General features: G+C 37.9%; 9 protein-coding genes, 1 long non-coding RNA gene and 1 pseudogene across 17 annotated transcripts; 8 read left to right on the plus strand and 3 right to left on the minus strand.

Moving 5' to 3' along the window:
- Positions 1-2,101: 2,101 nt before the first annotated feature.
- LOC109095366 (uncharacterized protein C1orf21 homolog) lies at positions 2,102-31,563 on the minus strand. The gene is made up of 6 exons (XM_019109073.2): positions 31,411-31,563; positions 19,251-19,374; positions 6,743-6,828; positions 5,548-5,618; positions 4,212-4,272; positions 2,102-3,646 (listed from the first exon to the last, which is right to left on the minus strand). The coding sequence occupies exons 2-6, from the start codon at positions 19,339-19,341 to the stop codon at positions 3,605-3,607; spliced, it is 351 nt and encodes a 116-aa protein (XP_018964618.1). The 5' UTR covers positions 19,342-19,374; positions 31,411-31,563; the 3' UTR covers positions 2,102-3,604.
- Positions 31,564-32,631: 1,068 nt separating this feature from the next.
- On the minus strand, positions 32,632-44,423 carry LOC109095362 (ER degradation-enhancing alpha-mannosidase-like protein 3). 4 transcript variants are annotated; one of them, XM_042728902.1, is made up of 22 exons: positions 44,142-44,422; positions 43,214-43,787; positions 43,074-43,119; positions 41,851-41,951; positions 41,697-41,736; positions 41,483-41,595; positions 41,254-41,404; positions 39,634-39,768; positions 39,057-39,162; positions 38,838-38,935; positions 38,004-38,129; positions 37,838-37,921; positions 37,651-37,734; positions 37,337-37,461; positions 37,009-37,183; positions 36,772-36,917; positions 36,403-36,550; positions 36,055-36,246; positions 35,731-35,896; positions 34,804-34,989; positions 34,563-34,610; positions 32,632-33,627 (listed from the first exon to the last, which is right to left on the minus strand). In XM_042728902.1, exons 2-22 carry the CDS (start codon positions 43,324-43,326, stop codon positions 33,329-33,331), a joined length of 2,682 nt encoding a protein of 893 aa, XP_042584836.1. In that variant the 5' UTR covers positions 43,327-43,787; positions 44,142-44,422; the 3' UTR covers positions 32,632-33,328. The 4 variants fall into 4 exon arrangements, with proteins under 4 accessions (XP_042584836.1, XP_042584837.1, XP_042584834.1 ...); XM_042728903.1 differs by having other exon boundaries at positions 37,021-37,183; positions 43,214-44,423; XM_042728900.1 differs by having other exon boundaries at positions 43,214-44,422.
- A 1,182-nt stretch (positions 44,424-45,605) lies between these two features.
- On the plus strand, positions 45,606-48,497 carry LOC109095363 (N-acetylneuraminate lyase). The gene is made up of 11 exons (XM_042728944.1): positions 45,606-45,749; positions 45,945-46,012; positions 46,116-46,189; positions 46,291-46,378; positions 46,671-46,728; positions 46,934-47,009; positions 47,102-47,194; positions 47,333-47,481; positions 47,590-47,636; positions 48,002-48,086; positions 48,202-48,497. The coding sequence occupies exons 1-11, from the start codon at positions 45,738-45,740 to the stop codon at positions 48,295-48,297; spliced, it is 846 nt and encodes a 281-aa protein (XP_042584878.1). The 5' UTR covers positions 45,606-45,737; the 3' UTR covers positions 48,298-48,497.
- Positions 48,498-51,804: 3,307 nt separating this feature from the next.
- On the plus strand, positions 51,805-55,020 carry LOC109095361 (vesicle-trafficking protein SEC22b-B-like). 2 transcript variants are annotated; one of them, XM_019109065.2, is made up of 6 exons: positions 51,805-52,020; positions 52,826-52,837; positions 52,947-53,056; positions 53,225-53,385; positions 53,476-53,622; positions 53,707-55,020. In XM_019109065.2, exons 1-6 carry the CDS (start codon positions 51,946-51,948, stop codon positions 53,859-53,861), a joined length of 660 nt encoding a protein of 219 aa, XP_018964610.1. In that variant the 5' UTR covers positions 51,805-51,945; the 3' UTR covers positions 53,862-55,020. The 2 variants fall into 2 exon arrangements, with proteins under 2 accessions (XP_018964610.1, XP_018964611.1); XM_019109066.2 differs by lacking the exon at positions 52,826-52,837.
- A 4,648-nt stretch (positions 55,021-59,668) lies between these two features.
- Positions 59,669-170,815, plus strand: LOC109094995 (neurogenic locus notch homolog protein 2-like). Of its 2 annotated transcripts, XM_042728891.1 has the most exons (33): positions 59,669-59,784; positions 70,805-70,824; positions 70,906-71,247; positions 79,111-79,233; positions 79,929-80,162; positions 80,404-80,559; positions 80,707-80,889; positions 154,587-154,700; positions 156,158-156,268; positions 156,429-156,662; positions 157,200-157,310; positions 157,432-157,624; positions 157,888-158,033; positions 158,128-158,241; positions 159,376-159,495; positions 159,676-159,828; positions 160,124-160,352; positions 160,447-160,648; positions 160,879-161,032; positions 161,152-161,336; positions 161,754-161,886; positions 161,977-162,219; positions 162,327-162,439; positions 163,263-163,780; positions 164,040-164,390; positions 164,487-164,629; positions 164,732-164,936; positions 165,281-165,371; positions 165,462-165,615; positions 165,736-166,058; positions 166,906-167,053; positions 167,169-167,266; positions 167,374-170,815. In XM_042728891.1, the coding sequence occupies exons 1-33, from the start codon at positions 59,684-59,686 to the stop codon at positions 168,880-168,882; spliced, it is 7,254 nt and encodes a 2,417-aa protein (XP_042584825.1). In that variant the 5' UTR covers positions 59,669-59,683; the 3' UTR covers positions 168,883-170,815. The 2 variants fall into 2 exon arrangements, with proteins under 2 accessions (XP_042584825.1, XP_042584827.1); XM_042728893.1 differs by lacking the exons at positions 59,669-59,784; positions 70,805-70,824; positions 70,906-71,247; ... (2 more) ...; positions 80,404-80,559; positions 80,707-80,889 and adding exons at positions 148,237-149,119; positions 150,541-150,774; positions 150,982-151,137; positions 154,285-154,470.
- si:ch73-281k2.5 (neurogenic locus notch homolog protein 1) lies at positions 83,560-101,838 on the plus strand. 3 transcript variants are annotated; one of them, XM_042728941.1, is made up of 6 exons: positions 90,748-90,916; positions 99,196-99,318; positions 99,616-99,849; positions 100,129-100,284; positions 100,420-100,602; positions 101,334-101,838. In XM_042728941.1, the coding sequence occupies exons 1-6, from the start codon at positions 90,781-90,783 to the stop codon at positions 101,387-101,389; spliced, it is 888 nt and encodes a 295-aa protein (XP_042584875.1). In that variant the 5' UTR covers positions 90,748-90,780; the 3' UTR covers positions 101,390-101,838. The 3 variants fall into 3 exon arrangements, with proteins under 3 accessions (XP_042584876.1, XP_042584877.1, XP_042584875.1); XM_042728942.1 differs by lacking the exons at positions 90,748-90,916; positions 99,196-99,318; positions 99,616-99,849; positions 100,129-100,284 and adding exons at positions 83,560-83,692; positions 84,137-84,370; positions 84,602-84,757; XM_042728943.1 differs by lacking the exons at positions 90,748-90,916; positions 99,196-99,318; positions 99,616-99,849 and adding exons at positions 83,561-83,692; positions 84,137-84,370.
- LOC122138129 lies at positions 105,094-112,891 on the plus strand. The gene is made up of 3 exons (XR_006155332.1): positions 105,094-107,692; positions 111,425-111,637; positions 112,298-112,891. It is a non-coding gene; the product is annotated as an uncharacterized LOC122138129 (long non-coding RNA).
- Positions 170,816-172,021: 1,206 nt separating the features above from the next.
- On the plus strand, positions 172,022-178,387 carry LOC109098882 (UDP-N-acetylglucosamine transporter-like). Its single transcript, XM_042728965.1, has 8 exons — positions 172,022-172,491; positions 173,113-173,335; positions 175,065-175,219; positions 175,297-175,419; positions 175,517-175,691; positions 176,728-176,846; positions 177,022-177,155; positions 177,287-178,387. The coding sequence occupies exons 2-8, from the start codon at positions 173,146-173,148 to the stop codon at positions 177,375-177,377; spliced, it is 987 nt and encodes a 328-aa protein (XP_042584899.1). The 5' UTR covers positions 172,022-172,491; positions 173,113-173,145; the 3' UTR covers positions 177,378-178,387.
- Positions 178,388-178,408: 21 nt separating this feature from the next.
- Positions 178,409-183,004, minus strand: LOC109099071 (protein FAM78B-like). Its single transcript, XM_019112631.2, has 2 exons — positions 182,597-183,004; positions 178,409-180,478 (listed from the first exon to the last, which is right to left on the minus strand). Exons 1-2 carry the CDS (start codon positions 182,857-182,859, stop codon positions 179,956-179,958), a joined length of 786 nt encoding a protein of 261 aa, XP_018968176.1. The 5' UTR covers positions 182,860-183,004; the 3' UTR covers positions 178,409-179,955.
- Positions 183,005-198,736: 15,732 nt separating this feature from the next.
- Positions 198,737-200,049, plus strand: LOC109099070 (annotated as a pseudogene).
- A 3,698-nt stretch (positions 200,050-203,747) lies between these two features.
- Positions 203,748-206,078, plus strand: LOC109098881 (forkhead box protein D2-like). Its single transcript, XM_019112394.2, has one exon. The coding sequence runs from the start codon at positions 204,232-204,234 to the stop codon at positions 205,339-205,341; it is 1,110 nt and encodes a 369-aa protein (XP_018967939.1). The 5' UTR covers positions 203,748-204,231; the 3' UTR covers positions 205,342-206,078.
- Positions 206,079-288,358: the final 82,280 nt, after the last annotated feature.

Consider the following 288,358-nt stretch of genomic DNA (forward strand, 5'->3'; position numbering starts at 1 on the left):
AGTTATTCTGACAGTTTCTGCAATATTTTACTCAACCATGTGAGAAGTTTGGATCAGGCCACTGGGGTCAAGTCCCAAAAGAAATGCATACACCAGAGTGGCCTAATGTCACTTCAGAATGCATGGAAGCTTGTATTTTCTGTCTGTGGGCAAAGGTGACAGCTTTTAGTAAATCGAATGAAAGCAGGTTTTTAAAGAGGCTAGCTGAAGTTCTAGTGGGAATGTTTTTAAAAAGACGAGTGAATGGCAGAGCTTATAATTAGAGGACAGTAATGGATTACATTTATAAAGGGTTTCTACAGTTAAAAGCAGTGTCAGGCATGTGTTTAATGGTGGAGAAAAGAGGGATGGGAATAGAAAAGTGAGAGATACATGCAGAGAGTGAAAAGAGGGGGAAAAAGGAAGGAGGGCAAGAGAGGCCTGCTGGATTGAGTTAGATGTAATTGCTGTGAGCTCATGTTGGCAATGTAGAGTGACAACCAAGCCAGAGCTCTCACAGGGCTGAACTCCACTCTCTCGCTCTTATACCAGATCTTTCTTTCCTCCACTTCTCCTACACACACCAGATGGAGATCAGTCACACACATTCACGCTCACATGCATTAAACCGATCTAAATGACACCATTTTCATCATTCAGATCCACTTCAAACACACCAACCATCATGAAGCCCATTTGGGGAAGTCGTAGCCTAATAGTTAGAGAGTTTGACTCCTAACCCTAAGGTTGTGGGTTTGAGTCTCGGGCTGGCAATACCACGACTGAGGTGCCCTTGAGCAAGGCACCGAACCCCCAAGTGCTCACCGGGTGCTAACTGTTTTCAACATTGATAATATAAGAATAAATGTTTCTTGAGCACCAAATAAGCATAGAATGATTTCTAAAGGATCATGTGACACTGAAGGCTGGCGTAATGGCTGATGACAATTCAGCTTTGACCTCACAGAAATAAATGACGTTTAAAAACATTAAAACAGACAAAAGTTTTTAAATTGTGAAATATATTTACAATATTGGTATTTTTGCTGTGTTTTGATCAAATAAATGCAGCCTTGGTGAGCATAGGAGACTTATTTGTGAGAATAGGATTATTTATTTTATTTATGAGCATTATATTTTTATTTTATGCAATTTAATTTTTAAAATATGCAATATAAATATATCATAAATATATAATACATGAGACATAGCATTACATATTAACCAAGTTTACATATGCACGAATATAGAAAATTTAAACACTGATTACTGGCTGTGGCTCACAAAATCCTTTTTTTAACCTCAATTTGGGATTGTTAAAAATGCTGCTAATAATAAGTCCAACCGGAAGTAAAAAAAAAAAGTTTTAGAGTTATAGACATCTACTTTTAATGTTACCTCTTAAATATTAATGTATCGTTTGTGGCACTTTCTGCATGTCCATTTTTTCCAATTGTGCTGCACAAGAGATTTTAGCATTAATAAATCCACAGACTCTCTATAAGCAGCAAGTAAATTAAAGCTGTGGAAGGAGCATATTAAGAGTTTAACCACTGGAAACAGTAATGTATCAGAATATCCTAAATACCCTGAAATGTCCCCCAGTGCACTAGCAACCCAAATGAAGTAGTAAAGGTACCAAAGTGATGAAAAGAACTGAAAAGCTTAAATAGTGAGCAGTCACGAAATCTAAAACATAAACGTTCATTTTATACAATTATAGATTTTAATCTAATAATATACCATTTTATACATTTCTAGCATAGTTTAGCTCAATTCTTCAACCTGCAGGTGGAGACAAACCACAAGTAGTAAGTGAAATTAAAACGCACATATGCTTCGCGTTGGTCTGTCAACATCTAATGTCTCCTCTCTGTGTGGATTCTCCGAAAAGACGTGCTGTTGGACAGCTATTTTAACGATATAGTTAAACATTTGCACGGTTTGATATTAACCCCTGGTGGATTTGTGATCTGCACATTTCTGCATTTGAAATTCGAGCCTAGAAACCATTAAGTATTTTTAACGTTATGAGTCAGACCACCAACAGGAAATATGACGCTGTTACAGATTAATGATGTCAGCAAAGCAGTACATACCTATACACACACACACAAACAAATTAATCGGTGAGACAGCACACAGAAACCACAGCTCCTGTGTCTTATATTTTAATATAAAAAGAAAACATTAAAAATAAAAATTAAAAAGGAATCAATCCAGTAATCATGAAGACAGATTCTTGGCCAGTGCTGTGTCCCCCAAAGTGACCCTACCCCACCTCATACTGTTTAGGTCTAGAACATATCTATGAATTATATGAAACAAGAATTCATTTTAGCCAACACGACTGAATACTTTTGAAAAAGAAAGGCAGGGTGAGAAACGCATACAGGCCTAAGACAAACACCTCATCCCGTTGACAACGATTAACACAGTAAGACCTGGTTCTCTGACACAGATTAACACAAATACAGCCCTCGAAACACAAAACAAAACAGACAACCCCAGTTCTCTGCCATAGTCTCTTCACAGTCCATTACCTGTATTAAAGGGCAGCATAAACAGTCAATACGGATCTTTAAGTGAAATGCTGCCAGTTTGCGGGCGGCTGTAAGGGATATTTTTGGATGTGCGTGTTTGGCATTATTTCTGTCTATTTTCTGAGAACTTTACAAATAATAGCAGGCTATACAAAATTAAAGTGTGAACCTGTGTGTGGAAAGAGGGTGTGGTGATCATTTTAGCATTAAGTCTTTCTCTGTGTGTGAGTGAGTGTGCGAGTGTGTTACGGGGTCACCGTACAGCCCTGACCTTTACAGCACAAGCTTAAAGAGGTATGATCTATGCAATAAGCAAAAAAAAAAAAACATTTATGGAACAAACAAATCAATCTTGACAAATTTAAAAAAGGTCCTTCAAAAGGCAGTGTCCAGACTCAAATGTTCGAAACCTTGCCACGGCGCTCTTATCAAAATATCAAAATAATCAGCCAGTTCATTCATATAGTCACTCTTCATAAAATATTTCTCTTGTTCAATCATTTCTCTCCCCAAAAACCCACAACACTCCATCTTTAAATTCACTCCCCATTATCTCCAGAGGATGTTTGAAAGCTCTCTTCTGGTTCCTCCATATGTCAGTTTTCTCTGGCCTGCTGCTTAAAACAAGGACTGGGAGGGGCATGTCATCTTTTTTCTCTGCATATCCTTTCATCTCGCTTTCCTTGTCATAATCTCTCTTTCTCTCTCTCAGATGGCTTCGTCACAGCCAGGGGGAGGAAGGAGGCCGTTTCAATGCTGGCCGTAGGAGGAGAGGAGCAGAGGGGGACGGGGGTCCTCATTTCACGTCAGAGTGAGTCTGTTGATAATACATCAATCAAGCTGTTCTTTCTTCACCCAAAACCATCTAGATCTCCAAGCAAGGCAACCCCAAGAGAGGAGAAGGGGTCAAGGGTGCAACAGCCTATGAGGAAAAGTCCTGCATTCTCTCGCTCTCACAAGCACACACTCGCACGCACTCGCACGCACACTCACTCTCAGAGTGTTACAGACATAGGAAACACTGATTTTTTGAGTTCACACTCTCTCTATTTCCATCTCTGGCAAGATCTGGCGCCTCTCTGCTATGTCACATCATCCTCCTCCTCTGAGCAGTAGTCCCGCCCCTAAAAAATAAGGAGAGAGAGAAAGATTAAATAAAAATGCTATAAGTGAATTTGAGTTTTTGTCCTAACTAGCAGTAAGAGTGATAAGCAACGCTACATTTTGTTGGTTGCCAGGTTGCTCCAACCACAAATAAAACTCATTGGACCAAAATCCCGTTCCTCATGAATATTAAACATCAACTACGGATGAGAACAGAAAAGCGCTACAAGCTTTACATAACCCTGTCTTATTTTTAAACAAAATCTAAAATGTTTAGATTTAATAAATTTTATTCCAATTGATATCAGACCTCAAGAGAGAGACAAAGACAGATAAGAGAGGGAGAGGGAAAGAAGGAAGTATTTGGGGAAAAAGCGAAGCCATAAATATATCATTTTATCTCTAGAGGTCTACAGGAAGTTCCAGACAAGCGATTCACATGACGGAAGGACAAGACAATGTCACAATCTAGATAAATGTACAGTACTCTGAAGGGTGGTTTAATGTACACTGGCCCTTTAAAATCTCTAACCCATCTGCTGCCTGCTTTACTTCTGTGCCTCGTTCTTTTCCTCCCTCCCTCACCTTCTCAATCTTCTCATCCAGCATTCTGAAGAACTCCTGCTGACTCTCTGACGTATGTATGCTGAGAGAGAGAGAGAAAGAGAGGAAGTTAGTGGGGGTAGGAGAAGGGAAGCAACAAATACACTAGAATTTTCCATTACAACAAGCATAAAGAACACAAATACACACACTCTCTCACACTCAGAAAGCTACCACCTCCTGTAGGATCAAGAGTGGCTGGGCAGGAATCATTTTTATAGACACATTACAGCAGGGACTAAAAACCCTTGCCTGCACACACACACAAAGCACATTAACTGAGCATTACTCCATCGACACGCACATAAAACAATAATGAACTGTTCATTCTTAATGAACATTCCCTCAAACACAATTTCTTCACCTCCAGACATTTTGAACACCATATGTATTAGCTTTCTGTTTAATGTGTTCCTAGCTTTCAAAGCTCAGTGAAAATTAAAGTCCATTAAGGCATAAACAAATAAAATATTAATGGTTAACAGGTCATAAATTAGTTTCCATGTAAATAGTTGTAGATGTTTTGAAACATATTTTCATCTCACGCTAAATGTTTAATAAATAGCTGAACGTATCACCCAAAAATGATTTAGTTTTTACTTCATTTACCTTGATTTTCTTATAAGACCTGTATCTTTTCATTCTTTAATTGAGCACTACAATATTTTGCATAAAGTACATGCTGCTGTTTTCCATATAAACACAAACTGAGGCAGTTTAGCTCCAAAAAACAATTTTGTTGCATTTTCATGGAAATAAAGAAAATATGGGTTTCAAATAGGGCTGTCATGATTTTCACTACACAAAATGATATTACTGCAGATATTATCACAACCCCCCCCCCACCCCCCCCCCCCCCCAGTTCAGTTGTCATCAATAGTTTAAAACTACATGAGGGTGAATAAATGACATTCATCTATGGTGGAACTATTCCTTTAAATGACTTTTAACAAAAAATAATTATAAATTAGCCTTATTATTTATTTGCACCACAATTGTGTTATTGATGCTTTAGGAATGCAATTTCACTAGAAATAATTATGCCAATAAAACACTTTGAAACTGACAATTACATCCGAAGGCATGAAACATCATAATAAGTTACGAAACATATGGCACATTACGCTCAAATAGAACATGCAAATGAGATCCGGAGGGGATAAGACAGGCCACAAAGCGAAACAAACCACACACAATTTACAGACTTCTGGCACGTTTTCAACAGAGCAAGAACTTTAATGCCCTCACCCGCACACACAAAACAAACAGAAACACACGTACACTGTAAACAGAAAGACACATGTATAAACCCACTCACTTTGTCTTGTTGGCACTGGGCCCAGGCACCTCTTTGTGCTGTTTGGTCCTGTGCTGCGTCGAGCTCTTCTCCTGCAAACACACCCACAGTGAGCACGTTTTCACTTACTACTGTTCAAAACAAAGCCAAATTCAGCCTCCGGCGACCGTCCCTGGTGGCCCTCTGGTGCAGAGGCCCTGTTGGCTTCTGGACGTGGGCCAGAACCAGCTTCTCTGCCTGGAACACAGTGTGATACAGAGGCCCTGGGAGTGACCTTCCTCTGGCCACTGCTAATGAGAATGCTGCCCTGCTGAGAGACAGCGCGAGAGAGGGCTGCCCTCACTTTCACTGCGTCTCTATTCTCCTCTCACCCCCCTTATCAGAACATGGGCATCCGAACACCTGCTCTGCCTGTACAACTTCATTAAGCCAGGCAGTTTAAAGGGGGTATATCATGGAAAAAGGATTTTACTTGCTCTACTGGAAATGTACTACATGGACATACTTGTTCACAATGCAGATAATTTATGGAAACCAAAATGCAAAAAGGGGTAGAAACAGGACAATAATTGTATTTTGGATAAGAAATAAACAAGTAATGAAGCATTTTACACCCCAACTGAGCACATTAACATATAACATTAACATATGATGACCCACATTTGCATATCAATGCCAATATTAGGCAGTGACATTATTACTCTTTTAACAGGTGAAAAGGTTAGCCAATCATAACAGGGTAATTTACATAGTGTTAAAAGTAATGTAGCTAAACAGACAGCTTAATTCTGAAGGTCATTATACAAGAAACCTTAACATTATTAGTTAAGGTTAAAAAAAATGCATATATCATGTTCATGACATCTGAGAATTTTTTAATGAGTGTTTGTAAGAAAAGATGCATGTAGAAACTCCTGAATATTACAGTTTGCCTGGTAATGCGAGTGTCTAAGCATGAGAGTGAGACTCTGTGACAAAAGTGGAACTTTTTTTAGAATTTCCCTCTCCCACATTCCAAACATGTCGGCACACGTGCGCACTGCATACGCTTAGTTTTACCTCTTAATGTATAAGCCAGCAATGGCATATAAGCCTCAAGTGGTGTGTGTGAGTGTGTGTGTGTGTGTGAATACTAAGCAAAATATGATGGACACCACTGCACAGGAAGAATTTCCCAGGTGTGTGCACAACTGCACAGGCATGTTTTGTATCTCACCAGGTTCTCCTGGTTGCGTGCGTTTACTCTGTCTTCTTCTCCACGCATGTACTTCACCTCCTCCACTCCCTTCATCTTATATTCATCTACAATGATAGCAAGAGAAAAACACAAATAAGAGGTTCATTCTTTTACTGTTAAAGAAAAGATTCACAGAGAAATGAAACTTCTATCATAAGGTCATTCCAAACCTATATGATTTTCTTCTTAAGTGGAACTCAAAAGAAGACATTTGAGTACTGGTATTTTTTCCATTCAGTTACAATGAATGTAAAAGACACAAAATCACCTTAAAAGTTTCATAAACTAGCCCATATGAATTATGTTATATTGAAAGTCTTATTTATAGATGATAGATTTGTGTGAGAAGAAAGGTAATTAATGTCTGATAATCTTGCCCTTCAACTAACTGTTGTACTGAGTCAGTGAGTTGAACTTGAGAATCAAATCAGTCTGATTAATGAACATCAGATTCATTGAAAAGATCTGATTCAAAAGAATGAATCATTCATGAATCAGGCATCAACACTTCTCTCATGAACGTGCCCAAACAGCCACTGTATGTGTATACATTGTACACAGTATACAATGTATAAATTCAATCGTCATTAAATTATTTACATTTAAGTTTGTACCATACACACAACTCTGTTCTATGGCTTCAGAAAACATATGAACCACTTTTACATACATTTATGGTGCTTTTTGTCATTTTGGAACTTGACAGCGTTATTCCACCTTCGCTTTCATTATACTGAAAAGAATGGTCATATTCAACACCTTTTTTTGTGAGTGAGAGAATTCACATTTAAAAAAAACAGCTCTAACACATGAACGTTTCGGATTTTGCCCTTTCCCAGCCATCGGTAATTACCAGAGGCCATGTACGTGTTTGCATGTCCATGCATTCACTTCCTCATAACACATACACGCACCCACACATATACATAAATCCGTCTTTTACTCTGTCTACAAATCAGCGTGAAGCAATCACAGCCCACTCAATCTCTGTTTATCTTCGCCTCTATCCGTCTTTCTCTACTTTTCTCGCTGTGAACTCCCTGTCAGTTACCATCATGACAGCTGGAGTGGGCAGCCTGTGAATGTGACTCAGTGCGGCCCATCAGCACAAGCACAAAAAGCAAGATAAAGGAGAAAAAAAAAAAAAAAAAAAAAGAGGAATATAAAAGGAGAGAGAAAAAGAGAGAGAGCAACACCGCCAGTCTTTCACAGCTTTAGGAATGTAAACATGTCTCTGCACAAAAAAAACCACGCTTCAACATGCTGACAAACACACACACACTCAGCCAAACCAAGGAGAAACATCACACACAAATTAAAACCAAACTTTAATTGATTTGGCTGTTCTGTGTTATACAAAACAGGCCTCATGGTTCTCATAGAGCATTTACATGCATACATACGAATACATATCTTTCTTCTCACACGCACTCGCATGTATGCAAGCAGGGTGATACCATTACTAAAAAAGGACATCTGAGGTACATATCATTCCTAATCCATCTTTTCAGAACGAGAATCATCCGTGAAGCGCGCATCTCAGAGAAACGGAGGATTTTGGAGTTGCTCACCATAAGAGAGAGTGACATTTTGTCAGTTTAGTATGTTCCAGACGGGCTATTTTTGGCGAGAAGATGAGAGGTTCTCTAATTCGATTGGCTAATTAGTGATAACAGCATGATGCCGACCTTTAGGACCTGATGGTTAGAAGGATGCTCGCTTTCTCAATTGACAAATATAAGGTTGGCCCCTGTGCGACTTTTATCATTTTATACTATTATATTGAAGTATGACACAATATTGAAGTAGAGTGAGGATAGGAAATGATAGGGAGAATGAGAAATGTTGCAAGCTGGATTTATGAGCATCATGGGATGTGTTAAAGAATGGCGAGGTAGTGAATATTTATTTATAAATATTTTATTCACAAAATTAAACAACAGTCTGAATATAGAGGTGATTTTATGTGCCTTTTATTAGGCCATTCAATTTCCTAAAGGCTGTGATGGTAGGCAGTTTTGTGCCTGCTTCTTGTGTCATGACTCATGAGTATGACAGTACCAAGGCAAAGATATTTTTACATCATCTCCGATTTTTCCATTTCAGTGTTTAACCCCTGAAGATAGAGCTGGGCAGTTCTAACTCTATGAACCAACTGCCAATTTAAAAAAAAAAAAAAACATACACAAATTCAGTCATTCATTAACGGCATCAATAAAAATGCTCAATTAGATCCCAGAGTGTTTTTTGCATTCTAAATAACTCATTTATTTTTTTTTGTCTTCATATTTCACTAAATGAGCAGAAAGAAGATGAATTATGTTCAGACATGATCAGGGAGTTTTGCCCCATCTTTAATGAACAATCTCTTTGCAAAAAACAAAACAAAAAAAAAACACATGCTTAAGGTTAGACGTGATCACGCATGTTAAAAATAAACTTCAATCACTCTCTTAATGTTGGTATCCTTCAGATGGATATGCAGAACGACAGGTGCTACACACAGCTCAGGGTTTGGGATATTTTTCTACATTTTACACTTATTGTTAGTCCTTCGACTTTATTTTTGAGCAAACAAATGAAGCTCTGGTGAGCATTAACCCAATAAAACCTTCCAATAACAAAAAAAATATTATAAACCAAACTTCTGAATAGTAGTGTATATACACCCACCCCCCCACCATTTTTTAAAATAAGGCTGAAAAAAATGTATTTACTTTTTTAGAGCAACATCAAACCATACATTCTAATCACTAGGCCTCCATGTTTAATCTTATCCTTTTCTGTGTTCGTGACAAGATGCCTTCTGACGTCCAGGTAATTTAGCTGTCTGGCTGCTCGTTCGGCTAAATCGAAACAAATCGGACGACAAGACAGCTCCACAAGCCTGTCTTCCTCTTACTTTTACCTTCTGGCCTAAATTCAGATGTGTTCAGTGCTGTGAGTGGCGGGTCTGAGGAACATGAGTGGGCTGCTTTACTTTTAGAATCATTGTGGAGAAGCCTTGCCCTGAAGCTATTCTGTAGGTGGGCGTCTGTTAACACAGCGAGTCCATCGCAAAGGAGGAGAGTTTGTCAATCTCACACTCTCTTTGATAGTAAATGGAAGATTACTCGCTAACGTTATGGCGGAACAGAGAAGAGTTACGAAATCAAAAAAACAAGAGACACGTTTTGCGCTACCTTCAGACACATGACCGATACCACGCCTCTGGTTAAAGACCAGTCGTTAAACATCTGAAATCATGTGTTTAAACCTCAGAAGGCAGAGTGTCACCGAGATGATCTGTTGCACTACTGTACACCGTTGCTGTTAAAAACATTAGCTAAACACTCGCTTTGAGAACGCAGTCACTTGGTGACTTTGAGAAATGGCTGTATGAAATGTATTAACCTCAGCCTGACAGTAAGCCACGTGTACACACACACACCCTCTTATGCTTTGTTCAAACATAAAGTGGTTTTATCACTGAAGGTGGATGAGTGGCTGTATTTATTGGGCCATAAAGGGTGTTCCTACTGCTGGGTGGCCTGTTATTGTTAACTTGGATAACTAGCAATAATCTGATTACAATTAAATGGAAATAAATCAGTTTTCTTGTCTCTAGAATCAAATGAAGGGGAAAGCTTTGACTGTAGTAACATTTCTGAATTGCATTATGCATCAGATTGATGCAAGAGTTTTCCTTGCATCATTTTTTCTAAAACTAAATCACCCTGCAAACTTAATAAAGCTAAGTTGGTAATACAAGGCACTAGCAACCCCAAAGTCATGGGCTTGATTTATTGGAAAAACAAACATAATAATGTAAACCTTGAATGCACTGTAAGTTGCATTGGATAAAAGCATCTGCCAAATGCATATGCAATGACCGGAAGAGATTAAATCATGCAGAATAAATTATATAAAACAATGATATTGCTTATAATAAATGTTAACATGGATTCTACTATCTATTCCTAAAAACCCAAAATTGATCTTTTACTCTACTTGAGTTATGAATATGAGTTTGCAGAATGTATTGATTATGCAATAAAAAGGAAGTAATCGAGAAAAAAAAAACCTCACAAAAACAAACAGTGTGCAAGAGTATTGTTATCATTGACTTGATCTATTAAAAATCATTATCATTAATTGAATTGATATATTTAGGTTAGTTGTCAAGGCAAAATTTCTAATTTTAAGTTAAAGAACTACTAAAACTGAAATAAAAACCAAATTATAGCTTCAAAGAAATATTAAAAAACAACTAATAAAAATGGGAAAAGGCCATAAAATTAATAAAATGTATATTCAAAAATAAATACTATAATAGTACATGCAGTACATCATATTTAAACGGCATCTAACAATGTAGTGTGAATCAATAAAAATGACATATGTCCTGGTTCTTTTTAATAAATCAAAGATACAAAATGCACAGTGTAGCCAGTTTCAAGAAACAAATGACTCTTACAAGCTGGTTCTTTTTAATAAATAGTTCAAAAAGACAAGTTACTGGATTAAATACATCTGAAACAAATGACAGCATCATCCGAAGATAATTTATTTCAAACTAAAGTCAAATGTAAATTATAACAGAGTACCAAGTAACAAGATGAATCAACACCCAGTTTTAATAATAGAACTAGTAAACTTTTCTCTCACACTGCAAACGGTCGCTGTCGGTCATGTCAAATATGGCCGGCTCTTGTTGAAAATCAAATGTCTTCTGGTCACTTTGTCGGTGCAAATCGGCGTCAACGTGAACGCCCCAGTACAGACTGGCAGCAATCTCACACACCAATCTCAACAGCTCAGTGCAGCACACATGTAACCAGACAGCATATTCTCCGCCTGCTGCCTCACTTGTTTGTATTAGGGCAGCTCGGCCTTTCCTGTCATTGTGCGTGTCGGAGCTCTTGTGTGTTGTTGGGATCGTTTTTGGGGTGGATCACTAAGGGTTGGGTCAAAAGATGAGGACAATCGATGACTGTATAATTGCATGTTTTGTGTAGTAGTTTGTCTGTTGGAAATTATGTTGTCAGTGGTAAAGTTGGGAGTTTGGAGAGAGAGGGGCGAAAGATGTCTCCCTCTGTTCTATTGATAGAGCTGTTTGACTGACAGTCGGGAAGGGCAGTGGAAAGAAGGACATTGGGCTGGCAGCAGAAAGAGAGAAAAAGAGCGAGTTAGAGACATAAAGATAGACAAATAGAGCGAGAAGAAGGGGGGATTTCGCAATAATCCACAGTAACCAGGTCACTGCTCTGTTCGCACTGGTGAATAGAATACTCATCAATCTGTTGTTGTGCCTTACAGTTCACTCAGATTATCAGAACGCCACATGAGCCTACAGAACGAAAGAGATGAGGACCAGAAGGTACAGTATGAACACTCACATCCTCAAAATATAACAAGAGGAAGTGCAGAACTCAGAGAAGTAGCCCCTACCTCTGACTACCTGTACTTCCCTATGATCAAAACATTGTCAAATGTTTAGCTAAATAACAGCACTATCCCACGAGGCCACGGGACAGGAGTTAGTGTTCTTAAATAGTGGAGAAAAACAATAAGGCTGATGTCATAGATGTCACATGACGTTGTTAACACTGTGGATGTAGCATGTTCAAATTGTATTGATACTACACATATGCATTCAAATGTACATTATATTGGTCAATAAGTTCTTCATCAAAAGCAGCAAATATGTACTGTATGATTAAAACGGTATACTAGCTAGTGTTATTGTTAACAAATTATAAAAAATTGTTTTTGAAAATTGGCAATTGAAATATAGCTGAAATAAATAAATAATAGATGAAATACCTCACAAAAAATGAGAAATGTTGCTTTATGTGCTCAATAGAGCTACATTTATTTCCTCAGAAATAAAGAAAAAAAAAACCACACTGCAATACTGTACTTGTAATACTGCAAAATATTATTACAATTTAAAATAACTGTTTTGTATTTTAATATTTTAAAATGTAATTCATTCCTAAAATGTCAAAGCTGAATTTTAGCAGCCATTATTCCAGTCTTCAGTGTCACATGATCCTTCAGAAATCATTCTGACATGCTGCTTTTGATGCTCCAGGAACATTTCTTTTTATTATCAATGTTGAAAACAGTTGTTTTGATTCATACTGTATTTTTGTAGACACCATGATACTTTTTTCAGGATACTTTGATGGATAGACAGTCACACTTGATCAAATTAATGCATCCTTGCTGAATAAAAGTGTTAAATAAAAAAAAAGGGAGAATTAAGTAAAATAGCTTCAGTAACGAGAAGGCGGGCAGAGAGTAGGCAGAATAATAAAAAGGAGACAGCCCATCGCAAAGAAAGGAAGGAAACATGGAAAGTGTGGCCTTGAGAAGAACGACAGATATGCAGAGGGAGGGATACATGTCAGGGGAGGGAAAATGGGAGTTTTTGATCCCACGTCACTCACTCTCTCCCTCGTTCTCAGACCGTTCCCCACCATCTCACACACTCTGAATCCTTAGAGACAGAGAAAAGAACATGGCAGGAAGAGGGAGAGAGAGGGAGAGCGGGTAGGCGGCAGCCGCCTGTGACTGCTCATCAAGAGATTCCTGTGTGGATTTTCTGCTGTTTTACCCCTAATTCTTAATCTCCTATAATCTCTGTCACTCTCTCACAGGTCGCACACTAAGCGCTGCTGTTATCTAAACCCTTTAAAACATATTTACACCCTTTCACACACACAAAAATCAGAGAACACACTCACAGGAATGAGTCATCACTCACTCCAGCTGATAAAGTTATCCTCAAAACACACGCCTGTTGGCACAGATAGCTGACAGTCTTTACACAGACACACACATCAGTATGACTGCTCAGAAGGATGCAACCAAGAATTCCCAGAATGTAATCAGCTTCCCAATACACTGTAAAACATTATTCACTGGCTGGACATAAATTACTTAACTGGCTGTTTGTTCTGCTTAACATTTAATCTTGAATGAGTCCTGAATGAGTCCTATGTCAATGCCAGTGATGTTCAAAGATGTCTGTCTGTCCCTTACGTTTGAATTACTTCCCACATATCATGTCTGCTTGAATAACATGGATGGAGCTATCACTGCTGGAACCTGTTCCAAGTTACTATTCAAAGCATTACATTTTGCATTTAGCTTCAAGCATAGGGTTGGCCAGCAATAAAACAACTACTGCCAAATGACTCTTAAGAGTTTGTTTTCCTGAATCAAAAACACAGTCTGAGTAAGTGTAGTCCAATTCACAAGCCAATGACTCTTGGGACTTGAGCTGGTTTGTGTAATGAATCGTTCAAAAAGACTATTCGACTCACAGGTTAGCAGTTTGGAAAATCCTTCACTAACTCTTTCAAATACACATCCAAAATCATAGTACACTAACCTATACCAAAAAAGCCCAGTTTGAGCACATTTTCGAGCTAATATTACCCACAATTACCCTATGAAAGGGAAGAGTCATGTTTAAACTATATATGAACTTGAAAGTTGTTTTAATTTTAGAGATTTTGTTAATGATTGTTGGCATATGGAAGGGAACAGAGGTTGGTCTTTGTATTCAAGACAATTCTATGATAAGGTGTCCCACTTTCCCCTTATTAGCAAGGTACAGAAATGTAAAGCATAGTCCAAGTATATTAACTGGGACAAAGCCAAAAACCAGACTGAAATCAGGCTCTTATCCATCAACAATAGTCCAGTGGAGAAATTACATTCTCAATGTGACAGCCTCCCATGGAAATGAATTATATCTCCGGATATTTATGAGACTGTGGACAGTGACGTCCAATAAAAACCTTTCATTTTGGACACATAAAAGCCAGTTGTATGGAAAATTTCCAATTAATCATTGAGCAGACTCTCTTATTTACTCTCCAAATCTATGCCAAAAACACATGAACACGCACAGGTAGACCAGAGGCAAACCAGCGTCATAAGAAGAGACGACAACGCAATGCTGTCCGATTACTTCATGTCTCATTCACCGGTGAGAAAACATTACAGTACAAAGCGCATAATATTAGAGTAATAATGCCTTCCATTCTCGCTTGGTCTGCAATTCATAGCTTTTAGTCACGTGACCGGCTCAAAGACCTGGAGTTGAAAAGATGGCTATAAATGGATTTCAGTCATGTAGATTTTTCGTATATTTCCCAGCTGGAGGTATTTAGATCAACTGTACAAAGAATAAAACAAACGTATGTGAACCAAATGGAAGTTTTGGCCAATGGCTATCCATATTAAGCACCCGCAGCAATATTTCAATCATTAAACAGTGCGACAACGTAAAAACGCTTAAAAGTGCCTTAGTATATTTAAAACAGTAATATTAAAATATCAAGTTTAGTAATCTCTATATTAATGATGCAAAGTTTACATCGGCAAGCAGATGAGGCTGGAATATGAACACTAGTATCCGCTTGATGGATCAGTGTTTTCCTTATAACAGTTTTCTATGAGAAACCATTAAACGTGAAACTTTGCACATTGCATTTATATTCTGGGTTCATCTGCTTGCCTGTACAAAATATACATCAATATGGTGTTTACTGAATTTCGCCTTTTAATATCTGCTTTTTTCTACATTACTATTTAATGCAGACTGCGTAAAAAAAAAAAAAAAATAAATAAATAAATTGGCGGTCAGTGGAACAAAGCTTCATTTTGTCCTCCAGGTTATTTTTGTGTGGCTCAACAGTTTTGAGTAAACGCTTCTACTTAAATTATTATTTTTAAGTTTACTGAGTGACGTAAAGTGACATCTCGTCGTTGCTCTAAATGACGTTCAGAGAAGAATCCATTCAACATGGGGGAGATTTGCAAGCGACCGGAGCAAACTTAATGGAATAACTTGTAAGCAAATCAAAATAACTGAAAATTTATTATTTGCTTTGTGAGTGTTGTAATAAAATCATGATAAAGGAATGTTTTAATTTTTTTGGGAAACAGTGTTTTTTACACAGCGCTGTAAAGTGCGGCGTTTCCCTAGTGCCTTTGAATGCACATTTTGAATGCTATTTTAGCACCACTGCTTATAGTCAAAGTCCCTTTAAGACAAGTGTTTCTGTGGCTCAGTGGTAGAGCATTGCGTTATCAGCGCAAAAGGTTGTGGGTTCGATTCCCAGGGAACACATGTTAGGTAAAAAATGTTAGCCTGAATGCACTGGAAGTCGCTTTGGATAAAAGCGTCTGCTAAATGCATAAATGAAAATGTAAATGTAAAAGTCATGTCACTTGGTGGCCATCTTTGAAATGCCTCTCGGGCATCCAAGTGCAACTCCTATCTCTTTGAATGGGGAAACATCAAATTCTACAAAACTGTTCACTAAGCTTATGATTAAATTTTATATTTGAAATCACCAAAGAAATCTGATAACGACTGTGTCATAAATGACGCGCTGACTTTACCAATTAGCGATTGGCTCCTTCATTCAGAAGGCAGGGCTTCCTGCGATTGAGCAGCCATATTGAGCGTTGCATTTTTCCCCATTCAAAACTACACAAGTGACACGTCTTTGAAATAGTATAATCTTAACGTCAAAGAAGGGCACTAATGTTAACGTTAGCCGGTATTTTTCAGTAAACGCAGTCCTAACGTACGTTTTGAACATCACTGCGTTTGTCAAAAGCATTGTGAGCTAAAGTTAAGTCGATTGTTGAGACCATTTGGTGGCAAATGTTTCTACGATCACCTTGGCCAAACAATGCTTTATTGGGGGGGGGGTGCCCTGGTAAATGTGATTTTTATTTGGTCTGTTTTTAAACAACTAGCAGCTAATAGTATCAATCCTAAATTGAGTTAAAGCTAATACACACATGAATTTTGGAATATATTAAATTTACAAAAGCGGTCTACAAACTTGTAGTAAACCTTTACAAACTTTCTTTAATTGCAGGCTGAGCTGGATGCTGAATACAAAAGAGTGAGCCTCAATACTTAAGGTAAGTTGAGTTGAGTTGAAGAGCAAGTTGTGTGATGTGTCCTCACATAACAGGCTTGGCTTGGCTTTCTCTTTTCTATATCCATTGTTGGTTATACACTCACTTGTGCGTGTTTGTGGTTTTCTAGGTTTGTGCTGAGTTTCACCATGTGAGAGAAAGTGGCACACACCAGCAAGATTTCACAGATGTTCCGTGACATTCTAAATGTTTGATCTTCAGGTGAGTGCAAATTCACAAACACTAACTTCCTCCATCACTGTCTTCACTGTATATAAAATAAAGTTGGCCTGATTGTTTAACATCTTTATTTTTCATATTTACATGATGCCAACATGAAAGGAGCCCTTCATGCTCTACCAGTGTACGTGTGTGAGGAGAACTGTTCTTCAGGACATGAAATGTAAGTATTAAGTGCATTAATAGATCTGAAATAGAGTGGGGCAACTATGACGTCAGAACCAGGAAGTGTAATTCACTTTGGGTTCCTTTGAGATTTCCTATGGGTTTTTTTAATGGGGTTTTTCAATTTATGAATAAAATAAAGCCTGTGGTAAACATAACTTGACGATACTTCTACGTTTTTTTTTTCTAAAGTATAAACTGCACACACTCACAGCCTAAACCTTCTCATCTAACTACTTATTAAAAACATACGTTTTTAAAAATGAACATAACTGTTTCAAAATTTGTATTTTGGGTATGGATGTGTGTAATTTACGTTGTACAACAAAACGTAAAAGTATCGTCAAGTTCTGTTTACCACAGGCTTTATTTTAATTGAAAAACCCCATTATAAAACCCCATAGGAAAATCTAGAAAGAACCCACAGCGAATTACTCTTCCGGGTACTGATGTTATAGTTCCCCCACTCTATTGGCAGTACCTATAAAGGTTCTCTGAAGTTAAAGTTTTTCCCTATGTGATTATTCCAGGAGGAATTGGGTGAGCCAGACATCATTGACACAAACACCTCTCCTGCTGATTTTGTTATCATGGACAACGAAACCACTACAAGTCCTGCAAGCACTTCATTTGTGATGAGATGATCTTCCAGTGTTTGACATTCAGAAATACACAGTTCACACGGGTTAAAAAAAGCTCAATAAAAAAAATCTTCAATTGTATAGCCACAGTTGTGCGTGTGTTTTTTATACATAAGTGTATTTTTTTTTGTGTTTAGAATTTGTATTTAATTTAGCACCAATGCATCAAAATAATTGGTAAATAAAAAAAATTAGCTCCTACTCCGGAGCATGGTCTAACCAGTACAACTGGTACTACCCGTGACGCAAGTAGACATTGATTGGCCAGACGCATTCAAAAACGCCCTCACCCGCCATGATTTAAAACGCTGTGTAACATACTGTAAACATTGTGTCAAATTATTTCGCAAGTATGAAGAACAGCGATAGATGGACGGACGATGAAGTGCAGGCACTTGTAGCAAATGTAGCACTGCCAGAGTTTGAGATTCTTAGTCCTCCTTTCCGTTCTTTCAATCACTTTACATATACGTCGACATTCCATGTCCATTATTGTGAAACCCGAGAGACACAACAAAAACACAGCTCCGATCACATTGCCCTCCGTTCTCCTGTTGTTAACGTTGTTCTTCTTTTTTTTCGTTGTTGAACGTCACACACAAATGACGTCGCTGTCGACCGGCTTACATCACGACCTAGTACACACTGTCGGTGCGAATGCAACCCTTTAAATGGCACTGGGAAATAGTTCACGCAAAATCAGAGATGGTCCTCACTGCAGAACACAAGATCCAGGGGGCGTGGTTGGATTCAGATCCAACTCCTCCCACCTTACATATACCTAAACCTACCCGTCTCCACCCCCTGATTTCTAAACCCACCCATCTCCGACCCTAAACCTACCGATCTCCACCGCTTACCCTACCCATCTCCACCCCCTAGATGTGGATCCAACCACGCCCCCTGGATCTAGTGTTCTGCAGTGAGGGACTACTGCAAAATCATCCCAGTACTTTAGTATTGTACATTTAGTTCAGGAAATAAAGTGGTGTGAAAGGCCCTATACTGTACTAATATTGACATTTAGGCACTTTAGAAATAGTGTTTTAATACACTACCAGTCAAAAGGTTTTGATCAGTGAGATTTTTTATGTTTTTTAAAGTAGTCTCTTCTGCTCATCCAGCCTGCATTTATTTGATCCAAAATACAGCAAAAACAGCAATAGTGAAATATTTTTATTATGTAAAAATTACTGCTTTCTATTTGAATATATTTTAAAATGTAATTTATTCCTGTGACTTCAAAGCTGAATTTTCAGCATCATTACTTCAGTCTTTATTGTCACATGATCATTCAGAAAATCATTATATTATAGGATTTAAACCTACAAAAGTTTGATTACCAGTCCAGATTTTTAAGAATTAGATATGCTATCCTTGGACAAAGCAATTATCGTTATTATTTGTAGCCTATAGTGAGTGTTCTGATGCTTCTGAAAAATGGTTATTTGTTCCACATGAATGAGTACTTTCCTGATGAAGTTATGTGTGTGTTTGTAACTGACCAGTGAAGAGGTCTCCGTTGCTGTAGGCTTTGCCCCGGCCCTCTTCGTCGTTGGGCACAGCCGACACCTGCTTAGCCGAGGTGCAGCCCATGGCCTCACTCCCTCCCCCCTCTTACCATCTCACCTGAGAGAGACAGAAAACACATTCAACAAGGAGGCTGACAGTGCACGTTTAAAAGGCAGAAGGGACACACAATTAGCTCCATTAGCGTCTCTGCTGGGTTACATACTACTGATCATCAGAAAAAGAAAACACATCTGAGTTGAGCCTGAACAGATCCAGACATGCTTTTTATCACAGTCCGAAGCCAGACATACAGATTCATTTTTTTTATTTTCACCCCGTTACTTATGAACATGTGCATCTTCAAACTGAACCCAGGCCAAGACAACACAAGATACACACAGCAGCACCAAAAGGTATTTGGACACATACAAAGTATGAATGTCACTGGATTACAGAACAAAATATCAACCCAATGGCATTTACACAGAAAAAAGTATAGCAAAATGTGTAGGGAAGTCTGTTAGACTTTTAAGGATAAATCAACAGATACTCTGTTCAAAATGAAGAAAGTATTTTGACTGTTTCTGACTGTCAAACATCAATGGAAAATGTTCATTAGGGTGTCGAATCGATATACATACATATACATACATATATATACACACACATACATACACACACAAGCAATCAGTGCAATATAAAGTATGTATGTGGTGTGACTTATCCAAACACAGTGCTGCAGGGATGACGCATTTTTGTAGACCAAAACCCGGAAACAAGTTAGCATTTTAGCATTTCCCGTTACATCGGCATGCAGTTGAAAGGTTTTTTCAATGGGTTATTGGTTAAATGCCTGAAATATACTCTGTGGTTAACATAAGCTCAAGACATATTCATATTTTATTCTAGGACACAACATATATCAGTAATACCCCCTCTAAGATTTAACTGACAAAGGCGGTTGCTAACAAGTGGCTAAATGGGACTACAGAGGTTGTCAGGGACATTAAACGTCATGCCAAACAAATAAAGTGATCTCCTCACAGTGCAACATAAATATGTTTTAGCCTATTATGACTGACGAACAATTGTCAAAATATAATTTAGCTGCTGTCTTTTTTTTTTTTAATCTGTGTTTTTATGTTGTTTTGGTTGTGAATGACTTTTTAATGAATCTGTTGAGGCAATGATTAAAAGAATCACTCATAATATTCAAAAAGATACTTGATTGTCAACACCCATGAGCATAATCATATAAACTACTGTATAAAGACATAGAATGAACCAGTAATCTGAAAGTGTATTTTTGGTCAACGCTCTCCAATGAAACAATCATATCTGTTTTTGGTCAAGGGGATCAGGGTGATTTTCAGGTTGGCCTACAAAAATACGTGATTCACTGTACTCTAGATGTTTTGCAGCCATTGCATATAAAAACCATGAGAATTTGCGGCAGAGATATTTGAATATATAATCCTTCAGGGTTTGCGGCAGAGATTGCAGGAACGGATTTGGAAAAGAAGGGGACAAATTGAGAGAGGACAAAACAGAGGAGAGCAAGATCAAAAGAGCCGGCTACTCCTCCTCCCCTCTCTTTCCTCGTTTGAAGTCGACAGGAGGGGCAGTGTTTAGCTCTGCCTTTAGCAGCACGGGGCCCAGGACAAAGCACCAGGTGTACATGCGCGAGAAAAGTGTGTATGTGTGCACATTTGAGCCTGACCGCTCTCTGCTGCTAGTCTTGAGTGAACAAGATCTTGGTGCGCTATCCTATAAAAACCAGTGTAAGTATAATCACCCACAGTAGGGGTTTTCGATGAGGAAGTGTTTAGACTTACACCATCTCTAGTCTGAAAAGTTGCTCATCAGAATTGGAATGGCCTTCATTTGTGAAGTTCTACACATGCTCTGCCATTTGTTTTGCTGATAAAATACACTTGGCTAATTTGACAATGCTTTCAGTTACCATTTACAGTATAGTAATTTGGGGTATGGTTATTTAGTTTTAGTTTTTAAATTTATTTTGTTTTTATTTATTTTCATTTAAATTTGTTGAGAGAATATTGTTTAAAACAAAAATGACTAAATTAAGAATAGCATGCTATCCAATTCAACATCCTATTACAAAAATTTATTAGACTAATTGTGTCCCTTTTTTTTTTTTAAAAATCTCATTTTTTATAATAGTGCTGAAAAAGAGCAAAGATAAAAATGTATTTATTCATCCTTGTGTTACCTAACAGAGGTTGAGAAGTCTATTCACACCTCTGAGACACAAACAAGAAGCCATCTGGGCACTTGTGTCAGGTTCACTTTCTCTTGCGCAGACAGAACGTTGATGTCTGTGCTCTGTAAAAGCGGTGCGTATACATGCACCAAGATCAGTGACTGGATGTGTGTTTCTATACAGGTCATGTGTGTGTCATGCATGGCATGGTCAAATAGATTATTCGTTTAAGAGAACAAGGGAGAATTATCAAGTCAAATTTTTGATGCACATCCAGGTATTTTTTAGGGATAAAATGATATTAAAATTCTGACTATAAATCAATATTTATTTTCACATTATGGCTGATAACTGATAAATTGCTGATATTAAAAATTAACTATTCGTCTAAAAAAAATAAACACTAAATACTATTCTTTTTTTACACAAGAACTTAGAAATTTTAATGTACACTATGAAAAAAAAAGAATATTCATAGTTTAGCTGTATTAAAGATTACATGTAACAGTAAACACTTTTACATTAGGTGCATCCCAAATCGCATACTTATGCACTATTCTATGACGTTTTGTAGTATAAACAGTACGAGTAGTGCATTCACACTGAAAATTCCAAAAAGAAAAAGTGCACTTTAAAAACCCAGACAATACACTTATATACACACATCATGCATCCCGCCAATTTATTTAGTAAATGACTTGATTGTAGATTGTTCATGTTTTAGAAAAATCTCTTTTAATCTTTCACAAAATTCACATGAAAATGTGGACGAAATTGTTATAGACAAACTTTCAATGTGCATAACACCTCAACCAACAACCCTTCAATCCTTATATCTCAAGGCATTCAAACAAACACACAATCAGCTCTGACAATAGAAATGATTGACTAATGTGTGAGGACAAATGAATAACCTACTTTCTAGGCAACAGCCTTGAAGATGAAGTCAAGCAAAATAGCATCACACCCTTACTAAAACACACACACACGCACACACACACACACCCTCAAACAGGCCGCAGGGCTGAGAGCTGTCTGAGCCACCGCTCACCCTGAAAAACAGGCTGATCAGGAGAGAACAAAATAAATGGTAAGCAGAGTACAAGTCCTATGAATCTTAGTTGAGACAGAACAACACAAACACCGAACCCCTGCTCTGAAGAACCAGAGGAGACCCCATTCATTCATCTTCACCTGTGACCGAGCAAACAGGACAGCGACCCCCGACCATAATATTTACTCACCCACAACGGCTGTAGCATCAACTCCGTGTCCCAGTTTAACAGATCACCAAGCCAAACGTCTCGGTGCTGTCATGATTATCTTAAGACTAAAGCCTCTTTCTCTTTCCCTTTCGTTCCTTCTTTTTGCCTTAAGCAGTGTGAGAGGTGGTTTGGGGGTGGAGAGATGTTGAAATAATAGTGTTAGTGTTTAAGAAGGGAACTCTCCAACCACGAGAAGAGAGGGGCAATGAAAGGACTGAGGGAGAGACAGAGTTCAAGTCAGAGGAAGCAATGAGTCTGAGAAACATATGGGAAGATAAAAATGTCAAAGATGGTCAAGGTGACAGTTTGTAACCATTTATGCCCAGAACTTAAGCTTAAAGCAATGGTGCTCAAACCTCCCAGCAGACCAGTTTAAAAGAAAAACAACAACTGTAGACTACCTAACAGCCAAAACTTGTCTCTAAACAATTACCAACACCATAATTAATAATTTATTTTTATGAGTTGATTAATCAGTTGATAAAATTTTAGGTAGGTAAGATTTTTGAAAAGTTTTTTTTTTGCTCGCCAAGAACACCAAATACAGTATAAAAAAAGAAATTGTGATTTAAAATGTATTTCTATTTTCCATTTTAACATTTTTTACAATATAATTTTTAGCAGACATTACTCCAGTTTTCAGTGTCACATGATCCTTCAGATATCATTCTGATACGCGGATTTGGTGCTCAAGAAACATTTATTTTTATGTTGAAAACAGTTAAGCTGTCTTTTTAATAAACGGTTTACTGTAAAAATTTCATACATTTTATATCATTTTTTTAAATATTTTAAAATACACTTAAATTTTATATTTTCAGCTTTCAGCTTTTTTTTAATAATTTTGTTATGTGCGTTGTCAGTTTTCTACATTCTTGGTCGTAGTTTTTAGTTTAAAAAATTTTTATTCAGTGCTTCAATATATTTTATTTCTGTTAGTTGCAAATGGCTACATTTGAATATTTTTAAAGTTTTTTTTTAAATCTAATATTTATATCTTATTTCAGTTAACAAAAATGTTTTTAATAGATTTATTTTAGTTAAGAATAAAAATGCCAGGGATACCAATTTGCCTAAGCAAGCAGCACTAATAAATGATTCCATAAAAGTTTTCCAAACACTCCTCTCAACTTCTGATGGAAATCAGCCTATGAATGACTTGTCTAAATTTCAAGCTAGCATGGGAACAGGCTAAAATATAAACTCGCTCACCAATCCATTCTTACATAATACGTCCCACTGAGTTGAAATGAGACAATTCACTAAAGAATGGCGTGACATACTATTCACACAGAAACTCATTCTACTCCTGTTTCTTGAGTAAGAGCCAGACTTGCAAAAGTCAGAATCAACCCCTCCATCCACTGTCATACTGTACCACTCAGGGCTGTCCCAACACCACCAGCGTCTGACTGACTCACTGACTTCACTCCTCTACAACTGATTTGTGCCTGTCACCTCTACACTGTGCGTGGGTCTGTGGCTTAGTGTTTGTGCCACCACAGTCAGAAAAAAACCAAAATGACTCATAACACACTTCTCATATGACTAGTCAACGAAACCTTGAGTACCTCATTTTTCTTCTAGATCAGCATTTTCAAAACAGCACACCTTTGTATCTTTCCTTTCTGCAATTACTAATAAGTACCATCTCTCCTCCAGTGAACGCACGCACAAGGCTACAGCATCGTGGAAATCAACTCCAGGGTCAGGTCTGTAATTTTTCTGTATCCATCTCTATAAAGCTGACAAGCGCCTCTTAATTCTGCCTATAAATATTCATTTGAAATTAGAAAACCATCTATTATATACCAATTCTGTTGCCTGCTGCCGCATAATTGGTCTGCCCGTTTCCTGTAAGTATACACACAGCTCTCTAATGAGCTCTTGAAAGTCTCCAAATGAAAATCCCTCCCACTGTGTGAAACACATTTACATCCCTTTACAAAATGCTTACTAATTCAGCTAAATTTAAATAAGGTTTAAAAATGTCATGCTTCAATCTAAATGGCACCGGTAGTAGACAGCACTGTTATTTAAACATTCAAATCAGCACGTCCATCTGTCTCAGCACGTATGCATGGCTCCTTGATGCAAGGATGGAGAGGACGTCCATGTTTGACAATAGCAAAGGAGGACATTTGATCTGTGTCATATCAGAACAGTGAGCACTGGTTAGAGACACAGCCTGACCTCTACCTTGTGGATCAAAAGCATGACACAAAACTTAACCTTAAAAGCCACCTCTGAACCACATGGACCTTTCTCTGGATGATTGGATTTGTAATTGATCCCGTCAATGCTTTCCAAGGCAGGAAGGATTGGAGGACAGTTGGTGTACTATCTTAGACCGTACAAAAAGGCAAGGCCTAAAATGCCACAATGCAAAGCTACCTACATGCGCAAATAATTTTTTTCCTTCATTTTTTAAAAATCGACATGAAACATAAGTTGCATTCATCTTTTCTTATTTTGACATATCCAAGTGAAACACCATCTTGAAAAACAAACAAACAAAAGATGTATGGCGGTATTTAAAGGGGTCATATGATGCTGCTAAAAAGAACATTATTTTGTGTATTTGGTGTAATGAAATGTGTTTATGCGGTTTAAGGTTCAAAAAACACATTATTTTTCACATACTGTACATTGTTTCTCCTCTATGCCCCGCCTTCTGAAAGGCGTCAATTTTTACAAAGCTCATCAATCTGAAAAGCGAAGTGTGCTGTGATTGGCCAGCTATCCAGTGCATTGTGATTGGCCGAATACCTCAAGCGTGTGACAGAAATGTTATTTTTCTTATCTTAATGTGTTTGATTGTCTGTCCGGAGGGAGGGGAGATAAATATAAATAAAATTATTTATGTGATTTATATATGATTTATTTTTATTTATTTTTTTTTTTGGAAGGCCAAACAAAGTAGTATCGCTTTCTCAACAAAACAGCATCACACACCGCAGGCCTTAAGTGAGCAGAGGCCGGAGGCCTAGAGTGAGCCGCGGCTGGCTTGAGTGAGCAGAGGCTGGTGGGTTTGAGAACGGCGCGGCCAGCGGATTCTACAAAGAGTATCCGTTGGGCTTGCAGCAACCACATGTGACGACCTCGGGCTGGACTCCGCTTCGTCCACAGTGAAAGCCAATTCGGCGGTGAAAGGTGATAAGTTGATGTATTTAATGAGTGACCAGCACGGATCAGCCCCAGGCATGACGAAGTGGATATCGTCCTCTTTTGGAAGGCCAAACAAAGTAGTTTCGCTTTCACAATGAAACAAAGCAGTTCCACAACATGGCGACGGCAACAACAATACTACAACGAGAATAAAAAGGTACACCTGCTTTCTTTGCTTGAACATCTGGGCACCGTTATGCAAATCTTCCCGCATAGTGATGTAGAGATGTGGGGGCGTGTTAGAACGAGCCGTTTTAGGAAGGCATGGTTGACTCTTATATTCTTTATACTTTTATAAAGAATATCTCTTTGGATTTGAGACTTTAGTCTTTGCAACTTTACAGATCTTCTTTATGAACCAAGAGCTTGTAACACGCCAAAGAGAAAGGAAAAATATAAACTGCATCATATGACCCCTTTAATTTGGTCTATCGGGAATGGATCATTGTCATTTGATATTGCCCTGATCACATTTGAGTGACAGTTTGTTCTGCCCTCATACACCTACACGTCATCAGAGAAAATATGTCATTGCTAAAGGAAGGGAAAGCTATTTTGATTAAAAATTACAAGGGCATGTGAAAAAAAAAAAAAAAAAAAGGAATATTTCATAAAAAAAAAAAATCCATTTTGATTTTATCGTGACTTTAAAAAGCATGCATTGATAATTATTCACTTAAAGGGGTCTGCCTTTTTTATTATTTTCTACTGTTCTCTGAGGACCTCTTTTAATGTTATCAAGATTTTTACAACAAAACCCATCATAATTTAGAAGTAATAGGCTATTTTCTGTCTTGTTTTGAAGCCCCCATCAGAATGGTCTGTGGCAGATTGTAGACTCGGAAGTAAACACCCGCTGCCATGATTGGTTAACAGTTGTGAATGTTTGACAGCCTACATCCTTCTTAGATGGGTGCATAAATTCTCAGTACATATCAAACACTCTATCAAAGCAATAGCGACCACATTAAAAAAAAAAAAAATTATACACACACACACACACACACACAGACTTGTGTGGTGCGACATTACTGTTGGTCATCTTGTTTCAATCTTTCTGAAAATCCTGTCGAATTGTGCCTTGTTTGTAAATGAATCCATGGTGAATTGAAGTAAACAAACAACCAGGTTCTTACTAATGTGGTCTGGAACTCCATTAAAAATAATGTTCATCCACTCTTTCCTAACGTTGAGATCACTAGGAAGGCAATGCAAGGGGAAGTCGTGACCTAGTGGTTAGAGAGTTTAACTCCTAACCCAAAGGTTGTGGGTTCAAGTCTCGGGCTGGCAATACCACGGGTTGTGTGTTCTTGTGTAAGGCTGAGGTGCCCTTGATGTTCCCAGGGAGCCGCAGCTTTTATGGCTGCCCACTCTTCCGGGTGTGTTCATGGTGTATGTGTGTGTACACTGCTGTGTGTCTGCACTTTGGATGGGTTAAATGCAGAGCACGAATTTTACCAGACATGGCTGTATGTCATGTCACTTTCACTTTTTTTTTTTTCACTTTATAATGCCGTTTTTTTTTTTTTTTTTTTTTTTCCAACAAGTGTCTTGTTTCCTTCTGAGTCATCTTTATCGTCTGATTTCACCGTAGAACTGCTTTTGCCTTTCTCGTTATTTAAATTGCATGCACGAATTGGTGGGCGGGACTAAAACAGGCAGTGATGTAGAATCGGTGGGTGGGGCTAAACAGACAGCGTTGTAGAAGCAGGCGTTGATCTTCTTCTGTGGAGGCGGTTTTTAGCTGCACTATTACATCAGAGTAGAACACTCCATAATCATTTTGGCAGAGTGGCTTCAATATAAGCTGTTTTTAGACTAATGAGAAAGTTCTGAGTTCTGAAACTTACAGGATGTTTTTATAGTACAATGACCTCTATATGTCAAAATTATGAATATGAATTTTTCTTTCTCAGTTCATGACCCCTTTTAATGGTAACAATAATTGACAATAACCAATAAATTACCAGAGATTAAAAATCTGTATTAATTTGTCTTAAAAATAATACAATACAAAAAAAGTAAACAATTTTAAAAGATAAACCACAAAAATGTTGAGTATGAAAAATGTCAGTTTTATTTTTCAAAATTTAATGGCAATTACATTTAACATTTATTAATTCTTAGCAGCTTTAATGATTAACTTTGAATGTCATCATATTATTATTATTATTATTATTAGAGAATTATAACTAAAGGGACTTATTACAAGAATAAACCCCTAAGAACAATGAAATACAGATCACTTGTTCAAAACTACATCCTTTGGTTACCAGCCTAGGTCAGTCATAAGACACATTGTTTACATTTTTGTATTGCTTTACTTCAAATGCAATCAAAGTAAATGCAAATGAAAAAGATTCTTGAAAGATGTGGAAGAGGGGAACTTGAATCAAATTGAAGTAACTGAATTGAATTAAATTTCAAAATTGTACTTTTAAAAAACATGGAACATGCAGCATGAGTCATATGGACTATTCACATCATTTCATGTTCATTGTGTGGAAAAAAGAGCAACAAAAACATTTTACTAATCATCTCTATTTGTGATCCATGGAAGCAAGAAAGTCTTACAGGTTTGGAAGGACCTGAGGGTGAGTAAATGATGACAATTTTCCTTGAACCACTTGACCAAAATACCCCACACTGCATAGGAGTCAGATAAGGTTGTGCTGTCAATATATACTAAATTCAAAAGTTGCAATACACAGTATACACACATGCAATTTCCTCAGTCATCAAAACCACGCCACACACACACAACACCGCCACAGGAACCTCGCACATAGACCTCCAGTAACTATGGTAACCTCCCTGACATTGCATCATAACCCCATGAGCTAACTGGGTCGCTTTTCTCAGGTCCCATGAAGCACGCGGGAGAATCTGAATAAAACAGGCTGAGTGGGAGATGGGAGCTGTGATGGTGGAGAAGATTGAAATTGACTGACCGAGAGGAGGACCCACAGACGCTATTAATAGCCATTCAGCCTCTTCAGCCACCAGTACAAGAGCCATATGTGCGCAAAGCAACACACACGCTGCTTATAGATGAGAGAGAGACAGATGGAGGCGTCAGACTGATGAGAGATTGAGAGAGACAGAGAGAGGTACAGAGCCGACCGTGTCTCCCCAGAGCAAAGTCCAACTCATTTCCGTAAATTGGTTCATTTTCATCACATAGTTACTGACATCCCAGCATCTCCACAACATTCCTATAAATTCCCATGAAGCATATTTTGTTAAAATAGTAAAGGTAGTTTATTTTAATTTTGTATCAATTTGTTGGAGCCATGAATCATCTCATAAAAAAGCTGTTTAGCGACTAAATCTAATTTGCATTTACATTAAACAAAAACTAAAATTAATTTCCTGGATGAAGTCTTTTAAAATGCTATTAAAACTAACAACTACCTTGTATAAGCATAGTCTTACAATCAGGTTGTTAACATATTTCTAGTAGCCTATGTTTTATTAAATTTCTGCTGTTGGCAAATTTACTTTTCACCCAGTCAGTCAAACACTCCAAATGTTGTTAGCATCAACACACACATCAGTACTTGGTTCATTACGAATCACTTATGTGCAAAAGAGTCTATCATGTGAAATTCTATCCCCCTGTATGACTCCATGAGGCGGCTTGTAACTCACAATAGGTCTGCTTGTAAAGGTTTAAATGTTATAGTTAAAAATCCCAATTGTTTCAGGAGAAGATCTTGTGGAACCTGACTGTTGTACAAGTTCTTTTAGTCAGTAGAATCTCTCTGGGCTCCAACAGGATTCTGTTAGGGGTTACAACATGACAATGGCTCGACAGAGTCAGTGAGCTGTCAAACCAGATCATTCAGAGTTTGACACATCTGAAAGAATCAGTTGTCTGTAATGAGTAAGGAAACTCTAAAACTAAATGAAACACTTGCAAGACAAAGACGGTTCAAGGTTCAGTGAGTTGGAGAGTTGTAAAGATAGATAACTGCAGGTTAAATTTGAGTCTACATAAGTTCAATTAGTCAGTGAGTTGATTCAGGAACCGCTCTGACGATTCAGTCAGATTCATTAATGAACAGAGCCATTGAAAAAAAAAAAAAAAAAGATTCAAAGGAATGATTCGTTTATGAATCAGACATCATTAAATCCTGTATCCAGGGGCGTCGGACTGGGGGTAAAACCAGTACTGATTACCAGGGCCCCAAAGGAAGAGAGGGCCCTTGAAAAGTCTGAAATATATTTTATTTTACCTGGATATTTTCATGGGGGCCCATCAGGACTGCATATGCATAGGGCCCGGGATCTTGTGCAACGCCCCTGCCTGTATCAGACATTGTTAAATAACTGGCTGCATTCGAAATAGGCTAGCATACTCTGCGTTATTATTTTGTGACCATTAAAAAAGTATGTTCTATATTGGAAGAATGTGTGCAGTATGAATTTAATCCGGATTATACTACATTGGCCATTCCGTCATCGTCATGTGACCTACCAGCATCAGTTGAATCTCTTCACTGTCATCCACAAATCCTCTACCATTGCCCCATGGGACTGTAAAGTATGCCCTTTAGGCTCTCGCCAGAAGTTTTATTAATACTGTGAATTCAGTCATGGCACTTTCGACTACAATTAGTAACGTTAGAGAAGTACAATTTCGCCTTTCTCAGAGTCAGTGAGTTGATTCGAAAAGCCGCTCTGACCGATTCTTGAACGAATTCTGTTCTGTGTTTAACCGATTTACTGAAAAGATCCGACTCAAAGGAATGATTCACTTACGAATCAGACATCGCTAAATCACGCACAGCTCTCTCTAGACGTAAACATGTCTGCCATTCAAACACACCGCCATACACTGAATGCGCGCCAGCGAAAATACTGCTTATGAAAGCACAGTGACAGAAGGACACACACAGCTGCGCCACGGCAGAGACAGAGCGCGCATTGTCTGCCCGCAGGACAGCGGACACGCAAACACACACACACACACACACACACACACACACACACACACACACACGTGTACGTGTGCATGCATGCCAAACCAGGTGTATTTTGTTTTCTTTATTTCTAGTTCGGTAGTACCACATAAAAACACGAGGGGAAATCAATTAACGTCCTTGCAATGCGAAAGAAACCTCATATTAACCAATTATTGATCTCACCCATTTCTGTCTACCATGGCTGTCTCTTAAAACCTAGTATACTGCTTACCTAGACAGCACTTTGGGTACAGTCGCCCAAAAATCTATCATTCGTTTTGGACCCTAAAGATACCCAAAATGCTGTGTAGACTGGCAGAACACTAGGTTTTGAGACACAGCCCATACACCACCATGCAGCCCAGAATCACTGTTCACAGATCAGATCAAACTGATCACGCAAAAAAGAAGAACCAGTCAGGAACCAAGACAGGATCGACTCACCATAGACCACCAACAAAGAAAAGCAATCAGTTTGCGTCTAACAGTTAACATAAGCATCAGCGCAAAAATGCAGGGAAACACTCACTTGTCAGAAGTGACCCGCTCGGTCCACTGGCAGCGGCTCACGCGCAGACGGAATACGTGCTGCTGTAGTGATGTGGACCGCTGGCTTACAGCCTGCGCTCCTGAGTTCTTCTTCTTCTTCTATTGATGTTTTAAGGCGGATGGCAAACCAGTTTTGGTGCATATTCCGCCACCTACTGGGATGGAGTGTGAGGCGATGCTATCAAGGGAAATGAAATGTATATATTGCGTTGTATATAACGTTCTTATGTAGTTGCTTGATACAAATGTATGTTTTTATAAAAAAAGCATAACTGCTTCACAATTTGCATTTTCAGTATAGGTGTGTGTAATTCACACTGTAGAGCAAAACGTCTAAGTTTTGTCAAATTATATTTGCCACAGAACTTGTTTTATTCATAAACTAACCAATATTGTCAATTGCTTATGCCAAGAAATTCTGAATTTTTAAATCAATAAAAATTTAAGCAACTTCTTGTTCATGTTTCTTATTATTTATAATATAAGGTGTTTTGTGTATTTATAATGATATATTGAAACAATGCTAAATTGTCACAGTGTTGAAGTCTGTACTGTCACTTTTGATAAATTTAATGCATTCTTTTTTAATAAAATTTATTTGAAAACAAAGTACTGTCCCCAAACTTTTGAATGGTGGTATGTATGTATTATTTAAATTATATAATTTATAAATATATATGGCTCTATGATAAACTTTGCAATAAAATATTTCCAGTGGGAATAAAGGGGATAATATATTTAAGATGTGTGGTTTTACTGTATCACTTACACAGGGGGACATAATGATGTTGTGTTGTGTTGTGGGGGCTCCCACCCCCTTGGTTGTGTGACTGGGGCCCTACATTTGTTGCTACGCCCCTGGATGCAACAGCCTTACTGCAGCTTTAAAGGAGGAAAACAAATTTATTACATGCGCAAGTTCATAATGCTAAAATTTAATCAAGTTCCTCCTTCCCCCAATAAATATTACATGTAATAGAAAGCCTATCTAATAAAAAGGATAGATTAGCATATATAGCATACATTAAAATTTTTAATTAATTTTTTTGAGCTTATCACATTTCACGCCCTCTGGCATGGTCTCCCAGTCAATTAATTAGCCATTGGGCGCAATGGAGCAATGGCGCCCTCTGGCGGAGCCTTCAGGACGCTTCGCACGTCTCCTTCATCCTTGGAAAAAAGTCTGTCACTCACTGACATGCAAAGTTGTCACCTGTGGTCCTTTAATGCTTTTCTTCAAAAACATTGACCTCATTATAAAGTCATATTAGCTGGACTGAATGTGTAAGACCATTAAATACTTAATGCAGAAGGCTGGAAGAAGCATTTTTGATCTGCAGGAGATATGTTTGTATGGCTCCCAGGCTGATTCGCTTATTAATCAAAAACAATAAACATACATACAAACACTCAAACATATACACATATATCATTCCATAAAGTTCTTCATATTTTCTTTTTTCAGACCCTGCAAACTGAGACAAGAACCGAGTATGAATCCTATTGCAAAAAAGCAATTTGTCACAGTTAAACCAGCCATTAAAGTAATCAGTCCTTCAGACGATTAATCAGCACTGATGATTTAAGCCTGCGCTTCAATAATCAGGGAATCCATTTGTTAGAAGGAAGACAAAAACAGGACTAAATGTGCACCCTAGGCATGTAGAGAAAGAGACAAGTGGTAATGTGTGGGTGAGATCTGCAATAACAGTTTTTCAGCGTTCAGTTGAAGAAAACAGGAAAGAAAAGCCCCTGAGAACTGGCCGTAGAAAATGAGCTCTTCGAGTTAGAGTTCATAATCATGCCTGTCTGATATATTGACCCTATTCGACAGAACCGATTTATCAGTCTGTGCTATGGCTGGGACAACCTAGTGGAGTCCGAGATGGAGGGGAATGTCAAAGCTCATCCTTCTCCATCTGCTTAAACGCTTCCAAGTCCTCCTGCCAATCAGCCATCAGCGAATCCTCCGATTGGCTGCTGGAGTCTCCGTCCACCGCTGGCTCCTCCCCTTCATCCACTGAGATGTAACTGCTAAGTCCCTCCGCTGGCTGAACTGACTCTTGTCCTACGACTGAGTCGTCTGTTGTCTGTTCCTGAGTAGTTACTTGTGATTGGTCGACAGGTTTTGAAGAGGCAGGAGAAGTGTGGTCTTTCTCCTCTGTGGGGCAGTCCCCTTCTTCTGCTCCATCCGTACCTAGAAAAAGAAGTCAGTTGAATGAACTACAAGGAAACTAATTAATATCAATCATTCATCACTGATAAAACCTAGTAGGCCACATGAGGTGTGGAGAATGACCAGAAGTTGCACTAATACAAGTCCATAAACTTTTGGTGTGTTCAAGTGCTCAGCCGAGATGCATTACCATTTAGACCTGGTTGTTATGTGTTTAAATACATCTTCTGTGACCACTTGTGTTTGGATTTTGTCCAGACCCTCCCCTCTCGTTTCATCACACGGTTATTTTGTGGAAGTGCTGAGTAACGCGCACAAATACGATTGAATGAAGGAAGTATTACTCTGCTTATAAGCGAGCGGGAAAGGAAGCAAATGGTAACATCAGTTCCAATTGTAATCAAGTTGGAGTGAATTATTTTGGTGCACTTTCTCAAAACACGTCCCATAATGCTCACGTGTTAGATCAGTGGGCAGAAAGTAGGTAGTCCTTTGTGGGTGTTCGAACACTTCTACCACATAAGTGTCTACGTTATGAAAGAAATTTGGTCGAATTAGTTTTTTCAACTACCACTGGAAAGTGGTCAAAAGTGAAGAAGTTCAAAATGTTTTAGACTCCATCTATACCTGTATTTAATGTTTTCCACTTGAGCTCTGACTGACAAAAACACATATTGATACCAGGTGTAAACAGATCCTTAACTAGTTTAATTGTAAATGAAAAATAATCATTTAGTTAATTTCAATAAATTTACCATCAGTACAGACACTGCATCTATTTTCTTACTGACATGCCTCCAACTCAGAAACTCAGGGCCTAAAGAATGTTCAGAATTTCCTACTTGGTGATGGCATTTATTTTCATTCAACTAGTAAATATGATCTTTGCAACATGATTTATTAAAAACAAGTGGGTTTGATGCATGAAGGAAAACCCATAGAGGAGGGGTACTTACTGCCATCCAACAGGGCGCCCCGGAGGGCTTTCCCCTTAAATATGGATTCTGCTCATCCAAGAAGGAAGGGGGAAAAAAGTAGTGGAAAGGGAAAAGAGTTACAAACACAGAGTGAAAGAGTAATAAAGGAAGAATAATTAGAAAGGAAAGAAAGTTGATGATGCAACGTGTACCACCTTCCTCACATAGTAACATTTTTTTTCATATTCATGTCTTCGCACTGTCTTAGAAAGTCTCTCACCTCTGTCTCTAGCTTTATCACTGAGCAGCACCTCCACCTCCCTGTTCTCCTTTAGAGCCTCCAACAGGATGTTACCCTCTTTGTGGAACAGGAAAAGAAGTGGTAAAGTGACATCATCAGTGTTCCGCCCATCTCCCGCCATTTGGAACAATGGAGCCGTATCACTGCTGCTGCCCTCATTGTCATCTAAACAGAAACGACAAAGAGAGAGAGAGAGAGAAGAGAATAATACTAAGACCGATTGATTCTGTAGAAAACATTGTTTATATTGTTAACTAAAACCATTTAATCATTTTTGCTCATTAAAAATGTGAATAAATTAAAAAGGGGCTTAAACTTAAAAAACAAGAAAATTATGAATGTTGTTTTGGCAATTAACTAAAATAAAATAAGTTGAAGTACTAAAGTAAAAATACATTAAAACGATTCTGAAAAACTAATAAAAATGACTAAAACTACAATGAAAACTGAAAATACAAAAATATGATTTCATCAAAATTCAAAATATGGAATATAAATAAAACTAAAATAGCACTGGAACCAAGGCAATAAAAATATTATAATGAATAATTTTAAGCAGCCATGGTCAAATATAGTCCATTAACTAGATCAGGGGGTTTTAAACAGGGGTCCAGGAGGTCCCAGGGGCCCAAAAAAGGGTTTTAGGCAGGTCAGTGGAAAATATGAGAGGAAAAAAATACTAAAGGGTTGATTTTGAGGCTGTCAACTTAATAAAAATGAAATATTTTCCAGATAATATTTTAATAATTTGTTTGGGTTTCAGTAACAATATAAAGGCCACCTATCTAAGTTTGTTTAGAGGGGGAGTTCTTTGTGAGGAAATCATTACATTTAGGAGACACTGGCATCAAAAGAATTGAAAACTCCTGATCTAGGTGACTTGACTCCACATGAAACATATCTCACCTATGACGATGCCTCCAATGGCCCCAGCTTTCTGAATGTGCCTGGCCTTTTCTGCAAACATGCACTGGCCTCTTTGCAGCAGAGCAATGCGGCCTGCCACAATTTCACCATTACTCAACTCAGAACAGCCCTTATAGGGCTCCGCTACAGTTACGAACCCACGCACCTAAGAGAGAAGAAAAAAAAGAGAACAAAATACACAGTACAGCATTACTAAAAAAATGTATACCCTGTAGCAAGAACAAACCAAGAACAACACAGGAACACAGAAATAGCCAAAAGTGAGAAAGCTCATAATAAAAGGTCAGAGTTAATCATACTCACTCCAGAACTGCTTTTGGAAAGATCCATTCCGAACTGCGCAGGGCCTGCAGTCAAAACCACTCTACCAAAAAAGGGGTGCGAAACAATCTGAACCGCTCGTGGAGGAAGCTGCTCTTTCTGCTGCTGGCTGGACAGCTCCATCATTTCCTGCATGAAACGCATGCCGTCTTCTGCAGCGACTGCGCTCACCGCCTGCAGTGAGGAAGAAAGGGACATTTTGTTTGAATTATAATTCCTTTATTATTTATAATATAATAAAATATAACATTTGTGTTTATAACTATTGCCTTAATAAGAATAAAATAGTTTTAAAAAGATAAACACTGGCTTGCTGGGTCTGCATGGTACCTGTGTGGCATGTTGAACGAGTTGTACTCTGCCATCCTTCAAATGGATGAGACTGACACCCATTCGCCTCAGCAGCTCCAGATGTTCAGGGTTATTGGCCATGAAGTCTTGTGCCCTAAGAGGAGGACGTCCCATACCAGGTTCTCTGCTAAAAGACAGATGAAAAGAAAACATTAAATATCTTCTTGAAAATGTCCTATAATTTTAATTAGTTTTAATAGTTTTTTTGATAAAAATTATTTTAAAATAGAGCATCTGATATTATAGCTGTAACTATACGTAATGCTAATTATACATCTCATTTCTATAATATAAAATTATGTAAATTGCTATTTAAACATAGACCAGCTGGTTATATCACTTTCTCACCGATGAGTGGTTGGGCGCGGACAACTGTTATCCACCGCGCTCTTAATTGGTTCGCGGAGATTGCGTGGGAAGGCGGGATCAGGAAAGAGTAGGCGGGTGTTAGGGCAAGTCCACTCAAAATTTGAGTCATCAAGCTCTTCTCCAGCCTGGGGTGACAGAGAGATAGTATATCAACATTTGATAGATTTAAAGAGGTACACAAACAGTAAAAACTGCTATGGCGCTGATGTGCAGTACCATATTGTTTACCAAAGGGGGCGCCTGTGAGTTTGAAGCAGTGGAGAGGGAAAGAGGCAACAGATGAGCTTCTGTGGTAAAGACGTAGTCCTCCACATTAAAATGCAAATCCTCCTCCTCAGCAAACAACAGGAACAGGTACTTAAACATCTCCGCCAGGAAAAACGAGTCCATGCTGATGAAGTGAATTAAATGTTCCATGAGACAGCCTATCGCCCACTCTTTACTCATAAACACTCCCTTCACAAAATCTTCTCAAACTATTTGTACAAAAATATTTTATACGAACCAACATCCTCTTTAGCTACCCACAAACTCCTGCTCTTACCGGTCCTCGTGACTCCCTGTCCTCACATCCTTCATAGCAGCGAAGCCACAGGGAACCCGAGCGAACCGGTTCAGGTTCTCCAGTATGGTACGGCCCACCTCCAGGTAATATGGATCTCTGGTTGCTTCAGAGGAAATGAAGCATTTGGATTGTCTCAGTGGTTAACAACATTAAAGTACATGGTCGAATGCACTACAGCAGGGGCAGTGCAGCGTGAAGGAGGTCACATTTGCAAGTTGAAGAGAAGGAAAATTATGAGAGTGAAGGAGATGTTGTATTGAGATTTAGTTGAGAACTCAGTGACACCTCTGTACCTTGTAGAGGAAGTAGGTGCTTTCTGCAAACTCTGGCCGGAGGGGATGCTGAGCCCAGTGAACCCTGAAATCAGTGGTGAAGGCCTGGCGAGACAGTACGTGAGGGGGTGGGCCAAAGTCAAGAAGAGTTTGTAAACCACAGACATTGAAGAAATTGAAAAGACAGACAACAGAAAAGAGGTTCTACCTCAGGGAGGAAGTTGTGCTTCTTGGTAACCTGATAAAGCATTTCATGCGTCTCTATGGCTGGCTGGATATCCCCCTTTAACACCTGCAATGAGCAGAAGGGAGCAGAGCTCCTACATTTGGATTTTCATGATGAATGAAAACAAGACTGATTACTGATTACTCACCTGCAATCCAGGGAAAAAGGCAAGCAAGGAGTCCATCCAGGTGCGAGCTGGCAGCAGGGGTTTGTGGATGTGGACGTCCAGTAGCAGAGGAGGTTGGCTAATATACTTCATAATGGATGCATAGTGCTGAAATACATGCCAAGCAAACACAATTCATGAATACAGACGAGATAAAGAAACCTGCTATATCATAGCAGACAAAACTAAAATGAGAGTCACACTAGAAAAAGTATTAAAATTTTTTTGGAAGATATAATGTCACGTTCCAGGGCTTTTGTTGTGAATAATGATCAATTATAAAATAAATACAATTATAATATTAATATAATGTCTAAAAAATATATACAAATAATAAATAAAATGCTAAAATATACAAACTACTCCAGCCTACTAAAATAAACAAATAATACATTATTAAAAATATTAATTATAAATTATTATGAACTAATAAATGTGTTATTATAATTTTTTAAATAAATCATAATGTTAAAAGACACAACCTACTCCAGCCTACTAAAATAAACAGAAAAAAATAGTACACAAGACAAAAAGTCTAAACATACACATGCATATGAAATTATGAAAGTGAATGGAGTCTCTTCAAAGTCAATATGAATATTGAGTTTGATACCCATTTACAGTAAGAGTAAAAAAGGTCTCCATCTGGGATTGATTGGATTTCCAAAATTGTCTAAATATGACAGATGTGTGGAAAAAATGGGTTGAAAAATAAGACCACTTGGTTGTGCAAACTGAAAAGGAGATTCATTTCAGTGGCACTGCAAGCTATTACAGGATTATAATGACTTTAACAAAAGAATGACAGATACTCACAGTGTTAAAGCGCTGCAGAAATCGATCATCCCCAAGTAATATATAAGCCTTCATTAAGTACTCATAATAGGAATCTATGCCTGCCCCAACTCCGCTGTCTGTTAAGGGAACAATTACAAAAAACATCATGATTCAGACTTGATGTTTCCCTAATTTGTCCGTATATAAGCACATTTGTTTCATGTCTTGGGTGGGTTGTTGGGTATGATTCAGTCTCACCCCTGCGGACCCACTCTCCTGAGTGGATATTGATGGTTGTTCCCACTAGATTACTGTGCCTCTGTCTCTTTTCCCAAAGGAAGTCAAGAGCTCTTCTCGCATGAGCCTGTAAACAATACAACAGTACACCAACACCTTAAATACTTCAATAGATTTAGTCATCGTAAGCCTCTTTCACAACATTCCTGACTTCATAATACTTTTCATAGTTCACAACGAGTCACGCTAATGTTGTCTTTGTCTTACAGATGGTACAGTTATGTCATAAGAGATCTGTGTGATAATTTTTAGACAGTGTGTACAAACATTCCAGGAATCAATACTTCAGGCTAAAATGATGTCAGTGCTTCATTGTTAGTTTGTTACATAACAATCACATCAGTATTTCTACTAGCTTGGTGACCTTAAGTGCTCTAGTCAACATGAATTATACAAAACGCAAGGTTTTCAAACATTTCTCTGTACCCTAAAAATAAATATTTATCTGGAGATTATGTAAGGACATTTCTGAATGTTATATGAAAAACTTAACAAAAGTGTGACATTTGTTCACATTTCCAACATTAAGCTATTTTACCTCAAATGTGGGGTCCCCAGTAAAGCGGCTCAAGGCTGCAAATTCTAGAATGATTGTCCCAGCACAGGCAGTGCAGGTGTCCGTTTCGGTGCCTGTACGGGTCTCAGGTCCACGGACTCCATAACGCAGGTTCACCTGTAAATGCATGATCACAAATTTTGGATATCAAAAATACAGTAAAACGAGTAATAATGTAAAATACTATTATGATTTAAAAATTCATATTTTGCATTTTAATAGGTTTTAAAATGTAATTTTGTTCCTGTGATGGCCATTACTTCTGTCTTCAAAGTCACATAATCATTTTAGCGCTTAAGTAACATTTTTCTTTTTCATGTTGAAAATATTTAGATGCCTGTTTTCATAAAAACTGCAATTTCAACATTTTTTCAGGACCTTTTAATAGATAGAAAATCAAAAATAAACAGCATTTTTTTTTTCAAGTAGCAATCTATTATTATTAACTATAAGCTATTATTATAAAATCTCTATATTTCTTCTTGTTCGTATTTCGATTTGTTAAATCAAACGTCAGTCATTCTGAGCTATTTCAAGCCCAGAGTTGATTATTCGAAAATAACTGCTTTGATCTAATAAGTCATATCCAATGGCTCTGAGTGCAGTTATTGGATAGCACTAGACAGATTGGAGATTAATCCCAATAAAGATACAATTAAAACCATTATATTAAAATACATTTAAAACAGTGTATTTCAATAACTTAAGCAGCATGCAGATCCTCGTGTCAGGACTGTGGCGACAGCAATGGGAACAGTCCCTTAGCTCGCTCACATAGTGTACCATATATCTATAATAATGGGAAAACATATTTTTATGATATAATATGTCATTATTACGGAAAAAAATTTCATTTTAACGAGAGAAGATGTCCTTTTAACAAGATAATTATATAGTTTTAACGACATAACATCTCGTTATTATGAGAAAATGTCATTTTAACGAGAAAAGATGTCCTTTTAACGAAGTAATTATACAGTTTTAACGACATAACATCTCATTATTACGAGAAAATATGTCTATTTAACGAGAAAACATCTTGTTATTACGAGACAATATGTCGTTTTAACAAGATAATTATGTAGTTTTAATGACATACCTCTTTTTTACGAGAAAATATGTTATTTTAACGAGCAAAGATGTCGTTAAAACGACATAACATCTCGCTATTACCACATAATTGAGTGGAAAAAATTATATGTGTGTGGCAGCAATGCGTCACCATAATCAGGTATTCCAGAGTTGTCAGCAATAAGTTCTGTGAATGTGAGTATACAGCAAAACTGCATGTCTGTATAATGAACTAACAGCAACTGGGAAAGGGGTGGTCATGCTGATAATGAGATTGTGCAGCCATTGGTGGAAGTCACACAGTTCATTTCCCTAAGCCAGACTTCAACAAAGCACTGCTGCGATCAGAACAGCAGATTCAAAAGTGATTCAAAACAAGAGAATTAATGCTCTAAAAAAGAGAGATTAATGTTCTGAGCAAGACCATAGCATGTCTAAAAAGACTTGAAGAGGGACATATTTCCATTCCAGGGATGATTTTGATCATTCATATTGTATACGCAATGCATGTAAATGTGTGCAATTACTCACTCTAGGATAAGGCAGGCCACTGCTGGTGTTAAATGCAGGTAGCAGTCTGAGTCCAAGATCTTTGGCCATGTGCAGCAGCTCATCCTGGTACCAGACCATTCGGCCACTTTCTTTCAACATGACAGCCATGGAATGGCCTCCCAGTAGTCCACTATGGAGAACAGTAAAGTTCTAAATTTACTCTGGGTTCAAAAATGTAGTCTTTTACTCTGACAGATGCCTTACTCACCCCAGCACCCGGATGTTGGTCTCAAATACGGACACCACAATGTCATTATCCAACCGTACATCCGCCACCACTCTCCTCACCGCCTCCTCGAACTCCACCGTCTTATTTAACAGCTGTGAGGTGTCAGAACAGGTCATGAGCAAACAACCCTGGGTTTGACTATACATATGAGTGTTTGTATGCAGTTTCAAGTTCTGTTTGAGATGTTACTCACTGCAAGAGTGTCAAGAGTGTCAATGAGAGTGAGGGAAAACCTGAAGGAACAGGAAAACATGTTTTCATCTCTGTCTTTCTTTAAAAAGAACTAAATAAAAAGAAATTTCTACACCTCTATTTCTACATCTTTATTTTCTCTCCAACAGACTTACTTCCCCAGGGCATCATCTATATCCCCTCGACTGGGCTCAAGTCCACGTACTCTCCCACGGCAAGTCAAAGGCATCAGCTCATCTGCGGGGTAGGCATGGTCCTGTCAAAACAGAGATGAAAAGCGATGAAATCAGGCAGATTTTAATTATAATGCTGTTCTCTCAAACATTAATCTGCCTCCCCTATCCTCGCCATCCTTCTGTGCACGTTTTTCTTTTTAACTGCAGGTTTCCACATTCCGTTTCATACATCTTATGTTTCCAACATGCTTGGAGACACTTCTGGGCATAACAGAGGCTTCTGGGGACTATTTTTCACTGTTTAGGAACATTTATTGGCAAACCAGTGATGTTAACGGCTAATCTAAATAAAAATTCTTGCTTCATTTACTCACATTCATGTCCAGATTGATATGACTTTATTTATTCTGTGGAACTTGAAGATATTTAAAAGAACATTTCAACTGTTTTTGTCCATATAATGAAAGTCAGTGGAGTCCAAAACAACACTTGACTGTATTTCATTGTATGGAGCAGAAAAAAAAAAAATTAATTATAAATTTTTTTTTTGTTTTTTATAGGAGAGATATATAGTGTAACACCTGCATACAGTGTTAATTTACAGTAATTACTTTATTACTAAATTCATACTAGTAGCAATAAATCATGCATAATTATATACAACTAAAAATAAACCAATCCCTAAACCTATGGTACGTAATTTTTGCTACTGAGAAGATTTTTTTTTTTTGTTTAAAGTTTGACTGTAAGATTTTTTTTAAATCAATAATATATAAAGTCAGTGTTTTTTTTTTTAGATTTTTATAATTTTATTGTTAAAGATTTATAATGTTATAAAAGATTTCTTTAGTATCACAGTCTCCACAAAAATATTAAGTAGCACAACTGTTTAACATTGATAACAGAAGAAATGTTTCTAGAGCACCAAATCAGCATATTACAATGATTCGTAACGCTGAAGACTGGAGTAATGGTTGCTGAAAATTCAGCTTTTTCACCACAGGAATATTTTATAAAAAATATGTTAAAATAGAAAACATTTATTTTAAGTTTATAATAATATTTCACATTATTACTGTTTTTACTGTATGTATGTACAAATGAATGCAGCCTTGGTAAGCATAAGAGACTGGAACAGTAGCATTAAAATTTCCTTGTACCCAACTGTTAACAAAGAAAGTTATCAGTCACTGTGTACATACCATGTAGTTTTGATAAGCGTGGTCAAACATTTCCAGCACTTGGTTCCTGAGAAGCAAAGACATTTGTCAAATAAAGAAAAACTTTCTGAATCATCCAGCAAGCAAGTCATAATTTTGTGTTTCCTCACACAGACCCATACCTCAGTTTACTCTTCTCATCTCTACTCATGGTTTCCGACAAACTGTTGGAGGTTCTCATAAGAAACAGCAGCAAAAAAGCAGGCAACATTGTTGCAGAATGAAGCATCCACATGGCTCACATCCACTGGTTTCACAATGGACTTCACGAAGATGAAGACACCTTAGGCAGGTGTCTATGAGTCAACTTTTCCTGTCTTAGATGTGTTTATTTAGCAACACGTTAGAGTTCATCCACCTCCGGTCCATCATTTTCAAATTTAATGTCAAAAAACATAATGCAGGGACGATTTAGTAACACCCACAGCATTTGAATACATTCACTGTTCCAGCTCAATAACTTTACAGTTCCTGTTCTTATCTGAACGTCTCACTTGGATGAATGCAGCTCTTGCATTTATGAGATGCTTCTAGTGTCAATTACAAATTGACTAAGGAAGAAAGAACGATCAAGTCAAATTTTCCTCAAAAGTCTTCTCGTTTGTATCACTCAGACAATTGCTGTTGTCTCACCTGCCTGTCACCTTGATAACACGTTGGCACCCATGTGACACGTCTGCATGCTACTCTCATCACCTACAAAACAACAACAAAACTACATCACTGCAGATCCCCAGCAGAGACAGGCTCGAGAGGAGCTCCAGATGGGGCCATGGAAAAAAATGTTTCTTCACTAATAGCAACCATCACCATGGGTGACACGATCAGCAGTTTACATCCTCAGAAAGAAGGAGAGACAGCATCGTACTGATCCTATTAAAACTGATAACAATTAGATAAATAGTATGCGTGTCCCAGTGCCATCTTCGTGATACTAAAAACAAGTTTAAACCATGTAGAAAACGCTGCGGTGTTATTCAATAATAAAAATACCCAGCGAAATGTTGTTGTCAAGACGATACGATAAAAAAAAAAAAAAGATTTATTAACCCGTCACGCTTTTGTGTTTAGCTCGCCGGCTAACCCGTCGATGACAGTTCGGCACTACTGGACATATGTTATTGAGGCAGAAACACTGCTGAAACTAGCGGAAAGACCATCTTAAATCTGTTCTTCGATCATCCATGAGTGATTAGAAGGTCCATTTAGCTCTCCGATTCCGACAAATAAAAAATATTCCGTTTAATAGTGATTTTACGGCAGGTGTAATACAAAGGGCCAGACGTCTCTCTCTCAGAATCGCCGAGTGAATGATGACGATCACCCGTCTTACGACAGATCATAGGAGGACGTCAACATCCGCATCCGGGAATACGCCCCGTAAACAATGTAGTGCAAAAACTACAGCTCCCAGCATGCCTTTCGAGCGTTTTGATTTTACAACAAAGAAAAGAAAAGCAGAAAAGAAAAGAAAAGAAAAGAAAAGAAAAGAAAAGAAAAGAAAAGAAAAGAAAAGAAAAGAAAAGAAAAGAAAAGAAAAGAAAAGAAAAATTAAATTAAATATAAAGCAAGCATATATATATATATATATATATATATATATATATATATATATATATATATATATAAAACAGAATAAAAAAACAATAAATTATTATTATTATTATTATTACTATTATTAGAAGTAGTAGTAATGCAACTTACTAAAAGTACACTTTGTATGTCTGAGTTTGAGTACACGTGTAAAAAATATTTAAAAAAAATATAAATAAAAAATACAGTATTTATGTGTTATATTTCTTCTTTAGTGTGATTAATTTAATGTCAAATTATATTAAAATGTGAAAAAATTATTTAGTTGTGTGCTTATACGTAAAATTCTACCTATAAAAATCACCCCACGAGACTAAGGAAATAGTGATATTGTTCCAAAAATTATCAAAATTTATTAATTATTTCAGAACAAAAGAAAATGAAAAAATACTATATAAAAAACATAAAATATAAAACATTTAAATATAATAAAATTAAAAACATGAATAATAAAGAATCTTAAAAGAATCTGTGAGTTAAATATTAATACGATACTAATATCCTTTGTCATGCACCTTACAAAGATTACATTTTGTATATGTGTGTTTGAGTTTGCTTTTTATTTTATATTGGTAATTACTATGTAATATAATTGTGAATTAAATTTATTTACTAGATATTTATGCTGTTTAAACGATTTTTTTTTCCAGTTTACATAATTTATTACTCCAGTAAGCAATATGCTCCAGCCGCAATGTCTCTCTCACGTGACATGAATGATTTTATAACTAGAATGCAGATGTTTCATAACTAGGTGAAAGTGAAGATTTTATTAAATGTAAAGAATGAAATCCCACCACACTGAATGTATTCATTACAACATATTTCTTAATGTAATGCATTAAACGTCCTCTAAATAAAGTAACTGCCTGATTTATCACATATTTTACTTTTCAAGATGTAGCAACAAGTCTGCGCACGCTTCCTGTTAAGCACGCATCACATGATTGTCTTCTGCAGTGACGTCATTCACACACTCGCACGGAACAAAAGGCAGACAGTCAGGTGACTGTCAAGAGAACACAGCCCGAGCTCTTTAAACGCTTTTAGCGAATGAGAGAGAAGGTAAGAGATTGTCTTTTATGTCTGGAATTAATTCAAATGTAGTTGGTCGGCCAAGTTTAATAATTATGTTGTGAGATAGAGAAAGAAAACAGAACTTGAGACTTTTCAGGGCCATTTAAAACCGGATTCCTAAACAAGGCTCAGTAGGCTTACGTGATTGACGTTTTCTCAATGTTGTTGTGAATCTATGCACAGATGTCTAGAAGCGTAAAAAAGCTCACTGGGCTCGTGGCAGCTACATTCACACCACTCACTGCAGAAGGGTAAAATATTTCATTTCTCAATAAAAGTATTACAGAATCATTTGCCTGAGGTGCAGTGGTCTGGTCACTGATCTGTTCTTCTTTGCTGTTTTTTTTTCCCCAGGGAGATCAATCTCTCTGTAATTGGACCATACATTGATTACTTAATAGAGAAGCAGAATGTCAAGAGTGTGTTTAGTAAGTCAAGTCTATGCATTTAATTAAAATTTTTGGGGAATAAGGCAACCTGTTTTTCTCATTTATATTATTTGTAACCTAAACCACCTTGTTTTTGGTAGTTAACGGCACAACAGGTGAGGGCTTTTCTCTAACTGTGGACGAAAGGAAGCAGCTTGCTGCAGCTTGGTGCCAACATGGAAAGGCCAAGTGAGTTATTGCACATTTATAGTGTTTATTCAGCTATGGACAGTAAAAATGTCTAAGGGGACAAGGGTTGTTAATCTTGACAAAATGTTAACAGACAAATATTTTAATGATATAAAATATGTTAATGATGTTTCAGGAAAAATGGCAAAAAAAAAAAAAACTTTTCTTAAAGTTCACGAGGCCCAAAGTGTGCAAAGTTAAAGAAACATCCGAAATTATAGCTTTATTGATTTTTTTTCCTTATAAAAGTATCCATTGGCAGAGGTTTCATTTCTTTTATGTGTGTGTTAAGGCTTGAGCAAGTGATTGTTCATGTTGGCTGCATGAGTATAAAAGACTCTCAAGAACTGGTGAGTGCACTCTTTCACAATCCCTTTTATTAACACGCATTAACTGCATTTTTACTTGGCTTTTTTTTAAATGGGTCTTTTCATGATAGATTTTGTATCATTTGTTTTTTTTTCATTTGTTTTTTATCATTTGGTGTTTAAGAGTTTGTTGATTATTTGTTTGTTTGTTATTTTGTTGCTGTGTGGGTTTTTTACTTTTCCTCAGGCTCGGCATGCCGCCAGTATAGGTGCTGATGGCATAGCAGTAATCTCTCCTTCCTATTTCAAACCCATTAATGCAGGTTTAAACCCCATTTTCCTAAACACTGCATTATTATTATTTTGTTGTTTATATTTCCAACAGTGCTTTTAATTGCTCTCCCTCTTTTCACAGATGCATTGAGGTTGTACCTAAAAGAAGTGAGCACCTATGCTCCAGATCTTCCGATGTATTATTATCATATTCCAGGCATGACTGGTGTTGCATGTAAGTGCAGCTCCCACATGTCATCATTACTGGCAGTAAAAACACTCACTGTAAATTCTTTAGAACTGCACAGTACAGAATGTGACAGATTCACACATACTCCTGTAGTCCAGTATCTTTTTTTCCTTTATTTTTCAGTGGATGCAGCTGATGTGCTAAATGGGATAGAGCGGATGATCCCCTCATTTCAGGGAGTGAAATACACTGGGACTGACTTGAGGGATCTCGGGCAGTGTGTCTGTTACAGTCAGTCCCATAACTGGTCTGTCATGTTTGGAATAGATGAGGTATACAATCCCCTCACTCATTCATCTACTGTATTTTTTTCTGCTAGTCTAACATTGAAATAATGTGGTTTTAATTTTATATATTTTGCTTGAAACTTTGTTTCGCAGCAACTCTTGGGAGCTTTGGTACTAGGTGTTCATGGAGCAGTAGGGAGGTGAGTGCCTGCATCATGCCATCCTGGAACTCTTTATCTGGCCTCAGTTGTAATGAATTCATGACCTTTTACTGTTTTTCCTGCTGTGGTGCAGATTTGGTTCTTGCATTCTGTTATTTAGTGACTGATTTGGTTGTTGGGAGTAGTGTAACCTAAGTTTTGTATTACATTATTATTTTAAAGGAATAGTTCATGCAAAAAATACTTTCGCCATCTACATCCTGGATGGCGATTTCAGCAAATTTTCATTTTGAAATGCAGAGCACAAATTCAGAGTAAGGGACACCATACTTGGCCACATGTCACATTCTTTCCTTTCCTTATTATTTTACTGAAGACCATGCAATGCTCTCTGTCCTCTGCAGCACATATAACTACCTCGGATGCAGAGTGAACCAGATGCTTGCTGCTTTTGATAATGGCAACCACATGCAGACCAGAGCACTGCAGGTACATCCTCCATCCCATTTTGCATGTGTAATTCTCATTTGGTGATGCTTTTGGACTTTATTTTATCAGCATGTTTTTAACTACAGAAATTAATGATTTGATTTTCTGTTTACAGTTTGAATTTATGGAGGTTATCACATTTGCTAAGAACCTTGGTGAGTTGATTGTTTTCCACATACATTACCTTTCAAATGTTTGGATTTCTTTTTGAAAGAAGTCTCTTATGCTTACCAAGGCTACATGTATTTGATTAAAATACAGTAAAAACAGGAATACTGTGAAATTTTATTACAATTTAAAAATAATTGTTCTGTATTTTTATATATTTCTAAATGTATTTCATTTCTGTGATGGTAAAGCTGAATTTTCAGCAGCAATTACTCCAGTCTTCCATGTCACATGATCCTTCAGAAGTCATTGCTGAATTGCTGAAACATTTTTTTCAAAGTGTCAAAAATGTCGAAATGTTGCCACTTATAATATTTATGTTGAAACAGTGGTTATTTTTCGATGAATAGAAAGTTTAAAATATTTTAAATATCGGCCGATAATTAATGCGTATCTCGTCAGTAAAGCCAGTTCTCTAATCAGCAGTAAATTCCATCAGGTGCGTAATTTCACACAGAGCAGCTGTTACTACACAGAGCCGTTGTTAACTGACAAGCTGTGCAAATCAGTGCTGATAATGTACATGGACTTGCGCAGCTTGTCAGTTATGTCAGGATGTGTGTGGTTTTGGGTGGTTTTAATTAATTATCGGCCGATATTTATCGTGCACCCCTAGAATATTTTGTAAGATAATAAAATGTCTTTACTGTAATTTGTGACCTATTCAATCCATCCTTGCTAAAAAAATATTCTTTAAAAAAAAAAACTTACTGATCTCAAAGGTGTAATTTGTGACCTATTTAATTAATTTTCTTGTGCATATTATTGCAAGGAAGTTTATTTTTTGACCTATTTAATCCATCCATGCTAAATAAAATTTCTTTAAAAAAAACTTACTGATCTCAAAGTGTCAGGGCTAGCAATGGGTCCTCCTCGACTCCCGCTGCTGCAATGTCCTGTCTCAAAGGCCCAGGCTATAGCACAGAAAATCAAGGACTTCTCTCAGGGACATTAAAATGAAAGGCATTTCATTGAACCTACCTGAAACTCCAAACAAATCATTTGTGTTGTTAGTGAGCTGTAAACGGTACCACATTTTTTACACTACAGTATATGTACTGTACCTTTTTTTCATACTTTATACTTGCTTTACCTTATTAATGTTTCGTTTTTTGTTGTCAACACATTTAGCATTTTGTTTTCTCTAATTAATAACATTAAAATGAAACAAGAAATTTTGGTAAACCTACTTGAATTACCCAACAGAGTTACATAATCCTCAGTGTTACAGATTTATTCACACCATGATATACTGGATGTTGTATACCTAAATGCTTTATGAGTTTTGCATGATTTGTTTGTTCTTGTCTTTTGTGTTAAAAAGCATACACATATAAAGTAATTTTAGTTCTGTTTTCTATTCTTTAGTACTGTATTGATTACCTTCTTTTAACTGATGTTGATGTAATTGTTAACTATCCAGGCTGCTGAGGCAGTGGTTGCTGGACCAGCCATGTCACCACTGTGCCCTTGGGCAAGACACTTACAAAAGTATTTCTATGTGACAAATGGTTTTACTCACAGCAAGTGCACTTGTAAGTAATTTTGGATGAAAATCATCATCACTATGACATGCATCACAAAATCCATTTCTCTGGAAGGGATATTTTAGATATACTCTTAATAATATTTAGATAACAGAATGAGTTCTTTTCAGATTCTATTCAAATGTTGGTGCTTTTGTCTATGGACACTAAATGTTTTGTGGAAAATCACATCCACCACACTGTTATAATCTCTGAGTTTCCCATGTTTGCAGAAAACTGCTCAAAAAGGGACATTTTTGTATGTTGAAATGGAATTAATAAAAATTATTATACATTATTGAATGCAAGACCCTGATTTGAAGTTCTTATTTGGCCTCATAGTAGCCTGGAATCTAACCACTTTGTCTATCTAGTCAGTGATTATTTATTTATTTTTATTATTAGTATTATTGTTTGGCATTACCTTATTTTCTTCTGCCTTTCCAATTTTTATTTGGGCTGTTAGAGAGCCCTAGAACAGAGGTGTCCAGTCCTGCTTCTGGAGGGCCACTGTCTTGCAGAGAACTTCAGCTGCAATAAAACACACTTGAACCAGCTAATCAAGGTCTCACTAAACATACTAGAAACTTCCAGGCAGATGTGCTGAGGCAAACTGGAGGTAAACTCTGTAGGACAGTGGCCCTTTAGGGCCAAGTTTGGACACCCCCGGCCTAGAAACTGAGAAATTTAAAAGACAAAGAATGTATCTCACTTGTTGTCTGATTAATCCAGCTGTCATAATGCTGTTATGTCATTGGCATTGCCCACTGTTATCTGTATTCCCCCCTGTTCAAGCCTGTGGTGGGAATCTGGTAGAAAGACATGGAACCAATCATACCTTTAAAGTGGATGAAATGTTCCTGCCTCCTTTGTCTTTTAGTTTAATTTCATAATCTCCCATAAACAGAAATCGTATATAACATTACATTTTTTTTTAGATCTTTAAAAACATTTGAATGAAATTAAGTCTGATTTCTTTTTATGTAGGCCTACTGATTTTTGGTCTTAAATACCTGTTTGTGTGGAAAACAGTGTAGGAGGGGTATGGTTAATGTTTCACTACTGTCTCAGCAGGACACATCTGAGACTGCACTATCATCACCTAATCAGTTGTTCTACAGCTGACTCCACTTTTTGACTGAAACAAGCACAGTATTTCACAGGACATGACAATTTATCAGCGGCAGCAGCAGAAACAACATTAGCAATTTCCTTCCCGTAAGAATACAAGTAAAGAGAACTAAACTGTGTCTGAAACAGACACCTCAGCTCTTTAATATTCAGGTCATGACCACATTTCCTGTAAAAAAAAAAAGATGCCTGACTACAAATTAGAGACTGTTTTTCTTTAACTGGACACATAGTGTGGATATCCTTTAAATTACTTGCATAACATCTCACGTTGTTATCAATACATTTTTGTTTTGTTTTTGTGTCTGGTACAGAAAAGCCACTAGTTCTTTATTCCTGGGTCTCTGTCCAAAATGCTGCTATTTAGTGTCTACTCTGTGCACCGGCCGCATCTGTCTCCAGTAACTGTCCTGACCAAACATAATGTTAAAGAACAACTGATTTGATCTTCGAGGGGGATCAGAAATCATAAGGACCACAGTTTTTAAATAGTGTTGTTGCTTTAATTAAAATTTAAGCTTAGGCCCTCTTTGATTTTGTGGGGCTGACGCAAAATAGGCACACAGATCAATCAGTTTACATTACTTTTATTTGAGTTATTTTATGTCCAGAAACGTATGTAAATATATTTATGTAACTTGTATAAATAAATATTCCATTGTGGACAGCTGACAACAAGATATGCGTCTACTCTTGTTAAAATAGGACGTTATACCTGCTAAACTGGTGAAAACAACTGTCCCCGGTAAAATATCGAATAAATGACTCAAAACGAAATAATTTTCATTAATTTCTGTCCTTCAGAGTCAGTATATAACAATATCTAATCCCCATTCACATGCGGAACCAATGATAGTGGTTTTAAAAAGTAAAACCCTGCGGGACAATAATACAGTGACGCCAAATATGCACGTATTTCCGGCCAGCTCAGCGTACGGGGGAGTGTTGTGAAGCTGTAATCCAGACACAGACACATTACAGCTATTAACTGCTTCGTATACACCTGCTGTGGGTAAATTTGACATTACAGCGAAATGGTGCTGCTGACAATGATCGCGCGGCTGGCGGACGGATTGCCGCTGGCGGCTTCAATGCAGGAGGACGAGCAGGTAAGAGCTCAGTGATATCTGTATGTTTTATCATTTACTTTAGGCCTATGCGTACTGTAAACGTAATAAATCAATGAGCAATATCAATGAGCATTACGTTTACTTCTAAAAGTGTCTAGTTATCTGGATTTGCAATCCACAACAGCAAAAGCTGCTTTAATCTGACCTTTATTAAATCAAATTACAGTTATTAGACGTATGTTGGAGTATTTACATTAATTTGAAATGTTTTATTTGGAATCTAACAGCGTAGTAAATCTTGAGCTATTATATTTTCTTCCATATCGTTTATTCTCGGTGTGAAAGATGTAATTGGTCACACAGAGAGAGGCTTCATTAGATGGATTCGCATCTTTTTGATCAGTTACAGCGCCCTCTTCTGTCATGATTTGAACTCACACCATTTGTCTTCCCACTATACTAAATGTAATCTTTTTTTTTTTTTTTAAATAGTGAAGTTTGTTTTGTTGTTGTATTGTTATTGTATTGTAGTTAAGATGATACATTTCTTCCATATTTTCCATAAAAAATGAGCAGGTGATTGTAACTGACACAAAACAACTTGATAACAATTTCCTATGTTTCATTTTTAATTTTTAATGAAATAATTGTTGATGTTTAGAGGATCAAGACAAAGTTTTGGGCTTTGGTAGATTTGAAAGAAGTAAAGGAAAACGCTTCCCTAGAATTACTCTGAATAGTGTTAATGTGACTTTAGTTGCCGGTGAGTTTTATTTTTTTTACATTTGTAACTTTATTTTGGTTTAGGTTTTATTTGTTTTCGTTTTTTCATTTTGTGATGAAGGCAAGTGAAAAGGTTTGTTCACCTTTAGCTTTGTAAAATCCCTCTGAAGAGGACTGAATCAAAAGTATCAGAGTAAGAGTGACTGTGTTTTTATCTAATAAATTTGCACTTTTGTTCTCAGATGGGTCGAGATCTCCAGCAATATCAGAGCCAAGCCAAACAGCTCTTCCGCAAATTAAACGAACAGAGTCCAAACCGATGCACCTTAGAGGCTGGATCAATGGCCTTTCAGTAAGTTCACTGTACACTACAGCTAAAATCATAAAATTATTGATCATAAGAAGGTGAGTTAATTGATTTCAAAATCACAGTACATTTTAGTTCTAGTTTTACACACAAAAATATGTGATCGAGGAAACGCATGGCTAATAAAAGATTTCTTCTCACCTTTTTTCAAAGCTACGTCATAGAGAAAGGTGTTTGCTATCTGGTGCTCTGTGAGGCCGGGTTTCCTAAAAAGCTAACCTTTGCTTATCTCGAAGATCTGCAAGCAGAGTTTCATGAACAACATGGAAAGAAGGTGCCCACGGTCTCCAGGCCCTACTCCTTCATAGAGTTTGGTAAGAGCCCTCACTCTCTCAATAACCAGAGTTTCATTTACCTCCCATCAAGAGACAAGCTTGTAATTCTGTTTTACTGCCTGTCCAAAGATACATATATTCAGAAGACCAAAAAATCATACATCGACAGCAGAGCACGCAGGAACCTGAGCAACATCAACACAGAGCTACAGGATGTACAGAGAATCATGGTGGCCAACATAGAAGAAGTTCTGCAAAGGGGGGAGGCCTTATCTGGTAAATACTTCTTGTGAACTTTTTTCCTTTTTAACATATTTGTAACATCTTTTTGTGAAAAAGATGTAACATGTTTTTTCTCAGCATTGGACTCGAAGGCCAGCAACTTGTCCAGCCTGTCCAAGAAATACAGAAGTGATGCTAAATACCTGAACACTCGCTCCACGTACGCTAAGCTAGCTGCGGGTGGAGTCTTCTTCATCATGCTGATCGTATACATACGCTTCTGGTGGCTGTGAAGTGTGGGATGTGCAGAGGGAAGAAAAGTTACAGGTGACAAGCAGACGGACTCTCACATAACAACAAGTTCACGTTGTGTTTTAAAGCTACAGCTTGTTCTTAAAGACTGTTGGATCTGGCAATTTCCCTCCTAACAGGCTGCCGAGTCCCTGAACTGATCCTCACTGGTATCTGTTTTATGAACTACACAGAAGTTTGTCTGCACTTGTTTGGAGTCTGAATGCGAAAGAGAGAAAGCTTGTTTTCCTGTACACTGTATGTCTTTGTAAAATCCCTCCATTCATGGAAATTAATCTTATATACTGTATAACAGTATACCATAGAGCAGCAGTGCATCCCAAAAAAGGTGAATTGATAATTCATTAACAGAAGTATGTTAATTCAGATTTGGAGTTTTAGCACATTGTGGGTTGGATCGCTTCCACTGGACACGTAATGCTTCTCATGCTATGGCTGTTAGGTAAGGTTACCTTCCAGCCAGGGGAGTAAACGTAAAATAAGCATGTGGGTCAGCTGTATTCGTAAAGCTTTGGTCCCCCCAATGATTTGCACAAAATTAATAATTGTACTGACCGCCCATTTAGGTTCTTATATATAAACCAGATATTCAAGAATTAAGCTTGTATCTCTTAAAGCCTTATAAAATGTAGTGGTTTATTAAGTCTTAGTTTGAATTTGTCTCAATTGTACATTTGTGTCGCATTTAGACCAGATATTTTGGAATTTTGGATTGTTTCCTTTGTGCAAAAGTTTTCCAACAAACAGCACTTGCACTGCAGCGAGGAGATTTGCGGTCATGACCAGTTACTCAGTCCAGACCAGATCATTGAATCTAGTGTCGTGGGAGAGTGGGGGCCTGCCACTTTTTCAAGAAGCAGAGATTTGGGTCAAATGCAATCCGGTGCAGTCTAGAAATACATACATCTGTATCTGTGGTCCTGCCTCTTGCATGGTTGCAGATATGATATATGACCTGGGTTTCAACAGCTTTCTCTTTCAGTGTTTACATTAATCTGTATTTCACTTGCATTAAAGAATTTAACCCACAGTAACCAACCAGACATCCATGTACCAACTGGATGAAGCTAAAATGCTCATCAGGAGAGAGTATGTTGGTCTCCCCAAACCTACAGTATAAATAAAATGATTCAAACTAAATTTTTATTTGCTTTTATCTGTTTTTATAGTTCACACTGACATTCATGTTTATTTGTAGTATTTTGATTGGTATTTGTCTCACTACAAGGTCACTGTCAATCTTACATACAGAAATGGTATCACTGGCCTGTGGCTATTTGGGTTTTTCAATGCCAAAGCAGGCCTTTTTTTGTTTGTTTGTTTTATGTAATTTAACATCCATGTTCATATCTAGTTCATTAGAATTATGGTTGAAGAGCATGAACTGATAATGAGAATGTCTAACATTAAAGGGATAGTTCACCCCAAAATGAAAATTCTGTCATTAATTACTCACCGTCTAGTCATTCTAAACCCATAAGACCTTCGTTCATCTTTGGAACACAAATTAAGATATTTTTGATGCATTCTAAGAGCTCTTTGATCCTCCCATAGACAGCAAGGGTACTACCTAGATCAAGGTCCAGAAACGTAGTAAGGACATCAGTAAAATAGTCCATGTGACATCAGTAGTTCAACTGTAATTTTACGAAGCTACAAGAATACTTTTTGTGCGCAAAGAAAAAAAAAAAAAAAAAAAAAAAAAAAATGTGCATGCATTGTTTACATGAAGCAAAAGTGTGTGCATGTGTCATGATACTCTCCAAAATGGAGGCAAGCCACAGCAGACTGGATGAGAAGGAGAACAAGAATTGTTGAACAAAGTAGTTATTTTTTGGTTTTCTTCGCGCACAAAAAGTATTCTTGTAGCTTCGTAAAATTATGGTTGAACTACTGATGTCACATGGACTATTTTACTGATGTCCTTACTACGTTTCTGGACCTTGATCTAGGTAGTACCCTTGCTGTCTATTGGAGGGTCTAAGAGCTGTCGGAATGCATCAAAAATATCTTAATTTTTGTTCTGAAGATAAACGAAGGTCTTACAGGTTTGGAACGACTTGAGGGTGAGTAAATAATGAGAGAATTTTTATTTTTGGGTGAACTATCCCTTTAAGTTACTTACCAAAAGTCTGTTCATAATTGCTGATTAAAAAGGGAAAAAACAGCCACAAATTAAAGGTACTTTCAGTATTTTTAAGTTATGTTTACCGCCATGACAGTAGGCTTCCTCCTCAATCATCTATCAGAAGGGTTAAAATTGGAGGTGTAAATGTCTTATTTATTAAATATATTTTCAGTTTTTTTAAGATTTTCTTGAGTTTTCAAGATATACTGGAGTTAAATAATCGGAACTGTGATATACATTGTGGTGACGTCTGATGTACGTGTTTTCATCTGAAAGATATTTTTTGACTTTGCTCATCAGCAATACATTTCCTTATATTTATATTTAATAGACATTTAGAAAATGTTTTTAATATAAAATAACATAAAACAATTTTTAAGAGATGGTTTTCACATGATCACACTTACATATGTTTTCTGGATGAAACGCTCTTTAAACAACATTTAGACGTGAATAGTATTCAGCTATAGACTTTAGTCAGATAGATGCCATATTGGTTTTAACGCTGATTAATATTAGGCTGTGAGTGACAGACGTTTTTACAATACCACGTATTAAGTAAAATTTTATTACAATTTTAACTTTCAAAGAAATTTTGTCCAATGAAAGGGTTTTTTTTTAAGAAAGAAATTTTGTCATCTTAAGTTCAGCTGCTGAGCTATTAGTACATTCAACAACAGTACAATCCATTGAACGCACTGTACATCTATCCCTCACAGCCTTGTCTTCATTCTTTTCAAAACTTAAATATGGCGCTACCCTGATGAAGTTTCATGGATGTGATACTTTCCTATATATACTGTAGTTATAGTATAGTTATAATACTAATGTGATTAAGTGGGGTATGATCCATGGATGTGACGCTTTCCTAGTGGGAGATATGAGGTGGTGCATTTCCCGCCAGACTGGCTTGCTGTGAAAAACATTATATTTGTTCCATTTAAGTGTTTGAGTTCAGATGAAGCCCATTCAAAAGCCTGTTTTTGACAGGGACGCTTTTCTTTGCACACCACTGACCCTGTTCATTAGAACTCTTGATAAGAATCACAGACAGATGTGATTATAATCTACGTCCTCCCACACACTAAGCACTAGCTAGTAGCTACATGGATTTATGTGGTCAAACGAGACATTTTAAAAGACAGCTTCTCTATCGAGTATAATTCATTTTCTGACTATATGAAGGTCATTTTAAGATTCATTTCGCTGACAAGCACAACCTGGTGACTGGATTTAACTGAAATTATGGGCCACTTATCCATTGTCTCTTCTAGCAAAGTCATCCTTCTCGTTATTTGCTGCTTTAAAATATCATATGGTAAGTATTTTACAGTTTATATTTCAGAACACATTTCTTGAAAGTGATAGTTTATCAGTGCTAGTTTATTCAATATTTCAATTACATTTTAATTAGCATGCTTGTGTAATATAAAAATAAAAAAAATGTAATACTATTAACTTAATCTTTGAGTTAGTTAAATGTTTGTGTATTCTGAAATTATCAGGTTTTACAGGGTGCAAACATATTCGTTACCCTGGACCACAAAACCAGTCTTAAGTGTTTAATACATTTATACTTAAGATTTATACATAATCTGAAAGCTGAAATAAATAAGCTTTCCACTGATGTATGGTTTGTTAGGATAGGACAATATTTGGCCGAGATACAACTGTTTAAAAATATGGAATCTGAGGGTGCAAAAAAAATAAAAACTGAGAAAATCACCTTTTAAGTTGTTCAAATTAATCCTTTACAATGTACATTACTAATCAAAAATTAAGTTTATATATATTTACGGTAGGAAATTAACAAAATCTCTTCATGGAACATGATCTTTACCTAATATCCTAAAGATTTTTGCCATAAAAGAAAAATCAATAATTTTGACCCATACAGTGTTTTTTTGGCTATTGCTAAAAATATACCCCAGCGACTTGAGAGTGGTTTTGTGGTCCAGAGACATCTGAGTTGCCAATCAGAATAAAGTGTTCTGTGTAATAAAATCTGTATTGATTGGTCATGTCTATATTGGTTCAGCTCTAGAATTACAAACCTGATTCCAAAAAAGTTGGGGCACTGTACAAATTGTGAGTAAAAAAGGAATGGAATAATTTACAAATCTCATAAACCTATATTTTATTCTCAATAGAATATAGATAACATATCAAATGTTGAAAGTGAGACATTTTGAAATGTCATGCCAAATATTGGCTCATTTTGGATTTCATGAGAGCTACACATTCCAAAAAAAGTTGGGACAGGTAGCAATAAGAGGCCGGAAAAGTTAAATGTACATATAAGGAACAGCTGGAGGACCAATTTGCAACTTATTAGGTCAATTGGCAACAAGATTGGGTATAAAAAGAGCCTCTCAGAGTGGCACTGTCTCTCAGAAGTCAAGATGGGCAGAGGATCACCAGTTCCCCCAATGCTGCGGCGAAAAATACTGGAGCAATATCAGAAAGGACTTTCTGAGAGAAAAATTGCATAGAGTTTGAAGTTATCATCATCTACAGTGCATAATATCATCCAAAGATTCAGAGAATCTGGAACAATCTCTGTGTGTAAGGGTCAAGGCTGGAAAACCATACTGGATGCCCGTGATCTTCGGGCCCTTAGACGCCACTGCATCACATACAGGAATGCTACTGTAATGGAAATAATGACATGGGCTCAGGAATACTTCCAGAAAACATTGTCTGTGAACACAATCCACCGTGCCATTCGCCGTAGCTGGCTAAAACTCTATAGATCAAAAAAAGAAGCCATATCTAAACATGATCCAGAAGCGCAGGTGTTTTCTCTGGGCCAAGGCTCATTTAAAATGGACTGTGGCAAAGTGGAAAACTGTTCTGTGGTCAGACGAATCAAGTTCTTTTTGGAAAACTGGGACGCCATGTCATCCGGACTAAAGAGGACAAGGACAACCCAAGTTGTTATCAGCTCTCAGGTTAGAAGCCTGCATCTCTGATGGTATGGGGTTGCATGAGTGCGTGTGGCATGGGCAGCTTACACATCTGGAAAGGCACCATCAATGCTGAAAGGTATATCCAAGTTCTATGAACAACATATGCTCCCATCCAGATGTTGTCTCTTTCAGGGAAGACCATGCATTTTCCAACATGACAATGCCAGACCACATACTGCATCAATTACAACATCATGGCTGCGTAGAAGGATCCGGGTACTGAGATTGCAAGCATGCAGTCCAGATCTTTCACTCATAGAAAATATTTGGGGCATCATAAAGAGAATGATGCAACAAAGAAGACCTAAGACAGTTGAGCAACTAGAAGCCTGTATTAGACAAGAATGGGACAACATTCCTATTCCTAAACTTGAGCAACTTGTCTCCTCAGTCCCCAGACATTTGCAGACTGTTATAAAAAGAGGGGATGCCACACAGTGGTAAACATGACATTATCCCAACTTTTTTGAGATGTGTTGATGCCATGAAATTTAAAATCAACTTATTTTCCCTTTAAATTATACATTTTCTCAGTTTAAACATTTGATATGTCATCTATGTTGTATTCTGAATAAAATATTGAAATTTGAAACTTCCACATCATTGCATTCTGTTTTATTCACAATTTGTACAGTGTTCCAACTTTTTTGGAATCGGGTTTGTAAGTTTAAATGTATACTATTATTGGTTCTTTGCACAGCACTTGATGTGTTGTTTCTACACAGCTCTGCAGTGTGTGGGCCCTGTGAAGCCCTGTGTGAACAACGCTGCCTGTGTCACTTTCCACAATGGAACAGGCTACTGCAGGTAAGACAGAATGACTCTCAGATTTAAACTCCAGTCTTTTTCACTCATTGTGAAAAATCAAATGATGAGTATGAAGTCTGTATTATAGTTGTGTCATAGTTTGTATAAAGCTGCGTACCTCCACAAAAGTCAGCCAAGTATTTAAAATCAGTTTTTGATGTGCCCATCTCCCCCCTCACCTGTAATTTGTAACCAAAAGTTGCAACCTTGTGATTTTTAAAACAGATATTGCCAGGAAAGCAGATGAGTCAGGCCTTTTAGCAAAGGTTTAGATTGTGCAAGATAGAATTCCATAGCATGAAGTTCCCACTCACTGAGCAAACCAACAAGTAAGATTAAAACCTTTGCAAATATTTGGAGGTCATGTGCCTTTCTAAAATCAACATGATAAATGTTACCATTTGTTAAAATGATGGTTCCCTTTGGTAGGTTCACTTAAAAGGAGACTGAGAAGACTATCACATGCAGTTATTGAATGTACTATGTACAAATAAATAAGAAAAAATATGATGGAGAAAATCAGAAAGAATAGAAAACTTGTCAAGCTAGTTGCATTGAAGTAAGTAAGTAAGTAATTTGAATTTATTAGGGAGACAGGACTGATGGGTAGAATTAAAACTGTTCCACACGTCAGAGCCTAAGGTGGCAGTAATGCACCTAATACATTGGATACCAACTACAGTTAAAAGGCACATATTAGGCAAAATCCACTTTTACATGGTGTTTGGACATAAATGTGTGTTGTCAATGTGTGAACACAACCACTCTACAATGATAAAAAATCCACCCATTGTGGAATTGTGAAATATTTGGTGAGCATTATTAGGTTATAATGTATTGTTATGTGTGATTTTATGGTTGTGTTTTTTTTGTTTTTGGTTTTGATGTTGTGGAATTTGATATTTTCAGGAAGCCTAGGTGTCTGAGATAATGACCTTTTGTCTTTGTTGCTCTTCCTTGCCATTTGGCTTTTTAAGACTGATTGGATTAGCACCTGTGCATTTGAATGACACTATTATGTTGATGAGATCAAGGCTGGAAAAATGCTAGTGTCTGGCTTTTTCCTGTACTGTATTTGCATGCTTTGTTAAGATTGTCTCCACCTCTATGTATCACTCCCCCTTTGAAATGTATATAAACTACAATGTATTAATGACTAGTTAGACTTTTGATGACTACAGCGCCACGCAGTGCGTTCTTAATAAAGAATTCTGCTGAAGATTGCCTAGCTGTAGGGTTTGGTTAGCTAAGTTTTCCTCTGAAAAAAATAATTTTAGAGATGAAGGTTATCCTCTGTTCAGGCAGGGAAGATTAACATTACGTGTTAATATTTGTTATCCTCTGTTTCGGCAGGGAAGAACTGTTATAGTCTGTTTGTGTTGGTTTGTGTTTTTTACAATATTTTTCTGGTGTTAGTTTTTGAGTAAAGTGCTAGAAGTTTGTGTTACCCTCTGTCTCGGCAGGGAAGAATTGTTTATCCTCTGTTCATGCAGGGAAGATTAGCATCACATGCTAATGTTTGGTACCCTCTGTTAATCAGAGAAGTTTTAATGTTTTGAGTGTGTGGTAACAAAGAAACTCACAAAATGTTTAGAAAGAATGCTAGATTGATCCACACAACTGAAAAAGGTGGTCTCTTGACTCCTTTGTGGTCAGATAGCAAATTCAAATCACTGTTAGGAGTGCAAATGAACCTAATAGTCACTGAGAAAGTAAGACAAGAACTAACTCAGAAATATGATATCCATCCAGACAAGACTTGGTCTGTAGATGAGTGTAAAAAGGTACTTGGAGCATGTATTCGCAAGAACAACGTGAAAGGCATTATCTGCTGCCACAGAGAATTTGCTTTATCGCTAGCTGCGCAACAGTCTCAGCATAACTCAGAGCTAGAGGAACAGAACAAAGAGCTCCGAGCTAGAGTATCCTCTTTGACTAAGTAATTGAACCGCAACAAAGCTGCAGCGAAAACTGATGTGGAAGAAGTTAGTCAGACTGATAACATTTATCCTGACTTACAAGCTTTCTTTGAAAGAGATGTAGCCATCCAGTCAGTAACTGATATGCCTGTAGATTCAATAAAGGTATGTGGCGCTAGGAGCAGATCTCAGGGAATTGAGGGAACTGAAAGTGTTCCTCCCAACCCCTCTGTTGTCCAAGTACGAACTGTTGCCAAAGTTCTAGGACCTAAAGATATAGAGAGACTATCCCAGAGCTTACCCTCAGCACGCACACATTTTTCTGAATTTAGAAGGGCATTAATCAGTAAAATGCATCTCTACGACATGTCATTAGTAGAAGTCCCAATTTTTGTGAAAGGTAGCATACAAAAGAAAGAGATTGACTTTTTGCTTGATACAGGTACAGAAATTACAGTAATTCCTATAAAATTGGCTGAAGGTTTAAACATCCGTACAAGAAAACTAAACTTTGTTTAACTGGTGTAATAGGTGAAGATTCTGTTTTGTATGAAACCCCATCCATAGAGGTACAATTAGGCCCGAAGACTCTGACTACAAAATTGCTATGTGCTCCATTAAATACAGGTGCAATTCTAGGCATGGATCTACTCAGACAAGTACAAGTTTAGACATGTCCTCAGAATCTGCTAGCATAAAAAATTTTCTCAGCACAAGTTTCTACCAATAATGTAATAACTCCTGAGTAAGCTTTCTTACAGAATCATCCAATTTGGGCTAAAGACAAGGATGATTGTGGGTTTTTGACAGGTGTAGAACTAGTCAAATAGACAGGAACTCCACCTCCTGTTACCAAACAATGTCCTATCAGTAAGAAAGCTATACAGGGAATAAAACCTATTGTAGAAAAATTGCTGAAACAAGGAGTGCTAGTTAAAACAAACAGTCCCTGTAACTCACCCATATGGCCCATCAAGAAATCTAATGGGACATCGAGACTCACCATAGACTACAGAGCAGCCAATAAACATATTGATAAAATCACCCCCCAGTGTCAGATCCATCTACAATTTGTAATGGCTTACCATTAGATTGTAAGTTTTTTTCTGTAATCGATATGTCTAATGGATTCTTTTCTGTACCCTTGATCTCTGACAGCCAGACATGGTTAGCTTTTACGCTCGACTATGAACAATATCAGTGGACACGTTTGCCCCAGGGATTTCAGAATTCCCCAACCTTATACCATCAGGCTGTCAGACGTGATTTGTGTGACCCAGAATGTCCAGTCAAGCAGTCCACTATGATTCAATATGTCAATGATATTTTGATAGCCTATACAGATCACAAGGTACATCAAACTTTGGCATTGTTGGACTATTTGCAGAAAAGAGGACACAAATGCAGCTTTCACAAAGCTCAAATTGCTAAAAACCAAGACACATTTCTGGGTCAAACAACTGGTGCAGGAAATAGATCTATTACACAGGATCGAGCTGCTTCAGTCAAAGCCATACCTCCACCTACTACCATTAAAACACTCAGATCATTTTTAGGAACAACAGGTTACTGTAGACCTTGGATTGAAGAATATGCCTCAATTGCTCAGCTTCTCTATGACTTGTTGAAAGGCCAGGTTAAAGATTCTGATACTGTTTGTATCGAAGAAATTCACCTCAATGCTTTCAATGATTTAAAGAGAGCACTATGTCAAGCACCAGCATTAGGAATTGCACAATCTAATAAACCCTTTGTGCTTTATGTACATGAACACTTAGGCTTTATGACTGCATGTTTAATGCAAGATAATGGGGCAGTTTACGTCCAGAGGCGTCTCTACGTGGTGGCCAGGGGTGGCACCGGCCCCCCCTGAAATTTGGCTGGCCACCCCAGGTGCCCCCCCACCAGATGTCTTGCGATAGACATTTGTTTTTAGTAAATGGCGGATCCTGGAATGTGTAGCTGCTTAGGGATGCTTTCTTCTCCTCTTTCTTCCTCTAGCGTGATATCTGACAGATATCGAGAGCGCATAATGTTACGTGATCCATGTAATGCGCGAGCACGAATCTCCACTCGCAAGTGGATTTCCTTCACTCACACAAAACTGGATGTGTGCTTTTAAATATACATTGTTCTTTTATGAATTGGCTCTGCTTTTGCTCAGAGATTACGTGTATGCTCAAACGTTCTTGCATCACTGAAGACTAGAAGCGCTTTTTTTTTCTAATTCAGATGAGGAATAGGCTTATCTCATTAAATGAAAGCAAGCTGATTATAGTCAGCCTTCTCTAGTTATTTATTTTATTAATAGCCTAGTTATTTTAGTTTAGTGCTTAACTTATAAATATGCATTTACTCAATTGTGCATTTGTATTTTGTTGTTTTTGTATATAGTTTTGCAATAAAAGTGTATTAGCCAGGTTCCAGAAATAATCACTGAGGGTGCTTCTAAAATTAGTGAGGGTGCTCTAGTCTTAATGCCCATTTTCACATATTTTCTCCCGTCTATTGCTTTGGTCATCATTGTGTCAATCACTGCTACTTCGAGAGTGAATCCCACATAAATATGCAGATGTCATTCCCGATACTTTGCAACGTGTGTGTGGCTGAAAAACAAAGTTCTACATTTTAAATGGATCATAGACTAGAAAGCTTGCAAAGAGTGCTCATTACCACTAAAAAAGCTGTCACTCTTTGTTTAGTGAGTGTATACACGATATATTTTAACATACATCGTGCCGCAAACCATAACCCCCCCCCCCCATTGTTTTACGGCGCACACCAGTAACAAACTCATCCTCATGTATGATGTCTGCAATGACTGAAGTTTTGTTAGAGGATGAAGGTGAAATAACAGAAACTCCCATAGAGAATGCAGAATTGGAGTTGTTTGTTGATGGTTCAGCTCAAGTCATTGAGGGTAAGAGACGAGCAAATTCTGCAGTAACTTCCACCACTGAAGTTGTAGCTTCAGGTCGTCTTCCAGATCATTTTTTAGCTCAAGCTGCAGAACTAGTAGCCTTAACTAGAGCAAGCACGCTAGCTTCAGGATTGATTGCAAATATCTACACTGATTCCAGGTATGCTTTTGGGGTGGTTCATGATTTTGGTGTCATTTGGCAAAGTAGACAGTTTCTAACTTCTGCTGGATCCCCCATTAAGCATGCTGGATTAGTGAAATATTTAATGAAATTAGCGGTGATCAAAGTGAAAGCACATCTCACAACTAATACTACGGAAGCTAAACGTAATGCTCTTGCTGATGTAGCTGCTAAACAGGCTTGTTCCTATGCAACTGTTCAAGTGTGTTCAGAAAGTACATCACAGAAGACAATTCTGCCTCCTAAATCAATTATTGATCTGTACAAAATGTTCCTCTCTATGAAGCATGGACATGGTTAGACAAAGGAGCCACAGTGGATTCATCTGGATGCTTGACCAAAGAGGGGAAGTATGTCGCTCCTGAATCACTGCTGCCATATTTGGCTCAACAGATACACAATTTGGGTCACAGTGGTCCAGCAACGATGAATCACAAGTTCTCAAATCAATGGTGGAATCCAAAATTCAGTAATGTAGCTACCGAAACAGTCAAGAGATGTGTTACATGTCAGAAAAATAGTGATGTGCCAGCAGCAGCTACAGTAGCAACACATACTCCAGCTCCACCAGGACCATTTCATCACCTGCAAGTTGATTACATATTATTGCCTCCTTGTAAGGGAAAAACTGATGTTTTGGTAGTATTGGACAAATTCTCTAGATTGCTAGAAGCTTATCCAACAGCTACATGCTACAGCTGCACATACTGCTAAATGTCTTGTTGCTGATTTCATTCCCAGATGGGGATAACCAGATTGCACTGACTCAGATCAAGGTACACACTTCACAGGACAGGTAGTCAAGGAAGTGTCTGAAATGTTGAAAATTAAGTGGAATCTTCACTGCCCCTATAGGCCACAAGCATCAGGACAAGTTGAACGAGCAAACAGAACTATCAAAACCAGGCTAAGCAAAATGCATCAGGAAGGATTACCATGGGTCGAGGCGCTGCCAGCGGTACAGTGTAGTATGAGAGCATCAGCTATCAGATCAGTAGGACTGAGCCCTCATGAGATTATTACAGGACGCCCAATGCAGATGCCAGGTGTGATTGATCTTAGAAATGCTGATGTACACATTGCCTCAGATGCCCTAATCACTTACTGTGAAAACCTCACAAAGGCAGTACAGAGTGCCAGAGAGAGAGTTGAGTCGTGTTGGCAGACTCCACCAGAAGGGGGGACACAATCATCCCAGGTCAGTGGGTCATGATAAAGTCATTCAGAAACAAGCCGTTAGAGTGATACTTTTGCCAATGGCTTTTTCTTGGTGCGTGGAAAATTATGCTCCAGCCTCGACTCCATGGGGTGAAATTCCTCATGAACGTTGCAGCTTTGTGGTCGAAATGATAACCAAATCCCATGTGGACATTACTCCATCAGCAGGGAGAGAGGAAAAGGACTTAGAAGGGTGTCTCCACAGCACACCATCTCTCCCGAAACTCTTCACAGTAAATAAGTGGTGTATGATTCCTCCACCAACTGGCACCTTTTGGTTAAGTGGAACCTCTGTTTACAACATTCTACCAAGCCAATTCAATGGCAGGTGCACCCTGGTTTATGTTCTACCGGCTATCAGAGACAATACACACTCCACCCCAAGATCTCCACATCTATATAATTCAGCTCCTACCGCGAACAAAGAAGATGGCTGCATTCCAGGACTCACTTATGAACAAACATGGTGGTCAAGAATTCTTGGAGCATTAATCCCGTTTTATGGTGTCATACAGGCCCTTGGTCAAGTCAGAAGCTTATCGAATTCTGTACAGAAACTAGCCAATGATACGGCTTTGGCCCTGGGTAACATCTAAGACACTCTTGCTTCGCACAAGATAATGATCTTACAGAACAGAGTGGCCTTGGATTACATTCTTGCAACGCAAGGGGGAGCATGCACCATTATCGGACCTAAGTGCTGCACCAGGTTAATGGATCCAACAGAGAACTTGAACAAAATCCAACAAGACATTCTTGATCTTTCAGTAAAATTACACCAGATGACTGACGACAATTCTACATGGTTCGGAAACCTTTTAGGTAAACCCTGGCTGTGGATCAAGGAAACCGCAATTCTGCTGTTGTTTTTCCTACTGGTGTACTATCTATGTGTCCACAGTATCAAGTGTTTAATTCAACAACTAACCCATGCCCATCACAGGGAAATTACAGTTCCAACCAGGAAATATTATTACCCATAAGAACTACATGGACCCTAGCTGCATGTTTGTTTCTGTGTCAACATGTCGTTCTTCACTACAGACAGTTAACACAGAGCAAGTGCTATGTGCCTGTAACGATCTCAGGTTACAAGAATGAACTTTTAAGTGTCTAAATTTGTATTTTGTGAGAGTTATTAGAACTGTCAAAGGGGGAATTGTGGAAGTACAAAATTTAAAAAATGTTAAATCTAGGTTCCAATGTAATAGTATATAAACTCAAAACGTTATGTACATTGTTTTTTACATTTTGAGGTAAAAAAGGATCAAATCAGGAAGCCCAGGTGTCTGAGATAATGACCTTTTGTCTTAATGCTCTTCCTTGCCATTTGTCTTTTTAAGACTGTGCACCTGTGCATTTGAATGAAGGCTGGGAAAATGCCAGTGTCCCTTGCCGTTGAAATGTATATAAACTACAATGTATTACTGACTAGTTAGACTTTTGATGACTACAGCGCCATGCAGCGCATTCTCAATAAAGAATTATGCTAAAGATTACCCAAGAGTTTCCAACACACTGCTTATTTTTAATCCCCAAATCAACCAAATCAGTCTCACTACACATGCCATTCCTTAGGCCCCAACCACGTCTGCTTACTGAGCGACAGTGCTGCATTGCCATAGTTTCCACCCTCAGTGAGTCGTTTGGTTGTACGCTGTCCTCTATTTTCTCTGCGCTCGAGCAGCTGTAAAGTCAACAATGTCCAGTAGTGGACAGTAACGGAGTAGCTTTACTTCGTTACTGTACTTAAGTACATTTTTCAAGTAAAAAACATAATATGTACTGTTCTTTCAATTTATCCCCCCTAAAAAACCTTATTCTGGATAATAATAATGTAGTTTTATTTGAGTAACTTTTAGGATTTTTTACTTCACTACATTCCAAATTGTTCCATAAGACTCATAGTGAATATTAAATTATGTTTTTTACTTCAAACTACATTTCACTCAAACATATCTTTTACTCCTTATATCATGTGACTCCGACACGCAGAAGAGGATGTCTGATTCAAGAACGAACTGATTTCTTTTCAAATGGGAACCTTTTAAATAGGTTCGCAAATCGCACAAAAACAATCATTCATGCTGCTCACGAATTAGATTGATTCGATTGCAGATATGTTCTCGAGCATGACAACCCACTGATTCATATGAACCGTTTAGTGCCACTTCACTACTCCACCATAAGATCAACATTTTTTTACTTAACTACAATCGTTACTCCCTTCAGAACTGGGAGACTGATTCTTTTTGTGGTTCGCGCGATTGCGCGACTGATGCTGCCAAAAGTAAGTTAATAATGTTGAATTTTAGGATTAATTGTTGAAACTGAAAATCATATTTAGGTCAAAATTGTCAGTTGTTTGTGAACTAAATCTGCTGTAAAGGGTGATCTATTCAAGCCCACTGAAATGCTTGAATGCAGACACATCAAGACACATGTTTCAGGTTAAAAAAAATATATAAAAAACAAAACATTAAAATAACACAGATTAAATAACTCATGCATGTTCAAATTCCCCACTGACGTAATGTCAACAGTTTTATTAAAATGCTAAACATTTAGCCGTATGTGATGTCTGTTTTTATATTGTTTATCAACAGTTAAACTTTTATATTGTTTGAATTAACTAGCCGAGTAGACAGATATGAATGTTTTTCAAAACCATACTGAAAATAAGTAAATATTGTTAGATCATGCTAACTGTCTAGCTAACTTGCTGGTGCTAAGTTGAGGTAATTTTTAGATATAAAGTCCAAATATTTTTATTCAGCCATCTAGATAGATTACATCTGGGGGGGAAATAAAGGATGTGATGTTCAGAACATGGTAACTACAGTAATTATCAAAGTGGGAAGTGATGCCCTCTGGAGGCATTTGACCAGGGGTGTCTTTACACCACAGAAAAGGTTTGAGAAGAAAAAAATATTATTATAATTATATTTTCCTTAAAATGTTCTTCCTAACTTCAGGCCTTATTCTCATGTCATATATAACTGGGATGTTCTGCAAAACAACAAATATTAAAACAGTTTTTTTCTTACTGGTGAAACTCAGATGGTCAAATCTGTTTTCTCTCAGGTACATCACAGTGGAAGCTTCACAGTGAACATTACTACATCACTCTCATCAACGCAGTCCATATCAACAACACAAATATATCTTGACTCCATATAGTGGTTATTTTGGGAAAATCCCAGGTATTTTGAGCAGTAGGATTATTAAAAATATGTGAAAATATAAAATTAAATTAAGTAGCCTATATAAAATTGCAACATAAATCTATCTATCAGTACTTTTTTACTTAAGTACATAAAAAAAATGAGTACTTTTTACTTTCACTCGAGTAAAATTGAAAAAGGAGTACTTTTACTTTTACTGGAGTAATATTTTATTATACGTATCTGTACTTTTACTCAAGTACTTGATTTGTGTACTTCGTCCACCACTGACAATGTCTCATAAGCAATCCTGATGTTCTGTTGAGTTGTTAGCTCGGTCCATTGAGACAGATTAGCGTTGCGTGAGCTCTAGAACATTGCGCTGTTTCGTCCCACTTTTGGTTTGTTTGGCTTCCCATAAGTACGGCTGAACACTGGTTCTCACACTCTGTCATGTTGCTTCTTCTGACTGTTTATTGCTGTAGGTCTGCAAAGCAGAGATATATAAACTACACCCTCTTCTGAAGAGGGAGTGGGAATATGCAGCTCATTTGCATTTAAAGTTATACACACTCTTTTTTTTTAGACATGCCCCCAAAATGACAGATGTTTTTCCAGATAAATTAGATAAATTATCTGTGGGGTATTTTGAGCTGAAACTTCACCAACACATTCTGGAGACACCCAAGACCAATATTACATCTTGTTAAAAAGGGGCATATTAGGAGCCCTTTAAAATCGAGGAAGAAGAAAACAGGCTGCATCCGAAATTGCGTACTTCCCTATTATATAGTAGGCGAGAAAGAGTATGTGAAAAAAGAAAAGTATGTCCAAATTCACAGTACTTATAAAAGGATAGGCCAAAACTACCCAGAGGACCTAACTACTACCGGCAAGATTCTGAAGTGTGCATACGATGGATACTTTACTATCCCATGAGGCCACTGAAGGGAATTTGTGAATGGCAGTGAAGCGATGAAACTAATGCTGGAAGGTCATGTAATAATGACAGCATGACCAAAGTAGTATGTCAAGATTATGTTCATACTACACATATTCTTACAATGTAGAACAGATTTTTTAGCTGTCACAATTTAATTACTTTTCAAAATAAGTACCTCCTCAAGAGAGTACGCAGTTTCAGACACAGCCAAAGGGCATATCCCAGGGGTGGCGAACTCCGGTCCTGGAGACCTGCAGCCCTGCAGAGTTCAGCTCCAACCCTAATTAAAAAGGACAGACGTTCACCACTCCTGACATATCCCAGTAGTCACACTTTGCACTTGACCAGTTGTATATTTACGTGATATATTTTTTGTATTTGACCCAAAAGACAGTGTAGGCCCTGTCCCAAATGGCACACTTCACGTGCACTTGCGGTCTTCCGGTCTTTCAGTTGCCCGAGTCCGTTAAGTCCACGAGACTGTAGGTTGTCCCATTCGTCATTTTAGCTTTCAAAGGGTGCTCGCCAGTGCTCCCTTTGGGGCCGCTATGTTTAATTAGTTAGTTAATAATTTTTTTTAATTCACATACAGCCTGTTTTCTATTATTTGGCATATTAGCTTAAATGATTCTCTTACAGACCCTGAATAATATTTGTCCCATTTCTGTGTTTTAGGTGTGCTCCTGGTTTCTTAGGTGAGTACTGTCAACACACGTGTACTGAGGGATATTGTGTGAATGGAGGAATGTGCACCGTGCTCATGATTTTCTTCTCAGGTCAGCATTGTGAGCAAGAGGACCCATGTCTGTCCCGCCCATGTGCCAACGGTGGTATCTGCACTGCCCTGCCCGATCGTGAATTCTCTTGTACCTGTCCTCCTGGTTACCATGGCCCCCGTTGTCTCAATGACACAGATGAGTGTGCCTTCTCCCCATCTCTGTGCAAGAACGAAGGCATGTGTCTGAACACCCCAGGCTCATATCGATGTAACTGCCAACCTGGCTTTACCGGCCTCCACTGCGAGATGTATTACGTGCCCTGCTTTCCATCCCACTGCCTCAATGGTGGTACATGCCAGCAGATGACAGACACAACTTATATATGCCACTGCCTGCCAGGTTAGTTCCCTAGGAGAGGAAATAGAAATCTATTTTGATAATAAAATATCTGAGCTATAGAGCCTATAAAGCTCCAGGGCAATGTCCACATTTAATGAATTAGCAGTAAAAACTTGCTGATTTAACATAATGCATTCCTTAAACTGTCCCAATTTATCAACAAAATATTTTGAACAGGCACTAGAAGAGGAGGGTACTTTGGGTGCTCAAGTCCCTGCCCTTTTTCTAAAATGAACCAAAAGTGCCCCTCTCTCAACAGTTAGAAACAATATTATTGTGGTCAATATTGTGTGTACAAAACATTAACGAATGGCTCAAAACTTGGAAAATATGTTTAATTTTACTCATGTCTGTCAGTCTGAGATGTTGTTGCCATTGCGTTTGTGACAGAACAGTAAAGCAGAGAAAAATCAAGGAAAAAGAAACCGCAACCTTGACTTATAAATGGTAGTCAACTACCTCATGCCTCATTCAATCTTTTAAGTACCCAAAATGAGAATACAAATCTTGAAATATATTATATTAACTAGAGAAGAAAAAAAAAAAAAAAAAAAAACAAATAAAAGAAATTACAATAGGGAAAACACACACAACACAACAGACACCAAAGGCAACAGCTGGGTCACTGAGAGCACACACAGGAAGAGAATCCCAAACCACTCCAACAAACATTCCCTCACACTCTAGTGCTCGCCACTGCAACCACATGAAGAAGAAAAAAACAAAGAAAATACAAACATGTTCCATTGCACCCCAAAGATAAGTTGTGGATCTCCCTAGGTTCCAAAGGGAAAAATCTCAGCACTGGCAAAGAAATATAGTTCAAATCAAATACACAATACAAGGAGAGAAAAGAAAATACTAATGTATACAGAACATAAGGGTAAATAACCACCCATTGCATCAAATGACTTTGAAAACAAGAAGAAACAAAAAAAACAAACAAGAAGTCGTCATCGGATTGGTTGAATTCTGTCACGAGCCGGGCTAGAACTCGGGTCTCTGTGTGGTGGTTGAGAGATCTGCCACTAGGCCACAGAGGGTGTAATGTTGGACCCAAACGAAATACTCAAGCCAGTACTCCGGGCAAGGTTGGTTTATTAAAAAAAAAAAAAAAAAAAAAAAAAGTCTTTGCGAACCAAAAATCCAACAAAAGTTCTTCTCAGACAGAGGATAAAGTAACATGAGAGAAAAAATGGAGAGGAAAAAAAAAAACCACAAGGGAAAATAAAAACTCCACGAGGGGGAGAAACCAAAACTAGAGCATACAGGCAATCAAATATAAAGACACCTTACTTTGAGGTAACTTGGAAAGACTTGGAAAACAAAGCAGGTAGCACGCAGCCAAGACTCAAAAAACCAAGTGTTGAGCAAAGGGAAAAACACTGCTTTAAAATACTCTAAGAGAAACAGGCACCAGGTGACCTGCATAATGCTGACAAGGGTAAACGAGGAAGAATTAAGGCAGAAAGCAACACAGGGGACCTCTAGAGGCGTGGAGACAAACTACAGGAGGTCGAATGCTGACAGAATTCTACAGGATTTCCACGAGATGTGTGTGTTGCATCCTTTAATGTTCCGCCTGGAAACAAAGATACTGTGGCGCCAAACCCCCTCATGAAAGAAGAAAGCTGTAGTATTTACAACTGTGACGACGAGCGCTTATGAGGATCAACTAAACGCTGGATTTTCAAAAGTATGTGGGACAAAAAGTAGAAGAATCTTTAAAAAATGTCAGAGAGTTTTACACACCGGTCTGTTATTGTGGCGACATTTCCACGCCTCAAAACGTGACAATGAACGAAACTAACTGTGATTGGTTGTCTGACATGTCGGTCAAACGGCCTCATGGATGGGCCTTGGCCAATGAAAGCTGCCATGAATTCAGACCTTCATCTGAAGGACCCCCACCTGCTGTTAGCATTCCATTGACTCCCATTCATTTTGGCGTCACTTTGACAGCGAATAACTTTACATCTGAGGTGTTTAAAGACTCCATTTGTCCATTCATTATTTCTAAAGAAACACGAAAATGTAAAAATGCTCCATTACCTTGTATCTTACGTTATGGCCCTCTAGAAGCAGTTTTTGTAAAAATAGGCTAACGATTGCATCATAACCTGCGACTCTCTGTCGCACAGTAGAGAAATTACCGTATGGACAGGAGGAGGACCTCGCAGGCAATCTTTTACTGTCTATGAGGCAAAAGGGGGGATTGTGATTATGCAAAATAACAAAATAATTAATCAGAATACTTACCAAAATTTGCTCCTGTTCACGCTCGTCTCTGCAAGATTCGGTGGGTGATTCAGATTTCTCTTGGCACAGCTATTAGAAGACTTACAATTGTCAGACAGGTTGCTCACTTCACATCTACTTCATCAAGCTCAGTTTGAGGCTGCGCAGTACGCTCGACCCCCAGTAAGTGCATGCTTCTAATTGACTTCACTTGTCTTCGTTGAATCGAATGGGGTCGCTGTGTCCATTTCTTTTACTGTCTATGCATCATCATCAGAACTAGAATCAGAACGAGCTTTATTGCCAGCTATGTTCACACAAACCAGGAATTTGTTTTAGTGACAGAAGCTCCACAATGCAACAGAATGACAGTGACAAGACAGGACACAGATAATAATAATAATTAAAAAAACATCAAATAAAAATATACAAAATAGACAATGTACAAAAAAGCAAAAACACAATATATATAATATAGACAATTATGTATATGCAAATCTGAAATGTAAATAAGTATGTGTGTTAAATAAATAATGTATAATAGTGTTGTGTGTTCCACATGCATCATGCAAAGAATCTGCGCAAAGGATAATGGGAGCCCGAAGTGTCCATCAGTTGTACCATTCGAAATCCGTCATTCCGAAGGGCCCTTTGAAGTGGCCAGTTTTGAGCACTTCGGTTTGGAATGTCCATTGAGTGTTGATGAATTTATTTTTTTTACTTTGGGGTGGCCTTCGGAGGGTGATATATCCCATTTGGAACGCACAGTAGGTCTATTTTTGCTGCACCGCTCACGCTCAATTAGAGGGGTCATATGATACTGCTAAAAAGAACATTATTTTGTGTATTTGGTTTAAATGAAATGTGTTTATGCGGTTTAAGGTTAAAAAAACAACAACATTATTTTCCACATACTGTACATTATTGTTTCTCCTCTATGCCCCGCCTTTTGAAACTCGTCAATTTTCATAAGGCCCATCTCTCTGAAAAGCGAGGTGTGCTGTGATTGGCCAGCTATTCAACGTGTTGTGATTGGCCGAATGCCTCAAGCGTGAGACTGAAATATTAGGCCTCTTAACATATTGTGGAGCCTTGTACGAGTCTCAGCTTTTATAAAGAATATCTCTTTGGATTTAAGACTTTAGTCTTTGCAACATCACAGATCTTCTATATTCACCAAGAGCTTGTAACACTCCAAAGAGAAAGGAAAATTTTATATATGACCCCTTTAAAGTGACAGCACACTTTTGATGGACAAAATAAATATGATTTCACACAAAACGTGCTACAAATGCACAGAATAAAAATGTCTAGTGTGTTTAACACGAATTGGAGTATGTCATGAAAGAAAATGAAGAATCAAAAATATGTATAGAAGGCTTAGCCATTTTAACTTGTTTTTAATTTTTAATTGCCATAAGCTTTAAAACATTTTATCAAACTCACTACAAACAATTCATCTTGCTCAGGATCTTAAGTTACAATGGAGTAGGCTATAAACATAAGAAATTCATTATTCATTCATTATTGACAGCTTCTGTAAATATTGTATTCTGTAAATATTGATGTGACAAACTTATGCCTTTTATTTATTTTCAGTTCCACAGTTACAAAAACGGAGCTATAGACATAATAAATGCACATGAAACATACTGACATATTCAACATTTGGCCTAATAAAAATATAATGAACGTTCAGCGTGTTCACCTTGGTTAGAAACACACCTTTTCATTTTTAAAATGAATTTCTATGAACAAATAATGACTTAAACATAATATTCTCACTTAACAATTAAAATGGAATGAATATTATATTGATCCAGGTCTTCAGTTACAAAAACGGACAACAAGGCACAAATGACAAACAAGGACACAAGATGAACACACACAAAAAATCTATAAATCATATTTACAGCTTCGAAGAAAAATACTAAGCTTTAAATTACAATTGTCAATATGCTGTCAATATGCTTTATGTAAATTACTTGAGATTAAGCTCCTTTTTGTAACTGATCGGGAGAAATGTGAATTATTCATTGGTACTTTTTATTTAATTCAGCTTTACATAATAACTTTGAACTTTTTAATAACATTTTGACATTCTTACTTCGCCTCACGATTAGTTAAAATCCAACGAATAATTCACATTTCTCCCGATCAGTTACAAAAACGGAGCTTAACCACAAGTAGTTTACATAAAGCATATTGACAGCTAATGGACATGGAGATTATGGACACACACTGAGCTATAACTTGGTTAATAGCGCATATCTGGGTAAGCGCCTATGGGTAAAAGTATGTATAAAAAAAGCACAGCACATTCTACATTTGAGTCTGATTGAAACAACATGGAGCTGTTTTTGTTGTTTACCATTTCCCCGCGAATCCCTGTTTTAACAAACTTTCAAGACTTCAAAACATTAAGTTTATGACTGACCAACCTCTAAAAACCAATTTATAGTTATTGTCTTTATGCAAGAAAAAAAACTATATATATAATGTCAGAGATTAACAAAATACAGGAAGAAAGCGTCTCATGAAATAAAAGTAAAACAAATCAAACAAACAAAGAAGACTGCCATCCCATATACCTTATAGATGACAACTTTACTATTTACATAACTTAAGTTTTAACAATGGAAATCAGACTATTGTGTATTCGATTCCAATGGAGAATGATTGGAATCTTTGCACGATTAATTAAGACAGTGGATCGCTCCAAATGAACAATGTCTATAAAATACGACAGCCATTGCTGTTTTGTCCGTGAATTAGGAGGAAACCAGGAACTGATTATCGTTTTCTTTGCTGCTGTTGACCTTTAGAAGAAAGCTCGTTTTTGGTTTAAAGTCAGGGATACTGAAGAGTTATCATCCAGAAGGAAAAGACAAGGTTCAGGATCAATCGTCAATTCCAGAAGTTGTGATAAGATAGTGGAGACATTAACCCAAACATTGAAGATTAGGAGGCATTCCCAGAATACATAAAAAAACTGCCTATTGCCCCAGTATTACCTTTGACAAAAACGGAAAGAAATAAGCTTCATTTTGAAAGGGTGTGTAATATATTTTATGGACTACTTTATAATTTATCAGCTGGTGGGCAGGATTTTTAGACGAGGCTGAAATATTTTGCTGTATTAATTCCCAATCAAAACTATGATCCTGTGCTCCAAGCTCTCTGTCCCAGACTCGAGTAATACCAAGATTTCCACATTTCTCCATGAAAAGACTGCCATAAATAAGAGAAACCTTGATAGTTTTCCCCTTTAAAGGTTCGAACCAGTGAGCCATGGGGTGAGATGTTAAAGGTATGCCAACATAACTTTGTAGTCTACTCAAAAGAATGTTGTGGTCAATAGTGTCAAACGCAGCGCTAAGATGCAGTAGCACTAATAGAGAAATACAACCACGATTGATTAATAAGAGCAGGTCATTTGTAACTCTGATGAGAGCAGTCTCAGTACTATGATATGGTCTAAATCCTGACAGGAAATCCTCACAGATTATTCTTTCATAGTTGAGAGGATACTTTTGTAGTATTTTTGACAGAAAAGGGAGATTTGAGATTGGTCTGTAATTAACTAGTTCTCTAGGATCAAGTTGTGTTTTTTTAATGTGAGGCTAAATAACAGCGTTTTGGGGACATATTCTAATGACACTGACATTAATAATATTCAGAAGAGAATCCTATGACTTCTGGAAGCATCTCTTTAGTAGCTTAGATGGAATAATGTCTAAAATAATGTAGGTGTTGATGATTTGACATGATAATACAATTCTTCCTCTTCTGTAGCAGAGGATGAATAGAATTGTTCCTCAGGGGATCTATAGTGCATTGTCTGATGCAGCTAATGGCTGCATGGTCAGAATTTTATCTTTTAAAGTATTGATCTTGGAAGCAAAGAAGGTCAGTTTTTAGAGCTTTTCTAAAAGTAGAATTACTTTCCCTCCATGCAATACAAAATGCCTCTAGTTTTGTTTTCTTCAAGCTGCTCTCCATTCTCCACGCTGCTCTCTTTAAGGTGCGAGTCTGCTCATTATACCATGATGTGAGACTGTTTTTCTTAATCTTCTTTAAGTGTAAAGGAGCAACTGTGTCTAAAGTGAAAAGAGAGTTTTCATTTCTGTTACAACATCACTTTTTTCTGAGCTATTGGATTTGCTGAGGAATTGAGACAAGTCAGGAAGATTATTTACAAAGCAGTCTTTTGTGGAAGTGATGGTTCTACCATATTTGTAACAAGGAGTTAAGTTTGCAGCTTTTCATTTCCTTCAAAACTTAAATGACTGAATTAAAAAAATAGATAAGTATGATGGAGTTCCTCGCTGAGGAGTGGATGAAATTAACTAATTAATTACCCAGTAGTGGCATTCTGTCTGGAACTCTTCTCGTAGTTCAGGGAAAACAGGGCATCTTTCTTCTCAGAAAACAATATATAGGAACACAAAGCAAAATGCACATCCATTTGATGGAGAATAAAGTATCCATTCACTTGACACATTCACTGTTTGCAAGCTTGCATGTGCCTTTTGGAAAAGCTGTTTTGGTGTTTTTACTGTTTTTCTGACAAAGAAAAATATATGTTTCTATTCTGGCATGTTAAAGGTCTTTTTTCGATTCAGTATTCTTGACAGTAAACTGTCAGAGCTGCATGGTTCATTATCTAATGTGTGTAAGATATGAACAAGCACAAAAGGGGTATTTAATATGTTTAATAGTTTGTTTAACATAAATAATCGCATTGAAAGCTAATAACTGTTAAAAAATAATGTCATTTTAAAAATATTTTTTTTAACAATTTAACTTAAAGTTCCATAATTAATTATTTAACTTACTATTAATTAGTTTATTGTAATTGGTTAACATCAATTTCTACATACAAAAAAAAAAAAAACCCATGAAATAAAAACAGTGTATGAAGGTAAATTACAAAACATTCTGAACGCCTACTTTTTTCTTTGCATATGCAATTTGATTAAAACTTGTAGAAATATTTATTTTTGCATGTAGCTCTTTCTATTAGTCTAGTAACTTTCTTTGCATTTTTTCCCCCAATTCTTACTCTACACGTGCAATTTTTGTCAATAATTGACTTTAAAAAGTAAAATATGCTGATTCAGTAATATTAACCAATAGAAATAAATGTTAATCATGATGTTAATGATCTAAAAACATGTTATTTTTAAGTGAAGTTATTATTGACAGCTAATACAATAACTAGGCTAACGATGTGGACGCGAGTAACGCGACAAAATACTATAGAACCCGTTATAATCAGTGTTGCTGTCGGCACTGGATGCAACTCGGCACAGCACAACAAATCCCTGACAGTAAACTAATGCTTCATTCTATTTATGATGTACTCACACAAAGTTCAAATGATTTGCAGCGGTTTATTTGTCGCATCCAGTATTAAGCAATGGTGGATATTTTTATTTCTGATTTCTTACAGGATGTTAAATAAAATTCAAGTCAAGTCACCTTTATTTAATACACTATGTACAATATAGTACAGTTTGTATTGTAGAAGATTAGCTTTGATGTGATGGAATGCTTGGACAGAAACAATTATGGAAACCCATAGGGTTGCATGATAAAAAGCTTTATTTTTCCTGTAAACAGGTTTTAATGGAACAAACTGTGAGGTGAACATTGATGATTGTCGGAATCACCGCTGTCAGAATGGTGCCACATGCATGGATGGAGTGAACACTTACAACTGCCAGTGCCCACCTGAATGGATTGGTATGAAAACAGCCTTCTATATTGTGTATGTGTGTTTGTGTGTTTTTATGTGTGTTTGCTCCATCATTTCCCTTTCCATTAGTGGAAATGCCTCACAGACATTGATTGACAAACCAATCGTTTTTGAAAACCAATCCTTTTTAATAATTAAAAAATATAAATATAAATATAATAATAACAATAAAAGCTCTATGGTTTAACGTTTAAAAGCAAAAAACAAAGCCATAAGTGTTAGTATTGTTTGAAAAATTAAATCATTATTATTATTATTAATAATAATAAATTATAATACTACAGTACTATTATTGTAATTTATTGTAATTAACTTTTTACTGAATTCTTTCATTTTTATATTTTAACAATATAAAAATTATATCTTGAATTACTCTGTTTAAAATATTCACTTGACTTAAAACAATATATGACAGAATATTCAGAACTAGATTTTTGGTTTAAATCATGCAGTCAAGCAGATTCATGAACAAATTATTTTGGAACCAATTCTCTTCTTTTTTGATTCAAACAGTTATTCACTGATTCAAAGTTAAATTTGACACAAGCTGAAATCGGTGATTTGTTTTTAAACCAGTTTGAACAGTTCCCTAAAATGATTCGGGCTTCTTTATGCTAGTGGAAAGCTCTTTTTAAACCTCCTTCAAAATGTTCTACTTAAATCGTGAAGCTTTCTTTTCCAGGTCAGTTTTGCACCAATGACGTGGATGAATGCAGCCTGCTGCCAAACGCCTGTCAGAATGGAGGCACGTGCAGAAACACACTGAACGGCTATAACTGTGCATGTGTGAATGGCTGGAGTGGCCCTGACTGCTCTGAAAACATTGATGACTGTGCAAATGCGGTCTGCTTCTCCGGCTCCACTTGCATCGACAGCGTGGCTTCCTTCAGTTGCAGCTGCCCTCCCGGCAAGACTGGTCAGTAAAAACAACCACATGACCAAAAAAAAGACTCTTGGAAACACTTGATCACTTCAGTCATGAGCAGAAATGACTCTTACACCAAATCTCAACAACATTCAAAACAAGGTTGTACAGTGAAATATACATCTCTAAAATAATGCATTTTTATTATCATTTGATTGTTGTCCAAAGTAGAACACTATAAAACCATCTCAGGTCAGTTGTAGTAACAGTAGTGATTGTTTCTGTGTTCAAGGTTTGCTGTGTCACATTGATGATGCCTGCACCAGTAACCCCTGCAAGATGGGAGCTAAATGTTACACGAACCCCATCAATGGCAAGTTCATCTGTAACTGCACCTCAGGGTACAAGGGCAGCACGTGTGCGGAGGACATCGATGAGTGTGTGATCGGTGAGACAGTTTGCAGGACTTTTGTCTGTCAGTGTTTCTCAGTGTGTCTCTGTATTTCTATTCACCTTTCCCTTTACACCCATTACAGTGTTTTATGCATTTCATATCTTGCCTGAAACTTTCTAACCCTCTTTTTTGACACCCCAGGGCCAAACCCATGTGAGCACGGTGGTTGTAAGAACACAGAGGGCTCATTCACCTGTAACTGCGCTCTGGGTTACACCGGTCCACGCTGTGAGCAGGACATCAACGAATGTGGCTCCAACCCCTGCCAAAATAACGCCACCTGCTTGGACATGATAGGAGATTACACCTGCATCTGCATGCCAGGTCCTTAGACACACGCACACACTGTAATCAGGTGCAAGATACGGAAGCAGATTGGTCTCAATAATAATTAATGCATTTGTGTGTGTGTGTGTGGGACCACTGTGACACATTTGTTTGGCTTTTAGCATTTAGTTTGCAAAAAAATGTCTACATTTTAATTCTCACTTGTCCCTGAAATGTACTTTTAAAATGATTTGTGTACTAAAAGTGTGTAAGTGTGTAACACACACAGACAATCCACATTAAATTGGAAATAAATTACCAATAAGTCTTTAAAAAAATCAAAAGTATGATTTATATGCATTAACGTGTTTCTAACTTTTAATCTTATATTTGAAGATACGCAGTTTCATATTTGCAGTTTACGCTGTGTTTGTGTAAAGATAATGCTTCTGTACTCCACTGTTTCACCAACATTTCCAGAAAGATACTGAAATGGAGGGAACAGCACACTAACTAACATAGTAGTTATAGGGGTGTGGGAAAAATTTGAAAAGGGGAAGGGGAATGGCACATTAAGGTATTACTTTGAAAAGCACTTATTTCTTTCCAGAAGTGGAGGGATAAATGTTATTTTTTTTTTTTTTTTTTAATGTAGGTGTAATGATTTCTATGTACTGGAGTTTTTATGTAGTTTTATTGATTTCTGTGTGTTGGGGTGTAATAATATGTAAATTTATTAAAAAGAATATAGAGAACAGAAACCACAAATCATAAGTTGGAAATAAAGTTCTGGATAATAATAACAACATTCAAATATAGAAAATGTAAATCCAATGTTAGTACATTTTTAATAACAATCCATTTATGATGGATTGAACCCAACCAGTATTAATCAAAACATTAATACAATTGTAATTAAAAACATAAACAATTATTATGTTCGAATCAAAAGTACCAAAATATTAGTATTAAAATATTAAAATATCAAAGTATCAGAGTATCAAAGTATCTGAATTTCAAGGTGTCTGAATTTGAATAAAAACCTGTAAGAGTTTCTAAGTCTGAGTCTAATAGTTGTCGAGTGAAGCCAAAGAAGAGGAAGTGAGCTGAAAAGATAGAGAGACCAGAGTCTCAGAAAGTCAAACCCCTATTCTATTTTGCAGAGTCTATCTTATATACTGTTGTTCTAGACATAAGTCGTCATCTGGCTATCACTAATAACACCTGACCTTTAAAAATAGTCTAGTCAATGTCTCGATTTTGGACTTCTTCCTCTTTTAGATTCAAAGTATCATACTGATAATTCTAAGAAATATTGATACAAAAGAACAATACGTTGCAGTTCAACTTCATATGCAAAAACAGACTCAGCTGACTACGCAGTTAGAAATACTGTGAAATTACATATGAAATATACCACAAAGTTTACCAAAAACATTTTTTGAATATAAAAATGAAACCTGTTTATATATATATATGAGACCGATCACTACCATGAAATATTAATTTTTAACTTTTGAAATGAAACTTATCATTATGAATAGAACACATTTTGAGTACGTGACTTCTCAGAATCTCTCAACAACACTTGGGTTTAATTTAAATATGTGGACTTCTTCTCAGAATCTCTAGATTTCTTAGAATCTCCACACACCAGGAGTTTACTAAATTAAATATATAAGACAAAAAGATGTGTGAAAAGATGCAAACCTTGCTTTTATTGGTGGTTTTTGTTTGTTTAGTTAAAAAAAATCAATATTACTCTTGATATTATTGGTTCTCACATTGATTTCCACCACGTCTGATGAGTGATGAACTGCTCAGTGGTGATTCAGAGCAGTGGAGTGACCCCTATACAAAATATTAATAATAATAAATATAGTTGCAAGAAGCAATTAGGGGCCAAGTACTACAGAGGCAAAATGTTGAAGCAAGCAAGGTAGTGAGCAACAGATCAACTGCAAAAATGAGTAATTAAAGACGTAACCATGATTTTAGGCAAAATCGCTAAAAAGTCATACAAGTAATATGATTTAATGGTTTGTCACTTTTGACCAATAGGTGGCACAGTTATCAAATTCATGTGGTGTGGTGGCACATCCAAAGTTTTTGTGTCAATATGTCAAAGCTTTGCCAGAGATATAGCCTCAAATGCAGTTTGACATCACGCCATCAAATTCGTTGATGTGCTAAATGAGAACCAATTTGTCAAATGGACATGAAATCCATAACTTTTTGTCAGCATGGTCTGAAGATGATCTGATTTGAATGTAATGATCTAAAAAAAATATATATTTTAAAGTTATTATTGACAGCTAATACAATAACTAGGCTAGCGACGAGGACGAGAGTAGCGTGACATAACAAAATACTATAGAACCCGTTATAATCAGTGTTGCTGTCGGCACTGGATGCAACTCGGCACAGCATAACAAATCCCTGACAGTAAACTGATGCTTCATTCTATTTATGATGTACTCCCACAAAGTTCAAATGATTTGCAGCGGTTTATTTGTCACATCCAGTATTAAGGGATGGTGGATATTTTTTTTTCCGATTTCAGAAAGGATGTTAAATAAAATTCAAGTCAAGTCACCTTTATTTAATACACTATGTACAGTACAATACAGATTGTCAAAGAGCAGCTTCACAGTGATAAACAGGAATGCTTGGACAGAAACAATTATGGAAACCCATAGGGTTGCATGATAAAAAGCTTTATTTTTCCTGTAAACAGGTTTTGGAGGAGCAAACTGTGAGGTAACCATTGATGATTGTCGGAATCACCGCTGTCAGAATGGTGCCACATGCATGGATGGAGTGGACACTTACAACTGCCAGTGCCCACCTGAATGGACTGGTATGAAAACAGCCTTCTATATATAGTGTGTGTTTTTGTGTGTTTTTATGTGTGTTTGCTCCATCATTTCCCTTTCCATTAGTGGAAATGCCTCATAGACATTGATTGACAAACCAATCGTTTTTGAAACCAATCCTTTTTAGTAATTAAAAAATATAAATATAATAATAACAATAAAAGCTCTGTGGTTTTACGTTTAAAAGCAAAAAACAAAGGCAAAAGTTTTAGTATCGTTTTAAAAATTAAATCATTATTATCATTAATAATAATAATAATAATAAATTACTACAGTACTATTATTGTAGTGGTAAAACTTTTTACTGAATTCTTTCATTTTTAATAATAAATTACTACAGTACTATTATTCCTAAAATGATTCATGGAAAGCTCTTTTTAAACCTCCTTCAAAATGTTCTACTTAAATCGTGAAGCTTTCTTTTCCAGGTCAGTTTTGCACCAATGATGTGGATGAATGCAGCCTGCTGCCAAACGCCTGTCAGAATGGAGGGACATGCAGAAACACACTGAACGGCTATAACTGTGCATGTGTGAACGGCTGGAGTGGCCCTGACTGCTCTGAAAACATTGATGACTGTGCAGATGAGCCCTGCACCACTGGCTCTACTTGCATCGACCACGTGGCTTCCTTCAGTTGCAGCTGCCCTCCCGGCAAGACTGGTCAGTAAAAACAACCACATGATCTAAAATGACTCTTAGACACTTGATCTCTTCAGTCATGAGCAGAAATGACTCTTACACCAAATCTCAACAACATTCAAAACAAGGTTGTACAGTGAAATATACATCTCTAAAATAATGCATTTTTATTATCATTTGATTGTTGTCCAAAGTAGAACACTATAAAACCATCTCAGGTCAGTTGTAGTAATCAGAGCGATTGTGTTCAAGGTTTGCTGTGTCACATTGATGATGCCTGCACCAGTAACCCATGCAAGATGGGAGCTCATTGTTACATGAACCCCATCAATGGCAAGGTCATCTGTAACTGCCCCTCAGGGTACAAGGGCGGCACGTGTGCAGAGGATATCGATGAGTGTGTCATCGGTGAGACAGTTTGCAGGACTTTTGTCTGTGTGTGTTTCTCAGTGTGTCTTTGTATTTCTATTCATCTTTCCCTGCACACACATTACAGTGTTTTATGCATTTCTTATCTTGCCTGAAACTTTCTAACCCTCTTTTTTGACACCTCAGGGTCAAACCCATGTGAGCACGGTGGTTGTAAGAACACAGAGGGCTCATTCACCTGTAACTGCGCTCCGGGTTACACCGGTCCACGCTGTGAGCAGGTCATCAACGAATGTGGCTCCAACCCCTGCCAAAATCACGCCACCTGCTTGGACCAGATAGGAGACTACAGCTGCTTCTGTATGCCAGGTCCTTAGACACACACACACACACACACACTGTAATCAGGTGCAAGATACGGAAGCAGATTGGTCTCAATAATAATTAATGCATTTGTGTGTGTGTGTGGGGGGGGGGGCTAATTTGTTTGTTTTTTTGTGTTTGTGGGGGGGGGGGAAAAATTATTAATTTGTTTTATTTTTTGTCGCACAATTACTAATTTGTTTGACTTTTAGCATTTATCGTATCTAGTCAGTAAAGCTGGTTCATTATTCATTATCTTAGATGAATCGCCTTCGATAATGAACGCGATATTGCGTACCTTGTCAGTGAACTACGGCTCTGTCTATTAAATGCCGCTCCATTTGAAAGCAGGTGATGGCGATTTAGCGCTAATCAGGGAACCGGCTTTACTGACTAGATACGCATGATCATATCGTTCGATATATCGCCCAGCCCTAACTTGTCCCTGAAATGTACTTTTAAAGGGGTTATATGATGCGATTTCAAGTTTTCCTTTCTCTTTGGCGTGTTACAAGTTTGGCGTGTAAAGTTGCAAAGACTAAAGTCTTAAACCCAAAGAGATATCCTTTATAAAAGTTAAGAGTCAACCAAGCCCTCTAAAATGGCTCGTTCTAACATGCCCCATAACTCTAACATGTCAACGTCATGATGTCGGAAGATTTGCATAACACCGCCCAAATGTTCACACAAAAAAAAGAAGGCGTAACTTTTATTCTTGCTGTTGCCGCTGCCGCCATGTTGTGGAGATGCTGTGTGTATCGTTGTTAAAGCGAAACTACTTTGTTTGGCCTTCCGAAAGAGGACACAACTAGAAATCAGTGGTTAAGTTGTATTTACAACACTGTTCCGGAACAGTTCAACCAAAATATTCAGATGTGTCCAGCACATATTGCAGAGGAAGAGGATTGTTTCCTGTGAGAGTAGCCTACAATGCATGTGTCTGTTTCTATAAAGTGGTGCAATTCCAACTTTGCAAGGACAGTCTGAGGCTTCTGACTCACAGCCTGTATGTATGTTTTCATATTTAAAGAATTTGTAATAGGAATTATTTAAATGTTTTTTGTATTTAAATGATTATTGTTGAGCATGATTTATATGCATTACCATGTGTTTCTAACTTTTAATCTTATATTTGAAAGATATGCAGTTTCATATTTGCAGTTTACGCGGTGTTTGTGTAAAGATAATGCTTCTGTACTCCACTGTTTCACCAACATTTCCAGAAAGATACTGAAATGGACGGAACAGCACATTAACTTACATAGTAGTTATAATGGTGTTGGAAAAATGTTAAATGGGGAGGGGAATGGAATGGCATATTAAAGTATAACTTTGAAAAGCACATATTACTTTCCAAAAGTGGAGGGATAAATGTTTTTTTATTTTCATTATTTTTTAAATGTATGTGTAATGATTTCTATGTAATGGAGTTTACTAAATAAAATACATAAACCATAAAAGGATGTGTAAAAACATGGACACCTTGCTTTTATTGGTGGTTCTATTTGTTTAAATGGTTGTTTCAATGTTGTCTTTCACAAAAAAAAAAAAAAAAGAAGATATTATTGGTTGATTTGATCTATTTCCACCACGTCTGATGAGTGATGAACTGCTCAATTGTGATTCAGAGCAGTGGAGTGACCCCTATACAAAATAATAATAATAATAATAATAAATATAGTTGCAAGACGCAGTTAAGGGACCAAGTACTACAGAGGCAAAATGGTGAGGATGCAAGACAGATCAACTGCAAAAATGAGTAATTAAAGACGTAAAGATGATTTTAGTCAAAATTGCTAAAAAGTCAAACCCAATCACAAATAACTGTGATTCACTTTTGTTACTTTTGACCAATAGGTGGCACAGTTATCAAATTCATGTGCTGTGGTGGCACATCTGAAATTTTGGTGTCTAAGATGCAGTTTGACATCATGCCATGAAATTTGTTGATTTTGTAAATTTGTCGAATGGACATGAAATCCATAACATTTTGTCAGAATGTTCTGAAGGTTACCTGATTTGAATTTAATGAAAATTGGACCAACAGTCAAGAAGGAGTTTGAAAAAGTATATGAATTGGGTATGGTTCAACTTGGTGTTGCACCAAATCTAAAGAGACTAGTCTTGTGATTTTTGGCCAAACTGTTCAGAAATTATAAGCAAGTCGGTGCGGATAGCCTCACGGTTGATGCACCAACATATAGTGCAAGTCATAAAAAGGCCATATATAACTTTAGCCTATATATTATTGTTCACATGGTATTTGAGAAGGGTTTGACAAATCAACTTTTGTCTGCATGGTCTGAAGATGATCCAAAAAGTAATTTTTATGTTTTTATTGAAAAATGCAACAAGCAGTATTGGAGCAGAGATGCAGTTTTGAGATCATATTTTAGCATTCAAAACAATTAAATTTTTTAACTTAAGTAATTGCCATTGGTCCTTAGTTCGAGACAGGGGTGTGTTTCATTCATAAGTGATCATCCCTTCAGCAGTTTTGGAGGATAGAAGAGTGCATGGCTCAATAGCAGAAAAAAATGCTTTGGAACAATCCTTCAACATGGCTACAGCATGTTCTCTCCCTTCGAAAGCATCACTACACCGCTTGGGACAGAGGCCAGATGTGTGTCACTGGTGAATTTCTTTCATTCTTTCTTGCAACAGGAAAGAGCGCAATGGGGGTTATGTGCAACAGACTTCCCTATTCTGTAAAACAGGTCTCGTTGCTTCCGGTTCAAGTGTTTTGTATGTGCTCCGTTGAATATGGAGCTGTTTTATGCAAGATGCCTTAAGATGCATAGAACTTTTTAGTTGTATGCCGAGGCTCTTTATAGGTTAGGTTGAATCTGTAATCTCCATGGCTGCAATACATTGTTTTTTCACTAATGGCCACTTGGGGTGTTGAAATACCATTGTGTAAATTGGCAGTGACCAGAATCACACAGACCAAAGCAAAAACAGACATTCAGACACAGAACGCACATTTCAAAGTAGCATTGTTTTTCAGAGATTATGTGAGCTCAGCATATTTCCTAAATATCTGCAAACATATTATGGTATTTTTATACTTTAGTACAGTAAAAAAAAATTACATACTGCACCTTTAAACAAATCACAAATATGGAAGTGTTTTCCCAGGAAATGCTAACACGTGATGTCTGCTAAACTGGGGACACCTTTCCCACAACACAGAGCCCATCCCCCATTCGATGCATTTCTAAATTTGTAGGTGTTTCTAAATCATGGCATAAAATGATCTGTGAAAAAAAAACTGAACCCACCCCTAATATTCACTGTAACGTTAGTAACGTGGTCGAAAACACCCTTCCATTATGGCCTCGCCCACCGATCTGGTAACTCCCATTACTGTCCTGCAGAGAGACCCACCCTTGCACTCAACGCGTCCAATAATGAAGAAAAGGTGAGATCAAGTCTTGTTCTTAAAATGCATGATAACTACATATATTGCGAAGCATGAAAGTACAATTTAAGTTTAATTTTGTGAATAAAGTATATTCTGTTTATAGGGCAGTGTTCAGTCCTGCTCCGGGAGGGCCAATGTCCTGATGAGTCAGCTCCAACCTTAGCTAAAACAGTTGCCTGGCAGTTTCTAGGAATCCTGAAGACCTTAGCTGGTTCAAGTATCAAGTGGATTGAAGCTAAACTCTGCAGGGTGGTTGCCCTCTAGGAGCAAGAATGGACAGTGCTGGTTTTATGTTTCAGTTATGTTAACTTTCAGTTTTCATCTCATTTGATGATTTGTTGCAATCAGCAAAAAATATGATTTTGCTCACTATATAGGCATTGAGCAGTAAATATTATATTGTCATATAACAGTATTTTAGAATCTACAATTTAATCGAAATGACAGAATTAGTGGTTTAATTCCTGCTGTTCAATTGTTTTCTTGGTGCAAAAGTTGCCCACAAACAGCACTTGAACTGCAGTGAGGAGATTTGTCCAGTTACTCAATCCAGACCAGTTCATTGAATCTAGTGTTGTGGGAGAGTGATTTAGAGCATAGATTTGGGTCATATATATATATATATATATATATATATATATCTGTGGTCCTGCCTTTTGCACAGTTGCATATGATATATGACCTGGGTTATGACATGTTTTTCTGTAGGTTTTTATGTTAGTGTTTACATTAATTTGTTTTTTGAATTAATTGAAGAGTTAAAAACAAGGTTGCCAATTACTTTTGCATTGATGCATATGATGTTTTTGGTTGGTTGTTTGTTGTGATTGCTTTTGAGAATTTGAATATGAGTAACCAACCAGACGCCCATGTACCAATGGGTATATAACTATAGTATATTATATATATATATATCTGTGGTCCTGCCTTTTGCACAGTTGCATATGATATATGACCTGGGTTCCAACAGCTTTCTCTGTCAGTGTTTACATTAATCTGTATTTTACATGCATTGAAGAATTAAACCCACAGTAACCAACCAGACGCCCATGTACCAATGGGATGAGGCTGAAATACTTATCAGATGAGCGTTTGTTCAGCTCACTAAATCTACATTATTAATATAATAATTCAAACTCAGTTTTATTTGCTTTTCTTTCCGTTTTTACAGTGACATACTTGTTCTTTAATTTTTGGGTTTTTGATGTGTCATGATTGTTCTTTGTTATTCTTTCTTAAAGAAACACTGTACACTGGCCTGTGGCTTTTTGGGTTTTTGTTGCCAAAGCAGGCCATTCTTTTTATGTAATGTGAAGGAAATTATTCATTTTAAATTAAGCATAACTAACATTCCTTTTCTTTTCATTTATATGCTTTTGAGAACAAAATGTGTGTTGCAATAACGGATGTATATGGACAAATCAGCTAGACATATGTGTGAATATAAAAATAACCAAAACAACCCATGACTTGAGTAAAAAGCTGAAGTAATCAAAAACCAAATTTGTTTTGCCAGTAAAAGAGGGGAAGTTTGCTGAATTGCACATAAGAAGAACCAGTTATATCTAACCAGGTCTCCAAACTTATTTCATTTCAGAGCTACTTTTTAAAACTGAAAGTGGCTAAGAGCTATACTTGTGTTTTACGTTAAGCGTTTACCTCCCACTGACATTTCTCCGGAGCACAGTGTTAAAAGAAAGACTGTCCAGTTTAGCTCTTCTGAGTATTGAGAATGCCGTGCTCACAACATCGACAAGCTGACGTTTTTGCTTGTTTATTTGTGGTGGTCAGTTGATAAAAAGAATAAGTCAATCAACAAAATATATGTTAAGATGTATAGAAGGTTTGTTTTTCTCAAAATGTAGCATGAATAAAAGTAGTTATTCCATTAATGTAGGCTATGATTTTCTAAGACATGAATTTTGCTTGTATAATTTCTTTCCTACAAACAGAGATGCTATGCCTCCACCTTCATAGACTAAATATTAAGGCTATTCCTTCAGGGATTTCAATCTGAATGAACGTGTTATCAAAATCATTACGAATATTATATAGCTAATTATATGTTAATTATTAATAACATAAAATGCATCAATGCACCGATAATTCATTCATTAGGCTACTTTTAAATCATGTTAATGTTGCAGCAGGTGCAAAATAAATTTTCATATGACATGACTGCTGGTGGGAGGGTCTCTATCTCTCTCTTTTTCCAGGGTACTCACAGATGTGCTGTTCACCACTATTATAATATGTTTTTCGACTCATCATTTTCATGTCAGATCATTCAGATCATTTTAAGACTTTTAAGCTGGTGATTTTGGATTTCACTCAAAATATGGGCCAGTTACCCAGTGTCTCTTCAGGCAAAGTAATCCTTCTAGTTATTTGCTGCCTTAAAGTTTCATATGGTAAGTACTTTATATTTCAGAACACATTTTTGAAAGAGTCATTTGCCGTCAGTAGCTATATTTATTACTGGAAAGATCTACAGTGTATATATATATATATATATATATATATATATATATATAAGAACATATATATATATATATATATAAAAATATGCTATTTTTGTGATATATACGGTCATAAATGTTCAATATAATATGTAACAACATTAGCATATGGTGTTTGATTGTTGATAAAATACAGATAGGCAGCAGGTTCCAATTTAATCTAATAATACCAAAATACAGCAAACTAGGTTTTATTAAAAACAACACAATTTCCTGTGTAAATTTAATGTCCAACAACAAATATTTGATCAAAATACATCAAAATGTCTAATTTGCCATACCTAATCTGTAGCATTGACGTACGCAAGAAATTGGCTGCTGTTATGACCATAGATACTGTATGGACAGTAATTAGTAAATTTTAGTCTGTTATTATGCAAAAATGTTTGCTTTAACCATTAAAATCAAGTATTTTGTGTATTAAAAAATCCCTATTGTCTATCCTGTTTCTATATTGGTTGTTACATGTAGGGTAAAAAAAATCTGTAGGGCAATTTGGGAATACTTGTTTGAATGTTCATCTTTTTGTTAGAGACTGAGGCTCAGAGTTCTGTGGTGCATGGGGAAAAATAGGGGAGGGGGGGCAAGGTTGGGAGGGAGTTCAGCTTCCTGACAGCCTGATGAATGAAGATGTCCTTCAGTATGCTGGTCCTGGCCTGGAGGTTGGGACTCCTGATGGCAGCAGACTGAAGAAGCTGTGTGACGGGTGGGTGGGATCACCTGCGATGCAGAGGGCTTTATGGGTGAGACAGGTTCCATAAATGTCCTGGATGGAGGGGAGAGAGACACCAACGATCTTCTCAGCTGCCCTCACTATGTGTTGAAGGGTCTTCCGGCAGGACGCATTGCAGGCACTATACCACACAGTGATGCAGCTCATCAGGATGCTCTCGATGGTGCCTCTGTAGAAGGTGCACATGATGGGGGCCAGGGCTCTAGCTCTTCTCAGTTTGCGGAGGAAGTAGAGACGCTGCTGTGATTTCTTGGCCAGTGCTGCAGTGTTGTCGGTCCAGGAGAGGTCCTCTGTGATGTGCACACCCTGGAACTTGGTGCTGCTCACTCTCTCCACAGACGCACTGTTGGTGGTCAGAGGAGCATGCTGAGTGTGCACTCTCCTTAAGTCAACAACAATCTCCTTCATCTTCTCCACGTTCAGAGAGAGACTGTTGTCACTGCGCCACCCAGCCAGGCGGCTCACCTCGCTCCTGTAGTTTGTCTCATCTCTGTTGCTAATGAGACCCACCACAGTCGTGGCATCCGCAAACTTACTAAAGAGGTTGGAGTTGTGTGACGGTGTGCAATCGTGGGTCAGCAGAGTGAAGAGGAGGGGGCTCAGTACACATCCTTGGGGGGCCCCAGTGTTCAGTGTGATGGTGCTGGATGTGTTGCCGCCGACCCGTACTGCCTGAGGTCTTCCAGTCAGAAAGTCCAACAGCCAGTTGCACAGCGAAGTGTTGAGCCCCAACTGGACCAGTTTGTGAATGAGCTGTTTAGGGATGATTGTGTTGAATGCTGAACTGAAGTCTATGAACAGCATTCTGACATATGAGTCTTTTTTCTCTAGATGTGTGAGTGGTGATGGCATCATTGGTCGAGCGGTTGGACCGATATGTAAACTGGAAGGGGTCCAGGGAGGGTGGGAGGGCAGACTTGATGTGGTGCATGACTAGCCGTTCAAAGCACTTCATGAGAATAGGGGATAGTGCAACTGGATGGTAGTCATTGAAGCAGGATGGAGACGGCTTCTTCGGGACTGGAATGATGGTGGTAGCTTTGAAGCATGTGGGAACAACAGCCTGACTAAGCAAAATGTTGAAAATGTCTATGAAGACATCAGTGAATTCCACTGCACAGTCTCTCAGTACACACCCAGGAATGTTGTCAGGACCCGGAGCTTTGCATGCGTTGATCCTGCTGTTTTGTGCCTCAAAGCGAGCGAAGAAGGCGTTCAGCTCGTTCAGCAGGGAGATGGTGCTGTCACAGGTCTTCGGTGGGGGCTTGTAGTCCATAATGGTCTGTATCCCCTGCCACAGGCTCCAAGTGTCTCTGCTGTCGCTGAATCGATGGGCTATCCTCCTGGATTACTTGTAAGCTTCTTTTTGGTTGGTGTAAACAAAGTCCAAAATGTTTAAGTCTGCGTGGTTGAAATCCCCAGCCAAGATGAGAAAAGCTGCTCACTGATGTGCTGGTACAGTTCATTCAGTGAATCACTTCTGTTGTTGTTGTTGGAGCTGGGGGGAATGTAAACAGCAACGAGCTGAATATTTCCTCGACAGATAGAACGGCCGACACTTTATAATCATAAAATCCACCAGGGGTGAGCAGTATTTGCAGGCCACAACAGCATCATAGCACCACGCATCTTTGATGTAAACACAAAGCCCGCCGCCACGTGATTTACCTCCCGCAATGAGGACTCTGTCCGCTCGATAGCATGTCAGCTGATCGAGCTGGATAGCGCAGTCTGGAACGCTGTTGATGAGCCATGTTTCCGTGAACACAAAAACACAACAGTCTCTTACAGTCCTCTGAGTTGAGCGTAGTAATCGGATATATTCCAGTTTATTGTCCAAAAAGCGTACGTTAGCCTGTACGATGGTGGGGATAGCTGGCTTGTGAGGGTTAGCCGTTAGCCTAGCCCGGATACCTCCGCACTTGGTTTTGTTGTTATTCTTGTCAGGCTGCTAGTGGCGCCTCCGCTGTGGGCGAGGTGCAGCAGTAGGGGTCGGTGATGGTGAAGGCCTCTGGAGCAGACCAGGATCCCGCAGCTCTTCGGTGTGCACGGAGTTTAGCAGAACATTGAGCAGAAACTCACGACTGTATGCGCGCTTAAAGACAGGTAGAGGCGATGAAGGCTATGCAATTTTGCATATAGCATCATAGAAAACATTCATGTGACAGTTCACCTCAGATTTTGTTGCTGATTTGAAATATATTAAATATGAGTGTGTCAAGTCTGCAAGCATTATTACCGTGCGTGCAATTGCATTAACTCTGAGTCTGCGCGCTCTGTTTCTAACGGCAGGGAGAGAGAGAGAGAGAGAGAGTCAGCTGTCTTAACTCAGCTGAGAGAGATCGCTTTTTTTCTCACACTTTTCTTTTCCTAATTTTACAAGTTGCAAGTTACAAAAAACACAAGCAGTGTCTGATCACGGCCGGGTGTTCTCCGAGTCCGATGACTCCGATCGCACGGGTATTACACACAATGTTAAACAGACCCGGGACCTGAAGTAATAGATTCGGACCCGGCTGATCATTTAAAATATAGACCCGAACCCGTACGGGACAGGTCGGGTCCCGGGACGACGGGTTTCGGGTGCACTGTGAAGACCTCTAGTTCGAGCAGCCTTGTCAGCGCGGACATCCACTTTTAAATCCGTAAACGCTGATGATCGCAAACAAGCCAATTACGATCTCAGGAAATCCATCAAAGCCGCAAAAAGACAATTTAAAAACAAAGTTGAAGAACAATTCAACACCAACGATGCAAGAAGCATGTGGCATTGCATCAATAACATCACAGATTTTAAAGGGAATAAACCAGCTGCTGTGAACATTGCCGCCTCTCTACCGGATGAGCTTAATAACTTTTATGCTCTTTTCTGTCTGTGGTTCCCTCGTGCTTCAAAAAATCCACCATTGTGCCCATACCAAAGAAAAATAAAATCACATGCTTGAATGACTGGAGGCCCGTTGCTCTTACACCCATCTTCAGCAAGTGTTTTGAGAGACTAGTCAGAGACTACATCTGCTCTGTGATGCCTGCCTCACTGGATCCGCTACAATTTGCCTATCATAGCAACCGTTCTACAGATGATGCTATTGCTTTCACCCTACACACTGCTCTCTCCCACCTGGAAAATAAGAACACCTATGTGAGAATGCTCTTTGTGCACACTTGTTGCAAATCTCCAGACTCTGGGACTAAACAGATCTCTGTGCATCTTGTTAACTCAGGTGAGAATGTTGACGAGCACAAGGCTGGAGATCATTATGTCAGGCTGATTGGGTTAGAATGGCAGACTTGACATGTTAAAAGGAGGGTGATGCTTGAAAATCATTGTTCTTCCATCGTTAACCATGGTGACCTGCAGGAAACGCATGCAGCCATCATTGTGTTGCATAAAAATGGCTTCACAGGCAAGGATATTGTGGCTACTAAGATTGCAGCTAAATCAACAATTTATAGGTTCATCAAGAACTTCAAGGAAAGAGGTTCAATTCTTGTAAAGAAGGCTTCAGGGCGTCCAAGAAAGTCCAGCAAGCGCCAGGATCGTCTCCTAAAGAGGATTCAGCTGCGGGATCGGAGTGCCACCAGTGCAGAGCTTGCTCAGGAATGGCAGCAGGCAGGTGTGAGCGCATCTGCACGCACAGTGAGGCGAAGACTTTTGGAAGATGGCCTGGTGTCAAGAAGGGCAGCAAAGAAGCCACTTCTCTCCAAAAAAAAAAACATCAGGGACAGATTGATCTTCTGCAGAAAGTTTAATGAATGGACTGCTGAGGACTGGGGCAAAAGTCATATTCTCGGATGAAGCCCCTTTCCGATTGTTTGGGGCATCTGGAAAGAGGCTTGTCCGGAGAAGAAAAGGTGAGCGCTACCATCAGTCCTGTGTCATGCCAACAGTAAAGCATCCTGACACCATTCATGTGTGGGGGTTGCTTCTCATCCAAGGGAGTGGGCTCACTCACAATTCTGCCCAAAAAACACAGCCATGAATAAAGAATGGTACCAAAACACCCCTCCAACAGCAACCAATGTTCCCTCTAAGCTGCGCGCGCGCGCGCGGCCGCGCACTTCTTCCACCGCTGCCACGCAGAGAAGAAATAATGTGCCGCGCACACGCATAAATGAGTTGGGAAAGCTATTTGCGAAAGCGAATGAATTGCAATGCTAGGGGTAAACCGCTATAGAGTTGATATCACGATAGAGTTAGAAACCGGTGAATGCGGTTTACAGTTTCATAGAAAGGGAATGATGTGCGCCAAATGAGTCGCTGTTGAAGCCGAATATTTTAATGGTTGCGTAGCCTACGAAATAGCTCAACTCGAGAGCCGACGCAAACGCAATGACATGTGAAATAAAACGTCATCATGTATTAAAGAAGAGTGGCTTGATTAAGTGCTGGAAACAGTGGATGATGGGCACAGAACGGTAACAAAACTCAGAGACATTTACAGTCACACAGGTGTAGTGTGCAAACTGTACATCATAGGGATGTTTAGATAGCTATAGAAGAATTGACGTTCACGTTTTTTTGTTTTTTTTTATATTTAACTTACAGATCTCAGTTTAAATGCTTCAGTTTCTATTCTATTCTATTCTATTCTATCAGTTTAAATGCTTCAGTTTGTTTTGATATTATATAGGCCTATATTATTAACCTAATAAATAATTGACTTTGTTTTTTAATGGAGTCTCTGCTCATCAAGGATGTATTTATTTTATCGAAAATACAGAAGAAAAAAACAGTAATATTGTGAAACATTATTGCAATTTCTAATATTGGTTTCCTGTTTTAATATACTTCAAAATATAATTTATTCCCCCGGAGCAAAGCTGAATTTTCAGCATCATTACTCCAGCCTTCAGTGTCATATTATCCTTCAGAAATCATTCTAATATGCTAATTTATTATCAGTGATGAATCTGTTGTGCTGCTTAATATTTTTACTTTTTTTATTTTTTATATTAATAAAAAAGTTAAAAAGAACAGCATTTATTCAAAATAGAAATCTTTTCTAAAAATATGTCTTTATTATCACTTTTTATCCATTTAACACATTCTTGCTGAATAAAAGTATTAATTTCTTTAAAAAAAGAAGAAAAAAAATATTGACCAAAAACATTTTAGTAGTGTATATTGTAACACAAAATTTCTATTTTGAATAAACACTGTCCTTTTTAACTTTTTTATTTATCAAAGAATCCCGAAAAAAAATATCACAAGTCCAAAAAAAAATATTATGCAGCACAACTGTTTTCCAACATTGATTATAAATCAGCATATTAGAATGATTTGTGAAGGATCATGTGACACCGAAGACTGGAGAAATGATGCTGAAAATTGCTTTGCTTCATAGGAATAAATTATATTTTAAAGTATATTAAAATAGAAAACTTTTATTTTAAATTGCAATAATATTTCACAATATTATTTTGTGAAATAATATTCAATATTATCAAATAGATACAGCCTTGATGAGCATAAGAAACTTATTTAATAAACATTATTGATCCCAAACTTTTGAATGGCAGTGTATTATACTGTGTATATATATATATATATATATATACAATATAAAGTTTTCTCAGGTAATCTAAAATGTACATCATTTATTCACGGGTCAAAATAAATACAAATAGCACATTAAAGTTAAAAGTTACACACTTTTTTTTGTGCGCACTGTACATGTCTGGTATAAAGAATGTTTTTGCACAGGTGGCCGAAATGTCCGTCCAATAGAGAAAAAGTTTTGCTCAGCAAGAAAAAAAAATTAGAGGGAACATTGACAGCAACTTCTTCATACAATCCAACAACAGTTTGGTGAAGAACAATGCATTTTCCAGCACGATGGAGCACCGTGCCATAAAGGCAAAAGTGATAACTAAGTGGCTCGGGGACCAGAATGTTGAAATTTTGGGTCCATGGCTGGAAACTCCCCAGATCTTAATCCCATTGAGAACTTGTGTGGTTAATCCTCAAGAGGCGGGTGGACAAACAAAAACCCACTAATTCTGACAAACTCCAAGAAGTTATTATGAAAGAATGGATTGCTATCAGTCAGGATTTGGCTCAGAAGTTGATTGAGAGCATGCCCAGTCGAGTTGCAGAGGGCCCAACACTGCAAATACTGACTCTTTTGCATAAATGTCATGTAATTGTCGCTAAAAGCCTTTGAAACGTATGAAGTGCTTGTAATTATATTTCAGTACATCACAGAAACAACTGAAGCAAAGATCTAAAAGCAGTTTAGCAGCAGAACTTTTTGAAAACGAATATTTATGTAATTCTCAAAACTTTTGGCCACGACTGTAAAAATTGAATATAGGGTGTAAAATGAGTTGCTTCATCACTGCCTGGTTTGGAAACAGCACCGCTGGCAACCGCAAAGCTCTGCAAAGGGTTGTACGAATTGCCCGCCACATTGTTGGAGGTGAGCTTCCCCCCCTCTAGGACATCTACACCAGGCGCAGCATAAGAAAAGCCCGGAGGATCATTAGTGACTCCAGTCACTCGTCCCTTTAGAAAGACGTCTCCGCAGCATCCGATCCCACACTAGCCGACTGAGGGATAGCTTTTTCCCTCAGGCTATCAGACTAATGAACAGTCAAAACTAATACACCTTACAGCACCCTACAGCATACTCCCACAATATGGTATGCCACACACTGCACTTTAACTTCAACAGTTTAACACTGGACTATACATACACACTGCATTTAATACAATAATCTACCTGCTACCACTGGATACCATCCAATGCACATCCAAGACATTTTGTGTATCCAGTTCATGTATAATCTGTTGCACCTTAGCATATTTTTATGCGTATATATGTCTACATAATGTAGAATGTGTACTTACTGTGTATAGTGTATAATGTGTAGTGCTAACTCTATGTATGTACGTATGTACATATTACGTATAAAATTAATCATAGTAGCTATTCCTGACAGCTAATGCAATAAGTTTATACTTCCAAGTGTGCGTTATCAGAATTATATTTTTGCATGCTTAACTGAAATTAAGGCCTATTTTGCAAATCATAGCCATATTCATTCAACTACACAACAGTACATTTTTTATGTTACACTTAATTAGACAACATGTGAATGTTAACTATTGAGACCTCAACTATGTTATTACTAAGTTGAAAACAAGTCAATTAATCAACTAATAGCTACTGCTATCATATGTCCAAAATACTGTTTTTACTGTATTTTTATCAGATAAATGCAGTTATATTTAGATACTGGATATGATAAAGAGGTTTAGAATAATGTCAGAATAAGGCATTAATATGTGCTTTATAAGTACTAATAAACAGCCAATAGTCAACTAGTTAATGTAACTAGTTAGTGTCACTGTTTCCTAATCTAAAGTGTTACCATGTCTGCTTTTATAACTCGAACCAAATATAAGAGTAAGCTTAATTTTTCTTGCAATCAGGTTTTGGAGGAGCAAACTGTGAGGTGAACATTGATGATTGTCGGAATCACCGCTGTCAGAATGGAGCCACATGCATAGTTGGAGTGAAAACTTACAACTGCCAGTGCCCACCTGAATGGACTGGTATGAAAACAGCTTTTTTCTACTGTGTGGGTTTGTGTGTTTTTATGTGTGTTTGCTCCATCTTTTCCCCTTCCATTAGCGGAAAGAACCAAAAATTTGTAATGTATTTTTATATTTGATTGTTCCTTCATATATTTGATTGATGAAAAAAAAAAAATAGAACCATTATTCACTGATGAAAAACAAAATTTGACACAAACTGAAACTGGTAATTTTTTTTTTTATAAATAAGGTCAACCTCTTTTCAAACCCCCTTCAAAAAATGTCCTACTTTAATCACAAACCTTTCTTTTCCAGGTCAGTTTTGCACTGATGACGTGGATGAATGCAGCCTGCTGCCAAACGTCTGTCAGAATGGAGGCACGTGCAGTAACACGCGCAACGGCTACAACTGTGTATGTGTGAACGGCTGGAGTGGCCCTGACTGCTCTGAAAACATTGATGACTGCGCAGCTGAGCCCTGCACTGCCGGCTCTACTTGCATCGACCGCGTGGCTTCCTTCAGATGCAGCTGCCCTCCCGGCAAGACTGGTCAGTAAAAACAACCACATGATCTAAAAAATTACTCTTGGACACTTGATCACTTACACCAAATCTCAACAACATACACAACAATTAAAAGTTTTACAATTAAATAATGCATCTCTATGAAGTATTTTATACTGAGTCTGAAATTTTAATCACATAAATCTGTTAAGATTTATAATTTTTTTGTTTTTATTCAGAGTTTGTTGATTGTTCTTTACAGTAGAACACTATAAAGCCCTCTCAAATCAGTTGAAGTAATCATACCGATTGTTTCTGTGTTAGGTTTGCTGTGTCACATTGATGATGCCTGCACCAGTAACCCCTGCAAGATGGGAGCTCAATGTTACACAAACCCCATCAATGGCAAGTTCAACTGTAACTGCCCCTCAGGGTACAAGGGCAGCAAGTGTGCGGAGGATATTGATGAGTGTGTGATCGGTGAGACAGTTTGCAGGACTTTTGTCTGTCTGTGTCTCTCAGTGTGTCTCTGTATTTCTATTCACCTTTCCCTGCACACACATTACAGTGTTTTATGCATTTCTTATCTTGCCTGAAACTTTTTCGGCACATCAGGGCCAAACCCATGTGAGCACGGTGGCTCGTGTAAGAACACAGTGGGCTCATTTACCTGTAGCTGTGCTCCGGGTTACACTGGTCCACACTGTGAGACATCAATAAATGTGATTCCGACCCCTGCCAGAATGACACCAACCTGCTTGGACCAGATAGGAGATTTCACCTGCTCCTGTATCCCAGGTACTTACACACACACTCACACACAATGTAATCAGGTGCATGACATGGAAGCAAATTGGTCTCAAACAGAACTCATGCAAAATATATGATGCATACATGCGTGGCCAAATTGACATGCATGAAATGTAATTTGCGTGCTCAAAACACGTAATAAACTCAGAATTTTTAAACATTCAATACAAAATTGTGTAGTTGTACACCTGTGAATTGTTTTGCTTTTGTGAAACGTATTTTATAAATGGCATTTTATTTTGCAGACAAGAATAGCTTTTTGTGAATATAATTTTTTTTTGCATGTGAATTTTTTGTATTTTTGTATTTCTTTTTTTGTTTGTATGCAAAATAGGTTTCATGCATTTGAATTTGGCTGTGCGTATTTTTTGCACATACATGATGTTTTGGTTCCACATTATATTCAGTTAGTGTGTGTGTGAATACACACATGTAAACAAAGGACCACCAAGACAATTTAGGACATGACGTCCTAATTTGTTTGACTTTTTAATAGCATTTAGTATGGAATAGTTTCCGCATTTAAATTCTCACTTTGTACTTGAAATCTACCTTAAAAAGTACTAAAAGTGTAAGCACCCCCACCCCCACACATTAAATTTTAAATTTACAATAATTTGTCTTTAAATAAAAGCATATTAATATGTGCTGAGCAGCGGAAGTTCACACAATTTATATCCATTACTGTGCATTTCTAACTTTGAATCTTATATTTACAGTTTTGCAGTCTTGGTGTAAAGATAATGCTGCAGCCACTCCGCCAAGAGATACTTAAAGGATCTGAGGATCCTCAAATGCAAACTGTGTGTTTTGCTTCAAAAGAGCAACAAAACATTTGTATTGTGTTTTACTTTCTTTTATATTCATTCATTCATTTATAATCATTTATCATTTTATTATTCAATTTAATCATATTATCCTTTATAATAATCATTATAGCCATTTATATACTCATTTCATTGATTTATTAATTGATTAGTCATTTATATTATATCATTATAGTTTATATTATTTTTGTTGTTTAGTCTTATGACGTGTGGTTTCAAGGGATGTTTGTCTAAGAGGAAATGTTTTTGGAAATTTAAGGTTTATGGGACAATATTGTGAGGCAGTAATTTTCTATTGGTATTGCTTGTGGTATAATAACACTTATTGGATTTGTTCTGGTCTTTGAAACATACTCAACTAAGACTATTCAATAAATTCTGCTCCTTTTTATTATCATTAGGCCTACTTCATCTTCTGCTTCTTGCCTGGCTTTACTCAGTCAACTTCTTGTCTGATAGAAGACTGTTAATATGGTTATGGGTACCAGAAAAGACTTGCTGTTAACGGGTTTTGGGTATTAGAATATTTTGCTGACTAGTTCTCCTGTTACCAGACAAAACATATTGTGACAGGATCTGGCATGGAGGCATGATCTAATATACTGAAATGGAGTAAAAAGTGCAGTAACTTTAACTACGCTGAAAAAACAGACAATAAGATTAGTTTGTTGGATGATAAATTATTTCAAGATGGATGTTCAAAATGAATGCAGTCTTGAATCGTCATCCCCTTTCGTATGATGCGCTGGCTGTTTTGTAACAACTACACAGACACAGAACTTCCCTGAGTTAAAATAAATAAATAAAATAAAATAAAAAAAGTGTATTCAAGAGACCTATGATTAATTATAGTAACAATTTTAAACTTTTAAATATTTTAAACATTCATTGAAACATTGCATTAGGTGAGTGTCGAACACCAAAATATTATTCTGGCCAATTTTTATAAATAATATCTTTTTGCTGGATTTTATATTTTTTTCCTGAGGATCTTAGACACAACAGAAGAAACAATATTCTGAAGTGATCATCCTTTTTATGCCCTAACCACTCCGAAGGCTGTCCTCTTCACAAGGACAGGTTTGGATAGTGAATGACTCAAAAGAAGGGGGTCACTCGAAACACATTTTAGAAACATTCGGTTCAATCAACATGGTTGCCATGATGTCATGATGTTCTCCTCCTGGAAAGTCATCACTACGCAATTTGGGACGCAGACCAGGTGTCAGTGTAGCAGGTGAGTGTTTTCCTTTCTTTCTTTCATTAACTGCTGTGCTTCAGAATCTTAGAATTTAGACTAATCAAATCTACATTTACTGTTCAAATGTTTTGTAGGCAGAATGTTTAGGCTACAGTAATCATAGCCTATATGGTATACCACACTACCAAAATGTAAAGTAAAAAAAAAAAAAAAAAAAAGGAAATTTATTTTATAATTAAAGCAGTAATAATAGTTATTTTTCATGGTTTATAATTTTTATCATTATAATTTGATTTCATTTTACTTGCGAAAGCCTGTTTAAATGTAGTGCTTTACATCTAGTCATCTAGTTAGCCATCTAGTGGTTATACTATGGCATTACATTTTATTTATTTCAACTGCATAGCGCATTAATGAACATTTTATATGTTATAGTTTTTTTGTGTGTGTGTGTTTTATATAGAAATAAATGGTGTAAAATCTAAATGTGAATAATAAATGCTACGAATTCCCCTCAAGCTACAAAATGTTATTGAACTAAAGAATACTATACTACATCCATTTTACATTTAACTTACACAGCCCCAAATGACATACAGTACAATCTAAATTGAATCTACATCAGACAAATGCATTTACAAGAGATGAGATTTTTCCTATCCCATTTTTTTTTTCATTATTTAGTCCTTTGCCAAGGCAACACCATTTCAGGTAATCAAAATTATTTTGCAATGTAGCATCCGGTTGGTCGGAGCTGACTTTGAAGTTGCCCGGCCGGTGCCTGTGAGGTGTGGGATTTGCGGAGGAAAGAGGGGCTCTTACAGACGGAGTCTTAAATGAAGATGAGTTCACGTTGTGTTTTAAAGCTGCAGCTTCCTAAAGATTGTTGGATCCGAGACTTTACTACTAACAGGCTGTCGAGTCCCTAACCTGATCCTCACTGGTAGACCTATCTGTTTTATGAACTACACAGAAGTTTGTCTGCACATGTTTGAAGTGTAAATGAAAGAGAGGGTGAATGTGTTTTCTAGTCTTTGTGAAATCCCTCCATTCATGGAAATTAATCTTATGTAGTGTATAACAGTATAAAGCAGCAGTGCATCCCAAACCAGTGAATTAATATTTATCAACAGAAGTTAGCCTAATGTTAATTCAGATTTGAGTTGAATGAGTTCCCCTAGCTCCTTGTGCTGTGGATGTTAGGTAAGGTTTCAGATGAACATTCATGGCACATTTAAACGAACAGACATTTTGGAACTTTCAGTTGTTTACTTGGTGTAAAAGTTGCCCAACAAACAGTGCTTGCACTGCAGTGAGGAGATTTGCGGTCATGACCAATTACTCAGTCCAGACCAGATCATAATCTAGTGTCAGGGGAGAGTGGTGGCCTGTCACGTTTTTAAAAAAGCAAAAATTTGGGTCAAATGCATTCTGGTGCAGTCTAGTCTAATACATACATCTGCATCTGTGGTCCTGCCTTTTGCAAAATTGCAGATATCATATATGACTAGAGTTTTTTTTTTTGTGTGTGTTTGACATATTGAAGAATTAAACACAGAGAAACCAACCAGACATCCATGTACCAACTGGATGAGGCTAAAATACTTATCAGAAGAGAGTTTGTTCAGCTCACCAAACCTACAGTATAGATATTACTCAGTCCAGACCAGATCATAATCTGGTTTTTACAGTCGACACTAACATATGTAAGTGTTTTTTAATCTTTGGGCTGGTTGATGTCTCACTACAAGGTCACTGTCAGTCATACCTAAATAGTTTCAATTGCCTGTGGCTTTTTGGGTTTTCATTGCCAAAAAGCATGTCAGGCTTTTTATGTAACTTCATATGAATGTGCTTTCTAGTTAACTAGAATATTAGTTGGAAAGCATGACCTGATAAACTTGGATAGGAATTTCTAACATGACATCCTTAAACGAAAGGTTACTTAAATGTCACATAGGCTAGTCTGCTCACTCAGTAATTTTTAGGTCGTTTGCTAGATTCTTCTGACATAAATCACCTACAAGATGTAATTGTTTTTGGTTACCATTGCCGTTGGAAAAAAATGAATTTGCAGTTTATTCCATTTGAAAGTTTCCAGTAATATGATACTTAAAGGAATATTATAAATTGTATATAGTAGGCCTATAACATGATGTTGGTGACGCCCAAGTAAGCATTTTGGGATTCGGCGTTTTGATTTTATGGGAGGTTTTTATTTTTGTTGATTTTTATTTGTAATATGCTAGATGTGTAACAGCTGCCTCGTGTTTCCTTGCTGTTTCAGTCGTGTTTTTAAACGGGTTTTTCGTGTTTCGCTTTTTTAAAATCAGAACGGCGTTTTGCGACTCGCGAATGACTGGATCTCATGCGAGTGTACATTATTTTAAACGTTTTTAAGAACAGCCTACTATTAACTTTTTATCTGCAAAACGTTTCTGATGAATTTTAAAGTGCTCCTTGTTTCCTGCGGGGGGTTTTTTCCGTGCGCAACCACCAGAGTGCGCGCAACTGCAGTTTAAAAACCCTGAGTTACAAAACTTCTCCAAACCTTCCTGTTGTCGGTCCGGGGCGCTAAGACTTCCGATATTGTGCTGGTTTCAACAAGACGGAAACCGACAATTAGAGCTGATTTTGCGACTAGATGCAAGAAAAGGTGCTTACCATTTTTTTTTTTTTTTTTTTGCAGAGACAACGAAACGCTGACGTTCGTACCCCGTTATGTCTGCGTGTGTGCAGGAAGTGGGCACAGCCGAAAAGAGAAGCTGCCACGGTAGCGTGCATCACCAACCACAATGTTCAGACTCAACTCTTCACCCCTCAGCTTCTCTTTGCAGAGGGGGAAGTGGGAGTTTGCTGAGGCTGACCTGCTGATAAACACTGCCAGGCCTTGAACTATGCTGGATTATTATTTTTTTATTTGTAGAAACGAACGAATAGATAAGAAACGTGCGCATTAGATCTGTGGATGCGTTTTTAGCAGCTTCTGTCTTTGAAGTTCGCAGAACATTCAGTTATGCATGTTTTGCAATATTCTTCATAAAAACTCTCGATATGTATCACAGGCACCAGATGATGATGCTGATTTGTAGTTCGTGACCTTGCTGTCACTGTCAGTGTTATCTAGCCGATGTCCTCCCACACACTGTTAAACAGAAAAGATCACGTTAATAGGCTCTGTTTTAATAGTCAAAATCATTTGCACCTAGAGACAGACATAGGCTACTCAAGTTAGAGATTGATTGATTGATTGATTAAAAAAGTAATAAACCTAGTTAAATAATTCTCCTTTTGAGATAACAAAACAAACAAAACAAAAAAGAACTTGTGCCACTGCGATCTGAGAAACAGGTGTATCTGTGTTTCTATCTCATGTTCACCTTCGCAGGAGACTGTGTGAGAGGGGAAGTGTTTGCACACTGTTGATCATCTACACTCTTGCTCTAGTGATACAGACAGGGCAGAAGAAGAGCCAATCATTTTGTTATAAGGCCGGAGGAAGGCGAGGGAACATTTTGCCACTCCTTCTATCTCTTGCTCTCTTTTCCTTCTTCCCGTCTCCCTCTTTTCTGTTGCCATGGTGGCAGGGGTGCGTGACAGTCATGTGAAAACGAAGCCGATTGGATTAAAATACTTGGTGTGATCAGGGGTCGGGGATACTGCACACGAACTAAACACACCATAAACTGATTATGCACACACATCGTCTCTGAATGGTTTGCAGGCAAAGTTAATGGTGTGTGTGAACAAGTATTGGAATTGTTTTGGAGAAAATTATAGAGAACAAAAATATATTATGTCATTCTGTATTAACTTAGTATTTTTATAAGGAATATGTCCAATTGTGTGAAAAAATGCACTAAATACTGTCCTTGGTACAAGGAAAAAATATATAATGGTAAAAATGTACAATGGCAACAGCACTTTCTGCCAAAATACCATAGTTACTACTAGTTATTTTTACTGTAAAATAATAATATGTATTTCTAATACAATATAATATTAGACATGTACACACAGACATACTACCAATGGAGGTTTGAGGGTTTTTTTTTTTGGTAACACTTTAAAATAAAGGTTTAATTTGTTAACGTTTAGCTACATTAGTTAACATGAACTAACAATGAACAATATTTATACAGCATTCATTAATTTTGGTTAATGTTAATCTCAGCATTTACCAAAAAAAAAAAAAAAAAGGATAAAAAGTTTTTGAATTAAATGAACAAAGTTTAATGAATGCTGTAAAATATAACAGTTCTTAGTTTTATTATATTTTCTACATTTGTTTTAAATTAAATTATTTAACTTAACTTGCCCTGCATGTTTGTTGCTATTACTTTTTCTAACAATCATTGCCTGGCAGGTGATAAAAAAATATCTTTAATTTGCTTTAAAGAAGAGTCCTATTCTCTTGCAACTTTCGCCAGCATGACAGTGGTGAGTGTTTCTTCTGAAAATGCTGTTTTGTTGGATTTCTTTTAAAATTCAGTTAAGATTGTTACTGTTTGGTGGAAAAGTTTTGTGTGGCCCAATTTATTTTACTGAATTGATTATTCATAATGTTGATGGATTGCATCTAATGTTTCTTTATTAGCATGAGAACTGTTTGTCAAGTCATTCTCATTTGTTATAGTGACACTTTAACCAGCAGAAATCATACAGTGTCGATATAGTGTCGTTCTCACACACAGTGGCTTGTTTTGCAGCATTTATCACAATATGACATGAACCTCAATGTCAGGCTTCCTCTTTCTCCTGCTTGCTGTTCAAATTGACACTGTGATTTCACCTTTCTCCATCAGCTCTCCTGCTGTCCTGTCTCTCCTCCTGTTTCTCCTCTCTCACGCTCCCTCGATTCGCACCACAGAGCCTGAGCAGCTGTACTCCAGTCTACAGGGGTTGTAAAAACCAGGGACGAAAGAGGAAGTTCTAAGGGAGCTCATGAGTTATTGCCCCCCAACGTACACATGGGGGCCTGGGAACTGCCCTCCTCCCTCACCCGGCCTGAAACAAGACTGACGGCTGAAGCTTGATGCCCCTTCACCCTGTGTGTACATAATCTCCATTACATACATTAAAGGGAGTGACCCTCGAACCGAGGTCATACTAAACTTCATATGTACAGCTCATCAGCCATATGGGAGCATATAGTAATTGGGTTAGATGTGTAGGGATACTTCATTTCGCTGCTTAACTAGGTTTTAAAAAAGGTTTCAGGTTCAGTCATCAGCATTTGTGGCATAATGTTGATTTACCCTACAAAAAAAAATGTTGAAAAAGATATCAAAAAGGAAATTTTCTAAAATTCGAACTGTATCGTTCAAACATTACAAAGAGTTGCTTTATTAGGTAGTTCGATATGAGTTTGCAAAAACCATATGTGACCCTGGACCGCAAAATCAGTCATAAGTTAATTTTTTTTAAAAATTGATATTTATACATGATAGCTAAATCTGAAAGCTTTCCATTGATGTATATAAGATAGGACAATATTTGAGATATAACTATTTGAAAATGTGGAATCTGAGGAGGCAAACAAATCTAAATATTGAGTAAATCGCCTTTAAAGTTGTCCAAATCAAGTTCTTAGCAAATATAGAGTTTATATATATTTACGGTACGAAATGTACAAAATATCTTCATGGAACATGATCTTTACTTAATATCCTAATGATTTTCGGCATAAAAGAAAAATCGATAATTTTGACACATACAATGTATTGTTGGCTATTGCTACAAATATGCTATTTATGACTGGCTTTGTGGTCCAGGGTCACATATTAATAACTTAACTCTCATGTTAACACAATGTTTAAATTTGAGCTGTGTATTTTATTTAGGTTATTTTATTAGTAGCTTGATATGCAGACACACTGAGCCATTTGTATTTTTTGGCTAAACTGTCTTTTTTTCTGAACCTGTCCTGCTGAAAATAACTTGAACTCATCTTAATGGGGTCATATGATGTCGCTAAAAAGAACATTATTTTGTGTATTTGGTGTAATTAAATGTGTTTATGTGGTTTAAGGTTCAAAAAACACATTATTTTCCACATATTGTACATTATTGTTTCTCCTCTATGCCCTGCCTTTCTGAAACACATTGTTTTTTACAAAGCTCATCAGTCTGAAAAGCAAGGTGTGCTCTGATTGGCCAGCTATCCAGTACTTTGTTACTGGCCGAATGCCTCAAGCGTGTGATGGAAATGTTACGCCCCTTTCCATACTGTGATGCGTTTCCCGGTCAGAACACCCGCGAGACAAGACAAAAACAATAAAACCCATGACAAACGAGCCATTTGTTACATCCAGTGTGGTTCATAATTATGGATTATAATGACTTATACTGTGTTTTTACGCGTTGCGTTGCGTCGCGTCGCGCCACATAAACATAAAACCATGTCTGCATTTGTGATTGGATGAAACGATAAACAACAAGCCCTACTCTAAAAAAGAGGTTGTCAATACTCTACACCAGCGGTTCTCAATTCCAGTCCTCGCGCCCCCAGCTCTGCATATTTCACACGTCTCTCTTTGTTAACACACCTGATTCAGCTGTGCATGAACTGTGTTCCCACTGACATGGTCCCTAAACAGTGTTCATTGCTCCCTACTCCCTGATCAGGGGAAATCTGTTGAAGTTTACCTCACTTCGGAGGTTTATTTCAGTAATTCAACTCAAATTGTGAAACTCGTGTATTAAATAAATTCAGTGCACACAGACTGAAGTAGTTTAAGTCTTTGGTTCTTTTAATTGTGATGATTTTGGCTCGCTTGAAGGGTGTCTCGCCCAGGGTGTAATTCAATGTAGAACCGCCACTGTTGCCAAAAGCACCAAAAGTTGGTTAAATGACCATGGTGTTGGTGTGCTTGACTGGCCAGAGAGAATCTATGGGGTATTGTCAAGAGGAAAATGAGAAACGAGACCAAAAACTGCAGATGAGCTGAAGGCCACTGTCAAAGAGACCTGGGCTTCCATACCACCTCAGCAGTGCCACAAACTGATCACCTCCATGCCACGCCGAATTGAGGCAGTAATTAAAGCAAAAGGAGCCCCTACCAAGTATTGAGTACATGTACAGTAAATAAACATACATTCAGAAGGCCAACAATTCACTAAAATGATTTTTTTATTGGTCTTATGAAGTATTCTAATTTGTTGCGATAGTGAATTGGTGGGTTTTTGTTAAATGTGAGCCAAAATCATCACCGTTAAAAGAACCAAAGACTTAAACTACTTCAGTCTGTGTGCATTTAATTTATTTAATACACGAGTTTCACAATTTGAGTTGAATTACTGAAATAAATGAACTTTTCCACGACATTCTAATTTATTGAGATGCACCTGTATAGCCTACATTCGCGTCGAACTGGAATCATGGCAGAATATCCTGTGATGTCCACTTCGCAGGGCACTTGAGTTCGAATAGAACAAACATCTGAAGCGATAAGAGAAACATACAAAATGTGCAGAGCAGGGAGGCGCGAGGACTGAAACTGAGAACCGCTACTCTACACTGCTCAAAACTCGCGTGTCAAATCCTTTACATATGTATACATACAGTCTGAGTCAGAACAGCCGGCATTGTAGTCTTCTCTCCCAGGATCAGGAAACAGTCTTCCATAAAATGTTCTGCACACATCTGTATATTTGGGTTGAACTGTTCTGAAACAGTGTTATAAATACAACTTAACCACTGATTTCTAGTTGTGTCCTGTTTTGGAAGGCCAAACAAAGTATTTTCACTTTCAGAACAAAACAGCATCTCCACAAAGAAGTTACGCATTCTTTCTTTGCGTGAACATTTGGGCGGTGTTATGCAAATCTTTCCACATCGTGACGTAGACATGTGGGGGTGTGTTAGAACGAGCCATTTTAGGGGTGTGTGGGTTTGTATCAACCACATGTGATGACCCCGTTTTAGGTTTGAGACTTAAGTATTTACAACTTTACAGATCTTCTTTTTGCACCAAGAGCTTGTAACACTCCAAAGAGAACGGAAAACTTGAAATCACATATGACCCCTTGAAAGCTGGTCTTCCAGACTGACCAAGCTGGTGCTTAACTAGGAATTGTTTAAAAAGTGCTTAAAACCCCTCTTAAGCCAGTGAAAAGACCAGCCTAACCAAGCTGGGAGACCAGAAAACCAGCTTAAGCTGGTTTAATTTAGCAGGGGATAGCTGACAGTTCAGGAAACTTGTCTTAAAAAAAAAAAAAATTTGCCATTCTGTTTGGATCCTCAAGAGGGATTCTTTCAAAAGTGTGCATTTTATTTAATTTTAGTTTTACACTGTTTATGCCCTTTGTCAGTTCTTTATTGTAACTGCAACAGGTAAAAACTATACCACAGATGGGGATAATTTATGAATTATATATTCCTATGATAGCCGCTCTATTTTGTTCAAACCGTTAGCTGGTTTACCTGCAGAAGCACTTACTATGTGTCAAGCTGGTGACTGCAGATGGCAGTATTAATAGTGTCCTATGCAGATTAGCTGCGCTGCTGTGGGAGTCTGTGTTGCAGTCGGAGGTGTGAATACCAGTCATGCCTGGCCTCATGACACAATTAACCCTTGGCAGGAAAGACACTAGGCTCACTCACTTTACACTTTCCCCAATGTCATGCTCTTACATGTATGTGTATATGTGCGTGTCTATATGTATATTGCCTGTAGTAGAAAGTAAATCTGCATATATTTCAATATTTTTAGCAGTCATCAGTTATTTTTTATTTTTTTTTTTAATCTTTGTCTCTTTCACTCTCACTTATTCCCTCCAGACTGGCTAAGAGGCTACCGACCACTGAGAATTACTTTGACCTCAGTGCACTTTTAAGCCGGTGGGACCAGCCTCAGAAGATCAAAGGGTGGTTTATTCAGGATGAACTCTAAAATGATTTGCCATACCCTATGACTGTAACCCAAAAACACACTCTTGTAATGGATCATCACAAGTGTCCTTCTGAAGACCTCACTGTTATATGCATCATACGGTAATCACTTACAGTTGTGTTACATTAAATGTTCTTTTTTCCATAGGTTCACATACATTTTGCAGAATCTGTAAGACATTTAACTTTATTCTTTCCTGATGAATCCATTATGTTCCACAAGTCAAAATAATAACTTTATTTACACAAACTATCCTGTTCAAAAATTTACATATTGGTTCTTAAGACAGTGTGTTTCCTCTTCGAGCATCACATGGTATTTTATTTTAATCTATTTTATTATTTTATTTTATAACATTATTTTATATTTTTATTTTATTTTGCCCTTTTTTATTTTATTGCATATATTATTACATTTTTATGTATTTTGTCTTTTGCCTATATGTAAATATGTCAACTAACTTCAAAGCAATGTTCTCTTATATATATATATATATATATATATATATATATATATATATATATATATATGTGAGTGTGTGTGTGTGTGTGTGTGTGTGTGTGTGTTACCCTTTATAATGAAAATGATAAAAATCTCACAGATTCTGCAAGGAGTATGTAAACATATAAACTGTATGTGTCCACACGCAGACTTTGACCTCAATGTCACTAATGGTGTCCTCAGGCTGAAATGATATAGCCTTCGTTCTCCATGACTGTAGGTCAACTCTCATAAACATGAGCGTTCTCCTTTTCCCACAGTGCTTTATAAATAGCCCTCTCACAGTGTATGTGATGGGTGAGTAGACATCACATTTGCAGCAGCAAATTCCGTCCACCTGCCCCGGCCAAGACCCAAGGTCCACTTACAAGACACGCACAGATTTCTCCCCCTAAAGAACGGCTTTAACTGCCAGCTCTTTCCTTACCCCATCTTCCAGTATCCTCTCTACTGTCTTGGCTCCTCTGAGGACAAGAGTGGTTTTCGTGCCAGGATGTGTTAGTGGGGGCCGCAAGCTGACCCAGAGCCCTGACCACTGCGGAACGTTGAGAAGTGTTATGGTGCTGCGGTGATCCCAACACTTGCACAAAGTGAACCTGATTCTTGAGAACTTGGCTTTTGTCCATGCTAAGATCATGATCATGTTTTAGCTTGACGATATTACAGCTGCTTTTCCTATAATTATTGCTGTATTACATTTCTCGTAAATTTAAAAGATTTGTTAGGCGCTTACCACATAAAGGGAGCACATTATCATCAAACAGCCATCTAATTTGTTGTACACAGGTTACACCTGCACACTGTTGTTACATCTAGATTAATTGGTGTTATTAAAGCCAAAATATTATTTAAAATGACTGAATCAAGTTGACTTATTTTGATGTATCAGATAGGTGTAAACAGATCTTTAAAGGTGACATATCATGAAAATCTGACTTTTCCAGGTTTTAAGTGTTATAATCAGGTCCCCTTTGCATCTACCAACCAAGGAAACGTGAAAAAGATTAACTTGGTAACTTTGTTTTGGTAAGCCTTTTTCTGCAAGCGTCCTAAGAAAACGAGCGAGTCCAATTTCGCTCCCTTGGTGACGTGGCAAAGGGATCTCATTATAATATTACCACCCCTTAATCTGTAAATTTATACCCACAGCGCCATCCTTGTGTTTTCGCAAGCGACAACAGTGTACCAGCTCTAATGCCATGGTGAAAGTTTAAGGAAAACATGCTAATCATTCTGTCTTTGGCTGCACAGATGATCACAGAAAGCTATTTAGAGTCCCAGCCTCAAAGGAGACAAGAGAGCAGTGGATTTATTGATTTATTTACTGTATATTGCTGCTGCCACACAGATCTAAAATAAATATGCGATATGTTTCCCAGCAGTTTACCTTCACAGACATAACCGACTGTTTTTTTAACTCTTGTGTGTTTTAATGTTAACTTGTATGTTAAGTTGTTAACTTGAAGAACTTATTTTAGTACTCACATGCTGTAACAGGCACTTTCTATCCGTGTGCTTCAGATGTGTGCTTTCAGAAAACCGTATATGACAATCAGAACCAAAACATATGTTTTTAGCAGGTCGAGCTGCAGCTCTATTCTGGAAAACCGTATTTGCATTTAAAGAAACAGGCACTAAAAACAGCATGTATCTGCTTCCACTCAAAATAGGCATTTTCAAAATGTTATAATAAATGATCTGTGGAGTATTTTGAGCTGAAACTTCACAGACACATTCTGGCGACACCAGAGACTTATATTACATATTGTAAAAAGGGGCATAATATGTCTCCTTTAAAAATTAAGCAGCTTTTTTTCCACTTTTAGAAATGAAAGGCATGTCTATGCGCTATTACAGTGAAATAGGTTTTATACCACCAAACTGAACTGAGAATGCCTTTCAAATTGTCACATGTAAAAGTTTTCACTATGTGGGTGGGAGTTTTGTGTGTCGCCTATGCGCGTTATTACAGTGAAATAGTTTCCCGTCTGGTTGCCTGGTTCTTGTCCTTTTATCTGTGCTGTTTGTTCGCTGTTGTCTTCCCCGGAACCCCGTCCACTCTTGATGCACCGACTACCACCACGGAGATCTCATGCCTGCTTCACTCACCACCACTCCTGGATCATTCTGTTATCAATAACTCTTGCATTTTTTTTCTTTACCGTTACACTGAACTGAGAATGCCTTTCAAATTCAAATAATTTTCTTGAAATTGAATTGAGGTAGCAAACAGGATATGGAATTGCAATTCGAATTTGAATTGAAAGTTGAATTGGAATGCAAAGAAATTCATATAGGTGTTATTTTTAATTGGAAAAGCTATGTTTATCAAGACAAATTTTTAATATTGGCTTGACAAAATTTGTTTGCCTGAAAATGTTTAAAGTGCCCCTATTATGGATTTTTGAAAATTACATTTCATGCAGTGTGTAATACAGCTCGGGGTGAATGAAAACATCCTGCAAAGTTTTAAATCTGAAAGTGCACCGTGTATAAAGTTATTGCCTCTCAAAAGAAAGAGTTGACTCTGAATCATTGAAACGAGTCGTTTTTAAAATGAATCCCAAGCCATTTCATGTTGACTTCAATATGAAACATTAACATATTGCCCGCCCACTTCTTGCACTCAGAGCGGAAAAATATTCATTCTTTGCCACTAGGTGCCGCTTTTGGAGCAGTAAAATAAAGCAATAAGCTCCAAGAAGGCTTCACGGGGCCTATTGCTTTAATAAAACGTTTTTCCTAGTAAGGTTTCACAAAATAAAACAGAGCAAATAAAGTGTAATGATATAAATAAAAAGAGTATTCTTCCATTAAACAATTTAGTTCCTCAGAAATAGTTGTGGTTCCAACACGGACGCTTCTAATGCGGCTTAACCAATCAGAATCAAGGACCAGAACGATCCTTTTTATAAATAGCTGGTTCCCCGGTAACAGCTGTAAACAAAGCAGCACTGCGTTCACAAACGCTGATTTATCAGGCATTACAGGCAAGATGAAATGGAAATAAGTTGACCAATCACTGCAGATTAGCATTATGCAAAGGAAGGGTTTGGAAAATAGGGGCACTTTAAAGCATGATATTTACAGGCCTGATAGATACATCCATTAGCTAGCCTATAGTATTTAACTGAATTGCAATTGCAATTCCCCGGGCGCCGCAGCATAAATGGCTGCCCACTGCTCCGGGTGTGTGTTCACGGTGTGTGTGTGTGTTCACTGCTGTGTGTGTGCACTTTGGATGGGTTAAATGCATACTTGGCTGTATGTCACATCACTTTTTTCACTTTCACTCACATCACTTTAAACAAAGTGCTCTTTTTTTGTCATTCCTTTTCAAATTCACTTTAACCTTCCTGTTTGTGTGGCCAATTCAATTTCTAACTTATTTTGAAAGAAAGTCAGTCTTTCAATTCTGAATTTAAGCTTCACATATTTTTGCATTGTGTTGTTCTGTCTGTTAATGACAGCTATTCTGAGGTCATCAGTCCAGGTCATTTTCCTGTTCTCCACCTGATTTTGAGTCTTTTAACTGTTAGCATGAATGTGTCTTACTGTACAGACACTCCATTGTGTTCAGAATCGAACACACCTTACATTCAAAAGAGCCAAATATTCCAGCTTCATGTGTGCCATATTCATAATGCTGATGCAAATTATGTCACATGACTCTCACATCACAACAGCATGATAACACTTTCAATTCACTTATCATTCTGTAGAAAAGAAGGTACTGTTGTATGGATAAAACTATGCCATCATTGCAAGTCACATGCTAGCATTTATAATAGAATTTTTTTTTTTTTCTTTTTTTTGTGGATGGTTTTTGTGTGTAAAACATTATGTGATGACCTAATATGATGATGCATGGATAAGATGATGCATAAATAATTAAATGTATGGGTAACAATTTGCAGAAATGAGTAAACAGGTCAAACTAATCCATGCTGTCTTTTCCCAGACCTCACCTGTTGTCATCTAACTGGCTCTCTTTCTATAATGACAATAGGAATTAAACATATCATAGAGATCGATAAGTAGGGATTAGTTGCACACTTAAAATACCTTAATCATTTATATATTATGTATTTGGAATTGCTAGAGCAGATCTTAAGCCTATATATGATCAACACTGTCTCATCTTACAGCCACTGCTATGGTTTTTGCAGTGCTATCCAGCTCATATGCTGCTGGTGAGTGTGAGATAATCTACCACTAAATTTACCCCTCACTTCCTGTGCCCCTTCACTTATTTCATTTTAATAGAGCAAGAGACAGATAATGCTTCCGCCTGGTTTTGTCAGTGTGTTCACCCATATATCTATCTATATATCTATCTATATGATGTTTTATTAACAAAGTTCCGGAGGAGCACATTCAGATAATTAACCTAATTAACACGAGAGGTGCACAATCAGTAATCAACCCAGTTAACAAGATAAGAGGTGTGTATACACAGCAGACCTACCTGTGTTCCTTGACAGTTTTTCCAGAATCCCTCAGCCACCCCTTCTCCACACTTACAATTATTTATGTACTAACCTGTAGTGGGGGTGTACTCTGGGTTCAGGCCAAAATTCAGAGCTTGGAGCCCTCCCTTCGGACAGCACGCCAAATACGCATAACCGTTACTCTGTTTATATTTAAGTGTGAACTCGTGAACTATCTATCTATCTGTATGTATGTATCTTTGTCTGTCCAAATTTTCTCAAACTGGTAACCTCTTTCTCATATGTCAAGGCTGAATTTTTGATGTGTACTAAGTGTAGTTTCCCACGCAAATGGAGGGTGGGCAGAAGAGGTGGGGGTGTAGGTAACCAATTGTGAGGCAATCAGTCTTCTGATGCCACCTAGCCACAATATATCAGCGTTTTATCTGGCCCCTTTGACGCATGCCTACTGTGATAAATCACCCTCTGAATGGCAGGCCATTAAAAATTGTCCCAGCAGTTTCTGACCTTTGCCTTGTCATGGGTACATTCACTCATTTTGATATTTACATTTGCAGCCCTGGCAGCAAGTGTCCATCAGTCTGTAATAATGTTTGTTTCAACTTTGAAAGGCTGTAGAAATGTGAGGCATATGAAGGTGTTTTCATTAGTACAGTATAGGTGCTGTGCAACTGATGTACCACCAGATATGGTTGTTGGTTGTGGTACACATCAGTTACAAGACGTGATATGGGAGAATTTTTTTTTTTTTTAGGGGGGGGGGGGCTTTTTTTTTTTTTTGGGTTGACGTGCAAGATGTGACAGATTTACTCTCTTCCCTTTACTACAGAAAATATATTTTAGATCCAGATCAGGCATTTTCATTTTCTAGAAGTTTAAAATAACAATAAATGAAACTAAGTTTTACAGATGGCTTCAGCGGATATGTTATACAAGGTTTTTTTTTATTTTTATTTTTTTGCTGAATGAGCAAAATCTGAGTTCAGAGGCACAGATGGCACACCCAAAGGTTGAAGCCGTTGTTTTTGTAAGGGACTTTAAGGGAGTTTCCAGAAGAAACTCCTAGTGAAAATGATGAATAGGTTAGAATTGTTCAATGTGAAGCAAAAAAATAAATGTGACTTTGATAAAACAAACAATGTTGAAATTATGCAATATTTTCACTAAAGATCTCTTAAATTTATGGGAAATTAATTTGATGCCAGTCAAGATCGTAATCATCAAATTCCTCTATATTTGCAAAATAACTAGAGCAGTAATTGAAAATCACATGATGTGCATCTGAAAAGGTCATCCTTGAGGAATGCGCTCAGACCTGCGAGCCGTCTGGGTCTGGAAAAACAGGGAAATAACAGAAAGTCTATGACACCCTGGAGAAAGGCATATGGCACAGCAATGACTGCAGTCAGCTAGAGTAACTAAAGCTGGACCCCCTACAGGCAAACTGGAAGGGTTAATTTGCTCTATTCAGTACAAAGTCTTTCATCAGAAAGCACTGGAGAACACGAACAAAAAAGGGATTGATTTGTTTATTTTGCCTTCACAACAGGAGGCCTTCAATGCATCTTAAACAATGGTGTCCCACAGGCACAGCTTTGATGATCTCTGGGTAGATGGTACTTGATTCATGACATATTTGAGTTGTAATGTTTTGATGTGTGTATAAGTGGAAAGAACTAGGGCAGGACAGGAGCAGCTTGTTTCACTGACTGATATCATTTTTCCACCTCAGCAGGTGACATTGGCTGTTTAATCATTTTCGTTACAAAGGTCTCTCAAAAACTTTGAATGATACACATTTTCCATATGAGGTTGTTGTGTTTGCTGTTATGCAAAAATGGAAACTCACAGACTTGGACTCAAATTGCTCTTAACTTATTTGCAAAAAAAAAAAAAAAAAAAAGGACTTACACTCAAGTTAGACTTAAAGGGATAGTTCACCCAAAAATGAAAATTATGTCATTAATGACTCACCCTCATGTCGTTCCAAACCCGTGAGACCTCCGTTCATCTTCGGAACACAGTATAAGATATTTTACATTTAGTCCGAGAGCTTTCTGTCCCTCCATTATGAAAGTATGTAGGGTATACTGTCCACGTCCAGAAAGGTAATAAAAACATCTTCAAAGTAGTTCATGTGACATCAGAGGGTCCGTTAGAATTTTTTGAAGCATCGAAAATACATTTTGGTCCAAAAATATCAAAAACTACGACTTTATTCAGCCTTGTCTTCTCTCCCGGGTCTGTTATGAGCGCGTTCACAGCACTGCAGTTTAGTGATATCCGGTTCGCGAACGAATCACTCGATGTAACCGGATCTTCTTGAACCAGTTCACAGAAAAACTGAATCGTTTGAAACGGTTCGCGTCAACAATAAGCATTAATCCACAAATGACTTAAGCTGTTAACTTTTTAACATGCCTGACACTCCCTCTGAGTTCAAATAAACCAATATCCCGGAGTAATTCATTTACTCAAGCAGTACACTGACTGAACTGCTGTGAAGAGAGAATTGAAGATGAACACCGAGCCGAGCCAGATAACGAATGAAACATTGACTCGTTCTCAAGTCAAGAACCGTTTCTGTCGGACGCGTCCGGTTCGAGAAGCGAGGAGCTGATGATACTGCGCATGCGTGATTCAGCGTGAAGCAGACTGACACACAGCGCGTCTGAACCGAGCTGGTTCTTTTGGTGATTGATTCTGAACTGATTCTGTGCTAATGTTATGAGCGCGGGTAAACCGAAGGCTTGAATCAAGGGCAATCATTGCCAATGAAGTCATTACGTCGAGCGCAAAAGAACTGGTGAACCGTTTTCGGCAACCGGTTTATTGAATCGAACTGTCCGAAATAACCGGTTCGCGGAAAAGAACAGAACTTCCCATCACTACTAGTGATCCGAAAACCGATGCAACCGGTTCTTGATTCGAGAACGAGTCAATGTTTCGTTCGTTATCTGGCTCGGCTCGGTGTTCATCTTCAATTCTCTCTTCACGCAGTTCAGTCAGTTGTACTGTTTGTAAATTCGGGATATTGGTTTATTTGAACTCAGAGGGAGCTCGCCATGTTAAAAAAGTTAACAGCTTAAGTCATTTGTGGATTTCTTATTGTTCGTTTCAAACGATTCAGTTCGATCTGGTGAACTGGTTCAAGAAGATCCGGTTAGTTCGAGTGATTCGTTCGCGAACCGGATATCACTAAACGTGCTGTGAACGCGCTCATAACAGACCCGGGAGAGAAGACAAGGCTGAATAAAGTCGTAGTTTTTGATATTTTTGGACCAAAATGTATTTTCGATGCTTCAAAAAATTCTAACGGACCCTCTGATGTCACATGAACTACTTTGAAGATGTTTTTATTACCTTTCCGGACGTGGACAGTATACCGTACATACATTCTCAATGGAGGAACAGAAGGCTCTCGGACGTAATCTAAAATATCTTATACTGTGTTCCGAAGATGAACGGAGGTCTCACGGGTTTGGAACGACATGAGGGTGAGTCATTAATGAAATAATTTTCATTTTTGGGTGAACTATCCCTTTAACTAGGACTATAAATTAAAGTCTTGTTGACAAGGAGCAATTTTTTTCACCATTTAGAGTCTGTCACTTTTTGAGAATGTGTGTGGGCATTTGCTCTCATAGCAATGCTTAAAGGGGTCCTGTTATGCTCTTTTACAAGGTCTTGATTTTGTTTTGGGGGTGTACTAGAACAGGCTCTCATACTAGGTTGTTCGAAAAACACATTATTTTTCACATATTTTACATTATTACAACACCTCTCTCCACAGTCTGGCATGAACGGCTGGAATAGTTCCTGTATCAAATGAAGGCCCACCTTCTGAAATACGAAATGCACTGTGATTGGTTAGCTGGGCCAGTGTGTGTTGTGATTGACAGCACTCGGCGCCTGGCCGGGAAACGTCATGCCCCTTACCATAGCTGCCTGCTGCGAGCTTCAGTGTAAATATTCCGTCAAAATCAAATCAATTTGAGCGCTATTTAAACCCGGATGATTGTAACCACGCTAAGTTCATCTGCCTTGGGAAAGCTATCGTGTCTCCGACATTGTGATAACACTCGTTGGCTTCTCTAGTGCAGCTCAACCAAGTCTCATCCCATTCGTCGATATTTTTGATATCACAAATCCCGGAAAATATGCATTGTAGTCCAAATGTGTCGTTCGTTGTAGTTTTTAAAAAGTGATTTATGTTAAATAAAATATCTTCTTTTGAAATGGACTTTGAGCTTTGCAACTTTGCAGATCTTTTTTATGCTCAAACAGCAACATTACTAACTAAAGTTGAAAAAGTGAAAAAGCATAATAGGACCCCTCTAAACATGACAATAACTTATTTGGTGCACATCAAGCATGTGGCCACCCTTTTAAATGTATACACACAGCTTCAGTCATAAAGTTAAATTCTTTCATGTATTCTCATATACTTTTATACTACTTTTAGATAAGTATGATAAAGAAGTATGATAAAGGATAATGATGGAACACACACACATATAGCCAGGTCTACCTAAAATTTGAGCTAGTGAACTAATCTGCTTTTCATTTGTGCCCCATCTAAATGAAACATCCAAAAAGTCATCAAATTCATTGGGACAAATACTAAAATACATAAATTGCAGATATCAACGTCTCGAAAACAGATTAATACCAAAATAGTGTTGCTGGGTTGTGATAATACATAACACAACAACCCCTTTTTGTTATTAATATGTTTTCTATTACTACAAGTGAGCCTGCCAGATGCGAAAGACAAGGAATAAACGGATTAATCACTCTAAATCAAAACCCCAGAGATAGGGGTGGGTAATTTACTTAGTAACGTCAACGGGTGGAGAGGAAAAACTATGAACGGGTTAAATTTGAGTCATAGTCGTCTTTGCAGAATAAGTAAAAATTCCTCCGCCACGGCAAGAAAAAAAAAATATTGGCACAAAATCGAGCCTTCTTTCAAACCCCGCTCAGAGCTAAATAAATTAATATTCAACTATTAAAGTCTACGAATATTTTAAATGACTTACAGGAAGCAAACTTTCAAGGAGCTCGTTATTTATAGACGCATCACAGACTATAGATCCATGTATATGGGCTGGCGGAAGTAGATCTCCGTCTGCGACTTCAGTGACTAGGACGACAAGAAGAGAGAAGTTCAGAAAGTTTGATCACAGCGCAACTACGAGAAGAAAAAACTTTCAAATGAAGGCAGTAAACGGATTTATGTGGTCAAACGAGACATTCTGACGGGCAAAAGACAGCTTCTCTATCAAGTATAAGTCGTTTACCTACTCTTGAAGATCATTTTGAGATTCGTTAACGTTACACTTTAACCTGACGGAGCACAGCCTCGCGCTGGCGGCTCTATGTGGATTTTACTTACAATATGGGCCAATTACCCGGTGTCTCTTCGGGCAAAGTGATCCTTATCGTTATTTGCTGCCTTAAAGTATCATATGGTAAGTACTTTAACGGCTTATATTTCAGAAAACATTTCTAAAAGAGTCATTTGCCGTCCGTACGCATTTGTACGGCGGTGTGAAGCATCAGCGTTCACGTTTCGGTTCTCCACGGCCTCGAATGGCATGTGTCAGCTTATCTAAACGCACGAATGAATAAATATATACGGTATTTATTTATATATTTTGCATAAACTTTTAAAAAAGTCAAGAAATTGTTTTTTTTTCTTCTGAGGGACACACTCGTGTTTCACACCTCTGCCCAGATGTGAGAGAGTCTGAGCGGATGAAATCTGCAGCGGATTTTAGTAACTGTTATGTGAGAGAAGAATTCAAAATGGACACGTATGAGGGGAAAATACGGACTCTTCTTTGGGTTTTCAAAGCGTAGTCGAATTAACCACTTTTGTTTTTCTTTAAGAGTAAGCATGAAATCTCTTTACTCGTTATTTTGTGGTATGTGTGTTGTGGAGTGTGAATTTTCTGTTTCCAGAAAAATGAAGTTGAATGATTGTTTGTGTATTTGTTGTATTTTCTCAGTTCAGCAGTACTGAAGAGTTTTCCATCTGACGGCTGTTTGTTTATGCTTAGCAGCTCGTCTCAGCGGATTTCAGAAACAAAGGGTGCCAGTTGTTGCATTAGAGACTTGTTTGGAGAATAAGTTCACATATGACTTCCAGTCCACATGCAAGTCAGACACAATCCCTCCAGATAGAGGAGCCTCACAAAAGAAAACAGGACAATATAATGTCTGCAGGCTTGGCAAGAAGAGGGAGGAATGCTGCTGTTGGTGTTTCACATTCCTCTCTCTCTCCCTCTCTTGCCTTTCTCGATTTCTTCCTCTCTCATACTCGCACACATTTCCCTGTGGATGCACTCATTTTCACAATGCTGCAGCTCGCCCATTGTGTCCCACAGATGATGTTTCTCCTTGTTTCTCTGTATTGAGTATCATTCCTTGGGGTGGGATTGATTTCGCTTTTCTTTCTTTCCCCGCCTGGCATGTCGCCTCAGTTGTGTAGGTTGTTTGAAGTTGCATGTATTTGCTCACATATGCCGTTACAGCGTGTGCAATAAGAAGTTGTCCCATTGTTCCCGCCTGCGAGTGGCATGCATGGTGCCCTGCCACGGTTCTGACCCGCTGCTGCTCTCTGGTGTGAAATGTGATTTATCTTCAGCAAACTCCCACTTCTCAGAACACAACGGGACAGTTATGGATTGGCCCACGGTCATGCATATCTCAGGGATGCCCACATCCAACCATCTGGTGCGGTGGAGGTCTTGAACAGGTCACTGGAAGGCACTACGTGGTGTTATGTTGACACTTTGAAATTATTTTTCATTTAAGTTAAGTGAGTGTACATTTATGTACTGTTATTTCTTTTTTTTTGGTTTAGTTTTCACTTAGTCCCCAATGAACCGCCCAATGAAGCACACATTAAATGAAAGAAGAATGTTGCTCATTCACTCTCTTGCTGATTTATTGGCTGTTGTGTTGCTTAAAATATAAGGTGACAATTTTAAGCAAAGGAAACCAGCGATTGATCAGAGAAGCCTTTCACTTCCCATCTGTATACTACAACGCACTGAGTTCCTAATAACTAAATCTCCACAACTAAGGTTTCGCCCCTTTTTCCCCCTTAGACTGTAGGAGAATGCTGCAGGAGGCCAGAAAGGAGTGAGACGCTCATGCTTGTTAAATGCATGGATTAAAACCACTGAGCAGGTTAACAAATGAAGTGGGAATTAAGAAGTTCTGCATTCCTACTACACTGCAATACGGTCAGCCTGGCACCAGCCACACAGACACCGTGCCAGCGCGTCTGTGTACATGCTTCACAAGCCTGACCTGTGAACTATATTCCATGTCATGCAGCATCATTTCCTCCTTAGTATTGCTGAATGTGTATCAGACATTTTTGATGTTAGTAATGTAGTATCAGCCTCATCTACAGTGGGCTTGTGATTAAGGATTAATATGGCCAGTGTTGAGAAGCTGATATAAAATTGCATACTGTTTTGTCTAAATTAAAAATATAAAAATAATAAATAATAAAAGTAGTTTTTTTTGATGCTGTTTTTTTATGAAATATATTGTTGTTTTGAGGTGTTTTTTTTATTTTTTTATAATTGTTTTCTAATTTAGTGGATTTTATAATATATTTTATTCCTGTGATGGTGAAGCTGAATTTTCAGCAGCCATTACTCTAGTTTTCAGTGTCATATGATGATTCAGAAATCATTCTAATATGCTGATTTGGTGCTTACATATCTTATTATTATCAGTGTTGAAAACAGTTGTGCTGCTTAATATGATGGAACTGTGACACATTTTTTCATCAGACCCTGATATAGAAATTTCAACAGAACAACTTTTATTTGAATAGGAATGTTTTATGACATTATAAATGTCACTTTTGACCAATTTTATGTGTCCTTGCTGAATAAAAGTATTAATTTAATAAAAAAAAAAACTTTTTGAACAATAGCGTATGTAATATCAACCAATACAGTGAATAAAACTAAATCTGTATTATCAGGCAATAACCGATCCCTAATTCCTACTTGTGATAATCATTATGGGTTTTTTTGTGCTTGAGCTGATGTGAAAGTGTTCTTTCTGATTGTTAGCATACAGCCAGCTCTCAGGACAGTTTCACTGGAATGTTGTTGCTTTGAGAATTATCAGGTTTCCTCCCAAACTAGATGCAGCCTATCATTAAACAATCAGGGTGCCTTTTAGCCCCACGTGACGTACAGATTTAATGTGCGCCACTGAAAGCCTCCCTTCGTTCTTATGTTATCAAATCTGTATGCAATTACGCCCCCTGTCTAATTAGAGATGGCTTCAGGAAGGGTTTTATTGTTTGTTACCATGTCAACGTTTTACAGAATAGAGAGCGCTTGGTGTATATACAGAAATGCCAGGAAATGGGGTTACTTCCTCACTCAGCGTGAACAACTTCCTTCTGCTGTCCAGCATGGATGAGGGCCAATGCTGACAAATCTCTTCTGACTCTTTCTCTCTCTCTCTCTCTCTCTCTCTCTCGCTCGCTTGCTCTATTGAGTACTTTCCTCTCAACCAAGCCCTGTCAGACTCTCATAATTACTTCCCCATCTCTCTCAGCAGCTATTAGCACTACCAGAGAGCAGGAGAGAGACACACACACGAACAGAGATGTCCCTTGGGCTCTGGGTTTGGTCGCGGGGATGAGGCAGTGCTTTCAAACAAGCAAGGCTTACAGCTGTGAACCAGCTGCTCTGTGCAAGAGCTCCGACACACTCATGCCGCCTGATCCGTGTCAGGAAGGAGGAGAAACAGATTGTGTTTGAAACACTCCTTGACCTTATTAGGGCTTTTTGCATGACTATTTCTACTGCACATAGTTAGGATTAGGGTTTTGAAAGAACACATAAAAGTAAATATTAAACTTTGTCACATAACTTATGGACATGAATGAATGAATGATACCTCAGATCGCGTGGCTTGTTTTAGAAGAGGTGTGCTATTACTTTTTGGGTGTAAAATTTTCACATAGTGGACGACATACTGATTTAGAATTTTTTTGTGTTGCTGATGGTCAAAGGCAGATCAATTGTGACCAGCACTTTTGTCTGGTTGATACATAGTTGCATGAACCATGTATTTCATGTGTTTTTGTGGCGTAGTGGTGGGCGGCTCTTTATATCACAGCTGTTTTATGTGTTTGAGACTAATTTCCCTCAGCTCAGCAAAGCCTAATATCTAATTCAAGACAGATTTTGTGTTGAAAGCAGTTTTTGTAAGTCACTGAATGTAGTTTAGAAAGTCCCTGATCCCATTCCTGCATTTGTGGTGATAAAAAGTCATGGGACTGCTTTTTATTGAAGGCAGGTTTGAGTTGGCTTCAGAACGTACACCCAAGTGTTAAGTGCCAGGAAACACACACACACACACACACACACACACACACACACACAGGCACACACATCTAATACTGGTACACAGTAGGTCTGCACGATAAATCGCATGCGATTAATAAATGTGCATCTTGTCAGTAAAGCCGGTCTGTAATCAGCTGGAAATCTCCATCATGTGCGTGCTTTCACATGGAGCAGCATTTACTACACAGAGCCGTTGTTCACTGACAAGCTGTGCAAAACATGATCATGACAAGATGTGGATTAAATATTGCATGCGATTTATCGTGTAGCCCTAGTGCACAGTTTTGTGTGTACATACATTGGTTGTGTTTAGATGTATTGCAACTGATTTTATAACCGGCTGAGAGAGAGTCACGCTTTCACATCTGGTCACGTTACTGTTGGAGCCCCATCTGAAAGAGAGACAGAGAATGAGAAACACAGACTACAGACAAGAAAAAGTATGTGAGTTTAAGATGTAGAAAGACTAAGAGAAAGTTGAAAATTGTGTGGTGAAAATCTTGGCAGAACTGAGTGTGGATTGTGTTACGGTTTCCTGGAATGTCTGTTCTGTGTTGGACCTCCAAACCTTAATGTGGTCATCCATCCGTTTCAAAAGGGACACAGTGGTTAACATGTGATTATAGAAACATATGTATTATATATGATTTGTGTTACAGGAATAAATATTATTATTATTTTTTAAAGACTTTTTGGCAGTTTTTGCCTTTATTAGGACAGGCCAGTATTTTAGACTGGAAGCAAAGTGGGAGGAAGGTCTGCAAGCTGGTTTCTCAAACTCAGGACACCCAAAGCGCAACGGGGCAATTGGTGCTGACAAATAATATTATTTTCTTTAACATTGCAATAAATTATACTTCTTTTGAGTTTTAATACTTTTTTCTTTTTTTGCAGTGCTGATTTAAACAGCATGTTGTGCTTAATTTAATTTTTTTTGACAGTTAGCATAGTAAAACCCTTTTGGGAAATTTGAGTTTTTAGATTCAACCCTTATCTTACCTTCGATACAGCCATACAAAACAGACAACTTTTCCCATTGCGTTACATCTTGCGTTATTTTTAGCTCCCTTCCACGAGCAATATGTTTGTAAGTTTGTGTCAAGTTAAAAATAGTCTGACTTCTAAAGCGTGTCTCAAGACCCCTGCATTCTGTTCCATTTTGTTGCGCTCCGTCTAGCTGTTTTTGAATGCAAGAACGCATGTTATGTAAACACCACCTAAGAAACGCATCCATTTGGGATTAGGTCCACCCAAAACCAAAGTGAACTTCATTTGCTTGAAAATATATAGCCTAGTTTATCACTTTGTTGCTGTCTATCTGTTCATCATCATGGAACATTCAATCATTCATTTCTGAAAGATCTAGGTTAGTTGAGATTAACTGAAGGGGAGAGGAAGATTTGTTTGTTTTAAACAAATGAGTGTGAATTGCTTCTCTTAATTATTCCACTTATCCCCCTCCCACTTTGGGTACTTTTCCTCTTTTTCCTCTTTTTCTCACGTTGTCCTCACATTTGTCCCTGGCTCCATTCCTTCACACCTCAGGGACAGAGCTCTGGCCTCATGACTGTGGAAAAATGAAGACAAAATATTTAGCAGTTGGTTAATCACAGCAGGGTTACTCTAAACAGAGTTTGTGTGAAAGATTTGGCTGTTGTTTGCTTTTGAGAAAACTCATCATAAACAGAGTGAATTTGGCTTGTGTAGATCACATGCCCATACAGAGACTTTTAAGCCCACATGCAGTGTCCTCACCTAGGAATAGTTCCCTCCTGTCTATCTGATCTCTTCTCATTGGGTGGTTCAGAGTAGAGCCAGATCACAGATCAGTGATGGTGAATCAGGTTGACTCCAAGCCAGAATGTTGATCCAGTAGGTTTGCAGGCTTTAAATGAAGTGCCTGGTTTATGGTTGGCAGATCCTGGATTTAGAAGTGCATGAGGCTTTAAAACGCCTCTTCAGTAGTATTAGAAGTGAAGAGGAGTTAAAAAGTGTTCATTTACAAAAGCCTGTCCCAAAATCCTTTGAGAACTTCCCCTCCGGCGGTTTGATGAAGGATTTGGGGAGCTTGTCAGACCAGTCGGGGCCGAGCCTCTTGCTCTCTGTGCAAACCTCACCCTTTGCTTGTGTCTCTCACTCATCTACATTCTCTCGCTTTGTCTTCATCATGTTTGCCCATGAGACTTTCTGACCACACTCTTAGAAAAAAAAATGTTATCACAATACCATCATTTCAGAAGTCAGCAATACCGGTTCAGTTACACAACTCTTGATACCAATTGTAATACCACAGAAAAAACAAGTATGCTAATGAACACATATTCATTTATAATGTTAAATATTGGTATAACAAACGATGATGGCACAAAAGCAAGCATTTCTCAATTAAGTAACCAACCATAGCTGCAAGTTTTTCAGTTTACAGTTTTCTAAAGGTAAAATGCAAGAAGATATTTTGAAAAAGGGGTTGTTTTTTTTTGTCCATGAATTGAAAATCATTGGTTCTAATCATAATTTAGACCCCATTGACTTTCATTGGACTGACAAAACAATTCATATTATTCAGAATAACGTCTTTTATGTTCCACAGAAGAAAGAAAGTCATACAGGTTTGAAACAACAAAAGGATAAAAATATTGTCAGAATTTAAATTTTGGGGTGAACTCTCCTTTTAAACCGCTGTATTATATTACAAACCCGATTCCAAAAATGCTGGGACACTGTACAAATTGTGAATAAAAACAGAATGCAATGATGTGGAAGTTTTAAATTTCAATATTTTATTCAGAATACAACATACAGTAGATGACATATCAAATGTTTAAACTGAGAAAATGTAAAATTTTAAGAGAAAAATAAGTTGATTTTAAATTTCATGGCATCAACACATCTCAAAAAAGTTGGGGACAAGGCCATGTTTACCACTGTGTGGCATCCCCTCTTCTTTTTATAACAGTCTGGAAACGTCTGGGGACTGAGGAGACAAGTTGCTCAAGTTTAGGAATAGGAATGTTGTCCCATTCTTGTCTAATACAGGCTTCTAGTTGCTTAACTGTCTTAGGTTTTCTTTGTCGCATCTTTCTCTTTATGATGTGCCAAATGTTTTCTATGGGTGAAAGATCTGGACTGCAGGCTGGCCATTTCAGTACCCGGATCATTCTTCTACGCAGCCGTGATGTTGTAATTGATGCAGTATGTGGTCTGGCATTGTCATGTTGGAAAATGCAAGGTCTTCCCTGAAAGAGACGACGTCTGAATGGGAGCATATGTTGTTCTAGAGCTTGGATATACCTTTCAGCATTGATGGTGCCTTTCCAGATGTGTAAGCTGCCCATGCCACACGCACTCATGCAACCCCATACCATCAGAGATGCAGGCTACTGAACTGAGCGCTGAAAACAACTTTTTTGTCCTTGTCCTTGTCCTCTTTAGTCCGGATGACATGGCGTCCCATTTTTTCCAAAAAGAACTTCTGACCACAGAACAGTTTTCCACTTTGCCACAGTCCATTTTAAATGAGCGTTGGCCCAGAGAAAAAAACGCCAGCGCTTCTGGATCATGTTTAGATATGGCTTCTTTTTTGACCTATAGAGGTTTTTAGCTGGCAACGTCGAATGGCACGGAGGATTGTGTTCACTGACAATGTTTTCTGGAAGTATTCCTGAGCCCATGTTGTGATTCCTGTATGTGATGCAGTGCCGTCTAAGGGCCCGAAGATCATGGGCATCCAGTATGGTTTTCCAGACTTGACCCTTACACACAGAGATTGTTCCAGATTCTCTGAATCTTTGGATGAATTTTGCACTGTAGAGGATGATAATTTCAAACTCTTTGCAATTTTTCTCTGAGAAACTCCTTTCTGATATTGCTCCACTATTTTTCACCGCAGCATTGGGGGAATTGGTGATCCTCTGCCCATCTTGACTTCTGAGAGACACTGCCACTCTGAGAGGCTCTTTTTATACGCAATCATGTTGCCAATTGACCTAATAAGTTGCAAATTGGTCCTCCAGCTGTTCCTTATATGTACATTTAACTTTTCCGGCCTCTTATTGCTACCTGTCCTACCAAAATGTCTCACTTTCAGCATTTGATATGTTAGCTATATTCTATTATGAATACAATATAAGTTTATGAGATTTTGTAAATTATTCCATTCCTTTTTTACTCACAATTTGTACAGTGTCCCAACTTTTTTGGAATCAGGTTTGTACAAGAATGGCTGTCATCAGTGAACATAAAAGCCTAACAGTGTATTTCCTCTAAGACTTTTATTGCTGGGTTTTTGTTGAAAATGATAACATGTTTACAGCTTATTGACTTAACTTAGCAGTAGTGGCTTACATGCTTGTTTATATCAAAAGGTGTCTTTAAGTGGCTAGCTTGACCTAACATATTAAGACGTATTAAGATATATATTAAGCACATATTAAGAGTGTATTTGAATTTAATAAGATATGACAGCTACATCTAGCTATACAGACAAAAATAAGATTTATTATCGAAAGGTGCTGCAATGGACATTTTTTTTTTTTAAAGAACCTTTATTTTTAAGAGTGCATTTATAAACCAGTGCTTGGTTCCTCAGTCTCTCTCTCATTCTTTTCTCCATTATTGCCTCTTACCATCTTGAGCACACTTGACTCCTGCTCTTGTCTTCTATTCTTCCCTCTCATATCTCCAGCACTTCAGTTCCCCCTTGGCTCTTAAATCTCTGTGAAAGCACAATTTCACACTCGGCTTAGCCACTTCTCCCAAATATTTCCCACCATAGTTGCTGCCAAAAAGGGGTGCAACCAAACGCCTTCTCCAGTTGCAGGCTTTGACCTCACAGGGCATTAAAAGCCGGGCACGACACAGTGCGTATAGAAAGTATTCATCCTGCTTGGACTTTTTCATGTTTTCTTGTCTTACAGCATTTGAATCACAGTGAACTTAATTTGGCACAGTGATCTTTCTGATGAAAAGAAAAGACTCTGTAATGTCAAGCATAAAGCAGTCTTAGACAAAGTAATCCAGTGTAATTGATTTCATACGTATACACCACCTTTAATATGTGTTTAAATCATCACAGGTGCAGTCAGGTGGTGTTGGTTTTGATGTCACATGATTAATTAAATGGATACTGTCTGTGTGTAGTAGTCCAAGGTTTTTAGTTGTATTAAAGTATACATACTCCTGTATATGGATGGTCCAGCTTCTGAAAAATCAGCATTAAGGCACACCATGCTCTATAAAGATAAAAAGACACTAAGCAACTCTGTGAACCAGTAATTGAAAAACAGGGGATGGATACAGGAGAACCAGTAGTCACAACTCTAATAGAGAGTAGCAAAGAGAAAGCCACTGTTCAGATGTCATATGACATCTCAGCTGCAGAAATCATGTGGGAGAGTCTGATGAGACTGAAGCTGAGCCAAACATTGTGCGTGATCAGAAAAACGCCATATGCAGTGCAGTGGTGGCAGCCTCATTCCGTAGAGATGCTTTTCCGTAGAAGGTTCTGAATGTTTGACAGTAGTGGCACAGGTGGCACCAACACCTGATGTGGTACCACTGAATATTACATGTTTTGATTGCAATGCATATTTCACAGTAACGTGACTTGACAGTAGCAGTAGCTTGAAATGTAGTATGACTGAAATTTATTTTAATTAACAAAAACAGTAAAGTCTGTAAAAATTGTAACAACTAATTTTAATAGCATAACATTTAAATGTTCTGACTGAGTTAAGACTCTACTTTTATTAAAATTAGACATTGGTCTGGTTGAAACAAACATATGTTTAGCCTATATACTTACAGAATAATAAGTGTTGCTGAGAATGTCAGCTAGCATGTCTGAGAAATCTGTGCCAAACTCAAATGCTTCATACTGGATCTCACAGCACTGTTTAGGAAACGTACCTGCTGTAAATTCTCTCTGCGCTGCCCTGCACTGTATTTGGGTTGGGATTATGTGTGGAACTTGTGTGGTTGTTAATGTGAGTAGTGTTTTGTTCCACTTTTGGTGTGGTTGCCATTTAATGCTTCTTGTACGCAACAGAAACTGCAGCGGGTTATCAGTTAGGCAAACTGGTAGTGGCACCACGACTTCAAACAAAATTTAACAGGCAAAAAGTTGTGGTGTGGAGCCCTGTTGAACAAAGGGAGAAACCTACAGGGAAACCTGGTGAAGAAGTTTTATTTTACAATGAGAATGAGTTCAAGTAGAAGTAGGGGAATGCGATATGATGATTTTTGATCGTGGATGATAAAAATGTCTCCATGATCTGCTTTTGAAGAAATATCGTAGTATCGCGCTACAGCACACATTGTCAGTTACAGTTCTGGCGCCTCTGTCTCAATATACTGTACATGACATACATTCACTACAGTGTTAACTCAGTGGTAGAGTAACTCTCATGGGACACTGCACTTATTCGCTGTCACAAAAGTACATTATTTACATGTGCTTTAAAGCCTTGCCGGTTAAACATTTCTTTCAAGTGCTGTTCTGATGTGCGCTTTTTCTGAGCGCCTACATCCAAAACGCACGCACTAAAAATGCCCACGTTCATAAAATAGCATTTATGTTCAGCAGAAGCAAAAAACTCTTAGGTTTAAAGCAACTTTTAAGTGAGTAAATGATGGTATAAAAAATAAAACACTATGACAGAATTGACAGACAGATGACAGAATTTTTGGGTGAACTATTCCTTTAATGTTAATAAAACAACAAAACCAAAATTGAAAAATCACTCACTATTCTTGACTGGAAAACTTTAACGCAATTTCTTTAATAGGAATCAATCTATATAGTGTTTTATTTTTATATTTGTTCATTCAATTTCTTGAATGCTCCTGCTAAATAAACATTACTGTATCTGCAAATAAAACACTGTTTGTTTTATTTATATATTATGTGTATTTGTAATGTGTATCTTTGTTCTTATTTTTTAATAACAAAGATAAAATAATGACAAAGATTTTTATCTTTGACCACTTTGGCCTAAATATCCAACATTCTTTTTTTTTTATATTTTGTTATCATGAAAGGCTTTGCCTTTATAATAGGGGAATTAGTTTGGCTGTACTGCTCAGACAAAATAGTAAAAGCAAAATGACAAAGAATCATGATAAAATCGTGACTCGTGATATTTCAAAAAAAAAAAAAAAAACGTGATATGATATTTTTGCCACATTGCCCACTCCTAAGTAGAAAGTAATATTGAACACTTGCAGAGTAAACATTATCATGTTTTTGAGGAGGTGTGTGCATGATTATACAGTATGCCTAAACAATGTGCTTAATATAGTATATTGGTTAACACCAGTGGATCTCATCACACTTATTTGGTGGTTTAAGGTGTTGTTTCTTTCTGCACCATGCCGGTTGTTTAGCCAAATAAATGTGAATTGACGAGAAGACCACATCCACCACTTTTTCAACCTCCTTTTGCTGACTTTAAAGGGCTTATTTTTCATGATGTAATGCTGCGTGTCGAGCCACTGGTATGTTTGGTATATGGTGTGAAGAGCATGTCTTTTCTCTGAGTTTTATGATCAGTAAAACCAGGTTTAAGCCTTGATTTCATCACACAAAGTTCTTGAACATTTTCCACAGTCCTCGAGACTCATTTTAGTCTCAAATTCAGTTTTTGAGTGTTAGACTCTGAAGTGTTATTAACAATATGTAACCGGGCTCGAAGTTAAAGAGCTTTGGGGCATTTATGTAAAGCCATGTCTTTAGCTTTTGGCTTTGTGCCCAAGCTGCGCTCGCTTTCTCTGCACTTTTGCACACGGGGATATTTTGAGGCCCGGTCAAAGTACAGGAAGTCGGTATTAGCACTCAATGCACTTCCTGTCTTGAGCTGTAGTACTATGTTACTTAGTGTCAGCGCTGCTTTGAAATCATATGACCTGCCACCCAGTGTCTTAAAGGGAAGTGTGGGCTAGGGCTCACTTCTATTTGCAGAAATGCGCTTGACTTTTTGGTAAACCAGCCTAATATGTATAAATAAAGAGTTTTTAAAGGTTTTAAGATTTAGCCTGAACATAATCTTTGATATAAACCAGACACATTTACACATTTGAAATGAGTTTGTTGGATTGAATTTGCTTGGTTATATTACAGCCAGATGTTCATATGCTTTGTGACGTTCAGACCTGTGACGTGTGTCCAGATGCTTCCTGTATTTTGAGAGGAAATGAGTGAAAGTATCTGATCAGTTAGGAAATTCCATTTTGAATTCACTTGGCACATTGTCACCATATAGGAGTTTTTTTTCTTTACCTTTGTTGCTCTTCCACTTTGTCTCTCACCTCTTTCCCCCAACAACTCCACTCTGTAGTGTTTGTATCAGAGGGAGTGGTGTGATTACAATCTACAGCAACTTTTTTTCTTTTCTTTTTTGCTTTGTGTCGTCAGAAAAAATTTTGTGTGACATTTTGCGACATTATGTGTGACATCCTGACAATGTGAAGCAGGTTTCACTTTTTTGTACTGAAGTACTAAACTAGTTAGCCTGACTGTGTGAATTAGAAGTGCAATGTGAAATTTGTGATCATTTTGGGTATTTGCCATATTTAGCATTTAAAAAAAAAATTGTATCAGTCTGATTAGGTCAGTGTTTAAAGCTTGTAATATTAAACCATTTTTTTGGGCCAGTTAAAAGATTAAACTCTTTTTATGCACATTGCAAAAGCACTAAAAAGGACACTTTTTCTGCTGTACATTAAAATGGAGTTCTGAACAAAATTTGGGAGGAGCTACTTAATGTAGCCTTGTCAATCATGATACAAAGACATTGCATCTTTGTTAATCAATACAGACTTTGATTACATCTCCTCAACTCCAGGTTTATGTTTACCCCTTTTATTTGACATAAAATTTCTAGGGCCCTATGATTTCTGTGATGTGGAAAATGCAGACAGAATTGCAGAATCCAGTCATAAAAATGGAATTTACTGTCATGGAATTTGCCAAATTTTGGATGAATAAATCAAGATTAGGTCAAAAAATAAATTGGAATTGGGAATTGGGAAAAAATAAAAATGGAATTAATTTCTTGACATTATCAATTCATTGCTCCGTCTCAAAAGCATTTATTTCTTTTAAAAAATCTTAATGACCCCAAACTTTTGAACAGTAGGGTATATAATAAATTAACCTGAATTAACTTGTACATAAATTAACTCAAAATATTAATTTGAGTTAAAGCAATTTTAATAGGTAAGAAGAAAAACTGTGTTATGATACAAAACACTGACACATCTATATAATGATGAAATTGTCTTTATTTTGATTTTGTACTGTTATTGGTTCTTTGCACGGCACTTGTTGTCATCTTAACTGAGCCAGTCCTGATCTGATGTGTTCATGTTTCTTCACAGCTCTGCAGTGTGTGGACCCTGTGAAGCCCTGTGTGAACAATGCTACCTGTGTGACTTTCCACAATGGAACCGGCTACTGCAGGTAAGGCAGGACGACTCTCACATTTAAACTCCACTGTTTGATGCTCACTGAGAAGCAGAACAATCCAGCGGCGAGACTGTTTTGCACAAAGCTGCGTTGCCTAACTTCATTTTTTCACAGAAATAATGAAATAAGGTCAACCTAAGTATTTAATATTGCCAAATCCGCTCTCCTGACAGAGTTGGAGTCCTCCCACGGTACACTGAGAAGTGTGGGTCTTAATGATTGCATTTTTATGTGTGCATGTGCGTGTTTTTGTGGTGCATTTAAAACTGTCTGTGAGTGTAGGAAAAACTATGCAAAGCGGATTCAAAAAGACGAGTAACAGTTGGAGTGGAAAAACTGTAAAATCCATCCAGTTCTTGTGGTTGCAGAGTTTAAAATACACACACACACACACACACACACACAAAAAGACAAGTAAAAGTTGGAGTGGAAAAACTGTAAAATCCAACACACACACACACACACACACACACAAGTTTCCTTCACTGTTAAATGCTGGTTCCTTTGCTGTTGTTCGTTGAACGTTGCTTGTGGCAGCTTGTAATTGTGCTTTTTATGCCGTATGATTGAGGGTTACATTTATTGCTTTGCCCAAAATAAACACTTGCTAACAAACCTATCATGTTACATTTCTATGGGCTGTGAAACACAGAGGGACTGTTTTCCCATCATTGAATGAATCCTCTTCGTACAGTTCACAGCCATGGAAACATATTTCACAAATTCCGCAAGTCTTACCTTGACAATTCTTTGCACTTTGGGTTCGGGTTACAGCAAATACGTTCCTACTGCTGCATCTTCAGTCTTAACAATGTGTAAATAAAGAAATTGAAACCACATCTGATGGTAAAGCTCTGTCTTGCGGTAAATCAGGACAGGAATGCACAGAAAGCTTACCTCAGCGCCACATTGAAGACACAACTTTCAAAAATGATTTGAAACAAGTTCAATTCATACTAGGAATTTCTTGGCTTCTTTGGAATGAAGTCATGTTTCCCAGTGTCAGTAATTTTGCAACCAAAAGTTGAGAACTTGTGAATTTTCACAACAAATATTGCCAGGAAAGCAGATGAGTCAGGCCTTTAGCACAGGTTCAGATTGGGTTAGATAGACATAATAAAACCACAGACTTATCACACTCATTGTTCAAATAAATAATCCTCCACATCTAAAGACAGACTTTAGCGTGTCTGCTTTAGTGTTTTTGAAGAGGTAACAATGGTTAATGTGTTTGGAGAAAAGCCCTTTTTATTGATCTTATATCTTAATGGAGGTTTCATTTAGAAAGGTTATTTGCCTTTTGATTGTAGAATTTTGATTATATCTCGGGAAGTCTGAGAACAGTTTTTGATTTTGATCTCGCTCACCATATCTGTACCATATCGTTTATCACCTGATTTGAATTTTTTTTTTTTTATTCATTTGGATATTTTGTTTGTTAATTTGATACTAGAATAAAATATAATAAAATTAAAATATAATACAAATAAAAATAAAAATTCAATATTGGCTATTTTTTTGATTAACAGTCATAACATGAAAATAATTATCAGCATGTTGGGGATTTTCATTGCACTCCTAAACTCTAGAGGAGATATGTGTTATACAGAGTATGTTTGTCAGAAGTATTTGTTGAGATTTAGGCGATGACAACAATAGCATTAATTCTCCATTTAATGTCTTTACTGCAAAACAGTTCTTACTCGTGATGTATCTTTTTTTATAGGTAAGAAGGAAAGGTGTCTGTGAAAGAGATAAGATGAAACAAGAAGCCTGTGTAGTATCATTTGTGTTATCACGATTAGTTATGCTAGAAAATTCCACAAAGTTTTTGTTAGGTTCTGCCAGGGAACTTTCTGGTGTGAAAACCAGAATCTGACCTTCCCAAGCTGACAGGAATCAGGCACACCGGTCGCCGCCGGATCCAACAGCTTTAGACTCTCTACAGCTCAAATTCTTGAATGCTATGAAAGTTCATCTCGGCTTGACTTTGCTCGAGAATGCAGGCTTTCAGCGACCTGAAATGGCTGCCTGGGTGTGCGTGCACTCTCAAAATGGAACAGGCTGACACAAGGTACTCTCAGGAGTTACTAATACATTCTGTGTAGGTGAGGTGACACCCGAGAACCAAAGTCAACAAGGTTTTTTTTCCCTCTGCCACTGAGAGCTCAGTACAGGAAGAGCAGTGTGACAGAGTTTGGCAGAGCAGGGTGTGTGTGTGTCTGTGTGAGTGGTCAGACCGGTGCGTCTGCAAGCCTCCAGTCAGGGTGTGAGAACCAAGCTGTGTGTCACCTGTGTGTCTGTCATTTTTTGTGTGTTTTGTGTGCGCATGTGCACATGTCTGGTTTCATATGTGCCTGTGTGTGTGTCATTGCACTTGAAAGCCTGTGTATGGTGTAGGAGAGAGACACGTGAGGAAGCCTGCAGGATTTCCACTGCAGTGCCAGTTTCAGAGCACACTACCTGTAGAACAAAGAAAAGAATCAAGTGGTTCACCAAAACCTGACTTCATGGTGAAGTAATGATGCAGATCAGTGGGTTTATTTAGAGTACTTCAGCTACTGTGAATTTTTTTTTAACTCACAGTCAGTCAGTTTGTTTTTAAATTTGTCCTCTTTGACAAAAATTGTTGAAGGCAACTTTTTTTTATTGTTAAAGTCAGTTAAAATGTTTAGTTGTTGGACTGGCAAGAAAGGCTGTGTTGTGTAGCGCCTTGCTTTACTAGCACTGCATTTCTAAGCAGACTCCAAATATTTGTGTAGGTCTTTAACCGTTCGCAAGACACACATCTTTGGTCAATGTATCACATCTGTCTGTTGTTTTTTTTTTATTATTATTTTTTTTATTCAAATGTGTTTATTTGACCAATGGCAGACTGAAGAAATGTTATTTGAGTCTTCATTAAGTTTTTCACTTATTTATAGCGATTTCTTAATTTTTTTTTAATAAGGGGTCCCTTACAGTGAAGGTGTTTTTTTTTGTTTTTGGCAAGTTCCTGGTTCTGACAATCCCCCAAATAATTGATTAACCATTTGAGTTCAGTAGTTTTTTTTTTTTTTAAGAAATATATGTTTGTAATACTTTTATTCAGCAAAAATGTATTGAATTGATCATACATGACAAAAAAAAATATATAATAATAATTATTTCAGTAAATTAAAAAAGGCCTGAAAAAAGTTGGTTTCCACAAAAATATTACTGTTTACAACATTAAGGGGGGGGGGGTCTTTCTACTAAAAGATGGAGCGGTCCCAGCTATAAAAGATCCCGGTCATGATTCAGAAATGCAGACGGTAAGTGAAACTGCATCAGATGTCTGTTTTGTCGGCATTCGGCACTCAAGTACTTGTCACTCTTTAGCTCCGCCCACAGCGCGCCTCCGGGAGCTTGGCTTTTTCCGGAGAGAATTGTAAAGCTGTATCTTTCTTTTATTAATATGATAAAACTAAAGACTTTTTGGAGATATGAAGGATGCAGTACTACTCTATAGGTACTCAAGATTAACATGAGATTGGGTGAAACTGTGTGTGTTGTGCCCCCTTTAATAATAACAGAAGTTTCTTGAAAATCAAATCGGCATATTATGATGATTTCTGAAGGATCATGTGACACTAAAGGCTGGAGTAAGTCAGTTTCAAGACTGCTGAAAATTCAGCTTTGCCAACACAGGAATAAATTGCTTTTTAAAATATTACAATAAAAACATTTTTTCAAAATGTAACCGTATTGAACAGTATTACAGTATTACTGTTTTTTTGGTATTTTATATGAAATAAATATAGCCTTGGTGAACATAATAGACTTTATTAACCCCAGTTTTTTTAAGCGGTAGTGCATTTTTGCACATCCCTACCTAAATTAAAGCAGCACGATTCTAGGCCTGACACAAGTCAAGGACTTTGCAACTTGCAAATGGCTCTGTGCATATCTGAGCCAGAGTGAGTGAGTTAGCAGTAAGAGAATAGCTGGTTGTGTGTGTGTGTTTTGAGAGCAGAAGTGAGACTGCCTTGAATACCTGAGCTCACTACCTCTCTCTGCCCAGAATCTTATTTTCCCTCTTTCACATCAAACAAGATCTCTTTGTCTTGGCCTGCGTGAGGGGTGCAAACTTATTAATTTTTTACCCCTCACTTCCTCCCCCCTCCTCCCTTCAGACATTCCTCCCCCTCTCGGTCGGAAGGGAGAGTGGAGTAAGCTTGGCGTTTGTTTGATCTGACAGGTAGAATGTGCCTGCAGGGAGAGGAGAGCAGTATGGAGACGTCTTTTAGTGCTCAAGAGGGTGAAATCGGAGAGGTAGAGAGAGAGATTACCCTGTCAATACCTCTCTCTGTCAATCATCTCTCTCTCTCTCAGAGCCCTGTGTTCCTTTACAACCTTTTTTTGGCTTCTTTTTTCACTGTTATTTCATCTCTCTCTTTTTTTTAAATCTTTGAGCTATATCATCCCTTCTCTTAACATGCTGTATTTTTCAGTTTTTTTATTTTTTTTATTTTACCCTCCTTTCATCCCTGTCCTTCTTTCACCTCTCTCTCTCTCCTGACTCTTTGTGTGCCTACAGGCTGGGCTGATTTGTTTCAAAGTCACATTCAAAGTGTGATGGCCTCAGGAAGAGCGTCTGCCAACCAGAAACTCTAGTCATAAAAGAGAAACAGAAAAAGAAAGAGAGAGAGAGAGAGAGAGAGTGAAGGTGCTTCAGGAACATGTACCCAATTCTGTATAGTACTCAAGCTAAAGTCAACAACTCAGCTGTGTGTGAAGAGTGGCAAGCAGAGGCCGTGATTTACTCAAACACCCCCGCACACACGTTTAGCTAGCTGACCTAAGTGAGGGCATGCAGTAAATGCTTTTTTATTTGTGTGTGTGTGTGTGCATGTGTATACAATATCAGTATTTTTCTTTTTGTTGTTGAATATGATTTTCTATTAATTCAGAATTTACAGAATTTGACATAGCTGTTTATTCTATAATTTCCCTACAAATCAGATGGGATGTTTGACATAATTTGTGCTTGTTGTATGGTGGAAAGAAAGCTCAACAGTTGCCATCAAAGCTCCACAAGTATAGAAGATTGTATTTTTGTAAAAACAAAAATGTGAAAACCATTAAATGGCCATGGCAGAAACCTCAAAAATGGCACAATTATTGGATTTAGAATTTTTCAATTCATTGACAAAAAGGGCATTTTTAAAATTGTTATATTATTTTAGTGATGCTTATTTCCAATAATTAAATACATTTTCATTTAAAGTAAAACAAAAACATGTATGAATCCTTTTTATGAATCTTTGAGGGCATCTTTTAAGGGAGGTTTTGTCAGATTTATGTGATGTCTGGGAACAATTTTGTTCCCTAAGTATAGCTAAGTAAACTTGTAGTTTACAATTATATTTATTCATTTGGCAGGCATTTTGATCCAAAGCAACTTTGCAGCATTTCTTGTTTACCACTTACCACAGAAGCAGTTAAACAGTTTCTCTGTTCTATTTTATACTCTCTGCCTAATCCCAAATTTCAACAGGAACTTGCTTGTATAAAAGAAATTAAGGTTATCACACAGTTAACATGCTGTCTGTGTTTTTTTTTTTTTTTTCACAGATTCCTACAAAGATAGTGATTATTAAAGTGAAGTTTGATTTCCTGTAGTCTGAGGCCTCACTATCTGCGTAAATTTGAATGTGGGTACGTGTTTGAACCACACTCTGGTATGAAACACTTTATCATGAGAGAAAGTTTCTCATCCTTGAACAACTGCCTCAGGCCAGAAGGGGCCGTCCCACGTCAAGCCGAACATGAGTCTATTGAAAACATTCTCACAAATTTTCACAAATGTTTCCTATCGCTGGAGGCCTCGCACAATAGTGGGAAATGTGGCAACCAGGGCCTAAACCTACGACACACCGTGCTGACAAGTAGACCTGAGTGACAGGAAGATGACATGATTATGAGAACAATGACACACACACAAACGCGCACACACACATAACTTGGGGTGTTAGTATTGCTGAGGTTTTAGGTTACCTAGTTTGGCTGTGATTTCTCTGTCCCACTGTCATGCTGGGGTGGAGGGAGATCTGTAAGGATTAAGAATTTGGGTTCCTGATACAAAGGTTGCAAGTTCAATCCGTAGCAGAGACCTTTTCAGCGTTGTGTCCTTGAGAACAGTACTTAACCCTACATTTCTCCAGGGGAACCGGCCCTACAATTACAGCACCACAAGGCTCTTGGAATGAGAGTCCTCTGGTAAATGGCACGCAATTAACTAACTAACTACTCCAAGAGTTAACATTCCATTGCATGCGATTCCTGAAAAGTATCGCTTAGGGGTTTTCCATTTGTGGATACCTGGTGTTTGCTGATATCAAAATAAAAAACACATGTTGACATTCTCTCTCTCACTGAGCAAACCAATAAATAAGATTAAGATTACTTTTTTTAAATGTTTGGAGGTCCCAAACTAAAATTGGCATGATAAACGTTTCCATCTGTTAAGCTAATGATGGTTAGTCAGCTCTTTTTGCTAAAGCCATCGTTGTGTACATGGGTGTGTTGTTGACCCCATGACCTCTAGGGGATATATAAAGACCACCTTTCCTGTCATCTAGAACAAAGACCCCTGGGTAATTGCAGATGTGTGAAACATTTTTCTGTTACACCAGTAACATGTTAGATCATGCTAATTTCAATAACTTTTATGCTATTCATTTTTTTTTTTGCAATTTAATTTTTTTTACTGTATTATTTTAGTTTTCTTCAAAGGTTAGTTTAAAAAAAATAATAATATTACAACAATTTAGTTATTTAAATGATAATTTACATTTGAATTAAATGAATTATATATTCAGTTTAAATTGGCCCACTTAATTTGTGTTCTTTGCCCATTACAGCTATGGATTTGTTCAGCCAAGTTTTAAGTTCAGATTTGTTCAGAGTGTGTTTTGGAACTCATACTTTACACTAGCACAATGAAGCTTTTCATCAAAGCACAGACAAAAATGGTACAGTAACCGAGTGAAGTGAAAAGAAAGAGACCATAGAAGAGAGCAGGAAAGGAAGAGCGAGGGAGGAAGAGTATATTAAGGAGTAGTATATAAAGAGCAGAGAACCCTCCCTTCAATGAGACATGCTGTTTTCAGATCAGATTTATAGCACACATGCACTTGTAGTCACACTTAGTCTCACCACAGCCCTTCTGTCTACTCCACCCTGCCCTCCTTCTGTCCTCCTCTCTTCTTGTTTCTTGTCAAAAAAGGGAGAAAGGGAAATAAAACTTGCTTCATGCTTTTACTTCTTTCTTACTTTCTTTCTTACTTTCTTTCCTTTCCATTCTTTCTAGTCCCTCTCTGTGGTTCAGCCCTCCCTGTCTGTGTTACTTTTCAGTTTGCACCCATCCCCCTGCCTCTGCTCTTTTTCCCTCTGTTTTTCCTGCGGTGGTTGGGCTTTTTAGCGAAAATTAGAGAAAGCCAAGGATGTAGAGGAGGGCTGCCTGCTTCTAAAAATACGGCTGGCTCTTTTCCTCTAGAAAGAAGAGAGCAAGGATGGAAAGGAGCATTTTTAGTTACCTTTTGTGTGTGATGCAAAAATGCTCAATTTCACCCACTCTTGGTGAAGCCCACCCGACCTTTGTCTCATTCAGATTAGATAATCTCAGTACCTTGGGGGTGGGGGACAAACTCTAAGGTGACGTTTTTTGCACAAGGAAGTGAGTGGGTTGAAATCAAAATCTTGATGAGGTTAAAATTAACTAGAAAGAGTTTTTCCCCCACCCAATCACCCCAGGCCCCGTGGATGGGACATGAAGAGGTCAGTGACCCAGAGAGAGAGGGGCGCTAATATGAACCATCTGTAGAAATCTGACACCTCAGGAGAAAGAGCGAGAACGAGGGGGAGACGGAGGAAGGGAGAGAGAAAAATGCATGAAGGATAACAAAGAAACCTATAGAAGAGTTTTAGCTCGAGGTTTGCTTTTTAGATTTGCAGACTGTGAATGTTTATGTTTTTATAAATTACAAAGACAATCATAAATAAAGTCACAAAAGCGCAAAAACCAGGGCTGTAATACCTGCAACCCTTGGATGGTGACTGAGCTTTTCCCTGGTGAAATCAAAGTAGAGATGAGCGAAAATCCCTCCTTGTCTTTGAATAGTATAAAGTGTCTGAAAGAGGCCTGTTCCCCTGAGTACAGGCTGTTTGCTTGAGCCGGGTTTAAGTGTGTTTGTTGTTGTTTGAGTGTCAGCACTGCTGTGATCTCATGACCAGAGGGTCGCTGTGGGTGTATTCTTACCCAAAGCACAAACTCATACACCCACACAGCTGGAAAAGAGTGCTAAACCACGGTTGTGCAGTGTGACCAGATGCAGGATGCAAGCTTATGCTATTCTAGGGCCCTAGAATTCGTTTAATTTTTTTACTAAATTCTGTTTTATTTTTTTTCCAAAGTCCGTCTTTTCCATTTTAATTTTTTCTGGATTCTTTTTTTTTTTTTTTTTTAAATTTTTCTTGACTCCTTTTTAATAGTTAAATTAAATTTGTATTAATCAAATAGCATGTCTAATTAATTAAAATCATGAAACATATACATTTTCACATCAGTTTATTAAAAGCTTAACAAAAATGACATGTTTAGGGCTCTATGGAATGTTTTATTTTTTCTCACCATATTTTTTATTGTTACCAAATTCTGTGTTTTAGCATCTCTAATTATTTAAATGCATAATACAACATAACAACTTATTTTTTTTTCTTAAAGTAGTCTTGTGAATTTTTTTTCCCTCAGAAATTCTGTGTTGTGTATTTACATTTTTCTGGTTATCAAATGAAGGCATAAAAAATTAATTTAAATTATCTTTTAATTATTGAAAATTAGGCAAACTTTATTTTTTGGCAAACAAAGGGGATTTACTATTAAAATTAAAACATGGAAGAAATGTTCTATAATTATTCCTTAAAAAATTATGTTTGTTTCATTATAGTAGTAGTAGTAGACAGACTTTTATTTTGACGGGTTGCCGTGAATACCTTTACAGTTCTGTGTATGTGATATGACGCTAGATTTACTCAAATCAAATGGTCAAATGCTCATGAAGTGATTCTCAGAGCAGTTCTGGAGATGTTGTTCATGTGTTTACATCCTCATTTAGTGAGACGGCAGATGCTGAAATCACCGTGAGCGTAAGGTGTGGGCATTATGTGTGTAGGCTACATGAAACCACGCGTCTACGCCATTCATTAACAGACACGCAGAACATGCAGGATTCATATTTAAATTGACTTTTGCTGCTTAATATTTACAGATGCTAGTCCATGTTGTGATTTGATTTGTGTAATGACCTTCTTTTGATTAATTCATTCAAAATTTGACAAATTCCGTGACATTCTGCGTTAAACTATAAATTCCGTTTTTATGACTGGATTCTGCAATTCCGTCCGCGTTTCCATCATCGCGGAAATCATAGGGCCCTACTATTCATGCACGCTATTTTATGGTGGAGAATGCAGGGTTACAAATACACAAAATGGGAAGGGTGGAACAAAATGCATGAAGGATAACAAATAGACTCTTCTGTAGATGATTGTTAAAAGTAAAATAAACCATTTTCATCAAAATCTAAATCATTTTGATAAAAAGTAAGGAAAAACACAGTGATATTTAAACGGTTATGACCTGCACATTTTCTCATATCACTCACCGTTATTTAATTTTGGACGGTATGTGATCGAAATGACTGATCTTGAGCCAAGATTTCAGCTGCAACAGTTTGCATGTGTGTGTTCTGTGTGTAATCTTAAGAGACACACTTTGGGAAACGGGTTGTTTTGAATCTTAAGTAAGTGTGTATGCAGTCATACGGGCGCGACTACACACACACACACACACACACACACACAAACATTGTCAAAGGGGCTTTTTTATCCCTCATCTGTGTTACCTGACCGTCCTCTGGGAGGCCAGCTCCTGCATGGCAGCAGGCCGTATTGTGTCGCACACAAGAAACACTTTACATGGCACTGAAACTAAGTTGATTTAATGTTAATAAGAACATTATTCACTTTCTTTCATTATTCTTTCTCATTCAAACACTTTTTGGGAAGTCAATATCTATGACTTTACTGGACCATGACAAATAAACATTAGCAAACCTAAAAAGGTTAGAGAGAGAGAGAGAGAGAGAGAGAGAGAAAGAGAGAGAGAGAGGGTGGGTGGGTTGGGGTTGCATGGATAGAGAGAACAAGACAGAAGGACAGACAGGGTTTTTTTCTCCCTCAATCTTATTTTGCAATCATGTAATTTCCTCTTTGTGAGCGCTAGTCATGTGCTGAAATCTCTGGAGAGCTGCAGTGAGGAGGCGGATGAGAAATGCTCCCCACTGTCTCATGACAAATCACTGTACACTGTCACACTGATATGTATGGTTTAACATCTACCTTTGCCCTCATTCTGTCCTCAGTGTGGCATCACATCTCATGTGGCTTCTCAAGAGCTTTGAAAGACAACATGAAGCAGAATTAGCAAGCATAAATATGTTTTGATATTTGTCTCTCTTTTTTTAATATGCCGCTGCACACTGCAAAAATGACATGAATATTGAGGAAATTATGGCAGACGGAGGATTTGGTTTTCAAGCTAAAGTAAAGTAAAAGACCGCTTTTTAATCCAAAGAAGGTGAACATGCTGGTATTCTTGTGGGAAAAAAACATGCAAGCACTGTCACAGACAGCCAGTTTAGTTTTACTTTTCTTTTTGTTTTCGTTTTGAAAAGTTTGTTATCTTTGCTGATTACCTCACGTTGTGCTATGGAGGCTTTCTTTCTTTTTTTTTTTTTTTTTTTTTAATTGATTTGATTTCTCTGTGTTTGCTAAACATTCTTTAATTTATTAGTCGTTATATAGTAGGGCTCTGATGATAACCGCATTACGGGGGTAATGAGATGCCGAACGCGTTGTTGAGATCATCACTGTCATCACCGTACTTTTTTTGAAAGGTATTTGCAGGAGGAAGCTTGCTAGAGGTCTGCATTCCCGCGGCTCTCGACCAGATTTCTTGCAATGCGGGGTTAAATTCCCAAATAAAACACGATAGAGGCCGGTAACTCTGGTGTAATTTGAATGGGGCGGTTGGTCTAACAATATCCCGTTCCCAACGTTCCTTCAGAACAGCATATCTGCGCTTTACTCACTCTTATCGGCCACTGGTACAGCCTGAGCTCAGAACTGTTATGCACTTGATGTTGTGCTTCTTGTTTCTTGTGTTGTACAATGAATCCATCTTTTGTTTTAGTATTTAAAAGTGAAAGGTGTATAAATGTGAGCAAAACAGACAATTATCTTTTCTTGTAAAATGTGACACCAAGATTGCAAATTCGATGAAAAGTTAAAGTGCATGAAGCCCAGCTTATAACACAGCAAAAGAAGAATTCCCGTTCACAAAATTTAAATCACAAATAAGAATGGGGTTGAATGTTCGTAACCATACAACCATAAACTATGATAAAAGTTTTTGTTTTAGTCTTAAAAAGTGAAATGTGTATAGAAATAAGCAAAACATTCATCATCATGCATTGATTGATCGTGTGTTGTACTGAGAAAGTTAGTTGCAAAAGAGTGACCAGTGGGAAGAATAAGTCTAGAGCCCTGTAATAAATATATATATATATATATATATATATATATAAATATATATATATATATATATATATATAACATATAAATACTGCTGGGTTTGATAATTTGTTGAAAAAAATGGAAACACTGAGCTCAATGAAAATTTGCAGCTATTGTTTCTCTTTTTTGCTACAGGCCTTTTTCAACAGTCTGTAATTTTTACATTAACAGTTATGCAAATGAGCAAATGACAGTGTTTTGTTTATTTCTATGGGGTTGAAACGTTTAAATTTTAATTCAGTTCCACATTTACATTTTTGTAGTTGCAGTGGATGCCATCTTGATGAGGCAAGATTCTTGAGCAAGATTTTTACACCATACATGTGATAAAATACTGTTTCCTGTTATGTTGCATGACTCATCTCAAAAAAAAAATTTATTTGACCTTAAATGATTCTCTTCTCAGATCCTGATTAATTTTTTTTTTTTTTTTTTTTTTTTTTGTGTTTGTGTTTTGTTTTGTTAGTACTGTCAGCACAAGGACCCGTGTTACGTGGGATACTGTCTGAGTGGAGGAGAATGCACTGTGAGTGTGGCCGGTGTACCTAGAAGCCCCAGTTGTGTGTGTCCTCTGGGTTTCACAGGCCAGCGCTGCGAGATCCAGGAAAACTCCACATGCTTCCCCAACAATCCTTGCACCAATGGTGGGAAGTGCTCACTCCTCCCAAATGACCAGTACAAATGCCAGTGTGCCCGTGGATGGACAGGTCAGATCTCTCTCTCACTTCCCATCTCTGTTTGTCCCTCTGTCCCTTTTTGAAAGAATAAAAACAAAAAACACTATTTCAGTTTTGTTATTGTTTTTTTTTTTTTGTTTTGATTTTTTTTTTTCTGGTGTGAGTTTTGTGAGAGAGGGGACATGTCTGTCCAGCCCATGTGCCAACGGTGGTATCTGCAATGCTCTGCCCAATCGTGAATTCTCTTGCACCTGTCCTCCTGGTTACCATGGCCCCCTTTGTCTCAATGACACAGATGAGTGTGCCTTCTCCCCATCTCTGTGCAAGAACGAAGGCATGTGTCTGAATACCCCAGGCTCATATCGATGTACCTGCCAACCTGGCTTTACCGGCCTCCACTGCTGCGAAGGGTTTTGTGTGCTGTTTTTTATATCCCTGTGTCTATGTTGTGGAATGTGGGGGGATGTGAGAGACAAATTTTATATGTGACTGTGTGTCAGGTTAGTTCCCTAGGAGAGGAAATAGAAATCTATTTTTATCATAGCAAAAAAAAGCAGAATTCAAAAACAGAAGCTATATTTGTTCAGATGCAACTGAAACATGTTAGTCAGGCATGCCACAGCTCACCCAATGATCATGTCAGCACTCACTTGGACCTGAGCCAGACAGACCAATGTCTGATGAGATTTTACCGCTGTACAAGTAGGAGTGGGTGATAAACCGGTTAAAACAGCTAACTGATTTTCAGACATTTCTATTGCAGAAATGCTAAATGTCACTGCATAGGAAATGAGTGTTCCAGTCACTTCACATGTATAGAGAAAATGCAATAGAACTTGACTAGACACTTCTGGCCAATAACGGTTAAGTGTAGTTACAGTCAAGCTTTTTTTGTGTTTGTTGTGACTGTCTATTTTTATCAACCATAATTTGGGGAATATTGTGATATAAATGTGATAACAAATATAATGGATAGCTCCATTTAGTCTAAGTCAGAACAAACAGTCATGCTTCATTGAATAATTTGCTGGTTGTATCTGGATTTGTTTGAGAATAAAACTCACAGTGAGACCTTAACTTTATCAGTTTAGCATTTCAAGAGTGGTGTACTGGCAAAATACAGCAACAGGCCAAAACTCCTCTCTTACCTCAGGCAGCGAATACGAGCCGTGAGAAATGTCTGTTCGTGCCTTAAAGTTGAGTAATTACGTTTAATAATGCCAAAGAGAGACAGAGCACCTTTGTGTTACCGATACCTGGGTTTGAGAGTGAGTTGTTCAGGAAATTTTCTCTCTGATTTTCCTGTAATCAGGTTTTAATGGAACAAACTGTGAGGTGAACATTGATGATTGTCCGAATCACCGCTGTCAGAATGGAGCCACATGCATGGATGGAGTGAACACTTACAACTGCCAGTGCCCACCTGAATGGACTGGTATGAAAACGGCTTTATGTACTGTGTGTGTGTGTGTGTGTGTGTGTGTGTGTGTGTTTGCTTCCTCTTGTTCTCTTTTCCGGTTGTTTAGATTATTCTAATTATAGTAATTATCGTTTTATGGAACTTGTTATTTTTAATGATTGAGATAAATCATTTCAAAGCTCTGTTTAATGTTTGAAAGCAAAGAAATGAAGACATCTCAGAATATTAGTATTGGATGTAAACTATTATTATTAAGTACAATTGTATTTTTGCAATAGTAGTATATTTATTTTTTGCTATGTTAAATATTTATATTTTAACAAAATAAAAATAATATTTTGAATTAAAATCAGGGCTCGCAAAATCGCTAGCCTGACGTCCCGGGGCTATTTTGTTTTCCATTCGGGCTACCAAAATTCATCACCGTCCTGCCTGACTGTTTATTTTGAACAGTGATATAAAATTCCTTCCTTAATTTGTGTTGCTCACTAGCTCGTAGGAATAAAACGGCTCATAGTTTATCGTTTGCACATGTTTCTAAGTCTTGTCGATTTAAACATTCAAGTGTTTTAAACCATTCGTGCGCTTTTGGAGCTGCACGCACTCGTTCAAAGCGCTCACAGAGAGCCGCGTTTCAGACAATGCACGTGCACAGAATTGAGTCCTCTTCGTGTATCCTTGCTTCTGAATGAACACATACACACAAGATTATCTCAAAATAACCGTTTCTGGAAGTATTCTTGTAAACAGTCGGTTATGTCTTAAGTGAACGTAAACAGTGGTGAAAGAAATCTCCTGTGCATCATATTGGATCTGTGCATTTTGGTCTTAAAGTGGCAGCAGCCTACTTTATACTTGCAGTTCCATAAGCGCCACCTGCTGTCAGAGAGTGACATTTGCATCTCATTTACTAAGCTAAAATCAGACCAATTCTGTTTTTGCTTCAAATTTAGAAATTATACAATCTAATTGCAATCTAAATAACATTTAGCATCTTTGTTTGGATCATTATATTAAGAGATTTGTTTTATTTGTACTATTTAATTATTTGATTTGGGATTTGAATAAAAAAAAAAGCAATCACTGAAGTTTTTAATCATATTGGTGTGTTTTTTTTCTTTTCTTTTTTTCTCGGGCTACTTAAATTAATTTTGAGCTACCAAAAACTGAAGAATGTCTGCCTGAAAATTAAATATCAAAATAATCACTATTTGATTTTTGGGTTAAATCATGTACCCTTGATTCACAATTTTTTTTTATTTTTAATGATTCAGTCAAACTGATTTATGTGTATTCACTGATTCAGTGTAAAATTAGACAAGCTCAATGGCTTTTTTTTGCAGTTCCTTTCAATGCAGACTTCTCAGTGCTAGAAACCTTCTGTTAAACCTCCTTTTTAAATTGTCATTTTGAAATTGTGACCCTTTTGTTTGCAGGTCAGTTTTGCACTGATGACGTGGATGAATGCAGACTACAGCCCAATGCCTGTCTGAACGGAGGCACGTGCAGTAACACGCGCAACGGCTACAACTGTGTATGTGTGAATGGCTGGAGTGGCCCTGACTGCTCTGAAAACATTGATGACTGCGCAGCTGAGCCCTGCACCGCCGGCTCCACTTGCATCGACCGCGTGGCTTCCTTCAGTTGCAGCTGCCCTCCCGGCAAGACTGGTGAGTAAAAACAACCACAAGGCCTAAAAATGACTCTTGGACACTTGATCACTTCATTCATTGGCTCAAATGACTCAAATCTCAACAACATAGACAACAAGATTTTACAGTGAAATAAGGCATCTCTAAAATAATGTTTTTTCATACTACAATATAAAACCATCTCAGGTCAGTTGTAGTAACAGTAGTGATTCTTTCTGTTTTCAGGTTTGCTGTGTCACATTGATGATGCTTGCACCAGTAACCCCTGCAAGATGGGAGCTCAATGTTACACAAACCCCATCAATGGCAAGTTCAACTGTAACTGCCCCTCAGGGTACAAGGGCAGCACGTGTGCGGAGGACATCGATGAGTGTGTGATCGGTGAGACAGTTTTCAGGACTTTTGTCTGTCTGTGTTTATCTATGTGTCTCTACAGTGTTTTATGTAGGGATGCACGATATTATCGGACTGATATCAAAATCAGATGATTATATCTTTAAATGTAAATATCGGCATTGGCCCGATATGAAAAATTATGCCAATATGTCTTGCCGTTAAGAGGAATATACGTTAACTCAAATGTGCTCTTGGTGTGCTAGTGATTAGATCATGACAGCAGTGTAGCTCATTCTTGAAGCATAGTTTTGTCTGAATGATAAATTGATTGACTGTTTTGGATGCTGCATTTAATCTGTGAAAGCATGTACTGAATGACACATTTGGGCAACAGTGACAGCCTCCCCCAGGTCCTAACACCCCTTTTCTAAGGAGATTTAATCTGTCGGGGGCCCTGTTGGCCTACTTCTATTTAAATTAAAAGTATAATAGGCTACACAAATAACATTTAGACTGTGTTTCTGATTAAATAAAGCAGTAATTGATGTCATAAAATAATATATAAAGTATGTTTTGATCCGAATGAAATCAAAATTGACTTTATTTACTTTATTAGCGCACATTGCAAGTCTTGATATGAACAATTAATCTGTGTAATCTTTAATCAAAATCTGAATATTTGCTTCCGCTCTGGAATGGCATTCCTTCTCTGATGACGTCAATTTGACGGCTTGGGCAGAATATTCCTTAAACACGTCCCTCCAACCATTAGGTTGCTATGAGAGAGCGACAGTGAGGAGGAGCGCAAAAATAAAACCATGCCCTCTATTCAGTATTCCGTTTCAGCTGGAAATACGTCACTACACTGAAATAAAGTCGGCAGCAACTTCCGGTTCATATAGACTTTAAAGGTCAGAAGCTATAGCTTACATGAAACAAAATCACAAACATGACATTTGTTAATTTACAAATTTTATATATATACTGATTTATTCATTAATGTGTAATAGGGCTGAAACGATTCCACAAGTAACTCAAATAATTTGAATACAAAAATAATTTGGCTTTGTTTAGTCCATTTACTGTAACTACACACAGAACACTGTGTATCCCCATGGACCATTATTAGTAACGCACAACCACAGCCTGCGTCCCAATGTGCAAACTTTTAAATGTATGTTGTGTTTGATATTAGTAGTTTTAAGTGATTTTTAGTTTGGACAGGGTGGATAGTATGCACAGTGGGACCCAGGGATATTTTAGACCGTAAATCAATATGATTGCTACTTATAATGTCCCTAAGTTAACTATGTTTTGTGAAAGACTAAGTGCCATTCATGTTGATTGTTTCTTTCTCTCTCTGTGACACACACACACACACACACACACACACACACACACACACACACACACACACACTCCCCATAGTTATGCATAGTAATACCACAGAAAGAAAATTAGTCAATATCACAATATCAGTGTCAGTTTTCACCGCTAAATATCAGCATGATTACAAATGTGATACTGATTATATGCAACAGTTCTATAAACAAAGTTAATATTAAGAGACTTACATTTTAGACTCCATATTGTCTATAGTGCTAATTCCAAAACACAGACACAATGCTGTTTTGCGTCTTTGAGCATCTTAAATGATTTGGTTCATTCGCAATGAATCACTTATTAACAGTGACTTGCTGCCACCTACTGGCGGTTTTAATTTCACATTCAAAGTATCTTTTCATTTTTTAAATCATTGTAAATATCAGTATTCAGTGTTTTATGTTTAAAATAACAAAATATTATTCATGCTTTTTTTATTGATTTTTAAATGCATTTTTGTTGCTTTGATGTGTATTTGATATTGTTTAAATAGTGTGTACTCTGAATGCCTCTTCAGATGCGGCTTCTGTGTTTCCTCTGCATTGCAAAGATGAATTTTGTTAATACTGATATAATTTGTTTGGTAACAGCCCAAATGTCTTATTATTCTAATTGACTGATTAAATGTAAGAATCTGACTCAAACAATGATGCACACTTTTAGAAAAAAAGGCTTTATAAAGGTAAAACTGCCTATAAAATAAATTTAAACTTATTGGAAAAGATTAATTTCAGAGGCTTTATTCTCCAAATAACTCTTATTTCATGTTGCAGAAAAATATGTTTAGAAACGCATTGTGTATGGACTCTTGTTCTTGTTCCAAGTTACCTTCCTGTCCACTGATTTTTGCTTCTTACAAAAGCCACAAAGCCTTCCAAGTCAAGTTGCATGACATAAATGCAATGTTTAGTTATTATTATTATTATTATTATTATTATTATTATTATTATTTTTATTACTATAATTTTGATTTATGCTTTAGTTTTAGTTTGTACTGATTGTCTTTTTTAAAGTAATGTGAAATTGATTTTTGTATTTTTATTCTTATTTATTTTTTATTGATATATTTTTATTTGCCATTTTGAATGTAGTTCGGCAGTTAAATGCATTAAATGGGTTTAGTTTTCACGGTTGTTAATGTATGCAATTTCAGTAATAAAAATGTTCATTTTTCTAAAAAGGAAACAAATTAGTTGTTTATTTTAAGAGACCTATCTTATTTTCTCTTGTATATGTAGTATTGCTTTTTAACAAAGAAAAATGACTGCTTATCCGATTACTTGATTAATCGATGGAATAATTGGTAGAATACTCAATTACTAAAATAATCAATAGCTGCAGCCCTAATGTGTAATATGTTTTATTTTTTAAACAAATCATAAGTGCTAAAAGATTTTCAGAATTTTTACGACTCTGCTTTAGACCATCTACAAATGTTAAATCTTAAAATAAAATGATATGGCTGACGCTGCATCTTTCTTGGGGGGGGAAATTCTATATAGTTTATTTATAGTTTTTTCAAAGCTTCAATGTACAGTCAAAAAACCTTCATTATTGTTTATTTAATTCTAACAAATAAGTTCTTGCTAAAAACTAGCCAAAATTAAAGATTATTTGCTTATAATTTCTGCATAGGAGAGACTTGGTGTTGTTTCCAAACAAAAGGAAATATATTGGTATCGTATCGGCAAAATAGTTGAAAAATATCAGCATTTCGGATATCGGCAAAAATCCAATATCGTGCATCCCTAGTTTTATGCATTTCATATCTTGCCTAAAACTTTTTAACCCTCTCTTTTGACACCTCAGGGCCAAACCCGTGTGAGCATGGTGGTTCTTGTAAGAACACAGAGGGCTCGTTCACCTGTAACTGTGCTCCGGGTTACACCGGTCCACGCTGTGAGCAGGACATCAACGAATGTGGCTCAAACCCCTGCCAAAATGATGCCACCTGCTTGGACCAGATAGGAGATTACAGCTGCTTCTGTATGCCAGGTACTTACACACACACACTCACACACACACACTGTAATGAGGAGCATGATGACACTGTTTTGGCTCCATGTCCTCATATTCATCTAGTGACTGTGTATGTGTGTTTTCAACCATAGGCTTTGAAGGATTGCACTGTGAGATTGACATTAATGAGTGTGCCAGCTCGCCCTGTCTCAATAACGGTAGATGTCTAGACCAGGTCAGCCGGTTTGTCTGCGAGTGTCCTCAGGGTGAGTACAATAACTGCTGCAGTAAAGTTTTTTTTGACTTGAATAGCCCACTTTTTACAGCACAATATTTGAATGCCCCATATATAAGATTTATGGGATCCTCTGGTATTTCTGCTGTAATTATGACAAAGCTGCCTGTTTTTTTATTAACAGAAACTAGGAGTATTGATATAGTTAATTATTGATTATTGATTCACTTTGTGATTCCAGAAGTTTCAAGAACTGCATGTTCTTCAATAAAAATAATAGTTGACAGAAATAATATGATTTCAGTTTGTCATGATTGCATGTTTGTTTTAGCTTATCAGATAATGTGATAATCATTTGGATTATTTTAATATATTTTTAATGTTATTTACATTCCTAAGTATTAAAGGGATACTCCATCCCAAAATTAAAATTTTGTCATTAATCACTTACCCCATGTCGTTCCAAACCTGTAAAAGCTCGGTTTGTCCTCGGAACACAATTTAAGATATTTTGGATGAAAACCTGGAGGCTTGAGACTGTCCCATAGACTGCCAAATAAATAACAGTGTCAAGGTCCATAAAAGGTATGAAAGTCGTCTTCAGAATACTCCGTCTGCCATCAGACATGCAATCTGGGTTTTATGAAGCGACGGGAACACTTTTGTAAGCGAGAAAACACAAAAATAACGATTTTTTTTCAATAATAACTTTGTCAGTGGTCTCCTCTGTGTCTCTCCATATCACCGTATGCTTTGTATGCTCTTCTGTGTCACAAGCGCCACAAGAATGCACTGTTTCTACGTGTATTTAGCTTTGATTTGAAATAAAACAGCGCATCCTTGTGGCAAACGGAGCTTTTACGGGTTTGGAATGACATGGGGGTAAGTGATTGACAACATTTTTCATTTTGGGATGGAGTATCCCTTTAAGAAGTAAAACTATTTGACTGTTGAAAATTCAACTTTGCCATCATAGGAATAAATTGCATTTTAAAATATATTAAAATAGAAAAACGTTATTTCACAGTATTACTATATTTACTGTATTTTTTATCAAATAAATGCAGCCTTGGTGAACATAAGTGTGCACATTCTTTCAAAAGCATTACAAATATTACCATCACCAACCATTTGATCGATAGTGTGTATTACTATAGTTATTATTTATATAAATAATAAAATAAAAGGACCTCAAATGGGTTGTTGAGATCACCTGTCCAATAGCTTTTAAAAATCTGACTACAAATAGTGTGTATTACTAGTATAAACAAGATGTCCACCTAATTTGGATTTGAATTGCAAGTTTTCTCAAATTTGTTAAGGCCACCAGTTGCTCATATCATCGAATATCAACAAATCTCAGTCAAAATGAACAATGTGCTGTGATTTCATTGCTGCAAATAGTTGTATGGTAGAACAGCCTTAATATGTGCTATGTTAGATAGTGTTCATTGTCATGATACTGAATCTGTGTATTTTTGACCACAGGTTTCTCTGGGGAAATGTGTCAAGTCATTGACGAGTGTGCCAGCACGCCGTGCCATAACGGGGCCAAGTGTCTCGACCGTCCTAACGGCTATGAGTGTGAATGTGCTGAAGGTGAACAATTTCTATCCCTCACTGCAACCTCAAACGCTGTTTCTTCATAGTGAGAATTTTTTAGAGTTTCTTATTGTATATTAATTGGCTAATTAAACTAAGTTCTCAGAGAACTGACCTTTTTGTACTAATCCCTTGTTTTATATGCTGGTCTCTGTAGGTTTCACAGGGACATTGTGCACGGACAACATTAACGACTGTGAACCCAAACCCTGTCACCATGGCGACTGTATAGACGGAATTGCTACCTTCACATGCGAGTGTCACCCAGGTTACATGGGCCCCATCTGCAGCGAGCAGATACGCGAGTGCCAGAGTGACCCCTGCCAAAACAGGGGACGCTGTGTTGACCTAGTCAACATGTACCAATGCAATTGCCAGCCAGGCACTTCAGGTGAGTCTCGCACTTGATCTTTACATCTCAAAGGCTCTTTAAGAGGCCATTTACCACACCTTTGAAGCATTTAATGAAGTCTAATTATGATAACAGCAAATATTCTTGTAGCAAGATGGTCTTAATTTAGTATATCATGACTATTATCCACCATTTAGAATTAGACTGATTTGTCACAGTACATTTGAGATGTGGGCATGATCTCTATTTTTATTTGCTAATCTTTATGTGAAGTATGTGATATGTGAACTTTAACTGTAAGTGTAAGAGTATGTATACAAAGTGCATCAGACTCTGTTGTTCGAAAAGAGTAAGACAAATCCTGATTTTCTCAGTTACACTGTACAACAAACAAAACAAAGCTCGCTGCACTCCCCTGCTGGACACTTCAGCTTACTACACACACACACACAGATATAATCTATCATTACTCAGACTTCTTTAGGGACCTTTCAAAGGCTTCTGTATAAATTAGATCAGTTTTATTTCATCTGCTTGACCCTCCATTGACTATTTTGTCATTTGTCTTTGTTATAGGTGTGAACTGTGAGATTAACCATGATGACTGTGCCAGTAATCCCTGCCAGCACGGGACCTGTGAGGATGGAATTAATGAATACAAATGTTTGTGCAAACCTGGATACACAGGTTTGTTCATGCACATGCACATACATAAACCAACAAAATGCATCACTTCAGTTATATCAATGCACTGCTTTTATAAAGCATTCAATCAGTCTTATTCATTAACCACACTTTTTCTTCTCAGGGGAGCGATGCAACGAGGAGATAAATGAGTGCAGTTCGAACCCGTGTCTGAGCGGAGGGACGTGTGTGGACAAAGTGAACGGGTTTCAGTGTTTGTGTCCAGTTGGGACTCACAGTCCTCTGTGTCACTCAGGTGCAGACCATTGCAGCCCCATGCCCTGCCTGCATGGAGAGTGTATTGAAAAGCAGAACGGGTAGGAACAGCTTTTATCTTCCTGTCAAAGTGGCCGATACTGATTATTAGTAGCACAACCTACTTCCATGTTCTGTTATAATCTGTATAGAGATCAATAAGCATTATTTAATTCTATATAAGAACTGTAAAATTGATTAACATGGCAAATACATGTTGCATTTGTAGCATTGCTGTAAGAGGTCATTTTACTTGCCTTAGTGTAAACCATCTATGGCCAGTTATCTCTTTCATGTCAACTAGTCTCATCTTCTGTCTATGTAGGTATCTTTGCTCATGTAAGCCAGGCTGGGAGGGAAAGAACTGTGAGAGAGAGAAGAACGAGTGTCAGATCAACCCGTGCCAGAACGGTGGAACCTGTAATGACCGTCTCAATGGCTACACCTGCGTGTGTGCCCGTGGATTTTCAGGTAAAGGCGTGTAATCCATTAGCCTTTCTAAACAAAGTAATAATGATGTTCAATTCCATTCCCAACTCCTGATTTGCCCTTTTTTCTCTTTCAGGTTTGAACTGTGAGATAAATATTAATGAATGCGAGTCAAACCCTTGCATGAATCAGGGAACCTGTGTGGATAGAGTCAACAGCTACATCTGCCACTGCACTCTGCCTTACACAGGTGACACACATTTACAGTGCACAGTTTTACAAGGATTTCAATTACAGAATAGGCACTTTTGTTGTCACACTTTATATGTTTAATTAAAATATTTCAGTCCCAACATGTAATAATAAGATTATAATTATTTACACTACTGTTCAAAAGTTTGGCGTTGTAAGATATTTTAATGGGTCTGAAAGACAGTAAAAACAATAATATTGTGCAATATTAAATATTTTTTCAGTTTTAAAATGTAATTTATTCCTATGATGCCAAACCTGCATTTTAAATTAAAAAAATTTTTCAGTTTTTATTTGTTTTTTATATAATTGAAGGAAATATATAACTATATCTAAAAAGTCAAAGTGAAAGTGACGTGACATACAGCCAAGTATGGTGACCCATACTCAGAATTTGTGCTCTGCATTTTAACCCATCCAAGTGCACACACACAGCAGTGAACACACACACACACACACACACACACACCATGAACACACACCCGGAGCAGTGGGCAGTCATTTATGCTGCGGCACCCGGGGAGCAGTTGGGGGTTCGGTGCCTTGCTCAAGGGCATCTAAGTCGTGGTATTGCCGGCCCGAGACTCGAACCCACAACCTTAGGGTTAGGAGTCAAACTCTGTAACTATTAGGCCACGACTTCCCCAAATCTTATTTCTGAAATCTTAGAACTCTGATGTCTTATGTCACATTTCAGTTTAATTGTAAAAAGCATGTTTCCTAAAAAAAGAAACAGAATATAACTTTCATTTTTATGCAAACAAAATAAATGAATATTGCCATGTCAAAAATAGAAAATATCCAGCATATCTCGCAAACAAAATACATTTTAAATATTGTCATGTGAAAAGTAGAAAATAACTTGTTCTCTTGTAAAATAATAGGCTATTACATTAAATAATGCAATGTGAAAAGTAGAAAATAATAACTTGCATCTCCTGTAAACAAATGTTTTAAATAATGAATGTATGCAAATAGAACACTGCTGATTAAGAGAAAGAGTATGGCACTATCTCATTGATTTTGTCCTGTCACTCTATATGTGTATTGCCCTAATTACTAATACATTTTTTTATTCATATTAAAATGTTATATATTTTTTAATTAATTTTATTTTTTGCTTGGTTCTCAGGGAGACACTGTGAGGATAAGTTAGTCCCCTGTGATTCTCAGCCCTGTCAGAGACGAGGGGTTTGTCAGCCATCCCTGGATTACACCAGCTACACCTGCCTGTGCCACAGTGGATGGGAAGGTAAGTGCTTTGAGTTTGTTTGTGGGTGTGTTTGCATTCCTCAAGTATATTTGATGTTGAGACAACCACATATAACACCTTTACTTTGATCACGATCACATAATATTCCCAGTTGTAGATTTAATTCATGAAAATCCATCCAAAACATTTCAAGAGTGTCTGTCTGATACATATGTGTAGGAGCCCAGTGCACTGAGGATGTAGACGAATGCAAGAAAAATCCGTGTCAGAATGGAGGTCATTGTCGGAACACAGTGGGGAGCTACCGATGCGAGTGTCAGCCTGGATACAGTGGGGTCAACTGCCAGACTAACATCGATGACTGTAGCTCCAGTATGTGTCATTACTACACAGATTCATTCACATGTTGTGGATGAGTGACAGACATTAAATGCATCCTTGTTTGTTTGTTTGAAAGAGAGTAGTGTAGCCTAGTGATCAGAGATCAACTAAATGACCAAATAAAATAAGTTTAACATCCCAAGGAATATATCTATATACATCTATATGCACATTATTTAGAGATTTATTTTGTAAAATCTTTTTCATGTTAACTCATTTGTGGCCTACTAGGGGTCTTTGGACCCCAGCTTGAAAAACCCATTAAAGTTTTTGCTCTCTTCTCCAGATCCATGTCGTAATGGGGGTACGTGTTTCGATAAAGTGGGCCGGTACTTGTGCGAGTGCAGAGCTGGTTTCTATGGTGAGCGCTGTGAGGAGGAAGTGGACGAGTGCGCTAGCAATCCCTGCTGGAATGGAGGTCGCTGCACTGATTATGTGAACAGCTATACATGCCAGTGCCCGCCTGGCTATGACGGCATCAACTGTGAACGTGATGTCCCAGATTGCACTGAGACGTACGATTTCCATATAAATTATCCAGGTATTCTTTTATTTCATTGTATCATATACATGCGTATCAATTTTTTTTCTCTCTCTTTTACTCCATAGCTCTTGTCTCAACAATGGAACGTGTGTGGATGGAATTAACCGTTTCACCTGCCGCTGTCGGCATGGCTTTTCGGGTCAGTTCTGCCAGTATGAACTGAATGAGTGTGACTCTCATCCCTGTAAAAATGGCGGCACCTGCATAGACGGCCTGGGGACTTTCCACTGCACCTGCCCACTGATGTATAACGGAAAAACCTGCGAGGTAAAAACTGTCCATTCAGTTTTAGATTGCAAACCCACATGGTCTGATGTTGCTCAATGACTACATGTTGGACTGTCTGCTAATTAACTGCCATTAAAACATGAAATATCCTTCATCTCAGTAAATACATACTAGATACGCAGTTGGAATAATTAAATGATTCTTGTCCTGTGTTGAAATTTGGTTTTCAGTAGGAAAGAGAATAAAGTGTAGTTAATTTCATTCTGCAGTCAATGGTGAACATGTGCAGTCAGAATATGTGTCAGAATGGAGGCACATGCATCCAGAAGGAGATGGATTGGAGATGCAGCTGTCAGCATGGCTGGACAGGCCTGTACTGTGACATCCCTAATAAGTCCTGTCAGACTGTTGCAAAAGACAAGGGTGAGAGATTAGACAGAGTGACTAATTTCACTGTAACTGTTTTGAAATGCAGCAAAATGGAATGGAGATTAAGTTGCAGGTTTGGTTGAATTCTTAATGTTGCTTCTGATATGCTGCAGGTGTGGCGGTGGACATGGTGTGTGAGCACGCGGGGCGGTGTATCGACAAAGACAACACACACCAGTGTATGTGTCAGATAGGTTATATGGGCAGTTACTGTGAGATCGATGTGGATGAATGTCATTCCAGCCCCTGTAGAAATGGAGGTACCTGTGTGGACTATCAGAGTGGATATGACTGCAAGGTAAACCAATCTCACTTACTAACATTGATCCACACCCCTGTTCAAAAGTTTGGGGTAAATACAGTGACATTATAAAGACATTTATATTTTATGTGACAAGTTCTTTTAAACGTCTATTCAAAGAATCTTGGGGGAAAAAAATCTATTACAGTTTTCACAAAAATATTAAGCAGCAGTTTTCAATATTAATAAAATTATTAATAAGAAATGTTTCTTGAGCACCAAATGGCCATATTAGAATGATTTCTGAAGAATCATGTGACACTGAAGACTAGAGTAATGGATGATGAAAATTGAGCTGTGCCATCACAGGAATAAATTACATTAATCTTTTAAACAGTAGTGTATATAGAAATAATATACAATAGAGCAATCTGTTTATCTTTTATTATCTAAACCTCTCACTTTCTCTATTAGTGTAAAGCAGGTTATCAGGGCGTGAACTGTGAATATGATGTTGACGAGTGCCAGTCGAATCCCTGTCGCAATGGAGGTACCTGTATTGATTTGATCAACCGCTTCTCCTGTGCATGTCCTCCTGGCACCAAAGGTATGAATGATTCTTAATGCAGTATGTTTAATGTTCAGATGTTACACTGATATGTAAATGTCCCCTTACCACATCTTCTCTGTTGTGCAGGTTTGCAGTGTGAGGTGAACGTGAATGAATGCGCCCCAGAGTTCGGCGCACGCTGTAAGAATGGCGGCCAGTGTGTGGATGGTGTGGGGCGGTACACTTGCTCCTGCCCTCCTGGTTTCACTGGAGAGCATTGTGAGGGAGATGTGAACGAGTGTCTTTCTGGACCTTGCCATCCATCTGGCACCATTGACTGTGTGCCGCTCACCAATAACTATCAGTGCCGCTGTCGCCTCGGTTATACTGGTGAGGTCTTATTTTGGAATCATAGATTATTATACTTACTGTTTTAAAGTGGTTCAAATGAACTATTTTCTTTGTTACACACTTTTGTGCTCTCCGTCCTCCTGTAGGGCAACATTGTGAGTTAATGGTGGATCTGTGCCAGTCCAAGCCATGCCACAACAACGGTAGATGTGCCATGAACACAAGTTTATTACATGGATACACCTGTACCTGCCAACCTGTAAGTGCAGAGTTAGTAGTTATATGTGTGTATGCAACCATTCAAAAGTTGGGTTGTTTTTTTTTAAGCTTTTTAAATCTCTTATTCGATCAAACATACAGTAAAACCAGTAAAATTAACATTAAACAAAGTTATTTTAATATTTTTTAAATGTAATTTATTCTTGTGAATGCAAAGCAAAATTTTCAGCAATTTTCAGTGTCACAATATCCCTGAGAAATCATTCTAATATGCTGATTTCATGTTCAAGAAGCATTTCTTATTATCACTGTTGAAAACAGTTACACTGTTTAATTTGAAGGATTCTTTGATGAATCAAAAACAAAAACAGCATTTATGTTTTAAATGGAAATCTCACTGACCCCAAACTTTTGAATGCTAGTGTGTATGTGTGCATGTGCAAGCAATTACATTTTTGCTGTACTGTGTAGCATTCCCTGTTTAAAGCCTTTATTGAATATTTACTAACTGCCCTCTGAGAAGAGGGTATTTAAATGACTAATATGTCTCTTGCTGTGCTTTCCAACATTTCTTTTACAACCTTTAATGGCTGCATTAGCTTTGCTTTATTCTGTTTTGCTTTGAGTGAAAATGTTTGCTTTTCTCAAGGCTGCTTGTTTCTCTCCTTATTCTCATGCTTGCACTAAAGACTGAAGCTGCATAAATCAGGTATGAAGTGAAAGTCTGATTCCCTCTTAACTTGTCTTTGACTCTTCTTTCACTCACTGCTGCTGTCTTACTTGCCCCCAGTCATTTCGTTGTAAGGTAGCACCATGATTTGCTTTATTTTTGGGGTCTAACAGCCTCTGTGTGAATCTTTCAGGGTTACACTGGCTTCAACTGTGGTGATTTTGAGATATTCTCCTGTGCCAGTTTGCGTTGTCAAAATGGTGGACAGTGCGTGGAGATAAAGGGTCGCCCACAGTGCCGCTGCCCAATGGGTTTTACCGGACCGCACTGCGAGAGCATCACAAACCGCTGCATGTGTCAAAACGGTGGCAAATGTATGCCAGATAATTCTAACAAGTTCAGCTGCCAGTGTCCACCCGGCTTCAGTGGGCCAACCTGTCAAGTATATAAACCTTCCTGCCCATATTCGGAGTGCGAACAGCGGGCAGGAGACAAAGTGTGTGACCCACAATGTAGGACCCCAGAATGTGAGTGGGATGGAGGTGACTGTACACTGCACTGGGACAAGCCCTGGAAGAACTGCACAGCCTCCGTACCCTGCTGGGAGTTATTCCATAATGGCCGCTGTGACCCAGAGTGCGACAATGCAGGCTGCCTTTTTGACAGCTTTGAATGCCAGAAAGGTTCATCGACGGGCCCGAGCACTTGCAAGTATGTGTCCCAGTGTATTTCTCACACTCTAGAGGATTACTGCTCTTCTTTGAGAAACTTGCAAAGATAATGCATGAAAACATTTAGATGTAGATGTTACAGTTTTTACTGTATTTTTGATCAAATAATTTATTGGTGAATGTTGACTGTGGTCAAAAACAAAAATAAATCTTACAGGCCCCATATATATATATATATTTCATTAATATTTCCATATGATATATAATAATAAATATTTCTTAACCTAATTTCTCCTTAGATATGAAAAATACTGTGCAGATCATTACGCCAATGGTCATTGTAACCAGGGCTGCAACACAGAAGCATGTGGCTGGGATGGTCTGGACTGTGCCACAGATACTCCACCCAAGCTGGCTGATGGTACACTGGTGATCGTGGTGCTGCTGCAGCCCGAGGAGCTTTTGGGTGACCTTAAGGGTTTCCTGCGCTCTTTGGGGACACTGCTGCACACCAACCTGAGAATTAAGCTGGATGAGCATAAGAGACCTATGGTGTACCCATACTATGGAAATGAGGAAGATGAAATTCAAGACAATATTGCCACTATGAAACAACGTGGAAAACGAGAGCTGGAGAGGGAGGTTATTGGGTATGTTCCTCACCCAGAAATGATCATTTTGTTGTTTACCTTCATGTTGTTGTGTTTGTATAAATTAACATGGTTTTGGATGTCTCCTTGGTTTAGATCGAAGGTTCACCTGGAGATTGACAATCGACAGTGTTCTCAGCACTTGGACGAATGCATCTCCAGTGCAGACCAGGCTGCAGCATTCATAGCTGCTGAGTACCTGACATCAGAGCTGCCCTACCCCGTCTACTCTGTGGACAGTAAGTGACCTAGTAAAACAGGGTCCTAGCAAAAATGAATTGTGGTTTTCACTGTGTTGTTCTCTCTTTATAAACTTTGTTAACCATCCTCTTCCACCTCAGGCGATAAAGGTCCAGGACCCCACATGCCTCCTCTCCTGTACCTGGTTGCTGTGGCTGCTGCTATCATCCTGCTGATTTTGGTGCTGGGTGTGTTGGCTGCCAAGCGTAAACGCAAGCATGGGACTTTATGGCTTCCTGATGGCTTCCTGGCAAAGAAAGACAGCAAGCGGAGGGAGCCAGTGGGACAGGATGATTTTGGCATGAAGTAAGTGTGCGCCTGAACTCCACAATGATCTCAAGATATTTGCTGCCTTCATGTTGCCACAGGATATTCCTGATTAATAAGTAGAAATAATGTGACAGTGTGCTTTAAACTGATATATTATGTAGTATATATTTAACACATTATACACCTCTGCTATTATTTAAAATGTCTGATTTGGCAATTTCATATCTCTTTTGTTTTTAGCACTTATGTGATAAAATGAATATATGATGCTTTAAAAGCAACAACAGCCTAAATCTTTTTTCTTTCTTTCTTCTGTAAACCTGTTGATTTCAGGTGGCATCTTAAGTCAACGCTTTTTTCTATCCTCTACTTTCTTTCAGGAGCATGCAGAAACCACAGGATGGAGGGCTGATGGATGGCAGTTCTACCCATCATTGGTCAGAGGAGGATCATCTGTCTAAAAAGCCAAGGGTAAGAGACGGTACCTCCACAGCCCTGAAGATGACCGTAACAGATCCCTTTGTTTATGATCAATCTGAATGGATCCATCCAACCTCACAGATGGAGGATAAGCCATTGCTTCCTGTCGGAGTGGATGGAGGAGTGGACAGGAGAGAGTGGACCCTGCAGCACCACAAAGCTGCGGACATTACACTCACTCCCCCTCAGGCGGACATAGACATGGACAGCCTGGATGTCAATGTTAAAGGACCAGGTTAACAGACTGAGACTCTTTCTTACTAACAATCTGAGTAGATGAGGAAAGAAGGTTTTCAATCTTTTGTTTTCTTTTTAAAAAGTTTTACTTACTCCGTATTCTTTTTCATGCTCATAGATGGTTTCACTCCTCTCATGCTGGCATCTCTACGAAGTGGCAGCAGCCCCGATTGTGGCAGCATGCTGGGAGATGAGGAGGAGGAAAGTGGCGCTGACGAGCCTGGCACAAACGTCATAACTGACTTAATTGGACAGGGTGCATCGCTCAATGCCCAGACAGATCGCACCGGGGAGACTGCCCTTCACCTCGCTGCACGATACGCCCGAGCTGATGCCGCCAAGAGACTGCTGGATGCTGGTGCTGATGCCAATGCTCATGATAACATGGGCCGCACCCCTCTACATGCGGCCGTGGCGGCAGATGCCCAAGGAGTCTTTCAGGTGAGGGAATGTGCTTGTACTCATATGCCTGCTAAGGCTAACTTCATCATGAATTACAGGTTTCCCAGAGTCATGGAAATTATCAATGAAATTTAAACTTGTGACATCCATGCCTTGAAAACTCAAGGAAATGATTAAATAAGTCATGCAAATATCTATAGTAAAAAACATATAATCGACCTATACAACAGCTCTAAAATATTAAAAATATATAATAATAATAATTACCTAGAAAGTGCTCTTAAATAATGATCTTCATGCTCTTTAATGGTAAATCTTTATACAAATATTTTTCTTATTTTTAGATATAATAGAAAAAACAAGACAGTATTTATTTTAACATTATTTATAACAGTAATTATATACTTAATTATTTATATATTTGGGGGACAATATAATTTGTGATCAGTCTAGTTTCACTTTGGAAATTATACTTTTCAGTATTTTTCACTTTTGCATTAAAATGTGTATATCATAATATATTGTTATTCTCCAAGTTTTTTTTTTTTAAATTGTCATGTAATTGTTTTTGTTTTGTAAATAATTTTTAGCTGATCTAGGTCCCATTTTGTTAGTTTTTGATCGGAACTTCTGGTTATTTCCTGAAGATCTCTTCTGTGGGCAGTTCTCATGCACTGTGGAAAAATGTTCATGTATTTTTATATATATATATATATATATATATATTGCACTGTGGAAAAATGTTCATGTATTTATATATATATATATATATATATATATATACACATAGACACATACACACAAACTGTAGTTTGCAGATAGTATATTTTTCATTTCTTTTTCTGAGCGTGCACATACCAATCATAATTGTGTTTTTGAACTCCAGATACTCATCCGTAACCGTGCCACGGATCTTGATGCCCGTATGAATGACGGCACCACACCACTCATCCTAGCAGCCAGACTGGCCGTGGAGGGCATGGTGGAGGAACTGGTGCACTGCCATGCAGATGTCAATGCTGTGGATGACCATGGTAAGATGAAAGCCCGTATGAACATACATCATAGTAAAGAACTTTGTTGATAAATGGAAAGAAATAAATCTAGACATAAAATGGTTTAATCTCATCGCTCTCATCTTATTCTCAGGCAAGTCAGCTTTGCACTGGGCCGCTGCAGTTAATAATGTAGACGCCACTCTAGTGCTACTCAAGAATGGAGCCAATCGAGACATGCAGGACAACAAGGTACTCGTTCATGTCTATTTGTTTATCTGCATGTTTAATCACTTTTCGAGTACACAGATGTTTTGTGTGTCAGCAAACACTTCAGTTTTGTTTGTTCTGTGATGTAGGAGGAGACCCCCTTGTTCCTGGCTGCCAGGGAGGGCAGCTTTGAAGCGGCCCAAGTTCTCCTAGATCATTATTCAAATCGTGATATCACCGACCACCTAGACCGCCTGCCTCGTGATACTGCACAAGAGCGAATGCATCATGACATTGTGCGTCTGTTGGACCAGTACAACCTGGTGCACAGCCCACATTCTGGGCCTAACCACGTGGGCAATGGTGGGGGACACTCCTCCATGGTCTGTGGGACAAATGGCACAGGATTCATGATCGGCATGCGTCCAGGACCACAGGGCAAAAAGAATCGCAGAGCAGGAGGAAAAGCAAACACTGTTGCAGCCGGGACAGCCAAAGATCTAAAAGAAATGAAGACGAAGAGGCGGAAGAAGCCAGCTGGAGGAGAGGGACCAAATGTTGTGGCGGTGGCAGGAGCCAGCGGAAATGTTACCAAAGCAGCTGGCGGCCTCTCAGAGAGCTCGGTCACCATGTCACCTGTGGATTCCCTGGAGTCTCCACACTCGTACGCCGGAGAGGCAGTGGCCACCACCAGCACGGCGAATTCTCCCCCTCTGCTCAGCACCCCGTCCGTGAGGCCCATGCTGCCTCCTGTGAGTCACATGTTGAGCCAACAGCAAAGCTGGGTGAGTTTGGCCAAACACAGCTACAATGGCCACATGTTTGGCCTCATGCAACCCCAACAGATGAATGCGGGCCACACCAGCATGCAGCAGCACCACAGCCCAGGCATGCTCACCCCGATGAATGTCACCATGAGCCGTGAACAGCTGCCACCCATTGTCACCTTCCAAATGATGTCAGCAGGCAACGGGCAGAGCCTCCTCAAGCAGGCGCAACAGGGGCAGATGCAGGCACAGGGGCAAAATCAGGCACAAAGTCAGCACCTGCACTGTAACCAGAGTATGATGTACCCCATGCCAAACGTGGGAATGCAGCACGGCCTGTCGCACACCCTTACGCACCCCCATGGTCACAACCACACACTCCCTCACGGGCTGCCTGAGAGCCAAGCACAACAAGTAGCTTCCTATCAGCCACGCAAGAGCCCTGTGGATAAATATCCAACGCCACCTTCCCAACACAGCTACCCCAACGCCGGCTCTGAGGGAACCACCCCCGGTCATCCCGCACGCAATCCCAGTGAACACCCCTACCTCACTCCTTCGCCTGAATCACCCGACCCCTGGTCCTCTTCATCGCCCCACTCCAACTCAGACTGGTCCGATGTCACAACAAGTCCAACCCCTCTAGGACACCCCACACACTGCCTCCTTCCTGCCACACACACATTCCTGAACAAGCCCAGCTGCAGCCCCCGTCACAGGCTGCGCAGCCGTCGCAGTCGCAGCAGTCACAGCGAAGCAGCGTGTATGCGTAGGAACTTGAATAGTTTAATTGCACGGCTGTTTTGTTTGTCTCTCACTTCAGCTGCCAGAGGAGTGGCCATTTATCATTTCTATATTTTTCTCCAGTCTTTATTACGCTCTGCATGTTGACTTTGAAGTTTGCGTATTGTAAATTCCCATTCACACACCAGACTAAACAGAAAAGTGAAAAACAGCTTTAACAACTCGGGAATCCTGTTAACAGCCATCTACGATCTAGGTCACTGTTACCAATGGACAATCACAGTGCCTAACTTAAGCAGTCTCGATTGTGGTTACTGTCCCCAATTTGGGGAAATTTATTTCAAGATTTAGTCAAACATTTTACAATTTGAAGGAAATTTTCTTATTTAATCTGCTGTCTTTTTTGATCATTTTTGTTGATGTTAAAAACCAGATATGCTTAGTTGGTACCAACCTTAAAGGGATAGTTCACACGAAAAATAATATTGTCATCATTTACTCACTCTTCTGTTTTTTCAATCCTGAATAACTTACTTTCTGCTGTGGAACGCAAAAGGAGATTTTTTTTCAAATGTCTTTTTTTTTTTTTTTTTGTCCATACAACGAAATCAAATGGTTTAAGGTTGGTTTGAACTTCACTGACTTTCATTGAAAAACATTCTTTAAAATATCATCTTTTGTGCTCCACAGAAGAAAGTCATACAGGTTTGAAAGTACATCAGAGTTTATTGGTGAGCTATGCTTTTAACTGATAATTTAATCTTTTTATATAATGGGTCAGCTTTCATGTGTTCTCTTTTTTTTTTTTGTAATGTTTCTTAAATGAATTGGAGGTATTTTTTTTTGCAATTGGTAACATGAATGTTCTACACATACATCTCATTCATTCATGTGTGGTTCAGAGCTAAACTGTGGAGTAAATAGTTAAATGTTACATTTTTATGTTATTTCTTTGTTGTCTGTTACGGTTTATCCTTTGCCTTGCCAATGATTAAGAGAGGTAGAAGGAGGTGTGTAAATATGAATGGGTTCCACTTTGTTTCTTTTGAAATGGTATGCAGTATTCGGTGGCCACACAAACATGACAGAGGAATTCCAGCTGCCATCATCAAGCCACGTGAAACTTTCGGAAAACTAAATGTTTATACATAATATTATCAGTGCCTTTTACATCTTTGTAACCATTGTTACTATTTTATTAGTTTTGTTCTGCCTTTTTTGTGTTACTGTATATTGATATTCTGAGCAGTTTAACTCGTTCTGAAGTTATCTTTTATTTACACAAGTTTTAAATACATGTCATGTATTTCCTTCATCCTAAATACAATCAGCCTGTCTGTGCAACCGTATGAATCACTTGGTAATTAAGAAATAATACTTTATACAATCTAAATGTGCTGTTTCACTTTTTCTATTTTGTGTTTTTGAGCACAGCTTTATAAAACTGATTAGTACAATCACATTTTTAAATGTGTTTTGCACAATAAAGCCCCTGGGTCTCTGAAACGCCAAATAAACACTCATAATAGTATTTAGAGATGCATGCATACATTAGCCAGAGTGTTGATGAAATACTGTCAAAGGTCTTATGAACTTCCGGTATGCTGTATTTGTGCAGGTGGGTGGATCAGTGATATTGAGTGTGCTCAAGGTCAATATATGCAAATAGAAACCTTTATGTACTATAGGCTCCATATTGCATGTTCTTTTTGGAAACAGTTGATATCCTGTAGCACTTAAGGGCCTATTAAACAGTTTAATGGGTGTTAGTCCACCAAATAAAGATCAAAGCAAAGGTTTTAGAACATTGTGTCTTCACCCAAATGTTATGCAAAGCTAATTTTATATGTGCTGTATATAATTTTTTTTTTTTATTGTACTTTCTTTTCCTGTTCACCAAATATATACAATGCAGTATGCTAGAATGAAGTAAATGTTTCGTCTTAGTATTTTATAGATAACAGTTTGTGATTTAAAAAAAAAACAAAAAAAAAAAAAACTGTGTATTGGAAATAATCCAAGACAGCTGATGATTAAAATAGAGATGAAACGCAAATAAAGGAAAACCTTTACAAATTGATCTGGCTAAATGAATGAGTCTCTCTCTCTCTCTCTCTCTCTCTCTCTCTCTCTCTCTCTGTCTCTCTGTCTAATTGTTGTTATATATTTATTTATTAGGTTGATTTATATGTGTCTTTCAGTTGCCCACTACTTGCAAAAGAAAAGTGTACAAAGAACATTGATGCAAAATTTAATCCAATTCAGACGGTCAAGGTGTAATAATATGTAAATTTATTAAAAAGAGTATAGAGAACAGAAACAACAAATCATAACTTGGAAATAAAGTTCTGGATAATAATAATAACCTTTAAATATAGAAAATGTAAATCCAATGTTAGTACATTTTTAATAACAATCCATTTATGATGGATTGAACCCAACCAGTATTAATCAAAACATTAATAAAATTGTAAGTAAAACATAAACAGTTATTTGTTTTAAATCAAAAATACCAAAGTATTAAGTATTAAAATATTAAAGTATCGAAATATAAAAGTGTCAAAGTATCTGAATTTCAAGGTATCTGAATTTGAATAAAAACCTGTAAGATCTCTGAGTCTGAGTCTAAGAGTGGTCGAGTGAAGCCAAAGAAGAGGAAGTGAGTTGAAAAGATAGAGAGACCAGAGTCTCAGAAAGTCAAAAAATCCCCCCTCTATTTTGCAGAGTCTATCTTATATACTGTTGTTCTAGACATAAGTCGTCATCTGGCTATCACTAATAACACCTGACCTTTAAAAATAGTCTAGTCAATGTCTCGATTTTGGACTTCTTCCTTTTTTAGATTCAAAGTATCATACTGATAATTCTAAGAAATATTGATACAAAAGAACAATACGTGCAGTTCAACTTCATATGCTAAACAGACTCAGCTGACTACGCAGTTAGAAATACTGTGAAATTACATATGAAATATACCATAAAGTTTACCAAAAACATTTTTGAATATAAAAATGAAACCTGTTAATATATATATATGAGACAGATCCTTACCATGAAATATTAATTTTTAACTTTTGAAATGAAACTTATCATTATGAATAGAACACATTTTGAGTACGTGACTTCTCAGAATCTCTCAACAACACTTGGGTTTAATTTAAATATGTGGACTTCTTCTCAGAATCTCTATCACCATGTGGATTTCTTAGAATCTCCACACACCAAACATTTTATAACAAAGATAAAAAAAAACGAAGGGTAATGAATGCAATGCAAAGCAGCCAAGCAGGGGAATGCGCGCTTCTCAGTGAAGGTTCAGTTCGACATCATTCTGTCCGCCAACCGATAGGTGGCGACAACGACACATAAGGATCGAAACAAAACACTGCAAGTGTACTGCAAGATTTTTGAGAATCATATGAAGATTTTCTACACTTCACTTGACAGTCTGCTTTTCATTCTTGATAAATGAGGGTATCCGGCATGGGTGGACACATAGCAGATCATCATGTGCGAGAAACACCCAGAACGGTTGATTTCCTCAGATAATAGCTTAGCTGCAGCAGCTTTCAGTGTGCAACTGTCAAAATAAGAATAAGAACTATTTAACTCACTGTGTGTAACGTTACATTCAACTTATGCAGAACGCATCTTGAAGGATGGATCTTTGACGGGCTTTTAACGTTTATGTTTGTATTCAAACTCCTACTCACAAACTGCAACTCTTCCGGATCTTTGCAGTAGTCTTCAGAAAAGGTGAGAGTGTGAAAATATGTGATATTTCCAGCTATTATACCAAGTTAAATCTAAACGTCTGCTTAGTTTTATTATTTGGATCATTTTTAGTCATTTAAGTTATATTCATTCAGCCACTTATGCGTAAATACGCTTTACAGCTGACTGTATTTAAGCTTAAGTTGCAGAATATTATCTCTCTTTCTCCTTTTTTTTGATACCAATTTAGCCATTTTTAAACTATAAGTAATAAATATGTCATTAAGTACACCCCTCATGTTGTTCACTGTATTACCTTAGTTGAAACACAAAAGGAGATGTAAAGCATAATCACAGCCTCAGTCACCATCGACTTCCACTGTATTGAAGAAGATGCAGTGAAACTGAATGGTGACCAAGGTGTCAATTTGTCTTTCCACTGAACGAATGAAGTCTGTCTGTAAATCAATGCCACACTTTTCATTTGACGGTGAACTATCCCTTTCAGTGTCCTACATTTAGTAAACTGCAGGGTTAATATTTCTGGGTTAAAGATACTATAGCTTTTGTTTATGGACATTAATGTTTGCAGAGCCAGCTGGGACAACATTGTATTTCAACATCTGTCTGCTCTTTGCCCCTTTCTTTCTCATGTCAACCCAGTCTGTCGTGGTGTCCTTGTGAGAGGCTGTCATCATGGCATCAGCCAAGCTGAAGTACCTCTCTCTGGGGATCCTGGTGTTCCAGACCACGTCCCTGGTGCTCACCATGCGTTACTCGCGCACCTTGCAGGGCGACGGGCCACGTTACCTGGCCTCCTCTGCCGTGGTGGTGGCCGAGTTCCTCAAGATCCTCACCTGTGTGGGGCTTGTCTTCAAAGATCATAGTGAGTTTCATGGGGCTTCCTTCATCCTTGAGATTGTTTTTGATATATTTTCCTGAAAGCAACATAGTATTGTTGTAGTGTGGTTATAGTTTTTTTATTGTAATGTAATCTGTATTGTATTCGTATGTAGGGATGTATGTTGATTAATTGTAATTTTCTGTGTATATTCATTATATAAATACACGCACATACATGTATATATTAAATAAAAATGTTAGATTTATATATAAAATATAAATGCATACATATACATACAAATATTTTTTTTAAATATACGTGTGTGTATTTATAAATGCATAATAAGTATACACAGTACACACACATAGTATGTAAACATAATCTTTTATTTTTAATTTAAGTAATCACGATTAATCATTTTGCAGCCCTACTATAATGTCTCTATTTAAATTAATATTTCAATAATTTTATAACATATTTGCATATGTTGGTTAATGATCACATGACATGAAGGTAAACAAATAATATATAATATATATATATATATAATATTTAATTTGAAGTAAATTTTATTAATAGGATAAACCCCTTGAGATGTAACATCTGGTTTTTGAGGGGGTCCCATTAAGTGTTAATTCAGTATTTTATTGTGATTGTTTTTATTTTTTTGTTATTGTTTTTTATTTTTTTTTTTTTTTTATTGTTTTTGCTAGCTCTTTAATCAATTCATGACCCTGCTGTTCCCTCCAACATGACGGGAAATAGACTGAAGAAAATACAATCAAATTTATGGTGCAACAGTCTTTGTAAACAGTTGTATGGGAAACATAGAAGAAATAGTGTAAATATGTATGTAGACAATTTCTGTCCACCCAAAAGTAGTAAGCGGATTACTAATTAATTCACAGTCATAAAACAAAACAGAATGTATAATTCTAGTCATGAATTTCTACATTGACATTTTGCTTCAGATTTTGAATATTTTTTCAAATATTTGATACCCCTAATCTGGCAAATTTTGCTAAATCCAGTGATTCCTTTTTTCTAGTAAGTGCTGATAATATCAACCTTTGATACAGATATTTTTAAGGGTTTTTTTTTTTTTTTTTTTTTTTTTTTTTTTTTTTTGTGAAATATACACTACCATTCTAAAGTTTGGGGTTGGTAAAAACAAAAAAGATCTTTATGGTTTTGAAAGAAGTCTCTTATGCTCATCAAAGCTGCATTTATTTAACTAAAAATTACAGTGAAAACAGTAATATTGGCTACGACCGAAAGCTCTAAAATGCTGCCTTCTGTGTGTAAATGTATATTTCTAACCTTTTGCACTTTTGATGTTATTTCTAGCAAGAAATCAGTATTATAGTAATTAAATATTTGTTTAGTTATCACCAAAACTTGTTCTATTTTGTTGTAGATCATTAAATCGTTATGCTGACTCAGAAGCCTGTCCGAAATCAGTTTTATGAGGTGCATTCGTGCAAAAATGCTGATAAGGCAGCAAGTCAGCTGCCTAGGCTTTCGGACACAGCCATCGTGAAATATTATCGAATGCATCTCAGTGTCACGTGATCCTTCAGAAATTATTTCTAATATGCTGAATTGATGCTTAAGAAACATTTCTTCTTATCAGTGTTGAGAACAGTTGTGCTGCTTCATATTTTTGTGTTTAAAAGAACATCATTTATTTAAAATGAAAATCTACATTGGGAGAAATGGCTGTGAATTTGATTCATTATTGCCGGGTAACTGCTGTATCTGTGTGAAACAGGTTACAGCGGCCGAGCACTGAGCAGTATTTTGAGACAAGAGATTCTACACAAGCCTATAGAGACGCTGAAGCTGGCAATTCCTTCAGGGATCTACACGCTACAGAATAACCTGCTTTATGTAGCACTGTCCAACCTTGATGCAGCTACCTACCAGGTAAGCCACTATCTGTCCATTAGTTGCCTTATTTTTATGGCTATCATTCTTATGTTTTTTTTCTTGTACACTTCTAGGTGACATACCAGTTGAAAATCCTGACCACAGCCCTGTTTTCTGTTTTTATGTTGGGCCGCAGGCTCGGGGTGTACCAGTGGTTGTCTCTGCTAATACTTATGGCCGGCATTGCACTTGTACAGGTAAAAATACCTCGATTAGAGTTTACCTGCCAAAAAAACTCTGTTTTGTTATAGTCTTTGATGTATTCATGTAATTTATGCCTGTTTGTTTGGACAGTGGCCGGCAGACTCCCCATCAGACCCACAGAAAGAGCAGCTGACTTCAGGCTCACAGTTTGTAGGGCTGGTGGCTGTGTTGGTAGCCTGTTGCTCTAGTGGGTTTGCTGGTGTCTACTTTGAGAAAATCCTTAAAGAGACCAAGCAGAGTGTTTGGGTCCGAAACATCCAGCTTGGTAAGTGTTTATAAAGAAAATGGCTCTTATATTATACTAAACATCCCTATATTGAATTTAAAAGAGGGTTTCATCCAAAAATTTAAATGTATTACCCTCAGGCCGTCCAAGATATAGATGAGTTTGTTTCTTTATCAAAACAAAAGAGATTTGGACAAATGTAGCATGACATCGCTTGGTCACTAATGAATCCTCTGTAGTGAATGGATGCCATCAAAATGAGAATTCAAACAGCTGATTAAAAACATCACAATAATACAAATCCAGTATGTCTTGTGAAGCAAAAAAAAATCTTTAAACTGTTGCTATCCATCTACGAAAAAAAACTATCATCTGAATCAGGAGAGAAATAGGCAAAGATCAAGTGAAATCTGTCATAAACTGCATTAAACAAACATGTTGATGGATTTTGATGTGAGAAGACAAAAGGGGATGGATTTTTCAATAGAGAAAGCATTATTATGAATTATGGACTTTTTTCACCTCAAGTGACAGTTTGAATTTAAAATGCCTTGATGAATTTATTTATAACAAACACGCATCTTTTCATTTCACAAGACCTTAATTGGAGTTGTGAGGATTACTTGTGGATTATTGTGATGATTTTATCAGCTGTTTGGACTCTCATTCTGGCGGCACCCATTCAGTGCAGAGGATGACATACATAACCTGTTTTTACACTAGAAGTCTGTTAACCATCTTTATAATCTGTATTTCTCAAATTTCAAACAGCTAGGTTTTATATCTTTTAGCAAGCAAAATCCTTTCACAAAACCGTCACATTCAGGAACTTAAGGCTAATATTTATGCGTGTGTGTTTTCATTCTTGCCATGTGGAATCTCAGTGTAGGGTTTATTTATAAATGGCAATGTGTGAAGTGAGCGCCTGTAGTGATTCACCTCCTAATGTGAACTTCTGTTCATCATAATGAGCTGAGCCAAAAAAGCATCTCTGTTCATCAATGAGTGCCAACATAATGTGATAACCTATAATTTGATCTATAGATGTTTTGTCCTCTGTGTCTTCTGTGTGCAGGCATATTTGGCCTGGTTTTTGGAATCTTCGGGATGTTGGCCTATGATGGTGACAGAGTCCAAGAGCACGGAATGTTTCAGGGCTACAACACACTGACCTGGATTGTGGTCGCTCTCCAGGTGAGCTTGAACACTTTTTAGTACAAGACTTCTGAAGTGCAAACAAGTTTACATGTGAGTCAGTACTGATAATTGCTTCATCATCAACAGCTAACAGGAAGCAACACAAGAGCTTTTCCCCTGCAACACATTAATGTGCAACAATATAAATTGATTTTTTTTTTATTTCCCACAGGCTCTTGGAGGGCTCGTGATAGCTGCTGTCATCAAGTATGCTGACAACATACTGAAAGGCTTTGCTACATCACTCTCAATTATCCTCTCAACATTCATTTCATATTTCTGGCTTGAGGATTTTGAGCCTACCAGGTAAAAAGGACATTTTTTTTATGTCTTGTGATCAATAAATGCTTTAAATTAAATTGATTTAAAGTAAAAAAAAAAAAAAAGGTATTTAATTGAAATAACTGAAAACCCACTTGTTCTTCTTTTCTGTCCAGTGTGTTCTTCCTGGGCACAGTATTGGTCATAATGGCGACGTTTCTCTATGGATATGAGAGCAAGCCGGCACCCAACCCAAGCAGGGCATGAAAAGGGGATGGACGAGGTGAAAGTGGAGTGGAACAAAAGGATGAAATGAGTGGAAGGGCAGAGAAGAGAAGGGGAGAGGAGGCGTAGAGAGCAGGAAAAGGATTGATACAAGGTTGGATAACAGGCTGGGCCACTGCTGTGCAGTGCCGAGCTGAAGCACACTGGGAGAAATGCTCCGGGTCTCTGGTTTCAGTGAAACTCATGTTTTACGTGAAAAATATTAATTGGCGCTAATCACATTAATGTGTGATGGATTAAAAAAACGTGCTATTTTCAAATGACACAAAACTTGTTTGGCTTTTCTTGGTCATTTAATATCCGTTCATCTTCAAGGGGCAATGGCTGCTTTTGATTCGCAACAGTGGCCTGCAGTAATTTGCCACAAATAAAACTTGAATCTCGCAGAAACTCTGCAATGGATGTTACTGAGGGGGTCGTTGCATCACTGTATTTTTGTGTCATTATTTTAACTGCAAATTCTAAAAAAAAAATTATGCTATTTTAATTGACTGAGTTGCTAGGTTAGTAGAAATTGAGGGAATAAGGGATCTTTTGTGAACAGAATGTAAACTTTTGATATTATTATAATGAAAATGATAATGATACTTAAGACGATGCCAGCCAGTTATTTTACAGATTACCTCTGTCACCAGGAAACAAAGAATACTTGAGTTACTCCATTATATATGCAAGGAAGTGCTGTTTTAGCAACTTTGCACTATGTGTGAAGCTATATTAGTACATGGTGAGGAGTAATAATAAATCAGGTGTATAATTTTTATTTTTATTTTTTAACTATACACACATTTTCACAAGGGCAGCACAAAATTGAAAAGAAAAGGCTTGGTATTTTTCAAAAGGTGTAAAAACAATGCATGCAGTCACAGCTTGAAAAAGGCAATTCATTTTAAAGGCAAATAGATTTTACAGTCAGGACAACTCTAGCTGCCCCAGTCCTTCAGAACACACTGTGACCCTCAAAATCAATAAACTCTATGGTGACCTCTGAAGACCAGCATTGGGTCGTTTTTAATGTCTGCATATCCCATATGGCATCATGAATTCAGTTTATACAAATCCAGTGGTTTTAATGCTTTAAAGTGAACGGATGGGGTCCATTTTTGATAATCAAATAATCACTCCACTGTAATTTGTGCAAGCGCAGGATTCTTTAGAGGAGGAAGAGGAGGATACTTCAAAGAAGGCAGCGTTTGTTGTGCTTTTGTGTCTGGATGTGTGTTTGTTATCTCCGTAGGAAGGTCCGGATGGTTTTCACCTCTCTAATGAGTTGCAGTGGGAGTTGGTGTTTGCAGCACTGTTTAAATCTCTTTCTTCCCCTCCCTCGATTCCCTCGCTCCCAGATGAGCAGAAGAGTGAATTAATAGACAGCTCCAGACATTAAGTTTAGAGCATAGAAATTTAAGCAGCTGAAGTTCTCTCATTTCCACTGCAGCGGTATTCACAGTCCAGGGGCCTCACAGTCCTCTTTTCATGCCCAGGGGCCTGATGTATAAACAGGCATGGAAAACAGTGTATGCACATTTCTATAGCCATTTTGAGCGTATGCTGTTTTTCACGCACGTATCTGGATTTATAAAAAATAAACTTGCCGTAAATATAAGGGCACCGTACGGATGCTCTTGACTGTGCGTATGCACTCTTTGGAGTGAGAAAAGTTATGAAGTAAACAAGGATTTTAAACTGTTTTCATTTCAATTTACATAAAATATTCCACTCCCATTAATTGAGATAATAACTGAAATTTCATAAAGTCATTACGCAGAAGTTAAACCAAAATTATATTAATTTAGACATATTTGTAGTGGATGCGCTTATCACTTTCCTGTGGCATGCAATGCTTTAATGACAGCGAGGAGTGCTGTAATAATTCATATTTAAACTAAATTACAGATCTCATGTTATGAAAATTTCATTGATCAATGATCAGAGAACAATGATCAATGATGCGCAAAAAATCATCTATATATATATATATATATATGTATGTGTGTGTGTGTGTGTGTGTGTGTGTGTGTGTGTGTGTGTATTAGTCAGGTTTGGAACGACATGAATGTGAGTAAATTATGACAGGATTTTTCTTTTTTTGGTCCAGTATCCTTTTATGTAAAGCAGAAGTATTGTTTATTCTCCTGTACTTGAGTCTGAGGATTTAAGGCAAATGTCAGTATCAAATTAAAGGGACAGTTCACCCAAACTATAATTTTTCCAAAACCTGTCTGACTTTTTCTTTTGTGGAATGCAAAACATTTCAGTGTATGGGTTTTTCCCTCTCAGTGCAATGAAAGTCAGTAGGGTCCAATGTTTTGTTTCATTGGATGGACAAAAACATTGTTTATAATATCTTCATGTTTGCTCCGCAGAAGGAACAAATGTCATACAAGTTTGGAGTGACGTGGGGGGGGGTTAAAGATTATAGAATTTTCATTTTTTTAATGAACTGTCCCTTTAACTGTCCCCAAGGCTGTTGAAGAACCGAGTATATCTTTAAAGGCAGCAGTGTGGATTTAAGGCAGATTGACTATTTTGATTAAAAACCTTCAAGTTTTGCCACAACCTGCTACTTAGAGGGTATCACCACTAATGGTGGTCCTCGCTTGGGCCTCCACATTAGCACTTGTGCGTCATTAGCATTGGGTTTACCCAAAGCGTTAGGAGGGATCGGCTCCATATGGGTCAACACCTTGGGCTGGTCCTGGTTCACCCGGCCGGTGAGTCTTGCTCGAGAGCCCAGCGGCTTGGAGGGGTCCACAGCGATGTCCACTTTCATCCTCCACTTCACTGTCTGCAGGAGGATCTTCTCCTGTGTGGCCATATTCAAAGCCACCAGCCAAGTGGTGAAGCTCTGGTCACGTTTGATTCGTGTAAGCAAAGGCACATTGCTCTCGCTCACTGGTACGGCCCATGTTACGCTGGGGTAGAAGTTATCGTTCATGCTAACAGTGAAGCGTGAAGGTTTGGATGTGGGGCCAGAGAGGGTCACAGTTTCAGTCGTGTTTCCGTACCATGGGTAACTCATGCCATCCGAGTCGCTGATGGCCTTCACCAGTCCTTCACGTAACTCTGGCAGCTCCCAGCTTGACCTGTGGAAATTAATGTTTAGACTTTAAACAAACAACCCCAATTGTGCTGTTGAATATACAGTGGTGGCCAAAATGGTTAGAACACTAGTATTTTCACCAGCTAAAAAATTGTATTAAGTCAGTTATTTGTATCTTTTGCTGTAGAGTGTCAGTGGGAAATATCAGTTTATGTTTCCAAACATTAATTTTGCCATTAATTGTAATAATCCAGTGAGATTTTTGTCTGAAAACAGCCAGTGCTCCACACAGAGATCTGATCTGATCATCATCAGTCTGTCTGGAGTGACATGAAGAAACAGAACAAACTGAGACAGACTAAATCCAGAAGAACTGTTGCAACGTCTCCAAGATGCTTCAAGAAACCTTCCTGCAAATCTACCTGAAAACTATGTGCAAGTGCATCTAGGACAAAAGCTGCTTTAAACACAAAGGATGCTTACACCAAATGTTAATTTAATTTAGTTAATAGAAGTTAATTGATAAAGAAAATCTATTTATGACATTATTTTTGACAGCATCCTCATTTTACAGCATTTTTACACAAGTGCCTAAAACCTTTAACAGTACTGTAGCTTTGCAAGTAGGTATCCCGAAGCATCTTGGAGACATTGCCACAGTTCTTCTGGGTTTTGTCTGTCTCAGTTTGTTCTGTTTCTTCATGTCACTCCAGACAGACTGATGATGATCAGATCAGATCTCTGTGTGAAGCACTGGCTGTTGTCAGATTCCTTGTACAAACAAAAATCTCACTGGATTATTACAGTTAATGGCAAAATGAATGTTTGGAAATATAAACTGATATTTCCTATTGACACACTACAGCAAAAGATAGAAATAACTGACTTAAAACCGCTTTTTAGCTGGTCAAAATACAAATGTTCTAATCATTTTGGCCACCACTGTATGTATAAAAAGATGGCGAGTCCAAGTGCACAAATGATAATTGGGGTTAAGGATGACATTCATTATGAGGGTCCCAGCTGCCAGTGTAAAATGACTCAGTGTGAGAGGACGTTAATGTGGCTGGGTGTTGTTAGGTATGACCCGACGCTGGCATTTCTTCTTCAGTACGGCACCATCTGTGTCACAGAAAACCCCACGCAACCACCCGTTCAGGCAGTAATACACACCCCCACACACATGTCCACACCTCCACACAGACAGGCCCCCCAGCCAGCATCAGAAGGGCCCACATCACGCGTCACAGGGCTCGTGGGTGGGTGTGAGAATGTCTCTGTCGTTCTCCTGCTCTGTCTTTATTTGTAGATTAGGCAGTGAGCACATAATTGCATCCGCTTGCGATACAAAACTCTGTCTCGCGCAACCACGCTGATGTTTCAGAGCAGCTATTCTGTTTTAATCCACTGCCTCTCCCTGTCTGATCCAGTGACAGGCCGTGAAACTCATTTGTGGGAGTATAAATGAAAGAGCAGTGACTGATGAAGTTGCAAACACTCCTCCCCTCAAGCACTGAGCTGATGTAGTCTCTGTGAATATAAATCACTGGTGCACTGCACTGAATTTATCCTTTGCTTTACACTATTTGAAGACATAATTAAACAAATGAAAGATTTACTTACATTAACAGAGTGATGGATGGGTTAGTGACATTTTCTAAAGTGACATATTCTAAAATACATAAAAAATCCACTTCTATAACAAACTTGTTTTCAGTTTCAAATTTAAATCCATTTTGATATTTTTTTAAGAAATTAAATTCACTTATTTTTTAAATCAGGTATTTTGACTATGAAAAAAAAAAACTTTTTTGTTTAGGACAAATTGTGTAACTTTAAGATAACTCTTGATATTCATGAATCATGACTCAAAAGTTATGTTTGATTACTTTTATTATTAATGGTTATACTTGACGTTTTTGGAGTTAATTGTTGGTTATAAACTGTTTTGTAAATATGCCTGAAACGTGGGCTCAGTAGTACATTTTCCAAGAAGCTGGCGCTTTTTTCCTAAGATTTATTTTTTTTATTTATTTTTTAAAGAGGTTTTGTCATCTTGGACATCCTCATTTGGCGTTGACCCATATGAATGATTTCTTATCAGTGTCTAAATTGTGTGTTTATGATCATGACTAAGTCATAAAACATGCACTATGCTTACATGCCGAGGTCTCCATAAGAGTTGTAGAATTCCATTTGAGTGCACGCTTGAATCCAACCCACCATCCAAGCCTCGTTTCGAGGGATCGGCGGCATTACTATCCGAGCGGAGGCCATGAAGTACGGAGTTTTGTAGCGGAGCACTATGGGTGAATTCTCCTCGATCACTGTTGGGCAGTGGTCAATAGTAGCAGAGACATCGTAAACAACGATGTTCTCGCGTTTAATTCGGGGTTTGCAGGCGATGCTCTGAAGGCAACCCATGGCTGGAGAAGGTCAGAATCAGGGTAACTATCCAACCGTGAAGGGTGTTTTTCCCTCTAATATAAATATACCTTTAGATTCCCGAAAAAAACGCGTCAATCTATGCTCATGTCCAGTCTAGGCTCCCAGTATAGTTGCTCCGCAAATAAATTAATGTATTTGAGTTAAGAAACACAAATCAAGAAACAAGACAAATCAATCAATCAATCAAAAGCACGTGTTCCCCCCCACCAAGTCATTGCTATTTAGATACAATCAACATCAAATCTCTGTCTACTCGGGATCAACAACAGGTTGCAAGACCGACCATCTCTTGATCTTTGGTGTCCCCATGCCTGTGATTGTCAGTCGCGATCGGACTTGTGGATTGTTCCGGGCTTCCACCTCAATCTGATATGTTCCCTTTCAAATCCACATGGCCTTTTGCAGCTCTTCGTCCTTTCATCCGTTTCTTTCTGGTCCGAGTTTTCATGTCACAACCGGAGGCAGAAAAACAGTCAGGTGTGGCGGACCGCTCGCCTCGACAAGAGGTGGTCGCGATTCCGTTTTTCTCGATTGATGTTTGCGCTTTTGGAACAACAAACAATTTCAAAGTACTTCATTATTTATGACAGGAACCGCAAGAAAAAGTATGTTACTCAGCGCAGCGTTGCTCTCGATCAAATCACATGACGTTCCGTTATAGCGTATATTCGTTTTTGTGCGCTAAAAACAAACAAACAACAACAACAACAACAAAAAATGACTGTTGTACAGCTTTTAAAATAAACCGTTCCCATGCACACCGCTGTCGCTGTTCGGTTGCTGTGGTGCTGAATGAACGATCAGAGGCTGCGTGGGAGTACCAGTGAACGTTATAGTCCTCCTCACGTAGCTACACTCCGTTCATCATCTTGGGTTCTCCGTTAATCAAAACCAGAAATAACTTTACAGTGCAATAATAGCATAATGACTGCAGAACAACTGAGCGTCTGTACTCTCCCTTTTGCACCACATATCTGTGTGACATATTTTTTATACCATATTTTTCTTGTGTTAAATTTCAGTAATTTTGGCAAAGTTTGGCATGGCGTTTGGTGCCACCAGGGTTGATTCTTGGAATGAACCTGCAAGCACAAGAAAAAAAAAATAAATTCAAATAAGTGCTTACAGAATTTGCCTCAACTGCCAGACTTTGTGCTGTATGCACTTTGAGATTAATCAAAACACTATATACTAAACACACCTACAAGGAAGTTGCATAATTAGTTGATGATCCATCACAAATCATTGAAGGTCCATTCCTTATAATGCATTATTGTAGATCAAACAGTAGAGCAAAGTCAAGTCAAGTCACTGTTATTTATATAGCACATTTTACAATGCAGATTGTGTCAAAGCAGCTTTATACAGTATTAAACAGGGAAATAGTGAGTTGAAATAATGTGCCATTCTCTTCTGGCCAGACGAAACCAGCAGTTTAATTATAGACTGCAAAAAAGTTAGATTGTGCAGAGGACTGGTCTGGTCCCCCGGGTCTTGTCCCGATGGCTGTCTAGGTGACAAGGTGTTCGGAGAGGATCTGTCTCTGGGGCTCATCTAGTTGTCCTGGTCTCTGCTGAGATTCAGGGCTGTCAAGGTCATCTCTAGGTGCTGATCCACCATCTGATCTGGATATGGACTAGATCTGGTGGCTACAGTGACCTCGGAATAAGAACGAAACAGACTAATATTAGCGTAGATGACATTCTTCTTACGATGTAACAAGTACATCGGGTGTTATGGGATGTGTTCCCGGTTCCGGTTGACCTAATTAATGCAGCCTAACAATCCTTTAACGGATTTGAATATTAGAAATGTGTTAGTGTATTATGTGTAAGCCAAGTTAAAGAGATGAGTCTTTAATCTACATTTAAACTGTGTGTGTCTGCCTCCCAAACAATGTTAGGTAGATTATTCCAGAGTAGAATAAATAGGAAAAGGATCTGCTGCCCACAGTTGATTCTGATATTTTAAGTATTTTCAGATGGCCAGAGTTTTGAGATCACAGTGGATGTAGAGGACTATAATACGATAAGAGGTGCTATACCATTCAGGGCTTTATAAGTAATTAGCAAGATTTTAAAATCTATACAATGTTTAATAGGGAGCCAGTGCAGTGTTGACAGAACCGGGCTAATGTACTTCCTGGTTCTAGTAAGAGCTGCATTTTGGACCAGCTGGAGTTTGTTTATTAAGCATGCAGAGCAACCACCCAATAAAGCATTACAATAATCTAACCTTGAGGTCAAATTAACATTTCGGCATTTGCCTTTGAGAGCTTAGTGTTATATTGCTGAAATTATGGGGTTGATTCCCAGGGAATGGATAACCTTTAACTAGTTTACTTCAGCTAACTTACCAGTTGATGTTAACACCGTTACGATGGCAATCACAAGAAAAGGCTCTAACTGGAATGTATTGCAGATGACATGATCCAGACCACAAACTAGAAAATAAAAAACAAAAGAAGTTCTTGAAAATACTGTTTGGGTAACTTAATAAAATGTGTACCTAATGCAGCACAAATTGCTTTGGATTAAAGCATCTGGCAAATGCATGAATGTAAATATAATGTAAAATCAAATGTATTTTGGGTTAACTAATTTTAATAAAATTGACAGCTGGCCATGTGATGATTCTGCCCATCATATTGCTGCCCACCCATTAACACTCTATATAAAATCTCAATTAGGAGTGTCAATGGTCCACTTGAGAGATAGGTGGCGGTAATGCACTTATAAGTCAGCGATCCGCCATTAAGCAAGAAGAAGAAGAAGTCACTTCAGGCAATTGCTGTTGAGAAGAACACGCTCAGGACAGACCATTCAAATCAGAGTAAAAAACGATATAAATACTGTTCAGTTTCTTGCACAGACCGATGGTTTTGTGTCTTTACACATCAATGTATCGTCACAAGCTGCAGTGTTTAATTTGGTTTTGTTTGCGTATGTTTTTGGACTCCCAAAGCCGTGATTTCCATCCACTTACATTATAAGACTGATAGACTGCAAGTTCTTTGTGAGTTCAAAATCTTCGTTTGTGTTCTACTGCAGAAACAAAGTCACCTACCTCTTGGATGCCCTGGGGGTAAGCAGATAAACGTCAAATTTTCATTTTTGGGTGAACTATCCCCTTTAAAATAAACAACATTCATAATGTTTGTTAGCCAAACTTCCTATATAACACTAGTCCGTTCCTATACCACCTGTTCTGTGAGTTAATGGAGAGCAGCAGTAGTGGCTAATTAAGTTGGCTGAAATCCTATTTAAACTACTTCTTCTGAGATCAATTTTTAAACTGTATCTCCTCCTAGACTTTTAAAGCTACAACCACCAGTCTGAAAGTCTGACCCAGTTTGCTATATCTTTTCTAACTGATCCGGCTTACAGTTTTCATAAACAGGACTATCAAAACCACCTAAACTCCCATAGACTTCCATTGAGGGGGTGAAAACCTTTCTACAATAATACTCATGGTGTATTTAAGCTGTCTATTGCTGTAGCAAAGCTTAACATCTCCCTATTGAAAAATCAGTAAAACCAGCCTAAGCTGATTAACTGCTTTGGTTGGTCTCCCAAGCTGGTTTTAAAGTGGTTTCGGCCACTTTTTAGCAGGCCAAGCTGGTCTTAGGTGGGTTATCCCAGATGAATCGCCTTCGATAATGAACACGATATTGCGTACCTTGTCAGTGAATTATGGCTCTGTCTACTAAATGCCGCTCCATTTGAAAGCAGGTGATGGCAATTTAGCACTAATCAGGGAACCGGCTTTACTGACTAGATACGCATGATCATATCATTCGATATATCTCGCAGCCCTAATGGTAACTTGCTAATAATGCTAAAAACATGCAAGCAACTTGTTAAACATGCTAGCAACATGCTAGTAAATGTGCTAATCATGCTAACAAACTAGACTGTATTGCCTTGAAAACATTCAAACTTTCATCTTAAAACTATTTTTAACTTTAAAACTAGACTTTCAGACTGCAAGGTTTTCAAACTTTTTTCAAACTTTCTAGCTAGGCTTTTTCAAGCCAACTTAAAGTTTGTCTACAAACTTCAGTCAAGTTCAGCTAATATACAGTAGTAGTTGATGGCAGCTTACTCACCTGTTGTTAGTTGTTGTTAGTTATGATGCAATCACAACAAAAGACTCCAATACACCTCCGTTGCAGATGACATGACCAATAGACTACAACCTGACAATAAAATACAAAAAGATGTACCAGCGGTGTTTCTTAACTCATCTTTCTTTACTATTTTAATGCTAGCTCGCTGTTATGTAACATCTGACATAACCTGCGATTAAAAAAAACAGTGTAGAATTATTATGCTTCCCTGATTAATTCCCTGATTGATTCGGATAACTGATGTTATAACTTAACTTACAAACCAAACCTTTTTCAGATTCACGCCATTGTCATTATGCACTTGTGTTTGTGCTAGAAAAAGCACAATCTCTGGGGAAGTCATGGCCTAATATAATGGTTAGAGAGTCAGACTTATAATGCAGAGGTTGTGAGTTCGAGTCTCGGACCGGCAGGAATTATAGGTGGGGGAGTGAATGTACAGAGCTCTCTCCACCCTCAATACCACGACTGAGGTGCCCTTGAGCAAGGCACCGAACCCCCAACTGCTCCCCGGGCGCCGCAGCATAAATGGCTGCCCTCTGCTCCTGTTGTGTGTTCTGTGTTGTTTGTGTGTTCACTGCTGTGTGTGTGTTCACTGCTGTGTGTGTGCATTTTGGATGGGTTAAATGCAGAGCATGAAATTCGAGTATGGGTCACCATACTTGGCTGTATGTCACGTCACTTTCACTTTCACTCATTGCAAGAATTCACGTACTGATTTGTGGATGTACAAAATTCGACTTCACATTTTTGACACAGGTGTGTGAATGTGTTTTGCACCATAATTACTGCAGCAATAGTAGCAAAACATGTTGAGCGTACAAGTTTCTTGATTTTCTTGATTCGTAGAATAGGATTTGTGTATCTGCAATGAAGGATTCGAGAAGGTGTAACTGTTGTGTTGTGTTTAAGGGGAGAGAGAGAGAAAAAAAATCAACAAGTTTGCAACTTTTGTCTGTGACTTCAAATTTACTGGTACACGTGTGGATATTCTCTACAACTACAAAGGGGAGTTGTCACAGACGCCCAGTTGTTTTGCACCAAAAATACCTTCGTACCCAGAGTTTGGACCTGTTGATGTTGCTGAATATGAAGAATGTGTAGTCTAAAATTCGTAATTCAATTCGTAATTTTTTAGTAATAATATCCTATATTAACAGTTATGCACGAATATAGAATTAGTGTTGAACAAGGTCCCTTCTAATTTATTAGGTCCTTGTGACACGAATAGGCTGATCTGTAAAAGTGGAACAAACAATTAAATAAATAAATAGGTTAGGGTATAAGCGTCTTAAAAATATTATTTTTACTTAAGTATAGTATGTAAATGTGTAACGCACTTTACAGTAATCACAAAAGTAAGATTACATGTTAGATCATTGGGTAATGTTCATGAACAAATAGCCTACCTTAAGCGATTCCACCATAAAGAAAACAGACTCAGTGAGTGCCTTGAATATAATATGCTGTATAAAAATATTTTGCACTTCATAATATAGCCTACTTAGATTCAAAAGGCAGCTTTACCATGGACTTTAAGAGCTACATTTTCCCTCGAGAACTGAAAATAATAATTACCTTTTGTAACTTTGATCCATATTTACCTCCCTTTCTCTCTTACATATTAGCTACACGGGAGATTATACAGCGCGAGAGACATGTTCCGCTTCTTAATTGATGGCTTTCCGTGTAACCATGACAACCGGCATAGATGGACTGTCGTCATCAAGGCTGACCTCATGTCAAATTTATCCGTCCGGGAAACATCACTGTGAAAATTGGATGGTATCTTGTTAAGTTAGTTTGAGGTCAGAAGAAGATGATGGTGATTTAGTGAATCTGAGTTTTAAAACTTTATCCTGTGTTTCCTTGTCTTATAGGCATTCTTGTTTTTTCTGTCAGTATGCCACCATCTCTCTAAAGGCACATCCTGCATTTACCAAAATATCCAGAAGGGGGAGACATTGCTTCTGAGAAATGCGCGTCAATTTTGGCATCTGCTTGGATCTTGTAGTAACGTGGAGGTGATTAAAGTTTTGGGATTTAATGCAGAAAAAGGTTTATGTAAAATATGTCTGCATTTCTGTTACCTTCATCCATATGACACATGTATGAGTGTGATGCATATTTGTAGCTGTTTTGTATTTCTGAATCTAGCTTGGGGTTAAAATGGCAATGGAGAGAACAAGAGAGTAAGCAGTCAAGAAAGAGAGCATGGGCATGAACAGGAATCTACAGGGAGGAAGCAGGAGAATTCAGTTCAGCTGCTTTGGTTCTATCAGATCAGGCTGGAGTGGATTGGAGCTCAGAGAGAAAAAAGAGAACAGGAGAAAGAGTCTGTCAGGTAGCCTGTCTGTCTGAGATGGCCCAGTGCTAATGGACAGGTTAAGATGGTCTGTAATCCTTACATGGGTGGGTAAATAATCCAGGCCTTCTCTGTCCTTTGCTGAGCAGGTCTAGACCACTTTAGTACCTATTCAGAACGTGTAATGTGACTCAGTGGAGGAACAAGCATGAGAATCCTCCTTTAGTAAACAGCACAACAAAATATTTAAATCCATGTAATCTAGAGGAAACCGGGGCTGTGGAGTAGAACGGTGAAATCCCTAAAAACATCAGAGGATTTAATGCTGTGAATAGAATGTTCACTGGTTTGCTTGGTGTCTTTTAAGGTGAGACGGAAAGTTTGTGTGTGTGTGTGGTACAGGATGAATTGTGGGAGGAGCACAGAAGGTAAGGTGTTTGAATCTGACCTTTCTGCTTTAATGAAATGTCATAAAGATGAAAGAGGAGTAACGTGTGTGTGTGGATGCAGGCCCTGTTTATGAGTGTCAGCTGAATGTAGGCCTAGATGTGTGAGTTATACGTTGTCTTCCTCTTCTCCCTTCTCTCTGTCTTTCTCTATGTAATAAAAGTTTGGAGGTACTGAAGCTCCATCTCTCATCACTATTCAATGCTCAGCTACATCGCAGATGCCTGGAGACCACGGCTCCTGCCAGACTTTCAGGCTAATTACATTCAATCCTTTCACACTATTCAGCCTACTGTTTGATAATGAACGGCTCCTTTCTGAGTTTAAGTAGAAAAAATGTAACATTGACACTGACACTTGATCTACAGTTACATATTGTCACACATCTATTTTATGAGGTTTAATTAAATGAAAGCATCTGTACTTTGTACTAACAAAATGTTGTTGGTGGGTCAAATTTTCATGGAATCTAACCAAAGTTTTGTACCAGGTTTTTTTTTTGGCTATGAGCAGAGTAAAGACAAGGACAAGTGTTTGTTGAAAGATAAAACTGGAGTAAGACAGAAGGTCTTTGTGGTCGTCTCTGTCTCTCATCTCAGAGACTTGTGGCCTCACTTGCATCACTTGCTCACTTTTTTCCACTGAATTTTATTGGTGGATCTGACTGTCTATTTTTAGATGAACAACAGTTTTATTTAACAGTTGTATTTTAATTTTACACTATTTTCAATCTCAGATTTAAAAATTACTGTAATTAGTGTAATTAAACTGTTATTTTTATATTTAAAAATATTTATTTTATAATTTCTGTAGTGCTTCAGGACACTTACGAGCTCCTAAAACCCCCTTTTGCTTCTAAATAGACCCAGACACATTTAGTCAGTCGGTCAGTCAGCAGTCTGGGCCAACTAACGCTTCAGGAATCTCCTGCCTGCTCAGGGCACTTCCCTGCTCTGAACAACAGATCGGAGAATCAACAAACCCACCAAAACCTGAAAATCTGAAAAATGTTTTCCATCCATATACTGAAAGTCAGTAAGGTCCAATGTTGTTTAGATCACAAAGTTCCTCAAAATATCAAAGAAAGTCATACAGCTTTAAAAGAACATGAGGTTGATCAAAGGACTTTTTTTTTTTTTTTTTTTTTTTGAAATATCCCTGATAGTTAACCAGTATAAATATCTTCCGACACTGGCAGATACGATAATTGAAAAGAAAAAAGGGAGGGAAACTGAGTTTTGATGAGTATATGACCATGTGACCTTGTTTGTGCTAGTGAGAGTGAGTTCTCATCTTTGTGCATGGCTGCAGGCCCCCGAGGCTCAAAATCACTAAGCACTGTCATTAAGAGTTTGTTGATAAGTTCAACCAGTGCATGTTCATTAAAGAGATAATTCACTCAAAAATGAAAATTCACACATCGTTTATTCACCCTTATGTTATTCCAGACCTCTATAGCTGGGTTTCCATCACCCTGGTTTTATGCACATTTTGAAGTATCGCATCAGAATTGAGTGATGGAAACACTGAATTTTGAAAAAAAAAAAGTGCCTTAATTTGCAAAAAAAAGTTTTTATGCGCGCTTGAGGTGGTTCTTTACTTGTGCAAAAAAGGGTTAATGTGAATAATGGAAATGCATTTTGCGAATAAAATCCTCCAAGCGCATCAAAAAAGTAATGTGACTTTGTGCTATGGGAAGGTAAATTCTGACTAACCAGTGGATCGATCTTGTTCCACTGCATCTGAAATGTTGTTATATGGTCATTCGGAAATGCCAGAGCAAAGTCTGTCATCAAAGTATTTCTGTATAATTGCTTCCCAGAACTGTTAAACGACTGCGTTCCCAAACAGCAGCATCCACCTCTGAAAGTGATAACCACATTCATTGTTTCGTCTGCTCGTTCTGAGGTGCAAGTAATTTATTATATAGGAAAGTTATTATATTCAGTAGCTTCTCCTACTTTTCTTAGTGATGTATAGTGCCAGTTTATCAGGAAGTGACAATTTTGGCCTCTTTGACTCGTTGGATGGAAACGGTGCTTGTTCGCAAATGTTTTGTGCGATATTCCAATTTTGCAAACAAGTCAAATTTGCAACTTTGGATGGAAACCCGGCTTATGAGTTTCTTTCTTTTGTTGATCTTAAAAGAAGATATTTAGAGGAATGTTTGTAACCAAACAGTTTCTAGTAGCCATTGACTTCCATAGTACAAAAAAAAAATGGTTTGGTAATCAACATTCTTCGAAATATATTCTTTCATCTTCAACAGAAGAAAGAAACTCATATAATATAGTCCAGGTTATATGTGAAAATAATGTTCACTTTTTCATAAAAGCATGAAACTTGGTACACTTGTATAGTTTGTGGCCATTTTCAGAAATGGAGCCATCGCAAAAAAACCTCATGGTTGCCATGGTGACCATTTTACTTTCCGCCATAATCAAATGATGTATTTTTGTGTCATAATTCCTGAACCAAACATAAACACAAAAAAGGTGATGTCTCCCCTTATGTTTTGATGGTCAAGGATTACAATGATCCCATATACAGCAAGAGTTAATGGTGAAATCAGCAATGTGAGAAGGAAATAGTACAGTATATGGGCATCACAGTATCACAGCATTTACAAAAGTCCATATTATGGCTATTATTTTTTTCTTTCTTTGATAAATAATGTTTTATTTAATAATACTGTACATTGAAAGATTGTTTTCAAGAATACTATCATATATTTCAGAGATACAAAAAACATCTTCTCAGGTAGGTTAATATTTCCTTACCTCTCAGGCAGAGTCAGGCGGTAGTGTGTTTTCAATACATTCTTGTTCTCTCTCAACAACGCTCTAACATCACATGCAGACGGCAACACAGTTCATGGTTAATTCAGTGACTTTATGAGAAGGATTACAATGAAATCTCAGAAGATGCAGAATGAAATTCCAAACGTATTTCATGTAAACTTAATTTACAATCATGCTCTGGGGCTAGAGTTGTATATTATGTTGTCCATAAGGTGGAACGCCAGAGTCCTGCATGCGGGTGGGTACACTTAGGTTAATCGCTAATATTTGGTCATGGGTGGAATAATATTTATATGTTGGATGTGATGCGGGTGCAGGCCGGACGGTGACAAGCACAGGTGGGTTGTGGGTCCAATAACCAAGACTAATTCAACTCGGGCTGAATGTAGCCAATTCGCACTGCCACTAATTGACAGCTGTAGTGATTCTATTAAAGGGAGTGCTCTTTGATTGCTTTCTGTATTTAATCTAAAAGTTTTAATAAATTAGTTTTTTCTACCTCATGTAGAAGATTTCATGCAGGTGCGGTTTGGGTCCCATTTTTATGTCAAATAGGTCAGGTATGGGATTAAATTAGTGTTGCTGTCAGGTGTCAGAACTTGGGGGAGATTCTCACAGACATAAATTTTGGAAAAGCTAGGATTCATACAAGGGTTTTGATTGTTTTCTCAGAACTGCTACCATCTTCAATAAATTTGATGATATGCAAGGCAACTTTTTAGGTTAGAAGGTGTAGTATGCACTGGCCTGTCTAGACAGCTATTTAGAAGGGGTAGTATGCAAGTGGATCATAAAGTATCGGTTGCTGTATTTACATCTGGAGATGAGAAATGGGTGGGTGAGGGTAGAGAGGATGACACTACAGAGGAAAGATGGAAGGGTGAAATGGAGGGTATGGTTTCGCCTAAAAGTAACTGGCAGAAGAATTGTGTGGCACACAGGTAGTAATATGTAGGTTAAATGTAATAAAAAATTGAGCAGAGATGTCTAGAGGGTTTACCAAATGTTGTCTGTGATACAATTGCATGTGTAAGTCAAACTGGTTGCCTGGTTTGTTAGTGCTTGCGGTGATAAGCCATTCGAGATTGAATGAAGCTAGGAGTGAAAGTGGAAGTCTGCAGTGTAAGGCTCCTCCAATTGGATTTCCAAGTCATCAAAGACTGCAAGTGAACTGCCATCCACAGAGAATGAGGACAGCAGCCCATACAGCTCCTCTATTAAGGGGCCCAGTTGACCAGGAAAGTGATAAATCATTACAATATGGAGTTTAACAGGATCTGTTTCCATAATAGCACAAATTTTTATTGCATAGGGAAGAGTGGGTTGAGTATTTCCAATTGTTAGAAATGAGAAGACCAGTACCCTTCCAACCTGATGGGGGGGTGTGAGAGAAAGGGAAGTCGTTAGAGACAACAGCAGGGGTTGCGGAGTCTTCTGGATGAATCCAGGTCTCAGTCCAGCCCAAGATACTAAGAGTAGACTGAGAAGCAATGGCCAGAATGAAGTTTGTTTACAGCTGACTGACAATTCCAGAGACCCAGAGAAAATGACAGAAATGCAGCAGAAGAGGTGCAGATAGGACGCAGCTTAGCAAGAGTACGTTGCCGTCTGCGTGTGATGTTAGAGCTTTGTTGAGAGAGAACAAGAATGTATTGGAAACATATTACCGCCTACCTGACTCTGCCTGAGAGGTAAGGGAAAATGCATTTACTTGAGATTATATTTTTTAAATCTCTGAAATTAATGATTGCATTCTTGAAAACGGTCTTTTATTGTTCTACTGAATAAAATATTAGTTAAGCTGGTGTGTGGTGGGCGTTCTGGCACAGTATGGCTGCTGTCGCATCATCCAGGTGGATGCTGCACATTGGTGGTGGTTGAGGAGATTCCCCCTTTCATCTAAAGCACTTTGAGTACCCAGAAAAGTGATATATAAATGTAAAGAATTAATAATTTATTAATTAATTAAAACAATCCTTTATTGTACTATTGAATAATACAATAAAAGTGATTTCCTTCTCACATTGCTGATTTCACCATTAACTCTTCACCTGAACAGTTTATTGCTGTATATGGTATCATTATAATCCTTGGCCATCAGAACATAGGGGTAGACATCACCTTTTCTGTGTTATCATGTTTGGTTCAGGAGATATGACACAAAATACATAATTTGGTTATGGCTGAAAGTAATATGGTCACCATGGCAACCATGAGGTGTTTTTGCGATGGCTCCATTTCTGAAAATGTTCAGGGCCCAAACCTGTACAATTGTACCAGGTTTCATGCTTTTATGAAAAAGTGAACATATCACCTCAAATTTTGCACATATCATCTGGACTAATATAGGTTTGGAACAACGTGAGGGTGCTATTGGAGGCTTACAAACAAATCATGTTCTAATTTTTAGTGTTGCACCCTCATAATATTACTTGAATGCAATTCTACAAGATAGAAAGAAATTGGGACATGTAGATGTGTTAAAAGTGTTTGTATACATTTTTGACTAATATCTAAAATTAAGTGAAAACTGATTTGTAAGGACATTTGAAGTCATCCTACTGATATCAACAGGTTTGCCAGAAGACTAAATGTTATAATTTCCAGATTAAAAAAAAACAAAAAACATTTTCACTACTATAATGAAGTCGTGTGTATGTGTTGATGTGAACATTGATGTGTCAAGAATTACAGTAAATGGTAATGCTGCTCTTTGCCGAGAATGTCAATGAGCTATGTGTGGTGCATGCTTGTGCGAGCGTGCTGGTAAGTGTGTATATGTATTGTGTCTTTGTGTATGTGTGTGTGTTTTCTGTGAGAACCATGTTGGAGCGCTTTAGCGAAGCAATGTAGCGTGCAGTACAGGAGTGATGTGGGCTGAGCCGACCTGACCGAGCCCCAGCCCTCCACTAATCCTGTCGTTTTTTCAGGAGCCCTGGCCCGTACTTGATGAGCTTGGGTAAGAAAAGGGGCAGCTCTTTCACCCGCTCGCTTTTCCCTCTCTCATTCCCTCTCGTTCTTTCATTCTTTCTCTTTTTCTCTCATGCACCCCCTCTCAGACCCCAGCCCTGCCTGGAGCCAGTGTGCAAATGAATGAGTTCCAAGTGTTTACTCAGCAGTTCTCTCTCTTCCTTCACATTCTCTCTCTTTTCTGACAGATATAGCAGAGGTGGACACCAAGCTAAAATTTCAAACATCTCTTCCAACGTGAAAAATAATTGCATAGATTTGGGGTTAGAATTAGGTGAGTTGTGGGACATATATTCATAGACATACATGGCTTCATAATGTATGGAACACTTAGAAATGTATGAATGTCCTTGCATTAAATGACAAAATATCAACCCAAGGGAACAGTTTTAAGAATGATAGCACAAGCAAATTTTTCAATCATTTCACAAAAGTTAGCTCTGAGAAAAGAACTTGTATGCAAATGCAATTTGTTTTAATATTTTAATGGAATGCAATTTAAAAAGAAAATTCACCTAAAAATTAAAATTCTGTTATCATTTACATCATGTGATTCCATACCTACATGGTTTTTTCTTCTGTTTTTGCTCCCATTGGACCCAAATGCATGCATTTCCTTTTATGCATTTTTTTCTATACAAAAATAAATTAATAAAAATGAAATGTATGAATGCCATTAAATAACAAAATATCAAACCAGTGAAAGATGTTTTAAAGAATGATAGCATGAGCACATTTTTAAAGCAAAACATTTCACAAAAGTGAATTTGGGTCTGAGAAATAGTCCTGATTTGTTTGCAAAAGATATTTAATAACAATGTTATAAAATTATGTTATAATTTATACACCTATGGCTTTTTTCTTCTGTGGAACATGTCTCTCAAAACTGTTTTTTGCCCCCATTGGACCTGATTGAACTTCATTGTCTTTTATTGCATTTCTTTTTTTGCCTAAAAAAAAACGTGTGGGTGAGTAGATGATGAAAGAATTGTTCTTTTTTGGGTGAACTACCCTTTAGGTGTCCAAATAACACAGGGACATTTTTGCATTAAAAAGGTTACATAAAATCCATGGGAAACAGACATGTATTCTACTTTAATAGCTCCTGGGACATTAAATCTTAACAGTCTATTTAATTCAATGCAACCTCAAGCAATGCCCCTAGGAAGGCACTTATATCTTTACTGTATATTCACTTGTTGGAGATTTGTCATGATATATATAATGCATACCACAGTGTGCATATGTCCATCCAGACACATAAGTATTACAAACCAAGTAGAATTTATTACAGCAATTTTTCAAGAGTTGGCCGATTGTGTATCTCTGGTGTGTGTGTGTGATAAGAGAGTAATATTACGGGATTTATTTAATTCAATGCAACCTCAAGCAATGCCCCTAGGAAGGCACTTAGGAGGGACTGTTTCCTGGCTGTAGCCCTTGTTTGTCTGCCTGACCTGGCAGCACTAGGGGCAGATCCTGCTTGGATACAGCCCTGATCCCACGCCTGTCTGAAGCTGTTAGCCAGCCGCTCTGTTCGGCTAGCTGGGCTTAGGGAGGGGCTTGGGCTGGGGCCGCTGCATGCTTTGTGCTTTGGGCAGGGGTGAATGCTGTTATGGCTTATGACTCTGGTCTTATTCATCCTGCCATTTCTTTCTTATCAGTCAGAGCTGAATACTGTCTGTCAGGTTCTCCCTCTCATTCATATCACTTTTTTTCTCACTCCTACCCAAATATGCATGCACTTACCTGTTTTAAATTGTTTATGGGTTGTTTGTTTAGAAAACTTAATTTGAGTTTTAGGCATGAGAGACATTTTACCTCCTGACCTTGCTATAGATCCCTTGTGTTGAAATGCAAAGCCCTAGTAATTCCCTGATAGGTTTAACTATTCATTTAAAGATGATGAGAATGTGCACACTGTTATTGTCTTTGCTGTAATTCGGATCAGTAAAATCCTGGGTGATAAGTTGATGTTGAGTGCTGTGATGCTGTATTAACATCCCACCCTCTATAGTCTCTCTGGAGAATACAAATAAACCAACAGTATTTTTTTAACATTCTGTAAAGCTTTCACAGCTCAACTGCTGTTTTTAAAGGCCTGTTTTATTTTTCAATTGGTGGATTGAGAGGTAGTTTGGGAAGTCTGTTACAGCCTTTCTGTGTGTTGTTTCGGTCCTGGATACACAGTGAACCCTGGGCAAACTATGAGAGATAGAGAGATCAAAGATAGAACTTGCAGTGAGCGGTCTGTGACTTTTTTGCACAGTAAAACATTTAGCCTCAAATTAAAGTGATGCACAGAAAAGTTTATTGCACTTTGTGACAACTTTACATTCAATTGATAAGAGTATACTGGCAGAAATTGTTACAGTTTAAAGGGATGTATGCAGAGATTTTTAAAAAACAATATCTTAATGGTGTTTTTTATAGTGAACAAACATGATCAACCAAATTGAGTATTCGCATTCATAATGTTCCAGGTCTTTGTGATGGGAAGAAAGCCATACTTTGTGAAACTGTTCAGCTTACAATATTTAGTATGCATTTAACCTCCACCTCTCCAGCCTTTCCTTCCTAATCCTGTTGCTCAGTGTTGCACTGAATGACCCCCAAGTCAGTGGAAGCTATTATGTAAGCCACTTTGCTTTATCTGATCTCTCACAATTTTTATTCCATATAAGGTCACTTGTAGCCTATTGCTTCCTTTTTGTTTTCATTGAAGGACAGAAGCATAAACTTTTAATGGCAGCTCATACTGAAATATGAAAAAAGCTAGGTTAGATGTTAAAAACTTTTCCCTGTGTTTAACTTTTTTTAAATATATTTTTTTGTGTGATTTATTCTTGAATTTTGGTGTTTAGTCAGGTTAATCAGATATGTCTTTAAATAACAGGTTGTAAAATATACAAATCCATCCGTCCAAAATGCATTTAAGGTTGATTATCTGACCTCGCATTCTTTGTTAGTGAGGGAAGAACTGTCACCCAATCGATCGTCACGAGGCGGCCCATGTCGTCACTCCGCCCGCTCTATAAATCTCCCCCCCGACTCACTCACCTGGTTAGACAAACACCTCTCTAATCTACAGCTGAGCGCACGCTTATTTTATTATTGTCAATAGTTTTATACCCTGTTTAGTGGGCAAGTTGAAAGAATTTTACAATTCTGCCAATCCTAAAAGTTTAAAAGTCAACTTTTATGAATCTTGCAAGTTTTTCATACTTCACGGGCATGTGCAACATGACGGCAGAGTCCCAGCACTCGCCAGCCGAGGCGGCCAGTCCAGTGGTGGTGTCTCCCAACGTGAGCCTGGACTCCCCGATTCCTCTTCCTCCACCAGCGTTGAACCACCAAGCCCGGAGCCAAGGACGGTGTTCTGATCAAAGCCGAGCCTCGGGGCAGCAGTCCAAATACAGAGAGGGAGGAAGGGGTTTCATTGGGTCAGACAGAAGAACACCTGCCCGCCACTGGCAGCCGGCGGAGGGAAAAGGCCAGTGCAGCGAGGTAAACCTCCCTACAGTTACATCGCGCTTATAGCAATGGCCATCGCCAATTCACCTGAGAGAAAACTCACTCTAGGCGGCATCTATAAGTTCATCATGGAACGATTTCCCTTTTACCGCGAGAATTCCAAGAAGTGGCAAAATTCCATACGGCATAACCTCACCCTCAACGACTGTTTTGTGAAGATCCCGCGGGAGCCCGGTAGGCCCGGTAAAGGAAACTACTGGACGCTTGACCCCGCCGCTGAGGACATGTTTGACAACGGGAGTTTCTTGCGCCGAAGGAAGCGCTTCAAGCGTACTGATGTTAGCACATATCCTGGGTACATGCAAAACTCGAGCGCTTTTACGCCCACACCTATGGGTAGACAGACGTACCCCAACACCTTGTACCCGGGTGCAACGTCTGGCTACGGGACTCAGTTGGCTGGTTCCCCGCACCCGGCGATGCTGCATCACTATCAGGCATCGGCCGGGGTCACGCAGGGCCAGCCCCAGGATGTTCAGCATCATCGATAACATTATTAGTCAGCAGACAGTGATGCAGAGTGGAGGAGACTTCAATCCGCAGTCTCTCGGCCTGGGTGCTGGAGACTTGGGTGCCATGACCTCCTGCTGTTCCGTATCCACCTCTGACCCAACCTGCTTTCAGACACAACCGATAAATCAAACGAGCAACATGCTGAACAGGAACACTGGACCTCTTGCTTCAAACATGACATCCAACTACACGTACCCCTCCTCGGCTTCGCCTACTCATCTGTCCGGGGTCACGCAGTCCAGCTTCTCACCGGGAGGCTCACAGGTGTACTGCTCGGGAAACAGGATTTCGCTGCCCCCCTGTGCGTTCTGGGTCGTGCGCAGATCATACAGAACCACTTTTTAGGTCTCTCCGGACCAACAATAAACTCCTACAATAATTCATATATGAGACAAGCCAATTTTGCCTCAGGACTGGAGCGATACATGTAAAAATGCCTGCACTGACAACGCGATCACTGTACAACTATGGCCGCGAGATTGAGGTTCTTCTTGACTATGTAACAAAAGTTGTGTACCGTGTGACAGAATTAACAAGTTATTTGTGTTGTATAAAATGAATTACAGTTCTGTTATTGATATGAGGTCTGAAAGATTGTTTGGGCTATATATCAGAGAACAAACAACCCCCTGAACAATGTAAATATTTTAAGATAATAAATGTGTTTGTGTAATAATGTTTCGTTTGTTCTCAATTTTAACTGTCGTTCAGAACAATTTGATTCAATAATCCAACGTAATAATAGCAACAAATAATAGCCTACGCATCATCTTGTTACTTGCATCTTCCCATTATATGCTTAAATATTTGAAGTTATTTAACATTCGACACAATGTTTCTGTTTATCGACTATTATTATCCACCTTTTTTAATACATTTTATTAAATAGTTCAGTCAATTGATATAGTCTGTGGGTCTTCACTAGAGAAAGAAATCTGAATTATTTTTAATTGAATTATTTTTGACACTTAGGCTTAGCCTATAAAATATCATCTTAAAATATTTATGCACTATATATTTTAACTTCAATCACAAATTGTGTAATCGTCCACTTATTTTGCTGGTGAGGGGGCGACATCGACTGGTTATTGGACTAAATGCAATAAAACCAAGATTCGGAGCATTTTACAAAACATCCACTAGATGTCAGTCACCACCAAGTTTAGGCCATGACTGGGTTTAATATCCTGAGAACGCTATTCCAAACACATGGTTGTCTATGAAACACGTAATCACGTTTTATCAGCAAAATCATATTATTTCCGAGAATAAAATGTTTTGTTAAAAATAGCGTTTTTACGCCACCGTCTTTCTCTATTTTTTTAGCCTGTCCTATAACTATGTTTAAAAACGTTTTCAATTGTGTGTGTATAGCCTAAGTTTTCAAAGGAGCATGATCCACCGCGTCCCTTATGACCACGTCAAGTGCAGTGTCATTAAATGCACTTCTTTTTAAACTTTACTTATTGTATTTATTGAGCATCTGTTTTTGTATTCTATTTTCCCTTTTTAAATTCAGAATGTTTCACTTATTGAATGTTCAGCCACTCAACAAGATTAATTTTCATGTTTGTATGTAATTTCAAGCTCTTTTCATTCTGGAGAGACAAACTGTTGTTTGGCGTTAGTTTAGTCTAGTCTTAAAAAGACTAACAAATCACTTCATTTCTTTATTGACATGCAATAGGCTTATATAGGCTACTGGTCTGAGAAAACGTAAGTGACTTCATTTAATTAAGAGCATGATTAGTTATTGAGAAACAAGCACAAGGTCCATTTAATTACCACGACATTTTATTTATGAATAATAGGCTACGTTTTAAGAGCCACAATATTAGTTTTCGTAAAATTAAAAAAGTGACCTGCATGGTTATTTTTTGTTTGATTTGGTTACGCAGTTGAAGCGCGCTTCTTTTTTCATTTGTGTGGATGCACCGTAGAACCGCTAGGTGGCAGTAATTTGGTCAAAAATGTTACAGAGTTACAGTGCGCTGTACAGAGTCCTTTTATTCCGTGTCAGCCATCAACACATCAACTGGTGAGCCCACTTAAAACCGGAAAGGATGAAAAAAGGAAGGGGAAGCCTATTTGTCAGTTTAGGCCAAAACCCGACGGTGATTATCTGGTTCTTTTTCAGAGTGTCGCCTGTGGTTTGCACTATGACATTTATGTTGTGCAGGGACCAAGACGTGCACGACATTTTTTTCTTTCTATTTATTTTCTTCTTTTTTTTTTTTTTTTTTGGTCTCTTGAGCGGACAAAAAAGAGTGTTATTAAAGTTTAATTAGGCCTACCCTAGCGCTGTATATTAAGATAGAGACTGAATTTCATAAGACATTGAAAAAAGTTATATATATAGGCTATATATATAATATATATATATATATATATATATATATATATATATATATATATATATATATATATATATATATATATATGCTATAGGATACCAGTTTGAGAAAATATTTTGAACTATTGAATTTATAAATCAAATATCTTATTTGATGAGACAGAAGAATGCTAACTTGACCTCTGAGTTTGGGCTCCCATATGCAGCTGTTCTGTAAGTGTCACAGATTGCTCCGTACCCGTTTCCGAACAAGCAGTTAATGAACTTTTATAGCGACCCTTTTTAATCTGAACTGTTTAGCAATTAATTGCTTTTAAGTTATTAAAACTACAGACTAAACTACTGTCCATTAAAAGATTAAACTAAAATATTTTTTATAACCGAAATAATAAAAAAAAACGTTTTTATCTGCACTTTAATTTAGTTTAATAACAGAAAAGACGCATATTTAGCTTAAAGGAATATAAATTCTTATGGGAAACGGAATATAAGAGAAAATATGGTCGCAAAGCATGCTGAGCGTGAAATTTGGCATATCCTGTGGAACATATTTTAATCTAACTGAGGCACAGACTGGGTCTTGGGGTTTGTGTATGAATAATGAGCATAATGAAAAATAAATTCGATGCCCAGCACGTTTTGTGGGCGCATATTGTCATCTACACATAGGCAAAGACGAATTCAAACAGTTTGCATAGTTTATTGTGCTTTTATATACGTTAGGAGAATATTTACATGGTATCTATAAACGGATGTGTTTGGAATTCCTGACTGAGAAAAAAGAGGTGAATAACGGCACTAAAAAAAGTGACCTTCTTAGAACTCGAACGCATGAGATTTCGTTTCACCCTCTTTTTGTAAGAATATAGTACAATTTAAGGTTATTTCATGCCAAATAAATAAATATTGTTAAAACAGTCCATGCACCTGCCGAGTTCTAGAATAACTTATATTGATTCATGCTGTTCTGCAATGCAGATGAATACAAGGATATTTACAAATGTCCTGAAATATTTAAATACGTGCAGTGAGCTACATTGTGGCCTCTATATGCTAAACTGTGGATTAACTTTGACAAAGCCTGAATAATATTAAAATAATTTGTCCCTAATCATGCTGTGCAATTTTGTAATTAATCACTGTTGCTTTGTGACCCTAATTTTTTTTCTGTTTTCAGTCTTATGTAACCTATTATTTGATGTGTCCATTTATTTAGGAAATTTCGATTCGTTGAATCCTGTTAGATAAAACGGTTTTTATACTATGTATTTGGTGGGATTTTTATTTATTTATTTTTCTGCTAAATGGAATTAAATATTCATCTGGCGATATATACAGACAGGGATATACCAGTGCTTTTCTTTCTTTCTGTCTTGTTTATTTTCTGTATCATTGACTTATTACTAAAGTATCTAATCATTATTTATTTGGATCATTATTAATATCTTATTGTTATTATGCTGATTATTTTAAGCAACATAAAAAATAATAAATCATTTAGTGTAGTAAGGCGTGATGTTATTTGATTTATGCTTTGCCAGTTTATTATCTTTGAAAAATCCTCAGCTTTTTTAAAGTTAAATCATGCGGGATTTAACCAGTCATATAAACCACACAGATTTTTATTTTATTTTATCAGTAGCCTATTATGTTTGTCATTTGTCGCGAATGTCTGTTAAATACACATGTTAAGGCGAGTTGATAACACGTACTTGCTGCTGTCTCCCTTCTGCCGCTTTTCTCGGCTCTAAACTTCCCGTAGTTCCTGGTTACTGACATGCGGATCACGTGATTATGGTGCCTGGATAAATAGTTTTTGGAAGCCGCGCGGGGGTATACTTGGAGGCTCATTCACGCGCAGCGCTGCGACTGTACACGATAACAAATGCTCGAGTAATGAAAACTGAAAACTCGTTAGTGAATGAATAGTCATAGTGCTAGTCATAAGATCCAAAAGTTCATATCGCATACGGACCGACTTCACTCCATGAAAAGGAAATCGAGGTCTAACCGAGTGTCCAGTTAGACTTGAAATCGCTCTGAGGTGTGGACGATTTTTATGTTATGCAAGTCCGTTGTGATCCTTTCGAGCGTTTTTCGCTTCTTAAGGTACATTTTCTATTCATTTTCTATGCGGCTCCCGGACGTGAAGAAAATATATTCTTGGCTTCGGGAGGACTGGAGTTTTGTGGTTCCAGAAAGCACAAGTGACTGAGAGGGACACACTGCTTGTGTTGGGTGCTACACGAGACTGGACACGGAACGCGAGAGAGGAAGACAAAAAGACTCTCCAAGGATGACTCTGGGGACGGACATGTCGGACAGTTCTGCTCTGTCCGACGATGTGGACATCGATGTCGTTGGCGGGGATATTGTAAAAGAGGGTACATATCTTCACCACCATCATAGTTTTCACTTGGACAATGACTCCGATGACAATCTATCCCAGAATGCGGGGGAGGGCGCAATCTCTCCGGGCCAAAACAGCTTGGACTGTCCGGCTGACCGGGTCGGGACACGAGATGACAACAGAACCGGTACGTTAACGGGGGATAAACCAGGGAAAAATGCATTGGTGAAACCCCCTTATTCTTATATAGCCCTGATAACCATGGCTATCCTGCAGAGCCCAAAGAAACGTTTGACTCTCAGCGAGATCTGCGAGTTCATCAGCAACAGGTTCCCATATTACCGGGAGAAATTCCCCGCGTGGCAAAACTCTATCCGTCACAACTTGTCACTAAATGATTGTTTCGTCAAAATACCCCGTGAACCCGGTAACCCGGGCAAAGGCAATTACTGGACCCTCGACCCAGAGTCCGCCGACATGTTTGACAATGGTAGTTTTCTGCGCAGAAGGAAGCGCTTCAAAAGACACCAGACCAACGAGATCCTTAGGGACGCAGGGGGATTTCTACCTGGGTTCGGCTACGGACCGTACGGTTACAATTACGGCCTACAGCTGCAAAATTTCCACGCGCATCACCCCTATCACCCACACCACCCGGGAGGCGCGTTCCCTTTCCAAAATGCACCTTGTGCTCTCCCAACGCCGTCCTCCATATTCTCCACGCCACACAGCTTGCCTTCGTTTTTAGGTACCGAGCTGAGGAAGCCTTTCTATCCTCAACTCAGCCCGACCCTTCCTGGTCTGGCGCCTCTTAAAACGGACACTAATGGCCCAAGTCGGCCTTCCTTCTCAATAGACAATATAATTGGTGCGGCTAGCTCACCAGCTTCGCCGTACACCACGCAACCGGGTGGACAGGCTCAGATCTTGGCCATGCTGACTCCCACACTTGCTTCTGCCACAAACCACTTGAATCTAACGCAGGAAGCGATGCTTCAGCCCGCCACACAGACTTTCTTGAGCAAAACGTCAAGCCTTAACAATTGCCATTTCTAGAGTGGCAGCAAATAGAAAGTGCAGCAGTCCACTTTAATATGGTTGTTTCGTCATTTGCTAAGGTAGGATTTACACTTTTGCAAGATAAAATGCTGCCCGTTTCATGTTTCTGAATTCTTAAATAAAAGAATAATTAAGTATATTTATGAACTGTAAATATGTAATATTTTGAAGAGAGAAACAGACTGAAGAGAGGAAATTAAGACCAGGTAAATAGTAAGCTAAGATTTCACCTTTGGACGGCCAGTGGACCTTTGCCGTTTTGTCCAGAAAGTCAAATAGTTTGTACTCATTGACATGGAATTTCCTCTTTTGGTTGACTTAAATGGAGATTGTTTTAATTATTTTATTGTTTTGTATAGTTTGTGAGTTTGTGAAAAGCACTGTCAATACCGAGACTTAAAACTCAGGATTTACTTGTTTTGAAAGCACATTGCCAGAGACAATAGGGGCTGTAAATAGATTACATAGGTTAACGTCCCACTTCCCCTAGTTCTCTCAACAGAAGTGTTCTGGTGAATTTTATTCTTATTTTATTTCTGTTGATAGATGATTATGTGGTTCTTGGTGTAAATCGCATTACCTCTTTCTGTCTGACTCTTGTTAATACGTATTTCATTATTCCATTGAAAAAAATATCTGTGAAAAGAATGTTGTTATATGTAAAGAGACAAAACAATGTCCATAGGTCATTTTTTGTTGTAATGGCAAGACAATAAATGTTTGTGAATTTTGAAGATGTTTTCGTTAACTTCTTTTTGCTTTAGTCTTCAAACAGGCCTTTCAGCCTACAGCTTAACAGAGTTGTCTAACGTTTATTCACAAAATACAATATTTGATGTTGAAGCAACTGTCAGTTTGGAAAACCAATAATTTTAGCCACATTGCTTTTTGGTTTAGTGTAATCATTTTCACCAGTTTATACAATGCTAGACCTAATGAGACTATTCAAATTCAAACAACAATAATATAGTTACATTGTCAAAATGTTAGTTTAATATTTGCTGCCACATATTATTTATTAAGGCCTTAGGCTAAATAGATTTAGAAAAATAGAAAAATTAGAAATCATAGTGTGTGACAATTTCACACGAGTATTTAGTACGTTGAAGGCCCAAGGCACGTTTCCTCTTGTGTGGCGCTTTGAGCCATGATAATTGACCAGTTTCTGGCAAACGACAAAGAGCTACAGCAATGGGAACATCAACGCTTTGAAAGCCTATAATTGAATGTGAGGGTTCTACATGGATACCCACGAAGTCTTTTGAGGATTCGTTGCTAATTTGGGGTAGCATTTTTTTCATCTAGAATCTAATCCTCAATAATACAGCTTTTTGCCCATTTGTTGATGTTGTCACTGAAGACCTTGTCCCTAAGGCCTGAATGGGCACCCAGCAAGTGGTCCCTAGCGAGACAAGCCACACACATTTGCTTCTGAAAGGCGATCGTCTTAAAAGACTCTCGGTTGTCCGCTTTCATGTCATCTGTGTTGTCTTGAGACATGTACAAAAGAAGCAGCGGGAATTCACCGTAGTGCGAAAAACAGACTGATGAATCCATTTCAGAGTTGGCCGAGCACACGGTACTGTTCAGAAGGTGGTATAAAAAAGCTGCCTTTATTTACTTGGTTCGTGCGCAAATGGGTAAATTTGCTTCGTGGGGTGTTTTTGACAACTGGTTGTTAGGCATAAAGGAAGGGTTGACTCACTCACCGTATTTTTCTCTCTTCTTCAACTCCGCAAATCCTTTTGAAGCGAATGCAAATATGTCGGTCGTGGCCCTATTAATTCAAAACGTCGTATACTTTTTCATCTAAAATAGAGGCTAAATATTGGGCCATGTTTCATGTGAACAAAAGTGGACCAAACTAATAGTTTAACCGTATTATGCAAATACTTCTGGACCACCAGCCAAAACTGCGCGTGAAACTGAAGTGTTTTTCTGTCATAATAATATAACCATAGTCTATATACATTTTGATTTTTTTAAATAGGCTATAAAGGCATATCTTTATATTAAATTATTGTTTTAATTATTATTTTTTTTGTAAAATTGTAAGTACGAGCTGCAGAGTCTACGAATTTGTAAATTACTCAATTATTGAGTATTAGGGTAAATTAATATAATGCGCGACTTATGCATTTCTGAGTAGGCCCTTTTTGGTTACTCAGAATAGAGATGCTTAGTATACTTAATAATTAAACCAAGGATAGCCTATAATAATTATACTCTCTCTATATATATTTTTAGTTTATGTATGTATAAAAATAGGGTGACTTTACTTTGGGACGTTTATTTTGCACTTGAGGGCAGAGGTCATGTGCTTCTCTAGCAGCAAAGACTGGGAGGAAGGACGATAAATGTATTGCTGGTCGGAGGTGACAGAGAGCAGCAGAGAGGAAGGAGCATTACACAATAGTGTACTTTTGATCTGTACAGCGAATAAAACTGTACTCGCGGCCTATGAATGAAATGGAAAGGAGAAAAATGTTCTCATAACCGCGCGTGCTTACATGTGGTCGTGTTTACGTCTATGTCATAATTTACAGCTAATGAATTTGTGGTGATTAGTTAAGTTTCAGAGAGATGGGCTCTTGATTAAAGGAGGCGAAATGCGAGATTGGCTTTAATGTAAAAGGGACGTTTATCTTCTCTCTTGACGTTCAGTACTTTTCAGTCTTGTTTTGTCTCTCCATGAGAAATCACATCACTCTCCTTTAATCGGATCGAAAGTATAAATCATGGGTTACGGCCTTAAATCCCACTAATTGCCCGTTCATTCGCTTTCATTTTTTTCCGTGTGGCGCGTTAGTTACACCAGGGGACCACCCACGATTTCGCGTGGAGCAAAGCTTAACCTATCTCTACTTATCTCTTCTATCGCTGTAATTTTAAAACGGATACCTCTAAAACAACTGCGTATTTGCTTCTGGCCTGGTGTTTTATATGTTCTCTACATTTTGCGACGTTGTCAGCTTTTCTTGTCTGCTTTTTTTGCACTGGCTGGTCATTCAAATTACGGGGTTCACCCTGTTGCGTGCAGAGATTTTCCCCCCCAGTTAACTGTGCTGTTGATTATAAAATTTAAGTTTACGTTCACCTTTACTAACGCTATCCGATCGACATTTCATTCAAATAAATGTATAGCCTATATGTTAGTTACGCATAAGTTTCTCTTTTTAATCGTTGTTGTAGGGGATGACGGTTTGATTTAGATTTCATTTAGATATTTCTATTACCATTTAATTTTACACAAGGCCTATATTCTAGATGTTTTTTTTTTTTGATTATTTAAGCATAACTGAACATAAATAATTTCTTAGCAGGCTTTTCTGCTGTACAGCAGGCGCTTTTCATAACTTTCTCCTTTTAGAAACGGCTTTCACTGGACGCGTAAAACGAGGAGGCATCATTCAGTAGCCTATACATTAACAATATGTTTTATCTCGTCAGGATAAATGGTGTATTAATTATAAATTGTGTTGTAAGTTAATTAATTTTAATGATAAATGTGTATGCGTATTATTATTTAGTTTATGGGCAATTCAATTAACGAACAAAGAATTTACATATGGCTCCGTTTTTCATATTTTTGTTTCGGATAATGCATAAAAACGCTGACAAGGATTACTTATTCTTCTGTCATGATTAGGCTGCTTGCAGACCACACTCTCAACCTTTCATTAACCTAATAAGCAACAGATTATTTCATATAGTTGGCTATATAGTTTCATACAGCAAACGTCAGCTTTAAAAATATTCATGTAATGTGTAAAATATAAAATAGGACTATGCCATGCTTTGGGCTATACATTTGGAACATTGTGGCAGTGGCAGTATATAGGCCTATTTTTGATTTTTTTTTTTTTTTTTTTTTTTTTTTTTTTTGCATATTATGATATTTTATTTAAAACACTTAAAATAGTTTAACGCATTATTTCAAAATTATTATTAGGCCTATTAAATAGTTGTCGTTGTTCTTGGCTTGTGACGAACAACACTCCACTGCGTGTCTAGTTTTAGTGAGGATCTACTTACAAGACCAGCTTGTACATCTATTTTAGTTCTATAGTTATAATTAGAAAATTATTTAAAGCGTCTTGATATAAAAATGAGTCTGAGATACATATTACCTTAGATGAACTGGGGCACCTGCTGCAAGAGCTACACGGTGGTGCACGCTCGTGCTTGTGCTCGTGGTACATTTAGTCTGATATAGGCTACAAGTTTTTATTCATCTCCGTGAGGCCGTTTTTAAAAACACGATATCGGGTCCAAACTTCTTTTTTTAATGCGCAATAACGTGATGTCATTATTATTATTTTCCCTTTTTGGTTAATGTAATATAATGAAACCTATTGACGAAACCTGCATAAGTTAATATTAGATGTTTTATTATTACAATGTGGCTTTGGAAATATTGGCGCGCTGTAACTTTCCTAATCATATTGCTCGTTAAGACATTTATCAGTGGATTCCACAATAAACTTTGTTGTTGTGTCTTTAAACTTTGCTGCTCTCTCTCTCTCTCTCTCTCTCTCTCTGCGTCTCTAACATACTCTTTCATTTAAAGCGGTGAAATAAACAGATGATGGGAGCTCTAGTCCTCATTGTGAAGGAATGCCGTCGGCCGAGTCCCCTGACACCCTGGCATGAAGCAGAGATGTACGGCCACAATAAATTAGGCCCTCCCTTCGCAGCCCAGCATCTCCCCCTCCATGTTTTTCTAGCGCACCGAGGAATCCTCTGCTTAATTAATTTAGAATGTGTAAATAAAGCAGAGATACAGGCCTCCCCTCTTCTCTGGAAACAAAATATTAACTTTGGAAGTGTTCGCCCCATCGACTTCGACTCACTGGGACTCACTGAAGGACACCTGCTGTTGGCCTGCCATCCCACATGCACGGAGAGAAACACACGGGCATCACCGCGATGAGCGATTACTGAAGAAAATTCTGAAATCTGTTCTGTCATCAGATAAGCACAATAGCTTCTTTATATGACCTAAACATGACCGCTCGACAGAAAGTGATGTATGGTACGTATAATGACGGTCTCCATGGCAACATGCCCAACTTATCCTCCTGTGCGTCTTCTCTGTTTGCCAGAAAACAGTAACGCACACTCCTCCAAGATGTGGCCTGGATATCACCGAAGCGGAGCCTGGTTTAGTGACGGTTTAGTGTTAGCGTTATGGAAGCCCAAGGACTTAACTTGTGACCCCAAAAACTCTTAGTTTGATGGAGAGGGGCAGCTGTCGTCTGTCCTCGAGCATGCTCCCGTTATCCGGTCAGGATACCACTACTAGGCTACCAAAAAAAAAAGGGCCCATTTTAACCACTTATTGATTTAAATGATTTGAATGGCTTATTCTCAGGTTTGCTTGACTCATTTAGCCTACGTATTGCCTTCATTTTGCTTTGCATGCAAACCGGATCTTCATGAGTGGCGCACATCTCAAAATTCTTTTCTTCACAGGCAAACATTAACTAAGGTTCGCTTTTAGTAAGAACTATACAAAGTATAACACTTTTCCAATTTAGAAAATGACATATAATTACAAATGGTGCAACAAGGGTAGTGATTTTTCAATTTGGCTAGTCCCAAGAACCTATCAGTGACAGACTGAGAAAAATCTTAAGTGAAATGTGGGGATGTACAGTCGCCTCAGATAACGGCATAACGTTTCACCTATAGTCTCCCTCTTGCACTCTAGAAGACAAATTTCCCCTCAGTGTGAAATTTTGAGGTCTGTCTAAACAAAATAATGATCTTTTGGTTTTGAGGGCTAATCCAAACACGTTTCTCAACGGAGAAGCATGCATACCTTTTCATCTTGAAATTAAAACTTAATTCCCGTGTCACTTTTAACGGCTCTATTTTCCACAGTAAAAGAAATGGGATACACGTCTATTCCAGAGCCAGGTGAAAGAAACTTTGTCAGTGTATGCATTTCATATCTTCGTAAACCGAAGACTGTTTTCGGAAAGAATGGGAAAGTCCCGCGATAAAAATGAAGTTTACTATCCAGAGTGAAATGTGATCAGAGAGAGGTCGCGGGGCCAAACTTTTTAAGACTAATGTTTATTTAGAGAAGTGAGCGCTGTCTATGAGCCTCCCGCGCTCTCCTCGAGCGCAGCACTAATGTCTTTAGCAGAGCTGACCGGACCACCGCGCGCGCGCGAGCCTCTCCTGGCTACTGACACTGTGGCGGGAACCCCTTGAGGAGACTTGTGCATCAAAAAGCGAGACGGACAAATCACAATATTTGGGTTCAACACATTCATTATTTTGAAATTTTAACAGTAACCCAAATGGACTCGTTTCAGAACCACTTGACCCCGTTGCCTCTCCGCTTTTAGGTAACAGATAAAATCCTCCGTGTTTTGTTTAACTGTGTATGTGTGTTGTTTGTAAGGAGACCGAGGCTCCGAACTCTGTGTTTTCTTACTGTTTGTAAAATTGAATTAGAGACGGTTAGGAATCTGACCTCGTAGCAAACCCGCACATATTTCCAACTCCCAGGTTCGTCGTGTTTTGGGGTGTTTTGTTTGTTCAGCTGGAATGGCCATCAAACAGCCAGTCCATGTCTTCCGCGTCGAACTCCCTCTCCGCTCTTGCCTCGCTCCCTCCTGCTGTCCCTCCGGTTGTCCCCTCTCACGCTCTCTCGGCCGCGCCTCACCACCAAAACGGATCCTAGGGAGGGTAATCAGCTCCGGAGGAACACCTTCTAACACACATACACACATTTACGATGCTTTCTTTTAGGATTTTTTTTTTTTAAATGCAGTAATTTCAATTCAGACTTTAAAATTTCAAACAGAACTTTATTCTCTAGCCGAAAATAAACGTTTATTTTTAAGATCTGGGTATTTAAAAAACAAACAAAATTCTGTGCCTCTACAAACTTATAGTATTGGCTGTATAGAGTTGCAGCAACAACAAATTTACAGTTTAAGTGTTAATGCTTTAAAACTATTGGACAGATGCCACACCACTGAGATAAGGCCATTGAGAGCACAGATTCACAATGGCTGGGGAGCAACACATACCAAAGAACATACTCAAGTGAAGGGGCAGCGGGCAGAGAGCGCAGGATGAAGCCTCTCTGCACTTCACTCTCTTAGTACTATCTTTATGGGACCCTGTCATGGCAGAGCCCCCTGCCTCCCAGATATGGGCCAGCATACGGGCACAATAGCTTTGAGTTCACAGGGTGACTCGAAACACTTAATGTTCCACCGCTCTCAAGCACCTTTCCCCAACCCCACTCTATATAGTATGGTGATGTGAGGTAATGAGAGTTTGTGTCTGTGTCTCTCTCTCTCTGTGTGTGTGTGTGTCTAAACAATACCAGATAATCCATTGCCAGATAATCCGGATTTGTTACACCTAGTGTTTAACACTCTGGACAGACGTTGTCTAAATGTGTCCTGTCCAGTGATTCATTGTTTCAAGATGCTGCCGTGCTCTGTGCACCATTACTAATTCTTAAATGAACGGGATTGTTGTGTGCTATCTAAATGGATTTACTGTCATTATGCTCACATTTGTAGATCTGTGTGCAGGAGAGGAAATGAGAAGGGGAAACTATTTGCACATTTTGGAATGAAATCTTTCCCTTTGCTCCTGTTGGTCATTTCTCTTCTACACCCCAGCCAGCCAAAGCGAATCCACAAATGAAATGTTCTGGAACAAGTGAAAAGAGTTCTTTATATACTTTTATAAAGCAACAAACATGGTGAAAATGTATTTCAAAAATCATTTGTAAAACAAAATAAAAGTTGATAAAATAATATTAGATAAAAATATTGATAGATCGATAGATAAATAGATGGATACATTTTAACAAAGGTGGAAAAGGGGAATATTATTTATTATAAAAAGACCAGAAATGTTTTCTTAATAGTGTTTTCTAATATTTAAATATAAAAACAATTGTATATATTTTTACAAGTCTGATTAGTAGATTAATTACAAATTCCTTAGTTTTTTTGAACACTACACAATTGATTAATTTGACATTTAAATATTAAGTTTTATTAATATTACTTTTACGGAGCAATTCTCAATATTAACTAGTTGCTTATTAGTATGATTAGCATATTAGCTGATTATTGTTATTATTATTATTATTATTATATATTATTAGTATATGATATATTATTATATAAAGCACATATTAATGCCTTATTGTGCATGACCATATTTTAGATCCTTTAATCCTATCTCATACATAAACTTAACAACTACCTTGCTTACTTGTAATCAGCAGCAAATTAGGAATTTGAAGCAAAATGTGTAGTTAATAGATAATTAATAGTGAGAACAAATATGAATATAATATATAAATTATATTTAAAATATAGAAAATAAATATTTTACATTATACACAGTCATAAGTACTCATACAACCATTATAAATGATTTATTTGTGAATGATTTGTTTGACTGATTGAAACATAAAAGCATGTAAAGTCTTAGCCTCTTCTTTGTTATTAACACTATTAAATATTGTGCACCTCCATGCCATTGTTATAGACAGCGGGACATCATTAAGTTCACACATGTGCTAATCTTATTTTAATAGATAGCAGACGATGCAATTCTTTCTGCCTGCTTTTTCCCTTGAGCACATATGTGTGGTAGATGTTGATGCTTTGAGGTTTACTTATGATTGTGTCTGTTTGTTCACACAGCTGACAGGTATGAGGCCATCATGCATAACATGGAATTGCACTTACTCTCACTAAAATACTTTTTCCTGCATCAGCAAACACCACAGGAGCTGTGGAGCACCGTTATTACTACAGCAACTCACTGCCATTTTCAATTTCTCACAACGAAAGGAGAGATGAGGTGGAGACTACTTATCACTCTTAGAGAGAGTTTCTAAAGTAGTAACCCTACTTTAGTGGTTTTAGTCCTAAATACTGCTTCTCATACCCTAATCCTTTAAGAGAGGACTGAGTATGTGTGTGTGTGTGTGTGTGCGCGTACACGTGTAGTTATATTCCCCTTAGCCTTTTGTTGCCTTTAGAGAACCTTTTCTAGGACTATTTTTCAGTCCTGAAGCACCATGTTATGGAGGAACAAGTCTTTTGTGGCATAAGTGTGGGTTTCTTCATGTGCATATATATGTGTGTGTGAGTGTGTGCGGCCACACAGGGCTAAAGGTTCTGAAGTGGGTTGTGGTTTTCAGCCCCCAAGTTCAAAGCTGAGGAGAGCTGAAAAGCGGGAAAAGATTATGAGACCTCTCTAATGCGCCTTATTTAAAAAATGTTAGGAATAAAGAAATAAAAGCTGGCCAGAAACAATGGCCGTCTTCCCTGAGAGGCAGCAGCAGCGGAGGTGAAGTGCCCTGAGATTGCAGAGCAGAGGCTCAAACAGAGAGGCATCTGGCAGTACAGGGGCTGCATATAATCTGCCCTAATGATTAATGTCCTCCAGTAATTTTACTAAGGATTTCTCCTCTCTTTTTCTGTCATGAATGCATTGTGAGAGATCTCAGAGAAAGTATGCCTCTGTGTGTATGTGCATGTTGCTGGCAGAGAAAGTGACAGAGATGAGGTTAAGTGGGCTGTTTAGATGTAACAGATGCTGAGTGAGTGAGAGAGAGGAGAATGAAAGGACATCTCAGGGCTGCGGGAGGAAAAAGCTCAAGTGAAAATAATATAATTGCACAGGGTCTCTTCATATCCTATGGTTGCATATGCGTTTGAACCCGGAGTGTTGGATGTATACAGAAATACAGCTGATATTGAGGCACAAAATCAATAATGTCTCGAATAAAAATAAAACCATCTTCCTACCCTAATATAACCTTCCTCTATTTTTGTTCCGTCTCACCTTCTTTTATTTCTGGGTCATGTTTTGGAGTAGGGCAGGAAGTTTTTCCTGGGTATTTATGTGCCAAGAGGATGTGCCGAGGAGCACGAGGGAGGACGACAGGGTGGCAGACTCCTGTTTGAGCAGTATGATGGGGGTGGGGAAGGAAGTGTGTATCTACCAGTGTTTGTCTTCCTCTGCGGTCCTGCACGGGTCTGTCACAGACCATTGTGACCTGGGCAGATTGATGGGCAGCAGTGGCAGGAAGCTGAAAGCTGGGAAAGAAAAAGCAGGTAACAGATATGCTGCTCCATCCTCATGACATCTTTTTTTCAGTACAGCTTTCAAATGGTTTCATTGGCATGGTAAATAAGTGCCAAAGCATAGTAAAATTAAACGTATACAAGCACATTTACACACAAATATTCGCACATTAGAAATAGGATGTAAGTAGGAATAAAGCAGCATGTTATGTTTACCATTTTATGCATGTTGCACAAATGTTTCAGTTACTCTCCAGTTGTGGTCCTGTTCTCCTGGTTGTCCTTTTCCTGCAGTAGGATTTGATATATTCCTCACAGCCAGATTTTAGCTTGCTGAGCTTCTCCAAGTAGGTATGTCATTTTGTCCATGAAATTATTATTTAAACCTTAACATTGTACAATTATTATTACAATTTCAAAACACTTTTACTGTATTTTATTCCTGTGATGGCAAAGCTGAATTTTCAGCAGCCTTTACTCCAGTCTTCAGTGTCTCATGATTCTTCAGAAATTATTCTAATATGTTGATTTGGTGCTCAAGAAGTATTTCTTCATATTAGCATTGTTGAAAACAGTTGCAGTGCTCAATATTTTTTGTGGTTTCCATGATACATTTTTTCAGGATTCTTTGATGAATAGAATGTTCAAAAGACCAGCATTTATTTGAAACAGAAATCTTTCGCAACATTGTAAATGTGTTGAATGTCACTTTAGAATAATTTAATGTATCCTTGCTGAATAAAAGTATAAGTATTTATTGCTTGAAAAAAGTACTTACCCCAAACTTTTGAACGGTAGTATACATGCACCACCATTTTTTGTTGTTGTTGTTGTTGTTGTTGTTGTCGTTTTACTGTGTAATGTCATAAGTATAAATACATCTACTCCAGACAAAATGAGATTTGGCAACAAAACGGTTGAAATTCCATATTCATTAGGAATTTATCAGTTCTTGGTCCGTTACCACAAGCCATGATGCCTATTCTCAAGAAGACAAGGTAAAAACAGAGAAAGGGTAGAAATGACTCCCTTTGTGTTATATTTTGCAAGAGTCTGGCAGCACAGATTTAGAAGGGAATTTAAACTTATTTTATGAAATATTGTTGTTCTTGTTTTCAAGATGCATGCATTTAGATGTGGATCTGTCTGACAAAAGAAGATGAATAAGTTGTGTTGTTTTTTTAAACCTTCAGAACTGACCGTAGTTTTACTGTTTAACCTGTGCTGGAGTATTACAGGCCAGGAGCGCTGAACCAGAATCAACTCTGAGAACCAGGAGCAGGGTAGGATGAAAAGGAATCAGAGCCCAGATGATTCCTTCTGTTTTGATCTGCGTTATGAACGCCGGTCCAGATGGCAGGGAACGAGTATGTACTAAAATCGAGCCAACTCTCTCACCCTCTGCTGTTCTTCTTCCTGTGCTCTGTCAATCTTATTGTCCTATTTCAGTTCAGCATGCTTTTCTTGGCGTGGACGTATCAGACCCATGCCTTTCTCCCTCTATTTTTACAGTTCGTTTTAGTGTATCACCCAATTCTAGATTATAATGCTTCTGGTTTGCTTTACAATACCTAGGTACCTTCTCTTGCTCCCTTCTTTGTCTGTCAGCCATTCTGTTTGTACTTTCTCTATGAAAAGAGCACGAGACGAGAGAAAGCCAAAGGGAGAAAGGTCACTCTCGGGTGAGTGATATCACCCCTCCCAAAGTCTATACCATATGCTCACACTCCATACAGGCACTATTCTGCCATGCATTTTTGCAGATTAGTAGATATGTCAAAGTTTTTTTTAAAAGATGACAAAGGAATAGCAATTAATTTTAATTTCTCAGCAAGTGAATGTGAAAGGAGTATGTTAGGTTAGGTTATATTATATTCTTATGCTGGTTAACTACTGTACATACAGTATGTACCTTCATGTGTGAGTGTATGCAAGTGTATGTTCTTTGTGTTGACACAGCAGTAATTTAAAGAGCCAGTACAGCAAATGAATGAATGAGTGTGTGTACGTGTGAAGGGGATCCTGTCGAGAGTATTTGTGTACACAGATGCAGATCGGGAGAAAGAGGGAGAGTAAGAGAAAGAGAGAGAGAAAGAAAAAGAGAGAGAGGAGACTGGCCAATGTGTTAGTGTGGAGAGGGCAATCGAGGGGATCGTCTTCCCCGCTGGCCCTTGCCTGGCCCCAGCCATGGTTCTCCAGGGGTCCCTCAGTTCCTTAGGAAAAACATTTCAGCCCCTCTCACCTCTGAACCCAGCCCTCGGCCTGTTTATCTTGGCTGCGCTGCCTGACAGCTTTACTGATGTTACATACAGCCACACAGGGATTGAAGGAAAAGGAGATAGAGAGGGAGAGACAAAGAAAGACAGAGCGAGAGAAGAGGGGAGGAAAGTAGGAGGCAGAGTTGGTTTACCCAGATCCTAATCGCCACGTTTTGGAGCCTTTTTTGGAGGTCTCGCTCAGCACGTCTCATTAGTGATGCTAGAGCAGAGGTGGGACAAAAAGTGGGAAGCCGAGAGGAGGAGTTAAGAATAAAAGTGGGAGTTGCCTTGCTGAATGGTTTCTAATTAAGATCAAGTCTATGATGTTTACTAAAATATTTTTTTTATTCTTGTAGCTTAAAGAGTAGAGCATGGAGTAGGTCATGGAAAAGTGAGATCTGATTGGATGTGATGTAAGTCACTTTAGATAATGTAAATGGATGTAAATGTGAATTATCTACTTTCTATTTTACCTCTATACTTTTTGATTTGATTTTATTTAATTTTTATGTGGAATTTTAATGTGTTATTTTTTGAACTGTGCATATGCTATTTTTTAACACTTTATTTTTTAACCCTGTGTTAATATTTTAAAACACTGAATGTGTTTGTGGCAGGTCTGTGTGCAATTCAGAATGGAGAGAGCCCTTTAAATTCCAATTCAATTCCTGAAATTTAGAAAAAAAAAAACACAAAGTTTGAAGGTTTGATAGACTGACTAGGAAGAAAATACTTAAATTCAGAAAAATTTGCAAGCCATAAGTTCACCATGGGATTTAGAGTACTGCCATTTTGCTTTCTATAATTCAAAATAGATCTTGTATATTTACGCAGAGAAAGAGCCTGTTCTTGGGCCAAGAACTGAGTAGTCCCAAAATAATCTGTACTATATCTACCCAGCAAAAGAGCCTGTTGGTTTGCTTATGTTTGAAATGGTTATTCTGAGTGGATTTAAAGGTGTTACATTGTGTTTTTGATGTGGTTTGGTATGATAATGTTTATGATGATGTTCACTCATTTGTTTGGTATGATTATGTTCAGTTTGAAGGTGCTTGGATCAGTCTGGTATGGTGGTGTTTAATTTGGCGGTTTATGGTGGTACAACGGTGTTGCGTGATGTTATATGGCTTGGATTTGTCTTGGGGTGTGTTCAGTTCTTCAAGGCATTGTTGCTTATGCAGCTGGACAAGCTGTAATAACACAAACACAACTTAGCACAGCACTGCAGGTTGTATTAGCCCAGATCATGTTTCCCACAGCACAGAACCTGACTTGTTGGTTGGGAGGACTACACCACAATTACTACGGTGATTAATCACCTGAGACAGTGCCTTAACAGATGTGTTTGTTTGTAAAAATGTTTGCTTGTCTTATTAGCCCCAGTGGTCACCCATGCAAATCACACCCCAGTGTGACTCCTGTCTAAATGGCTGTTGTTCTTGCATGGTTGTGATAATACCAAGTGGCATTATTGTTTGGGCTGTTGCTCAATGAGTGACGAAATCCAGTGGGTTAACAGATTAGTGCAGCCATAAGGGACTGTAGGGGTGTAAAAACATCCAGTGCTCAAATGTGACAAAATCCAGACTGTTGCATTCATCCCCGCCGCTAAAATTCAGAACTAGAAAAACATGCCGGCATTTTTACCACAGAGCATATTAGCACTGCTGTAAGCAGTTTTCTTATGTTGACAGACTATATGAGTTCAGTCCAAGTACTTTATCCAAGACATTATCCAAGCTTACTATAAAACATTCTATATTATTCTTTATGACATCATCTGAGCCTGAAGGTCCACTGTTCTGCAGAGTTTAGCGCCAATCCTGATCAATCTCTCCTGCCTGTATCTTTCTAAATCTCTTGAATACTTTGTTTAGCTTGTTTTGGTGTGTTTGATTTGGGTTGGAGTTAAACTGTCCAATAAAATGGATCTCAAAAACCTTTCTAAATATACTACTTTGATATAATCCAGGTTTTTATGTAATATTCTGTAGATTTATACTTTGACATTGCATACTGTAGCACTGATTCATAAATACATTCATTCATTCGTTTGTCATTCATTGTCAGATATTACCTAAAATTGCAGGAAATTATTATTATAATTTGTTTAATTTCATTAATTTTTTGAATGCTAAATTACAGAAAAAGAGTATGTATTTAGAGGGTTGATGTGCAGTCTAATTAGAATTATGTTTAAAGTGTACAGTTTTGATAGAATGTAGTCGCAAAGAAAAATATCAGAATTGTATTTTTTTTTATTTATTTGTTTGTTTCTTTCTTTATTTCTTTCTTTCTTTCTTTCTTTCTTTCTTTCTTTCTTTCTTTTTTTTTTTTACATTTTTTTTTCTTGAAGTCTTATTATTTATAAATGGGTTTTCCATATCATATCATAATGTAATTACCTTTTATTGTTGTTATTTGATGCTATATGTTTCTATATTTCTATATATCTAATATATTAACTTTTCTGTCTCTCTCCATCTCTCTCTCTCTCTCTCTCTCTTTCTCTTAAACGCGCACACACACATGCGCGCACACACACACACACACACACACACGCATGTTTGTTTTTGTGAAAAGTGGGGACATCCCATAGGCATGATGTTTTTATACTGTACAAACTGTATATTCTATCGCCCTGCACCAACCCTACACCTAACCCTACCCCTTACAGGAAACTTTGTGCATTTTTACTTTCACAAATGTGCGTTAACGCTTATAAGCATTTTGAAAAATGGGGACATGGGTTATGTCCTCATAAGTCACCCTCTCCTTGTAATACCTGTGTCATACCCATGTCATTATACAAAGTTGTGTCCTGATATGTCACAAAAGCACACACACACACACACACACACACACACACACACACACACACACACACACACACACACACACACACACAAATTGTGTGGTATATATTTTCTATGATGTCATCCATTCTCTCAGAAAGAATTCCAGCGTGACTTAAGCATGACTTTCTTTCTTTTTTTTTTTCTTTTTCTTTTTTTTACATTCATTGTGGAAAATCTGGGAACATCACTGTGCAAAATCCTAAACAGTCTAATATATTTTTATTACATAATCAGTCATCTCCCCTTCAAACACATATTTCATCAACACCATTCACATCATTCACACATTGTGTAGTATATTTAGTGAAAACATTGATCCGATACACAACATTTTACCACATAAGTTATAGCATCATCCATCCTTTTCTTCTGTTCTGACTGCCATCTCTTTGGAAACAGTACTCTACAGTACAACAGCTGTGAGAACAGAGGTTGTAAGGGTCAGTCACAGGCTGAGAGAAAGATCTGTGTAGGCCTGTCAGTAGTTACATAGATTTTAACATCTGGCATGGCCCTGGAGAGACAGAGGGCAAAGAGAGAGAGAGAGTTAAAGCGCTCTGTGTCATAGCATTGACAGCCTAACCCTGTCTGACCTTTGACTACTGCTGTCCTTCACTCTCTACCAAACCAGGACATTAGTCAGCCATGGAATCTCTACTCACTAGATCTGTTCTCAGAAGGATTGTTAGTTATTTTAGAGCTACGCTTAAATATTGTGGAGTGCATTATTATATGTGAATTAAATGTTCATTTTAGCCAACACTTCCATATATACATTATTTGTTTTCAATTTTGGATGCATACGGAACTGTTTTGAATGCACTGTCATTAGCTTTGTTGGGCAAGGTTATGGAAAAATTTGTTTTATGTCATCACTGAATAGACATAACATACAGTATAAGGTTAGAAACTGATTCCTTAAAAAAAAAAAAAAAAAAATTTGCACATTTGCTTTTGCTGACATGGACTGAATTACTTTTGTGAGCTGGTTCATTTTAGTGAATCATTCTTACATCATATTACCAGTTTAATCAGATTGCTCAATGATTGACTCTAGTGAGCAGATTCTTATTAGTGAATCAAACATACTCAAGAAAAGTAGTACAATTCCTGAACAAATCACTGTCATAAGTTGATTCTTTTTAGTGACTCAAAAACATATAGCTTAATATATGTGATATAATTCAATGACTTTTGAGAATTTCGAGTTATGTCAGTAGTATTTCATAAATGAAATTCATTCTTCAAGACACTATATACTGAAATTTCATGTCATCACCCTAGACTAGTTTGATTTGGTTATACCAGATATTTACATTTTGGTGCCTTATTTATTTACTGTCTCCAATACTGTGCAGGTTCCCATAGTCCCCAGTGCACAGGCTAAGCATAGTTAAATTAATTTGAGCCTGTATCTAATTTGGAATTTGGCTGACACGTATTGCAGGGAGAGTATCATTAGAGCATCACTGGGCTAAGTGTTTTACAGTAGGGCATAATGCTAATAGTATACTTCTGATCCCTCGCATGGTTTGAACCAACAACATTTTGGTTTCCTAGACTGCACAACTCCATTAAATGAGCTGAGCCATCTTGTGGAGGTCTGGATTGGTGTTTTGTCTCAGTGGTGATCCGACACGACCCGTCCTGTCTTGATACCTCCTATCCCATGAGCACTAATGATGTTTGTTTGGTTTATGTCAAGCTTATGGTAAACTGCATCTGATCTGGCAAAATAACATGTGCGTTCCACATTAGGCGTTGCAAGCTGGGACTCCACAGAGATTAAAAAGGAGAGAAAGAGTGTGAACAAGGCAGGAACCTGGGAGGAACGAAGAAGGAAATAAAAACAGAGGTAAAATGATCTGATCAGAAAGCTGATTATGAGTTAAATAAAGACTATGATATTAAGGGGAAGGCATCTTTTCCTGAAGCATGCTGAGCATGGACACCCCGCGTATAAACGCCAACTGGCCCAGACGTGATAGATGAGCTGAAGGGAGGAATTGAAGGCAAGGGAGGAGGGTGGTAGGGTACAAGAAAGGGTAGTAGCTACAAGCCATGAGAGGGAGCATAAGAAAGAGTAAAAGGGCATTCTGAGGCCATCCTGACCAGTGTGTGAGAGAGAGTTAGGAATGAAAAAAGCAAAATTACAAATTTGAAAAAGGATTTCTAAATAGCAGAGGCCATATTGAGAACAGGGCTATCTGGACCGGCACATCTGCAGAATCCATTACAGGGGGCGCAGTGCATTCGTGTGTGTTTTTTCATGCCTGGCTGTCCCAAGACCGTGCAGCAAAGCTGAGCTCAGGTTTCGCCTGTGTGCGGCGGGGGGCCGTCTTCTGTTGACGCATGATGATTTAGTCAGGTGTGAGCGTGCAATTTCCAATTTGGGGGGAAATAAATTAGAAGTGATTTTTTATGAGGACTGTGTCCCAGTTCCCTGCCTTGCAGTCCACCCCTACTATGCACTGTCAACTCAACTGATGTGTTTATAAAGAGTGCTGAGGCCGGACCTCCGGGCCCTTGCTAGAGCACACACAGTTACACAAACTTATAGGCTTTGCTTGTAAACATGTACACAAACACACATTATGTTTAATATATACTTATATAAAAACAGTGGGACCCAAATGTCTGAAATCTTATTGAAAATTTGGAATTCAAAATCTAAATTAAATCTGGAAATAAACAAAGTTTCAGGATTCATTAATCTGGAATATTTAAAGTAATTACATACTATGAAATATAAAGCACTGTACTATTCTAGGTTGCTAATGAAATGTGCAAATTTGTGTAATTGACTGTTTTAACTTCAAAGCAAAAGAGGTTATGCCAAATCATGTTCATTCATGTTTTAGTCAACTTTTCACTTAAGTTGTTATGCTGGTTATAAACGGATTTATATAAAAATATAACCTTATTTTTTTTGTCTCAATCTCCCAGATGAATCTCACAAAGCCTGAAAATGCTTACTACTGAATCATGAAAGATATCATTCTTTTTATCATAATGGAGAAAAAAATAATAATTATTTTGTTTAGTTACTAGGATTTTATGTGCATGTGGTAAATGTACTTAATTGCCATGGAGCTAAAAAATTTTAATAAATGGCATTGACTAATTTTAATAACGGTCCTTAATATATAGAGTGCGTTGCCTTTATCCAAAATGTAATTTTTTTTGTTATTGATTTTGGTGTGAAATATGACCTGGACACGACAACCCTATTTGTGCTCAGCAAAGTGCACTCTCAGAATTTTTTTTTACTTTAAGATGAAGCCATGATTGTGCCATCATAGCTGGCAAAGAAAAAGGATATTTTCCTTCACTCTTCTTTTTCCCCTGTGCTTCTTGAAGACTAATATTTTTGCAGAGGAGGCTGCAGTGAGTGGGCTGAGCTGAAGGAAGCGTTCTGACTGAGCTCTGCAGGAGGCTGTGCTCAGGAAACCCAAACCCTCAGTGACCTCTGACCTTTGCTACCGCTGCAACATCTGCACCAGAGAGAGGAAAGAAGGAAGGAAAAAAGAGAGGGAGACACTGAGGTACAGTGAGGATGGCGAGCAAAAAGCAAGTGTACAGTACATGTAGAAGGAGAGAAACAGTAAAAGAAAATGCTCTATTATTTAAAAGAATTGTCCATCAGACTAGGTGCTCTGGCTTGGTTTTAGTGGGTAGAATGTGAGAGATGGTAATCTGTACTGCTACTGTAATCCTCGGACAGCAGTAGTGTTAATGACAAAGCCAGATCACAGCACTAGTGGCAGGAAAGAAGTTCTCCTAACCATCAGAAGAGCAGCAGTCTGAGTCCTCAGAGGGTTTGCAAGACTTCAAGGCCCTGTCTTGTGCCAGGCTCACATTGCCCTAACAGAAACCTTAACTTTCTTCTCTAAGCATAAATGAAACTGTGAAGCTGAAGTACTTACAGGTTTGAAAGAGAAGATTTTATCTGTAATTGCAGGAATGCATGCTTTGTCTAGAAGCAGTTTTCTATGTTGGTTTCAAACATCTAGTTTACAACAGTTAGAAAAGTAATATTATCACATTTTTTAATATTCATCATATTTTATCTATCTATCTATCTATCTATCTATCTATCTATCTATCTATCTATCTATCTATCTATCTATCTATCTATCATTACAAATATACACTACTTTTATGTTTTTAAAGAAGTCTCTAATGCTAGAGTTTATTTAAAACCTTAATATTGCTAAATATTATTATTACAGTTTAAAATAACTATTTTATTTTATTTTATATTAAATATTTTAAAATGCAGTTTATTTCTGTAAAGGTAAAGCTAAATTTTAAACAACCATTACAGTATTCTAATATGTTGCTAAAGAATTTTCTCATTATTATCAATGTTGATAATATCTGCGAGACAGTGTTTCTTTGAAATAGAAATTTTATGTAACAATTTTAAAATTAAAAAATGATTGGATAATAAACATATTAATTTCTTAAAAAAAAAAAAATCTTACTGGCTCCAAATTTTTTGAACAGTAGTATATTACGATAACATCCCCCAGTGGTTTAAACACTGAATAGCCTGTATAAAAACTGACTTAAAAAATTAACTACTCCTTTCTCCCCCATACTTCCTGAAATCCTAAATGTATAGATATGTCTTTTACTATATGGTTAATGGACATGCAACCAAGCTGTCATCTGGGGAGGGGCAAAAGATTCTCTAACAATGGGGTTCAAAGTCTTCCACCTTTACGAGCTGATATAACATGACTGGGAGTGGCAGGGAGAGTGGGAGAAAGAGACTGAAAGTGGAAGAAGAGGAAGTGGGCAGTGTAGTTTTTTCCAGCTCATGCTTCAGGCTGGGTGAGGGGCAGTAGAGATGGGGTCGGTCGCTGGGTGGTCAGAACAACTGTGTGTATGTGTGGAAAAACTCATGGGCATAATCACAGGACTCTCAGATTTCTCCTACTCCTGCTTTATCTTCGTTTCGATCACTTTTGCTCAGTTTTATACACACACGTTTGCATTAATGCAACTTAAGTTGGCTGTCTCTGTTTAGGTTCTTCATTGTGAGGTCCCAGGAGAACAGTAGTCTGATGGAAAATTTTAAAAATAATGTGCGTTCACATGTCCCAAAATACCCAGCAGCCCTTTGAGCCAATTTGCTGCATTTCAGTGTGAAAAGCAGATGTATAATGCTGTTTTTTTTCTCATCCAGTGCTCAATTTAAGCCCAATTCAATTTGTCCTCTGCGACAATATCAAGCCTAGAGATGTACAGCAGTGTTTGGGAACTGAGCGGGTGTTGAAATCTGCTGAGTGGTATTGTTAACAGAGCTCACAGGTCAGTCTGTTGCTCGGCCTGACTCTGGGGCCCACTCGAAATGTCAAATCTGATTGGCATGATTGGGACGGCGCTGTGGGAAGCGTCCTGCCTCGATCCAGTGGAGAAGGCTGTCAGCAGATAGGGAGAAACCCAAACACAGCCCAGCCACTAAGCTCGGCCGTACCTCCAAACCCAACACTCAGGGTAAAAAATAAAGTTTAGCTGGGCTCTCTTTAACTTGCTCCTGTGGCTTTCTCTCTGTTTCTTTCTGCTTCCTCCTGTCCAGTGCCCTTGCTCTTGCCTGAACACTTACTGTACTTGATTTCTAAAAACAAATCCATACAGCACGTTTGAATTAGCAACATCTATTCAATAACAATGATGTAATCCATTTATACTCAGGAATCCGGCTTTAATGCGGCAATGGAACGCTGGAATGCTGCAGAAAAACAAACGCGGTGTAGGAAAATAGACAAACCGGGATAATGGTAGGCAGAGATGAAGAAAGCACATGAGAGAAAGACAGACCCTTACAGACAGAGAACATTTGTCTTAGATGGAATGGTAAGAGCATGAAAAAATTGCTAATGCATGTTGTTTTCCAACACTACCAGATCTCATGAGGTTTTTTGGTCTTTTTGGCGCTTTTATTTAGAAGAGAGTAGACAGAAAGGACAGAAAATTAAGGGGAAGGGAGTTGGAATCAAGAATAGAATCATATGGCAAACCAAACTCTCCTATATTAGACTCCAGCTCATTGTGTTGGACACCAGTAAGCCATGGCTCTGAAAAAGATTTGTTTAAGAGTGCTATGAAGGTTAAGTGTGTTTGGCAGAGGGTAAAGTCACTCAATTCCTGCTGCAGAGAAAGAAGTGTGTAAAAGTGTTGACAATGCTGAATTTTGTAACCTAATGCTGATATTGAATACCCCATTTTTCCATGCCCATAGTCATCTCTCTGTTCCCCAGCTTAGTCCAGCTGCTGCTTCTCATTGTCCATGGGACCGGCTCACTCTCAAAACCTTACAGGCAACCACAAAGTCAAAGCTTAAATCATAAATGAGCATAAGATAATATTTTTTTTCTTTGGGAGGAGGTTCGAGAGGAAAATCCAGGCTCCTGTTATCTTCCCTTTGCTGTGCCGTAATGTGTTTGCCTTATTAATGGGATGGAAAGGACAGAGGTGACAAAATCATTCATGATGTCAAAGAAGGAATATATAAACTGTTGCCATGAAGGGGTATAGGCCAAAAAATTGACGTTCTAGTCATGATCCAAGATAAAAAATCTAATGAGAGGAATAAAAACAGACTTGACAATCTGATTAATCTGCATTTAATCCAGGCAAAAATATCTTCAGTGGATTCTCTTCAAATGATAAACAGATGTTTTTTGTGAATATATCTAGTAGTTGAGAATTGAGCATATACTTAGGTTGTTGTATACTGAAGTTGGTAGAATGCATTAAGTTTTGGGTCAGGAGGACTATACAATATTGCCAAATTACACACAAATCACATGCACATATTGAGCCATCTGGTGGACCTCATTACTGTAGCTAGTTATATACACGGAGGTGAGGACGAGGCTATGAGAAGGTATTTACAACCTCTAGAGTGACGTGCTAGCAGCTTTAACAAGAGAACAGGAGTTAATGTTTAATTTAAAACTGGTCAAATGGATGCTCAATTTTCTGTATTCTGATGTAATGCCATGGTTATGAAACACTCATTTAGCCACAGAAACACATACTAAAAGATATAAATCAAACAGATTATTTGATATATTCTGAAGGCTATGAAAAGTGAAACAGAAAACATCCAATCTTAAGCAAATTACAGAAGATTCTAATGTACTATTCTCTAATCCTAACTCTGAAAATTGATGTAAATCAAATTATATTCAGAATTCTGTAATCAGAACTCCAGAGTGTGTCAGCTGAAACTGGTTTGTTATAAATATCTAAATATAGGCTAATGATAATTCATATATACACATAAATAAATCATATATATTTAAAAACAGTAGCAAACCTGTTTCAGATATTTCAAATATGTAAATGTCTAAAATAATAATAGTAATGAGTGTGTTGCATTATTGTTTGCAATATTTCTCCTAGTATTCTTAAGTATGTACTGCACATTTTTGCAAATTTTGCAGCATGTAGTACAAGTATTCCATCCATAGACAGAGAATTTGCCAAAATTTATGTTTGAGTAGTTTGCCAGTTGCAAACAGCTCTGAGCAGCCTCTCTGGAGAGTTACTCATATTCAGGCCCACTACTTACACTCCTAATGAGCAGATTGTTGTCCTCTAACGAGCATGGAGTAGAAGAGAAAAATGACAGCCCTGAAGATGCCTCTTCACAATGCTAACAGGATCACTCAGCTCATCTCATAAGTTAGCACTTTGATTAGCAAATAAGGCAGCAATAATATTAGCTGACTTGACACTGCACTCAAGCACACAGTGATGTTAAACGTCTAGACAGTCGCTGTGGAGTTTCTACTGATAAAACTGAGAGGAAGACTGTTGAAGTACCAGGTATAAGATGTTCTTCAGTTATGAAACCTAAGTCATGGATCTAGGTGTGTTCTCTCTTTGAATTGATCTCTGTGTTATTCTACACTTGTTCACTCCAACTTCTTCTCACACTTCATTTACAACTTGTCTTTTCGTTACCACCACAGAAGCAGTAACATTTCAGGCCTGGAAAAACATGGCTGCAAATGTGGGCTGGTGAGTGCGTGCATGTGTGTGCCAGGCCGAGGGAAGTTAAAGCACATATTACACACTCTCACAATCTCAAGTAGCCTTGACCTCCTGCCCAGAGTGTGGCTTCCCCACAGCTCAGCTCATACATCTTCAGGCACGCATACACATACATGATCGCACACCACAGTACAGTTACAGAACAAGGTAATTGCCCATAGCCGGGTGGGTCTGAGGGCAAGAACAAGGTTTTACAGCACAGATGAAAATAAAATATAAGGACTTTGTGGTTCACAGTACAGTTGGAAAGACAAATATTATTTTTTATGAGGGAGCGAGAAGGCCGAGGCTAGATGTATAAAACACCTTAATGATTGAATAGCTTAAGTATTAAATCTTCCGACCTGAACTCCGTCAGGGAGCCTACAGCATTAAACCGGACGGGATGAGGGTTGAGCGAGAGACCAGCCATGTGATTGTGACAATGTTGCCAGAGGGAGAATAAACCCTCCCAACACTTTGCTTTCTGGCAGGGACACCTTCTCCGTAAATCTTTGTGTTGGACAGCTTTTGGCGGTTTAATAATTACCTGCGAATGAATAAGCTTCACTTTTTGAAGTGAACTCCGAGACTGAGGTGAATGATGCATTTTTGAATGGAGCGCTGTGTTGCTCTTTCCTTGAAATTGAACACTTCTTGGGATTTAAAAAATGAAAATATTTTACATGCTTTTGCTTTTTTTAATCTACTGAACCCCTATAAAATTAATTATAAAATAATTAAAACAGTTTCGATGTCTACTTCTAGAGCAAAATGTCTTCAAAAGTTGCTTTTATTCACAGTATAAAAGCTACAATATCCTCTTAGGTTTTTAATAAGATTTTTTAAAAACTATTTAAGTCCATCATATCATGTATCAGCTCATTTTTTATAACATTGTGTGATTATTTAATAATTATAATGTGTTATTCAATAACTATAACGTAACTTATGTACTTGTAGCTATTCTTCTCATGTAATGAAAAACTTTCTTTTTTTTACAAAAGAGAAAAAAAAGGTCAGTTTAGCTTCATAAAACTCTTAATGAGTGAATAGCTTTAGTATTAAATCAGGGAACCTGTAGCATTTAGCAGAGTTGCCAATTCAGTACTTTTCCTGCTGATTGGGTTGTTTTTAAAACTATTAATTTATTTTGTATTTATTTATTTATTCTTTCAGACTGACATTTCCCCCCCATTATGGTTTAACATGACACATTACATTATTTCTATGTATGTATGTATGTAATACTTTACATTAGGTTTATGTTAAATTATACATTAAAAAAATACAATAAAAGGGGTTTATGAATTGTAAACATTTTTATTCTTAGTTTATGATTCCTAATGCACTAAATAATATGAACTATATATTAACAACCCACATAAAAGTGTCCAGATGCTTGGTAAAAAAAAGAATTTGTCCAGATGCTTTGTAAAATTGTAAACTTTTTAAGCGCTACAGTATATTCTGAGCGTTGGTATTTGGCTGATTTTGCATGTAGGTCTGGCAATCTGGCAAACAGGATGAGAAGGTGTGTGAGAGTGGCCAATGCTGAATGGGAAATGACGTACCAACATACTTATTTTACCATTTCTGCCATATAAATATCTTTTTTTTTTTTTTTCATATAAAGATATTTTTCATATAAATAGTTTTTCAGCCAGCACAGTCAAAGGCTAGACTTCAACCGGATCCACCCTTGTTTGTTATATTTGGATGAGGTAACAGAATCTACCATGGTAACAAACGAGTCCCGCCCAAACATCTACCATCTTTCTCATCTCTAACTTGACCTTGAGAGAGCAAATTTCCGCCCTCACCTCGGCTATACTTTCTTTCCATGACTCCTGCCGAGGAATCGCGCTATTTAGTCAAACATTCTTGTGGTTTGCAGAGACAGCGACGGTGCGCATGTTTGGACGGTCCAATATACAACTCAGATGGAGAAGATCAAAGACAATGGAGGAAAGGATCTCAGAAGTCCGAGCCAAGGCTCATTACCGGTATACACATCCTGCTCCGGAATGTTAACACTGAGGGTGGCTGTGTCAAATTCTCCACATATGCATGTCGCGGTTCAGTTACTTTTAAAAGCGAGATACCGTTATTAAAAATTTTGGTTACGTTACCTAAGGCGATGGTGATGAATATGCTAATACACCGGCATACCAGAGAAATTATTCGCTTTGAACATGCATTCTACCCCTCGGGCTTCCGACGATAATCGTTATTTGTCAGAATGAGGCGGGAGTGTCCATTCACCGAGGCGCGCGCGCGTTTCTCGAAGTTCTCAGATTCCGCGCGCATTTTCTCTTGTGATGCAAGCGCGCGAACTATTTCAACCTGCGTCTCTCCAGCGACAGCATGTGGAAAACCAAGATTAGCGAAGGCAGCGGGGAAGCAAGAGCTGTGTTCACAAGTGGCAAAACCTCAGCGGTCGCCTCTTTTATTCTTTTATCTATCCCTCTTTCTCCGTCTGCCTCATCCACATTCTCTTTCAGGCTCAGTCTCTTTTTCTCTCCAGCTGCAGGCCTGATGGCAGGACTTCCTCCTGGTAGCCATTATAATATGTGTGTCTCTGGGTGGTCCGGCCTCAGTTCCACAGCTCTCATAGTTTTCTACTTGTAGCCCTTGCTAGGCCCAAGGGCGTAGAGAGAGAGAGAGAGAGAGACAGAGGGCAGTTTGTCTAATAAAACCCTTGTCCAGACCGCTGTATGTCCCTCTTAGCACTTCCTGAACACTGCCCCCTGCCAACCCCAACCACCTCCTGTGCTCCACCTCTAATGGGACACAGCTGGACTTTCCTATTATTTTCTTTCTTTGTATCCATTTTGCTCTACCCATCCTTCCTCCATCACTCCTTTTCCTCTTTTTATCCGGCATGCTGCCGTGCGGCCACCACGTCTGCTTCTCTCTTAGGCTTTTCTCTCTGTTTGTCTTTTTCAGTCCCCTCTGTGCTCGGGGACAGATGTATGGCTGGGTGAGCGTGGTCTGGCTGGGTCTGGTTCTGTGATGTGGCGTGAGTCAGGATGTGAGGGGCTGCAGAGAGGATAATGCTCATTTACACACACCCCACGGCACTCGGGCCCTGCCTTCCACTGTGTGTGTGTTCACACATCAGTCCGTTTCAGCACCACACAAGCACACACTCTCTCTCTCTTATTCTCCTCCAAACTTCCTCCTCCACCGTGTGGCCAGAAACAGCTCCAGTGTGAGGAACATTTGTTCTGCAGATACTCCTCAATGAAAGAGGGTGGCGCTGAGAATCGCTTTAGGATTTTACAGTACGAAGTCTGAAAAACAAACAAAGCAGTGAGTTTTATGCAGCCTGGCTGCCTATTAAAGCCCACACCCCACCGTGTGATCCCAGGACGGCTCTGTCAGCCAGATCTTGGGGTCGCACAGTGATGTTTGTTCATGCTTTTGGCAGAACGTGGTGTCTTTACATCTTCGACAGCTTGTTCTGTGTGATGTGCAGCATGTGGGTGGGCAGATACACAGTTTCTAATCACAGATGTCACTGTAAAAGTGAAGAGCGCGACTTTGAGGAGATCAAACTGTTGGAGTGGGGAAGGGGTGGATGGCAATTGAGAGATTCAGTGGAGAAGGCGGTCTAGGGTTTTACTGTAGGGTTTCACTGTGCAGAGGGTGGCAGAAATTAGTTGAAAGAGCTGAAGAATTTAAAAGGGGAGGAAATTAAAGAGCAAAGAGAGAAACTGGAGTTAGAAATGCTGATTTGGTCCAAAACAAGGAGAGAAAAGAGGGTGAGGTACAAAATATCAAAGAGCTGCTTTTTCAACACAATTTCATTGACTAACCTTGTGTACACACATAGTAGAACTTAAAACCAGAAGGCTAACACTTTCATGTGGATATGATTCAGTGGCTTTGCACTTCAGTTAATTCAATAATAATCAGAATACGTATTTATTTTAGTTATTGAATTAAATGCCATTTTAAATGTTTATATTTAACATTCCTTTATTCTTATTTTTCTTTTTCTCCATGCCTGATTATTTCAGAGTTACAAAAATGATGTGTCTACTACTTAAAATGAGTATTTACAATCCAAATATCAAGATAAATAATTATTTAATTATTATTTCAATATACTTTATATTAATTTTTTTTAAAGGATTTATTGTAAAATGATTTCAAATAACTAATAGATTTTTATAAGTGAGTTCATGCTTAATGCAGAGTTTGTCTAAATACTTTACTTTTATGGTGGAAGTGTCTGATCCGCCTTGGGTTTTCTGCCACAATGAAAACCATCCCATCTCTCTGAGCGTGCCATAGTGGTTACGTAGCCCTCCTTTGTTTACTGCCCACAGACGCCCAGCAGACGCCCAGGCTAAACAGGAAAGGACAGAACATAGAAGGGAGACACACCAAATAAAAATGGCAGTTTTTGAAGCGCTGTCACATATACCATTTGATCCAGATGCTATCTAGACCTCTAAGAAAATTGTGTGTGCTTGTGTATGAGAATGTGGCGTCATCAGGCTTCAGTGTGATTGTATTGAGGTGGATATGTTGAGTATGTGCGTTATTGCGTGCTATATGGTTGTGGGTAAAGTACATACCTGTGTTTATAGTGTGAGCTACTCCACACATCCTCTAAAATAAACAGATACAGAAAGAAGGAATGTTGTGGGTAGTGGCACATTTTGTTTTCTCTTAACTTAAGCATTACAGCCAACAATCTCACATTTTTATTGTGAAAGCTATTACACGTTAGGTAAAACATTATGTATCATAAAATTAAATTAGCAACAAAAATTTTTAATGCATCAGATGTCTGTATTACCCCTAAAAATGTTGGTTTTGGCCTGTCTTACCTCAGAGGTCTTTCTGTACTTCGACAATTAAAATCATGGAACGACATTTTAATTTTTTTTTATGAAAAATCTATTTTATTAAATGTTTATTGCTAGAAAATTACAGGAATTAGGGTTTTATGTGTTTCAATTTTTAATATCAGGGTTGCAAAAATTTAAAATAAAATGGCTCAAAGAATACTTAGTTTGACATTGTGAGGTAGATGATCAACATTTTCCTTCAACTACATTTCTTGAAAAAGAAAAATATTCTTATTGTAATTTTTAGACTCTTTTGTACCCTGTATTTGTGGAAAGTGCCTGGTAGACATTTTGTTTGTGTATTTAATGACTAAGACAGCACACACATACACGCACACTACTTTTGATGTCAGATTAACATGAAATTTTAGGCTTGCTTGTGTGTATGTTCATTTGCATGACGTCTGGCATTGAATTTGCTTTCCTGGCTGTCGGATATGAGTGTGTGTGAGAGAGAAAGTCCTCTTAGAGCAGCCGAACTTCAATAGCAGGGCTGTGAGGGGTGACGTGACGAGTGCTGGTCGGGATGAGGGCTGGTGTTTGTCAGGACAGCTCAATGACTGTGGCTCCATGTGACAGGACTGGCGGGGCTTGAGTCAGTGCAGTCTGGGTGCAGGGAGCTTTGTAAGTTTACCTAAAAGGCTCGGTTTACGTTCTGGGTCACCAATGTTAGACCCATATACTGTTTAGCTTTAGACCAAACTAGCATGGTGGGGTTGTTTGTCAGGAGAGTGAGTAAATGATTCATTGTATATGACATGCTACAGGACAGGTTTAACTAACCTGCAGTGCAGGCTTAATGTTTAAAGCTCAATTTCGGTCTGTGGGTCTTTTACAGTACACGGTGTTGGATAAATGCAAAAATGAGACCTATAAACACCTTGGATTGTTATTGCACTAAAAAGTTGATAAGCATACTTCAGGTTTTTATAGCAAGTTCAATCTGATGATCTGAACTGAATTGCTCTGTCCTGGACGATGCACTGTGATTCTGCTGAAGGGTCTGGCGGTGTGCCAGGGGAAAGGCACATTGCCAGCTGCAGTCAGCAGAGGTGCGGAAATGCCCAGCTGTTGCCGTCCCCCAAGAGAAATCAAATTCATCCATATCAGACATAGCAGTGATGACTCCCTTGTTTCATGCTTCTTTATCTGCATTTTCTACACGCAGATATATATTTATTATGTATATATTTGTATGTACACTGTTCAAAAGTTTGGGGTTGCTAAGTTTTTTTGAAAGACATCTTTTATGCTCAACAGCATTCATTTGATGAAAAATACAAAAAAAAAGGCAATACAGTAAAATATTGCAATTTAAAAGAACTTTATATTTTGATATATTTGAAAGTGTAATTTATTTATTATTAGTGTAATAATTTTCAGCAGCCATTACTCCAGTTTTCAGTTTCATATGATGCTTCAGAAATCATTCTAATACACTGATTTGGTGCTCAAGAAATACATCTATTTCATTTCAGTGTTGAATACATTTAGAATGTTACAAAAGATTTTTATTTCAAATAAATGCTGTTCTTCTTAACTTTGTATTCATCGAAGAATAGTGAAAATATTTCACAAACATTTTAAGCAGCGAGGAATTTTTTCACTGTTGATAATAATAACCATTATAATAATAACTGCCCACCAATTCAACATATTAGATTGATTTCTAAGGATCATGTGACACCTAATACTGGAGTAATGGCTGCTAAAAATTCTGCTTTGCCATCACAGGAATAAATTACATTTTATAATAAAATCAAATAGAAAGCTTTTAAATGTCAATGATATTTCACAATATTACTGTTTTCAATGTATTTTGATTAAAAAAGTGCAGCCTTGGTTAGCATAATAAACATTTAATTTTTTTTTAAACATTAATAACACACACACACACACACACACACACACACAAACACACTCACACACACTCACACACACACACACACACACATATATATATAGGTCACATAATTTCACCTTCTGTGTGTATATGCTTGAAAGTTTACTCTTGAAATATCTGAATCCTGGTTCGATTGTCTCTCGATGTTGCAGGACATTATCCGCCTCCTCTCAGCAGCTCTAGATGCCTCAGGTATGGTCGGGCATCCAGGCCTCTCTTTTTCTCTTTCTTTCTCTGATTCATCTTAGAGCTACAAAAGGCCCATAACAAATGAACCCACAGTTACAGGCCTTTCATGAGGCCAAGCGTCAGTGTATGTCAGACAGACGGTGGTTTCACCCTCCACGGAGGTCCAGGACGCTCTGTGTTGTGGTCCTCACCCCCAGATAGACCCATTCAGCCGCGGGACCTAATGAACACTCCTGGCCTCATTCACTCCCACAATGGGCTTCTCCACTGCCATTGAGAGTGAGCACAATAGGGAACATCGCTCCAATTAAACCCCAGGGGACAATACATGTGCAAGGGGGCCAGCGCTTGGGTGTTGGGGGTAAAAGATGTTGGGGGTCCCTCTCTGGGTGCTAGAGTGGGGGGTCACAGGGGTAACGAACGTCTCTGACCGGGTGCTTCTGAACGGAGGCCGGCTGAAGTGGCTGTGATGTGCTATTAGGATCACCGAGGAGTAATTATGTGACCAGAGACCCTCCCTGGCCCAGTGGAGGGGGCTGTTGGCTTCACAAGAGGGATGAGGTGAAGAGAGGGGAGGAGTAAGAGGAATGATATATGTGACATATTATCATATTGCTTTGCTGCTGTTTTGTAAATGCAATAAACCTCTTAAGGTAGTGTGTTACATTGGTTATTACCACAGTTACGGGGCCTTAGAAAATCACAATTATTTCTTTGTTTTATAGTTTGATCTTTTACATTTATTTATTTGGTAGACACTTTTATCCAAAGTGACTTACGGTGCATTTATGGTATAAAAAGTTTTGGTTCAATGAGATTTTTAAAATGTTTTTGAAAATGGTCTATTGCTAACCACAGCTGCATTTATTTAATCAAAAATATGGTAATATTGCTAAATATTATTACAATTTTAAATAAAATTTTGATATATTTTAAAATGTAATTCATTCCTTTGATGCAGTGCAGAATTTAGCAGTTATTCCTCCATACCTTAGTGTCACATGATTCTTCAGAAATCATTTCTTTCTAATAATTCTAATATTCATTCTAATATCTTTCTATATAGCTGATTTGGTTCTCAAAAAATATTTCTTGTTATTATCATCAATGTTGAAAACAGTTCAGTTGTGCTGCTTAATATTTTTGTGTATCTGTGATATATATTTTTCAGTATTTGGAACAACATGAGGGTGAGTAAATGATTACAGAATTTTCTCTTCATCATGTGTTGGTGTTTTGTTAGGAGGATTTCAAACAGCCTATCATTTAATTTTATCCATGCAACCCCAAAAAATGTCCACAAAAAACTGAATAACTGCAAAACAATCCAGTGTCCAAGAAAAATATCTTCATTCAAAGTGTTGGGTGCAGGCCACTGTGCCTGTGAGTGCAGACGGTCTGAGTTTTTTTTGCGGCCTAGGTGTGTAATTGAATCGGGCAGTCCTCTGGACAGCTTTGTTCCTCTCCTGTCCCCAGCGGTCCTGGCAGCCACACAGGAAGACGCGTGTCAAACACTGAGACAAGGGAGCTCTCTCTGCACAGCCCACACAGGAACATGGAAGCAGAGAGAGAGAGAAAGAGAAAGAGAAGAAAAGAAAAGTGGAATTAATGCTGTAAGAATAAACAGAGAAAAGAAATACAGGAGAGACGGTTAGTTAAATAACAGAGGGGGGAAAAGCTGCTCTGGGGGAACATTCAAGACATACCCGAATTTTTAAAAGTAAAGTCGCAGCATTGAAAAAAGGTTACAAAACCCCTGTGCAAAGAATCCTCTGCCATATTGTGGTTGTATAACTCATTATTGACATTTATACACAAAATAGATGGAGGCCTTCAGAGAGGTGACATTTCACTGGGCAAGACAGCCAAGAATACCAACAAACTGATGGAGCGAGATGACAGAAGCACCTGAATATGCCCTTTCCTGGATGCTAAGACAGAGGCTGAAGCATGGGTGTCAGAACACACACACACACACACACACACACACACACACACACACACACACACACACACACACACACACACACACACACACACACACACAGACAGAGAATGGAATTGCAGTGCCACCATACCCACATATGTGGATGGTTTGTGTGAAAACCCCAGTTTCTGAAGTACAGAGGGAATATTTTATTTTTCAGGTATGATATGCTCATTATTTTACTATTACATTATATTATGTTATATTATATTAAATTATTATATACAAATATAATATTGTTTTATTGAATATAAACAGTTTTATACAGCCTTTATTATCAAGACCAAATACTAGTCTCAAACTACTTAAACTAAGCCTACAACATAAAAAGAATAAAATATTAAACAATTACATTAAATTTAAATATACCAAATTATATATATATATATATATATATATATATATATATATAAACTTATGTTATAAATGTTTGAATGTATTATTCCATGTATATTCCTTTTTTATAAATAATGTTAATAAATACTGGGCAATTTATATGGTTGCCCCTGCCTAGGGAACTACATATGGTGCCCTATGCAGACTGCATGATCTAGTAGCAGCAGTCCTGGGCATGAGTGTTAAGGCTGCTCTGAATAGGCTGAGGTGGCTGTCTATCCCAGCAAGGTCCCTGAAGAAGTCTGTAGTTGATCCAGGCATCTGTCAGGGCTGGAGGTTGTTGTTTTCTGTCCATTGGATCAATCTTCCTGTTTGACCCTATAAAGGACAAACTGAGAACTCTTGAGTATGTGGAAAGAGAGAGAGAGTATAATCCCTGTTGTTCCCTGTCAGCCTGACAACTGAGGACTGTCCTCTGTATATATGTGTGTGTGTGCGTAAGAATGAAAAAGAGATGAAGTGGATGATGAGAGTCTGTGTATGTGTATGTGTGACTGCGTGTATGAGTGTTATCAATGCACCAGTAAATAGTTTCTCAGGTACAATAGGCATACTCTCATTGAAGTGGTCAACCGTAAGATGGATAAACTCATGTCATTTAGCTCAGCGGTGCTAAGAGCCCTCCAGCTCTTAGGGTTGGTTCCTCGTCCTGCACTCAGAGCAAGCCAAACATCTCTGCGTCTTGTCCGCTCTCCTCCGCACAGCTCCATTCACACACTAGACTCTCCGCAAGGCCTCATCTGCCCTCAATTTACTCCTAACGCGACCTCTGACCTCTCAGTACAGCATTCCTTTCTTTATTACACAAAACACCATATTGTTTTCCAGTGAAAGGGGGAATAAATAGTCTAGAATATTTGCCAGCCTACTCGAGTGGAACCAAGCTTTGTTATTGTAAATCAAAGGCCGGGAGCAAAGTTGCTGGATTGCAAGTGTGTGTATTGTGTTCAGGGGATTGCATTTGTGTAAGTTTGTGAGCCATAGCCATGATTTAAAGCGGTAGTTATGCATTTTTAGTGTGTGTTTGTGTCTTGACATACGTTTGTCTTTTTGCATGTGTATATTACAAGGCAGGGGGCACTATATACTTCTCTACCTAATTTAAGACTCCCTGTGCACCTTACAACTTGGGCACAGCGCAGCTTTCTCTCTTTTTCAGATTCCTTCTGTCTTTCTCTGCTTCCTCTGGCTGATGGAGGTGAGGAGAGTGCTGGGATAGGGAGCTAGGTGTGTGTGTTAGGGGTATATCGTGTTCTCTCCGCTTTCACCCACAACAGATTTATGGGGGCTTGGGCCTTCTCTAAATATTTGGCTTTCCCTCTGTACCGGGAGAGATTGATGGCCTTTGATGTGGGAGGGTGGGGGGTTAGGGGAAAGCGGACAGGCCCAGTTTAAGACCTCGGCTGACGGTGTTTGTATGTGTGTGTTTGACTCCTTTACACACTATATGCTCTCAACCTTGATTAAAAGTTTGTTCTGAATCTTTAAGAATTTCCAATGATTCCATAGAAATGAAGAGACAGTTCACCCAAAAATCTAAATTGTAATTAATTACACACCCTTGTGTTGTTCCAAACATGTATTACTGACTTTTTTATTGTGGAAGACATACACAGACAAAAAGATCTTTTGAGAATTTTTTATTTATTTATTTTTTGGCAGTGGAGGTTCTATGAAAAACCTTTATCATTCTTAGACCATTTCAATTTAACAAAATGTTCTTAATAGTGGACTTTTTTTTTTTTGAAGAATTGTTTACTGAAATGTTCTTCGGGGAACTCAGAAATGGTTATTTTATGCATTGCTGTGAAAACCTTTATTTTTAAAAGTGTATGTTGTTTGGACCCCAGTGTTCTTTAAAACATCTTTGTTATAATAATAATAATAATAATAATAATAATAATAATAATAATACAGACTGACTAGTCACTTTCAATAGGACCAGGAATGTGAAAGTACAGTGACTATTGTGTTTTAAATAAAAAAAATTACTTTGATTTTATGCAAATTTTAGGTACAGAAGTATTGTTCTTTCAAAAATATGCCATTTTAAATAACTTTAATTTGTATTCTCTTATACAGTTTTTTTTTTTTTTTTTTTTTTTTTTTTTTTTGGAGAGGGGTATTTTCAATGCTTTGTCAGTTGCTATGGACACAATTCCTTGTTTTCAGTAAAATGGCCATCAGGTGGAAGGCGAGTGTTGACTCATTTTATGGGTTTCGACTGCAAATTATTGAAGGCAAAGATATTGTGGATTCTGTCCTTTCTTTGTTGACAGATGTGGATCGGTTTGCTGTGTATTGTTGAGTCTGAGTCACACAGGATAAAAGCCATGCGAGCGCTACAGTCTGAGGAAATGCGCTCCAGAGTCAACTCACTATTGTTTTGAAATGTCTGTGAAAAATCAGGGGCAAATTTCCAAACCTATTTCCAGTGGCAATAAATATTGCATAATTCAGGATTTGGATTTGAGGCTTTATTCTGTGTTTTTCTGTTTTGATCTGTAGCTTCTTGCCTCAGAGATGACAAAGAATGTCATGACACACGTGAAATAAGGAAAAACATCTCTTGTTTTCATGTTCAATTTCTCTCCCATACACTCAATTTGTCTCACTCAAACTGAAGCAGTGGACTGTGTAAGTAACTGTATTGTCCAAGCAAATAATTACAGTGGTTATTTAAACATAAACATGAATCCAGCAACTCTGATGATAATGTAAACTATCTCTCTTTCTCTCTCTCTCTGTTTAACTGTGGGGTGTAAGGGAGTAATTGTGAAGGTTCTGCCCCTTGGCTATTGTGAGTGGAAACACGCTGTCATATTACTACGCTTCTCTCTGTCTCTCAGCTTTTGGCACGGAGGGAGTGTGTCCTCAAAAACATGCATCATTCAAATCACTAATGACAGCAAAACTTCTTCATACCAAACTATTGTTTTATGGGTTCAAAGGGGAGAATGAAAGGCTCATTATTACAATTTTTGGCACAATTAGTCTAATTCTCCACCTTTAGTTTCTTACTGATTTGATCAATTAAGATAAGACAACAGATGAACAGGGTACTTTTTTTTAAACGAATAAAACACCATACTTAGTTGATAAATCACAGTACATTAAAACTGTTTTGTATCAAGTTTTTTGAAATGTTATGTTTGAATATGCAAACAAATAATAATTTAAGTAAATATGCACTAATTTGCATAACTGTCCAGAACAGAAATTTGAACATTGGAGAAAGTAGGTTCAAAATTTATTTATTATTATAATTTTTTTTGGACATATTAAAGTTTACAGAGGAGATTTGGATTTCTTTATTTATCACTCCATATTTCAGAAAATACTATTAATTCAATAAGTTATTTAAATCAGGTGAATGATAAATGACCAAACTCCTCTGTAAAAAGTTAGGAATATAGTTAAAAATAAAATTGGAAAGTTTGGTTTATGTAAGTGCTACTGAAGTGGAGATTTTTGGCTCAGTGTAAAAATGGCTTTGAAAGAAATCTACAGGCACAAATAGTTAAAGTGCAATAAAATAAACATTTAAATGTGTATTTTGGATGTTGTCATATTCCAATAAAAGAAGTTTAAAAGAAGATCATTTACAGAAGCAAAATAGCCCAAAATCTCAAAATTGACGTGCATGAAAAAACTTTTTTTTTTTTGCCTGCAGTGTCTTGCCTTAATTGTACTACTCCTTTATATTTAAACTTGTTAATTGCTAGTTTCTTTTGATGCACTTTTTTAATTACTAAAAAAAATTATTTAGCTTTTTTTGTCATTATTTATTCATTCATTTTTTGCCCTAAAGATATTTTTGCCCTACATAGCCAGACGTATTGGCAAGTAAAACATTTTTGTCGTGCCAGTAAAAGACCAGAATTGAGAGAAAGAGAGAGAGTTGTGTGTGTGGGATTGCAGTACTATTAAAACAGCAGTAAAGAGAGAAAGAAACTTGTAGCATTTTGGACTCCTGTTCTCCTGCTGGAATGCACAGCAGTGGCATTTACACGTTCATGGCGATTTATGGATGCTGGCTTCCTCCTTCATTCTCTCTCTACGATGTCTAAGCCAGTGGAGACAAGGGATTGCAATAGTACTCTCTCCCCCTTGCCCTTCCACACCTGTTGTGTCAATATGGCATTGAAAGCGAGCGAGAGAGAGACTGAATGTTTGCATGCGTGACAGTGACAGTGACAATCCGTTAATGTATGTGGGTCTTAATGTGCATTAGGCAGCTGTAGTGATGGTCCTCCTGTTATTTAATATGAAAGAAAGAAAGACCATGAAGATCTACCTCCCTTCTGCCCCACAATAGCCTCGGTGAGTAATGGAACCAATTTATTACACAATAATTTAGCCATAAAGTGATATCAAACCATCCAAATTGGTATTATAACTCAATGTGGCTATGACAGTGTATTCCCAGTAGCTCAATGAAAGTCTGCTGGAATCTCTCTGCTTGGCAGTTCAATCATGAGTATGAGAAGAAGAGAAAGACTCGGATGTAGATGAGACTACTGTAAGCATGTCTGAGGTGCATGAGGTTAGAGTATTATTTCACTCAAATGTGATATAAGAGGGTAGAGGATGAAAGGAAAAGAAGAAGAGGAATTATTCAGGATCAGTCACTGATGGGTCTGAGGGCTAGCACCAGTCAGTGTTATTTTAGTATTTAATTATGGTTATATTATTTATTAATATTTTGAATTCAATTTTAAATTTTATTTTTGTTTGTTTTAGTCATTTTATGTGTTTTTGTTTTATTTTTTTATTTTTTATTTCAGTTTTAGTTATTTTAGTTCTTCAAAGTATTGGAAATTTATTTGAGGTTTATTTCTATTACCAAATTTTTTTTAATGGTTTTAGTTTTAATAACACTGGTAACAGTTTTATGAACCTACAGAAATAACGTTCACAGCTTCCCAAAATGAGTCCACAAACATTGAGGGTTTCATTTAATTATGCTAGAAATACCAATGTTGAATTAGATAAACAATACATTTTTTAAAAAATATATTGTGTAATAATGTTATATTATGTAACATGCAAAATAAAAATCCATTATATTTTGTTTGGTTAATGTTGCATTTAAATGCATTCATTTAGCATGTAGTATTAACTTTTCAAAATAAATTTGACTATTTAATTGCATGTTGAATATTGGGTTGAACATCTAAAATAACTTAATACAAAGAATATGATTCATTATAAGGAGGCAGAACTCCTGCAATAAAAAGTTTCAAAATTGAGGAGCAGGAAGGCTTATAAAAAGTTTGGGAACATCTGATCTAATTGAAAGCAGTTCTGTTTCCTCTCAGTGCCTACACCTGGTCGCGAATTTGATTCAGGATGTAAATCTGTGCATCTACCCATGCCCCCTAGACCATCAGTGGACACAGAATGAGCCTGTTTCTGCACTTGTTTATGTGTCTAAAATTAAAACCCGCAATTAAACAAAATAATGTGTTGTTTTTGATGTTCTTTTTGCGTTGCGGTTATGTTTGACTGGGGTTAATGAGCAGGAGACGGGGCACTCATCACCATAAACCCCCTCCCTGAACCCAGCGTGTTCTCACCCACCCTGAACACAGATCTAATTGGGGGCAATCACTCAGATAAAAAGGCTCAGGAACAGCACGACTAGGCTCCGCACACACACACACACACACACTCACTCTCTATCTCTCTCCCTCTCTCTTTCTCTACCTTCTCCTCTTGTCTGTTAGCCCTCCCATTAAAATGCCATGTCCTTCTTTCATTTCTCCACTGAGTGATCCACTGAGAGAGAGAGAGGGCAGCCCTGTTGTTGACTGGTGCCATTGTCTCGAACCCCTATGAATTCCCCTCCTTGAAAGTGCAGACCCCACAGGTTTTCAATAGATGTTCTCGGTGTCTTTCTCTCTCTCGTTTTTGCTCTGTCCCTTCCTACTAAGTTACAGGTGAAGTGCGTAATTTATGTTAAAATAGTTAACCATAAGCGAATCATAAACACTGTAGTGTTTTCTAGACATGTTGTGCAGCATTACTTTGGTGTGGAACTCTCTGTGATAAGCTTTTCAGAAGGGAATTGACTATTATCAGTGCGTGGGAAACCTGTTTGGAAACAACTGTTTTTGCACAGAAATTTCACCTTTAAAGATGCTTGTGAAACTTTAGCATCACCGGTGGCCTCAGATGGAATTGCAATGTGCTAGTTTGAGGGTGTTTGATGCTGCTAGCGTCTCAAAAATTGCATATCGTACTTTTAAGTTATGAGTAATACAGCAATTTTAAAAAGAAGAACACCGCAGATGTGTGGAACTGGTGCATGTTGTTCCAGTGGAAGCAGACTGCGGTGAAGAGGCCTGTTCGTGATTGCAACATGGGCTTCAGAACAGAGAGCGACTGTTGATTTGGAAATGGTGCAAAATGAAATATGCACAATGATTGCAAAGCTCTTTAACTGAAGAGCCAGAGCCACCCGCACTCTGAGGCTGCCCCCCCCCACCCCCCATTCTCTCTGTATCTCTCAGAGGATGATAGTGTTTGGAGTCAATGTTGAGTTACGGATGGTGCTGTTGGATGAAGAGGATGGTTGGAGGCTAATAAGGTGGAGCAGGCTGACTATTGAGAGAGCCAACCCCACTTAGCTCTTTTACTCCTCTTTCTCTCTCTGTCTCTCTCTCTCTCTCGCTCTCTCTGAATCCTCTTCTTTTCTCTATTTCCATGTACACTCTTGTCTCGCCACTCTCAGGCTTGAGTAAAAATGTTTAACTAGGTTAAAAAGTTGTTAAACTGAGCATTTGATAAATGCTAGATTTCAATCTGAAAAATCTTTCACACTGTGTGTGATTTAAATTTAATTAACCATTTTATTTTACATGTACGTTAAACTGGCACTTTAAAACAAAATATTAAATTCTTAATTTATTTTATTATCTTTCTTGTTATTTAAATGTTTAGAATATATATATATATATATATATATATATATATATATATATATATATATATATATATATATATATATTATTGTAATCTAATACATTAAGATGAGAAAAAATAAAATAACTATTCTGTTTTAATTATTTTCTTTTATCTTATTTTAGAACTTAAGAATAATAAGAGTTATTTTTTGTTTTAGTTAGTTTTTTTGTGGTGTGTGTGTATCTTAATATGTTATATATATATTATATATATATATATATATATATATATATATATATATATATATATAAACAAAAACCAACAAAAATGACAAAAGCACATTTATGTAGCTTATGTTTTCATTTTGGTTTAATTTGAGTAATTTTCTTGTGCTTATATCAATAATGTTTTTCATTTTGGTTTTATTATTTACATTTTATTATTTTTGTTTTTACTAAAATTTCAGTTGGTTGACAATGCAATTACAAAAAAACTTTTTTTTATAAAAATATTAATTTGTATCTAACATTTATATTTTATTTGATCTTTATTTCAATTAATAAAAATGGGTTTAAATATAGTTTACAATAACAACACTGATAATAATTTATAATAAAATAAGATAAATTCAGATGTTCAGAAATTCAAAATGTTTTGTTTTGTTTATGTCAGCTTAGTGTGCAGAGACAACTTAGAAACCTGTTAGAAACACTCATTAATATTGGCAATATTGTTTGGTGTCACTAATGGCTTAGAAATTCCATGCTTGAAAATTACCTGAAGTCTGCACACTGTACAGTACGCACAAACAGAAATACTGGAACAAAAATGCGGAAAACCTCTAAATATTCCAGAGACTTGGGTATATTGTGTGAGAATTTTCGCCGCTCAGCCACCGTTACTAAAAACAGCTGATCAAATATTGCAGGAAGGTTATGAATCCAAGTCAAAGTGTTCTGTATTATCACGTTACATTAAACATGAGAGCTGTACCCACAGCACTCAGTATGAGTACGTGTGTGTGCGTTTGTGAGCGCAGCGGTGCTCCAGTGTCCTCTACAGAACAATCATGTTACACCTCTCCAGTATCAATTAAAACCAACAGTCCACTCGGTACTCATCTTCTGCTTCTGTTTATCCATATCTCTCTCTCTCTTTCTCTCTCTCTCCCCCAGCCAGTGAAAACATTAACATAAGTAAGCTCTCTCCATGACAGGCCTCTCTGTAGCCGTGTATGGCTGCAGAGACACAGGGGAAAACATCCTAGTCCAGGAGAGCAGCTAATGAGGGAGCGTCGGCGAGCCAGGGGCTGATGGGTAAAGCCACACGGCGTTGCTGATGGGAGAGGACTAGTGTAATTGTTCAGGCCCTTGTCTCTGTTGATACAGGCTCTTCAGAAAGCATGTGATTTAGCTAAAAGCCATCTCCAGGCCAAGTAATTAGAGACACCATTTAGGACTGGCATTAGCCAGATCCACTGTTATTGACTCGCACAAAGGACACACATGCACACACACTCTTTACTACCAATTTAACACCATGCTGTGGGTGTTATTCAAGCTATTTGTGGTGAGATTAGTCGCCCGATGTGACAGAGAGTGTAAGTGAGTGGACAAGTGTGTGTGTGTGTGTGTGTGTGTGTGCTCATTGGTATGTGGTTCTTAATATGTTTTCTCTCTCAGAGCAGGGTGTGGATTGATGTGTTTAAATACCGAGATCACTGTATGTCCTCAGACAGAAGCAGTACACTTGACAGGCTGAAGTATTTAGTGTGTGAGTAAGGGCTGTTTGTCTGTGCATTTCGGTGGGTTCATTCTCCAATAGCGGTGGGTCAGTGTGGCAATTAAACCCATCCAAAGTGTGACTCAACAGCCAAGAGGACACACACACATACACAGATTTACACATAGCATTTGTATGTATGCACTACCATTCAAACATCTGAAGGAAAGTAAGACTTATACAATTTTTATTTCATATAATTTTTTAGCATTTTATTTATCAAGGAATCCTGTAAAAAAACTTTTTTAAATATTATAATGTTACTTGAGCACTAAATAAGTATATTAGATTGATTTCTGAAGGATCATGTGACATTGAAGAGTGGAGTAATGGCTTACATGAATATATCTTATTTAAAAGTATATTAAAATACACTGTAAATAAAATGATTATTGGGGTATATTTTACAAGAAAATGCTATTTCAGTTTTTCTGTTTCAAAATGTAACATTTAATTCAATGTGTTAATTGCTGTTTCTTTGCAATTGTGAAATTTACTAGTAATTTCTGAGTGAAATTTGTTTTAGGGTAAAAACTGTTGATTTAAATTGTAATAATATTTCACAATTTTACTGTTCTTAATTTTTGATCAAAGAAATGCAGCCTTGGTGAGTGAAAGAAATTATCAACCCCAAACTTTTTGAGTGTTATTTTTTATATAAATAATTTTTATATTTATTTGTTATTGTTTTTTTGCATTCATGTGTGTGTCTGTTTATATATGCAATATAAACATACACACTAAACACCCATATATTACAATCTAAAATAAATCTGTAAAAATAGGGAACAATATATTGTATAATTTATAATTTGTTTTTATTTTTTATTTTTTTTTTTTTTTTTTTGTGTTTTTGTAGTATTTTGAATTTTATTGGTAATTTGTAGGCCATATTTCTGAAAGAACCAGCTAGACTTAATACATCTTTCATTCCCAGAAGTCTATGTGAACGTGTACCTGTGACACAAAACAGGAACGTCTGACGGCTACCATGAGGGAAAAGTCAAAACCTAACGCTTAGCGGGTCTTTAACGGTTAATAAAATCCACCTCCAAGAATACCGTTCCCTGGGTGGGCTCTACTGAGATGAAAAAGCGAAATGCGATAGAATTTACTGGAATGGAGTGATAGGCTGAAGGAGGAACAAACAGAAAGAATCTGAGAGTGGAGCGTCTGTGTAGAGGTGAAGTTAAAAAGATCAGGGAGCCCCTCGTGGCACCTCGCTCCCTCTCTGCCGTTCTCTTTATGGGTTACCCGATTCCCTGACAGTTTGTTTTAAATTTGACCATGCAGATGTTTCTCTGGGTGACTGACTTTTATAGTTTAGAAAAGATTATATCAGTTTCCCGCAGATTGTGTTACTGTATTTAAAAAAGAACCGACCATACTGGGAGAAAGTGAGTGAGAGGGAGAAAAGAGAGAGAGGCCAAGGGGCCTGGGGAAGCAGGGGCGCGGGACTGGAAGGAGAACGCTGTAGGTCTTTAAATCCTGGGGTCTCAGTAGTACAAAGAGAGAGAGAGAGAGAGAGAGAGAGAGAGTCAGTGAGACTGCGCTGGAAGTGGAGCGAAGTTCAGGGGAGCCAGGTTTGGCTTATAGCATTAGACACAGATTCTTTCTAATTTCAAAGGACAACATAAGCGTCAAATTTGAGGATATTAGTTTTTGATAGGCAGCTGGGGCAAAGAACTTGGAGGGAAAAAACACACTGTTCCCATTACTGACTTCAGCTTCCACTCCAGCCTGCCAGAGAGCAACACACACACACACTCACTCAACAGTATCTTTAGATCTCAAACTTTGTTTCTTACACTTTCTATCTGCTAATCTCTGTCCTGCTAATTCATTGTTTTTCTCCTATATCTGTCTTTGATACAAGACTGTGTTTGTGTTTAATCTTTACATGGCTTGCAAACTGTTGCACTTAAGCCGCCTACCCTGATAGTGGAACAATTACACAGTCCATAGGAACCGGCCTCTGAAATTTCATAAACATTTTGAACGTTCACATTCTATTTCCTAAATAACATCTGATGCCACTTGGCTGAGGCATTAAGGGCTCTAAAGGACACAGGATTAAGGAAGTGGGTTGAGTGGGCTAAACAACGTATGATAGGTGGATGGTAATGGAGAGTTGAAAGGGGTTGTTAGGGAAAATGAAGAAAAACTTCACTGCTGCCCGTGTCGGAAAGCATTTACCGCTGCTCCTCTGTCAAGACGAATTTAAAAGGTCATCCGTTCTCGGCCTGGAACTTAATCAAACCCCATCAACACCAAATCTTTCTTTTCCTTACGAAAACATGTAGGAAAACCGACGGAACAACAACTGACAGATTACAGAAATGGATAGCACTAACTGCAGGGATGAATTGAGATTTGCATGTATCGGTTAATATGAAGGCGTTTAAATCAGACTTGTGAAAAAACAAAAAACTATTTCTGTTGAACTTTTCACATTGGTTTGTAAAATTTAAAAATTATCAGAGATCAGTGTTCCGCCATGCATTGTACAGTCAGACTAAACCATCTGGAAATGACTCAGGAGTTTTCCCAGACCGTTGAGGGTGACTAAACCATCCTGCATCACAGCACAGTTTCCTGTACTCAAGTCTCAGACCTCTAACAGCCTGAACCTGCTTCACACTGATGAAGAGGCTTGAGCCACAATGGTAGCTGTGCAATCTAGCTTCGTGTTTGTCAGTCAGCTCAAATAAACTCTCCTGGAAACTGAGCCACACCCTCATGCTGTAAAGGTCAAGGACAACACATGCTGTCTTTGTCAGGCATTCAACCTTTCAGTTTGGGGTGACTTTGTAAACATTATTCCAAGATATCTCACCCTCCGAATTTTCGGAACAAATTGAGTTTCACTCTGTTGCAGATTTGGTGCAGATACATGAAAATTGAGTTACAGAAAATTAGATTACGTTCAGTTATATCATACGTTAAGTTAATGTTTTAAAGAGCTTAGTTACAGACTGTTTCTTTTCCCTGTCTTGCCCTCGTCTTGCAGTGAAAAATAACAACTGTTAAGAGCTGCAGATATCTGACCTGTTTCCATCTACACAACCCACTGCTATTACTGGAACCTCTTTCTCACAGTGAGGTTTATGCCTAGAACTGCACTGAATCAGACTTCAGTAGAGATCTTCCATTTAGATTTCAACATTAGATTTCAACAATTTCTCACAACAGCGTTGGGCAAAATGCAGAACAAAAGAAATGGCTCATTTTTAATTAATGAGTTGGAATTTGATTTCAAGCCACACACCACAGGAAACTGAATTGGGTTGTGACTTAACAATGACATATCTATCTATCGTATCAAAACTTTCAAGCAAGGCTTTAATTTAAAGTTTGTTTTTCCAGTTATAAATTAGTTATATAAGTATATGAAATTGTTTTGAATTTCAGTTCACTGTAATTCTGTTTCATTACAAATTTGAATTGAATTCAAATTTAAATTGTCATTAAAATGCATTTTCAGTTGTATTCTGAATGGCTCATTCCTACTTCACAAGACCTCAAGCTACAATCTCATTGAACTTAATAGACCAAACTTTTGGATGCTGACCTTTTGAGTTTAATTTGTTTCAGTTTCCATTAATCAAAATCACTGACCCTCCCAGTCTGTCTGCTTCTACAGCTTGCTCAGATAATGTCTGGTAACTTTGATGTTTGTGTCCCCTGGCCTGAAATTGGGGGGTTTTGTTGGTTTGAGGCGAGGCAGTTGTTGACTTGATTTTCTTGAATCAAGATGAAAGACCAATCTGTCTTTCTGTTGCATTTGATCAGTGAGTTCCAGTGACTTCTGTGCGTTCAGGTTCATCACGGTCAACCTCTGATCCACTCATGACAACATGATAGAGGTGACAGCAGAAGTGTCTGAGAGCCCCTGACTCTGGCCCCTCTCTCTCTTTCAGAGTCATCAATGACTTTGATTATTATGGGCTCAGTGATAGAATGGAAGTGCTGTCATTTGCCTGTAATAGCAGTACAATCAGGCTCTAACACTTACTCTGTATTGGTGCGGAGGGGCCAAACATTTACTTCACTGTGTGCCAGCACATTTCTGCTTTACATGCTGTTTACACTAAGTGACGATCCTGATGTCGTGTGTACCGCTCGCTTCCTTTCTATCTGTCACTCTCTGATGATTGGCTTTGTAACTGTACATTACATAGCATAGGGAAAATATATGTACTTACGGTTTCAATTGTGAAGCTCTTGGGTTGATAAGCTCTTATGTAGATGTTCCTTTAATCTGCCTCTTCATTACAGCAATGTTAAGAAGAGAGGGGGGAAGTGATGGATGAGAGAAAAAAGGAAAATCGAGTAGAGAAATGTAGAGGAGGGAGAAATGAGAGCTAGTTAGGGGCGTCCGTGCATCTCCCTCAAGTGTTTCTGCCTCACCTTTAATCTATGGAAATGTGTGTATCAGATGAGAAGTAATTGTAAAGTGGAGTTTGACCATTAAAATGTCTGGAGAGCATGCTTGATCAGCCGTCCAAAGATAGAGCTGAGATAATCGCAGTCACCTCGCAGGACACTGATGATGGGGACGGAATTAATTTGTGGTGGAGGAAAACAAATTAAGGCACTCGCCGCCGAGCTCTCCATTAGACAATAGCATATATAAATATTTGATCTTGGGCGATACGGGTTTGCAAAGGTTTAACACATGCTCATCCAGACAAGAGCTCACACTTCAAATGCTTGGCTCTCCTTAACCTGCAGCCTCCTCTCTTCCTTCCATCCCTCTGTCTTTCTTTCCTTTCTCTCCATCCCAATCCCTCTCTCTATTCTCCATCGCTCATCACTTTTTCCCTTTTTTTTGTTATGCAGAATGGTTCCCCATTCCTAAAGCTGCAGCAGCATCAAGCCTGTTTAATGTGAATGGCTCAGAAAAAGCATTAACCCCTCATAAAGAATATAGTGTGAAGCGTGCTTAATAAGATTCAGCTGGCACTATTCAAAATGTCACAATGCTTTATGAATATTGCTATAAATTTTATTGGACTCTATAATTGGGAGTTAGAGTTACAGTCTGACTGACTCCTAAATGATAGTTTCTAGAAGGGTTGTATTTGCAGTATCATGGGATTAAAATCGCATACATTTACTTCACAGCTTCACAATGGCATTTTCATCTTTTATGGAATCGTTTGTAACAATATAAACAACCATTCAAAAGTTGGGGTCAGTACTTTTTTTTTTTTTGAGAGAGAGAAATACTTTTATTCAGAAAGAATATGTTAAATAAAAAAGTGACTTATTACAAAAGGATTATGAAAAAATGCTGTTCTTTTAATCGAAGAGTCCTGAAAAAAATGTCACAGGTGCCAAAAAAACATTAAAGCAGCACAGCTGTTTCCAACATTAATAATAAATTAGCACAAAATGATTTCTGAAGGATCATGTGACACTGAAGACTTGCCATTACAGAAAAAACATCATTTTAAAATGTAACAGTATTTCACAATGTCAGGTCTACTGTTTTTGAGCAAATAAATGCAGCCTTGATAAGCATGACACTTCTTCAAAAAACATTTAAAAATGTACTTATCCCACACTTTTATTGTATTGTACAGTATTGTACATAAATCCAGTGGGGTCCAAAGTTTCAAAATATCTTCTGTTGAAGAATGTCAGTTATGCCGGTTTCCAACGACGTGAAGGTGACTGAATTTTTATTTTTTGTAAACTATCTCTTTAACAATCTTTGATGAATCTATCTTTGTTTAAATCCTAAATAGGCTACGTGTTTTTCTCTTAAGAAAGTCTTAATGATTGGCGTCCATAAATCGGCGTATTGCTCTGTTTTAGTAGCCACATTAACGCAACCCAAGAGCGTCGGTGTTGATGTTCATAGTTTGATTAGCTGACAACAGGCGGCTGTAATTATCTCAGCTTGCGTTAATGACTGTGTCGGTGCGCACGCAGAGAGTTACTCACGCGCTGCTCCTCCCTCTCTCGCTCGGACTAATGAGCCTAGTGCTCTAATGAGCGGGATTTAATGGATTTATTGCCGTTTAGGGCTCCGAGGTACTAGGCTCCCTGATGTCAAATGGCTTTAATTGGTGTATGGAGTTCGCCCAAAAGTCCATTCTATTGTCATGTAGTCGCGTGCAGTCAAACCGTTGCCTCTTTCTCTGTAGGCATGTTCTGTGGACAGGCCCCAGGATTTTTTTCTTTCAAATTTATATAAAAAATGACACATTTATTTGTTTGTTTAAAATTAAGGTAATTATGAATTGTCTCAGAAGCTATTAAAAAATAATTAAGTATTGCTTTAATGTATCTTTCAGTCATGTGAGCAAAGTTTGACATTTGGGGGTCTTCAGTTAGCTCAGCTTCTCACATGATGTATATTCCACATCAGTTGAAAGTCATTTGGGTACTTTTAGTGTTTGTTTTGGCCAGCTGTCAAAGGAGCTGCATCCTCCAGCTTCGTGATCAATACTAATTTAGTGTTAATAGATGTCAATTGATCAGCTCTCCCCAGGGTGCACAGCAAGACCACACGCAGAGTTTGACATCTAGCCTGTAAAGAAGGTGGTAATCCAGGGAATTTGGAGCCACATGGTTAAGCGCGGTAAGATGCTGAGATGCATTGCAACACTATCTTTATAAGATAAGATGCTGCTTAATGCTCAAAGTCAAAGAAAACAAAGAATCGTTTGCTATAATGATAGGTGGAATGTTTTGATTATCATAGTTCAAAGTATTGTTATAAATTATAACAGTATTTTAGATTAAGTTCTTTGTTATAAATTATAATGTCTCAGAAGGCACAATTCAGAACTGAGAATATATCTCAAATTTCAGTTTCTGAAATTGTATGGAATTTTAATTGGACAACATCCTAAACTGTAAATTCTTAAATGTATAGATTGATTTACAATGAATTGAAATAAATAAATAATAATAATAATAATAATAATAAAATAAAAATTAAAAAAATCATGTAACTGCATTTGTAACTGAAAAGTTACAAATTTTGTATAAATTATTGTATAAAGTTTTTAATCCTATCTATAGGATTTTGTAGGCCTGTGGATGGATACCTCCTACAGGTTTTTTTTTTTTATATCTTATTTCATCATATTTAATAATCTTTTGTAGACCTTAATACCCAGAATGCATTCCTGTGCTGAATTTTAACTATTAAAACATATTTGTTTGTTTATTTAATTCTACTTCCTGTCATCCCAATTCAAATTTCTTGCATTATGTTCCAATTCAATTAAAATTCACGCGTATGATTTAAAAAGGGAACCAGCTGTTTAATTTAGTTTTTTTTGCCTGACCCTGGTGCTGTGGAACAGGTAACATTTTTTGATTCCTTTGTCCATTTTAGGTTAAGCCCCACCTGCATATACCACAGCTCCAGCATTATGTCGAATGCCTCCTTAACCCTGTTACTTCTCTGGTCCTCATAAAAGGTCCCTGTGATGCTAAGCTTGCCCTAGAGACAATTTGTATTGGCTGATGCGTAACATTCAACAAGCCCTTCTCTTCAAGGAAGGAATTTACCATTTATAAACATAATCACATAAAACAACTTTCGCAAAATAGGAAACAGAAAATTTATAGTTGAACTAAAACATGTTTAATCCTCTGTTTGTCCCACCCTTGTGGATCTGGCTCACAGTTAGAGAGGATATAGAGCACGCGGATTTGGAGAAGAAAGGAAGAGGAACTTCGAAATCCTTCTTGTTTATTCCTGTCCTCTCCCCATATTTACTTCTGAACTGTCACTCATCTTTTTTTCCCTCCCTTGTTCGCTCTGCCCTGCGGCTTTTCTCTCACACACAGTGCTGTTGTGAGCGGAGAAATCTAGGGGACCATCTGAAACCAATTAGGGTGGTGCAACAGCCACCCAAAGACTCGGTGACGGATGGGGCTCTTGTATTTATAGCCGGGGTAATTGGCAACACACACACACACACTCTCTCACATACACACAGATTGTGGTGCATGAATGCACTTTTCTCAAGACGTGTGAGGGAGAGCCAGGCCAAGTCCCTCTAAATTATGATTCATGTTACATCACAGTTTGATAGCACAGATGTGTATGAGATTACATGATCCTCCCTCTCTAAGAGTGAAGATGCTTTGAAGTTGTTTAGGCTGCGTACGCTCGTCACGCCTGCCAAAGAAAATCTTTCCAGTGTCCGCCGACCAAATGGTCTGGAATGAACGTATTAATACGACCATCAGTCACTGTGGAGGGGACAAGGTGGAAAAATCACGGTGGCTGAGTGCAGCTGATACGGAAGTCAGGGCCAGGGCCGTACATCTCAGCTATCTGTCCGAGGCTGTCAGCGCGTCAAACCTGCATGCGAAAATATACACACGGCACATCTGCCTCTTGTTAGCCGCCATAAATGGCTGCCATGTGGTCTGCTGATAAATAGGCCAGTCTATTTATTGGAACACAACAAATTGGCTACAAACACTGACATGGAATCGAAGCACTATAAATACTAGACGTGATGAAAGTTTTTAAAACGTGCTGCAGGTATTTTATGAGGGTCCTCGTTTTTTTCCTCCTTTCTTTTTATGTACTTTCAGCCATTCCTCTCACTCCTTTCTTCTTGCTCTGCCAAAAAGGAGTGTACTCTCTCTCTCTCTCTCTCTCTTGCTTGCGCTCTCGCTCCTTGGCTGTAAGCGATCAAGCATAGAATGTAGATCAGGCACCAACTCCATCACGGAGAATAGTCTCTGTACACTAAAAGCCATAAGATTCCTGAATGAATTGTCAACAGACAAGCCCTAAACCCCATGTAATTACATATTTGGAGTTTATCTGGGTTTATGCGAAAATGCACAAGTTTCCCTTCCTTGGTGGTCCTTAAACACATCCATATGTCTTGAGTGTTTCCCTTTTCACTCCTCCCTCTCTCCTTCTTTCTCTCACTCTCTCTTTCCCCTCCCTAGTCTTTGGAAACATTATCCTTTTGCACGAGTAGATTAGTAGACCTGTTGGTTTGGTGTTTTTCTATTGTTAAGTTTGTTGTGGCATAAGACACTTTCACTGGCCCAGATGAGGTTTCGGAGTGTGGAAGATCTGGGTGGGTCGGTTTGCAAACAGAATCAAGCCGCAAAGCACATCCCTGCAGAACCAAACAGGAACACACAGTAAATGTGGGGAGGCCTGGGATCGTGTGTGGGCCTGTTTTTCCTTTTTTTTTTCCCTCCCTGCTTGAGAAAACCGATCTGTTTTAGAACACGTGCTAAATATTACCATATTTACATTTTCCTGTTTGAAAAAGGCCAAGCCAGGAGGGAGGGTGGTGGGGTTTGCAGTGGAAAGGTCTCGAGCCGGGTTAGGCTCTGTTTGAAACTCTAAACCCTTTTCATGCTTAATGTTTTATGATTCTGCAGGGTACTGTGTTTACACTCAAAGTGCAACATCTGGATTAGATAATTTGTTGAGAATTAACCGAGGCTGGATGCTTATCGACCTCTTCTGATTAAATCTGTTTGATGTTTTGCTATTTCGCTTCACAAAGATTTTTTTTGTCGCTCTGTCAGCTTGTATCTTGCATGCTATATTTTGTTGTAATAACTTTGTGAAAAAAAGACAGGTGAAAGCTGGGATTATTGTACTGGAATGGCCCTTTTAAAACACAGACAGAGAGAGAGAGTGTCCATGGTCTAATCACATTCATGGCCTTTGATCTATAATGGCTTATTTGAAAGTTAAGCATGTGGTGACTGTTTGTCTAAAGGCCACTCCTGCAGACTGCACAGTGAAGGACCAGAGAATGATTAAATCCCTCTTACTCCAGTAATAGTTCTGCTGTCATTCACCAGCTTTTGTGGAGACTGTGTATTACACATGTGGTTGTTTACTATAACAGGAGCAGAATCAATAGGTTATCAAGAGAAAACGCCACATATGCACAGCAGCCGTTATGAATAAAATAATAATTTATGAATATTATAATGTTAAAGGGCACCTATTATGCCCCTTTTTAAGATGTAATATTGGTCTTGGGTGTCCCCAGAATGTGTCTGTGAAGTTTCAGCCTAAAAGCCCCAACAGTTAATTTATTATAACAGCTGGAAAATGTAATTTATGGGTCTAAAAAAAGAGACACATGGTGTGTCTAAAAAAAGAGCTGTTTTTGGAGTGTGTCGGTTTAAATGCAAATGAGCTGCATATTCCCGCCCTGTCTCTCTGCATTGCATATCTACAGCAATAAACAGCCGGTAGAAGCAACATAACTGAGAGCGAGAGAACCGGTGTTTATTTGTATATATGGGAAGCCAAATGCACAGAAAGTGGGACGAAACAGCACGATGTTACAGAGCTTGTGCTGCGCTGACTTGTCATCTGCGTGGATCAATTGACCTAGCCGCGTGACTGCGCTACCGAACGAAGCTCGTGCTATGAGCGCCACAAACTAATCTCACAAGCACGGTGCTGATCAGTTAAAAATACTTAATGTAGGCACACAAATATGGCTAAAACGCTAAGCACTACAATGACTTCACAAAGGAGTCTGTCAATTAACCCCCGTGGCCCGGCCCCATGCAATGTGATGCCACACTGTATGAGAATCAAAATGGCAGGCCTAGTGAGACTGACTTGGTTTAAAAGGGATTAAAAAATGAGGAGTGGGTGGATTTTCATCATTGTAGAGTGGTTGTGTTCACACACTGCCAACATACATTTATGTCCAAACACCATGTAAAAGTGGATTTTGCATAATAAGTGACTTTTAAATGATGAAACATGAGAAAAAAAGTGATATTTTGTTAGTGCATGGGTCAAAACAATGGGGACTACGAATTTAACTTGTTTGTTTTGTCTCTTTTCCAAAGACAGCATCAGCTTCTATCAGCATGGTACCACCAGTGCTTTGAGATCATGTCCCAATGAGGTTTTTTAATATATATTTAATAGCACAAAAGTTTTCAGTAGAAAAAGCCGTTATGACTCACATGAACTAAAGAGAGCTGCAGTAATTTGATTTTTCTCTTCTTTTTTTTTTTTGGAGCGTTTGAATCATGGGAAATTCCTTGCTTTGAGCCGCTCGGCCATGCAGGGGGTCCAGTATGGATTTGTAAGCTAACTGTGTTGCTGAGGTCAGCCCACAGTTCCAGTTCAGCTGGTGGTGTGGGGTCTGTGTCACATTAATGGCTTTACTGTCAAAGTGAGTGTAGTGAAAGAGAACAATACATGTATTTTATGGTCCAGAGTTTGTGTCTTATTATTTATTGTCTTGTTTTAGCTTGAAATGGACACAGAGCATCTGGTACGAAATGCTATGAAATAGGACCTTAATTAAGTAAACAAAGCTCTGTGCCAAATTGGTCATAAAAAAATACAAGAAGAACCCCCCCTTCAACAATGGAGGGCCGGTTGTGATCATGCAAATGATGCTTGTCCATCAAGAACGTCCAAGAGGGATTAGCCGAGTTACTTACTCCCACTGAAAGATGAGAGGTCTCATGGGCGAGCCCAGAGTCCCCCCTCCATTCCATCACTGCTGTCCCAGGTCTCTTCAGCGAGGAAATTACTCTAATGCTGGGAAACAGATGTGTCAGAGACACGATTTGTGTGTGTTTTATTGACTCTGTCCATCTGTTAATACAGTTGCTTGTTTCTTGCAGGATTTTGTTTTTTTTTTTTTCTGATGCAGAGACAAAGCATGTGAGAATGCCAGAAGAAACATATAGGAAGGAAAGGAGAAGGACTGATGATGAGATGAAGGAATAGGGTATAATGTCTTGAGGTTTAAGAGTAACATTTATTTTATAGATAACATTTCATTTGAATTACTTATCAGTCCCTCGCCTACAGTATATGTTCATTGTTTGATGTATTTTCCAGTCAAGCAGTTAATGCTAAAAAATGCATTTAAAAAAAAAACATACATAGTGAAGAGGGAAAAAACTTTTCATCTTTTGTAGTAATTGATAACCGTACAGATGACCACACACAATGAGGATATTCCATGTCTGTCAATGAGATTACTGATAAGCCATACACACAGAATGTAACATTGGTTGGTTGGAAAATTACCTGCAAAGTAATAGAATAAAAATATATAAAATGAAATATATGATGTAAAATTTTAATATAGTATGTGAAATATATAAATAAAATGTAAATATTTAAATTTATATTTATATTTATTTAAATAATTATTTTTTATTTGATTAAATTATTAAATTATTTGAAAGATAAAAAAAAACAGAACGGTTTAAAAATAAAAACATTTATTTAAAATATATTTAACATTTATTTTAGAGTGCTGCAGTAAACATTGATTAGATGCATTAGTATGCAGGTGTTTGCAGTAGGTTACATGCAAACTCTCAAAAAAAAAAACTTGGCCTCTGTGGGTCAGTAGCTAGTGTAGGTCCTGGCCTTGAACTTACACTTGACATGACCAATTACTTCTCAGATTTTGTCTGGGTACTGACTTTTCTGTGCACTTTCACTGAATATATTATTCATACCAGTAATATTTTTTGGGTTACACTTTATTTTAAGGTTTAAGGTGCAAGTGGTACAGTGTAATTATACATTTAAGTACTGAGTATTATTAGAAGTGAAGTGTAGTGAAGTGACATACAGCCAAGTATGGTGACCCATACTAATCCATCCAAAGTGCACACACACAGCAGTGAACACACACATACACCGTGAACACACACCCAGAGCAGTGGGCAGCCATTTATGTAGTTGTTGGTTGTTTGGTTTGTTTCTAGGGCAGGTCAGTTATGTTATGGTTTTGGGGGCGAGAGTCTAAAACACAAAATTTTGGTTTTGGGTGTAATTTTGTGTAAATTTTGGGATGTGTTTATTCCCATTAATTAATTTGCACATTGTATTTTGCACTTTATAATATTAATGTTAATTGATAGCTTAATTAGTGAAATTGATGCTTTTTTATTGGATTGTAATGCTCACACATTACACTGGACAATAACCAATGTACTTCAGATATAGTTCTCCTTGCTGTGGTAGTTTTCTATTGAGTTTTTTTTTTCTAGAAATGCAAACTGTACTTTTCCATACCAAGCTGCTTCATCAGCACAGTAGAATGTGCAGTAAATGCCAATGGACTGTGTCAATGTGTGTGTTTTTGTGTCGAGATTGTTTAGAACATCTGATATTTCTGCCCATGAGAAATGTTAATAAATTTATAGAAGCTGTACCCTTCCCTGCACTCAGGGAAAGCCTCACATTCTTCCACATCACAGGCCTCATATTTAATCTCTCACTTTCCATCTTCATTTTTTCCCATCCATCTCCCTTTCTCCCATTAGCAGTATATCTCACAGTTTTACACTATTTTACTGTATTTGCAGTGAACTGACTGTCCCGATTTACAGGACTCAGAGGCTGCAGATGTCAAGTGATCCAATCCAAACGCCGGCTTCTGGTCTCCTATCAGCCATGAAGCTTGTTGAGTGCTGACTGCATTATAACTTTTGAATACCTTGAAATCACATCACTGCATAAAAATTCAGCCAGCCTAAACACCCTCACAACGAAGTGTAAAAGTTCAGTGGCTGTACTCCACAGTACTGCTTTGTTTTATCTGTAATATCTCACCACTTTTATCAGGAGACATTGACTAAATGGAAGTGGAAGACAAGGAAGTGTCTGGTCATAACCAGTGATGGAGAAGCTACTTTGAAATTGTAGCTTGTTAAAGCTACAAGCTAATCAAACTTTGAATTGTGAAGTTTAAAAGGATAAAATTGTTACAAAAATGAAAATTCTGACTTCTGTAGAAGTCAGTGGCTACCAGCAAATGTTTGGTTATTCAAAATAAATTCTTTTGTGTTCAACAGAGGAAAGCAACTATAAAAAAACAAAAAAACAATATGAGGTTGATTTTTGGGTGAACTATCCTTTTAAATAAGCAACTTTTTTTGAAAAAAATAAAATCAAATTGAGCTGGGCTCCAAGCTACAAACAAAAAGCAGAAGTTATTTAAGGGGGACAATATGTCTATGTTACAGTATCACTTAAACCAAGTAAATGTTGTGTATCCAAGTAAATGTTGTGTATCCTAAATAAATGTAAATGTATCCTAAAATAAACCCTTGTTTGTAAAAATTACAGGCACAACTTTTTGTAAATCTGTTCATTTAAAAGAACCGTCCGAATGAACCGATTAACTTATGAATCAGACTTTACAATGCTACATTCATATGAGAAAAGAGACAGATGAACTGACACATTTGAATTAAACAGATTTTCCTACATCAGAGAGAAAGTGTGGACCATTTAGGTGAGTATGTTTGTTCCACCAGACAATAAAAAACATCAATAACTTTAGGTTGCGTTTAGCCTTATTCATTGGATGCGTAGCCTACTCATTAACAATATTATGCACTACTGTCACGCAGCACGCTTTTACTCCTCAGTCATAGCAGAATTAATATGAACTTCCGCCATGTTGTTATGTGATGTCTTTTTGCTCCCAAAATCAATGCTGTTCAAACTGAGGTGGAAATGTAGCCTACTGCGAGCGTGTCAGCCAAACACGTAGCAATTGTGTCTATAAACTATCAAACTCGATCTCATATAAATTGTGATGTGGATAATGACCACAAACGAATATGCAGCTGCTATTGTGTATTGACTAACAAAATAAATACAATATTATGGTTTTATAGTATCCTCAGACGTTAAAATGAGGAACGTTTCCAGGTTGCTGCAGATGGCAAAAGAGCAAAATGCAGAATAAAATGTCTTAGTGTTTGTTAGCTTCTTTTCCTCTTCCATCCCTCTCGTATAAACACATGGCCACACAAATACACACACTTTCTCAGACCAGCTGAATAGTTTGGGTTTTTGGCCTCTCCACAGGTTGAACCAAAAATAAGAGGCTGTTTAACAGCACTGGCTTACATAAACAGGCAGGGGATTTAGAGTTTCATGAGTTTCTGTCTCTCTGTCTGGTATCAGCACTTGAAGAGAGTCAGGAGAACCAGATGAAACATTTGGAAGGAATGAGCAACCAGGCTAATGTCACATGCATTATGGATGAATACGCTTTCTGTCTTTGTGGAAAAGGCACGCATTTTTACTGTTCTTTGTGTTATTGTTTACATGTAAATGCTTGGCAGTCAGTTAAAATAACATGCTATGCACATTTTATTACATTGACTAAAACCTAAGAATAGAAGTATGGTTAGGGTAAACTATCTGTGTCAGATTTATTGATGCAATAATTTTCTAAACGCAAGAATTAACATAGCTTATTTTAGTTTTGCAGAAGACATTTAGGCTGGATATAAGACCCTGTAATTGTTCTACATTATGTTTTACAGTTAAAGAAAGAGTATATACTGTAATAATGCACAGCATTTGTGATGCTTTGCTTAGAGGCAGAACAGCTGAAGGTGATTTCATGTGAGCCTTGTTGCATTAAAAACATCTGATCGCTTCTGAGAAGCACAAAGACGATGCCTAAAAACCAACCACAGCAGTTTGTGTTCATGTTGAAATGGCTTATATCCCACGCGACCACTGTTGTGGCAAAACACATGGCGTTTATGGAAATCAGGCCTGTGTGAGGAATCTCATTGGCATAAGGCGCATTGCATATTGGAGAGGGTGCAGACATGATGTGTCCGTGTGTCATACCTCTCAGGTCTGTCTCTCTGATGATTTCTTTCAGCTTTTTCTGCCCTTGGGCAGTTTTTTTTTTTCTGGATGCCCTGCTTTGATCTCAACCATAAGTGAGCTGTGACAACAACCTTGAGATGTAAAGAAAATAGCCAGTTGATGTTTTCATGACAGCCTTGTGAGAGGTGTGTGTGTGTTACTATATGGCCAATTTAAGATTTTTCATGGCTTTGTAAATAATGCATGATATATCATAATTATGTCTAACTTTTTAGGGATTTTTGTGAATAATGAATGAATGTATAATTTTGAATATCAGATTTTATCTTAATTTGAAAGTCCTCAGTCATCACCCTTATGCAGATTTCCTGCAGTGAGTTTTATTAGCTGAAGGAAAATGAGGATCATTTTAGCACATCCAGCCCACGGTGTGATGTCTTATCGACCATGGCTATGAGGACTATGGCAAGAATTTCATAATATAATTGGCATTTAATTAGTTTGCACAGGCTGAGGAGAGGAAGAGTTCAAGGCGAAGCGAAAAGAGCAACAGTTCAGCACATTTGACTTAATTTCTTAAATGCTTTTGACGTTTTTAAAGAGATATTATTTATTATTAAATGTTTTAATATTTAATTTAATATTTTAACATTTCAAAATTTTCCAATATTAATGAATTTAATATTGATCTTCTTAATATTGATCTTTGATAAAATACCATGCCGTTCCAGTTTTGGCTGGGGAATAATAACATGCGCAGGTGTCGCCATATGTCTGTACATTTCACATATGTTTACTGACAGCAAGTTTGTAGGCTTTCATTTGTGGTCTTGTCTGTTTGTGTGTTAAAAAGATCTGACTAAACATCTGAAAGTCTGCATGCTTAATCATGTACACAAAACAACAGTAAACGCACTCTCAGACTCTCTCTGCCCTCTCTCGTTTTACAAGGACTCCTTTGCTTTCCATCTGTTGTTGCTACCAGCACTAACACACTCTTGCACACACAAGCTTTTTGGGCAATCTCTCTCTTTCTTTCAATCCATTGCACCCTACTGTGCACAAACACAGCTATCCCACCCAGAGAACTCTCTCTGGTGATCTAAAGGGTTTTGGGGGAGTGAGGCAGAAGCTCACGCATGGGCAGCTGTGTGTGTGTGGGAGGGCTTTGATCAAAGCCAGGGTGGGAAACAGCCCAAGTGGAGGTGGCTGCAGAATGTGGGCTGTGATCATTGAGGAAGGGGTTGAGATGGGGGGGCTTACTACTGAGACACACTAGCACTGCAAAGAACAAACACCTGCTTATCTCCTCACCACCTCCTCCATCTCCCAAACCACTGCCTGCTGCCAGTCTATAGACTCACTGAGATATCCGGGAATGTGGGCTCGGGTAATAAGGGCAGCTACAGCTTACAGACAATAGCATTGATTGTAGTAGCTAGTAGTAGTCAAGCGAAAAAATAAAATGGCCTTTAATTTAACATGGTTGCCAGATTTGCTCTTATCTGCACATTTGCAAGGCTCTTTGCGTAATATCAAGGTGCAAAATTTTATAGAGGGACTGGGTGGTGTGACCTCCCTAACTAAGCCTTGAACCCATACAAAAGAGGTCAAAACAAGGTTGAGGGGGGTCTTATAATGCATTATTTTTTTATCTGTAAGCCTATATATGTTTCAACAACCTTTGTATTTATAAACAATGTTTTTTAACAACCACAAAATAGATTACAAGTTATTAGTGCGCTAAATAGATGCCAGTGAACAGAAGCCGAAATTGTCTAAGGAGTAGCCTAATAGCAATAATACGCGGACTGTCAATGACAATAGTATGGAGCAAGTACAACGACAAAACTTAAGTACTGTCATTATCACTGTAGTATAGATTTACACATGACATGCATAATACAAAATCTTGTGGTATATTATATATAATATATTATATATATATATATATATATATATAATATCTATACCTATATATAGTATATATATATATATATTATAGCTATATATATTAGTGCGTTCAAATAATTAATCGTGATTAATCACATCCAAAATAAAAGTTTTTTTTGTTGCAAAATATACATTTGTGTTCTGTGTATATTTATGTATACACACATACAGTATATATTTTGAAATATTACAAGTATTTACATGTTCTATATTTTATTTATATTCATTTAATTTCTATTATAAATAAATATATTTATTGTATAAACATAACATATTTTTCTGAAAATATATACATGCATGTGTGTGTATTTATATATACATAATAAAAAATATACACGTACACATACATATATTATGTAAAGAAAAACTTTTATTTGGGATACGATTATCGCGATTAATCGTTGACAGCACTTATATATATATATATAGAATATATATATATATATATATATATATATATATATATATATATATATATATATATAGTGATATATGGTCCAGTGAACACTAAGAACCAGATTTTCTTTTCTTTTTTTAAATCAAAAAAACCATAAACAACCTATGTGGCACTGGAAAGGTTCTATGGACGTAAAATAAAGAACCTTTATTCTTAAATGTGTACTTTTTGGATAGGTGCGGGGAGATGAACCTCAAGCGACTGAAAATTATGAACAAAAACATTAAAATTTGGCAACGTGCAAGTCATTTAATAAATTCGCACACTGAATAAAACAGCGGAGAACAAAGAATAGACAAGAACTCTTCAATAATTAAATCATATATTTGCTTACTCGGGGCGGTGCTTATTGATCACATGTGCCAGGATTGAGTAGCCTATTTTGGAAAAGTCTCAGACAGTGTAACGAAGCGATGAAATAGCCTATCTATTCTGCCCGGCTGCAGATTTATATTTGAGCCCAGAGCAGCACAGCTCACATTCTCCCTCTTCTGTGAACGAGGGACATATCCCTAATCTACCAATACAAGTTACCCCAACAGTCGTTCTTATTCTAGGACATTTTTAAAGGGGTCTGGAAAGTGTGCGATTTTAATATTTGTCTGGCTAACACCCACGTCTTGGAAATATATTCGGGACTGCTGAAAATATATTTCGTTTGCAGGGTTTCCTTCAGTTTCTGACACGCGTGAAACGTTATAACTCAAAAAACATCCAGAACAGCTTTCTTCAAAGAGTCTGTGTTTTCTGTGTGTATCCAAACCTGATTATTTTTCAATAAAAGCAGCTGTGAATTGTCCGTTTGGACGGAAATGTAATAGTTCTCAGGTTTGTATCAATATTTTACAGACTGTCCGGGAAGAAAAAAATAATTATGGATAAAATAAATGAATAAATAAAGCCTTCGAAACCCAAGAAAGTTAAATCGTGAAAGGCTCCGCAATCCTTTGCCAAGCACAACTTACAAACACGCTCCTGAAAACCCACGGTTATTAGAGTTGACGCAAAAAGACGGAAAATTAAATTTGACAAAGATAAATTAATAACAGAAGGCAGTTACTGGCAGATTTTAGATGGGCTGTGAAGACAATTTAATTTCCATAAATATGCAATATTTCGTAGCCTACTGAATATTGTTGCTACTTTAATCAATAATAATAACAATAATAGCTAATAATTGTAATAATAATAATAATATATAATAATAATATATAATAATAAAATATTATACTATAAAACGTTTAATGTGTAATTATAAATATAGTTATATACCTAACATCATCGTCTACATTAGTGAAGTAATTTACACTTATAGCAAAAGTCCACTATCTTAGAAGATTGTTGAAAACAAGAAGCCTGGAAATAGGCTAATTCAAATGCCATATTACCACAGCTGATAATAATAATAATAAACAACAACAAACACATTGTTTATTATATTATTATTATTGTAACACACTAAGGCTAGTGATATGCAAAAGTGTACATCAAGTTTGTATTTTTTTTAGTCTCTAAATTCTCCTTTGAAAGTTTGAAAAAAAAATTGTCCATTGTAACTGGAGTTGTAATGGATATTATATTTAATTTTAATTTTTTTATATTATATATAAATATATTTCCCCTAGAAATTAATTTAATAAAAGTCACAGTCACCCATCAGTTTTGCTGCTCACTAATCTGTACAGAAAACGTCAGAACGATCTATAAGGCGGCTGTGAGGTGTAGAAAACCCACAAACGAACATATGCTTTTTAACTTTGGTTCCAAGCCGACTAACACACCGAGTTGAGCTGGAAATGCCGCCGACGTTTCATCCGGTCATGCTCCCTGAATGATGTCATGTAATGGAATCCCTGGAGAAGGATGACATTTCAGCGTGTGAGGAAGGAAACGCACAATTAAAATCATAGTGAATCGGCATTACACAAATCATGGCTTTTGGCTGCTTTGCACAGGCCCTGCACTAGCCCACGTGTACAGTGTGTCTTATTTCCACAGGCAGCGAAGTTGTAGCCTATGTATGTATGTGTGTGTGTTGTTTGGGTCTCTGTAGCGTTATTCGCCCCCCCCAAAGCATCTAAATAATAGCTAAATCACGCCTTCCCGTTAACAGCAGAAAACCAGTGGAACACCAAGCTTGACCACGAGACAGCGTTTGGATGGATCTAATCCCTGTAATTTATTTCACAAGCCTAACGCTTCATTACTTGTAATATTGTTGTAATCGCCACCCAGCCTAATTGCTTCTTCCTTGCCAAAAATAAGACGTAGGCCAACCTTACTGAGATCAAAGTGCCTTTCTGATTTCACTGAGGCTAATAGAAAAACATCAGGGAATTAAAATGTCGATATTATTTATTTAGGACTATAAGACTTTATTTATATTATCTAACTGATTTTTATTTCTTATTTGTAATGATATAGCCTAACCGATGCTATTTATAGGCTGTTCATGTGGACCTCTGTTACTCGACTGCTTTGGTGGTTTTTTTTGTGTGAGTCCTTATTAAGCATGTCTTTGTGTAGAAAGAACCATGTATAGGGCCCCCCCCCCCCCTTTTTTTTTTTTTACGCTGGAAAAGCGGGACAGGGAAGAAAAAAAACTCGAGGAATCTTAAAACCCAATGCCTGACCCGTGCCTTCGTTTCCACAACAAAACATACGTAATGGACATTACAAAGAACGTGTTTGGTTTTTCTGTGGGCTCCATGCAGGCGGGCGATTTACCCGTCTGCTGTCTTCAGATGGACCCCTCATTGGAGGGAGTCTGTTGGCTTGTGCGACACAAAAGGCGAGCAGATGGGCTCTAGTCTCGCTCTATTCTCGTTATCTGCACTCAACAGCCTTTGCCACGCAAAACCTAACACACGTCTCAGCGCCGTGTCTTGGACGGACGTGTTGCCTCTTGCCACCATTACCGTCCTAAACAGACTCGGGTCAATTAGAAATTCTGGTCCTGAAAAATATGTCCATTTCTATTCTGTTTGAACTGTTCAATGTTTTGACTATCTACTCTATCTATGCAGCTCTCTATCTATCTAGCTATCTATCTATCTATCTATCTATCTACTATCTATCTATTCTATCTATCTAGTCTAATCTATCCTATATATCTATCAATTTAGGCTATTTGTTCAATATGTACTGAATATCAAACATATTGGAATGTTAGTAAAATAATTGTTCCAGCTTTGCATATTGAGCGTTTCTTCTCCACAGCAATAGAATGGCAGCCAGGCCTGAGAATCGCGCCGTGTTCATTGCCCTTTCAGAAACACCTTCGAGAAGTGGTTTACTCTTCAAGAAGTGGTATTGGCATGAATAAGATTGTTGGGGTCTACAAGACAAAGCGGCCGAGCCCCCCCCCCCTTCCCCCTTTTTTTGGGGCTCCTCATCGGTGTTTGGAAACCACTGGTTTCGTGTGATGATACCGAGGGGAGATCTGGGTCTGGAGGCTCCTCTTGCTTCATTAGGCTGAACTGGTTTTGTATGACTACGATTGTTGACTGGGCAATCAACTCTGGTGTTGTTCTTGGCATGCTGAGGGGAGGATTAATTGTCGTACAAAGAATGCAAATTGCTGGCCAAACTGTTGGAGGAGGCTTGGAGAGGCGAGCATTCGCCCATTTGTGCGATCCCTTTTTCTTTTTCTCCCCTTTATTTTATTTTTCTATTAGGCCTAATAATGTGAAGAGGTTGAAAGTAGTCACTGTATTCATCCCAAATCAATAGATCCCCCATAGCAAGCCCTGTAGACCCTAGATTTTGCATTTCATTGACATATCGACGCTAAAGGTGACTCAGGAGGACGACTGTCCATTCACTGGTGTTAGGACATTTTAATAGGGAACCGCATGAAAAGTCGTGGAATCACTAGATTTTCTTCACCCTCTTCGATCTCTTCTGAGCCTCCCTGTGTAATTATGTCACATGAGTCTGCAGAGTTTAATTTTGGTCCACCGGCACACCAAATAAGCTATTGACTTAAACTCAGTTCACCTGCTATAATTTTCATAACAGTATCATTTGACTGCAGTAGTTGATAAAAATACTATTCGATAGATTTAGAATATTGTAGGATCATATTTACGCGTTTTGAGGAAATGCTTATAGTCCTAAAGACAATTTAAATTGTAATGTTCTTAGTATCTTAATGTCGTGCATCTCAAATTATGTTTTTCTTTAGTTTTAAAATAAAACGTGATTTTATTATCTTTATTATATTTTTTATTTAAGTGTAGGCTATATTGGTAATTATTATTATTAATTTCCGGATATGTGATAGGCAGCTAATTACAGCTTAAAGTGGGTTATCAGATCTGAGATGGACTGCAAAAAGCAGCTTAATTCAACACTAAAACGGTTCATATACTAAAAAAAGTCATTTCGTTTTAGGGATTGAAAGATAACTATCGACGATATCTTCTAGCCTACCTAAATAACCCTTTATATGGTATTTGATAAAGTATATTAGCGCCATTAATCACCCTCAGTGCTAAAAGTTAAAAACAAATTTTTCCCCATCTGTCATAGAAATAAAGGTAATCCCACTAAATGATAAAAAAAACAAACATCATTTCCAAATTAAGCTATGCACTAATTCATCCATCCCCTCCATCCCATCACTATCTGTGTGTGTGTGGTGTGGTGTGTGGTGTGTGTGTGGTGTGGTGTCTGTCGTCGGAGGAGTTGCTGGAAACTTCAGCTTGACTCCAGCCATAGCCAAATCGCTTAAACCCTACTTGTATTCCCTCCTTTACCTCCCTACTACCTTTGCTCAATCGGGAGGATCGTCGTCTTTAATTAAAACACAACAACAAAACGTTCTAGTTTGAAAGTCTGCTCCGGAGAATGCTCAGGGAATTCAGGCTCCCCCAGTTCACAGGTGTAATGTGCTGTGCTAAAATGCCCACCTGTCATGTGAAACATACGATGATATTTTACGCTGACCGCCACCGCTTCTAAGAGCCAAGGCCATTATTGCGATCCCCATAACTTTTAAGCAGACGTTTGTTGCATAACAGCAAAGATGATTAGTTTAAAAGACACTTATGAGAAAGCCTGTGAAGCGCGCAAGAGAAAGACTCTGCATATCTCGATTTATGTCATAAAAAACTACACTTAAGCAAAAGGCCACTGAGAGTATGGCACGGCCGTTTTTTTTTACGTTGTAATTCCCTTAAACTGAACTAGCATCTAAACTAAAACGAAATAATCGTTAGCATAATAGACCATTGAAAGAGATTAATTCGACGGCCTCGCTAAAGGCGAGTCAAAGGGAACATTTTTTTGAAAGACCCTCACCGGGAATCTACTCATCCTAACTACCCATGCATCTCTTTATGCAAACCTAGGCTCGCCCCTCAATTAATCTCATTGTTTTGATCAACAATTGTCGCTAATTTACAACCCATTGGCACTTGGCTGCCCATATGTGGCACGCTGCGTGAGTGGTCTTGCGACCACGATTGGTTTGATAAATACAATTATGACATGGCACAAAAGACCTGAATATCCATTTCTAAGGACAGTGGCGCGAGTGTTTTTTTTCCCGCCACATACAGTACGTCGCCCCTGGTAAACGGCGCCTCTAGAATGCAGATCAGGCGGCTTGGCTCTTGTGTTCTTCTCAGCAATCGAGGTTGATAGCTGTCACTTTTGTTCACAGGGAAAAGGGGGCAGGTGGAAATTACAAGGTGCTCCGAAACCATCGCCCGGGGGGGGCGGATCTCTTTCCTCTCTCTCCAGTTCTGAATTGAATCAATTTGCCTCCTTTTTTTCTTTTTTGCCTTCCACTTACCGAGCGCCAAGAGTCCTATAAAACCGCTCACTTAGGGCGTGCGCGGCGTCGGCAGCGGGAGGAGAGAGGGTCAGTGTTTATCCAAACAGTGCACCATCGGGCCACATTGCGATGTTTCGCGTCCGCTCCAGCCATGCAAGCCGGAGGAAATCAGAGCCCGTCACTTCAATCAAGCTTACAAGCACAAGCTTGTGCACAATGAATTTATAACTGACACCAAGAGCAGACCAGGAGCGAAGACGCATAATCAGCCGACCCAGAGGGAGAGCAAGAGAGCACGGGAAACGGGAGGGCGCAGGAGAGCGAGAGGAGAGATGGAGAGTGTGTGGGAGGGATGAACAAAAGCAATGGCACCACTACCACACCTCTCTGACACACACACACACACACACCCCACCCACACACACACACACACACACACACAACAATAGAGTATTATCGGGGTCAAGGTTCATATTTTGCTTGTGAGGTTGCTTATTTAAAGATGAACAATAAAAACAAGTGAGGGTTGAAGGGGAGGAAATAGGACCTCGGACTGTCGAAATGGGAGGCTCAGCACAGTAATACAGGGACCCTGTTGTCATGGTTTGTGTTTATATATATGTATGTGTGGCCCAACCGCCCCAGGTAATGTGCTATTGTAGGTAGTTATAGTTAGTTTAGCAATGCGGTCCTCATATGTGTGGGGGTTTTATTTGTTCTGGCTTATGGAGGTTTATTTCAAGAAGAGGCTGTGTTTTCTAAACACTTTATATATGTAACAATTACTGTGACTAGCTGTCTTTGAATAATGTTTGGTGTGTGTGTGTGGTGTTTGTGTGGGTGGATGTGTGTCGCTTGCTGTGTGTTGGGCTTGTGTAGTGACGACACCATTCGATTATTTCTACACTACTTGGCTGGGTGATTGCCTTATTGACCCCATGAACAGTGTCTTATAGTTCTTAGTGGTAACTGCTCATTATAGGACTGTAGCTATAATCCATATCCCTTAAAAGAGAGAGACAATGACGTGGGGTGGTGGCGGTAGCGTGTTGTGTGGGGTAAAGGGGTATGGGGTGGGGGGTTGTAGTGTGGGGTGTTGGTGTATATGACTAACTATGTTTCATAAAAACATCGAATAAAAAGTACAAATACAAGAATAACTGTGAAAATAGGAGGAAGCATCTTTGGGTGGGTAAGAAGACAATGAATGCAAGATGCCGATCTTCAATCTGTTCCTTTCCTAGTTGTGAAATTTGGAAGAGCCTGTAGGCCCAGGGGGTTCTTTGGCCAAAACAGGATGTTTTTACGAATGGGCCCAGCACTGCAATTAACTTGTACCTTTGACTGTCTCAGGGTTTAGAGGATGTCATGTTCAGGCTTGGAGGGTACTGGTTTACAACTTTGGGGGGAGGTGCTCTAAAGATCTTAATCGTTAATGGATGGCAGTTGGGAGATTCAAGTAACCCCGATTCCAAAGTTAGTCTCCATGCTTCCTCACCTGCAAAAGTGGGCTTTTTCTGGACGCCAACCCTACATTGTTATGTTCTACAGGGTCTCAGTTAAGGGACAGAGGCCATTCACTGTGTATTTCTGCATCTACTAAAAAATAAAGCTACATGCTGTTGCCATGGTGTGGACCCACCCCCTTGAAACCGTTTTCAGGGGAGCGTTTCGACAACAGGTGTTTTGTGGGATACTATGTGACTGGGAAAATATTTGAGTCCCTTATCTGTGCATGATTCTCCATAAATTAAACTGTAGAATTTGCATATGTGTGTGTGGGTGAATATCTGTAGGTGCCTGTGTGTGTGTAGTGTGTGTGTGTGTTGGTTTGCCTCATGTGAGCATTTAGCCTCAGTTATGCAGACAAGATTAGCCTCACATTAAACACACACTCACTCCCCATAGCACTGTTTGAATCAAATTTAATCCAGGACTACCCATATTTGACCTCCACCTTACCTATGACCTCTAGCAAACTCCCTTAGGGAGGGGATTGAAGGCTTAAGGATGTGTGTTTGCCTTGATGTCTGACTAAGGAGTAAACGCTGATGGTCAAACACACATCCCTTTTTTTCTATCACTCTCTGTCTTCTCACTTCCAAATCCACCCACCAATCCATTTCCTTCCCACCTTGAAAAAAGGAAAAATAACTTGTTTTATGGCTCAAGAGCCAAAAGAGTGCGGATTTTATTTATTGAGTTCTATTATGGATCTGTAGTGAATATCACTGGAATAATTGCGCAATGAATCATATAATTAACACTCGGTTTGATGACACCCTGCATCTTTTAAAAGGTTTCTCAAATCTGCTCACTAGATGATGAAATAAAGGCAGAGAGTGACATAAAATCTCCTAAACATAAAATTCCAGATCATAACATGGTTTTTATTTGATCTGTCACTTTGGATAGTCTGCAAAAAAACTGTTTTATTTTTTCCAGTTTTGATTTTTTACAAAAACACACTAACTTCGGTTTTTGAACACATCTGATAAATCCTGTTTACTTCGAACCATTTTGGGGTAGAAATGATGCCGTCTTTGCTTTAGTAAATTAATAGAATGTTAGAATTAGTATATCATTACGGGGAAAGCATCTTTGACATAAAAATCCAAATACACATTTGTTGTTCTCTATTTCTCTCTTTTTACCATCTAGCCTGCCTCAGTAGACAAGCTACTTTCATATGTATGTAAAATTATCAGACCAGCATTTATGTGGCGTGATCGTCATCGCTGGAGCAATCAAAAGCTTGTGGAATCCCGCGCTGTGTCAGTGAAGCTTACCACTACACTTTCCCCTCTCTTCGTCGTCATTCGCTCTACTCTTCTCTCTCAATTCTCTCTCATCTCTCTCTCAATCTCTCACTTCTCTCTTCTCTCTCTCTCTCATCGCGATTATTGTTATTTTTATTTATTTATTAAGTTTATTTATTTATTTTTGAATAAATTTGTTGGCGTCTGTTTTGAGTGCGCTCTCATCGAGTTGCAGTATTTATCATAAGAGAGATGGCGCGCGTGAGAGTGCCAACCATGTTCACGAAATAATTAATCGGTAGAAAACGTCGAGAAAACCTGTGAACCACAACATGCACTACACCCCTTTCTACTTCGCTTCGCTCTCAGATCTCGCTTACTAAATCATTTCCTCCTTAGATGTAGGTAGCAAAAAATATTTATTCCATAGCGCATGCCACGCCATATAGAAAACATGGCACACATATTTAATGCTGATGCCAAAAGTGATCTTTTAGAGCGGCTATATTTCAGTTTTCTGATTTTAACAACATTTGTTTAAACCCTCTTTAACTTATGTCTTTTGGATACTTATTTTTTGGATCTTTTTGTATATTATTTATTTATATTTATTGTATTTATTTATTATTAGTTTTTGTATTTCAAACGCTGATATCCCCATATTTCCTGCTAGTAATAAAATACCCTAGCTTACGTTTAGAAACAACTAACATGAAATATTAAACATTAAATAAAACTACCGAAACACTAAATGGGCTGGGTTGAAACACTAATATGGGACATTTTAAATGTTGTGCACTAATTTAACCGTGAATCATATGTCTACTTCTTTAGAAATAGAATAAATAATTATTAGGCTACGTCCAATCGTCTCCATTTCATTAAAAAATGTAATTGAACATGGTAAACATTCAAACAAAGCAAATTAAATCGGAGAATCAAAATAGGTACAGGGACAAAACACGTGCCTAAAATACGTTTGTGCTTAATCCTTACTCCTAGTTTATGTTATTTATATATTGTAAATGTAGGACGAAAAGCTTCTGTGGGATGTTATAGCTATAATAAAATAAAATAGGAACCTGATGTCATTTAAATGACACATGTTTTTTTCTCTGTCATCTGTTTTTCATAACTAAAATTAGAAGCGAAATTTTAAACTCTTACCTCAAAACTGTTTTTTATATATGTTTATATTTTTAAACAGACACTCACTTGACCTGTCACTTCAGGATGGGTAAACATAATTTCATTCCATTGAAAGAGTAACAAAACTGCACATTAACAACGCGGTTATGTAAATTCTATATATTGCTATTATTATGTAGCCAACATGTTGCTTATCATATAGATAATAACTCCAGAAGACATTTTTAACTATTGATGAAGGATATTGCATTAAGACAATGGAAGTTGGTTTATCGTTGCATTGGCTCCTACTTTATTGTCTGACACCCACACAAAGGCAGCAAATACCCTCAATGAAACACTGTGTAGCATAGGCACATCATAGAACAATAATATATTTTTGTAATAGAAACAAGATTATCGACATTTTGTTAATGGGAATGGAGAGTCTGCATTTTTTTCAAGGTGTAATCATTAGATGCACTAATGTGTTTTTTCCTAGATGGTTCCTCTGAAAGGAACGAAATAACAGCACTTAGTTTGAACTAATAATTGTCCTTACCTGGTGATCTCTTAAGAAAGGTCTTTCAATGGCAAGTCCCTCACATTAACAACAAAGCCCCTTCTTGTTATGTGTTTTTAGAAACATAGTCCCGTGAATTTTTTGTATTGATCAAATGGATCTATAATATAGCCCTGACTTGCTGTAGTGTTATAATTCCGAAATGAGACCTCGAGTTGATAACCATATGTGTGCGATGGCTTTATCTTTCGCTACTCAATTAGCAAACTGCCCTGCAGATTTAAAATTTCCTGAGAGCATTGAGGGCCCCAAAACAGAATACAAAATATACGGTTTTTTATATAAATACAATCTAAACCATTAATTACATAGCTCTCCTCAGCATCTCCACAGTGTAGACAAGATGCTGAAACCATTTCATTTTGGTCTATGGCCCTGCGGTGGTGGGCCCGTTACCTTTGGACCATATGACCCGTTGCAAAGGGGGGCTTTAACAGACAAGCGGGGGTCCTGGAGAGGTGTGTGGGCAAATTCATGCCTTCCACATTATATGCTTATATCAATGGGATAGCAAAATCCAGCTCGGTTAAAACAAACTTTAACCTTCATTTGTAAAACGGATGCAACTCAAAGGGGCAGAAAACGACTTTGTGAAAGTAATTACGCGGCTAGTGAAAAAGTTCAACAGAGGGAGAGCTGGAGAGAGGCGTAAGACAGAGAGGAGGTAAAGAACAGAAATCATTTAAGATGAAGAGGCTATTTTTAATATCAGTTTGCTCAGACATTGAGTTTCCCCAGTAATCATTTTATTTAATATGCAGTGGGCATTCTCGTCCCCAAGACCAGGGAGGGGTCTCACAGCCTGTCAATGACCCCTACACCCTCAAATACAGCAGCCCAAAGCCCAGGGAGAAATGCGTATTTTAGCAAAGGCATAACATTGTCCTGTCTTGGGCTTAAGGGGCGGAATAGCTGTTTATTTTAAAAACTTGTTCCTCTCTGCCTAGATTAAGTGACACACTTTGAGATAGGCCAGAGCCGGCACGGAGGTGAATATATATATATAGAAATGCATAACATTGATCATCTAGCCTGTTTGCTTATTGATTGTTCTTTAATACTTTAGATGACCAAGTTGTAAAGTGTTTGAACTTACTTTACCCAACTGCAGTATTTAATTGGAAGGACAAACATATTAAGAATTGTGCAGAATAGTTAAGTACATAAAAATGCTTTCTAGATGAAACAGTGAAATTTATTAATTTGATGGGGAAACAATTTAATTTTGTTCCCATTAGACTATATTTATTTTAACCAAATGTAATGGAACATAAATAGACTAGCGTTCCAAAAATAATTTAATATTAAGCATTTGTCAGTGCTTTTAGTTTTCTTTAAAGTGTCATTGAGACAGAACTTCGAAAGATTAAAAGCATGACAAGGATTGTTATTGTTACTGCATTTCTAACTACTAGTAGGTCTATCTGTGTGATAGCTTTTATTTATATCATATTATTGTTAATTATAACAACAGTTAAAATTAGTATTGTTATATTATAAATTAGATAATTATTTTTTATACGAAGACAAAACCATGCATCTTTTTAAAACGATAGCATTCTTGAGGTTGCATGTTAGATAAGCAACCACATTTCTTTCAGTTACAAAGGCCGTTGTCTGGCACCTAGTGGCTAAAACAGGATGATGGATTACCTTAAACTGGGTGGATATGGAAATTACAATCTACAAAAAATGTTGTAACATTTGTATCTTACGTGCATTCTAATGCAGTGTACCTTCTTCTTCCATTGAACACCCGAACAGGAGAGAGATGGACTTGTCAAGTACCATGAAAGCAGATTATAAACTGTAAAAGCCAAAGCTAGGGCCTAGAACCAGAATAGATAATAAGATACCAATAAACAATAAAAATGATCCATATGAAATTGTGAGTCAATAGTCAAGTCTTCTGAAGCCACGAGGAGCATATGGAATTTAAGTCCTGCTTTGCGACTCGCGATTTTTTTTCTGTCTGAAGAATAAATAATCGGCAACATAAGACAAAGTAATAAAAACGTAAAAAAGAGAAAATACTTATGGCTATGCGGGACTGGCATGAGGGTGTGTAAATGGCAAAAATGCTTATATTTTCATTTCTGGGTGTGTAACTTTTCATTTCAATAAGTTACTAATCATCTTTGAAAATGTGTATTCCTTTACACATGTCAACAATACCATTTCCTCCCCGTATTTACCTATCAAAATATTTCTTAGTTGAGTTTACAGAATTTTTCGTAGTATGTAATGAGTATTAATAATAATAATAATAATAATTAATGATCATGATAAATATAATAAATAATAAATTGAGAGGCTATTATCCAAACTTTTAATAAAATGTAACGTATTTAGTTGCCAGTAGAAGGCAGTAATTACGTTGATTTATCAGCAACGCTGCAAAAAATCACTGGACCGTACAAGGCGCGTTTGTTTCCATAACTACTAAACTTAATACGTGAGTAATGCCTCGAAAATTCCACTTCACATCCTGAATAATAAATATAAAAATTCTGTAATGAACAAATGCACAATTTAAAAAATATAAGTGTCAGCTCTGTGAACTATTTCAGTTATATGGTCAGTGACACCCACTGTACTCACATGAAACGTCATTATATATAAGCTTTAGGTGTTTAACCTTAATAGTCATATTGATATTTTTGGTTTAATAACTATTCCATATTAGCCCGGACATAAAGAACCATTTTAAATGTAATTTGAAGACAATGACACATTCATATTTTGCTGGCTGCGCGGATGGGGGCGATGGGGAACATTCCAGGTGGTGATGCACATAAAAAGGTTACACTCTGAAGCTGATTCTTATGGTGAATTTCCCAAAAAATCTCTGGACCGAGTCCAATTGCATAAGTGTATACACAACATTGATTCTTTGTTTCTCTAATTGTTCATTCTTAAAAAAAAAAGCAAGACTACACATTCTAGCCAGATGCTAACAATTAGAACTTACTCAACATACGTCAATACTGTTACATAACTGCGAGCAACAAACTACTGTGATAGGTCAGACGCCCCAAATTTGGATCTAGAGTCATTACCTCAAGGTACTTCACTTGCCATTGATGTTTGACCACAGCAAAAGTCCCATCAGATAAAATTCTTGATGGAGTTGGTTTGTGTAACTTCCAAGAGACTCATTTACTTCGTCAGGAAGTGAAAAAGCCATTGTCGTCAAAGAAGAACCCGTTCCAAAAGGCAATTCAGCGGCATAGGTTGAGTTTCGGATGCAGCAAACGGCAAGTTATGTGCCCTTGGGGTTTAGTGCGGATGGCCACGGTAGAGACTTCAGTCTGCATCCGCGGACGGCACTATTCGTCTTTGCTGTAGTATCCGACTCTGAGTTCGAGGACGGAGTTCCAACACGTTTACCTAGACCATATTGTTAGTCCTGACCTGCGGGTTTGGAGTCGGTGCTGAGAGGTCAACATGAACAAAACAAAAACGTGGATTTTTGTTAGTTAAAAGCAGCTTTACATTCCCTTTGGGGGCTTCTGGCATGCGTTCTGTCCTCACCTGGTCTTCTATGCGCACTCCACAGGTCACTGAACACCTGGTCGCGGTAGGGCAGGATGGGTTTTAACTTGGGGCGCTTGTAGCGGCCAAACTCCGCAGAGCGGGCTGTGAGGCTGTCTGGCAGCAGCAATGTGGGAGAGTTGTCTTCCTGGCTGATCTATCCTCTAGCTCAGGAGGTTGCTGATATCAATTACCGTCACCACCCAGAGCTCACTCCTGATTCACCGTAGTCCCCTCCACCACAGACCCGCTCCTTCTGTGAGAACATGTGGTAGTTCTACAACATGTTAAAGTTAAAATTTCAATGGTTTAAAAACACAATTACAAAAGATCAATATATATCTTCACCTTAAGGGATGCATGATATATCCAGCATTGTCATCCGAAACTAATTCGATATTTCCAATGTCAGCTAACACTCACTATCAAACATTTAACTAGGTTTAATAATTTCATAATGTACACACTATTAGTGTAAATCTTTTTTTTTCAAAGACACATATTTTTTTACCTGTACTTTATAATGACTGTGATGTACCCTAACCTTGAGTTGCAGCAACAAAAAATCTAACATTGTTACACTGAACAACTATATTTTTTGAAGTTATAAATAACACTCAGAAAATTTCGAAGTAAGTTTTAAACAACACGAAAATACACTCATTCCTTCATACATCAGATTAAACGCATTCAACTCACAATTTGTTACTTGCTCTTAGGTCCCTTTTATTTTATTTGTGTTTCTTTTTATAATAATGCGTCTCGTTGTATTTCTTTTTTTGTTTTTTTAGGCTCATTATTGAACGTAAACTAGCAATTTTCTGAGGTGAAAATGATTTCAAAAGTATACATCCACACAACAAACCTATTTTCAGTGTAGTTTTAGCTTTAATTTAACACAAAAAATTAATTAAAAAAAATTTCTTAAAATAAAAATATAAAAATCAGGTCAGTTGTGTTCAATTTCTTGTAACTAGACTCAATTACAATTAGTATTTTAGCAAGGGGAATTGGCCAATATATGTCATCCGTGCCCACCCCCTGTTTTACGGACACCATGATCCTAACTCTGAAGTTGGGGCATCAGGTTACTAAATTTTAATAAACTGATTTTGATATAATTCAATTGTACCTTTAAAGAGGACCTAATCTAAGTTTTTATTTGGTTAAATGTTTATTTATGTTATTATTAATGAATAATTCAACATCGTTGATTTATTGACAGGAAAAATAATCTCTCTGTATAATCTCTATTGGTCGGAAATTTTTAATATTTACAAAAGTGGATTTTATCCATTATGAAGGATTTTTTGAGAACTGGACATGGTCAGGAGACACCTTTGACAGTACTGGCGATAATGTCCTAGCCTGTTTTCAAAAAGCTCTGGCTTAGTGTGACGTGGTGTGGACTTCTTTGGACTTCAAACAGCGGTATATCCAACCTGATCCGCTGGAGGCTAAGGAAATCTCACACAGAGCCAGTGATGGGTCAACGCACACAACCGCATACGTCGTAGCCCCGTACTGATATTCAAGTTTAGGCTTAACATACCACTTCCATATTGCTACTTAAATGTTTTTAATAATACACACCTTAGTATCATTATTTTAACTAAAGAATTTGAATATTACTGACATTTAGACATAACGTGACCATAGCGTACCAGTAAGCCGAGTATTGCCTTCGCTATAGCCACTCCATACTTGTCACCCTCCAGCTTGGTGAGTAGGCAACTGGGGCATTTTTTATTGCAGTTCAAACATCCGCCAAAGCCATGCAGAGCTGGGTAACCATGACGACACTTACGGTAAACCTTCCTTCATTCCGGAACTGCCTCTCTTCGTGGTTAGGCCAACAACCGCCTTGTTTTAGTTAGGTCCACAAAGTGTTTTGTTTGGTTGAAATCTTGTTAATCCCCCCTAATGTGCACCACAAACACACTACAGCACTGGAGTTTGGGGCCTCACGATTTGTGGGTTATGAGCCTTTAGTAAACACATTTCCGGCTGCCATTGCACACTGTTATTACTTGCCCATCATCATAGCAACCATCATTTTTTTCGCTTACACGTTGAGAGGAAGCGAGCCAGAAAGGGAGGGGGCCTATAAAGCTGATAGATAGGTTCGTGTTGTCTAAACCAAAGTCAGTCGGTCATTCAGCCGGCCCATCCAGCTGTCAGCTTGGTTACATCCACGACCCTGTCCTCATCATCACAGCAAGTGATCTATGAGACATACCACACTACAACTTACCAACGGCATTCCGCTCCTCGGTATTTACGTATGAACTCTATCAATTCCACCCACCGCCCCGAAAGGTGTGCCAAAAGGGAAATGTTTGCACTAAAATTTGGTAACGGAGGTTTTTCATAATGAACACCGGCTGGGATGTTGCGTGGGGTTGGGCGCTTGCGGTTCGACTACCTTTCTGGGACCGTTTCAATTGCTCGGGGCGTGTCGATCATTTTTTCGCATTTGCGGTCTTGTGGTGGTGCGGTGTTTGACTGCATAAAAATTACAGACAGCGTATTTAATGAGTCCAACCTACCCAGCCCTGTGTGGCGCGACCTAGGTTCCCATCTCGCCCTAAGGCTTGGTTGAGTATGTAAACGATTATTCCAACGATAAAGGTGGGTTTGTGCTTTGTCTGATGGTGGGCATATCCCCGCTCTCTACATGACAAATGGGTGAGGTGCCGATTATGGCACAGCGCGTGGTCTGGCCCACTCCTTCATGTGGTAGCGCGGGGGTGATGCAAGGGTGATAGGTTAACATAACTCTCTGTCTTGCAGTGTTAGGCATACAGTAAGTGGAATATCCTCTCAGGGAAGTTACAATGTGCTTGGGGTTTCGACATGTGGTGAAACACTATGGATTGGTGATGTCTGTGTATGTCGCTTCTTTCATCGTATAGTTCTGTGCCGCGACAGAATATTTGTTGGAAAGTTTTTGTTTAAATAACTTTCATAATTATTAGTGTGGAGGCAGGTATTGCATAGAAGAAAAGGAAGTGAAATGACAGAATCTGAATGGGGAGGAAAAGGTGAAGACGAAGAACTGTCCTTTGTTGTGAGAAAGCATAAAGCCCAGAGTGTGACAGGCCGAATTGTGCTCCATTTTAATTTTAGGGTAACGCTTTAATATAGGGACCAAGTTTTTTCTTGAAAGTTGCTTTATGAACATAGTGTCTGTTTATTAGTATACTTAAGGTCCAAAACTTTCACAGGTTAAAAAATAAATACCTCATGTTGTGTCAATCACTTGCACCAACTGCTCTAGAAGAAACTTTTCGTCCGTCAAAAAAAATTTCCGAACCAGGTTCGATTTTCTGCGTTTTCGCACCTTAGCAAGCAATTTTGATAGGAAAAGATGAAGAATACGGAAAAGAAAAAAAACGCATACTAAAATTTTCGGACTCAGGGTGCAAGGACCTTTAGTTCAGTGTTCAGTTCACTGTTTGTCGATCCGGGTTTTCTTGGTACCTACGGGTTGTTACAGCTGTGCCTGTCTGTTTTTAGGGATTTTTTTTTGCCCGAATGGTGGTTTATTAAAGACTATGTGAACATTGTTTCATCGTATTCTTGGTGCTTTTCATTTCACCGTTTTAGCGGAAACATAACTAAACTTAAAAACTACCTTATTAACTATTAATAAGCAGCAAATTATAAGCAGCAAATTATTATAAAGTGTGACCAAATTAAGTTCCTGAATTTGAACTCAGGTAGCAAACAGAATGCAGAATTGAAATTAAAATTTGATTGTAAGGAGGAAGAATTAATATGAAGTTAAATGTAACGAAATTCATAATAACTAAACGGTTAATGAGTTTTTTAACACAGGCTTTGTCAAACTCTAAATCCAAACGTTTGGTTTGGAAAAGCCATGTTTTTAAAAGTTTTAAAAGGTTTGAAGTTTGAATGGTCATAGGATCTCTAGATAGATAGATTTAGAGAGATGGTAAGCTTTCTATGCCTACTATGAGACAGTTTTGTATTTAGTGTATATATAGTCAGTCAGACTTGATAAACATTGAACTATTGTAGACAAGGGTTAGAGGAGCAACTCCCAGAATGTCATTACCTGTATTGAATTTAATTGCCATTGTACTTCGGTAGAAATTTTGACTTCTTGTCATTCCAATTCCATTTCCTGTATGCATGTGGGTCAAAACATACTCATAAAACTCAATGGGAGCCCACTTGTTCATTCTAATTTTTGGGCCCCGCCCCACAAACTCTGGTGTGGCGTGTGTATGAGTGAGTGTACTCACTGTGTTGATGTGCTTCTTGTGCTGGTTTGTTTGCTTCCAACCCATAGCCTCCTGGCGCAGGATTGGTCCAGTACACTGTGATTCCCCAGAAAATGACCATGCAGCCCACACAAGAAACCAAGTAGCAGCCAGTTTAAAGAGGAAAGGTTTCAGGTGGGTGTGTGCAAATATTAAGGCGAAGCAGATAAGAGCATGTAGTCTTGGGGTTGACCGCGTGTCCTCAAGAACCCTTCCTTTCTCTTGTTCTTGATCTCAAGGTTGCACTTGTTTAATCAAGAATGAGGCTGTATAAAATGCCCCTTGCTACCGTCTAGCCGCCTTGGCTCTCACGTATAATCCACTCATAATTCCTTCACTCTTGGAGACATCAAATGCACGCGCTTCCAGCGCCAACGCTGATGGAAGCTTGTTTACTTTCTCTCGTCGTAGCCGATAATCCCATGTGTTTCACGTCAACTCAGCAATAAGCGCTAATACAGCCGGACCTCATTGCCGCAGCAATCCTCCGCGAGCTTATTAACGGCACGCGAAAAATACTTCAAGGCTGTCTCTTTTCACTGGTTCTATATCATCATTATTTTGCTGATCAGTCGGTGGAAGAAAAACAGGTGGGCGGAGGGGGAGTGGAGGGGCCCGCGGTGCTTTCCCCTTTGGCAGGCCAAGTTCCAAATTCTGCTTGGGCGACTGTCACGGAGAGTTTTGAATAGGCTACCGCTGAGAGTCGGTCAGATCAGACGGACAGATTATGATGCTACGTCCCTTCGTTATGGTGGGAAGAAACAGGAGCCCCATTTGAGGCGGTTCCGTTGTGTTCTACACCTCATCCTTCTAAATCCCAAGCCTGGCCAGACCGACAGTTTGCTTTCCATGACATGGTGTCAGGACTCAGCAGGCTGTTCACACCCACGTCATCTGTTTAATGTGCATAATTAAACTCGGTTTATAATGTACTTTTATGGAAATTTTTGAAATAAACATCCATGCTTCTGTATGCTCTGTGTGTGAGGTCGAGAGGTTCAATTACTGTGCGTTATTTCTTTGGCAGGCTCTAACAGCCACAATAAATACAACCCCTGCCGGACAGAGCACTCTCACAGACTTTGGCTACTGGGAGGAAGTAGTTACTCGAGAAGTGTTCAGGTACTAGAGGAAGTAGTTTAGCTTAGGTTTCAGGATGCGGTGAGGTGCGGGTGGTCACCTGGTTTACAAAGTGGTGAGATTTTTCTGGTTAGGACATTTTTAAGCCGCATGATACGTTTACGTCATGTTGAAAATATCCATATCTACCATGGTAAACACATATGAACTTCACCACCAAGTGGTAATTACACGTGGGAAACTCATAGGTGTTTGGCTACTAGAGGAAGTAGTTAGCTTAGGGTTCAGGCTGTGGGTGAGTTGTCGGTTGGTCACCTGGCTACTAAATTGTTGAGGTTTTTCTGTTTAGGACTTGTTTTTTTTTTTTTTTTAAGGACTTTTTGGTGCAATTAAGTTCTTGTCCGATAGATAAGTATTTATTGAGTTGAATGCACATGCACCAATATAATCGTAACTATATGTAGAAACCTCTGAACTTTTCTGAAGCCACAGTTTTCCACAGTTGGTGACAGGAACAGTTGTAAAATATGTCAAGGGCAATAGATGAAACGTTTGTGCGTCATTTTTAATTGGCAATTAAAGCTACTTAAATTGGTTGGAAACGAAATATGATAGTGTTTGTACAATTTCTATGGAATACTTAACGATTCAATTTTACAACAAAAAACACAGCTTATTTGGCATTCTTGATTCATATTTTTAAAGTTAAAAAACAAATCGTGCTGAATTTTTTGTTAGAAAAGGTATATCCTCCATCTTGCTCTGACCAAACTGACTGGATTGTACTTGCCAGTTAAGGCAGCACACTAATGGTCCAATAGATACTTATGAGTATTTTAAAACCGAACCCTGATTCATTTAATCACTGATTATTGTCATTTTAAAATATGTTTACATGTCATCACAAATATTTGCATTTTCATATAGGCACAATGTTTCATAAAACTCTGCACTTGTTTGCGCACAGATTTTATTTAAACATTGCAAAACAACCATTGTGAAAGGAGGACGCGACTGCTTATATTAGCACTTTGAACTTGAGTAGAATCTCTAAAATATAGAACACGGTAACACTTTAAGTAATAGGGATCAGATTCTCACTATTATCTAGTTGGCTTATTAGCATGACTGTGAATCATATATTGACTGTTTTATTAGTAACTCATAAAGAATATTGTACATCCCTAATCCTTCCACTCATACCTAAACGTACAAACTACCTTAGCTAACTATAACCAGCACGGCAAATTAGTAGTTTTTGAGGCAAAATTGTCAAAATGGTTTTGTTAAATAGCAAAGAAATTGGACCTTAAAATAAAGTGTGACCCAGGATCCCTAAACTCCAAACTATTTTGTTTGCCTGTATTTTCAACTCATCAGCGCTTTTCTCATACTGTAGAGGAGAACCCGTATACATGGTTGCCATGATTGGGAATACTATGTAAACCAAGAGGGGGCGGTGGGCAGACAATGAATCGATTTATGAAAATAAATCAAAATAAGCTCTAATTGGGATATTTAAACTCTTGAAATCTGGCAACTGCAGATTTAAGAGGATTATGTTGAATAACGAGAATCAGAACATTGTGATCATGATTAAATACAATTCCTCATGCAGCCATACTGAGCATAATTATGACTTCCCAAACTCATAAAATATGAACTTCCCAGACAGATTGGATGCACCATTACTGAAGCCATTCTCCTTTAATTGCTCTAATGCAAAGCGGACAGGCACATGCTACAACAACAAATCAGCACAATGAACGTAAGCCTCCTACTTTCAGTCTTTGTAGGCACCGCACACCCAAAACACTGGCACACGATAAATAAAATATACACACCCAGAAACAAACAAACAAAACCCATTGTGCCTCCACTCACACAGACTCGCAGCTCTCCAAAGGCTGATACAGTTCATTATGTATATTTGTGATGTTTATTTCATAACCGCAGTTAGCATATTCCGATTACCAAGAAACAAACTGCTGTTAAGAAAATCCTGAAAACACAGCCAGTACACGGCAGGCCTTAAACAAATCCATTTGCAAAAGCAAAGGCTTATGGCAAAAGCTACTGGCTTTTCACGTAGTTATGGTCCCAAAAGCCTTCATCCAAATCACAGAGATAAAGACAGTGGGGCTTGTCAGTTTCAGTCCCTCTGATTCAATCGGAAAACAGCAAGTGTGGTGTTAACATTGCCTGGAATAGGAGTATTTTTTGTCAACCCATAGCTTTATTGGTAGAGCCATGGTGGGAATGATGCAATAGGTTTGAATTCCAGGGAAATGTGCATCACCTTTAAATTCACGGCAAATGGCTTTACATAACAGTGGCTGCAACTATGAATAAATGTGAATGTTTGACTAATGTTCATTACAGTCTGGCTTTGTACTGTAATGTTCAAATCTACAGCCTTAACTATATGGTTCACTCTCTCGTCTGACTTTCATCTGACTTGTTCCCGTTTTCTCTTTCAGGGTAATTAGGGCTCTCAATCACTTTATAGCAGGTTTTTTGGATGCATTTATACTTTTTCCATACCCCACTCTTCACTCGGCCCTTCATATACTAGAAGAGGATACTGTGAACGTTCAGGTTGGTTTGAGTCTTTGGGTTTGTCCAAATATGTCAGCACTTCGTGATTACATGATACATGACACACAAGAGCAGACGCTACCCTACGCCCATGGTTTTAGGTCTAGGAGCAGTGTTTTTACACATCAGTTTTTTAGTTAAGTCAGAGTTATTGTCCATTTAAATTTAGTGACATTTTTAATATATGTAATTGTACATTTAAAACAAAAGAAAAAATAATAAATTTTACTCTTCCTAAAATAGCATTTAATTTAATATGCAATTAATATGCAAAACAGCCCAAACCTAAATTGAGTGAGCAAAAGATTTAAAGCAAACCAGTTACGTTACAGTTGGCATTCAGATCTATGACTCAACATACTCTGCCATTCTAAAGCATTGTTTATGGCATTTAATGCATTGCCAGTCTAATGTTTTGTCCATCAAATTTTTTGTAACCAGTAAATTGATATCATAATTTAAATCTTTTTTTTTATTTTTGCAAAATAAAATTTCTTGGTCAAACTGTACCTTTTGTCTCTAGGTCGAGACTGTTGGTGTATGTTTGTGTAACACTTGATGAGGAATCAAACATGCAAACGGACTGATATTCAGTTCACACACATTAGGCCTCATTGCTAGTCTGCCAAAAAATAAAATATTCCTCAGCAAGAGTGAACTGTCGAAAGAAAAGAGAAAGCACATATATTGTTGTTGAGGGGCATTGTAGGCCACCAGACTGCATTTGTCTTTGATCATAGTACTACTTTTGGGTTGTTTGCTCTCTGCTTGCTGTCCATTATTATGAGCATGTATGTGTCTGTGGCTGTGTGTGTGTGTCAGAGGATGCTCGAGGGAAGCCTCTTTCTCTGACTCATTCATTTTTCTGCTATCCAACACTCAATCCCCCGTGATTACCCTAAAAACGACTGACCTCTAATGCAGCACAGCTCTGTCTAATCCAAGCATACATACACTACCTTCTATAAGTTTTTACAGCAGCAGGAAATCTATAAATCTCAACATGGTCTCTGAGTCAACAAACCCTCTGCACCGCCCCGGGTGTACACGAGAGTATATGACCCACAGATCAGCGAGGAGAGCAGCTCTCACACCTCTTATAAATCTCAGAGTGAGATCAGGAAATTCCAGCCCTCGGGCCATCCCTGGGATCCGAGCTGAGCTGAGAGATTAGTGAGAATTAAGGGGGTGCTGCCCTCTTTTACCTGTCCAAAGGGACTCCTCTGGTGGTAGTTCAGCAAACTCCATAATGAGGGCACACTGTTTCTCTCTCTGTGGTGTAGGGGTTCGGGCAACTTGAGGGCACACTGTTTCTCTGTTTGGGGTTCAAGGGTTTGATGCAGAAATGTTGAATCTGTTTCCTTTATGGTTTCAAATATTTACATTCCTTTTACAGTGACTGTGGGGTGGCAAGGCAAGTTGGGGAAATGTGAAAATGGAGGAAAGAGACAAAAAAGGGGCAGCAGAGGTGCATTAACAGTCAAAGTTCACAGGGGTTAAAGCATTTAAAGGAAAATTGCCCCTACCGTTTGTTTTAGTTTCTGACAGATGGGGTCTCTACTTTCTAAACTCTTTTCTTGAAATGCTTATGTGGCTTTGTGAAGCAGTGGGCATGACTGAAGAAAAAGAAGACTTTCTTGCACATAAATTCACATGTAATGGTGCATGCACACATACGTGCAGGAACAAAAACCTTGTAACTTTTGTATTGAAAGGTTAGTGCACAACTTTTTTTTTGGCGTGTGTATCTCTTTTCCTCATGACTGCTTTTTAAATATGTGTGGTATATTCATAAAAATGATTTATGTATAATATTATTATATAATATTGTTTTTTTTAATAAATAATTTATATGTGTAGCACATATTGCATATTAGACATGGGCGATATAATACCGGTATACATGATTACTGGTAGAAATTTGTCAACTGTCAGAGTTTGGTACTATTGTCTCTAT

The sequence above is a fragment of the Cyprinus carpio genome, chromosome B8, assembly GCF_018340385.1.
Source record: "Cyprinus carpio isolate SPL01 chromosome B8, ASM1834038v1, whole genome shotgun sequence".
NCBI classification, from domain to species: domain Eukaryota; kingdom Metazoa; phylum Chordata; class Actinopteri; order Cypriniformes; family Cyprinidae; genus Cyprinus; species Cyprinus carpio.

Bases quoted from the DNA above. Each gene is read 5' to 3' on its own strand.
- LOC109099071 (XM_019112631.2), bottom strand. From the start codon at position 182,859: ATGGGTTGCCTTCAGAGCATCGCCTGCAAACCCCGAATTAAACGCGAG. The intron at 180,479-182,596 runs GTAAGCATAGTG...TAATTTCCACAG, and splicing joins TCTTATGGAGACCTCGGCAT to GTCAAGCTGGGAGCTGCCAG.
- LOC109095366 (XM_019109073.2), bottom strand. From the start codon at position 19,341: ATGGGCTGCACCTCGGCTAAGCAGGTGTCGGCTGTGCCCAACGACGAA. The intron at 5,619-6,742 runs GTGAGATACAAA...GTGTGTTTGCAG, and splicing joins CACGCAACCAGGAGAACCTG to GAGAAGAGCTCGACGCAGCA. The intron at 3,647-4,211 runs GTGAGGGAGGGA...CTTATTTTTTAG, and splicing joins TGGATGAGAAGATTGAGAAG to GGGCGGGACTACTGCTCAGA.
- LOC109095363 (XM_042728944.1), top strand. The intron at 46,190-46,290 runs GTAAGTCAAGTC...TGTTTTTGGTAG, and splicing joins GAATGTCAAGAGTGTGTTTA to TTAACGGCACAACAGGTGAG. The intron at 46,729-46,933 runs GTGAGTGCACTC...ACTTTTCCTCAG, and splicing joins TAAAAGACTCTCAAGAACTG to GCTCGGCATGCCGCCAGTAT.
- LOC109095361 (XM_019109065.2), top strand. From the start codon at position 51,946: ATGGTGCTGCTGACAATGATCGCGCGGCTGGCGGACGGATTGCCGCTG. The intron at 53,057-53,224 runs GTAAGTTCACTG...CTTTTTTCAAAG, and splicing joins GCTGGATCAATGGCCTTTCA to CTACGTCATAGAGAAAGGTG. The intron at 53,623-53,706 runs GTAAATACTTCT...GTTTTTTCTCAG, and splicing joins AAGGGGGGAGGCCTTATCTG to CATTGGACTCGAAGGCCAGC.
- si:ch73-281k2.5 (XM_042728941.1), top strand. From the start codon at position 90,781: ATGTCAGATCATTCAGATCATTTTAAGACTTTTAAGCTGGTGATTTTG. The intron at 90,917-99,195 runs GTAAGTACTTTA...TCTTGCAATCAG, and splicing joins CTGCCTTAAAGTTTCATATG to GTTTTGGAGGAGCAAACTGT. The intron at 99,319-99,615 runs GTATGAAAACAG...TTTCTTTTCCAG, and splicing joins GTGCCCACCTGAATGGACTG to GTCAGTTTTGCACTGATGAC.
- LOC109098882 (XM_042728965.1), top strand. From the start codon at position 173,146: ATGGCATCAGCCAAGCTGAAGTACCTCTCTCTGGGGATCCTGGTGTTC. The intron at 175,420-175,516 runs GTAAAAATACCT...TTGTTTGGACAG, and splicing joins CCGGCATTGCACTTGTACAG to TGGCCGGCAGACTCCCCATC. The intron at 175,692-176,727 runs GTAAGTGTTTAT...TTCTGTGTGCAG, and splicing joins GGTCCGAAACATCCAGCTTG to GCATATTTGGCCTGGTTTTT.
- LOC109095362 (XM_042728902.1), bottom strand. From the start codon at position 43,326: ATGTGGATGCTTCATTCTGCAACAATGTTGCCTGCTTTTTTGCTGCTG. The intron at 41,596-41,696 runs GTGAGTAACATC...GACACCTCACAG, and splicing joins ACACTCTTGACACTCTTGCA to CTGTTAAATAAGACGGTGGA. The intron at 33,628-34,562 runs GTAAGTACCCCT...TTCTTTTTCTAG, and splicing joins GGGCGCCCTGTTGGATGGCA to GTACGGATGGAGCAGAAGAA.
- LOC109094995 (XM_042728891.1), top strand. From the start codon at position 59,684: ATGTGTTGTTTCTACACAGCTCTGCAGTGTGTGGGCCCTGTGAAGCCC. The intron at 157,311-157,431 runs GTTTGTTCATGC...TTTTCTTCTCAG, and splicing joins GTGCAAACCTGGATACACAG to GGGAGCGATGCAACGAGGAG. The intron at 160,353-160,446 runs GTACGATTTCCA...TTTACTCCATAG, and splicing joins GTCCCAGATTGCACTGAGAC to CTCTTGTCTCAACAATGGAA.
- LOC109098881 (XM_019112394.2), top strand. From the start codon at position 204,232: ATGACTCTGGGGACGGACATGTCGGACAGTTCTGCTCTGTCCGACGAT.